The 261,811-nt window shown below is 36.9% G+C and overlaps 17 protein-coding genes and 1 pseudogene across 37 annotated transcripts; 11 read left to right on the forward strand and 7 right to left on the reverse strand.

Annotated features, from left to right (window-relative positions):
• The first annotated feature begins 457 nt into the window (after positions 1-457).
• Positions 458-8,390, forward strand: LOC139982186 (uncharacterized). The gene is made up of 5 exons (XM_071994775.1): positions 458-668; positions 2,748-2,837; positions 3,594-3,719; positions 5,302-5,354; positions 6,524-8,390. The coding sequence occupies exons 1-5, from the start codon at positions 551-553 to the stop codon at positions 6,608-6,610; spliced, it is 474 nt and encodes a 157-aa protein (XP_071850876.1). The 5' UTR covers positions 458-550; the 3' UTR covers positions 6,611-8,390.
• A 3,086-nt stretch (positions 8,391-11,476) lies between these two features.
• LOC139982187 (uncharacterized) lies at positions 11,477-34,029 on the forward strand. Of its 3 annotated transcripts, XR_011798027.1 has the most exons (9): positions 11,489-11,692; positions 13,759-13,848; positions 14,960-15,082; positions 16,662-16,714; positions 17,476-22,646; positions 24,712-24,801; positions 25,916-26,041; positions 27,614-27,666; positions 28,418-34,029. XR_011798027.1 is itself a non-coding variant. In XM_071994777.1 (5 exons), exons 1-5 carry the CDS (start codon positions 11,575-11,577, stop codon positions 28,502-28,504), a joined length of 471 nt encoding a protein of 156 aa, XP_071850878.1. In that variant the 5' UTR covers positions 11,477-11,574; the 3' UTR covers positions 28,505-34,029. The 3 variants fall into 3 exon arrangements, 2 of the variants coding, with proteins under 2 accessions (XP_071850878.1, XP_071850877.1); XM_071994777.1 differs by lacking the exons at positions 16,662-16,714; positions 17,476-22,646; positions 24,712-24,801; positions 25,916-26,041 and having other exon boundaries at positions 11,477-11,692; XM_071994776.1 differs by lacking the exons at positions 11,489-11,692; positions 13,759-13,848; positions 14,960-15,082; positions 16,662-16,714 and having other exon boundaries at positions 22,436-22,646.
• Positions 34,030-36,331: 2,302 nt separating this feature from the next.
• On the reverse strand, positions 36,332-44,368 carry LOC139982185 (tRNA methyltransferase 10 homolog B-like). Its single transcript, XM_071994774.1, has 9 exons — positions 44,209-44,368; positions 43,504-43,641; positions 43,113-43,230; positions 42,608-42,756; positions 40,477-40,629; positions 40,228-40,306; positions 39,803-39,870; positions 39,090-39,207; positions 36,332-37,013 (listed from the first exon to the last, which is right to left on the reverse strand). Exons 1-9 carry the CDS (start codon positions 44,218-44,220, stop codon positions 36,919-36,921), a joined length of 930 nt encoding a protein of 309 aa, XP_071850875.1. The 5' UTR covers positions 44,221-44,368; the 3' UTR covers positions 36,332-36,918.
• Positions 44,369-44,427: 59 nt separating this feature from the next.
• Positions 44,428-61,557, forward strand: LOC139982184 (CWF19-like protein 1). 4 transcript variants are annotated; one of them, XR_011798026.1, is made up of 15 exons: positions 44,428-44,584; positions 45,467-45,551; positions 46,295-46,379; positions 47,220-47,321; positions 48,366-48,574; positions 48,927-49,130; positions 50,186-50,299; positions 50,888-50,993; positions 51,829-51,908; positions 52,432-52,524; positions 53,752-53,868; positions 56,054-56,167; positions 58,128-58,225; positions 59,422-60,933; positions 60,969-61,557. XR_011798026.1 is itself a non-coding variant. In XM_071994773.1 (15 exons), the coding sequence occupies exons 1-14, from the start codon at positions 44,562-44,564 to the stop codon at positions 59,561-59,563; spliced, it is 1,572 nt and encodes a 523-aa protein (XP_071850874.1). In that variant the 5' UTR covers positions 44,428-44,561; the 3' UTR covers positions 59,564-59,591; positions 60,178-61,557. The 4 variants fall into 4 exon arrangements, 2 of the variants coding, with proteins under 2 accessions (XP_071850874.1, XP_071850872.1); XR_011798025.1 differs by having other exon boundaries at positions 59,422-60,811; positions 60,934-61,557; XM_071994773.1 differs by having other exon boundaries at positions 59,422-59,591; positions 60,178-61,557.
• A 1,611-nt stretch (positions 61,558-63,168) lies between these two features.
• LOC139982188 (uncharacterized) lies at positions 63,169-66,760 on the reverse strand. Its single transcript, XM_071994778.1, has 3 exons — positions 66,546-66,760; positions 64,598-64,688; positions 63,169-63,364 (listed from the first exon to the last, which is right to left on the reverse strand). Exons 1-3 carry the CDS (start codon positions 66,573-66,575, stop codon positions 63,219-63,221), a joined length of 267 nt encoding a protein of 88 aa, XP_071850879.1. The 5' UTR covers positions 66,576-66,760; the 3' UTR covers positions 63,169-63,218.
• A 6,277-nt stretch (positions 66,761-73,037) lies between these two features.
• On the forward strand, positions 73,038-81,246 carry LOC139982353 (uncharacterized). The gene is made up of 5 exons (XM_071995093.1): positions 73,038-73,396; positions 74,675-74,764; positions 77,281-77,409; positions 78,396-78,442; positions 79,286-81,246. The coding sequence occupies exons 1-5, from the start codon at positions 73,234-73,236 to the stop codon at positions 79,370-79,372; spliced, it is 516 nt and encodes a 171-aa protein (XP_071851194.1). The 5' UTR covers positions 73,038-73,233; the 3' UTR covers positions 79,373-81,246.
• Positions 78,958-79,030, forward strand: LOC139983910 (U2 spliceosomal RNA; annotated as a pseudogene).
• Positions 81,247-90,720: 9,474 nt separating the features above from the next.
• Positions 90,721-99,853, forward strand: LOC139982356 (aqualysin-1-like). Its single transcript, XM_071995100.1, has 10 exons — positions 90,721-90,878; positions 92,903-93,011; positions 94,391-94,531; positions 95,048-95,177; positions 95,470-95,588; positions 96,150-96,291; positions 96,774-96,958; positions 97,689-97,860; positions 98,641-98,769; positions 99,724-99,853. The coding sequence occupies exons 2-10, from the start codon at positions 92,904-92,906 to the stop codon at positions 99,726-99,728; spliced, it is 1,131 nt and encodes a 376-aa protein (XP_071851201.1). The 5' UTR covers positions 90,721-90,878; position 92,903; the 3' UTR covers positions 99,729-99,853.
• A 140-nt stretch (positions 99,854-99,993) lies between these two features.
• LOC139982355 (uncharacterized) lies at positions 99,994-146,268 on the reverse strand. Of its 4 annotated transcripts, XM_071995099.1 has the most exons (20): positions 142,651-142,665; positions 124,106-124,431; positions 119,129-119,443; positions 118,089-118,400; positions 117,214-117,549; positions 116,124-116,240; positions 115,960-115,984; positions 115,472-115,539; positions 114,517-114,532; positions 114,037-114,125; positions 113,162-113,192; positions 112,944-113,014; positions 111,239-111,406; positions 110,806-110,916; positions 109,638-109,810; positions 108,559-108,678; positions 107,251-107,362; positions 106,058-106,154; positions 105,760-105,841; positions 99,994-104,471 (listed from the first exon to the last, which is right to left on the reverse strand). In XM_071995099.1, exons 2-20 carry the CDS (start codon positions 124,383-124,385, stop codon positions 104,352-104,354), a joined length of 2,643 nt encoding a protein of 880 aa, XP_071851200.1. In that variant the 5' UTR covers positions 124,386-124,431; positions 142,651-142,665; the 3' UTR covers positions 99,994-104,351. The 4 variants fall into 4 exon arrangements, with proteins under 4 accessions (XP_071851200.1, XP_071851196.1, XP_071851199.1 ...); XM_071995095.1 differs by lacking the exons at positions 124,106-124,431; positions 142,651-142,665 and adding an exon at positions 145,475-146,268; XM_071995098.1 differs by lacking the exon at positions 124,106-124,431 and having other exon boundaries at positions 142,651-143,395.
• LOC139982354 (uncharacterized) lies at positions 128,655-141,134 on the forward strand. The gene is made up of 15 exons (XM_071995094.1): positions 128,655-128,826; positions 129,863-129,947; positions 130,720-131,046; positions 131,792-132,445; positions 132,701-133,045; positions 133,458-133,589; positions 134,017-134,072; positions 134,532-134,562; positions 134,843-136,317; positions 136,776-136,984; positions 137,704-137,759; positions 138,043-138,110; positions 139,153-139,197; positions 139,896-139,924; positions 140,027-141,134. Exons 2-15 carry the CDS (start codon positions 129,893-129,895, stop codon positions 140,076-140,078), a joined length of 3,534 nt encoding a protein of 1,177 aa, XP_071851195.1. The 5' UTR covers positions 128,655-128,826; positions 129,863-129,892; the 3' UTR covers positions 140,079-141,134.
• Positions 146,269-148,843: 2,575 nt separating the features above from the next.
• On the forward strand, positions 148,844-162,776 carry LOC139983116 (uncharacterized). The gene is made up of 15 exons (XM_071996477.1): positions 148,844-149,091; positions 152,386-152,488; positions 153,281-153,604; positions 153,895-154,554; positions 155,113-155,460; positions 155,739-155,849; positions 156,343-156,389; positions 156,704-156,734; positions 157,249-158,726; positions 159,020-159,228; positions 159,558-159,613; positions 160,098-160,156; positions 160,271-160,315; positions 160,813-160,838; positions 161,261-162,776. The coding sequence occupies exons 2-15, from the start codon at positions 152,422-152,424 to the stop codon at positions 161,313-161,315; spliced, it is 3,516 nt and encodes a 1,171-aa protein (XP_071852578.1). The 5' UTR covers positions 148,844-149,091; positions 152,386-152,421; the 3' UTR covers positions 161,316-162,776.
• A 2,240-nt stretch (positions 162,777-165,016) lies between these two features.
• Positions 165,017-171,753, reverse strand: LOC139983119 (GPI mannosyltransferase 2-like). Its single transcript, XM_071996483.1, has 3 exons — positions 171,311-171,753; positions 169,074-170,234; positions 165,017-168,739 (listed from the first exon to the last, which is right to left on the reverse strand). Exons 1-3 carry the CDS (start codon positions 171,368-171,370, stop codon positions 168,497-168,499), a joined length of 1,464 nt encoding a protein of 487 aa, XP_071852584.1. The 5' UTR covers positions 171,371-171,753; the 3' UTR covers positions 165,017-168,496.
• A 1,308-nt stretch (positions 171,754-173,061) lies between these two features.
• On the reverse strand, positions 173,062-178,280 carry LOC139983122 (protein adenylyltransferase Fic-like). Of its 3 annotated transcripts, none has more exons than XM_071996487.1 (3): positions 178,132-178,280; positions 176,901-177,177; positions 173,062-176,072 (listed from the first exon to the last, which is right to left on the reverse strand). In XM_071996487.1, exons 2-3 carry the CDS (start codon positions 177,166-177,168, stop codon positions 175,009-175,011), a joined length of 1,332 nt encoding a protein of 443 aa, XP_071852588.1. In that variant the 5' UTR covers positions 177,169-177,177; positions 178,132-178,280; the 3' UTR covers positions 173,062-175,008. The 3 variants fall into 3 exon arrangements, with proteins under 3 accessions (XP_071852588.1, XP_071852589.1, XP_071852590.1); XM_071996488.1 differs by having other exon boundaries at positions 176,901-177,180; positions 178,132-178,279; XM_071996489.1 differs by lacking the exon at positions 178,132-178,280 and adding an exon at positions 177,802-178,061.
• Positions 178,281-179,448: 1,168 nt separating this feature from the next.
• On the reverse strand, positions 179,449-206,083 carry LOC139983117 (CCR4-NOT transcription complex subunit 4-like). 5 transcript variants are annotated; one of them, XR_011798511.1, is made up of 18 exons: positions 205,987-206,082; positions 203,721-203,862; positions 202,294-202,362; positions 201,298-201,410; positions 196,922-197,011; positions 196,365-196,425; positions 195,023-195,274; positions 193,787-193,854; positions 193,194-193,376; positions 192,507-192,650; positions 191,452-191,777; positions 189,449-189,568; positions 188,133-188,572; positions 187,405-187,573; positions 185,956-186,108; positions 185,148-185,267; positions 182,188-183,201; positions 179,449-182,098 (listed from the first exon to the last, which is right to left on the reverse strand). XR_011798511.1 is itself a non-coding variant. In XM_071996478.1 (17 exons), exons 2-17 carry the CDS (start codon positions 203,754-203,756, stop codon positions 183,188-183,190), a joined length of 2,358 nt encoding a protein of 785 aa, XP_071852579.1. In that variant the 5' UTR covers positions 203,757-203,862; positions 205,987-206,082; the 3' UTR covers positions 179,449-183,187. The 5 variants fall into 5 exon arrangements, 4 of the variants coding, with proteins under 4 accessions (XP_071852579.1, XP_071852580.1, XP_071852581.1 ...); XM_071996478.1 differs by having other exon boundaries at positions 179,449-183,201; XM_071996479.1 differs by lacking the exon at positions 205,987-206,082 and adding an exon at positions 205,633-205,906 and having other exon boundaries at positions 179,449-183,201.
• Positions 206,084-206,158: 75 nt separating this feature from the next.
• Positions 206,159-218,352, forward strand: LOC139983118 (uncharacterized). The gene is made up of 7 exons (XM_071996482.1): positions 206,159-206,365; positions 208,564-208,634; positions 209,956-210,044; positions 211,052-211,158; positions 212,247-212,356; positions 213,627-214,799; positions 217,010-218,352. Exons 1-7 carry the CDS (start codon positions 206,315-206,317, stop codon positions 217,110-217,112), a joined length of 1,704 nt encoding a protein of 567 aa, XP_071852583.1. The 5' UTR covers positions 206,159-206,314; the 3' UTR covers positions 217,113-218,352.
• A 5,708-nt stretch (positions 218,353-224,060) lies between these two features.
• LOC139983120 (uncharacterized) lies at positions 224,061-231,343 on the forward strand. The gene is made up of 6 exons (XM_071996484.1): positions 224,061-224,213; positions 225,852-225,929; positions 226,275-226,504; positions 227,210-227,403; positions 228,489-228,534; positions 228,983-231,343. Exons 2-6 carry the CDS (start codon positions 225,868-225,870, stop codon positions 229,861-229,863), a joined length of 1,413 nt encoding a protein of 470 aa, XP_071852585.1. The 5' UTR covers positions 224,061-224,213; positions 225,852-225,867; the 3' UTR covers positions 229,864-231,343.
• Positions 231,344-235,420: 4,077 nt separating this feature from the next.
• On the forward strand, positions 235,421-244,073 carry LOC139983123 (transcription initiation factor TFIID subunit 8-like). Of its 6 annotated transcripts, none has more exons than XR_011798513.1 (7): positions 235,421-235,580; positions 235,905-236,079; positions 237,926-238,087; positions 240,973-241,097; positions 241,996-242,143; positions 242,464-243,110; positions 243,176-244,072. XR_011798513.1 is itself a non-coding variant. In XM_071996490.1 (6 exons), exons 2-6 carry the CDS (start codon positions 235,938-235,940, stop codon positions 242,757-242,759), a joined length of 873 nt encoding a protein of 290 aa, XP_071852591.1. In that variant the 5' UTR covers positions 235,421-235,580; positions 235,905-235,937; the 3' UTR covers positions 242,760-244,072. The 6 variants fall into 6 exon arrangements, 4 of the variants coding, with proteins under 4 accessions (XP_071852591.1, XP_071852593.1, XP_071852592.1 ...); XR_011798512.1 differs by having other exon boundaries at positions 242,464-243,045; XM_071996490.1 differs by having other exon boundaries at positions 242,464-244,072.
• Positions 244,074-245,117: 1,044 nt separating this feature from the next.
• Positions 245,118-254,854, reverse strand: LOC139983121 (microfibrillar-associated protein 1-like). 2 transcript variants are annotated; one of them, XM_071996485.1, is made up of 10 exons: positions 254,695-254,854; positions 253,939-254,097; positions 253,113-253,164; positions 252,194-252,346; positions 250,945-251,328; positions 250,467-250,575; positions 249,486-249,652; positions 248,400-248,559; positions 248,051-248,140; positions 245,118-246,499 (listed from the first exon to the last, which is right to left on the reverse strand). In XM_071996485.1, the coding sequence occupies exons 2-10, from the start codon at positions 254,018-254,020 to the stop codon at positions 246,320-246,322; spliced, it is 1,377 nt and encodes a 458-aa protein (XP_071852586.1). In that variant the 5' UTR covers positions 254,021-254,097; positions 254,695-254,854; the 3' UTR covers positions 245,118-246,319. The 2 variants fall into 2 exon arrangements, with proteins under 2 accessions (XP_071852586.1, XP_071852587.1); XM_071996486.1 differs by having other exon boundaries at positions 253,939-254,066; positions 254,695-254,843.
• Positions 254,855-261,811: the final 6,957 nt, after the last annotated feature.

Below are 261,811 nucleotides of genomic sequence, written 5' to 3' on the forward strand. Positions count from 1 at the left end.
CCAAAATGACAATTTAAAGGAAATGTAGCCAATTGAACTCTACTAGTGTCGGTATCAAAATTTCGTGACAGGATTTTTACTGGCAATGTAACAAAATTTACAATTACAAACTGTTATCACAAATGATGTTCACACCAATAAAATGTATGCATATGTTTTTCAGAGATGAAAATATTTAACACATATGAAAATATGTCATAATATTTATTCTGTAAGAGTATCTACTTAATAATGAATGAAACTACAGAACAAAGAGGCAGACATTATTCGAGTAACTGGAATTTTCTTCCTTGTTGTTTTAGATTTATTATATATTTGTGCCATCGTAGCGCACTATGGGAAGTTCCTCTTTCGATTCGTTTATCTATCTTCGGATGGAATAGTACGATTAAAATTTTATGACGATAGTAAGTTTCGGTAAACGCAATAAAAGTATCCAGTTATCTTTGTTCCTTATTGTGAAGAGCATGAAAATAGCATCGATATTAAACTTGTTCCACTCTCACGCAAGCGTTTGTGTTCTATACTATCGATCTGCTTCTATACCAAGATGATTCGTTGTAATGCTGCTGTGTGGCGTCTGAATCTTGTCCTGCTGATGACTGCCAGTGTGGCCTTCATGTTTCGAATAAGTGGGCCCGATGATCCATGTGAAGTTAACATTACAGGTCAGTAAAACCAAAGTATCTTATTCCCCGTGGCGTGAGCAAGGGTGTGTGTGGGTGGGGGGGGGGGGGAGGGAGGTATGAACCGACTCTATCGTCAGGCTGAAACAAACCGTTCATGCCGGGGAATTTGTGCTTCACAAATGAATTAAAGCACTTCCTCGGAGTATATGATAAAGGGGTTTGTCGTTACCTAATTTTTTTGTTTTTGGAGAACTTTAGACTCCCACCTCCCCCCCCCCTCACCTCTTCCTTATATTTGAAATAATTTTCACGTGCCTGTTTAATTTAAATTTGTCTTTTGAGAGTGTGATCTATATTAATTAAATTCATTTAAATTATTACTTTATACTTTTATCGGCTATCAGCGTCAATAAGTCAACTTTCAAAGATTTGTTTGTGAATAATAATATTGTAGATTTTATCGTTTACTACATTGAATAGGTATTATAAAACATGCATCTTAGTCCATGGTTAATATTGGCCTATTCAAATAGTGATATAGTTAATCCATCAAAATGTTGACTGGAGTCAAAATCGAGTGTCTACCCAGTTTCTCTGTTTGTTTATTGTTGGCCAGAAATGTATTAAATAGCTAAATAAAAGGGTTCTTTTTTTTTTGGATCGCACTTTAATTCCTCCCACTATTAACTAAAAGAATTCCAAAATTACCTCGAATGTTACAGAATGACTCCATATCACTACATGGTATGTAATTGAATCCTTTTGAATTTTTCTTTAAGGGACTTTCTTTCCTGCACTGTTGGCTTCAAATTGTGTTTAAAATTATCCATACCCGCATCTTCGTCAATGCACCATTTTTGATGACGTTACATGATATAGATATAAACTGAAGTTATACTCATGACTTCTATAGTCGAAGAGGAGCTTAAGAAAAGTCGAATAAGTATTGCTTAACTCCATTCTTCCTTTATAACTGCCTTCGCGACACTTTTGTAAGTCCAACTTTTTTGAAATTATACTCTATAAAGACATGTTACTATTATTCTATATATTTTTTCTTATACTCAAATTCATGTGATCAAATGAAGTCAACTTATAACCTTTCATATTAGGGGAGAGGTCGAATCTTATCTTCGGTGAACAATTATTAATTACGATTATTCGTACGTAATTTCGAATCATTGAACATAATTATGTGAATATATATTGTGCAAATAGTATTGTGCAAAGGCGGCAAAATAGGGTTGATTGATTACAAATCCTGGACGTGGGACGGAAGGGGGTGGGGGTTAGTTCATACTTCGATGGTTAATATGATAAGATATATTTTTGAAGGGACGCCAAACAAAGATAACTAACTAAAAGCTTTTCGACAAATAGATGGTCTATGCAAATATAACACTTGTCACATATAAAATTCAAGGTTTACCTTGGGAAAGAGGCACTTGGTATTAATAAAGAAAAGGAGGGAGCACCTTTTGAGGTTTTTCCACAAAGCACTTTCCCCTGTATCCCCCGGCTGTTCCAACCCTGGTATTGAACTTTTTTTATTAAGATTAAGCGTTGATGTGTTACAGCTAATTGTAACGAAATATAATCAAATGAAAAGATTAAAAGGTAAATGTTATAGTTTTACAGACATACTATATTACGTTCCAACTTTTTATTTCAAAAATCTGGACTACAGACTGATCTTTTGATGCATTTAAACAGGGTTGAGAACAGCGGAAAGTATTAAGGCGTATACAGTTCACAAATGTTGGGCCTTTTCGATCACCGTGTGTGGTAATTCAGATTGCTGTAAAATACATTCATAAGTTGAGATAGGTTTTACGTTTCTTCTTCTGGTGGTTTTGACTTTATCACAAACATCTAGAATTAGAAACTGCCTTTCGATGCAGACTACATCTAGAAGTTGCCTGATATATTGGGAAGCAACAATATTTAGTATTTTAGTCGAGAATCATCTTAATCATCCGACGATGATTAGTACATTCATCAGCTGAAGTATGATACTAAAAGTTGTTTACATTTTGATTAAAAACGAAGTCACCTATTTTAATAAGCGAGACGCAATATATACAAAATCAAGATGTTGCTTTCCAATTCTGATAACAGGACTTTGGGCGGATGGCTTAAAGCTTTCTGTCGATCCAAACCCACCAAGGCTTGACGTCCAGGAAACCTTAAATATGTCTCTTTACGTGTGTAAGTATTAAACTACATGTGTGCAACAATTGAGTGCCTATTGTTCTCATATCCCCTTGAGCTCATCGGCGATAACCTCTTAATTTCACCGATTAAACCAATGCAATATATTCCAATCATCATTTTTGATCAAATATTTTAGAAAAAAAACATCTTCAATGAACAGTTGTATGTATTGATGCAGTTGTTAAGAAGTCCAACTTAAATGCGATCATACTTGAAGCAGTTCTTTAGTCCAAATTACATCATTATCTATTGATGTTAATAGTGATTAGGTCAGTTCATACTTCCGCGACTGGACGGCTGAAAACCTAGTAGCGTCTAACAGAGCTAGTAATATACTTAATTAGTATCGGTTTATTAATTATTAACTTCCTGTACTATAGTTTGTAAATAAACAAATGAAATAAGCCCACTATGAGCGGAAAACATATATAAAAAAATGAGGTATGATAACCTTTAGTAGTTTGATAGAAAATTAATCTCTATTCTCGTAAATTTCAAACGGAAATATCTGGAACAGAAACAATATGGTAACTTTCTGTTTTCCGTTTTTCGATTTCTTTTTCATTATCCATTATAAAGAGTATTACGCCGAAAGGTTATTGGGTGGGTTTCACTCTGTTTCAATCACGTTATGGATATATTATTGTTAAATACATCGATTTTACTCACTAAAAAGGCACTGACACACACACACAAATTAATTAAAAGAAAACCCTTGTAATTTCCCGATTTTGTAATCCTTCTTCCTAGATGAAGACTTGTGGTTTGGTACTTTTACCGTCCATTTGGAAAACAAACTAAGTGGTGAGACATACGAAAATGTTGGATCTCTCTGTGGTAAACATGAAAGCCCGCTCTGCCCATTAAAGAAAGGAGGTAAGTCTTCAAGCATGGATTTTAAATTAATTTTAGTCTTCATTGCAACAAATTGCAACCACTGTGTTTTTCTTTATATTATATTCATGGTTACACGACATTAAGTTTAGAACTTTGTAACACTAAACTTTTTTTTAACGCTAAACTAATGATAATTTAAATATAAACATTTATCCATTAATTATGCTAATGAATTGTCCACACTGCATACTTATAAATTTGTGAAACTACATGACATCGTTTAGTTGACACTGAACACCATGTAAATGTTTTGTACAAGCAATGCGTGCGTTGTTCAATTGTTGCTTGAAGTCGCTGCAAGTTTTCCTATGGAATTTTGCGGAGTATCTGAGTAACTGACACAGTCCTGTAAAGGCTCATTTCGAACAAAACTATAGATGTAGAAATACCCCTGGACTGGCGGTATACAATATATATTACTTCATGGTGCCATCCTTTAACTGCTAAGAATCTCAGTTAGCTCTAAAAATGTCTTTGCTTTGGTGCAAAATGAGACTGAATATGTTCAATGTATTATTCATTATTCATTAAGATTAGGTAATTTGTGGTACCTATTATTATATTAAAAACAATTTAAGAAGCGACGTTCACGTCTCCCAAACTAATAATCTTCTAGAAAAAAAAATGCATTGTATTACTCGGAGAACAATAACTCCGATCTGTCAGCCCATGCCAGGCCTTATTAAATACGTTTAATCAATATAATAAAGTTGTATTCCATTGTCTTTCAAAGTATTAACGTCGTACCAGAGATTTAATTTATCGGGTTCGAATATGTACATTTGTCTTGTTGCTTCCTAAATTTTTATTATCTCGTAAAATTCGACTTATCAAGTATTGCTGTAAATCTATAGGCCCAATGAGAGGATTATCCCATGCTTAGTTGACATGGAAGTGCTAACGTTTGGAGCGACAATGTTATCAAGAAAAGCTTTAACAGCCAAATAGATTACAAAGGTATTCTGTAACCTGCTATTTTTTAAGGTGCATTGTAATTCAACGCAGATATAAAGTAAGCAGAAAATATAAGGTGGTCGTGTTGCATCTATAACATATAAGACAAATTTAAGGGGGAAAAAAAGATAATTAAAATTGGCAAACCTATCATATTTACTTTGTCCATTTGAGTTGTAACAAAGCAAGGGAAATCTAATGCGAATAAGTAATAAATTATTATACATGCTAATTTTTTTTTTCTATTTGTGAGACGATCGAGCAACGACGTTGAGTTGTATGATCGGCTGTTATCAGCTGCAGTGTAAACCTTTTATAAATCTGAGAAAATCCTATATCTCACTATATCTTATTGGAATTGGAAACGCAAAAATACTAGCAGTATACTAAAGCTTAAACGTACTGTTTTAAATTTGATAGCTTTTATTAAGGGCTTACTTTTACATCTAAACTTATATTTATTTCGTGTTTATATGGCAACTCTATCATTAAGGGCTTAGCTTATGTCTTAATTTAAACTTATTTCGTTTGATAGAAACTCTATCCTTTGATAGCTTTTGTTAAGGGCTTACTTTATATCTTTACTTATATTTATTTTGTTTTATAGAAACTCTCTCATTTCACGAGACAGCGGTGATTCCATCGACTTTTGTGGACAAGGTGTGTTCAAATTTACGTATTTGTTTTCTAAACGTATAGACAAATTCTTCATTTCGAATATTGATTATAAGAAACACCTGTGAATTCTAAGCACACTGACGTTTGCCATTTTGTGAACCTTATGTCATGTATGCCAATTGCTTAGTTCATCTACGAAGTTAAACGCATTTTGAGTTTTACATTGTTGCATTTTTAATGTTATATATTTAAAAACAATTTGGTTAGGTAGTTACTGAAAGACGTTGCGATGTTATGAAATGATCGAGGACTTTTGCGTATTGTGTTCAACAAATGTTATATTTACAGAAGAAACTGTTAATCTTATCTGGTGGTCTGTGAAGGAAATAGTGTTTCAATCATGCCAGCAATGACAAGAACTGCGAATACGTATAATGATATGCACATATTATTACTTGGATGTGCAGACTATATATTAGGAAGGGTTATATACCGGTAATAGATAATTGAAGTATAGTCTCTTTGCGATAAGTTATCAATTCCGGGGGCCTAAATACCATTACAGAATGTGTTAGAAAACGACCAAGATTCAAATAGTTTTAAGCCTTGTAACGAGACACCCGATACTCATAGCTAGTACAATAACTACTGTTCATGTTCCACAACCGTGCATCAGTAACTACTGCGCTGTGTTCGCAACACGGTAACATGTGTTACAGTTGGCACAGTAATTACTGGAAAGCTGTTACACGTTGAACTACGAGTCCGACAGGTGAAAAATTTGCAGTAATTTTAAAAAAATCATAATTTTTTAAAATTTTTAAATATTTTAAAATTTTAAATTTTAAACTTTAAAAATTAAATTTTAAATTTTCAAAATTTGCAGTAAAAAAACACTTGCAGTAATTACTGTGCCACCTGGAACACATGTTACCGTGTTACGAACACAGCGCAGTAGTTACTGATGCACGGTTGTGGAACATGAACAGTAGTTACTGTACTAGCTATGAGCATTGGCTGAACGAGAGCAGAGCTAACAGATTATGTAGCTTTTATACAATTAAACATATATGTTATTAATGTTCCAAGGTACGATTTCATATCAATCTTTTATAATCTTTTATATCATATATGATACAAATGCATAGGACTATCCGCAAAGGTCACCCCCTGTTCATTATAACTTTTATTTGTTATATTTTGTATTTCAGGGAATCTATTCTGGCAACATCAAAGCCTTCAATGAAGATGACGTTGTTATCCTTGGGCTGTACATTTCCAACTGCAGTGTATCTTAGACAATTTATCGGCGCGCTACCTTTTGCACTACATGCTAAGTACATTAAAAGTGAGCGTAGCTTCCAAAGGTAGATACCGATCAATTTCAGCCTACTTTTTTTACAAAGTAGCTTTTACACTTGTCGTATGTTATAGAATATAATTAATTACATGCCTTTGGTTTTAAAATGTTAATGGTTTGGACGATTTTTATTTCACCATTAGGTGAAAGGAAATTAAAAGGACACAGAGTTCTGAATATATACAAGGAAAGCTACAAGAGGTGTTAATATTATGCTACTTAAATCGCATATTAACATGTTATCATACACAAGGAATGTATCAGTTGCGATCCTCTTCTGTGAATTTCGTAAGGAATTGTAAACGGCCAGCAGAAAAAGTTATTATTTCTCAGTGAGAACTGACTTCCGTGTTAATAAGCACAGTGTTACTATGAACAGCGTTAATATGAACATGTTAATATAAACAAGTCTTATAATATGGCCAAAAACTGTTATATTGTTTAAGTAACATTGTTATACTATTGAGCTATAACTTGATATACAATTTATATATATATATATATATATATATATATATATCCGTGCTGCTAAGGACTTCCAAGTTACTCGAAGTTTACTAACGACATTGTTTACTCTTTCTTAATTAATCATTTATCAAGGGGACTTTCCAGCGTTTGATGAGAGATCGTTGTCATATCGGTGCTAATGTAGGCTATGTGATATCTTTGCAGATCTCTAAACTAAGGTAACAAGATTGCGTGAAATCGCGTATCAGTAGGCCCTATACGATCACGCTTGGTGAGCTAGCTTATACAGACGCGCTTGGTGATTGACTAATTCAAACTTCAAGGTTCTACAAAAGTGCTTTAGAAACACAATTTATGATGCTTAAAACTAATAGTCTGAGCCGAAGTTCACAACACTGTTTCAAAATATATAGCCCTTCAATAAGTTCGAAGAGCATTGTATATACTACTAGTGATTAACTCACCGTACCGTTATGATATGCATTCAGAGACTGCAACTTGCTAAGTTAGGACAAATATGACATCAGCACGGCCCTCTGTTCATTTTGGGCGTGGCTGGAGAGAGCTATTGGTAATGATTTGAACATATCGTAAGATATAATATTACGTTAGTGTTTGAGCCTTGTAATAATAGTTTTCCAGCCGATGCCCTGATACTTAACCTGTGAGGGTATTTTAATTATTTCAGTTTAATTTACAATTTAGTATCCAATACAAATAACCAGAGATAAAATTGGTAAAATTTTAATTGGTTCTCGAAGTAGTTATGTAGCATTCATTAACGTTAACTATTTTTTTTTTTTGGTCTTAAATAACCTTTGTACAATAATTGGCTCAAGTACAAGTGTTTTTGTAGAACTCTTCAGCAAACATCGAAATTTCTCATTTCACATTTCGTATTAGTTTGCAAAGTAGGAAGCAAAACTTAAATATTAGAAAGATCAACAAAGATTACTAACATTGCAAGCACTGATCATATCTTATCGTAAACGGAAATAAAAAATACTTGTCATTATAAGCAATAGTAATTGAATCGACACTGCTTTTAGGTTACCTATAGAGAAAAAAAATTTGAGTTTTGCTGTATTCCCAAAAAAATATCAAATGCAAACAATTAAATCTTTTTGTTATTTCTCGTTGTCTCCTACTCTTTAAAATCATTGTTCACGTATCACAACATGAAAAGTAACAGTCCTGATTTTTTTTTTTTTAATTCAGAAAGAAAAACATGAATCAGAAAAAAAATTCAACACTTTCTTAATTCTGATGACTTTCGGTTAACAGGTCACGAGGTATACGTCAAAATGATACCGAAAGTTTCCACCCAGTTTGACCGGAAGCGAGTAATTCTCTTGGTAAAAACTATATTAGATACTTTCTTTTCCGTTCTTGGATAAAGTGGTACCATTTCAACATCTAATTGAAAGCTAATGACATCCATTGTTATGAAAGGGGGTTAATGGGACATAAAGCTTGTTTGGTGCAACAGGTCAAAGGTCGACAAGTTCATGACACACATTTTTACTAGAAAATGCACTTTGCGAGAATGCACTTTGCGAGAATACTTATACCAACGGATCAAAACAGTACAGAGGCAGTCTCGGTGAACGTACTGCTTATAAATATATGTGTTCGTTTGATATTATATATTTATAGAGAATATAAGAGTATACACTTAGGGCATGTATTCTCCACGGGATAATGTTATTTTATATGAATTGGCCAAAACAAATGTTGTTTTTCTTCATATGTAATTTTAATACGTTACGTAATCCACTTATTGCAAATTGTCCCATGGAAAACAAAAATGTCCCTTTGAACACCGTTGCTTATTACTTGGACGAATATGTGGAGAAAAGACTTTCAAATAGGCCTACTGTTTCAATCTTCGAAATTGAGTTAGTATTAGGCCTACAATGAGCCCTAAAGAGAAAAAATTGGGGTTGACACGAGGACAAGCCTAAAGGTATGGCAAGACATAGCGAAGCGTATCATGGTAAAACCTTGTTTAAAACCTATTTGACACAATTTTCTTTGTATTTCCTGCTTTTTTGGTTTTGTCCCACTAAGTAACACTGTGCTTTATAAAGGTCAACGGAAACGCTCTTGTTTGTACAGACAAACGAAATCTTCGTACTAACAGTGATAGCTGGAACCGGACCAACCCAGTATACATGGTCAAATATTAAATGACATGTAGCTAGCTAACTTCCACCATGTACCAATACAAAACTAATCAATACAAACTAATCAATAAGAGAGTGTGTATCTAGATTTCCTTTAGCCCTGCAGCGCGATCATCAACCTCGAAGTACGCCATTTGAGAACGTTAATTCTACCGGTAGCGTTGACAGCATGATAATCTATAGCATGATAATCAATAGCACGATAATCGTAAACGTAGTAATATATAGATAGCATGTCCACTTATCAGTCGCGTAGCCAGGAATTTGCCAAGGGAGGGGCGAAACTGTAGATTCGGCATTGCAAACTATCTCAGCGTAGCGCCACCATGATTGGTGCGAAGCGCACAAGAAAATTTTGGCTGAAAATGCCTCCCAGATCGCTGGAAATGGCACTTCCCAGGCCTTGTAAGTTGCATCTTAGCATTTTCTCTTTTGTAAATACTAGTGATATCATACAAACATTAAAAAAAAAAATTAAAAAAATATGCTCAAGGGGGCGGGGGCAGCTGCCCCCTTCGGCCCCCCCCCCTGGCTACGCGCCTGCCACTTATATCATAAAGGCATATATCCCCGCAGTACCCGCAGTTCCCTACGTACGTCATATATAGTGACGAATACTACTGGTAATCATGATAACATGATCATCGATATCGTAAACATAGAAAGCCAGTTTCATTGATTGTATGTCACAAATTACATGATCACCGATAGCATATATGCAACAGCAGCATCCGCCATCAACAGTGCAACACGATGGTCAAGCGAGTAAAATATGGAACGCCTTGTCAACGATAGCATGTCCACTAGTAGCACAGCCACTTATGGCCTGGCCCACCGATAACGAGCATGACCATAGGTTTTTACCCGAATCTCCCGGCCTCCTGGTTTCATATTCTATTCTCCCGGTTTTTTAATCTTTCATCACTTGCGACATTTCTGACAATAGCCAACAGTTAGTCCTATGCTTAGTAATTCCCCACAGTAACGCTGAACAGGAAAGGCTATTCAGTGTAGTTCGCAAGAATAGTGTCCACTATCGGGTTACACACTTCCATGCGATACCTGTTCACTGGGTCCGTTTTACCGGAAGGGACTCTTCCATAACAAGATCTTCTTTCATTTCTTCCAGTTGGTCATTAGCCAATTGAACAAACTTTGCAGCTGCATAATGAGTAGCATGGAAGTCATCCCGTAGCTTCCGCATATTCTTCAGCAATTAGTCCACCATACACAGCCCGTCTGGATTCTATTAACTACTGTGAATATGGGCTGTAAATTTTACCAAGCTCCCCAGCCCACCGGCCCACCAGGCCACCGGCCCACTGGCCCACCAGGCCACCGGCCCACTGGCCCACCGGGCATTGCCCAAATGCCGGTGTGGCCAGTCCGCCACTGCTGCTCAGTATCGCATTTAGCTATGATCAAATACTGTCAACGTCTCCTACGGACAAAGAGATCATTTAACATAGTTTGGATTACTGCAGGTTTGGCCGATAACCTTTAGTGGCTACTGTCAATGGGCACCAAGATTAAGGATATTCCGAGGTCGAGGAGCCTCCAGAAAATCCGCCAATCAACTTTCCATTTCAAGTTCTTTCAACCAGATTTATCGCGGGTCCCAAATAATGTTCATCCCATACTGCATGAAATATCTTATTTGAAGTCTTTCATGCTAATAAATTGCCCAAAATGACAATTTAAAGGAAATGTAGCCAATTGAACTCTACTAGTGTCGGTATCAAAATTTCGTGACAGGATTTTTACTGGCAATGTAACAAAATTTACAATTACAAACTGTTATCACAAATGATGTTCACACCAATAAAATGTATGCATATGTTTTTCAGAGATGGAAATATTTAACTCTGTTAATGGCATCATATGAAAATATGTCATAATATTTATTCTTTAAGAGTATCTACTTAATAATGAATGAAACTACAGAACAAAGAGGCAGACATTATTCGAGTAACTGGAATTTTCTTCCTTGTTGTTTTAGATTTATTATATATTTGTGTCATCGTAGCGCACTATGGGAAGTTCCTCTTTCGATTCGTTTATCTATCTTCGGATGGAATAGAAACGATTAAAATTTTATGACGATAGTAAGTTTCGGCAAACGCAATAAAAGAATCCAGTTATCTTTGTTCCTTATTGTGAAGAGCTTGAAAATAGCATCGATATTAAACTTGTTCCACTCCCACGCAAGCGTTTGTGTTCTATACTATCGATCTGCTTCTATACCAAGATGATTTGTTGTAATGCTGCTGTGTGGCGTCTGAATCTTGTCCTGCTGATGACTGCCAGTGTGGCCTTCATGTTTCGAATAAGTGGGCCGGATGATCCATGTGAAGTTAAAATTACAGGTCAGTAAAACCAAAGTATCTTATTCCCCGTGGCGTGAGCAAGGGTGTGTGTGGGTGGGGGGGGGGGGTATGAACCGACTCTATCGTCAGGCTGAAACAAACCGTTCATGCCGGGGAATTTGTGCTTCACATTTCAGTAGGAAATGAATTAAAGCACTTCCTCGGAGTATATGATAAAGGGGTTTGTCGTTACCTAAATTTTTTGGAGAACTTTAGACTCCCACCTCCCCTCACCTCTTCTTTATATTTGAAATAATTTTCACGTGCCTGTTTAATTTACATTTGTCTTTTGAGAGTGTGATCTCTATTAATTCGATTCATTTAAATTATTACTTTATACTTTTATCGGCTATCAGCGTCAATAAGTCAACTTTCAAAGATTTTTTTGTGAATAATAATATTGTAGATTTTATCGTTTACTACATTGCATAGGTATTATAAAACATGCATCTTAGTCCATGGTTAATGTTGGCCTATTCAAATAGTGATATAGTTAATCCATCAAAATGTTGACTGGAGTCAAAATCGAGTGTCTACCCAGTTTCTCTGTTTGTTTATTGTTGGCCAGAAATGTATTAAATAGCTAAATAAAAGGGTTCTTTTTTTTGGATCGCACTTTAATTCCTCCCACTATTAACTAAAAGAATTCCAAAATTACCTCGAATGTTACAGAATGACTCCATATCACTACATGGTATGTAATTGAATCCTTTTGAATTTTTCTTTAAGGGACTTTCTTTCCTGCACTGTTGGCTTCAAATTGTGTTTAAAATTATCCATACCCGCATCTTCGTCAATGCACCATTTTTGATGACGTTACATGATATAGATATAAACTGAAGTTATACTCATGACTTCTATAGTCGAAGAGGAGCTTAAGAAAAGTCGAATAAGTATTGCTTAACTCCATTCTTCCTTTATAACTGCCTTCGCGACACTTTTGTAAGTCCAACTTTTTTGAAATTATACTCTATAAAGACATGTTACTATTATTCTATATATTTTTTCTTATACTCAAATTCATGTGATCAAATGAAGTCAACTTATAACCTTTCATGTTAGGGGAGAGGTTGAATCTTATCTTCGGTGAACAAAAGGTTATTCACGATTATTCGAACGTAATTTCGAATCATTGAACATAATTATGTGAATATATATTGTGCAAATAGTATTGCGCAAAGGCGGCAAAATAGGGTTGATTGATTACAAATCCTGGACGTGGGACGGAAGGGGGTGGGGGTTAGTTCATACTTCGATGGTTAATATGATAAGATATATTTTTGAAGGGACGCCAAACAAAGATAACTAAAAGCTTTTCGACAAATAGATGGTCTATGCAAATATAACACTTGTCACATATAAAATTCATGGTTTACCTTTGGGAAAGAGGCACTTGGCATTAATAAAGAAAAGGAGGGAGCACCTTTTGAGGTTTTTCCACAAAGCACTTTCCCCTGTATCCCCCGGCTGTTCCAACCCTGGTATTGAACTTTTTTTATTAAGATTAAGCGTTGATGTGTTACAGCTAATTGTAACGAAATATAATCAAATGAAAAGATTAAAAGGTAAATGTTATAGTTTTACAGACATACTATATTACGTTCCAACTTTTTATTTCAAAAATCTGGACTACAGACTGATCTTTTGATGCATTTAAACAGGGTTGAGAACAGCGGAAAGTATTAAGGCGTATACAGTTCACAAATGTTGGGCCTTTTCGATCACCGTGTGTGGTAATTCAGATTGCTGTAAAATACATTCATAAGTTGAGATAGGTTTTACGTTTCTTCTTCTGGTGGTTTTGACTTTATCACAAACATCTAGAATTAGAAACTGCCTTTCGATGCAGACTACATCTAGAAGTTGCCTGATATATTGGGAAGCAACAATATTTTAGTATTTTAGTCGAGAATCATCTTAATCATCCGACGATGATTAGTACATTCATCAGCTGAACTATGATACTAAAAGTTGTTTACATTTTGATTAAAAACGAAGTCACCTATTTTAATAAGCGAGACGCAATATATACAAATCAAGATGTTGCTTTCCAATTCTGATAACAGGACTTTGGGCGGATGGCTTAAAGCTTTCTTTCGATCCAAACCCACTAAGGCTTGACGTCCAGGAAACCATAGATATTTCTCTTTACGTGTGTAAGTATTAAACTGTGTGCAACAATTGAGTGCCTATTGTTCTCATATCCCCATGAGCTCATCAGCAATAACCTCTTAATTTCACCGATTAAACCAATGCAATATATTCCAATCATCATTTTTGATCAAATATTTTAGAAAAAAAACATCCTCAATGAACAGTTGTATGTATTGATGCAGTTGTTAAGAAGTCCAACTTAAATGCGATCATACTTGAAGCAGTTCTTTACAATAAAGGAGTTTACCCCTGTTCGACCTCGCAAGAGGTCCTACGGGGGATAATATTTAAGTTTTGTAGAATAGACCCTTTTTTTCTAGGGAAAGTTGTCTATTATTCAAACAGGGAGATGCTGAGAAGTGAAGTATTGTTCGATTAACATTGTTAAGAAGCCATAAATAAACAGGAGGTCGGAACTGAGGAGCCAATTAGGTAGGGATCACTAAAGGGGGAGGAATTTCTAATTAAATGGGAATACAAGACAGAGCGGTTTCTATTGTTTGGGTCGGAAGTGGTTGCTACTTAGTTGGAGTTTTGGAGTTGTACTTAGTGTATAAGTACACCTGGAATTTGGGGGCTAGACCCACTATAGTCCAAATTACATCATTATCTATTGATGTTAATGGTGATTAGGTCACTTCATACTTCCGCGACAGGACGGCTGAAAACCTAGTAGCGTCTAACAGAGCTAGTAATATACTTTATTAGTATCGGTTTATTAATTATTAACTTCCTGTACTATAGTTTGTAAATGAACAAATGAAATAAGCCCACTATGAGCGGAAAACATATTTAAAAAATGAGGTATGATAACCTTTAGTAGTTTGATAGAAAATGAATCTCTATTCTCGTAAATTTCTAACGGAAATATCTGGAACAGAAACAATATGGTAACTTTCTGTTTTCCGTTTTTCGATTTCTTTTTCATTATCCATTATAAAGAGTATTACGCCGAAAGGTTATTGGGTGGGTTTCACTCTGTTTCAATCACGTTATGGATATATTATTGTTAAATACATCGATTTTACTCACTAAAAAGGCACTGACACACACACACAAATTAATTAAAAGAAAACCCTTGTAATTTCCCGATTTTGTAATCCTTCTTCCCAGATGAAGACTTGTGGTTTGGTACTTTTACCCTCCATTTGGAAAACAAACTAAGTGGTGAGACATACGAAGAACTTGGATCTCTCTGTGGACATGGGAGCCCGTTCTGCCCATCACAGAAAGGAGGTAAGTCTTCAAGCATGGATTTTAAATTAATTTTAGTCTTCATTGTAACAAATTGCAACCACTGTGTTTTTCTTTATATTATATTCATGGTTACACGACATTAAGTTTAGAACTTTCTAACGCTAAACTTTTTTTTTAACGCTAAACTAATGATAATTTAAATATAAACATTTATCCATTAATTATGCTAATAAATTGTCCACACTGCATACTTATAAATTTGTGAAACTACATGACATCGTTTAGTTGACACTGAACACCATGTAAATGTTTTGTACAAGCAATGCGTGCGTTGTTCAATTGTTGCCTGAAGTCGCTGCAAGTTTTCCTATGGAATTTTGCGGAGTATCTGAGTAACTGACACAGTCCTGTAAAGGCTCATTTCGAACAAAACTATAGATGTAGAAATACCCCTGGACTGGCGGTATACAATATATATTACTTCATGGTGCCATCCTTTAACTGCTAAGAATCTCAGTTAGCTCTAAAAATGTCTTTGCTTTGGTGCAAAATGAGACTGAATATGTTCAATGTATTATTCATTATTCATTAAGATTAGGTAATTTGTGGTACCTATTATTATATTAAACACAATTTAAGAAGCGACGTTCACGTCTCCCAAACTAATAATCTTCTAGAAAAAAAAAATGCATTGTATTACTCGGAGAACAATAACTCCGATCTGTCAGCCCATGCCAGGCCTAATTAAATACGTTTAATCAATATAATAAATTTGTATTCCATTGTCTTTCAAAGTATTAACGTCGTACCAGAGACTTAATTTATCGGGTTCGAATATGTACATTTGTCTTGCTGCTTCCTAAATTTTTATTATCTCGTAAAATTCGACTTATCAAGTATTGCTGTAAATCTATAGGCCCAATGAGAGGATTATCCCATGCTTAGTTGACATGGAAGTGCTAACGTTTGGAGCGACAATGTTATCAAGAAAAGCTTTAAACAGCCAAATTGATCACAAAAGGTATTCTGTAACCTGCTATTTTTTAAGGTACATTGTAATTCAACGCAGATATAAAGCAAAAAATACAAGGTGGTCGTGTTGCAACTAAAACATATCAGACATATTTAAGGGGGGAAAAAAGATAATTAAAATTGGCAAACCTATCATATTTACTTTGTCCATTTGAGTTGTAACAAAGCAAGGGCAATCTAATGCGAATAAGTAATAAATTATTATATATGCTAATTTTTTTTTCTATTTGTGAGACGATCGAGCAACGACGTTGAGTTGTATGATCGGCTGTTATCAGCTGTGTAAACCTTTTTATAAATCTGAGAACATCCTATATCTCACTATATCTTATTAGAATTGGAAACGCAAAAATACTAGCAGTATACTAAAGCTTAAACGTACTGTTTTAAACTTGATAGCTTTTATTAAGGGCTTACTTTTACATCTAAACTTATATTTATTTCGTGTTTATATGGCAACTCTATCATTAAGGGCTTAGCTTATGTCTTAATTTAAACTTATTTTGTTTGATAGAAACTCTATCCTTTGATAGCTTTTGTTAAGGGCTTACTTTATATCTTAACTTATATTTATTTTGTTTTATAGAAAATCTCTCATTTCACGAGACAGCGGTGATTCCATCGACTTTTGTGGACAAGGTGTGTTCAAATTTACGTATTTGTTTTCTAAACGTATAGACAAATTCTTCATTTCGAATATTGATTATAAGAAACACCTGTGAATTCTAAGCACACTGACGTTTGCCATTTTGTGAACCTTATGTCATGTATGCCAATTGCTTAGTTTATCTACGAAGTTAAACGCATTTTGAGTTTTACATTGTTGCATTTTTAATGTTATATATTCAAAAACAATTTGGTTAGGTAGTTACTGAAAGACGTTGCGATGTTATCAAACGATCGAGGACTTTTGCGTATTGTGTTCAACAAATGTTATATTTACAGAAGAAACTGTTAATCTTATCCGGTGGGGTCTGTGAAGGAAATAGTGTTTCAATCATGCCAGCAATGACAAGAACTGCGAATACGTATAATGATATGCACATATTATTACTTGGATGTGCAGACTATATATTAGGAAGGGTTATATACCGGTAATAGATAATTGAAGTAGTCTCTTTGCGATAAGTTATCAATTCCGGGGGCCTAAATATACCATTACAGAATGTGTTAGACAACGACCATAGATTCAAATAGTTTTAAGCCTTGTAACGAGAGCAGAGCTAACAGATTATGTAGCTTTTATACAATTAAACATATATGTTATTAATGTTCCAAGGTACGATTTCATATCAATCTTATATTTCTTTTATATCATATATGATACAAATGCATAGGACTATTCGCAAAGATCATCCCCTGTTCATTATAACTTTTATTTGTTATATTTTGTATTTCAGGGAATCTATTCTGGCAACATCAAAGCCTTCAATGAAGATGACGTTGTTATCATTGGGCTGTACATTTCCAACTGCAGTGTATCTTAGACAATTTATCGGCGCACTACCTTTTGCACTACATGCTAAGTAAATTAAAAGCGAGCGTAGCTTCCAAAGCTAGATTCCGATCAATTTCAGCCTATTTTTCCTTCAGCCTACCTTTAGCGCATTATAGTCCAGTTCTACAGTTTCCTGCAAAGTAGCTTTTACACTTGTCGTATGTTATAGAATGTAATTAATTACATGCCTTTGGTTTTAAAATGTTAATAGATTTGACGATTTTTATTTCACCATTAGGTGAAAGGAAGTTAAAAGGACACAGAGTCCAGAATATATACAAGGAAAGCTACAAGAGGTGTTAATATTATGCTACTTAAATCGCATATTAACATGTTATCATACACAAGGAATGTATCAGTTGCGATCCTCTTCTGTGAATTTCGTAAGGAATTGTAAACGGCCAGCAGAAAAAGTTATTATTTCTCAGTGAGAACTGACTTCCGTGTTAATAAGCACAGTGTTGCTATGAACAGCGTTAATATGAACAAGTGTTATAATATTGCCAAAAACTGTTATATTGTTAAAGTAACATTGTTATACTATTGAGCTATAACTTGATATACAATTTATATATATATATATATATATATATATATCCGTGCTGCTAAGGACTTGCAAGTTACTCGAAGTATACTAACTAACGACATTGTTAACTCTTTCTTAATTAATCATTTATCAAGGGGACTTTCCAGCGTTTGATGAGAGATCGTTGTCATATCGGTGCTAATGTAGGCTACGTGATATCTTTGCAGATCTCTAAACTAAGGTAACACGATTGCGTGAAACCGCTCATCAGTAGGCCCTATGCGATCACGCTGGTGAGCTTGCTTATACAGACGCGCTTGGTGATTGACTAATTCAAACTTCAAGGTTCTACAAAAGTGCTTTAGAAACACAATTTACGATGCTTAAAACTAATAGTCTGAGCCGAAGTTCACAACTATGTTTCAAAATATATAGCCCTTCAATAAGTTCGAAGAGCATTGTATATACTACTAGTGATTAACTCACCGTACCGTTATGATATGCATTCAGAGACTGCAACTTGTTAAGTTAGGACAAATATGACATCAGCACGGCCCTCTGTTCATTTTGGGCGCGGCTGGAGAGGGCTATTGGTAATGATTTGAACATATCGTAAAATATAATATTACGTTAGTGTTTGAGACTTGTAATAATAGTTTTCCAGCCGATGCTCTGATACTTAACCTGTGAGGGAATTTAATTATTTCAGTTTAATTTACAATTTAGTATCCAATACAAATAACCAGAGATAAAATTGGTCAAATTTTAATTGGTTCTCGAAGTAGTTATGTAGCATTCATTAACGTTAACTATTTTTTTGTGTCTTAAATAACCTTTGTACAATAATTGGCTCAAGTACAAGTGTTTTTGTACTCTTCAGCAAACATCGAAATTTCTCATTTCACATTTCGTATTAGTTTGCAAAGTAGGAAGCAAAACTTAAATATAAGAAAGATCAACAAAGATTACTAACATTGCAAGCACTGATCATATCTTATCGTAAACGGAAAGAAAAAATACTTGTCATTATAAGCAATAGTAATTGAATCGACACTGCTTTTAGGTTACCTATAGAGAAAAAAAAACTTTGAGTTTTGCTGTATTCTAACCCAAATAAAATATCAAATGCAAACAATTAAATCTGTTTGTTATTTCTCGTTGTCTCCTACTCTTTAAAATCATTGTTCACGTATCACAACATGAAAAGTAACAGTCCTGATTTTTTTTTTTTTAATTCAGAAAGAAAAACATGATTCAGAAAAGAATTTTCAACACTTTCTTAATTCTGACGACTTTTGGTTAACAGGTCACGAGGTATATGTCAAAATGATACCGAAAGTTTCCACCAGTTTGACCGGAAGCGAGTAATTCTCTTGGTAAAAACTATATTAGATACTTCCTTTTCCGTTCTTGGATAAAGTGGTACCATTTCAACATCTAATTGAAAGCTAATGACATCCATTGTTATGAAAGGGGGTTAATGGGGCATAAAGCTTGTTTGGTGCAACAGGTCAAAGGTCGACAAGTTCATGACACACATTTTTACTAGAAAATGCATTTTGCGAGAATGCACTTTGCGAGAATACTTATACCAACGGATCAAAACAGTACAGAGGCAGTCTCGGTGAACGTACTGCTTATAAATATATGTGTTCGTTTGATATTATATATTTATAGAGAATATAAGAGTATACACTTAGGGCATGTATTCTCCACGGGATAATGTTATTTTATATGAATTGGCCAAAACAAATGTTGTTTTTCTTCATATGTAATTTTAATACGTTACGTAATCCACTTATTGCAAATTGTCCCATGGAAAACAAAATTGTCCCTTTGAACACCGTTGCTTATTACTTGGACGAATATGTGGAGAAAAGACTTTCAAATAGGCCTACTGTTTCAATCTTCGAAATTGAGTTAGTATTAGGCCTACAATGAGCCCTAAAGAGAAAAAATTGGGGTTGACACGAGGACAAGCCTAAAGGTATGGCAAGACATAGCGAAGCGTATCATGGTAAAACCTTGTTTAAAACCTATTTGACACAATTTTCTTTGTATTTCCTGCTTTTTTTGTTTTGTCCCACTAAGTAACACTGTGCTTTATAAAGGTCAACGGAAACGCTCTTGTTTGTACAGACAAACGAAATCTTCGTACTAACAGTGATAGCTGGAACCGGACCAACCCAGTATACATGGTCAAATATTAAATGACATGTAGCTAGCTAACTTCCACCATGTACCAATACAAAACTAATCAATACAAACTAATCAATAAGAGAGTGTGTATCTAGATTTCCTTTAGCCCTGCAGCGCGATCATCAACCTCGAAGTACGCCATTTGAGAACGTTAATTCTACCGGTAGCGTTGACAGCATGATAATCTATAGCATGATAATCAATAGCACGATAATCGTAAACGTAGTAATATATAGATAGCATGTCCACTTATCAGTCGCGTAGCCAGGAATTTGCCAAGGGAGGGGCGAAACTGTAGATTCGGCATTGCAAACTATCTAAGCGTAGCGCCACCATGTTTGGCGCGAAGCGCACAAGAAAATTTTGGCTGAAAATGCCTCCCAGATCGCTGGAAATGGCACTTCCCAGGCCTTGTAAGTTGCATCTTAGCATTTTCTCTTTTGTAAATACTAGTGATATCATACAAACATTAAAAAAAAAATTAAAAAAATATGCTCAAGGGGGCGGGGGCAGCTGCCCCCTTCGGCCCCCCCCCCTGGCTACGCGCCTGCCACTTATATCATAAAGGCATATATCCCCGCAGTACCCGCAGTTCCCTACGTACGTCATATATAGTGACGAATACTACTGGTAATAATGATAACATGATCATCGAAATCGTAAACATAGAAAGCCAGTTTCATTGATTGTATGTCACAAATTACATGATCACTGATAGCATATATGCAACAGCAACATCCGCCATCAACAGTGCAACACGATGGTCAAGCGAGTAAAATATGGAACGCCTTGTCAACGATAGCATGTCCACTAGTAGCACAGCCACTTATGGCCTGGCCCACCGATAACGAGCATGACCATAGGTTTTTACCCGAATCTCCCGGCCTCCTGGTTTCATATTCTATTCTCCCGGTTTTTTAATCTTTCATCACTTGCGACATTTCTGACAATAGCCAACAGTTAGTCCTATGCTTAGTAATTCCCCACAGTAACGCTGAACAGGAAAGGCTATTCAGTGTAGTTCGCAAGAATAGTGTCCACTATCGGGTTACACACTTCCATGCGATACCTGTTCACTGGGTCCGTTTTACCGGAAGGGACTCTTCCATAACAAGATCTTCTTTCATTTCTTCCAGTTGGTCATTAGCCAATTGAACAAACTTTGCAGCTGCATAATGAGTAGCATGAAGTCATCCCGTAGCTTCCGCATATTCTTCAGCAATTAGTCCACCATACACAGCCCGTCTGGATTCTATTAACTACTGTGAATATGGGCTGTAAATTTTACCAAGCTCCCCAGCCCACCGGCCCACCAGGCCACCGGCCCACTGGCCCACCGGGCATTGCCCAAATGCCGGTGTGGCCAGTCCGCCACTGCTGCTCAGTATCGCATTTAGCTATGATCAAATACTGTCAACGTCTCCTACGGACAAAGAGATCATTTAACATAGTTTGGATTACTGCAGGTTTGGCCGATAACCTTTGGTGGCTACTGTCAATGGGCACCAAGATTAAGGATATTCCGAGGTCGAGGAGCCTCCAGAAAATCCGCCAATCAACTTTCCATTTCAAGTTCTTTCAACCAGATTTATCGCGGGTCCCAAGTAATGTTCATCCCATACTGCATGAAATATCTTATTTGAAGTCTTTCATGCTAATAAATTGCCCAAAATGACAATTTAAAGGAAATGTAGCCAATTGAACTCTACTAGTGTCGGTATCAAAATTTCGTGACAGGATTTTTACTGGCAATGTAACAAAATTTACAATTACAAACTGTTATCACAAATGATGTTCACACCAATAAAATGTATGCATATGTTTTTCAGAGATGGAAATATTTAACTCTGTTAATGGCATCATATGAAAATATGTCATAATATTTATTCTTTAAGAGTATCTACTTAATAATGAATGAAACTACAGAACAAAGAGGCAGACATTATTCGAGTAACTGGAATTTTCTTCCTTGTTGTTTTAGATTTATTATATATTTGTGTCATCGTAGCGCACTATGGGAAGTTCCTCTTTCGATTCGTTTATCTATCTTCGGATGGAATAGAAACGATTAAAATTTTATGACGATAGTAAGTTTCGGCAAACGCAATAAAAGTATCCAGTTATCTTTGTTCCTTATTGTGAAGAGCTTGAAAATAGCATCGATATTAAACTTGTTCCACTCCCACGCAAGCGTTTGTGTTCTATACTATCGATCTGCTTCTATACCAAGATGATTTGTTGTAATGCCGCTGTGTGGCGTCTGAATCTTGTCCTGCTGATGACTGCCAGTGTGGCCTTCATGTTTCGAATAAGTGGGCCGGATGATCCATGTGAAGTTAAAATTACAGGTCAGTAAAACCAAAGTATCTTATTCCCCGTGGCGTGAGCAAGGGTGTGTGTGGGTGGGGGGGGGGGGTATGAACCGACTCTATCGTCAGGCTGAAACAAACCGTTCATGCCGGGGAATTTGTGCTTCACATTTCAGTAGGAAATGAATTAAAGCACTTCCTCGGAGTATATGATAAAGGGGTTTGTCGTTACCTAAATTTTTTGGAGAACTTTAGACTCCCACCTCCCCTCACCTCTTCCTTATATTTGAAATAATTTTCACGTGCCTGTTTAATTTACATTTGTCTTTTGAGAGTGTGATCTCTATTAATTCGATTCATTTAAATTATTACTTTATACTTTTATCGGCTATCAGCGTCAATAAGTCAACTTTCAAAGATTTTTTTGTGAATAATAATATTGTAGATTTTATCGTTTACTACATTGCATAGGTATTATAAAACATGCATCTTAGTCCATGGTTAATGTTGGCCTATTCAAATAGTGATATAGTTAATCCATCAAAATGTTGACTGGAGTCAAAATCGAGTGTCTACCCAGTTTCTCTGTTTGTTTATTGTTGGCCAGAAATGTATTAAATAGCTAAATAAAAGGGTTCTTTTTTTTGGGATCGCACTTTAATTCCTCCCACTATTAACTAAAAGAATTCCAAAATTACCTCGAATGTTACAGAATGACTCCATATCACTACATGGTATGTAATTGAATCCTTTTGAATTTTTCTTTAAGGGACTTTCTTTCCTGCACTGTTGGCTTCAAATTGTGTTTAAAATTATCCATACCCGCATCTTCGTCAATGCACCATTTTTGATGACGTTACATGATATAGATATAAACTGAAGTTATACTCATGACTTCTATAGTCGAAGAGGAGCTTAAGAAAAGTCGAATAAGTATTAACTCCATTCTTCCTTTATAACTGCCTTCGCGACACTTTTGTAAGTCCAACTTTTTTGAAATTATACTCTATAAAGACATGTTACTATTATTCTATATATTTTTTCTTATACTCAAATTCATGTGATCAAATGAAGTCAACTTATAACCTTTCATGTTAGGGGAGAGGTTGAATCTTATCTTCGGTGAACAAAAGGTTATTCACGATTATTCGAACGTAATTTCGAATCATTGAACATAATTATGTGAATATATATTGTGCAAATAGTATTGTGCAAAGGCGGCAAAATAGGGTTGATTGATTACAAATCAGGGACGTGGGACGGAAGGGGGTGGGGGTTAGTTCATACTTCGATGGTTAATATGATAAGATATATTTTTGAAGGGACGCCAAACAAAGATAACTAAAAGCTTTTCGACAAATAGATGGTCTATGCAAATATAACACTTGTCACATATAAAATTCAAGGTTTACCTTTGGGAAAGAGGCACTTGGTATTAATAAAGAAAAGGAGGGAGCACCTTTTGAGGTTTTTCCACAAAGCACTTTCCCCTGTATCCCCCGGCTGTTCCAACCCTGGTATTGAACTTTTTTTATTAAGATTAAGCGTTGATGTGTTACAGCTAATTGTAACGAAATATAATCAAATGAAAAGATTAAAAGGTAAATGTTATAGTTTTACAGACATACTATATTACGTTCCAACTTTTTATTTCAAAAATCTGGACTACAGACTGATCTTTTGATGCATTTAAACAGGGTTGAGAACAGCGGAAAGTATTAAGGCGTATACAGTTCACAAATGTTGGGCCTTTTCGATCACCGTGTGTGGTAATTCATATTGCTGTAAAAATACATTCATAAGTTGAGATAGGTTTTACGTTTCTTCTTCTGGTGGTTTTGACTTTATCACAAACATCTAGAATTAGAAACTGCCTTTCGATGCAGACTACATCTAGAAGTTGCCTGATATATTGGGAAGCAACAATATTTTAGTATTTTAGTCGAGAATCATCTTAATCATCCGACGATGATTAGTACATTCATCAGCTGAACTATGATACTAAAAGTTGTTTACATTTTGATTAAAAACGAAGTCACCTATTTTAATAAGCGAGACGCAATATATACAAAATCAAGATGTTGCTTTCCAATTCTGATAACAGGACTTTGGGCGGATGGCTTAAAGCTTTCTTTCGATCCAAACCCACTAAGGCTTGACGTCCAGGAAACCATAGATATTTCTCTTTACGTGTGTAAGTATTAAACTGTGTGCAACAATTGAGTGCCTATTGTTCTCATATCCCCATGAGCTCATCAGCAATAACCTCTTAATTTCACCGATTAAACCAATGCAATATATTCCAATCATCATTTTTGATCAAATATTTTAGAAAAAAAACATCCTCAATGAACAGTTGTATGTATTGATGCAGTTGTTAAAAAGTCCAACTTAAATGCGATCATACTTGAAGCAGTTCTTTACAATAAAGGAGTTTACCCCTGTTCGACCTCGCAAGAGGTCCTACGGGGGATAATATTTAAGTTTTGTAGAATAGACCCTTTTTTTCTAGGGAAAGTTGTCTATTATTCAAACAGGGAGATGCTGAGAAGTGAAGTATTGTTCGATTAACATTGTTAAGAAGCCATAAATAAACAGGAGGTCGGAACTGAGGAGCCAATTAGGTAGGGATCACTAAAGGGGGAGGAATTTCTAATTAAATGGGAATACAAGACAGAGCGGTTTCTATTGTTTGGGTCGGAAGTGGTTGCTACTTAGTTGGAGTTTTGGAGTTGTACTTAGTGTATAAGTACACCTGGAATTTGGGGGCTAGACCCACTTTAGTCCAAATTACATCATTATCTATTGATGTTAATGGTGATTAGGTCAGTTCATACTTCCGCGACAGGACGGCTGAAAACCTAGTAGCGTCTAACAGAGCTAGTAATATACTTTATTAGTATCGGTTTATTAATTATTAACTCCCTGTACTATAGTTGGTAAATAAACAAATCAAATAAGCCCACTATGAGCGGAAAACATATTTCAAAAAATGAGGTATGATAACCTTTAGTAGTTTGATAGAAAATGAATCTCTATTCTCGTAAATTTCAAACGGAAATATCTGGAACAGAAACAATATGGTAACTTTCTGTTTTCCGTTTTTCGATTTCTTTTTCATTATCCATTATAAAGAGTATTACGCCGAAAGGTTATTGGGTGGGTTTCACTCTGTTTCAATCACGTTATGGATATATTATTGTTAAATACATCGATTTTACTCACTAAAAAGGCACTGACACACACACACACAAATTAATTAAAAGAAAACCCTTGTAATTTCCCGATTTTGTAATCCTTCTTCCTAGATGAAGACTTGTGGTTTGGTACTTTTACCGTCCATTTGGAAAACAAACTAAGTGGTGAGACATACGAAAATGTTGGATCTCTCTGTGGTAAACATGAAAGCCCGCTCTGCCCATTAAAGAAAGGAGGTAAGTCTTCAAGCATGGATTTTAAATTAATTTTAGTCTTCATTGCAACAAATTGCAACCACTGTGTTTTTCTTTATATTATATTCATGGTTACACGACATTAAGTTTAGAACTTTGTAACGCTAAACTTTTTTTTAACGCTAAACTAATGATAATTTAAATATAAACATTTATCCATTAATTATGCTAATAAATTGTCCACACTGCATACTTATAAATTTGTGAAACTACATGACATCGTTTAGTTGACACTGAACACCATGTAAATGTTTTGTACAAGCAATGCGTGCGTTGTTCAATTGTTGCTTGAAGTCGCTGCAAGTTTTCCTATGGAATTTTGCGGAGTATCTGAGTAACTGACACAGTCCTGTAAAGGCTCATTTCGAACAAAACTATAGATGTAGAAATACCCCTGGACTGGCGGTATACAATATATATTACTTCATGGTGCCATCCTTTAACTGCTAAGAATCTCAGTTAGCTCTAAAAATGTCTTTGCTTTGGTGCAAAATGAGACTGAATATGTTCAATGTATTATTCATTAAGATTAGGTAATTTGTGGTACCTATTATTATATTAAAAACAATTTAAGAAGCGACGTTCACGTCTCCCAAACTAATAATCTTCTAGAAAAAAAAAATGCATTGTATTACTCGGAGAACAATAACTCCGATCTGTCAGCCCATGCCAGGCCTAATTAAATACGTTTAATCAATATAATAAATTTGTATTCCATTGTCTTTCAAAGTATTAACGTCGTACCAGAGACTTAATTTATCGGGTTCGAATATGTACATTTGTCTTGCTGCTTCCTAAATTTTTATTATCTCGTAAAATTCGACTTATCAAGTATTGCTGTAAATCTATAGGCCCAATGAGAGGATTATCCCATGCTTAGTTGACATGGAAGTGCTAACGTTTGGAGCGACAATGTTATCAAGAAAAGCTTTAAACAGCCAAATTGATCACAAAAGGTATTCTGTAACCTGCTATTTTTTAAGGTACATTGTAATTCAACGCAGATATAAAGCAAAAAATACAAGGTGGTCGTGTTGCAACTAAAACATATCAGACATATTTAAGGGGGAAAAAAAAGATAATTAAAATTGGCAAACCTATCATATTTACTTTGTCCATTTGAGTTGTAACAAAGCAAGGGCAATCTAATGCGAATAAGTAATAAATTATTATACATGCTAATTTTTTTTTCTATTTGTGAGACGATCGAGCAACGACGTTGAGTTGTATGATCGGCTGTTATCAGCTGTGTAAACCTTTTTATAAATCTGAGAACATCCTATATCTCACTATATCTTATTAGAATTGGAAACGCAAAAATACTAGCAGTATACTAAAGCTTAAACGTACTGTTTTAAACTTGATAGCTTTTATTAAGGGCTTACTTTTACATCTAAACTTATATTTATTTCGTGTTTATATGGCAACTCTATCATTAAGGGCTTAGCTTATGTCTTAATTTAAACTTATTTCGTTTGATAGAAACTCTATCCTTTGATAGCTTTTGTTAAGGGCTTACTTTATATCTTTACTTATATTTATTTTGTTTTATAGAAACTCTCTCATTTCACGAGACAGCGGTGATTCCATCGACTTTTGTGGACAAGGTGTGTTCAAATTTACGTATTTGTTTTCTAAACGTATAGACAAATTCTTCATTTCGAATATTGATTATAAGAAACACCTGTGAATTCTAAGCACACTGACGTTTGCCATTTTGTGAACCTTATGTCATGTATGCCAATTGCTTAGTTCATCTACGAAGTTAAACGCATTTTGAGTTTTACATTGTTGCATTTTTAATGTTATATATTTAAAAACAATTTGGTTAGGTATAGTTACTGAAAGACGTTGCGATGTTATCAAATGATCGAGGACTTTTGCGTATTGTGTTATATTTACAGAAGAAACTGTTAATCTTATCCGGTGGTCTGTGAAGGAAATAGTGTTTCAATCATGCCAGCAATGACAAGAACTGCGAATACGTATAATGATATGCACATATTATTACTTGGATGTGCAGACTATATATTAGGAAGGGTTATATACCGGTAATAGATAATTGAAGTATAGTCTCTTTGCGATAAGTTATCAATTCCGGGGGCCTAAATACCATTACAGAATGTGTTAGACAACGACCCAAGATTCAAATAGTTTTAAGCCTTGTAACGCGAGCAGAGCTAACAGATTATGTAGCTTTTATACAATTAAACATATATGTTATTAATGTTCCAAGGTACGATTTCATATCAATCTTTTATAATCTTTTATATCATATATGATACAAATGCATAGGACTATTCGCAAAGGTCACCCCCTGTTCATTATAACTTTTATTTGTTATATTTTGTATTTCAGGGAATCTATTCTGGCAACATCAAAGCCTTCAATGAAGATGACGTTGTTATCATTGGGCTGTACATTTCCAACTGCAGTGTATCTTAGACAATTTATCGGCGCACTATACCTTTTGCACTACATGCTAAGTACATTAAAAGCGAGCGTAGCTTCCAAAGCTAGATTCCGATCAATTTCAGCCTACTTTTCCTTCAGCCTAACTTTAGCGCATTATAGTCCAGTTCTACAGTTTCTTGCAAAGTAGCTTTTACACTTGTCGTATGTTATAGAATATAATTAATTACATGCCTTTGGTTTTAAAATGTTAATGGATTTGACGATTTTTATTTCACCATTAGGTGAAAGGAAATTAAAAGGACACAGAGTTCTGAATATATACAAGGAAAGCTACAAGAGGTGTTAATATTATGCTACTCAAGGGCGTAGGAACCAGGGGGCTGGGGGCGCCAGCCCCCCCCTCCCCAGTGAAAAACATGGAGGGGCGGAAGTATCATTCCGCCCCCCCCCCGCTTCGCAAGTCAAAAAACCCCTTTTTCATTTCCAAATGAGAAAAAAATCTCATTTGGAGCACCAAATTGCATCTAAGGCCAGGTGAAAATGCAAAATTATATACAAAATGGAGTGGGTGGGTTGAAGTGTGCTATATTGCACCAAATTGCATCTGAGGCCACCTGGAAATGCAAAAAAAAAACCTCCCCTTACACCCCTCCCCCAGGCCGGCCATCAGCCTTCAGCCCCCCACTCAAAAGTACCTTCCTACGCCACTGATGCTACTTAAATCGCATATTAACATGTTATCATACACAGGGAATGTATCAGTTGCGATCCTCTTCTGTGAATTTCGTAAGGAATTGTAAACGGCCAGCAGAAAAAGTTATTATTTCTCAGTGAGAACTGACTTCCGTGTTAATAAGCACAGTGTTACTATGAACAGCGTTAATATGAACATGTTAATATGAACAAGTGTTATAATATGGCAAAAAACTGTTATATTGTTTAAGTAACATTGTTATACTATTGAGCTATAACTTGATATACAATTTATATTTATATATATATATATATATATATATATATATATATATATATATATATATATATCCGTGCTGCTAAGGACTTCCAAGTTACTCGAAGTTTACTAACTAACGACATTGTTTACTCTTTCTTAATTAATCATTTATCAAGGGGACTTTCCAGCGTTTGATGAGAGATCGTTGTCATATCGGTGCTAATGTAGGCTACGTGATATATTTGCAGATCTCTAAACTAAGCCGGGTAACACGATTGCGTGAAACCGCGTATCAGTAGGCCCTATGCGATCACGCTTGGTGAGCTAGCTTATACAGACGCGCTTGGTGATTGACTAATTCAAACTTTCAAGGTTCTACAAAAGTGCTTTAGAAACACAATTTACGATGCTTAAAACTAATAGTCTGAGCCGAAGTTCACATTTATGTTTCAAAATATATAGCCCTTCAATAAGTTCGAAGAGCATTGTATATACTATTAGTGATTAACTCACCGTGCCGTTATGATATGCATTCAGAGACTGCAACTTGCTAAGTTAGGACAAATATGACATCAGCACGGCCCTCTGTTCATTTTGGGCGTGGCGGAAAGGGCAATTGGTAATGATTTGAACATATCGTAAAATATAATATTACGTTAGTGTTTGAGACTTGTAATAATAGTTTTCCAACCGATGGTCTGATACTTAACCTGTGAGGGTATTTTAATTTTTTCAGTTTAGTTTAAAATTTAGTATCCAATACAAATAACCAGAGATAAAATTGGTCAAATTTTAATTGGTTCTCGAAGTAGTTATGTAGCATTCATTAACGTTAACTATTTTTTTTTTGTCTTAAATAACCTTTGTACAATAATTGGCTCAAGTACAAGTGTTTTTGTAGAACTCTTCAGCAAACAACGAAATTTCTCATTTCACATTTCGTATTAGTTTGCAAAGTAGGAAGCAAAACTTAAATATAAGAAAGATCAACGAAGATTACTAACGTTGCAAGCACTGATCATATCTTATCGTAAACGGAAATAAAAAATACTTGTCATTATAAGCAATAGTAATTGAATCGACACTGCTTTTAGGTTACCTATAGAGGAAAAAAAAACTTTGAGTTTTGCTGTATTCTAACCCAAATAAAATATCAAATGCAAACAATTAAATCTTTTTGTTATTTCTCGTTGTCTCCTACTCTTTAAAATCATTGTTCACGTATCACAACATGAAAAGTAACAGTCCTGATTTTTTTTTTTTTTAATTCAGAAAGAAAAACATGAATCAGAAAAAAATTTCAACACTTTCTTAATTCTGATGACTTTCGGTTAACAGGTCACGAGGTATACGTCAAAATGATACCGAAAGTTTCCACCCAGTTTGACCGGAAGCGAGTAATTCTCTTGGTAAAAACTATATTAGATACTTTCTTTTCCGTTCTTGGATAAAGTGGTACCATTTCAACATCTAATTGAAAGCTATAATGACATCCATTGTTATGAAAGGGGGTTAATGGGACAAAAAGCTTGTTTGGTGCAACAGGTCAAAGGTCGACAAGTTCATGACACACATTTTTACTAGAAAATGCACTTTGCGAGAATGCACTTTGCGAGAATACTTATACCAACGGATCAAAACAGTACAAAGGCAGTCTCGGTGAACGTACTGCTTATAAATATATGTGTTCGTTTGATATTATATATTTATAGAGAACATAAGAGTATACACTTAGGGCATGTATTCTCCACGGGATAATGTTATTTTATATGAATTAGCCCAAAAAATGTTGTTTTTCTTTATATGTAATTTTAATACGTTACGTAATCCACTTATTGCAAATTGTCCCATGGAAAACAAAAATGTCCCTTTGAACACCGTTGCTTATTACTTGGACGAATATGTGGAGAAAAGACTTTCAAATAGGCCTACTGTTTCAATCTTCGAAATTGAGTTAGTATTAGGCCTACAATGAGCCCTAAAGAGAAAAAAATGGGGTTGACACGAGGACAAGCCTAAAGGTATGGCAAGACATAACGAAGCGTATCATGGTAAAACCTTGTTTAAAATTAACCCATTTGACACAATTTTCTTTGTATTTCCTGCTTTTTTTTGTCCCACTAAGTTACACTGTGCTTTATAAAGGTCAACAGAAACGCTCTCGTTTGTACAAACGAACGAAATCTTCGTACTAACAGTGATAGCTGGAACCGGACCAACCCAGTATACATGGTCAAATATTAAATGACATATGTAGCCTAACTTCCACTATGTACCAATACAAAACTAATCAATACAAACTAATCAATAAGAGAGTGTGTATCTAGATTTCCTTTAGACCTGCAGCGCGATCATCAACCTCGAAGTACGCCACTTTGAGAACGTTAATTCTACCGGTAGCGTTGACAGCATGATAATCTATAGCATGATAATCAATAGCACGATAATCGTAAACGTAGTAATCTATAGATAGCATGTCCACTTATATCATAAAGGCATATATATCCCGCAGCTACGTACGTCATATATAGTGACGAATACTACTGGTAATCATGATAACATGATCATCGATATCGTAAACATAGAAAGCCAGTTTCATTGATTGTATGTCACAAATTACATGATCACCGATAGCATATATGCAACAGCAGCATCCGCCATCAACAGTGCAACACGATGGTCAAGCAAGTAAAATATGGAACGCCTTGTCAACGATAGCATGTTCACCAGTAGCACAGCCACTTATGGCCTGGCCCACCGATAACGAGCATGACCATAGGTTTTTACCCGAATCTCCCGGCCTCCTGGTTTCATATTCTATTCTCCCGGTTTTTTTAATCTTTCATCACTTGCGACATTTCTGACAATAGCCAAAAGTTAGTCCTATGCTTAGTAATTCCCCACAGTAACGCTGAACAGGAAAGGCTATTCAGTGTAGTTCGCAAGAATAAGACAGAGACAATCGGTCAAGTCTCAAGCTTGATGGGACTCTATCTAGCATATACTAGCCATGAAGTCACAGTACCCAGAGTCCACTGTTCCCTGTTTCAAATGGAAGCATATATACTGAAGAAACCCTGTAGAAAGCGAAGCGAGCTGCTGTAAACTGCAACAAGAAACACTGATTGGACGATTCTCTCACTGTATTGCATAAGTAGACTATACTTATTTAGGAGTATTTATATCATTTCAGTTGAAAATTACCAACCTCCCTATTTTCCACTTGTTCTCCCTATTTTTTGGCTCTGAAAAATGTTATTCTCCCTATTTTGGGGTCAAACAGGTTGACATGTCTGATATTATGACCAACGTCATCTCATGATCAATGATATATTGACCATCTGAGGCGTGTCTGTCTATAGTGTGCATCAACACTGCATATTCTCCATCAAGGGTACCATTGTAAGTTAGGTTTAGGGTGAACATACATATGACAACCTCAAGTTCTGTCTAACGCAACAACATCTCTCAAACATCAACTGCAACAATACCGAGTTTTATTATGGCCGTATAATGAACTTTAAGTTTCTATTTCAATAAAAATGGTTGTGATATTGTGTTATCGCTCACCAGACAGTGCTCTTAATGGCATAGTTCTACGGGGTTTTCCCAATGATTAAGTAAAATAATATTGAAAAAAATGTATATATACAAAGGACTAGCACAAGTCGCTTGAATAAAGCAAACAAGGCAACACGATGAATAAGCTTATGTAAGCTGTTTTAAGAGCGAGAGAGGTGATCATAAATTAAATAAAAGAATATATGTTACACTAACTATGAAGCTGTCATATCTGAGTGGATCAGAGTTATTCAGGGGCCCAGGGGGTCCGGACCCCCCCTGCTCTTGGCCAAAAAAAAGAGGAAAAAAAAGAGAGGTGCTTTGCATGGCTAAATTGAAGGTTCCCTGTTGTACTTAAATATCCAAGAATTTCACAATGGAAAGAGGGAAACCTACTCCCCTGCGACCCTAGGATCACTGGCGGCCAAACCCCTCACCCTTCCAGAATCCTGGATCCGGCCCTGCATCAAACAGTGGTGACGGAACGGGAGGGGGATTGGGGGCTAAAGGCATTATGATTTTTGTATCATCTCAACTCATCTGATATGTATTACCATATTTCATACATTGTTTTTTTCTCATCAATTGAGAAATTGCAGACATGAGATCCATATTTTCAGGCTAGGTACATGCAGCTTAGAATACTCGGGAAGTGCCGTTTCCGGCCATCTGGGGGGGTTTGTAAAGCCAAACATTTTCTGGTACGCTCCGCGCCAACCGATGGTGGCGCTCCGCTTAGATAGTCTTACGTTCAGGCGCTGCTGGACCAGTCAGACCCCCCCCCCCCTGTCACAAATCCTGCATCCGCCCCTGTTATTGTTACACAGGACGCAACTGCTAATAATTACAAGGGCATGCTAGACATCGAGAGAGGAAATAAAAAAGCAAGTAATGGAAAAGTTTGTAAACTGTTAGCAATGAATACCTTTAACTTCATTCTTGGAAGTAACTACTTTGGTTTCGATACTAGTTAATGAGCAACCAGATGCTTCTTCAACTCCCAGCGTGGCAAGTCATAGACAAGTGAATCTTCTTTATTATACAGGGATGAGACTGAGCCGGGGAAAAAAATCTGAAATTTATCGATCGCCGTCCTGGGGGAGGGGTTTAAGAGGAGGGGGTGTCCCCCTCCCCTTTAGAATTTTTTTGTCAGGTAAGGAGGGCTTAAATGCAAAATGGTGGACTCTAGATGGAATTTATCATATCACGTAACTCGCCAAAAAAGTGTGGAATTTCTGCTTGTATAATTTATCCATTAGCTTTTTTGAACCAAAAAAAGGCTTTTTTGCTTGCTTTGTGCTACTTGATTCCACCACTGGTCAAATTCGGTGTTCCTTCCCTTCACAGTCCAGCATGTTCGGCCAAAAAAAAAATAAAAATAAAAAAATAAAAAATAATAAAAAATAATAAAAAACGCGAATTACAAGAAAAAACGCGAAAATGAAAAAAAAAATAATCGGAAATCCGCGTTTCCGCGGAAGAGTCTCATGCCTGATTATAGCAAAAAAATCATTATTGATTTGACTTAACGTTTTTCCAAAGTCTCGAGCCAGGGATGTGTCCCCCACTAATATCTTCTTATCCTGTGTGCAGCTTATGCATGGTTGTATGTCAACTAGTTGATTCTGTTAAAAACGCTTCCCAATTGCATTGAAAATACCTTCAAAAAAAGGATGACTTCATTTAAACAACAAAAAAATATAAAAGTATATTTAGTAGGTCCCATCGATAACACTGATGATTGGTTGATTATCCTGTTCCTTTCTCACTTTATTCAATTGTAGTTTTCCCGCTGTAGAGTCAGAAAATTAATAAACACTAGAATGAAACACTGATGAACTATTACAACTGCTGGTTACCTCTTGTAAACAGTGTTTGAATCATGTCAAAGGTCATTATACAGGTTTACATACACATTCATGACAATATCTCCACAAATCGCTAAGATTGAAACACTGATGAACTCTTTAAAACTGCTGGTTACCTCTTGTAAACATACTCTATTTCTCACAAGATCCTCTCCACAAGGTACATGAGATGCTATATCCTGTACACAAATTCAATATAGCCATTTTGGATCGTTTGAGGCAGGATGAGACACTACTTAGTCTTGACACTTCATAACAAAAAATGATTTCACCCTAGATTACAATATTCACAGTATTGGAAGTTATAGGCACATCTGCCTTAGGGAACGTAGCCAAATCGAGTCGGCGCCCGGCGGCGTCACAACTGCACAATGACCCCTAAACACTCTGTAGACACACACCGTGAAAAGAGCTCCCTTGCCCTGCATAAGTCCTATGCAGAATGGGAGGGGCTTAACGATATGCATGAGTAACTCTCCGAAGCAACTTGGAAGATCCTGGCACCAGCGTTGCTACGTTCTTTTGTTCTGCATACAATACACTTTATCGTGGCAAATGTATGCCGATCTTTTGTATAGTTTATCTTTGCGCAAACGGATACCTTTCCAGTGTTTAAACACAGACTAATAATGAGAAAATTGTTTGTTTTGTTTCATTTCGATCTTCTTATTTTCATGTTCACATGTAAATTATAATAAACCCGAACGAACTTCCACCCCAGTCGCACTCACAAAGAAAACAAACAGAAAAGAAGAAGGAATAGAAAATATATGCCTACATTTGCAATACCGACCTTCTTGTGATACATTACTACCAAGTTTATACTGTAAATTGCATTTGTTTTATTAACATTGTCTTACACAAACTTCGTTCAAAAATGCGAGACTATGCTCTGGGACCGGTTTTGCGATACGTAGTTACGTGTCAGCTAGCTGAAGACAAAATTTACGCGTTTATACAGTACTTCAACGAAAATGCGCAAGAGACTTAACTGTATGTGAGACTCGGTATTAATTTTCCATAGATATTTAGTATCAGCGCGGCAGTGGTGCTCGTCGCGTTATTTGATTGGACAATTATATTCCGCTATACTTGGGCTATGTGTGTGAAGAATTCGACATTTTTTAAGCTAGGCCACTTAGAAAAAGTTATCGTGCAGTTGGTATACGATGTGCGTAACTTAAATATTTGCTAACATGACCACGTACAAACACAGTACGACAGGTAAAAGGCTATGACCATTAAAAAAGGAAAGGAAAACCAGTAATGTTGAGAGCAATAAGAGGAATATAATGGTTTTGTTAAAAAAAAAAATTCTTTCTACATTCAATTTTTTTTCGACTAAGTCTTAAAAAAAAACTTTTGTCTAAGTCTCCCTTATATAGTAACATAATCTGTATAGACTAAAGGCTGATATATCTTAGTTTGAAAGAAACCAGACTTTGAACATATAGCACGTCATGGGCGTAGGAACCGGGGGGCTGGGGGGGCGCCAGCCCCCCAGTGAAAAATGTGGAGGGGCGGAAGTATTATTCCGCCCCCCCGGTTCGCAAGTCAGAAAACCCCTTTTTCATTTCCAAATGAGAAAAAAAATCTCATTTGGAGCACCAAATTGCATCTAAGGCCAGGGGAAAATACAAAATTAAGTTTACAAAATGGAGTGGGTGTTGAAGTGTGCTATATTGCACCAAATTGCATCTGAGGCCACCTGGAAATGCAAAAAAATCCAAAGGGGGGACACCCCCTCCCCTTAGACCCCTCCCCCAGGCCGGCCATCAATCTTCAGCCCCCCCTCTCAAAAGTACCTTCCTACGCCACTGTAGTACGTTCAAAATCTGCTGTGAGATTAATGTGACTTTACTACTGATTTAATGGTTTCTGTTCAAGCATTTCTTGTTGGCAAGAGCATAATGCCGCAAGAAAGCAGAATGTTTAGGCACCCGTTTTAGAACAGAACTTACAGTACAACGCATTTGAACCTAAATAAATTCAGGGAATGTGCTCAACAGGAGTTGACACGTTTTAGCATTCTGAGAACGAGCACTATACTTCAAATAATAAGCTCATTTTGGAATGAAACCTTTTCGCCTTGGTATTCCTGCAAGGAGGGCAGAGGTCCAGTCTCCATCGAGGTAGAAATTCAGTAAGATGTCAAAAACTGAAAAAAGAAAAAGTATGATGTTAAATGAAACATCAATTATGCTGACAGCAGGTATTTTCAGCAAATTCTAGATGCATGAGTCCAAGTAGTGAGTGAGAAATAATATGCCATCATTAAGGCATGGTCTCATAATTCTTGTTGAATGAGCTTAAATAGTGAGTGAGAAATATTATGCCATCATTAAGGCATGGTCTCATAATTCTTGTTGAATGAGTCCCAAGTAGTGAGTGAGAAAAATATGCTATCTTTAAGGCATGTTCTTAGAATTTTGCATACCAAATAAACTGACATGGGCACTGAAAGCATTTTCCTCAGTGCCCCAACCTCTTGCTGTTATGCCCATTAAGTAGCCATGTCTTTTTGGTGGCAAGAACTGACATGCCCCTTTAATCAAATTACAATATGTGCCCTAGGCTTATCATTTTCTTGAGCACAGCTCAAAAAATTGTACAAAACTTCAGAGATATTTGCACCTTATATTTGGAGCTGTAGGAAATGAACAGATCTACATGGAGAATTTGCAAATGCTTCCCTGAATTGGTCCTTTAATTGTCTGTCATTTCTGTTCATGTTTTCTCCTACTTTGAAACAATGCAGAGTTAATTATACCATCATGAAATTATTCTACAAGTCAATCATCCAAAGTGTCATAACGTCTAGTATTATATGTTTCTTTGGCAGTATGCCGAAGAAGTACAGGGCAGAGCTGGAACGTGTTCGGAAGTTAGCTGAACGCTGGATTGGTTCAAGCCTTCAGTCACTCTCATCCATATATGAAGAGAGTCTGATGAAGAAACTAAATAATATAAAAGAAGATCACACACACCCTTTTCATAGTATTATCATGTTCAACAGATCCAGGATACGATTACAGGTGCCCCATACTAAAACGTCCAGGTTCCGTAATTCTTTCTTACCTGAGGCAAAACACTTGTTTAACTCGCATGCAAAGCGATTTGGCCACAGTGTGTGATCTGTCACTTGCAACCCTCTGTGCTGCCTCTGTTACTGTTCTGGTTCTGCTTATTTAGTTTTATTCTCTTAGTTGTTCACAAATAGCTTGTTTATTGTATAGGTTTGTTTGTATTCACTACTCTGTTATGTTTACTGTCGACGGGAAATAATTTCCGTTTTCTGAAATGGACAATAAAGTTTCTATCTGTAATGCATCGATTCCATTTCAATTGACTGTCAATAACCTTGGTGCCCTTTCAAAGGGATAAAAAGTGCTGTGGTGCTTTGCTAATACAGTGCAAATCCATGATAATTTCTAACTTGCACTGTAAAAGTTGCCACGCCCCTTTCAACCTCTTTTCGCAGTCTTTTACAACATTCAAAGAAATTTGACCATCAATAAATATGATATCAGACAAGCTGCCAGAACTTTCTCTACCGCCCATAAGATACAGACCACTGTCACTTAAAATAGCTTCTTTGATTTTACATCAGTCAAGTTCTATGAACATAACTGTTTATTTCTCAACATATGAAGGCAACACTTTGGTCACATTAATTACAGAAAGTCTGCCAGACAGTTATACCAATTGAATATCAATAGGCAAGTAACTGGTGATTTCATTCCATGTTGACAAATATTGTTGCCAAGACAGTTTTGCATGATGATATTGATTACAGGCAGACCTCTGTTGACCTTTGACCTCCACCAATATCAAACAGGCTTTTTTACCCATCACGCGGAACGTATGGACCAAGCGTGAACTTCAACCAGGATGTCCTTTTTGAGGTAACGTTTTTAATAGTTTTCAGATTTTGACCTCTGTTGACCATCGACCTCTACCAAATTTTTCTTGTACTCATCATGCAGAAATGTATGGAATAAGTGGGAAATTCTACCAAGAATTCATTTTTAAGTTAATGTATTTAAAGTTTTTTCAGACTTTGACCTCTGTTGACCTCAAATGAGCTTTGACCTTAGCAAATATATCAAAGGGTTTCTTGTATTCACCAAGAGGGATCTACATATCAAGTATGGCCTTCAACTAAGATGCACTTTAGTACTTAACGAAAAATTGGCAATAATTAATGCAAAGATGCAAGCAACTTTGAGCTTACTTTGGTTGATGGATAAGATTTTGTTGTAGGATCCAGTCTCAGCATGCTGTAAGTATTCACTGATTGGAAGTCTGGCAGTCTTTAGTCCCCACTGACTGGCCATTTGTAAAGTATAGTTCTGACCAAATAAATAAAAGAGATCAAGAACAATGATAAAATAAACAACACAGAGAATCAGATGTGGCCAGTGTCATGGTTAATTGTAAACATTCATTGATTGGTAAATAAGGTAACAAAGGGTTTTAGTCATGCTGTTTCATTATTAACTAATCCATTTGCAGTTATTCTCCTTTAGATCAAAGAAAATGTGGGCAGTGAATTAGACAGTCACAGAAATTATAACTCCTTACTGTTTCCTAGCAACTACAATGATGGGCAATGACCCTCAATGAGTGGCATGGAATCATTAATTTCTGAATGCTGGCTGAAGTGACAATGCTAGAATAGATATTTATTTACAGTAGCAAAGGCATCATAGGTTGATTTACCCTACACAATTATTATTGAATGTGACAATGCTGGAATAGGTATTTATTTACAGTAGCGAAGGCATCATAGTTGCTTGACCATACACAATAATTTTTGAATAATCAATACATCAATACTTCTGCTGACATTGATCAAACGTTGCAACCCATTCAAAAACTGGGATGAATAACATCCATACCATATTTTGAATTTTTTAATCTCTTGTAATAATGAGTGAAGATTACCTTACTAGGGGATTCATCTACTAGACCTCCCAGGATGTAAACTCTACCTTCCTCCAACCTTGTTAACACTGCAGAAGAAAAGGCAACACATCTCCTTAAAACAATCATGAAATGTTGGATGGGGTGGGGACGGGGAGGGGTGTGAGAGGTGTATGGTATCCTTGATGAGGGTTGAATTGATTAAAGAATCAAAATATGTAACTGAAGTCTGAAATACTTAACACTGAAATACTATAATTTAAATGAATGGTTCAGAGCTTTGTCACATTAATCATGGGGCACTATTGAGGTTTTTCAAAATACTCTGTGTGTGTGTATGTGGGAGGGGGTTACAAATGCCAATCAATATAGAGACTAAACCATTACTCCTAGCTGAATTTTTTTTTTAAGGGTGATCAATCGATATTACACTAGTGATGTCTGACCTGTTTCTGAGTCCGGAGTTAAATATGTTATCCTCTCCAGAGGAAACATATCAAGATGGCTTTCGCTTGTCATGTGGACCTACAGCAAAGAAAGAAATATTAGCCAAAAGAATCAATCGATACTACTGTGCACGGCAAGGATGAATCAATTACATCAAATGACACAGATATCTCGGTAGTAGACCAGCAGTGCCTATTTGTTAACATGATGACGTTGAGATCATTCAGATGACATGATCACATTATTACCTTGTAGTTACGGAAGCCATCATTTTTCCTCTCACAAGCTTGGTAAACCAAACTCCCTGGCTCTAGATTTGTGAGAGTTACATGCAGCGGCTTGGGAGATCTTCGGTTGGAGCCATACAATCTCCTCAATTGACCGGCCAGACGATCAATTTCCTGAAAAGATTGAACAGTGAGGATACGATGAGTCAATAAATTCCACTGCACTGCACGGTTATGGGTATATTTCCAGGTGTTGCAACTTTTCACATAACCTTGAGCTATGGTTTAACATTCTTATCCACTTGTGGAATAGTCATAGAGCAGTACAATATTTATGCGTCTGGACTACTCTCATTCCACTTGTGGAATAGTTTTAGAACAGTATAATCAATAATAGTCGGGACTACTTGGATCTGCTTGTGGAACAGTTTTAGAACAGTATAGTCACTATGAGTCGGGACTATTCTCATGCACTTGTGGAATAGTTTAGAACAGTATAGTCACTATGAGTCGGGACTATTCTCATCCACTTGTGGAATAGTCATAGAGCAGTACAATCACTATAAGTCTGGACTACTCTCATCCACTTGTGAAATAGTTTTAGAACAGTATAATCAATATTAGTCGGGACTACTTGGATCTGCTTGTGGAATAGTTTTAGAACAGTATAGTTACTATGAGTCGGGACTATTCTCATGCACTTGTGGAATAGTTTAGAACAGTATAGTCACTATGAGTCGGGACTATTCTCATCCACTTGTGGAATAGTCATAGAGCAGTACAATCACTATGAGTCAGGACTATTCTCATCCACTTGTGGAATAGTTTGGAACAGTATAGTCACTATAAGTCTGGACTACTCTCATCCACTTGTGAAATAGTTTTAGAACAGTATAATCAATATTAGTCGGGACTACTTGGATCTGCTTGTGGAATAGTTTTAGAACAGTATAGTCACTATGAGTCGGGACTATTCTCATGCACTTGTGGAATAGTTTAGAACAGTATAGTCACTATGAGTCGGGACTATTCTCATCCACTTGTGGTATAGTCATAGAGCAGTACAATCACTATGAGTCTGCACTACTCTCATCCACTTGTGGAATAGTTTGGAACAGTATAGTCAATATAAGTCTGGACTACTCTCATCCACTTGTGAAATAGTTTTAAAACAGTATAATCAATATTAGTCGGAACTACTTGGATCTGCTTGTGGAATAGTTTTAGAACAGTAGTCACTATGAGTCGGGACTATTCTCATGCACTTGTGGAATAGTCATAGAGCAGTACAATCACTATGAGTCAGGACTATTCTCATTCACTTGTGGAATAGTTTAGAACAGTATAGTCACTATGAGTCGGGACTATTCTCATCCACTTGTGGAATAGTCATAGAGTAGTACAATCACTATGAGTCAGGACTATTCTCATTCACTTGTGGAATAGTTTGGAACAGTGTAGTCACTAGGAGTCGGGACTATTCTCATCCACTTGTGGAATAGTCATACAGCAGTACAATCACTATGAGTCTGCACTACTCTCATCCACTTGTGGAATAGTTTAGAACAGTGTAGTCACTATGAGTCGGGACTATTCTCATGCACTTGTGGAATAGTTTAGAACAGTGTAGTCACTATGCGTCGAGGCTATTCCACTATGAAAAACACAAGTTCTAGGTAGATGAAAAGGAAAGGCAAGGTACAGATATTCCAGTGATGTCACAATCTGCCACCATGCAATGCTCGAATTGTTTTCATTAAAATTGTAAGAGGGCATGATAGGTGGGTGGGAGTGGGTCAAATTGTAAATCCCACTTACTGATTTATGTAGGGGCATCAAACTGTATGGGATGATAATCTGCACCTTAAAGAACTATTTTATCCTAATATTTCCCCAAATGCACAAAATCCCACAACAATTTAGACAGACTTGCAATGAAGGACGGATACCATACTTTACCCCCACTCCACCTCCCCCCACCCCCCTCTCACCTCCTCCAGCCTGTTACATTTCTCGGTATTGTTGCTTCTTGTTATCTAATTCTGTAAGTTAAACTTGATCTTTAGTACTGCCAATATGTGATCAATGCAATAAATCATTTACTGTGCTTTATAAAACATTCATTTTCAGTTTTATTAACATTCATATCTACCTTTTCACTCATGAAACCAGTCAGACCCATATCAACACAGATCTTTGGTATTGTTTCACTTCTCTGGACACTATCAAGTCTTGCATTAATCATGTCTTTAATCTCCTTCTTCGTTGGTTTGTCGCTCTTCGTCAAACTGTCTGTTTGTTCTACAGTTAGGAGGCAATGAAACAGTTGACAAATGTTGCTTTCAAATGAAGTGAATAATTTCAAAATAAAGTGAACAACTTTCTGCTATAAACTTGTCAGTAAAGAGAGCATGAAAAAGAATAGAAAATGGTGACATTTTGTGAAGGAAAGCTGATGTCTACAAAACAAACACTGAAGATTAAACTTGAAAGTTGTAAACCTGATGGATTGTGTTAACAATGTTCAGTGAGAGAACTGAACATAGTTGGAAAAATAGGTCAATTATTTAACAAAATTTGAAAGAAAGATTGGATTGACATGCAGCAATAAAACTACTGTTTACATGCATGTTTACAGCAGATAATAAGACAAAAACCTTCACAATGCTGTAACTGCTTGTGTTGCTGTTCCTTTAATTGTTGCTTTTCCTTCTGTTTCATCTTTTTCCATTTCTTGCTTCGCTCAAATCTCTCCAACCTTCGAGCTGACTTCCTCTGCAGAGTGAAAATGAAAGTATCTAAAGTCACGAAAAGAGAAACAAACATAGTACGTACAGATCATCTTACAACATGTTACTTGGACAGAATAGTGATTGTTTCAATGCGATTATCTGCAATAATAAACACTGAGGTCTGGAATGTTTTAACAGTTCATTCAGTTACAAGATATTGTCACATTTGTTTGATTTTGGTTGGGTTAGTTTAGGGTGGGGGGGGGGGGTTGGGGGATATGATCACCACCTGGTGATTAGATGTCAGTTGACTCACAGTAAGTTTATTACACTCCTCTGGTGAGGGTGCGTCGTTATCTTTATTACAGCTGACCTCATCTTCATCTGTGTCTGAACTCCAGTAGCCTTGCATTAACCCATGTAACCATCCTTCCTTACAATCCATGCATGTTTGCTTGAAAACGGAGTAAATGAGAATTAGAGTTAACACATTTATGATGCCTGGCATGTATAGCAGTCAATGTAAAAAGTAGGCTAAATTTGTAGTCAATTATTGACTGTGGAAAGAAACTGTATTCAATGACAGTAGGCCTATACTTCAATGATTCCGACTACAGTTAGTTAAAGTTATCCAACTGTTAAGTGTGAATATTAATCACCAGTGTGTATCATTTACTGTAAAGAGAACTAGCCAATATACCTAAACCTTAGTATCAACCTAGAGTAGACAAACTGTTCAAGTCCTCGTTGAACTCCCAAGTTGAGACATGTGTGATAAAGCTTTTGTATCATATCCCTTGGCTTCAGGGATTGAAATTGTACATACTGTACCCTACAATTGTCTTTGAATTAACACTAACAGGCTTATCCTGACTATTTTAGCTGTATTCCTATAAATATTTAATATATAAATCTTAGTCTTAGTCTTACCCTGTACTATATAGCCTCTTAAACCTGCCTCTAGAGGCCTAGCGTTTGGCTTAGCCTGAAGTTCAAAGCGATATGAAACATGATGACTTACAGTAGGTATCATAAGCCAGACCCAAGGTTTCTGAGGTCTGCCTCAGTGCAACAGGGAGCCAGGCCAACAAAAAAAAATGTCGATTATTGCTAACTTGGATCGATTGCTCAACTGACTGAAGACTTGGTATGAACTGCGGAACTGGCCCTATCCGTCGTTGGGTCCCGTCACATGTAATGTAAGGTGGTTGTATTAGTTTTGTGGTACACTACGCACTAACCGCGCACATTCTATCACACGGTACTGATTCCACTACATTCGATCATACTTCGTGTCTAGTCGATCCTGTTGCATGTCTCACTCTCATATTTCCATATCTGACCCAATTCAGATTTACAACATTCCTTAGAAAAATGGGAGATTCTGCATTAAAACTGTGAGGGTATATTATTTGTTAACAAATGTTTATGGTGATTGGTGATTATATCTTGCTTGTGTAAACTAGCGTCGGGACTAGGCTTAGTAAGTTTGGCCGAGGCTAGGCTAGAGGCTAATTCAGGCTAGGCCTAAGTTACACTATGCATCTAGTCCTTAGCTATGCCTAGCCGACATTACTAACATATATGGCTAAACAAAAAATCTTACGCCTATACGTAGAACTGGTTACGGTGTTACTGGTCTAATACAGTATACGGGCAATCGTGGATTGTACCTCAGTAATTTACCCTTTGAATATGATGTGCAACTGTGTGTTTTGACAAGCCCCTCATTTCTGAATCGGATGAATGGTTCAGGCCACTGAAAGTGAAACATAAATTAAACAGAACATTTGTATAAAGATTGACTTAAGAAAGTATTTGCATTATCTCTAGTAATATTATGTTAAAAAGAAAATTTGGACAGGTTATCTTAAGACAGTAGGCTCATTAGTATTATATAATTAGGCTGGCAAAAATAAATAAATGAGGTGGAAAACACACATATGGACATAGTACTGAGCTAATAAATTTCTTTGAAATCAACGCAAGCACTAATTGCCATACACCTGCTGTACAGACTTTGAGGGAATTTGTAGGACAAGCCTAGAATACCAAGTTTATATACTTCAAACGTTCAAGAAGATTATTTTTTTCTTCCAATTCCAATTCCTCATCCATTCAACTATTATTAGTATTACCATATTAGACTCCTTTCTTATTTCTATTGAAGTATGCCAAAGTTGGACAGAATTCATAATTAGAATTTAATAAAGTTAGTTCAGTTACAATTAGAGAAATTTATCTTCCCATTCACTGCATTTTCACCTTTTTCATTGAAGTCTCATCACAGGAGATGTAGATGGAAACTTTAAGCAGCTGTTCAAACGGGTCCAAAATGTAAACAAGAAAGCAGGACCATTTGAGGTAAGCTACTGTTTTGTATCTGATACTTAAACAAGTGTATTATATAAAGGTTCAATCTCTTTCCTTCTCAGCAAAGATTTTTATGTTTTAACTACGCTTTCTAAATTTCCCTGAAATCAGATGAATACTACATGCTCTAGACTAGCACTTATACTATGTACCCAAGCTGATTGGCAAATAACTTAACTCTTCCAAGAAAGAGTAGTCTAGCTACAGTAGTACCTGCCTGTCAATCTGCTGGGGAAATAAAGTTGACCATTTTGCCTTTTGACCAAGAATTAGAAAATCAAAGATAGATTCCATTTGGTAAAAGACTCAAAGCAGTGTGTCGTCTGGATTTGAATGGTGTCTCTTGACAGTTCGTTTAAAAGTGAATAAGGATGGATTCAGTACAATTGTGGGTCATTCTTTAATATACAGTATTGGGTTGTCTTTAGTGTCTTTATCATTTTGGTGATCATGCAACTGTTAAAACAGGCAAATGTATCATCAGCCTAATTAAGTCCATTCAATTCATCTTTATTAACTTTTTTATCATTTTGAAATTAAAAATTCTGCAGCATGTACATAAATGCAAATAATGAATTTGACAAAATTATTCAAACCATGGCTGTTTGAGGATTATTCAAGATACTGTTTCTAATCTGTATTGCAAATATTAATATTATTTCATGTTTTCTTGGTATTTGTGTGTGTTTTTTTTTTGTGTGTATTCTTATTTAATGAGTTAATTTCTCATCTAGATGTTGCTGTGTGTTGGCAGCTTTTTTTCGACTGATCCTGAGAAGATGGAAGTCTGGTCAAAGTATATGAATGGTGAAGAACAAGGTAAAAGAGCAAATGAATTAAACAATAACTGAACATTAATAATAATTAAAACATAAAATTATGACCATGGTTATATGCCTACAGTAGTTTTAATAACTCACAGTGTAACAGTTAAACATACTGTGTACAGTATAGAAGGAAGCTATGCCATCCCTAGTTTTAAAGATGTTTGTTCTTATACGGTCTCTCAGTCTTGGTGTACACTTTGACTGTATTTTGCTTTGTATTATTTTGTTTATACCATATCAATGTCATATATTCTGTATTACAGTTTCACTGTACATACAAACACATACAAACATACAAATACATACAAATACATATACAAATACAATATACAAATACAAAATACATACAAATACATATACCAATACAATATACAAATAGAAAATACATACAAATACAAATACAATATACAAATACAAAAATACATACAAATACATATACCAATACAATATACAAATAGAAAATACATACAAATACATATACAAATACAATATACAAATACAAAAATACATACAAATACATATACCAATACAATATACAAATAGAAAATACATACAAATACATATACAATATACAAATACAAAAATACATACCAATACATATACCAATACAATATACAAATAGAAAATACATACAAATACATATACAAATATACAATATACAAAAATACATACATACTGTAATACAATTATTAATGAAAGCAAAAGTATGTTTACAGTAGCTTATAGTGAATGCTTTTGGACACTATACTGCGGTGAGTGACATCCAGCCAGGATACTTAAATTGTAATTAAAAAAATCTTAAAGAGACTTATTTTTCTCTTCTTTCGTTCAGTTCCTCTTCCAACATATATCCTTGGGCCAACCATCTCAAATCACGTCCAGTTTTACAAAGACTTGAAAGGCTGTGAGCTATGTGAGAATGTTACATATCTGGGTGAGTTTACTGGTATTAAATCTAATTCTTTTCCAACCACCTTAATCAACAGCTGAAAATTAAAAATAAGAAAGTTTTTTTTATTGTTGCTATGGATAGACATCCTTCTACTTTGCAAACTAAGGTATATCCAGTCTTAACATCGTGTCATAGCATCACACACATTGAAACCTGACTTTGTACTACAATCGCAAGTAACAACTGAGATATATCCTGCCCTCAGATGTTGGTAATGCCCTAGGAACCATTTCTTTTTGAGATAGGCTAATTAGAAATCATTGCACATTACCTACAAGGTTACTTTCAATGTCCTAAATGCAACTCAAATTGTGACAAGGAAGGGATTTCAAGTGACATTACTGTACGTATTGTAACAAATTAGTGGCCCAAAACAAAAAGGGACTTCTTGTCGAGAAAGTCAATGCAATTCTCAAATATATGTTTATCACCGAGTGGTGTAGCAGTTGATGCAGATAAGCTTAAAACTGTTATTTTAGTTTGTCTGTTTGCCCTTTTTATTGGTTCATTGCTGGAAGCAAAGGATCATCTGCAGTCAGGTTGGCGAGTGTGTGACACTTGCTGTGTGTTTGTGTGCGTCTGTGACACTTTGTGTGTATGTGTGTGCGCCTGTGACATTTGCTTGGGTGTGCGATGACTCAACAACGGAGTGATGGATATTAGTCATACCTGTACCTGTTATGTAGATGTAGTACAGTGAGGTGTGCCTTATTGTTTTTCATACTGACCTTATGAATATTAATGAGGTAATGGGGTCAATCGTAAAAATTGTTACATTGCAATACCTCTTCAACAGTAAGTCAGATTGTAATTGTAAAAATTGTAACAACTCCCACCACCTTAAAATCAGATTATATCCAAAGTTGAAAACAGTCGTTGGTTTAATAATAGCTTGTTCATGTGGGCATGAATATAAGGATATTGTGTTATGACATACAACGCTTTAAATATATCACTAAGCAAGGAACCATAGTGCCGGTTAGGCTCTTGTTTGTTAACACTATCTATCCTTTTTTGTCATGGCAGGAAAGAAAGGTCTGTTTACGGGAACATCAGGCCTCAAAATAGCTTACTTGAGTGGTTTGGAAGGGGAATCACCGTCATCTCATCAGTTCACTAAATCCGACATTGATGCCTTGGGATTGCCCTTAGTTTCTAACTCTTCCTTCAAAGGAGTGGACATCCTCCTGACCTCACACTGGCCGAAAGGAGTGACAAAGTATGCCGTACCACAGGTAAGTAAAATCATTTGTGGACCTTCTAGTCTCTCTCCATCTGGATCAGAGTTAGGGGAGACAGGGAGGGGAGGTTAAACTTTAAGAGGAAAAGGCTTGAGCTATGGTTCAGTTCAATTTCAAATTAAAAGGACTATAAGGATGTTTGATTCATTAACTTAAATTACAAGTTAAAGTACTTTTTACAGATCTGTTCACCCTGCAGTGAATGTAGTTTTGTTAAATTTTGGGCTTGGTAAAAGAGATGTTGTACAACATTCCCTTCTTTTCATGTTTCAAAAAAATAGTATAAAAGATCTCTCTCCTTGAAATTGTAAGTTCTCTTAAATATTTATTTTCCCTCTTTGCTTAGGAGAGAATCAATGTAAACTCAACAGGATCATCCTTGATTGCAGACTTGGCCCTGGCTCTAAGACCTAGGTACCACTTTGCTGGCCAAGAGGGCCTTTACTACGAACGGCTTCCATACCGCAACCACAGGGTTCTGGCTGAAAATGCAAGACATGCGACCCGATTTGTTGGACTGGCAAAAGTTGGGAATGATACAAAGCTGAAGGTATGTAGGCAATATGATATATACAATTGCAAATCATCTCTTCTCTGTGATATTATCTGAATTTAATATGAAGTTACAGAAAGTTTACATCTAAGAGAAACTGTGAGTCAGAAGGAAGGGGAAAATAAAAGGAAGAGCCTCTTAATATCCCGAAGCAAGGGAAGCTAAGTCTGTGACTTCTGTTTGTAAATACAAACTAATCTGCACTAATAGCACTGAAATATGCAGATTCCCACCAATAGCCGCTAGAATGTACACATTGATGAAACAGATAAATATTCAGTAGAGCTTTATAGACCTGTATAGACAAAGTACCTCATATGCACCACTGGTCAAACTTAGTCACTGTAACAGTACAGTAGAAACTTTTGCTAACTAGCGCACAAACGTTTCCAAAAGATCTTCACATTTTACCTCCAAAATAATGTTTGAATAACTCAGTGGCAGGTCATTCTTCACTGTCACAAGTTTCCAACTTGTGACAGTTTTGGTTTGGCTATCACTGTGTGACAGTATTTAAAGCAGGGTTGTCCAACCTACGGCCCGCGGGCCACAGTCCGGCCCGCCGCCAGAGATGCTCTACGGTGTGAAATTTAGTGAGCAGATTTATTGATAACAATTTGAAGCTATATAATCAATCATGCGAACCTTCTGGGTCCAAAAACTGCATACAGGTCAGTTTATGTGACATTCTCTCAGCGGAGGGGAGGGGGGGGGCGGCTGGACTTTATTCATCTGTTTTATCAGGAAGGAAAATAAATCAGTGCGCTCCGCTAGCAGTGCTCACATTTTGTTGCCTTGGGCTTCGCGCAAAAAATCGAAAAAATCGAGGGTACGGTTCATGCGGCCCCCTCCTTCATCATAATCATTCCATGTGGCCCTCCTCTGCAAAAGGCTGGACAATCCTGATTTAAAGTATGACCCTTTAATCTACATTGTTGTTAGTTGTGTGTGTTTTTACACATTTAATAAATTGTTTGTTGTTTTTGTCTACTTCTCTTTTATAGTAAACTATTGTTTTGTTTCTGTTGTTGTTTTTTTCTTTCTCAAAACAGTCGTTATATGCCTTCAACATGGTGCCAATGTGCAGTATGACTGATGATGACTTGAACAAACAGCCAGAAGATGTCACTGAATGTCCCTACAGCTTCTCAGAAAAAGCCCAATCGGTACGCTGAAAACAAACTTTAACCACACCTTGGACAGGTTTTATACAATGGATGTCAGAAGATGTATAAAAATAATACTGACATGCAGGGATGTGCTCACACTGGGCGGCACCGGGCGGCTCTGCCCAGCAGTTCTGAGTGCCGCCCAGCACAAACAGTATTTTAAACATTTCTGCCAGGCACTTTTTTGATGATGATTTAACAAATTTTACCATAACCAAAATCTGGGAGAATACATGGCACAGAATAGAAAAAAAAAAACCACCTAAGCATACTTCATGTGCAAAATTTGTCCAGTGGGGAGGAGGAACCCCACCCATGAGATCCCTCCCCCTGGGTGTGGACCACACTACTGCACAATCTGCCCGGCACTCAAATATTCCTGAGCACATCCCTGGAGATGATGAAAATTTGTTGAGGGTACATCATAGCGGTTCATTTGTAATTGCATTAAGAGATCAACTCTTAATGTTTTGGGGGGACAGTGTGCGATATATCAGGAACACACTTAAGGTTAATTAAGTCTTCTCTGTTTAATATTATTTTTAACCATTAAATTTCCATTTTTTTTTTTTTTTTGTGTGTTAGGCTGACATGTCCAACCAGTATTTCTATTCAACAAATCAACAACACAAAGGTCAGAAGAGACAGAGTGACCAAGGTCAAGGTCAGAGGAAACAGCACAGAAGGCCTGGTAAGTATATTGACTTCAAATCCTCAAATCCGGAACATTTAAATGTTTCACTTTTGTGGTAGTAGACTGCGTAGTTTTGCACTAATTGATTGATAGTTACAGGAAAGGAATATTCTAGTGGCTGAAGTTGTTTGCTTAAAACTTATTGATTGGTAGTCACAGGAAAGGAATATTCTAGTGGCTGAAATTGTTTGCGTAACACTTATTGATTGATAGTTACAGGGAAGGAATATTCTAGTGGCTGAAGTTGTTTGCGTAACACCTATTGATTGATAGTTACAGGGAAGGAATATTCTAGTGGCTGAAGTTGTTTGCGTAACACTTATTGATTGGTAGTCACAGGGAAGGAATATTCCAGTGGCTGAAGTTGTTTGCTTAACACTTATAAATTGGTAATCACAGGGAAGGAATATTCCAGTGGCTGAAGTTGCTTGCTCCACATACAGCTTGTGATATAACAATGGTCAAATGAAGACGGATTTTTCATGGACTTCTGCATATCTTCATTATCCATACTTGATTTCAATGAGGTCAAGTTACTATATATATAGGGTGGCAAGACCTCCCGCACGATGCCGGACATGCCATTTCATATCCGTCATTAACTCTTGCCAGACCCATGTATATCCGGCGTTTCTAACAAAAATAATTTGAAGGAAAAAACTAAACAATCTTATATTCACAATTATGAAACTCTATCGCTACAGATATTTTAAAATTCTATTTGTACGATACGGTATGATACGGATAAAGAGTATACTGTACTGGTGTCAGCCATCTTTGATCTCGTCATTTATGGTTTTGCGGTTTCTTTGTCTATTTTTTTGGTTCATAGCACAACCGTCTGGTCCGTGTTGGTTCTGTTTGAGTAGTCCAGAGGTTGAGAAACACATGGTAGTCAGTGTAGGAACACATGTAAGTATGCTTGCTCTTTTAGACCCTACCAACTTTCTTCGTGTTTCTGGGAGAATCCTGGTCTTCAAAGCAATCTCACAATCTCCTGAAGTGACTTAACGTGAAAATCGATTGGACGTTAGATCTCAAAATTGGGATCAGAAATAGACAAAGGTATCATGTTTTTACCTGTGTCAGGAACATGTTGAAAATTCACTTTGTCTTGGTGCGACAAGGGTGTAAAATGCTCCTGCCATTGTGTACAGTGTTACTGGGTATTGCAAGGTTGGGCAGGATTGGGGTAGAGCTGGGTGAGGTGGGGTGGGGGGGGGGAGTTGTGACGTCTGAGGGGCTTTGGATTCTATCAGGTGGAAGCAATCTTTTCAGGTTCATTGCTTTTTCTCACTTTTCAAATCTTGTGAGTAAATGAACAATGAAATCCTGACGTTTAACAAACTTGAAAAATGCAAAGGTCTTGTAATTCTGTCGTCATTGGTTTCTTCTCCTGCAATATAACTTCTTTCCATTTTTGAAACCTATTCAGACATATGTTGCTATAGCAAAGGGAGGTCTCGTACCAGATCATGTGTTAATCCTACCAATAGGACACTACCAATCTACTGTAGAATTATCTCAGGTGAGTACCTTCTTCAACCATTTTGAGTCTGATTGGACCTCCGTGTTATCATTTACGTTAATAACTGCCACCACATTACACCTCCCATACCCTCTTGTCAGAGCAACATCACTAGATACACTCTCATACTGTACAAAATCACTCATTGATGCATAAAAAGAAATGGAATGTCATTTGCACATAATGGAATGCCATTTGTGTATCTTTGTACCAGACTTCCTATGAATCTGTTGATGTTTTGGTGTCTTGTTTGTAGTTTAATACTCACACAGGGGCAGTGGCAGAGCTAAGGGTATTGGTCAGGAGGGGCGAAAATGGTCTGTAGGGGCGCTTTCGACACTATCTAAGCAGAGCGCCACCACAGGTTGGCGCATAGCGTACAGAAATTTCTTTGAGTAAAGATACTCCCTAGATCGCCGGAAGTGACCCTTTCCGGGCCTGGCTAATTTGCAGATAAACGAAGAATAAATAGGTGTCATCACCAAATTACACCAACAAAATGTGACAAATGTCAATAGGTAGATGAGAGCGCAATCAAAAAGTCAATAATTGCGAATAAGTAAAAAGTGTTAAAGAGCTGAAAAGGGCGCCAGCAGTCCATATGAGTCCGTCAGGGGGGGCTTCCGCCCCCTGACTGTATGGACGCTCCGCCACTGCACAGGGGCACATGCCGAGGACCACCATACACCATCATATCTTAAGGTAGAGATTATAGCCATGTTACCATAGTGACTTCATTATGCAATGATCACAGAGTTAATATAAAGCAATGTTAATTGATGACCAACTGTCTCTAGTTTGGAGGATTAATATATGAAGAGTAATCAGCTGGTAACGACAATTTGAGAATTAGGATATGATGAGTCATCTGGTGATAACAATCAATTCTAGAATTGCTATGGACAACATCCTCTCCACCTCCAGCGAACTCAGTCAGCTAATGAACTGTGCACAAATCATATGCAATTATATATTGTTAGCAAAATGTGAACAATGATGTCAGATTGAGTGATAATGTTGCCATTTAACGATGGTGAATAACTATGTTTTGTCTAAGTAAATCATCAAAATTGAAACTATTTGCCACAAACGTGGTGGATGTTAAGAAGATATAAATCTGGTACATACGTACATTGCTCCAATCGACAGGTGAGAACCAAGAAAAGGAATTTGGTTGAAATTAGAGTAAAGAAATCTAATTATTCTTTCTTTCTTTTTGGCCCACAGGAGATAGTCTTAGAACTGGAGCAGTACAAATCGTCGTTGAAGAAATATTTCCGATCTGTTGGAAAGAACTGTGTCGTCTTTGAAAGGAACTTCAAAACGTCACATTTGCAGCTGCAGGTTTGTGAACTTTCAAGCTGTAATACATTTTATTATGTTATCTCATGAAAACCTAATATGAAAATGGAAATTTAATGAAATGCATCGGTTGGCTTCTGACTACTGTTCTTTTATTCGTTAAATCTTTTGTTTTATTTTTTTGACCCCACACCTGTTAGTTGTTCTCTTTGAATCATTACTTAGGTGGTGCCTGTTGATGATGTTGTAACAGACCTGTTAGTTGTTCTCTATGCATCATTACTTAGGTGGTGCCTGTTGATGATGTTGTAACATACCTGTTAGTTGTTCTCTTTGCATCATTACTTAGGTGGTGCCTGTTGATGATGTTGTAACAGACCTGCTAGTTGTTCTCTTTGCATCATTACTAAGGTGGTGCCTGTTGATGATGTTGTAACAGACCTGTTAGTTGTTCTCTTTGCATCATTACTAAGGTGGTGCCTGTTGATGATGTTGTAACAGACCTGTTAGTTGTTCTCTTTGCATCATTACTTAGGTGGTGCCTGTTGATGATGTTGTAACAGACCTGTTAGTTGTTCTCTATGCATCATTACTTAGGTGGTGCCTGTTGATGATGTTGTAACAGACCTGTTAGTTGTTCTCTATGCATCATTACTTAGGTGGTGCCTGTTGATGATGTTGTAACAGACCTGCTGTTAGTTGTTCTCTTTGCATCATTACTAAGGTGGTGCCTGTTGATGATGTTGTAACAGACCTGTTAGTTGTTCTCTTTGCATCATTACTTAGGTGGTGCCTGTTGATGATGTTGTAACAGACCTGTTAGTTGTTCTCTATGCATCATTACTTAGGTGGTGCCTGTTGATGATGTTGTAACAGACCTGTTAGTTGTTCTCTATGCATCATTACTTAGGTGGTGCCTGTTGATGATGTTGTAACAGACCTGCTGTTAGTTGTTCTCTTTGCATCATTACTTAGGTGGTGCCTGTTGATGATGTTGTAACAGACCTGTTAGTTGTTCTCTTTGCATCATTACTTAGGTGGTGCCTGTTGATGATGTTGTAACAGACCTGCTGTTAGTTGTTCTCTATGCATCATCACTTAGGTGGTGCCTGTTGATGATGTTGTAGCAGACCTGTTAGTTGTTCTCTTTGCATCATTACTTAGGTGGTGCCTGTTGATGATGTTGTAACAGACCTGTTAGTTGTTCTTTTTGCATCATTACTTAGGTGGTGCCTGTTGATGATGTTGTAACAGACCTGTTAGTTGTTCTCTTTGCATCATTACTTAGGTGGTGCCTGTTGATGATGTTGTAACAGACCTGTTAGTTGTTCTCTATGCATCATTACTTAGGTGGTGCCTGTTGATGATGTTGTAACAGACCTGTTAGTTGTTCTCTATGCATCATTACTTAGGTGGTGCCTGTTGATGATGTTGTAACAGACCTGCTGTTAGTTGTTCTCTTTGCATCATTACTAAGGTGGTGCCTGTTGATGATGTTGTAACAGACCTGTTAGTTGTTCTCTTTGCATCATTACTTAGGTGGTGCCTGTTGATGATGTTGTAACAGACCTGTTAGTTGTTCTCTATGCATCATTACTTAGGTGGTGCCTGTTGATGATGTTGTAACAGACCTGTTAGTTGTTCTCTATGCATCATTACTTAGGTGGTGCCTGTTGATGATGTTGTAACAGACCTGCTGTTAGTTGTTCTCTTTGCATCATTACTTAGGTGGTGCCTGTTGATGATGTTGTAACAGACCTGTTAGTTGTTCTCTTTGCATCATTACTTAGGTGGTGCCTGTTGATGATGTTGTAACAGACCTGCTGTTAGTTGTTCTCTATGCATCATCACTTAGGTGGTGCCTGTTGATGATGTTGTAGCAGACCTGTTAGTTGTTCTCTTTGCATCATTACTTAGGTGGTGCCTGTTGATGATGTTGTAACAGACCTGTTAGTTGTTCTTTTTGCATCATTACTTAGGTGGTGCCTGTTGATGATGTTGTAACAGACCTGTTAGTTGTTCTCTGTGCATCATTACTTAGGTGGTGCCTGTTGATGATGTTGTAACAGACCTGTTAGTTGTTCTCTTTGCATCATTACTTAGGTGGTGCCTGTTGATGATGTTGTAACAGACCTGTTAGTTGTTCTCTGTGCATCATTACTTAGGTGGTGCCTGTTGATGATGTTGTAACAGACCTGTTAGTTGTTCTCTATGCATCATTACTTAGGTGGTGCCTGTTGATGATGTTGTAACAGAGGACATTCTAGAAGAGTTTCAGAGATTGGCTGATGAACATAACATAGAATTGAACCAGATTCCTAGTCTCAGCGACCTCAAACAGGTTTGTAATATTAAGCATAATATATATTGGTTTTTGTAGTACTGTGACACTGGAAAACATACCAGCCATGGCCCACTAGGTACTGTGACACTGGTTCACATACCAGCCATGGCCCAGTAGGTACTGTGACATGGGTAACCCTACCAGCCATGACCCACTAGGAACTGTGACACTGGTACACCTACAAGCCATGGCCCACTAGGTACTGTGACACGGGTAACCCTACCAGCCATGGACCACTAGGTACTGTGAAACTGGTACACCTACCAGCCATGGCCCACTAGGTACTGTGACACAGGTAACCCTACCAGCCATGGCCCAGTAGGTACTGTGACAATGGTGAAAGTACTTGGTAGACTGAATGAAGGGTTACCATATATCTATGGTTGAAATGTGGAACACCACACATCACGGGGGAGGGATCTAAGAAGAAAACTGTTTTGTTAGTTTTGGAAGAATTTTTTTGACTTTTTAGAAGGCCTAACACCAAAATTGTTTAAAATAGTGAGCTTGACTTGGAAGAACTTCCAAAATATGTTTCAAAAGGTCTCTTCTTCAGTAATTACAAAGATTTTTTGTATATATACTACTATTGATCACCTTGTTGTACTGGACCTTAAATATATAGGACCAGTGTGACATTGCCCTCTATTAATGTCTGCTGTGTCTGGAGAGCCCCCTCTTTATCTGAGTTGTCTCGTGCAAAACTACACTCCAGCGCGCCGTCTAAGGTCTGGTACAAAGTTATTACTGGTATCACACCCGGTATCCACAAAATCATACGGCCAACCCTTTCCTTTCAATATGCTTCGGCTTTTCTATGTAATAGTCTCCCAGAACATGTCAAATGTGCTCAATATGTTAATAACTTTAAAACTGTACTCAAGACTCATGTTTTCACGGTTGTAGTGTATTATATTTTGTGTACTTGTTTGTTTTGTGTACAGTGCATCGAGACTCTGCTGTATGTTGTTCTTCATAAGAACTTTTTTATTATTATGATTATTATGATTATTATGATTATGATTATTATTATTATTATTATTATTATTATTATGATTATTATTATTATTATTAGTATTATTATTATTATGATTATTATTTTTATTATTATTATTATTATGATTATTATTATGATTATTATTATTATTATGATTATTATTATGATTATTATTATTATTATTATTATTATTTTTATTTTTATTATTTTTATTATTATTATTATGATTATGATTATTATTATTATTATTATTATTATTATTATTATTATTATTATTATTATTATTATTATGATTATTATTATTATTATTATTATTATTAGTATTATTAGTATTATGATTATTATGATTATTATTATTATTATTATGATTATTATTATTATTATTATTATTATTATTATTATTATTATTATTATTATGATTATTATTATGATTATTATTATGATTATTATGATTATTATGATTATTATTATTATTATTATTATTATTATTATTATTATGATTATTATCATTATTATCATTATTATGATTATTATTATTATTATTATTATAATATGTTAATATTATAGATCTTTGGTCAAAGTGACATTCAGACACCAATAGTGGCATTTCTACAATGATCAGAACCCATTTTGTCATCCTTTTAGTCAGATGTGGTATTTCTTTGGTTGGCCCCTTGGTTGAATGTAAACTATGTAACAACAATGTTACCAAATGTAAATATCATCTGCAAGTTCTCCTCATTCCCTCTTACACAAACATACAACATTTGGGGGGGGGGGGGGGGGGGGTTAACATCATTTTATTTATTTCATTCATGTAAAGAAAGAGTAAAGGTTGGAAATTTCAAGCCCAGTTTGGTTCCATAGAATAAATGTGTTAATCATGAATGTTGTAGCGTCACATATATTAATCACTCTAAATCCAATTGACAGAGGTTCACTTCTCCTTGTACCCAACAGATCATCTCTGTCGGCGCTCCTTATTTTTACGTCGAGTTGGACAGCGGAGAGAAGCTCCTTCATCGGGTGAAGAAATTTTTCCCATTGCAGTTTGGCAGGTATTTGTCAATCAATCAATAGTCATAAGCCAAATTGGCCAGTTGACCTCCCCGAAGATTATAAACAATCTTAGGTTTGTAACCTTTTATAATGTTAATCCGGTGCCTGCCATCTTCGAGTAGCTGGGCTGCAGAATGGCCGGACCAATTGGTTAAATTGTCAATCCATCGTAAATGCGGTCGGCCTGGCTTACGTTTGTAACCACAGGGTAGCCCACAGAATACAGCACATGTAAGGCCTCCACAATGTACATGTAAGGCCTCCACAACGTACATGTAAGGCCTCCACAACGTACTGCATACAGGTATTTGTGCTCACATATAATACCAATTTGCAGATCTTTCCTTCCTTTTAACCCTTCCATTTTGAACCAAAAAAAAACAAGCTGTATTGACATGGATTCCACTGTCACCGAGGCAGACCTCGAGTTCTTCAATTGTAACAGGACCAGGTTGTGGCTAACTGGCTACAGAGCAAATTCAATAAACCGCACCGTTTTGGTCGTGGATCACTCGATTGATTTGAGTTTATGTCTCACAATATTTCATGGAGAGGACAAACTGAAAGATGCAAAATAGTTTTGAAGAGAACAAGAGAATTGAGAACAACAAAACAGATGAACAGCACTGAGCAAATGTCCCATTACCCTAATGGAGGGCGGGATGGGTGGGGGAATGGGTATGTGTTAAAATAGCACTCCACAAGTAATAAATCTGCTACCTTTAAGCGATGTTTGCCGTTTCTAATCCATTTAACGAAGAATATCATATGGTAGGTAAAAGGTTGAATTTCTATGGTCCATTGCCAACTTTACTACTAAGGCACATTATCTAGCCATTCGGTGAATGTTAATCTCAAATGTAGCACTAATAGTCTGCTTGAAATTCGAATGGGGGGGCGAATGGGGCGACCGCATATTTTTTTTTTATGATATCGCTAGTAATTTCAAAATAGAAAATGCTTAGATGCAACTTACAAGGCCTGGGAAGTGCCATTTCCTGCGATCTGGGAGGCATTTTCTGCCAAAATTTTCTAGTACGCTTCGTGCCAACTCATGGTGGCGCTACGCTTAGATAGTTTGCCTACAAGCTTTGCAACTCCCTTGGCAAATTCCTCGCTACCCGCCAATGTATTTTCATTCCTTTTTTCAGGTATTACTGTAACATTTTTCTATTTTTTTTCATTCTTTTTTCAGGGAGGTTCTTGCAGGGAGGGCGCTCTTGAATATGCCGGACCGAGTAGACTGGAAGAATTGTAAGAGCAGTAAAGAAGACGAAAAGAATATGGCCGATGAATTCAGATCAAGGTTTAAAAAGTTTGACCCAAATGCGATGTAGAATTAGTGGAGGCGCACATGATAGTAACATAATGCAGGGTTCTGCCAAGGGTGGATTGAGTGCCGGCAGGACTATCTAAGCTGAGCGTACAAGAAAATTTTGGGTTTTGGAAACCCCCAGATGGCCGGAAACGGCCCTTCCCGAGTATTCTGAGCCACATGTAGACAGCTTTGAAATGAGATCTCATGTCTGGAATTTTTCATAATTAATGAAAAAAGTTAGGTGGTGCCTATTAAATAAATCATTCAGGCTGAGATGATAATTTTAGATGGACAGTTATTTACGACAGTTATGATATACACACTGAGCGACTAACGCTGCTTCTCATGTATCGAGTAGTGAATACAAAATCTGAGTGTAATTTCATGTACAAATAAACAGTAAACTAGTGAATAACTCCGATCAACTGCGCGATATCATGCAGTGAACCTGCGAACAGCGTTTATTACTGCAGTGTTACTGTACGTTCGACCCTCCGGCTATGGAGCTGTTTTTTGGAGTTCCTATCGAAAATAAGTGCCGGTCGGAAAAGTCACTCCGGCAGATTGTGGCGGTCGGTAGTTCAGCGTGCTGGTCGGGCCCGACCGGCGCCGACCGGCAGCGGCAGAACCCTGATAATGTATCTGACCAGGCTATTCAGGCATACATCCCCAAGTGAGCATCATTGTCTTGGCAAAGGCAAACATACCTCAAGGAACATAAGCAGGAGTCTCCCCCCCCCAAAAAAAAAAGTATATGTATGTTCATGGAGGAATAAAGGATATTTTGTACTTACAGAGTAACATGAGAGCAGGGGGGTGGGGGTGGGGATGGAGTGAACTCTCTTCCACCCTTATTTTTCATCTTTTTTTTCATTGAAGGTTCTCTGTTATGGACCGGTGTAGAGAGGATTGGAAAGGAAGTAATTTTATTAACTTATTTTTTTAACTTTCCAAACTATATCTAGCTACTGATTTTATACAGTTCATTAAACATTCTATACTGAGCCAAACTGGTTACTGGCATGAGAAGTGATATTTTATTTTGTTATCCTAAGTTGATTTGTATGCTTAGGATTACTCAGTGGTGTCATAACTAAATCTAAAAACTGAATCTTGTAGACATTGATATATCTTCATGCTAAAGAAGACTGTCACAGCACAAGCTCTATTTGGCGTATGTTTTAGATCAACTCCCATTGGTATTAGTATGGGGTACAAGGCTGTAAACACAGGTCTGGTAGTATGGGGTACAAGGCGGTGAGCACAGGTTTGGTAGTATGGGGTACAAGGCTGTACGCACAGGTTTATGTACAATTCCCCTTGGCTTTAGTATGGAGTACAAGACTGTAAGTACAGGTTTGGTAATAGGGTAAAAGGCTGTAAACACAGGTCTGTTAGTATGGGGTACAAGGCTGTAAGCACAGGTATGGTAGTATGGGGTACAAGGCTGTAAGCACAGGTATGGTAGTATGAGGTTCAAGGCTCTAAGCACTGCTATGGGTAGAAATTCCCTTGGTATGAGTACACGTTACAAAGCTCTAAGCACCAGTATCTTATTCCCCTCAATTTCAGTACAGATACAAGGCTCTCAAGAGCACAAGTACTCAAAATAACTGAATGGCTACACCTCCATATTTGAGAGTACAAGTACAGGTAACTATGCTGGAATCCAAATGCAGACTCACTACAGTACAAGTACAGGTAACTATGCTGGAATCCAAATACAGACTCACTACTGTACAAGTTCAAGTAACTATGCTGTTATCCAAGTACAGACTCACTACAGTACAAGTACAGGTCACTATGCTGGAATCCCAAGTTGAGACTCACTACAATACAAGGACACATTTTGTGAAATGCTGTAACTGTTGTGTACTGAGGGTTTTGCTTACAATCACTATACTAACTTTTTTGTTTTTTTTAAGTTTATTGACCTATTATCATCAACTGAATGAATGAATGAATGTACATTGTTTTTAATGAATGAATTTTTAATAAACTTGTGTTACTATGGTTGCCCTATTCAGTAAGTTATACTCTATGAACATGTCCTCCTGGTGTCTTGCATTTGAGGGAGTTCCTGAAGCCCCTGTGCCCATCTCCCCTTTTATCATGCCCATACCAAATATTCCCCTATTCTCATCTAAGTATTCCCATACCACATACCAGTTATTCCCCTGGCCTGTACCAAGGATAACACATCCCCATATCAAATATTCCCATAGCCCAGACCAAGTATTGCCATAGTCCATAACAATAAGTCACAGAGCCATAGCAAGTACTCCACTTCCCCTATACAAAGGACTCCACTTCCCCCATACAAAGGACTCCACTTCCCCCATACAAAGGACTCCACTTCCCCTATACAAAGGACTCCACTTCCCCATACCAAGTATTCCCATAGCCCATACATGTTATTCCCCTTGCCTGTACCAAGGATTACACATCCCCATATCAAATATTCCCATAGCCCATACCAAGTATTGCCATAGTCCATAACAAGTCACGAAGCCATAGCAAGTACTCCACTTACCCCATACAAAGGACTCCACTTCCCCCATACAAAGGACTCCACTTCCCCTATACAAAGGACTCCACTTCCCCATACCAAGTATTCCCATAGCCCATACATGTTATTCCCCTTGCCTGTACCAAGAATTACACATCCCCATATCAAATATTCCCATAGCCCATACCAAGTATTGCCATAGTCCATAACAAGTCACAGAGCCATAGCAAGTATTCCACTTCCCCCATACAAAGGACTCCACTTCCCCCGTACAAAGGACTCCACTTCCCCTGTACAAAGGACTCCACTTCCATACCAAGTATTCCCATAGCCCATACATGTTATTCCCCTTGCCTGTACCAAGGATTACACATCCCCATATCAAATATTCCCATAGCCCATACCAAGTATTGCCATAGTCCATAATAATAAGTCACAGAGCCATAGCAGGTACTCCACTTCCCCTATACAAAGGACTCCACTTCCCCCATACAAAGGACTCCACTTCCCCTGTACAAAGGACTCCACTTCCATACCAAGTATTCCCATAGCCCATACATGTTATTCCCCTTGCCTGTACCAAGGATAACACATCCCCATATCAAATATTCCCATAGCCCATACCAAGTATTGCCATAGTCCATAACAATAAGTCACAGAGCCATAGCAAGTACTCCACTTCCCCTATACAAAGGACTCCACTTCCCCCATACAAAGGACTCCACTTCCCCATACCAAGTTATTCCACTTCCCTGTTTCAAGTATTCCCTGTAGCAAGTCAAAACCAGAAAGAGTGTCTGATGCACATGGCCCTTGAGCCGGGATCTGGGTTATCTTTTTCTTTAGAGGGGCCTTAAACAAAGTGTCATTAAAGAAATACATTAAAAACAAAAGGAAAACAAGTTAAATATGGTGTGTTTTCTCTATTAAATTATACTCTCAAATTCGTATTTCAAATGTAACCAGTTATGTATTCTCTCATCATAAGGAATTGAATCTTTCCCATCCTTTCCCTGTCTGAAATTAGCACTTGCCAGTCATAACATACAGGTTTTCCAAGATGGGTGGACAGCAACAGGAAGGCTCCAAAACCTGCAAAGTTTTACAAAATAAAGTTGTTTTTTTTTTCCATGGAGCTGCCACTTTGCTTTGATAGTCTTTGGTATTATTTAGCGACCGGCTGCGCTATCCTGTGTTTCGCCATGTCTGATTCTATATCGTAAAAAGAGAATTCACTGTATTCATAGTACTCTGGGACCTGGTAGGTCTTCCCTGAAGAAGCAGAGTCACTTGAAGGGGGAGGCTTCTTATCTGATGACAAAAGAACACAAAGCAAGGATTTCATCACAAAGTATAATTAACTTCAATAATAGACCACAAACATTTGCAGTCTTCTTCAACATTATGTGTTGCTTTTCTATCTCACAAATTTCTTTCTTTGCTTTTCCCAAACTACTGCAAATGTCAAACAGGGAACACAACCACTTTCAGCATTTTTTTTCAGGCCTGCATGCTCAGTTTGTTTTAAATGAACTGATGCTTGACTATGTCTTACATTGTTGATTATATGATCCATGGAATTACATACTCCATGAATTACATATTGATAACAGCTTACTTCATTGTCATAGTAACATCTACTACTTTCATCTTCAAGTAAGTTATCTGTGGATATTTTTTGTGTTATGTTCACTCAAATATCGTTTCACAAATAATTTTTTTTTTTTTTAAACTACTGCATAAAGCATTGCACATCAACTCCCTGATCCTTACAAGCCATAAGAATGCTCCATTAAAGATTTAAGTGGACATCTTTAACTTACAGTTAACATTTAGACGATAAGGACATCCTGTCCGACTCCTACCCATTAAAATACTCAGAATTTTTTTTTTTTTTAACTACTGCATAAAGCATTGCACATCAACTCCCTGATCCTTACAAGCCATAAGAATGCTCCATTAAAGATTTAAGTGGACATCTTTAACTTACAGTTAACATTAAGACGATTTAAGGACATCCTGTCCGACTCCTACCCCATTAAAATACTGAGAATTGTATTTTCTTCATTTTCCTTCTAAACAATTCTACAGTTACAAGTTATTGTACACATACAGTAGCTAACCAACTTACAATTTCCTCCAACATATACAGAGTTCTATGGATGGCCTTTCTAAGATAAGAATCAATATCTACTTTACAACATTTTTCGATTACGAGGAAGAACAAATATCACTGTTAGTAAGTTTCAATATCCCTGATGTTGACTTCATTTACATTGTTCATTGTAAGCTGCTCTTTAAAACAAATTCTTTTGAAGGAATCATGAGGATCCTTTACAAAGTGGTGGACATGTTATGAATCCTTTGTTAGCAATTCAATTTCCAGCTATTTCAAAACCTTGTGACATTATGAAAATTATGTGCAAGTATTATAAGGCCCATCCATCCTTACTTTCCAATCCCACCACCCTCCCCCCACGTTCCCAACTTTCACCCCCCCCCACCCTTCCAACCCATAGATCTCCAGTGAAAGAAATATATTACCAGTTGACTTTGCTGTGGTAGGAGCAGGTTCTTTAGATGTTAATCCTCTCACAAGAATTTGAGCCATAGGTGAAATGGATGGACTTTGAACCTAAGACAGAAAATAGTGAATGACATATAAACTGAATGGGTTAGGAATGGATACTGCAGATACCTAGAAAAGCTGCACTCACTTACCCACTACAGTACAGGAGTGTTAAACTGTACTGTAGAGAGCTATTTAAATACATTGAATGACAGTAACATCAGGATATTCTCACAATCTGCCTTAATCTCAACTCTACTAAAGAGGATACTATTCACTGCTACATTAAAGTCAATTGCAAGAACAATGAATTTTATAAATTGAGAAAATGGTTCCGATACATAATTTAAGTTTGCATTTTCAGGATATTTTTCGTAACAATTCCGAAAGATGATGAAGCATGTAAACATCTACTTGTGCAGTAATGATCAAAAGAGCTGAATATAATGTGTAAAAGTAAGTTGGCCTGACGTTTCGATCCTAGCAAGATCTTCTTCATAGGTTAACCCGTCTGTATTCTGTACGTGTTTTTGTCCCTTCTGTTACTGTTACTTGTCATTTAGCCTTTGAAGAAGATCCTGCTAGGATCGAAACGTCTGGCCAACTTACTTTTACACATTCTCCTACACAGGCTCTCTAGTGTATAAGCAGTTTGCTAACAGTTATATTTTATTTTTATTTGAGCTGAATATACCAATGCATTTCCTATCCTCTGTCAGCTACCAAGAAAAGAAGTGTAGCAATGGTTGAATATTGCCTACTATGTATTTCACAAAGTGCAAAATCATCAACATAATTTAATTAGTGAGATGTTTTACCTACATAAGTAATGGCAAAATCCAACAGAACTATGGGACAAAGTAAAGTGCTACGTTGTTTTCGTAGTGTAAAATCTACCTCTGCAAAGACACATTCTGCACAGTAGCATGGTGGGCTCATAATTGATGCACTTAAGGATTTGATCAACGATGTCTATCAAGGAAAAAACCAAATCACTCAACTGTATGTGTTTTTCATATGTGTAGTTCCTCAGAAATGTTATGATCTCAAAATATTTAAGGTTCTGTGCTTATGCACCGTACAATTGAGCAGAATTTGACCACAAAATGTCTGCCGTGTCAAGTTCTTTCATACCCCTAAATTGACACATCTTTCGATAAGCTAACTGTACTATAGGCCTTAGTATACATCCATTGACTTCAGATGCTGATTGTTATGCTCTGAGCCTCTAAGCTCAGACAGGTCAGGTCCCAGAGAGAGGTTTTATCATACTGAGGTATTTTTGGTTTCTATTAGGGTGAAAGATTTCCAAATGCAAAAAAAAATGTGCAAAACTGGGGGGAAGGTGTTAAAAGCTTAAAAAATACCACAATTTGGTCAGCAAATAGCTGAAATGAATTCAAACTCATGAAATATGTAATTCTACTTGACTGCAAAAAGTTTAGGTGGCCTGCTGTATCGTTGCTAGTAATAATTGAAGATGCGTCAATTACGGGGGTGCGTCAATTATGAAGCTTTTACTATACAGTAGGCTTATATTTTTCCTGAGAAATTGTACCAAGCGTTAACTTCCAGAGATTGCCCACAATTTAATTAATGCTTCGTGGAAATAAAATTGTATATATCTGCAGAGACGTAACGGAATGTTATATGTTACATATAGACTGGCCTATTATTATTCACTGACTATGGATTAAAATACATTAGCGTTGCAGTATACTCTATAGGCTGGTTAGGCTTCACAGTATATTTACTGAAGGATAGTGTCGCAAAACCAGTACTTGTGAATAACCTTCGAGACAACTTAGTTACAGTGCAGAACTCTGTAAGAACGGACAGAAAAGGTGGTTCACATTGCTTATGTCTCATATTTTCACAGGGGAAAAATAAAATCATATTCCTTCAAGTGGTTTGGAAACCTACCAAGCCCATACTCTTTCGGAATAAAGCCATCTCGGCGGTTGTATTTTATGTGTTTATATCCAGGCAAAAATTAGTAGAAAGAGCTAAAAGACATAAATAGTCAAGGTTGACCCAGCGTTTTGTATCGGCAATTACATGTTACTCTACAGTAAGACTGGCAAATCGACGAGCGTCTCATATCACGCCGTTAGTGTCATATACATCTCCTTTCAACGCACTCGTGATACGCACTCGTGATTTTGACGTAATATCGTCATGATTACACGGTCACGATCTCTGTGTAAAGCGACCTGGCTGAGATTGGATCTGTTAATCAGTTTGGTCGGTTCCCAAGTTCTAGCTTGTGGGACTTTTCTTATAAAGTATCTCCTCGCGTCTCAGTAACTTCTTGGACGTCTTATTCAGGTCTTCCATGCAAAATCAGGCTCGTTCAAAGCCGATCGATCGGTAGAACTGTTTCTGCTGTAAAAAATACACCCGTAAAGCAATCCTTCCTGAAATTTCCTGTCCTTGTGTTCCAACTAAGTGCAATATTTCTCTATCGATGGTTTCTGCGCCAAAACTGCTTTGAGGCGATGCTGCTACCATCTTACCTATGTAAGCCAATCTACGTGAAAGTAGATCCTACTTTACCTACGATTGGGGTCAGCAAAAGATCCTTAGTTTATTGACCCCAAATTTGGATTGAAACGCGTGACTCGCAAACAATGGAGAGGTGCTGTAATAGAAGTAAGATATAACTGTGAAACTTGAAAAATAAGGGGTTAATCAACGGTCTAGCGTGCGTTACTCACAGGATTAATGCACGATCGGGGGATAATGCAAGCGATGCACGAGGGCGGAGCCCGAGTGCATCCAGCGATAGCATTAACACCCGGAGTGAAACTGTTGAAACTATTGAAACTGATGCCTGGCCCATTACGTTTATTCTTGTAATAATTATTCTTTACCGACACTCTTTAGGTGATATTAAACATTAATACGAAACTGTAAATAATTATCAAAACAAGAACAAGCATCCTTCGTGTTATTTATTGTAGTTTCGCAGCAATTACTAATCAAACGGGGAAGTTCTTTCTTAATTAGTTTTGTATAGCGTTCTCAATGAGCTTAACCGCTCTGGGTGGGGGGGGGGGGTTATATCTCTCCTTCAACTCCATTGTCAGCCAGGGGATTTTTCCATAATTCAATAGTAAGCACAATCATGTGTTAAAGAACTAATTTATATCTGATTTATGGTCTAAATATGCCCTGGATACAGCATTTGACCTATGAGCATTGACTATTTGTCTGCGGGTGGACCATCAAATCTCCCATTCAGTATGTATTGACCCAACAACCACACCTCCTCATTAGAAAATGTTTTAATCCGTGTTAAATACCCATTCATAAAGGCTTTTGCCAGTACCTTACTCAATCGGGTGGTGGGGGGGGGGGGGGATTTGGAATTCACCCAACCCCTCCCATATATACTTACATTATGTCATTTGATGTCATATGTAAGTCATTGCAGCTTGAAGCAATTGTGATGATACCAAACCATATATAATGTAAATATATGTATCTTTAAAGTAAATTAATCATCAAAAAAAAATACGTACGTTTTTTGGTGGACCTTAACTACCCTAACGTTATTTTGACGAGATTTTTTACAGATTGGATTTTTGGACCCTTAAATCCGACTGAGTGAATTAATTGTCCCCGACTGTAGCCTACCCGTCTCTCTAACCCCTGCCCCCATCCCTGACTCGCCCATCCCTTATCCCCCCCCCCTTCCTCCACCTCTCTTAATATACCATACTCACCTGCAAGGGAGTTTTTCAGGGAATTAAAACAAATAAGGTACACTCATAAAGTAGTTTATAACTTAGACGTATTGAGAGGAACACAGATAAACCTTCAAAAAGATATTGGTGTGGAATTATCCTTAAAAAGTCAAACAGTGGATTTTGAAAGATATCACACCCATATATATATATATATATATATATATACATTCACACACATTGCACGTGCAACCAGGTTGTTATGAAATGTATGGATACTCTTAAAAACCATTGTAAAAGTAAAAGACGTGTAGTCTACGGTACCTCACTTCACCCTTTGGAACATACTGACCTTCCTTTGTGTTGAATTAAGTCTCATAAGGAAGTTGTTGCGTCAATAAATACCCGTCACAATTCATGACGTCATAATAGGTAACTAAATACGGAACCTTTTCGTCACGGTTACCTGACAGCTCCCATTATCCTATCTCCGGCATGTTTGGTTCAAGTTGATTGCGGTAGTTCCGTGTTCTTGGCAGCATCTTATCGGACTTAATATTTTCAGTTAATATTACTTTACAAAACAACAAGAAGGGCACTTTATTCGACATTTTCCACGTTACTGAAAGGCTGAGAAGAATGGAAAGTCTGGGGAATTTTCCACTGCAGCACCAAAAATAATCACTGTTGTGGTTTTTTGTCCTTGTTCTATGTGGCTGCTGTGATGTTTTTGTCGATGTGTTACTACGTTGACTTGTTGTATTGATTTATTCCAAACGCACTGTGATACTGTTGGTCTCATATACTATACATAATAGGCGAATTTATATGTCATATTTCATACAAAAAAAGACCTATTTATGTGAAAGTTGGTCACGATAGAGCAGTATATATACCAAATTATAAATACTAGTATAACTCTAACTAAATTGTTTATGACATCTATTAGCATGCCAGTTTTGTTTGTGGTGTCTGAGAAGATAATATTCTTCTACTGAGTTACATGTAAGCAGTCTGTTACACACTATAACAATATATATTATATTACACTAACTACATAAACTACGACAAGAATTTGTATTGCGCTTCCCACTATCTACCTTTCTCACTTTGCCTGCAGTAAGTGTTTCTGTTCTCACTACATATTTCTATACACTGCTTCCAATCTTACTTTGCCTGCACTAAGTGTTTTTGTTCTCACTACATATTTCTGTACACTGCTTCCAATCTCACTTTGCCTGCAGTAAGTGTTTCTGTTCTCACTACATATTTCTATACACTGCTTCCAATCTCACTTTGCCTGCAGTAAGTGTTTCTGTTCTCACTACATATTTCTATACACTGCTTCCAATCTAACTATATACCAACTATGATTGACTCCAGTGGCGGCGGAACCGGGGGGCTTGGGGGGCTCAGCCCCCAATGAAAAAGTTGAGGGGGCAAATGCATGATAAGCCCCCCCCCCCAATATTTACCAAGGCTCCGAAACGTGCATCTGCCCATTTTTCAATGCATACTTGTCGATCTGTCCGATGCACACGTTTACTATATAGGTGTAATAATTTTAGTAAATGCTGGGGGTACATGCATTCGTGACAGTGCTTGGTTCATAGAAATTTGTTGGCAACTGCACATGGTTTTAGAATTACCCATTTGTTGACATTAAGAAATGCTTTCTGTTTTTTCTTATGACATTTATTTAATTATTGCATTTAATTGCAAGTAGTAATTTACTACACTCAAAAACGTCTTTGCGAGTACACTACGAATTATAGCTACTCTCTTAAAACACCATCGAATATACAAATTGAAATGTTTTTACAGATTTTTACGTGCAATCTGAGAAATTGTAGGCTTGAGACCCATATTTTAGGGCTAGGTATTCGCAGCATAAAACACTCGGGAAGTGCCGTTTCCGGCCATCTGGGGGTTTGAAAAACCCAAAATTTTCTTGTACGCTCCGCGCCAACCGATGGTGGCGCCCCGCTTAGATAGTCTCCACACATTAGCCCCCCCCCCCCCAATAATTTTCCCGTTCCGCCGCGCCTGCTTGACTCTCCTTGCTCTTAGTATACCTGTTTGTCTCGTTACATGAAGCTTGTAAATGTTATTTACTTTAAGATAAATGTCCCTGTTTAATAAACTGTACTAGTTCATTTAAGCCTTTACGTGTAGCATGGGTATAAGAGAAGGGTGGCTTTTGGCACGGTGGTTATCGAATGTTGCACCTAATGTCAAAAACCTCGTATTATATATTCAAATATTGCATATCATACTGATTATACCCCTATGGGTAAGAGTGATCGAAGAAAGGAAAGTAATTCATTCTGAAACATTTTTATATATATCTTTTGTACTGATAAAATTAATTGTTAAGTTTGTCATTTAAACCCACCTCAGCAACCAGGCACTACGAAAAGACACTATTCCTCAGTTTGTTACCAGAGGTGAGTCCACTACATGATGGCACCTGCATCTAGTAATTTCAAACTGTTAGTTAAACATATCATTTAAAATCATGGCAATTAATGAATTGTAGGCTAGGTAACTAAATTGTTAGAATGGCTTACTCGAAAGGCGTATCAACAGAACGCGTGAATAACGTGACATTGTATACAGATAAGCCGCTTATACGATGCACTGTAACTATATTATATCATATAACTGCCATGAAGTTCTGCCGACATTGATTCTACCTTTCATTTTGACATTTCTTCCAATCCATAATTTACCGGACGAGAAAGTCATCTATATTCTCGCAGTGCAAGTCGAGTGCGAAGTCGCGAAAAATAAATACCGAAATCGAAAATATCCTAGGTTTGTTACTTTGGTGTTATAGAATATATTGCATGTAACACGTACTTTTAAACTAGCGGAAGTATGAGCTCATACGCATTACATGCATATAATCAAAGCAGCTTACTAACTATATACATATATGTCTACGTGAAGTGCAAACTGGACGTTACATGTGTTCTAACACAGAAATGAATCTTGTCCGAACTCATTATTATGGAGTAAGTTAGTCAATTCTCTAGGCTTCATACTTACTATAGAAACGGTTCAAGGCTTGTTTATGTTCTGTAAGTTATTGTTTTTTATGATTCCATTAGACTATTGTTTTTAATTATGAGTAAATATATCCATGAACCAGCTTCCCATCATATCATGGCCGGGACCAACCAATTGATTCTTTAGTTTACACTGACACTGTCATACATACTCGATGTGGAATTTCTGCAGTATACGTTTTACATTAATGAATATATTTCTTGCCGTTTTCTCTCTTTTCAGGGCAATTATTAAGCTTTCGTTGATGTTCGTTGTGAAGATGACGTGGAATTAGCCAAGGTTCGTTTCGGTCCGTGCTTCCTTAAATAATTAACATAGTCTACGTCACAAACGAACACGCCCTGGAGATAGAATGAATTAATGAAAACATAGTGATTGTATGGTAAGATGAGCAAAACTGATTATCATTGTAAGGTTTTAAAACTGAATTTATTTCATTACGTTTGCCTTCCTCCATGAGCGTAGATAACTTTTCTGAGGTGGGGGGGGGGTGCCGAAACCAGTCGGATCAATCGAAGATGACTTCACATGGGAAGCAGAATCATCTCATGCTACAACACATTCGTCGCTGATATCAATAACCGGATATCCATAATATGGTCAAATCAGTTCCATTTATTCTAGTGACTGTTATCAAGAGCCTCTGTAACATCAACAGTCTTCGTGAGACATTGCACGATATTGACAGTGCTGGATATTTCCAATGTACCTTTTCCTTCTTACACGCATAGGCGTAGGAGCCCAATTTGATGTGGGGTGGGGGTGGGGCTGTAACGACTTGCCCGAAAAATATAACCAAAGTTTTCCGCGGGCTCCAAGCGCGTTCAACATGTTAAAGTACATATCATATAGGCATGCAACGGTTATTAAATCGCATGCCAATAACATACCATAATTTCCCGTGTTATTACCCTTCCATATTAGTTATGATTTTGGGGGGAGTTGTTACAACAATAATAATAGTAAGTTTAACTATTGAAATACACATTGCAATTTATTTTTCAAAAATATTTGGTCGGGAGGGGGGGGGGGGGAGGTGCTGCAATAGAGTCTAGTTGTTGAGAAGATAATATATTTTTGTTGTGAGCATGGGATAAACCTATTAATAAGACAGGTATCATGTATTTATTAAGGAGACACATTATAACAACTATAAACGAGTTCTTGTTTAGATTACAAGTATTGTTGTATGTATTGATCACCAGAATGGCGAATGTGATGCAAAATTAGTAATTTTCTTGTTGACTCTGATTCCTCTCCGATATAAAAAGGTAGCTATATATATATGTGATGGTAAATCCGTGTGTAAAATTGTATGGATATGTAAATGTGGGTCACGTGATGTTGCAAACGAGATAACGTGTATACCAGGTAGGCTAAGTACATTTCTATTGATTCTTGGTTTAGGGACTGTATTTCAAAGGTCTTTTTACCTATATGGTAACAAGGTTGAGACGTGATAACACACAACTATACAGCCGTTCACTCTGCAAGTTTGCAATCATTAAATGACGTTGCATGAACAAGGAACTTCCGCAATTGTGTCAGCGCGTTGCGTTGGCTAGCCATTCATTACCAATATACCAAGTAATACATGAAATTAGATCAATACAATATTGAACAAGAGCAATATAAGTTGAGATCTAGAAGGAATTTCCGTAATTGTATGATAGTGTTCGTGTACTTGTGCTCCATTGTCGGTAGAATCAAAACTAATGTAATAAGTTGTGATTTGAGCTACGTGCAAATTCCCATATCAGTATTCACTACACTTACTTCATGAAAGCAACAAGCTAAGATCACTTCTTCAATAGCATATAGCTTCGTTACAGAACGTATACTAACCTACAATGATGTACGTTTTCTTCTTGTTCCTGATAGCGTTTCCAGCAGTAAATTATTTGGCTGCGTCTCCGGTTGACAGTCCTGTCTTCAGAGCATTCGGTAATGATGAGTCCTTGAATAAGGCTACTAAGCCAAGCCATACTAAACCATGTGCCGTTCAAATTTCGGGTAAGTCAATACGTACGTAGTCCCATTAAATCTAAACATTTCTAATCTACAAAGTATTTCATAATGAAGTGCAACATTAAAAAAAAAAAAATAAGTTGTTTGGATTTCTGAAAATTGTACCAAGTTTTCTAACGGTTAGTGAAAGAATAACAAATGTTAAGTTTGTTATAAGAACACATGTATAAAATGTTTATCAACTTTTGCAGATAGTAGGACTTTGATGGTGAATTGTTAAGAAAACAATAGTTCATGTTTGCATATTTCTCGTTCTTCCAGTTAGCTTTTCGAGAACAGTGTCGATCATTTTCTACAAAGCCCAAAACAAATCTCAGTGAAATTGCAACGAAAAAGCTATCAACCCTTATAATCATGTTCATCACAAAATAGACATGTCATGGGACACTCATTAATTTGTTTTGTAATATTCCTCAGACTAGCAGGCCCACAATAACATTATTGTCATTAAAATTACTATTTGTAAGATCCCATTGAAACTACCATAGTAACTATGCAGTAATGGTTCAAGATAATCCTAATTGGATCTTTTTTTTTATGATGGACTGGTAGAACTATTTAGTTCTAATCTGACAAAGAGTTACATAATGGCTATCATCCAGTGTTGTTGCTGTGACTAACTCTTCTCTCAAATATGGGAGTTTTGCTCTGGGTCACGGAACGATGTCCGCTGAATATTAATGGTACCATTTATACTTTACCGTCTTGTATCAAAAATATTATTCAAAACCAAGTTTGAAGAGAAATACAAAAATCTGCAAATGCTGAATGGACAAGTGCTTGTTCAAATGGTTGCACCCACGGGGTTGTGAACTATTAACATTTACACAATACCTAATTGAATTCTGGTCATTTGATTGGTCAATAACTCGTTGATTGCATGCAAAATCCGCTCTATTCCACTCTATGAAATAGAACCATGGGTTATACTTTTTTGATAGCACTTTTTACAATGGTTAGAGAGCAGAGAAACCTGTCTGTTCAAAACAATCTGTTTTATGAGTGCATTTTACATCCAATTATATCCAAACTTGAAGGTGTTGTATAAAACAAATAATGAATGGTTTCCATTCGTGCAATAGTGCAAATATTTCATTCGTTGACAGATGTAATTTGTTCCGTTCAACTCGGCTGCGCCTCGTTGAATGGAACATTCCATTTTTCAACTCATGAAATATTTGCACTATTGCACTCATAACCATTCATTATTTGAATAATGTTATGATATCGTACACATATTTATTGTATATTTTAATTTTGTAGGTCCTTGGGCTGACGTCATCAACATAACAGCTGAACCAAATCCACCGAGAACCGACAAGTTGTTAAAATTTACTTTTAATTTTTCTTTCAGTAAGTACTATATGATTTATATGAATATGCCTAAGATAAACATTATGGTTAAGCCTTATTAATATGCAACATTATTTTTTTGTGCTAAAAAAAAGGGATGATCCTTGGGCTCACTTTGTGTCCCCAACGAACTTAATCAGATTTACACCGGTCTGACTAGTTTAATTCAAGGTTCATATCAGATAAACTACCCAGGTAGAAGTAAACATATCCCTCAATGTGATAGGAGAAGTAGCCTAGTCTTAACAGAGATAAGAGAGGGGTACCATCACAGTCGGAAACATGCTCAATGACAATTCAAGCATCATATAATTATTTTATTTTACATTTAGTAGATTGATACTAGCAGTACATAATTGACTTCTTTTTTTGTTTACTTGATTGATTCTAGCATTACTTAACTAACTTCGTTTCTTCTTGATTGATTCTAGCACTTTATAGGCCTATTTGACATTTTTATACTTTGATTGATTCTAGCATTACATAATTAACTTCTTGTTTATTTTCTAGATTGATTCTAGCAGTACATAATTAACTTCTTGTTTATTTTCTTGAGTCGGATTCTAGCATTACAAATAATTGACTTCTTGTTTATCTTTTTGATTGATTCTAGCAGTACATAATTAACTATTTGTTTATTTTCTTGAGTCGGATTCTAGCATTACAAATAATTGACTTCTTGTTTATTTTCTTGATTAATTCTAGCAGTACATAATTAACTTCTTGTTTATTTTCTTGAGTCGGATTCTAGCATTACAAATAATTGACTTCTTGTTTATTTTCTTGATTAATTCTAGCATTACATAATTGACTTCTTGTTTATTTTCTTGATTAATTCTAGCATTACATAATTGACTTCTTGTTTATTTTCTTGATTGAATCTAGCAGTACATAATTAACTATTTGTTTATTTTCTTGAGTCGGATTCTAGCATTACAAATAATTGACTTCTTGTTTATCTTTTTGATTGATTCTAGCAGTACATAATTAACTATTTGTTTATTTTCTTGAGTCGGATTCTAGCATTACAAATAATTGACTTCTTGTTTATTTTCTTGATTAATTCTAGCAGTACATAATTAACTTCTTGTTTATTTTCTTGAGTCGGATTCTAGCATTACAAATAATTGACTTCTTGTTTATTTTCTTGATTAATTCTAGCATTACATAATTGACTTCTTGTTTATTTTCTTGATTAATTCTAGCATTACATAATTGACTTCTTGTTTATTTTCTTGATTGAATCTAGCAGTACATAATTAACTATTTGTTTATTTTCTTGAGTCGGATTCTAGCATTACATTACATAATTGACTTCTTGTTTTTTTTTAATTGATTCTAGCATTACATAATTGACTTCTTGTTTATTTTTTGATGGATTCTAGCATTACATAATTGACTTCTTGTTTATTTTTTTGATTGATTTACACATAATTGACTTCTTGTTTATTTTTTTGATGTATTCTAGCATTACATAATTGACTTCTTGTTTATTTTTTGATGGATTCTAGCATTACATATAATTGACTTCTTGTTTATTTTTTTGATTAATTTACATATAATTGACTTCTTGTTTATTTTTTCGATTGATTCTAGCATTACATAATTGACTTCTTGTTTATTTATTTTTTGATGGATTCTAGCATTACACAATTGACTTCTCCTTTATTTTGTTGGTTGATTCTAGCAATACATAATTAACTTTTGATAAGTTTTTTGATTGATTTTAGCATTACATAATTGACTTCTTGTTTATTTATTTTTTGAGTGATTCTAGCATTACATAATTGACTTCTTGTTTATTTTTTTATTGATTCTAGCATTACATATAATTGATTTCTTGTTAAGTTTTTTTTAATTGATTCTAGCATTACACAATTGACTTCTTGTTTATCTTTTGATGGATTCTAGCATTATGTAATTGACTTCTCCTTTATTTTTTGATGGATTCTAGCATTATATAATTAACTTATTCTTTATTTTCTAGATTGATTCTAGCATTACATAATTGACTTCTTGTTTATATTTTGATTGATTCTAGCATTACATAATTGACTTCTCGTTTATTCTGTTGGTTGATTCTAGCATTACATAATTAACTTTTGTTAAGTTTTTTTGATTGATTCTAGCATTACATAATTGACTTATTCTTTATTTTCTAGATTGATTCTAGCATTACATAATTGACTTCTTGTTTATATTTTGATTGATTCTAGCATTACATAATTGACTTCTTGTTTATATTTTGATTGATTCTAGCATGACATAATTGACTTCTCGTTTATTCTGTTGGTTGATTCTAGCATTACATAATTAACTTTTGTTAAGTTTTTTTGATTGATTCTAGCATTACATAATTGACTTATTCTTTATTTTCTAGATTGATTCTAGCATTACATAATTGACTTCTTGTTTATATTTTGATTGATTCTAGCATTACACAATTGACTTCTTGTTTATATTTTGATTGATTATAGCATTACATAATTAACTTCTTCTTTATTTGTCGATTGCAGAAGAGGACACACAGTCTTTGAAAGCAATCGGAGCGATGACATTCATGGACAGTGGAATTTATTGGGATTTCGACGATACGATTTGTGATTTCGTAACAAGTACTCATATTTGCCCTGCTATGAAAGGAGGTTAATATATTAATAAACTATATTAATAAATTACTTTAAATTTCATTTTTCTATAGCGATGTCAGTACGGATGGAACGTGCTATGAAGTTATGTAGAAATATATCATTATATCAGAGAAAAAAGAACACCCGATTACATATTGCACACATCTACCTCTTATAAATATTCATCTTAAAAATCTCAATAAAATCTGATTTGAGTTATGAATTTATTCAGTACTAAACACTTATCACATATTTGTTTATCAACAAACCTTGTGGTTCTTTGGGCATCTAATATAATACTTAATTTAAGGACAACTTGAAAACGCACACCCATTATAGTCCAAACGAATAGTGTCTAAAATGGCAGAAGTTGTATACCATACCAAAGTTTATTAAGCAGTCATATTTCTAATGTACGTTTCTGAATCACATAGCTCTGAATGTTGACAGTATCAGAATGGTAATTCGGTTGAAATGTTTAATAGGTTGATGTTATTCATATTTCTTGGAATGGATACCTTACTTTTCTCAACCTGCAAAACTCATTTTGAAACTTGAAGATATTTTGTTATGAAATTATGAAACTATACATGTTATGTATATGAACATGCAAGTTGTATCCACCCCCCCCCCCTCTCCCCATCCAACTTGTACAACTTCCACAGTTTTGTAGTATTAGTGTTAAAAAATGTATGGCCAGTGACACTACCCATAATTTATGCAAAGTACAACAATTTATTTTTCAAAGAAAATCTTTGTTAATTATTCCTCTGTGAGTTATAACTATGAATCATAAGACTGGTCTTACCACCGAGGCATGTAGAATAATTGTAACCGAGTTTTGGATTATTTGACCGGTAACGAAAATTTCAGTTCTGGTTTACAATATTAAATATATTACTTTTTGAATTGTCACTTGCATATTGTAATTAAAGACACATTATGCTACTTTTCACTTGATGCCAACCAAATTTTCTTTTGTTTAATTATTTTGCCGACAGAAAGCCGCTATTTCGAGAAAGAACTTTTCATTGGTTATATACCAAAGGTGAACAACCTACTATCATTCTATAAATTCTATAAAATAAAATAAATTCTATAAATAACTGATAGCTAAGATGATCTATGGCATTTATTACAGGCTACCGATGGTGAAATCCTTAACAATAAAACTACAATAACACGACCAGAATATTGAATATGTAGATTTATGAATATGTATGAATATGTAGATCGTTCTTTAACGCGATTGTGACGTTCTGCTTGTCTGTTCTGTTTAACGGTTCGCTCCTTTTTAAGTGTCAATCATTCTACAAATGAACAAAGAATAAGAAGGCTTAATTCTTGTTTCGTAAATGAGCGATCAAGTCACTAAAAGGCAAATTAAAATGCTACATCTTTAATAACTAACTGGATTCACTGTTAAGGAAAAAGAGGGATTGCAATTTAAGCTGTATTATTTCAAAATGGCACATGTCATTTATATCAATAATATTGTTGACTTTGAACTGTCTTTAATTACTTTGATATCCATTACTGTAATGTTTCATATTTACTTCAAAGATCGCTTCTCGGCCTTTTGGCTAAGATCATGTGTAGTATCTGTTCCCTTAGGGAATGGTGATACACACCTGACGATGATCACACAGTCACAGTCCCGATGCAAGGGGACTGGGGCTGAGAGCGGATCAGTCGTTTGGTAGTTTGGTTTTCGTGCCCAGGTTCTTTCCTGGGTGACTTTTTCTTAAAAAGTACTTCAAAGTATTAGGGTTCTGCCCTTTTACAGATTCAGGGAAACCCATTGATTTTTCTCTAATGTTTTCATGCCCTGTTTGAATGTTGTTATACTTCCTTCTTCTAACGTAAATCTCTTTCATTCTCTCTATTAAAGGCAACGTATTCAATCGACTGGCAGGTGACAAATCAAGATGACAAAAGACTTGCTGGGCTCGTCATAAATAACTGTACTTTCAATTGATTATAAGTGTCGAGAATGCACACGTCGGTAACTTGCGGGTAAACGGTCCAAGTAATTATTCGTTTGCTATAAAGGCATTAAATTGTTAACCATTAAAAGAGGATTATTTTTTATCAGACGTCTGGGGCTCTGGGGGCATTGCAGCAATGCATATGAACCCCGCAAAGGAGAGTTCTCGCTCACCGAAACCCAGTCATGCTTTGGGCTTCGGTGAGCATTGTTTTGAGAAAAAAAATGTTAGCACTTCTTGACGCTCGGATATGGCACTCTCAAATTAATTTTAACTATGTTTGTAGGTGGTCGATTTCAGTGACTTTTGTTTGCGAAACTTGTCATACAACTTTGTGGGGGGCGTTTACCAAGATTTTAGATTCTACCCTATTAGCGTACCATATTTGCTATCCGCAAATTTGTCAAGTTATTGCCGCAAATCTGGCATATAAAGTCACTTTCAACATGGTAACCTCGGAAGATCGTCTCCAAGGGGTGTTAAATAGATCGATTTTGAGACCGGCTAGCTTTCTTGAGACCGACTGCAGTGAATGGCTGAGCAAAGATTCCAAACTTAAACCCAAAAAAGTGACAATTTGGCTGTGGGCACAGAGTGGTAGCATTTTCAAGTTCATGGCCTCTGTTAAAGATTTTGAAGATCATAAATGCATGAAAGAAAGAGGAATTACTCTTATTTCACTCTGTGGCATACAATAGCCCCGAAACCTTTAGCGTTTCTGAAAACCTCATTTTCGTAGCGAGTGTTAAGGACGGCAAAACACTTCACAGAGCATTTGTTTACCTTTGTTGTTAGCAGTTAATATTATACAAATGATGAATGGTTATGAGTGCAAGAGTGCAAATATTTCATAAGTTAAAAGATGGTATGTTCCAATCAACGAGGCGCAATCGAGTTAAATTAAACAAATTACATCTTTTAACGAATTAAATATTTGCACAATTGCACGAATGGAAACCATTCATTATTTGTTTCATACAACACCTTCAAAGTTGGAAATAATTGGATGTAAAATGCACTCATGCAACAAATTGTTTTTAACAGACAGGTTTGTCTGCTCTCTTACCATTGAAAAAAGTGCTATCAAAAAGTGCAACCCATGGTTCTATTTCATAGAGTGGAATAGAGCGGATTTTGCATGCAATCAACGAGCAATTGACCAATCAAATGACCAGAATACAATTAGGTGTTGTATAATGTATTTACACGCAAAGTATTTTATGGGGTGCAGTTCATAGGATAGGCAGAATTGGACTGTGTGGTATTAAGCTATATAGGAGATGATTCTAAGAAAATTCAAAATATTGAATTATAAATCATAGTTTCTGTCTTAGTTGTCAAACAATTGCCAGACAAGTGAAGAAATAAATTAGAAACTTCATCCAAGAATTTGCTACTAAAATAAATCATACATTATGTATCACTTTAAGCCTTCACTAAAGTTCCATGCAAGTCTCTGGTTACGTTCTGTTCCTACGAAACGATTAATCCCGAGTCATATACACAAAATAATTAAGTACTAATAACACAATCTACCACTAAAATATACTGTCTGCCTGTCGTCTGCGTGTCGTCTGCCTGTCGTCTGCGTGTCGTCTGCCTGTCGTCTGCGTGTCGTCTGCCTGTCGTCTGCCTGTCGGCTGCCTGTCGGCTGCCTGTCGGCTGCCTGTCGTCTGCCTGTCGTCTGCCTGTGGTCTGAGCATCGTGCATGTTATGGGTTTTTGCGTTTACATTGAGTCATCACAAATCACGATATATGTTTTTATCTGTAAACATTGTACCATACAGGGGTAATGTTCGGGCATTTCTTGCGAAAGTTGTATTCTTTTAGATGTTGGTATTTCAATAAAACTGAGTAATTAAATTGTGGTTTGTCGTTCTATTCAACTCTGCATTTGTACTGCAAATACTGTGATTGAGCCATAACGGTATGGTACTATACAATTGCTTCACAAACACTGTCCTCAACACGTAAAAGTTGTTGCTACAGCAAGCCTTAATAAACCTAAAGTTAGATTATATGCAACGATAACCTCAATTTGAACTTTTCGAAAATAGAATGTGAAACTCTAAATTGATCGGCTTCTGAATAGTCGCTAGACAGTATGTGATAATGCTTACTATATGATAAAGACGGAGTCAATGATTGAATCATATATGGTATGTTCTCGTACGAATTATGATTCTGCATTTTATTTGTCATCAACACATGTACAGGTAAACGTTTGTTTATTATATCGATCAGCTAATATGTATTCCTACTTTACTCTCAGTTACTGTGTAACAAGAATGATTTTACCGCTACCACATTTTAAATTGATAAATAAAATCGTGTTTGTTCTGGGTTTTTTTTTTTCATTCTCATTTGGTTGAAATTGGTTTATACATCACAACGTTGTCAAGGCCATCTTGATTAGAGATAAAATTGGGGGAAAGTAGTAGATTATGCTAACATTTATTCTTACGCAAAAGTTACATATTGAGCCAATTGATTCAAGTGGTGGACGGATTATGAAAAGCCTTCAAAAAAAAATGTCTGCAGGGTTTAATTATTTTTTTGAGGGATGGGGCGGTTTTATACATAATAGAGTCCACTAATTGAGATGATAATTAAGATGTTTCTTACGAGTCGTTTTCTTGTAAGGTAAAGTTTCTGCAATATGACAGCTTAGGAAAACCAAATGTTAAGGACATATCTTGTCCAGTATAATATGGAGAGCATTGGATAGTTAAGGTTTTGATAGTCTTTCTGTTCCATAGTTCATTAACGAGTAAGTCCATGTAAGTTGATCATTTATAGTATTCTTCAAACCTTAAACGCTATAAATATAGGACATGCAAGTTATATCATTTGTAAAAACCACTTGACCTGTAGTATTTACAGTTTACCAACCTGATAACAATTAAGATAGAAAACAGGATTTCTTAGAAGATAGATCAGGTTGTTGTATAGCCGTTAATTAGGTTACCTATATTACCTACTTTTTTATGCTGTTAGTTAGAAAATACGTACTAAATCAATTATAGCTAAAGTTGAGCAGAAACAACTTGTTAACGCGCCAAGTTCAAATTAAAACCTAAAAGTTAATACTAATTTGGCAAAGATCGTAACTATCTGGTTACTTTTGATAGTTTCAAAGTCAATCGTATCATCCGCATATGCAACTTTCTTTTTTGTTTAACAATTAACCTCACTTTCTTGTTAGATTGAACAAACGCTATAAGTGACATTACGGAATGTGTAACCAAATTCCCAAAACAATGTAAACATGTCTAAAGCAATATAAGCATGTCCGAATCTAATATAAGTATGTCCAAACATAATATTAGTATGTCTAGTTAATATGAGAGTGTACAAAGTTGAAGTGCGCGCTGTTACACTCAAGAATTTTCTATTATTTTTCGACATTCGTATATTATTTTGAACATGCTCCTAATTTGTTTTGACAATTATATTAGATTCGGCATGTGTATATACACTTGCATATGCTTATATATTTTTTGGGGACAAATCCCTACTTTTTCCTAAGCTACCGTTAATCATTTAAAACGCTGGTTCACCAGTCGATTAATATTACTATTGCGCCCTCTTAACCTTGAAATTCATAACTATTCTAGGATAGTGAAAGAAGCTGCTACTTGGAGCAGCTACCTAACTTGACATCCAATCTATTAGATCTTACAACCTTGTTAGATTATTGGAATGATCTGGAATGTATTAAATGGTTACATGATACTTACATTTTGCCCAGATTTACACAGATGAATGTAATACCAACTCTGGATGACATGAATGGACAATTACAGTACAGTTAGTGTAGTTTCGCTTGAAACAAAATTCTGCAACTGCTTCCGGAAATGACTCTCGCTTAACATTATAATTAGACTCCGCCAAAAAATATGTAAACATAATTGGTGACTTTTAGCAATCGAAACTCTCTGCTCTAATTCCAGGATTTAGTTGCATATTCAATGCTTCATAGGTATTTCGATATGTTTCTATTTCGCTACAATGCACGTAGTATCGACTGGGCATATCTGTGACAAACTTGTAAAGATGATTAAAATCAGAGGATGAAAATCTGGTGGATTTTGATAAGTAGTTTCCCAAAACTATCAAATTCCCTTGCTACATTATCAAACACCATAATTCTTCTCTTTTCTTAACTTTTACGTATAGTTTCGTACCCAGATTCTGTATCATAACGCTGGAAATCAATCTTATGGAATGATTTCACCTTGTGAAATGCCATGTCATATACTTTATAAAGTTGCATGAAAAATGTCATTTCCCAGCACAAGTACATCGAGAGGTTGCTAAGTGCCGACTATGTATGTAACACATTGAAGCAGCACGATCATCCTGGGGCGTCGCATCGATGTCTGTATCACTCTATATGTTACATACTTTTAAAAGGGAGGACAACTCCCCTAAATTTACCATTTTAGTCTAGCGCCGTCATTCACAGACTCCGCGCAATCCCCAACCGCGAGCTGTTTCGTACTAACGTGTGTGTACAGGCATGATGAACACGAGCTGGCTTGAGACTTCTCGATACGAGGAACTCCCCCCCCCCTCACTCCCGCGAGCCTTCACGTGACCCTCGAGGAAGGCAGCAATGCTTTAATTTTCGCTGTTGAACGAAACCTAGCACTGAAAATATAGTAGTAACGATTGTAATACGTAAGCTGTCGGGCCGGCCGCGCCAAACACCGTTAGTCACGTCTGCCGAATAGTTGATGATGGGCAGTGATGCTGACAGGGGACGGATGATGATGGACGAGTGATGATGATGGGGAACAGATGATGATGGAGAGCGATTATGACAGATGATTTGGGGTGTGGGTCGGGGGGGGGGTGATGATTGCGGGGATGGCTGATGATGTGGAAGGGATGATAATGTGAACTGGTAATGATCGGGACGGAGTGATGATGGGGCGGCATGATGACCAGGAACTGATGGAGAGGGTTGATGACTGGGGAGGGATTATGACAGGAACGGATGATGTTGGGGGGATGGGGTGAAGATTGCAGGGAACGCTGATGATGGATAGGGGTAATGATTGGGGTAGGAAGGTCATGGGTGCAGCATGATGTCAGGGAACGGATGATGGAGGAGGAATGATGATGGGAAGTGATGATGATGGGGACGGATGATCATGACGAGGTATGGATATTGTAGGGGGGGGGGGCGGATGATGATAGGAGAGCTGATGACTGGGAGGAATGATGATAGGGACGTATGATGACGATGACGACGATGACGACGACGACGATGATGATTGGGAGGGATGCTGATGCGGGACGGGTGAAGATGATGGCTTAGATTTACAAAGTTGCAAGTTACGATTTTCTTTCATAATTCACTAAATAACATGATTGAGAAAAACCATCACATGTGTTAATTCACAAGATCCATACTGCAAATTGTGCAACAATGTTTCCAAAATAGTGTCTCGGGACAATCAGGCGCAAATGAACATTTAACTTTGCCTATGAAGACTGGTGTTGACTATGTTCAAAATACGTCACCATTTTAAATTCCCTCTAACATTTACGACTACGGGAACCCGCATATCTGCTGCCACCTAAAATACGATATTTCATATCGGATGAATTTGAAAGTACCAATATTAACCTTTATGACTGACATAACTTACTGAACAATGTCAACTTTACCCACTCAACCACGTCACTAAATGGCGTTTTAAAAATAATACCCATATAACATAATTACTGGGCTTCGATGTACTTGCCCGAAAGCTCAACAAGAATATATAAAAATATAATCCATGGAGTTACATATCTCAACTCTTCAATGAAGGAATGGATGGATCTACAGTGATCCTTAACAACTACATTAGTACTATTTTAAAATTTGTCACATTATTCTCTATACTGGGGTTTAATCACATCTATTAGTTTGAACTTGATTGGCCTCACGGTCTAGAAGGAGTTCAAGACACACTTTTTCACACAACTTAGAACAATTGTACGTTTAGACTCAATTGACCTTTGACCCCAACCGTAAACACCAAATATGAAAATATGAATCTAAGAGACTGACGTCGGTCAGCTTGCGGCTTTGATAAGCCAATGAGGCTTCTTCGCGAGTTCCTGCTTGCAGGAGGATCTAATATACATACATACAAATGTGTCTTATTTTAAAATAAATTGGACTTATCGTCTAGGAGGAGTTCGCCAAACACTATTTCTCACAATTTAGACCAAGTTGACCTTTGGCATACATTGACCTTTCACTGCGACCCTTAACAGCCACAAAAGTATTATTTTAAAGTTTGTCCCATCATTCTCTGCATACCGTATGGTCTAAATTCCTTTTCCAACATATTGACGCGTAGGTGATGGCTAAAAACCAATTTTTTAGATTTCTTGAACTCTGTCTTTTGACCTTTGATAAATACCATGGCTTAAAGGTGTGTAATGATTTAAAGATAAGTTTTATGGTTTGTTTCACTGTGGAAAGTGTATCCATGTGAAGGAAAAAACATTCTGGGCGAGCGCCCTCCCTTTAGCTCAAAATGTACGGTTAGTAAGACTCTTTCAAGGTTTATTATTAACGAGGGGTACTTTTAGTAGTGGACTAGTATTAGTATACAAGTGCAGGCTTACCTTGTTATACCTCATTCTTTTTAAGTCACACTCATATCTATTTTAAGTTGATATTCCATTGCTTCTTAAAAGGATGTATTTTATTAGCAGATCTTGTTTCAAATGCTGTGAAGAGAGACATGTTAACTTTATGGTTGCTGAGTTAGTCTTAAACGGATAGCATTTTGTCAGTCATGTATTGTGCTTATAGAGGTTGAAACTTAAAGCAGTATAGTACATCAGAACTTAACGCAGTATATAGTCAATATTATTTTGCTTAGTTTAAAGTTGTTGTTTTATATAGGTAGACGTGACAATGACGTATTGGTCGCAACTATACTTGTACTTTCAATATCATCCTGCGTTGGATTAACACCACTTCTCGTTGAATTGTTATGATGTCATAATGATGTCTATTCCATGTTTCCTTTGGAATTAGTTTTAGGGGTGATCATATTTTTCCTAGGATGTGTAAATATTGTATAGTTATTTTAGTTTTCTGATTATTGTTTATATTATTTTCTTCACAGGCGGGCATACAATCCGGTGACTATATTCATAGCCACTGCCCTCTTGATTTGGATCTTGATCTCTGTCTGTAGTTGCATGTTTAAATACATGGCGCCAACGAAAAAAAATGGGTAAAATACAAAATATTGATTTTTTGGTGTATTTTGTCCACGACATCCTTACACATATAAATATAATAATCCCAAAGGATCACATGACGTTTCCAAACAAAACAAGTCCTTAGGGTGAAAGTTCGCTAGTCTCTGCATGTTATCGTCAATCAAATAATCAATCAATCAATCAATCAGAAGACATTTATATAGCGCCAAAATCAACAGAAATTGTTCAAAGGCGCTAAATGTACCATAGCGTGTACAACTTAGCCTTGGTCATTGGTAACTCGTCACACTTACACACCAAAGTGTGCGCGCTTCATTCAATCTCTCCTGGGGCACCACAGTGCACCACGGTGTCCCCCGGGTGACTTCCCATAGGGTGCAGCCACAAACTGGCGCACGCAACTATATTTACAAGTTATACCTCGCAAGTCCCCATTTATACACATGGTTGAAGAGAGGCAATGGAGATAAAGTGCCTTGCCCAAGGACACAACGCAATCATCTGGCCAGGGCTGGAACCTGTAATCCTTAGATCACCAGTCCACTGCCTTAACCACTTGACCACAACGCCCCCCCCCCCCCCCTCCCTCTCGTCATGCAGTCTGCGACGATTCCTGATTGACTAGTGGTAACTATATATATACCCACACTGTTAAACTCCTCACAGTACTGACCTGCATGGTGAACAATTACATACTCTCAATTTAACTGGGTTTCTGATCAGTCTTGGAGACAAACTTCAGTTTGAAACTCTTTCAAAGCATGACCAATTATGGAAAAGAAGTCATGCACCTTCAAGAGTCGTGTTCAATTCACAATCTATATGTACTTAGTTTATTTAGATCTTTATCGCATTTAGGTGACATAGCTTAATGTTAACCTTCAGACCTATATGTCGTAATATTTACCGTGGGACTATTCATTTACGTACAAATGAGTTTACTTAACTTTAGTATATCGTTATGGTCAGATGTATATAGATAGAACACATACTAATTGGCTGAAAGATATTTTATTTCTCTTTTTCTTCATTAAAAATTGTAAGTTGTAAATTTTACTTTGTTTGAAATACTATCCATTATAATATCTCCCTCCACTGATTAGTTATTGTAAATGAATCTGAAATTCACCAGAGTTATACAAACGAGAATTTACCTAATAACTTAAACAGTACTTCAATGGCTTTACTCTGTATAATTTGCTACTCATTTAGCTTTCAAAGCAGTTCCAGCAATTGTCAAAAAAAAAACCCACAAATATACACAGTTGGATAGCTTGTGCATGGTAAAATATGTTTTTAAGAAGAACATTATGTAGAAATGAATAATAGAAGAAAATACATGAAATGACTAAATAAACATATACCCTCCGAGGATGTATTACTTTGGGTTTATTTGTTTAATTATTATTATTATTATTATTTAAACATTTCTAAAGCGCACATATATGTGTAAAAACATAAGCTATGGCGCTGTACAAACTTAAAAGAGTAAAGGTAGAAAACTTAACGAAGATTAAGAAACCAAGTTAATCATAAGAAAGAGGTAAAAATCTTAAAAACAGAAAACCCTAAAAGACCAAACAAAACCAATAACGATGGAGAAAATGAAGTCAGTATATACCAATACCATGCCACAAAAACAGAAAATAGGATAAAACAATAGTAAAAGATAAATACAAAAAGAATGAGATAATAAGTAAAACTAGATTAATTATATACACGTGTGAAAATGAAAGTCTTAAGACTGGATTTAAATGAACTTACAGTAATGGAATTGCGAATAGAAAATGGGAGTGCATTCCACAATTTGGGGGCACAGACACAAAAAGATCGGTCACCAAGGGACTTGCAGCGAGTACGGGGGGTAGTTGTTTAACTTAACTTTATTTAACAATTGAATAACTCCATAACAACATATTAATAAAATCACGTAAATCTGTTCTAATCGACTGATGTAGTGCAATATGTTACAGATCAAGCTCAACAGGGTCTTCTTTCCCCGCCGATTCTGCCAAGCCCGTTCCCTTGGCTGTGGTTACAGATATGTTGAGATCACCAAGGATAAATAACATATTTGTTTTTGTGCAAGGACTTGTAAAGAGTAGTTTAGTCTTGATTTTAACTTCCCAAAACAAAAAGTGGTGTTGCTAAGATACTAGTGTGAACAGTTACTGTTAGTTTACAGTGATCTGTAGTAAATAAACGTAACACTCCATAATCAGAGATTATTTGATGGAGTGGGGGGGGGGGGTGTTGAGGTTGCGGTTGGGGGTCTTAACACCAGATTATTACTCTATTGTTTTATAGTGCTATACTGTTCATGGAAGTGGTCTAAACCAAAGTGTCTCTGTCATTGTGCTTTTTATCAAAAGGAACAGAACATACAAAAGGGGTCCAGTATGATCAAGACAAATTGTGAACTGGAAAAGGTGAATTCTGAGACATAATAAGGTTATTAAAAAAAAAATAAGAAAGGTTGTTCTTGTAACTACTTTTATTTGGGTATGAATACGAAAGGGTACGTTTACAATCCCGCCACCCTCCCACCCCCCTCCCTCCTCCCACCCCAACTCTTGTTGAGTTTAATTTAGGGACATATTCTGGTACCTTTTGTGTTGAGTTTCGAATTCCTCAAATAAAGACAAACAGATGTGTCATGAATTCCACCATCTGTCACGATTCCTGTTTGAACAAGGTCACCGTGTATGTTTTGGAAATTCTGGCTTGATAACGTAAAACCTTTTCGTAAGGTCATTAGTACTATAGCTGTAACTGAAAACTTCTTCATAAGGTCATCAGTACCAAGGTCAAGGGCATCAGTCAAGGTTTTCTCTAATAATAAATATATATATATATATATATAGATATATAGATATATATATATATATATATATATATATATATATATATATATATATATATATATATATATATATATATATATATATATATATATATTTATTATTGGGAAAACCTTGATCGCCGTCTTTGCCACCGCGGCAAGTGCAATGATTGCACCTCTCTACACCTGGGACCTTCGTCAGCAGGGGGACCGAAAATTCCAATATATTTTCTAAAACTTACTCCTTATTTGTCAATTATGAGTCATATCTTATTTCTCTGATTTTCTCTAATAATATTTTCTTTTGCAGTATCTATCTATACATATATATCTATCTATATATATATATATATATATATATATATATATACATATATATATATATATATGTAAATGAAACTATTAAATTTTAATATTTGAAAATATTTAAAAGAATATGTTCCAACCTATATGTAAAGTTGGATGTAGCATCAATACCCTTCAAAGTAATGTAGTACATTCGTTACATGTTTCCTTAGCAGATCTGTCATATAAAGATCCATTATTTTTTCGATTATATTTTGGGAATTTGCAGTCGTTTTGAGTTTTTTTAAAATAACAAAAAGGTTCCTTATAGCTCTGTACAAATAATACGTTAAACTTGAGCACTATTTTTTTGATTTTATGCAAGAAATGTGTACTTTTTTATGGAAAGTTGTTTATGATAAGCCAAACGAAACTGTTACAGAAAATAGGTGTGATAATTCAATTAGACAAAACGTACTTAGGTTTATTACACGTCATTTAGAAATGTTGACATATGGTGACACAGTACAATTGATAAGAGCTGGGATGAATTACAATCATGAATATTTAATAGTTCTAGCAAGGTCCTTTGTTTACTTAGCTTCTAGAGAACTGTGCCAGTTGTTTCATCATTCGAGTCACGCCAGCAGAGGAAGTCTGGCTGACACGTATATGCACTTATTATATTTCATTTATTTTATCTCTAGTATTTCGTGACAACTCAACAACTTATTATTATTTATCGGTTGCTGCAATGAGAACCTGCCATCTGACTTGGAATCCTGCCGGTAAATAAATGTTTGCCACTTGCTAATTATAGAACCCCTTTCTGGAATATATTATATTATAATAGATAAGGTAAACGATGGGACAAGAAAAATCTGGCATTACAAGCAACCACGTAATTAGGTCTCGTTTTCCTGTTTTGTTTGTTCTATCTTTATTTCTCTTGTCTCTGCTCTTCCTCCCGGACGATAAGGAGTTCACCTAGTATACACAACAGCTGTAAGCTTTCCCGTACGAGTATTCTTAATAAAAGTGACTAGCTTGGACAAGGATTTTCACATTCAGAAGTTGTTATACCGTCAACACTGTCCTTACTGAGACTTCCACAAGCTAAACCAAGGTAAGAAATGTCTTCTTTTCTTAAAACTACGTTTGTTTCAAAAATTGTTTTACTTGTCATAATATTATCTGTTTAATTTAACATTGGCTGATGCTGTCTTCTCATCACCATTCAAAATTGAAATTGTTTTCAAATCATAAACTATCATATGTATCAACCCTGTGCTACGGTTTGTTTTAAATACCAGTACTGTTACCTGAAATCTAGAATGCTTGTGATTTGAAATCTTCAGCAAGATTCACTCGATATCAATGCTCTGGCCTAGATCAATATTACACTTTTGAATGCAAGCATGAACGAAGTCAGCTAGTAAGGATTGTTGAACTAAATTAAGCAATATTAGGTCTCTTGTACTTTTTTTTTCTAAACGTTACGACTCTTTGGCATTTCAAGTGATACTGAGTCACTTGCAAATTAAAATAATTTTATTCCGAAATAATGGTATTTTAAATAAAAATAAAGTACTGTTTCATATTTCATAATGACAAGAATAATTTATCCTGTATTTCTTTTGTTTAAAGTTTTTAAGAGAAGTTACTATTTGTAAAAAAAAACAGTTTTGGCAATTAAGAATTCTTATATTTTGATAACACAACAGAGAAGAATATTCATTTTTTCTAAACAAAAGTCCGATTTGAAAACATTTGACTCTTTAGATAGGTTTTATTTGAAATGACGACTAGCCACTTCTTGATGCGTTGAATGAAATGGGAAAGGAATGGAAAATGTATAATGTACGGCTATAGCTAATATCAGGCAATTATTTTTGCCATTTTAATCAGCTGGATGTGTATACATATATGACATAAAGCCAACACCAGCTGGACGTGTATACATATGGCATATGGCCTACACCAGCTGGACGTGTATACATATGACATATTGCTTAAACCAGCTAGACATGTATATATATGACATATGGCCTACACCAGCTAGACATGTATATATATGACATGACCTACATCAGCTAGACGTGTGTACATATGGCATATGGCCTACACCACCTAGACGTGCTAACATATGGCATATGGTCTACACCACCTAGACCTGTTAACATACGGCATATGGCCTACACCAGCTAGACGTGTATACATATGGCATATGGCCTACACCACCTAGACGTGCTAACATATGGCATATGGCCTACACCACCTAGACGTGTGTACATATGGCATATGGCCTACACCACCTAGACCTGTTAACATATGGCATATGGCCTACACCAGCTAGACGTGTATACATATGGCATATGGTCTACACCAGCTAGACGTGTATACATATGGCATATGGTCTACACTAGCTAGACGTGTATACATATGGCATATGGCCTACACCAGCTAGACGTGTATACATATGGCATATGGCCTACAATTCATGCCGAGTGGGTAACCAAGTTTATAGCTTTAGCTCATTCTTGGACTTTTCATATCAATTTTGAATTCCGCTTCAGATGAGAAAACCGTTCAATTTTTATATTTTGATACCCCATATCATTTTAAATTGCCAATGCTCCAACCCAGAACCTGTGCTCCAACCTAAGACCCGTGCTCCAATTTAAGACTGTGTTCCAACCCAAGACATGTGCTCCTACCTAAGTTCTCCCAGATGCAATATTTAATTGCTTTTAATGCCATCGCTTTATCTACTCTGGGATTGCTGAAGCCATGTAATGGGATCCTCCACCAACCTAAACTTTCAAACGTGAAATGGTGTGTTCTGGGACATATTTAGGCTAAAATTAGGTTAATAATTATATTGGCCCACACACAAAGGTATTGCAACTTACTATGATTACATTTTTGGTGGGGTTTAACAGGAATGTGTACACCCCCACTCTCCCCAACACTCCAACCCGATCCGCCCATTCAATCGACTTCATCACTAGTACTATTATTTTATTTGCAACATAACGTAAACCTGCATTGACTTCAATCGTTGTGCTACACGGTTTTGTCAAAATATGACTCTTGTTGTAATTATAATACTAATGAAATCCATAATCATTGAATTGTCTCTCCTTCCAGCATGAAATTCTTGTTGATCGCCCTCTTTGCCACCGCGGCAAGTGCAATGATTGCACCTCTCCACACCGTCAAGGAAAAGATTGATGGTTCCTACATCGTTGTCTTCAACGTAAGTCATCAAAATGTCTTCCATGATCCAAGGAGGTTCTTCAAGGACATCCTGCCATAATGCAATATATCTTTTGTATGCATACTTTGTGTCTCACCATGCTAGTCTACCTTATATCACGAGCCTTTTGCACTATAGACAGACGAATATTTCAGTTTTACGATTACTTTCACAATCCCATTTTACTTTTTAGTTAGGTTCATTGATTACGTCTACTTCGATCACAGCAAAACAGTGGTAAAAGATTCGGTGAGGGGAACAGAGGAATACGCTACCCCTCAACCTATCGGTTTACATAAACTTGAAAACTACCTCTTCCTATTAATACTCAGTGCCCTTACATGTTCATGAAAGGTACCCTGCCCGTTTACCATTTTCGCAATGGTAAAAGTGATCTTTCTAGTATATGAAAGGAACTCCAGCTTCCCCCCCCCCCCTCTCTCTCTCTCTCTCTTATATTCCAATTCCTCCCTCATATTCCTATTCTTCCTATTATTCGTCCTTGTGTCAGTATGATTGAAACCTGAACGTTATTCTTAACCATCAGAGTTAAAGTGCAATACTAAAAAAACAAAAAAACAAAACAAAAGGGCATTGTTACTGGGACCACGTGATGCCACAATAGACAAGTATATTGTGCCTACTAAAGACATTATTGTAGTCTGGCTATCTGGCGACTCTTATAGCAATCTTGACGTATGTAACATAGACGTATCCGTGTCAATAGTCCACTAAATATTCTTTATATATCGGGATTTACTCATCCTCCAGAATGACTTTGGGCAGAATTGAATTATCGATATACCATATAGTCCAAGCCGAAAGACATATTTGAGTATAAATCATAGTATAATGTTTATATAACAACTCATCCCGTTGTTTTCAACATATTCAGGTTTGAAATGTGTTAGTTCTCTGGAATGTTCCTTTAATAACAAACTGATGATAACGTCGGTTCCACATTGCAGGCGTTAAAGCATGGAACTAAGGCCAAAGACTGATAAGAGTGTGTTTTAATGGTTATAACATACTAAAAATAGTTTGCATTAGGATATCACATTTGAAAATGCGCCCGTTAATACCACTGCCATAACAGTTTACCTGCCTCGGGCATTTGAATAGGCCCTCGAGGTAGATCGGGGGAAGTTTGAGCTGAGCAAGTGACTTTTCCATGCTCGTTCCCTTTGCTAGGCTTGGTGAATTGATTACGTAACACACAGGCTAATGTTCCAGACTAATAACCTTGAAAGGTGCAGCAGTGGCCAGTGGCGAAAAATGGACGGCAGTCTTACTAAAGGGCGGGTTTTCAAATGACTTGACTATAGCTGGGACGTCATTATAACTTCCCTTTATCCCTTATCCCTTATATCCCATATCAGGATGATGCTAAGACCCTGGCATCTGTGTCCACCATCAAGAACTCCCCATTCTTCAGTTCCCTTGGAGGTCGTGTCGACCGCGTCTACGGCAGTGCCCTTAATGGATTCGCTGCAACCCTTGCCCCAAAAGCTTTGGAATTGGTAAGTAATACACATTTTTATTGAGGCTGCTACCAAATGTCATAAGATGGCTATTAATTACTAGTAAATTTTGTGATACATTCAACCATTTGCCTACAAAAAAGTGAATAAATCAAAGTCTGCACAACTAGTGCGCACTGAATATGTTTTTTTTGGGGGGTACATTTTAGTCGTTTCTGCTGGAATATATTTTGCTGAACGAATATTTTACAGGTCACCAATACAAATGTAAGCAATATCCATATAATTTTGGATAAGATGTAAAACAATCTTTATCTACATCATATCAGGTTCAATGATGTTCTGTTGCGTGCCGACGATATCACAATATGATCTCAGGTTTTTGAGGGATTCACCTTCATGAAAAACGTCTGTGGTGTTCACTTGATACAAAATTTGATGATTACCTCATCTTCCAACTTCCAGAAGTGGTCATGCTTGACATTTGTATGTATCATTTTATATTCAAATGTGTGCCTGCAGTCATCCATGTTTTCGATTCTTTGTTACCAACAGGTACGTCGCTTCAACTTCGTCAAATATGTAGAAGAAGATCAGATTATGAGGATTGATGCTGTTGCATCTTGGGGTCTTGACAGAGTTGACCAACAAGACTTACCTCTTGATAACAGTTTCACTCCAAGAAGTAAGTCACCTTGCTTCTAAGTTCGGAAAACCATGCATGTACAATAATTACTTGATTTTTTACTCTGGCTTGCCCAACAGTGCAACACACCTGCGTGTCCATTGGTTGCAGCCATTAACTCGCAACTGCAATCCTTGGATAGCTAGTCCATAGTTTTACCATTTGACTACCACTCTTAATAGTTCATGAGCATGACTAACATATTGATTCCACTGGTCTATATGACATTGGACTAGTTCTCTGTTAATAAAGTTATCAAACCCGTCTTAAAATGTCTTTTCCTATCTGATAGACGACGGAGAAGGTGTTAATGTTTACGTCATCGATACCGGAATTAACCCCACCCACGTCGACTTTGGTGGCCGCGCTTACACCGAAGCATCTATGGATTTCGTCTCTATTAACAGAGGAGTATGCTAATTACATATTATGCATTGATCCCCGTGGAATTTTATTACAATAATTGGCACGCTATTTCAATAAATACACAAAATTGTGATTCCTATGCAGTTCACTATCAGAGGGATAGTAAACGCTATTCTTAAATCGCCAAGTGAGGAACGCCAAATGTTTGTCTGAGAAACTTCACTGCGGGTTACCCTCCAGTAAAGAGAAAGTTCGTATTTGGATTTGTTGTGCAACTTTCTGATTCTTTTCCTCCATGTGGCAAATTAGAGGAAGACTTTTTTTGTCAAAAAAAATGCCATCTCGTCAATAAGGGCGTACAATAACTACACATCGAACAACCTTTAAAATTGGAATACATTAGACCCCGCTTTTTTTTGTTGATCGTTAACTGTTCACATAAATACGTATCATCAAATTTGGACAAGATTTAAAAAATATGTAACAAATGTTCTCAAAACAAACACATAAGTCCAATTATCTGCTTTATCGCTTTTTTTTCTGTTTAATATAAGATTACGCTTTATTTCGTTATACACTTGAACATGTTTATATGATGTCTTACAGGGTGTCGATTGTAATGGACATGGTTCTCACTGTGCCGGAACTGTTGGCGGTACTACTTATGGTGTCGCCAACCAAGCCAATCTCTTTGGAGTCAGAGTACTTAGCTGTTTAGGATCTGGATCCAACACCGGTGTTATTGGTGGTAAGTCAATCTCGAGATAAGCACACATAATTGATTGCGGTTTTTATTGAGTAACAATATAATTAATTCGGTTTAACTATGCTGCTTTTTGAAGTTTAAAACATCATAAACAAATTTCATTTTCATGATTATTGAAGTAAAATATGGGTTACATGGACTGTTATTGAATAATAAAATGCTGGTAATTTGTATTCACTAACCAAGTAAAACTGATTTAGTGCTGCTAACGACTGGATTGCCATACATGAATCAGAATAACATTACAAAATGATCGAACCAACGCTTAAAGGTATAATGTGGACATCATAAGAATAACCAAAACATGTGTCATTTCTGTGTCTTTATATCACATGTCGGCTGGGTTTCCAAAAAATATCATATGACGCAGATATGACGCAGAGAAGCTTACCTTCCTACAACGCATTTGTAGCAAAAGGTCATAATCAGAGAATAAACGTTCATTCGTATACCCTCCTCTTAAGGTATGGATTGGGTTGCTGATAACCACGTCAAGCCAGCCGTAGCCTCCATGTCTCTAGGTGGTGGACCCAGTCAGAGCAGCGACGACGCCGTTACAAGAATGCACAACGCTGGTGTGACCGTTGTGGTCGCAGCAGGAAATGACAACGAGGATGCCTCTAACCACTCCCCTGCCCGTGCTCCTCTGGTTAGTGACAAGGATAAGTCTCTAAGAGTAACATTCCTTTCTAGATTTACTAATGAAGAATAGGTCCAATATAACTCAGCATTGTCTTTCTTACCTCTCTTCATTGATTCTGTTCTTCGTCATGAGCGCTGTACCACCAGTCAAATATGGTTGATATATCCCAGTTCATGCTATGAGGTGTCTTCTCCAAACATCATTCCATCCGACCAGTGTAAAGGAAATGTCGGATATACTGTGTTTTTTGTTAGAGAGTCACGTTTAACATATGAATACCTTTCCTTATTTTTCTGACAGTATTGTTACTGTTAAGTTTGAAACAGAATTGTTTCGACATGTACCCTTGAACATATGTGACGCCATTATAGAAAAGATTCTTTCCACTGTCGCTACTTCCACAACTGATACTCACACCGGTGACTTTATGCCGAAGACGTGGTGTATGTAACGAAATATAGGGAACTAGCTTTAGGCTGCAACTCATATGTGCCAAATTCAAGCGACAAGTGTCACTGCTTCAACACTGAATAAATACACTAGTAAAAGGGCCAGACAAAAGTAATGTGCAATTTGATGTGTATAATGAGAAGTAATATCTTGTTGCCTAGTGTAGAAAAGAAATTCTCCGGGCTCCAATATCAATACTGATTTTTATTTTTTTCCTTAAAAAGAGGATTCCGCATTTTACGTCACAAAAAAAAAAGCTTAACGAATTTTCGTTCTCTCCCGAAAGGCTATCACTGTTGCTTCCTCTGCTAGTGATGACACAAGATCCTCTTTCTCCAACTTTGGATCCCTTATTGATATTTTCGCTCCTGGTTCCTCAATCACTTCCTGCTGGTACGACAGTGACACTGCCGAAAAAACCATCTCTGGTACATCCATGGCCACTCCCCACGTCGCTGGTAAATTCTCATTGTTGTACTATTATTTAACACATGAATCTGATTTAAGCTTCTACAGTAAACTAAATTATCCATTCAGAACTAAGACAGGATGGTTGATATTAGATATTATCACTACTAAAGTGTGCATATTCTTCTTCTTTTTTTCTTTTCTTTTTTGAATGGGGTGGGGGTGGGGTAGGGGTGGGGGCGGGGCGAAAATGAAACTTTTTAATTGTCATCTCTAGAACTGACAGTTAAGTTGTTAAAGTGATAATCTAGTTTGGTCGGTATCATGTGATGGTACAAAAATAATTTTCCTTCGTGATGGATACAATTATTGAGCTTGCCCTTGACTGAAATTGCTTCCATTATGGAAAGTGGGTTGCAATTAATTATACAAATAACTCTTGGAAAGTTTAGAAACATTTAAAATAAGATAAGCTAAAAGTAAACCGTAAAAACTATGTTTCTGATTACGCGAGACTATTTGGCATTCAGCATAGTTGTGATCACTAGTGAAATGTATGATAATTTGTAGTGTAGCAATTACATAACACAAAACGGTTTCGTAAGCATGATTGTTTATCTAGTACATTCTTTTAAAAATCTGGCAGATGTAAATTACTAATACCGCTGTACAACTCTATATACCATTCATCCAAGCTCAGGATTATTAGACAGCAATGTACTTGCAGCGTCAAAATAAAAGTAGCCTACGCCTCAAGTATAGTTATTTAAAAACAGTGATAATTTATGTGCAATTAAGAGCATTAAACCGTCTGTTACCGTCTCTTACAGGTGGTGCTGCAATTTTGCTGGCCCAAGATTCCTCACGTACACCAGATGATGTTGTAAACACCATGACTAGCGAAGCTACCAGCGGTGCTCTCACAGATACCCAATCTGTAAACCTGCTCTTGTATGTTGGTACGTATCAAATCAGGTTAATACATTCTCAGCCAGTTAGGACAATTTCCTAAATGCTAATACCTCTCTAAACTGTACTCCGATATCATGCTCTCAAAGCACTGCATGGTATTGGTATTACAAACAGTTCCTAACCTTATATGATAGAAACACTATATTCATACTGGTCGTACTGAATAATACAAGTGCTCTGAAAGCGGGATATGACACTACAGTATAGAAAAAATTGTCCCAACTGGGTGACATTCAACAAAAACATTCTTCCGAAATTGACATATAGTGAACCAAAAGAGGATTAAGCTGATAAAATGTGTGGATGTTTTCGTTATCTCACATTCTGAATGTTGTGCTTCAGTCATGGCAACGGATCTGGCCCCTTACTGCTCCCTCATAGGCCTATGCTGATAACCTTAGTGACGACATATAAGGTTTTTGCAAGCGTGCCAACAAACCGGTCCTTACCCGCTCTCAGTAGTGTGCATGTGGTGTTATTCCATCCGCTGATAAGTTTGACTTTATTTAAATATGGCGAAGAAAGTAAATACTGATATAACTATGATGTGTTTCTGATGAATGATACTGCAGTGTGTCAGCTTAAAAGAAGCTTCTCTAGGTAGGATACACTGGTAAATGGATCTTATCGGTTGTAATTTGGCATACAATGACAATTCACAGTGTCAAGATTCTATACAAATTAAACCAACGCAACTGAATTATAGTTAACTTCCCATGGTGTTACATGTAGTTGGTTCTATTGCGTGCGATGTAAACTCGTATCTTATATCAGGAATTCAACACCGTTTAGACATTTTGATATGTGTTAGTTATGTTTTCGTTGTATGACGCATTTAATATTTGCATCTCAATCTGTTCTTAAATAATGTAATACCGTCTCAATCATAACATCTGTCTGCGTTCCGTTCCAAAGTTTAATATGAATTGTTTGTTTTGCAGGTTAAATGCCAAACACCACGCACATGGGAGAAGTAAACTTTGATTAAGTAAACGCATGGATTAGATTCACGATCACATCGGTTTGTAACTAATTTCTGAATTGAAATAAAGTATTTCCCAAATAATGTAACTAATTTTTGAATTGAAATAAAATATTTCCCAATTAATGCAATATCATGTTAGTGTTCTCTTTTCGATTCGTTTCGTGTTCGTCTCGTTTATGCGGTTTATTACTTCACGTATAAACATAACAGATTCAACATAACATAAATTGTAATTACAGAAATGATATATATACATGAGGTGAAAGGAAGTGCACAGAATCCCAACAGGGTTTGCTTGAAGATGTGCACTCCCGTATACAATACACAAAAACATCGAAACAATTAACAACTACGGAGACTAGCAGAAAAGAGACAGCCAGGTTTAAACCAAAAAAGTAGTTGTAATTGTCGCGACTACACATCAACGTTATAAACATTGGTAATTGTAGTTTACTACAATCAAGGGCCGCGGAACCGGGGGGCACAGGGGGCACGTGCCCCCCCCTCCACTTTTCCTCAGGTTAAAAATGTGCCCTTTTTCTACATAAAAATTGAGGTGTCTCAAGTTAGTAAGAGGCCAGGGAACCAAAATGAACACTCGGGAAGGGCCGTTTCCGGCCATCTGAGGGGTTTGTAAAACCAAACATTTTCTTGTACGCTCCGCGCCAACTGATGGTGGCGCTCCGCTCGGATAGTCGTGCACACAACTTTGCAAATCCTGCCTACGCCCATGACTTTTAATGAATGTCTGTGGGTCAAACTCAAGCTATTTCGAATAGAAAAAATTTGTTAAGACATTAACAAGAAATAAACTCTAATTCGGAGGATTCCTACATTAGCAACTAGCATGATTTCACCTCATTTTGTCTCAAAAGAAAACTTGTTCCTTGTTTCCCAATTTGCACATTGGATATTGCAGTGCTGGTATGCATATTTTCGTTGAGGGGGGTGGGGGGGGGCGTTGATGGAGTGATATGTATACGCAAATAAGATAATACAATAAGAGTTATAAAGGGTACTAAATATAAGGCTACATCGGTCCAATCGAATTTCTGCAAAGTGCCCTTTGATGTCGGTGCCCCCCCCCCCAGATTAAAAGTGCTTCCGCCGCCCTTGACTACAATCTCGAATAACATGTTTAGAAGTGTTCCCTAAACTGTTTTCCCTGCTGTTCTGCTACTTTAGACTATTCCCAGAGAATCAATTAAGAGTCATGAAGATTCAGATAAGACACACGATGCTCATGGCCCGTACAGTAACTACTGTAATTCATGTACTGCAACACATGTTACGAACACAAATTTCTAATTAACGATGCACGGTTGTGGGCCATGCACAGTAGTTGCTGTCCCATGCATTGAGTGCGAGTTCTTTAATACGCGATTCTAAAATGAAGTCTAATGCAGTCGTTTTATGCCTATGGATATACCCGAACATGGCCTTTCTTCGTTTTCGGCATAAACAATTGGGCGGCAGGCGTAATGTAAACAAAGGTGTGAACTGGAATGAAGCGGTAACGTACCTGCTTTACTTCACCTGTAACGCATGTTACTACTGTTCATGTCTCCACAGACGGGCATCAGTAGTTACTACTTTGTGTTCGCAACACGGTAACATGTGGTACAGGTGAGGGAAAAACAAGTTTTAGATTTAATACACTCCGTCCTATATAACGCCAACCTTATGTTGAATACACACTTGTACAATTTAGATAAACAATATCCCTTCCATTTGAGGCCAGCGGTATAACTAGGCCGGTGCGGTCGCCCTGGACTCGGGGCCCGATCTCCATAAGCCGACGACAAGTACGGAGAAGAAAAATAACTACCCAGCAGAAAAACGAGAGCGACAGTGTGATAGCCAATTGGCTAAGGCGTCGGACTTGTGATCCAAGGATTGCTGGTTCGATTCTTGCCTAGTTCATTGCGCTGTGTCCTTGGGCAAGATGCTTTATCGCAATTGCCTCTCTCCACCCAGGGGTTAAATATGTACCTGTGAGGTAACTTGTTATTGGGCGCAGTATATAACTGCATTCGCATGGAGGGATTTTCTCTAGGACAGGTTATCTTTGACCAGGGGTAATATAACGTATGTAAAGCACTTTGAAAATAACTATCCTGGTATAAACGCTATATAAATTGAACATTATTACTAAAAACCAGAGGCTGGCAAAGCCACTAGTATGGATGTTAAACGTACAGTCATTAAACCAAGCCGCATTATTTACTCGTTAAGGCCCATCGCTTACACATCTAGATATATTGATGCGCCCTCGGGCCGTCGGGCCTATTAAAAACGGTTTTACGGCAGATCCAGTAACGTTCGTTAAATTACTTCATGCCTGTACTGTTTAATGCCCTTGGAATTATCAATTAACAATTCATGTGGAAGTCTGACCCACTAAAAACCGACATTTCCGATTGATAGAAATTATCTAGCTGGTGACATATCTAAATGGTACGCATTACATATAAATAATAAGTTGCTAGCTATTACCTTACCCCCTTTCCCTAATCCTTTCTTTGTCGTTCCACTGTTTATCTCCTACCTCTCCTCTTCCCCTGTTGGTTTCTTTCTTTCTTCTCTCCATCCCTTGTCTACTAATCCCCTTACATCTATCTCTTTGTGTTCACTATGCTCATTAACCTGTCTGTATTCTGTGCGCGTTTTTGTCCCTTCTGTTACTGTTACTTGTCAATCAGCTTTTGAAGAAGATCCTGCTAGGATCGAAACCTCTGGCCAACTTACTTTTACACAAGTTACTAGCTAGTGTAAGACCTCTAATGTTACGGGGAAAAGGGAAATATTTCGTTTCACTTACATTCTAAAGTATGTAGCTGGAGTTCTAACAATCTAACAAAACTGTAATCTGCTAAAAAATAAATAAAAAATACTAATTTCAAAATAACTATTGTTGCCTAAAAATCCTGTAAATAAAACGAAAGTGAGGCAAACAAACTAAGAAACATTATAGTCTTACCCATGCAGTACTGCTGTTGTTTCGGTGACTGAAGGTAAACACTCAAAAATAACTCCTTTAGTGTGATATATTATTCAATAAAGTTCGATCAGGTCTCTCCTGATCCACATCAAAATTGGGACTTCAACACAAACCTGCTCTAAAATGGAGAAAGTATAAAGCTGTCTCAATTATGCGGGCGTCTTCAAATGCCAAATATAAGAACGAAGGTCTCCTTCCCGGATCCATTTCTGTTGCTGCACCGGGGCCATGTTGCTCCATGCAACGTCACTGATTGACTCATAATAGGAACAGTGTTATAGTTAGGACGGTGGGCTTAAAGCTAAATAAGTCAGCAAGATAAAGATATCCATGAAATAAATTCTATGATGCATAAATTACAATAATCATTTATATAGAAGTGAAGTATAGGCTGCAAACATTAATTTCGCAATCAGTAAAGTGTACATAAAACACTAAACAACTTGTATGCTTTTGAATTCAATAACATATACATTGTTGAATATTTACTATGTAACACAATGATCTGTTAAGATATTTGAAAGGACTTGTCTTTTGTAAAATATACTAATATCATAATTTACAAAGTTTACTGTAACACTTCAACAACAACAACAAATCTTTATTTATTTTTTTCTTTTAATCTACTTTACACTTGGAAAGTTAGATAGGGCCTTTCTACCAGACTGAACCCTCTTCCGCTGCTGCCTTTGCAGTGTTGTATTTGTTAATTTGTAACCGCCTGTGCTGCAGGCGAATAACTTGGAGAGAGGACTTCACCAGCACTGCCGAGGGCGTCGAAGAAAATTTACTACACGAGTAACCAATTGACAGAGTGTATACTATGAATAGTATTGATGATAACCTCGGCTGGCAGCTTGTTCTCAAAGATAACCTGATCATCAATCGCCACTTTCAGCAGTCTTCTTGATAGATGATAATTCCGTCATGGGTATGTATTGATCACGAATCGCCACTTCCAGCAGTCTTCTTGATAGAAGATGCTTCCGTCATGGGTATGTATAGATCATCAATCGCCACTTTCAGCAGTCTTCTTGATAGATGATGATTCCGTCATGGGTATGTATAGATCATCAATCGACACTTTCAGCAGTCTTCTTGATAGATGATGGTTCCGTCATGTGTATGTATAGATCATCAATCGCCACTTTCAGCAGTTTTCTTGATAGAATATGATTCTGTCATGGGTATGTATAGATCATCAATCGCCACTTTCAGCAGTCTTCTTGATAGATGATGATTCCGTCATGGGTATGTATAGATCATCAATCGCCACTTTCAGCAGTTTTCTTGATAGAATATGATTCTGTCATGGTATGTATAGATCATCAATCGCCACTTTCAGCAGTCTTCTTGATAGATGATGATTCTGTCATAGGTATGTATTGATCATCAATCGCCACTTTCAGTAGTCTTCTTGATAGATGATGATTCTATCATGGGTATGTATAGATCATCAATCGCCACTTTCAGCAGTCTTCTTGATAGATGATGATTCTGTCATGTGTATGTATAGATCATCAATCGCCACTTTCAGCAGTCTTCTTGATAGATGATGATACCGTCATGGTTTGTATAGATCATCAATCGCCACTTTCAGCAGTTTTCTTGGTAGAAGATGCTTCCTTCATGGGTATGTATAGATCGGTTAGTGTACATGTAGATACGCGGGATGATATCGGTGAACGGAGAATATCCGCGGTCTGAAAAAGCAACATAAACTGTGAAAGTATTTAATATGAACAAAAACATTTAAGAAAATCAGAAACATAAAATTATATTTGATCGTTGATTATTTGTATTGTTAATGAAAACACAATACTTGACTTTTTAGCAAGGTGTATAGAGTTGATTAGATATTCAACTAAAAAACTTAAACAAATTTCTTTTTAAGTGGACCGTCTTCATAAGTGTTATAAATGATGCCATTATTGTCACTTCAATTTATTTTCTCTTCACAATCAAGAAATTTCCTGTCCGTCAAAGTAATCAGAAAAAGGTAGGAACTCTTTACATACGTAATGACGATGACGACGACGATGAAGATAACGATGACGAATAAAGAGGATAACGATGATTGAGATGACGACGATGACCATGACGACAATGACGATGACGAATAAAGAGGAGAACGATGATTGAGATGACGACGATGACGATGACGAATAAAGAGGATGACCAATAAAGATGATGATAATGATGAACATGGCGATGACGTTGACGATGACGAATAAAAAAGAGGATGACGAATTAAGAGGATGACGACGATAATGATGACGATGACGATGACGACGATGAAGATGACGAATACAGAGGAAGACGAATAAAGATGATGATAATGATGAACATGGCGATGATGTTGACGATGACGAATAAAGAGGATGACGATGATTGAGATGACGATGACGACGATGACCATGACGACGATGACGATGACGAATAAAGAGAATGACCAATAAAGATGATGATAATGATGAACATGGCGATGACGTTGACGATGACGAATAAAAAAGATGACGAATAAAGAGGATGACGACGATAATGATGACGATGACGACGATGACGATGACGAATAAAGAGGAGGACGAATAAAGATGATGATAATGATGAACATGGCGATGACGTTGACGATGACGAAAAAAGAGGATGACGATGATTGAGATGACGATGACGACGATGACCATGACGACGATGACGATGACGAATAAAGAGAATGACCAATAAAGAGGATGACGATGATGACCATGGCAATAACAATGACGATGACGATAATGACCGATGTAAATGAAGACATGATGGATGGCAATGACGATGACTATGGAAACCATGGCGAAACAATGACGATGATGACGAAAGGAAGTGGCGATAGCAATGGCAATGATGACTTTGGAAGGGAAATTAAAGGCGATGACGGCATGTTTATACCCAGCCGGATGTTCTAAATATTTTGGCAATCTATAAATACCACTTGTATATTTACACTGACTTTACCTCGATAAATGAACGTCTCAGTTGATTTATTGTGGGCCGAGCTGAAGCTTCTAAAGCCCAGCATTCCCGTAAACTGTCATTCCTACAAAAAAAATATGAAAAGATAGATAATGAGATACATATGAGCAATAATGAATACACTTGAAAACGCATTGAATTTCGTAAGTTGTATCAATATCTCAGTACTTGAACCTAATATTATTAAGTCGTATCTAATTTGGACATGAGCCATATAACCCATGGTCGCTCGTTTGAATAATAGAAATTTCAAATATGATGACAGAAGAGAAAATGTTACTTCAGATCTTGATACATCTCGGGCCACGTCTTAGGCAGATCCAAAACCGGCTGCTCTCCTTTACTGATGGTGTTATCATCAGAAAATGGCGGAACTCCTGTTAAAATATAAATGATGGCTTAAGATGTGGCTTCAAGTTGATCTCAACGTTTTAGCAGAGATTTAAACACAGATTGCTGCTTTGTCTTTTCATATTTTTAACTTGTTAATTAGTTTTCTATTTTCCATGTTTTATTGGCGTGATCCCTTCGTATTGATGGGTTTCGGGAAAATGGAGATATGACTGTATTCTTTAATTGAACTTCATTTCCTGTAGAATCAATTTACTTTTTGTTGAAAGTTTATATTGAAAGTATATGTTAAGCACGCCAAATTAAAATTGTTTCTATTCTAAAACGTTTACTACCAAGCTAATCAAATGCCTTCTATTTTAAAGACCGGGGTTTTTTGGTACACTAATCTATCGTTGGGAGTAGATTCTCATCTCCTTCGATGTCATCTTCTGTTTCATGGCACGAGGAAGTAATAAAACACTTAAACATCTGGGAATAACCTAAACGTTGTTAGTTGGCTAGCCATCCGACATTAAGTGTAAGGTAATTAATGGGACAATTGGCCTCTATAACAAGCAATTGTGTCTGCCTAGCGTCGTAAATAGGCTTGACGTTAAGACCCATAAAATAAACACTATATGAAGCACTTTAATACTTTAGCACTTTTTTTCTACATACCGTCTTTCTCGACGTTAAAACAGAACGTCCTAGTTGTTTCATTGCATCAACGTTACATATCTACGATACGTGTATCTTAATTGTGGCTTGGACATTTCAAACGTCTCTTCTCATAATGACATGTTCAAAGAAAATAAGTTTCCATCTCAAGAATAATTTGTTTCCGCTTCTAGCAAAATCGCACAAGGTTACCGATGTGGCGTACATTTAAAAGGATTGAAACAAAGCAAGGACCGTAACATTTTTAACTTTCTTGGACAAGAAGCTTTCTGCATCTGTTTTAAGTTATAAGTATAAGTAATATACAAATGTGGAACACTCAGAGATTATAATTCTTTTAACATAATTTTAACATAACATACATGAAGGGATGTATATACAATCCTAATGAGAGAGTCATTCCATGCTCAACGCAGACTACAACAACTGCAAATTTGATAAAGTTTGTATGATTGCCATTACCATGTGACAGAATTTCCCAAATAACGACAGCTGAGGCCCATATGTCACTCTCCACGCTGTATTCGTTCCTCATCCAGGTCTCGGGGGCGAAATGATTCAATGTATTCGTAGTCTTTATAAGAAAACAGTTTATGTTCAACTTACATTGGCAATTCAACTATATATGTTCCATAATATTTCATAAAGTCTGAACATTTATTTCATATCAAGAAACGGTTAACTAGGTAGTTTAATTATTGCCATAACATAACTGTATAATTGCAGTTCTACAATAATTTATACATGTCCGGGTCATCGAATTGCAAACAAAACTTCCAAACCTATCGTAACGTTTATTCCTCTTGACTTTACCCAACTGTATTTCGAGACGACCATGAAGGGGGTACCTTTTCTGATAGTGTTTATTCATTGCAGATTGCGGCAATATATAGTGCTATTTACTGATGCAATCAGTTTTAGGAAAGTCGACAGCGTTAAAAACGTTGCACTTGTTGGTTGGACGTATGAAATAGCTCATCTGGCAAATGATTGCCTTGTTTGGAGATCACTGAACGACACAATGTTAAAAGCATTACTTTTCTTAACACTTTGATGCCTCTTTCAATATGAAGATTGTAAAATCTTTCACATTAATTAACGTTCATTTTAGGGCACAAACATTAATGTCCGTTTTTAATGTCACACTTTTGCTTCCCTTAAAAATCGCACTTTAGACCGATCCTTGTTGTTTGTGATCTGCACGGTCACTCTCGGTTCTACAGGTTGGTAGTCGTCAATATCATTATCATAAAATGAGTTGATTAAATTACAACCAACTCAGGCGCGTAGCCAGGAATTTGCCAAGGAAGGGGCGAAACTGTAGATTCGGCATTGCAAACTATCTAAGCGTAGCGCCACCATGAGTTGGCGCGAAGCGTACAAGAACATTTTGGCTGAAAATGCCTCCCAGATCGCTGGAAATTGCACTTCCCAGGCCTTGTAAGTTGCATCTTAGCATTTTCTCTTTTGAAAATACTAGCGATATCATAAAAACATTAAAAAAATAAATTAAAAAATATGCTCAAGGGGGGGGGCGGCTGCCCCCTTCGCCCCCCAATCCCTGGCTACGGGCCTGCCAACTCATATCTTTGTTTACTTAAACAAAATCTCATCGATTTTCTGTTTTAGTTTTAATTAAACGAGTACGTTTGTTGGCTAAATATTTGACCTTTAGTACCAATATCATCACTTTGAGTCTTTTATACTGTCTGCAGTACAAAGCAGACTTACGATTAACTGTGTTCGTTCTATTTAGGTCACTCCGCTTACCGTAATCTGTTTTGCTTCAATCGCCCGAGTTGTGTCTTCTACGAGACAGAAATCGTAAAGTTTACAAATTCCTTGTTTTGTTAGTAGAATTTTCTTGGTTGTAAGACCAGGATGAAGAAACTGAAAATTGGAAAAAAGGTACTATCAGAATCAATCTGTCAACAGTTAGCATTTGGCGCAACGGATGTTACAAAGTGCTAACAACGTTAAATTGCGTAGAAATATACGTCACTCGGACGATACGCACACACAGAGGCGTGCGCATGGTTGGTGCTGTCATTTTATATTAACAACCAACTGATTTTCGATAGCGACACTACCCTTTTATGGAGGAGCTTATAAAGGATTGGTGCTGTACTTGCGGTCCTTGAAACCAACTGCCCATGCATGGGCGTCTAGGGATTCTCTCCCCCCCCCCCCAATAAAAAGGGGGAGAATTCAAAAGGTGGAACGTGAGGCTAAATTAGACTGTAAAATAAGACTAGAAGCACTAAACCCAAGGTTATACTAATCAGTACTTTGTGTAAAGTTGAAAAATGTGTGGGGACACCCGTAACAGTGAGTCATATCCTCCCCGTCTGAAAATAAGAGGGAAAAAACCGACAGAGCCATCCCTTTTGCATCTTGTGCGCGCACCTGTGTGTACAATTTATATCTTACATATTAATTTCAACGAAAATTTTTTTTTAAAAAGAGGTGATCTTTGAATGACACGCCACTAGATTCGATTTTACATATTAATTTTAACAAACAGTTTTGTAATAAAAACAAATCAATCTTTGATTGAAAGTTACTGTAACGACTTATTAGGGAGAAAATATTCCAAGCCGCGCATGCGTTAAAGTTTACTGTGCATTTCCGTTAAATTGCTTCAAAATACGACATTCATATTTCATAGTTTTCCTGTTGGATGTCTAGCCGATTCTCTACGGCTGTGTTCACTATAATACGTTCGAAGAAGAAGATCGAATTTGATATTCAAACAAGTTGAAACACATAGTTATCGATGACTGAGAGGTACATGGTAATTTTACGCAGTATTTAAGGTTACGTATTTTACTCTATAATCAACCTCTTACCCCATAAGAATGGATGACTTTAACTCCTTCCAATATTCCAAGGATATATCTGATGACATCCATAGCTGATATTTGTGGCGGTTGTGCAGATGAACCGGCAGATTGGCCCTTAGTGTTAACCCGAGAATCAAGAGTACTGCATATAAGGTGCTCATGTAGCAAATATAGATGAACTGAGGTATCCAAATGGGAGAAAACAACGCATATAACAATTTAAAGTCAGCTAGGATGAAAATACAGATGTCCTTTGGCTTTGCGCATGTCTTTTACGTAATATCTCGAAGTGCAGCACACTGCCGAAGTAAATTGTGTCCGCTTATCAGTATGTCCATAACATTTCTCAATATCATAAGGTGAGTGCTGTGATTAACATTTTCTGCAATTTATTTTTTATATTTTTTTTATATATATTTTTTATATATGTTTATTTATTTTAAGACAGTGGATTCGAAGAAAACTTTTGACGATATTCCATTGTCGTCCAAGTTATCGTCAATAATTATAAATTAAGGTTTTGACAAATTTGTTTGTGGGTAAAAACTTGAAAGACAGCTTCTGGCAAATTTATCGAAATTCTGTTACCCAAAAGCTCAAGAATAACATAATAATCATATTTTAATCGACACTTTGTAACCTCGCTATACAAATTGCTACGTTATTAGATAGTAAGGTACCTTTAACATAATAGCATACGCCAAACCTCATCTTAACAAGATGGATCATCTTTTCATATTAATTATTACCGATATTCATAAACAAAAATCAAACTGCGTAGAATTGCAATTAAGTTTTTAAGATATTGGAGTGTATAGCAATCTTTGGTGAGAATTTTTCTAAAGTTATTTAAGCCCTTTCATGCTTAGATTTGCAGGGCTAATGATACAGAGTACGCTTACTACAACACCATATTCCTGTTCAAAGAATTCACCTTACCTTAACCCAATGATAATCATATTTGTAGGGCTAATTGTACAGAGCACGGATATAACAACATCATATCCCTGTTCAACGAATTCACTATACCTTTCTCAAACTCTCGACGGAATATTTAATGCTTGGAATAATGTACACACTTTTAATGTACACTCGAAACAGAACAACCGACTTACATGGGATTCTTAAGTAAAAAGCACACCTAATTTGTGTTTGTAATGCCATTGAACCATACCTGAATCAATACAAATTCCTTCCACTTTTGTCAAATTTTCCGCAGCAGGTAAATCAAGAGCCCGCTTTACAAAAACTTCCCAATGAATTTCTTTCTTCTTCAAAACTGAATCTGAAATGTCAAAGCTTTATCAGTTCATCAAACCTTTCGAAACCCAAATATCAGTATATTCACCTATATTATACGGGTATTAATCAAAGTTAACAATCTACTAACTGATAGCGTCGAAGGTATTATTATTATTATTATCAATTAACTGAAATGAATGGAAGATCTCAACTTAAGAAATATTATCATTGTAAATGTCGTTGTGTTATTATTTTCAAGTTTCAAGTAAAATAATTTTAAGACGAATACAAAAGTACTGTTTATCCCTATTTCCAAGCTTTTTGGAATAGAGATAACTGATATAACAAAAAACACAATTTCTCACCAGACACTGTTGAAATAACCACGCATTTGTTGCCATTATTTGATAACGTAATTGTACCCATCCACCTGTTGTACAATCTTCCCATCTTCATGTTATAGATCATACACATGTCATCCTCGTAAAACAGCCTCTCTACGGTGGCTCTCTCCTTCACGGTGGAATAGTAAACTAAAAGATTACAAAAATGAAGTATTGGAATCTCATATCTCACCTGCAATGTAGGAAACATATTTAGTAGCAAGAAATCTATGGGGCAATTTTATCATGCAGCAAATGTTAATGAATACTCTGCATTAGTTTATATAATCCAAACGTCATCTTGTCCTTACGAGAGGGGGTCGGGATTTGGGAGAGCTACCCCCCCCCCCCTGTGTTCAAGGGCAGGAATGGGCACCTATGGACTTCAGGGGATATGAAGGAGAGCAGGGGAAATGTCCTCTTGAAATCTATAGACTAGTGTGCTTTAACAGTGTAAGTTTATTACAATATGAGTCAACGAGGAGTGCAAAAATGAAGCCAGGTTACATAATTATCCCAAAGCCCGACCTGGTACTAAAAAGCTTTGTCTGCCAGGTAACCGTGCCAAGAATCTTATCTTTTGGTGAATTTAATAAGATATAATTAACGATAAACTGTCATACACTATACTTGCAGTGTTCCCATATACAGTCATATGGTATAGTGTAGGAAAAGGCCGGTTAAGGCGGTAAAGGGACTGTATTTAACATTATAGATTGGTTTGTACAACATCTATATAACTTTCAGGGTAAGACGTCAGTCAAGATAAAAGTCATGAATTCAATTTGATAATACATTAAAGATTTGTTTTTTTTTTCTCTAAATTCCTACCCTCAATTGTGTGCTTCCGCACTAGCAGCCTACATGAAGATATGATGCCTGATTCTGTGTTGTCAGTCAATTCATGCATTGCCAAATACAAGTCAATTCAACTAAATGCTTCTAAAATCAAGTGAAGTCACAAATAAAAAAAAAGTATGACTTGATCTGGAAGCCTTGATTTTTGCGAAACTCGGATTGAATGTATTATGCGTCCACACTCTCTGTAATGTTTGTATTTGTGTGTACACACGAAGTACAAAGCGTAGATCTTCGCTTGATAACGACGATCATTCAATGGACTTTATAGGAAATGGTAAGTCACGATGTTCTCCCATGTTTAACCACAATAAATTTAAGAGCCACTTCTTGCTATCATGTTACCCACAATAAATTCAAGACCCACTTTTTTCTCTTATGTTAAGCACAATCAATTTAAGAGCCACTTTTTTTGCTCCCATTTTAACCACAATCAATTTAAGGTCCACTTTTTTCTCCCAAGTTAACCACAATCAATTTAAGAACCACTTTCTTCTCTTATGTTAACCACAATAAATTTAAGAGCCACTTGTTTCTCTTATGTTAACCACAATAAATTTAAGAGCCACTTTTTTTCTCCCATGTTAACCACAATAAATTTAAGAGCCACTTCTAATTCTCCCATGTTAACCACAATAATTTAAGAGCCACTTTTGTTCTCTCATGTTAACCACAATCAATTTAAGAGCCACTTCCTATTCTCCCATGTTAACCACAATCAATTTAAGAGCCACTTTTTTCTCTCCCATGATAACCACAATCAATTTAAGAACCACTCCTTGCTATCATGTTAACCACAATAAAATTAAGAATGAGGGAATGACATTACCATTCTCGTTCTCCGGCACCTTGTGATATTCAGAAGAATTCGCATCGCTTGGTACTTTTGGCAGTTCCAACCTGCAACACTCAAAAAAGACTTACAATGAATGCTAAATTAAAAAAAAAAAAAAAAAATCAGTTAGTCAAAACAAGTGAATGGTTCAATGTTACTTCTAATATGTATAACGTGATAATTAGTTATTTGTTTTAAATCAAGTAACTTACTGAGGTGGATGTAGCCTTTCAGCGGACACGTCTGATAGAAGGAGAGAAACCGAAGAATTAGTTTACACTGACGTTTCAAAACGCTCTCATGCACTCACAGCAAAACTATACTGGATTGTGTTAACAATGTTAAATACAAACAACACACTTTCGAACGTTGTAATAGACAATTCTGAAATATTATACTTAAACATCACCATAAAAGAGTTGCTCATTTAGTTTCTTCGCCGAAGTTGGAACTTATACATTGTTTTTTTTTTACATTACACCTTCTTACTCACGTTTTAGGCGACTACGTAGCGCAAAATATTTATATACCATTTCGCCTAGATAAGGTACTTACATAGGCGTAAGAGCCCAATTTGATTGGGGTTAGGCTGTAACGACTCGCCCGTTATAACCAAAAATTTCGCGTTCAACATATTTATGTACATATCATATAGGCTTTTACATTTGTAATGGCGAATTAGTCGTGCAAGCTTAGAACTTTATTTTAATTACCAAGGAATTTTTTTTTAAACTATTCATTTCCTTAGCTATATCATTACAATTTATTTTCTTTCAGTAGGTGCCCGAAAAATTCTCAGCATATGCCCCCCCCCTCACACCAGCCCCCGCCACCTACGCCTATGGGTATTTAGGTGCATTAAATAACCCACTCTGCACTCACCCCTTGAAACAAAGGTATTGGCAATCACCTTTAAAGTACAGCTAATCAGTTCTCCGTTTCACGATACTTTAACGTGCACATCCAGATCACCTTTTATGGCGTCTTTGGAATACGGCAAGTTTATTATTCAAACTACGAATCAGTTTTACTCACAAATTAGCATGACGTCACTGATATGATCACGAGACGAAAACTTGTTACTCACGTGACTCAATGATGGCCTCGAATTTTACCGTTCCTTCCTTAGCTTCGGAAATTCGGTTTCCTTTATCCGGTTTCTGTGACGTACCAGAACTAGACATATAAAATGAACATTCATTCTTAGACGTCTTAATAAATATATTAATAATAAAATAATACTTAATTTTAAATGGCTTTAGTAGTTCTTGCTCAAGTTGATTTAAAATGCCAGATTTGTGTCCTTTTCTTTATTTTCCTTTTTGCACTTTCGATATTTAATTGACAAATGAAAGTCATACATGGCGTTTTAATGGCCAGACTTATGCCCCAACGGGCAATGGTAGAGTCCGTTGGTCTTGTGGCGTATGTTGTTGCTTTGTTTAGCATCATACCACCTTTAGTTGCCGGAAAGGTGATATATCGTTCGTCATGATATGCTCTTAGTAACATTATAATTATACAAGGATTGCATTGCATCGGTAAGCGCAATTCGGGAACCACTTACCCTGAAGCATTCGAGTCTGTAAGGTAAACAAACCAGAAAACAAATAAATCATATAACCATTAGTTAGATTTATTCATTTAGTGTCAGTGACGAGCTTGTTATTACGACGGACGTTACACGGGGTTTGCCAAGTTTACCCAGGGGCTTCGGGAGCCAGGTCTTTCTGCATGGCTGATATATCACATAATTTCTAGGCTCACTCTCTATATATGTTATCTCCAAACTGAAATGTACCCCCCCTCCCCTCCCTCTCCCGTGTCCTGTACGGCCTGGGTATATTATTAATGGAGCAGCATCATACAGGGAATGTCAAAGTTTTGCTCATATTCCCGCATCAATCGCTAAAGTAGGTAAAATTATTACAGAATCAAAAGCTTAACTATTCGAGTTCAGGAGAAATAAATTCCCCTTACCCACCCCCACCCCTCTCTCTCCCTGTTCTGTCTTCACGTCTCTCCTTTTCTTTATATATATCTCTTCCACTTCCAACTTATCCGTGAATTTAGAGGCTTGTCCAATAGACGACCCTTACCAGCAGAGTAAGGTCTTATAGCTGTGCCAACACTACAATGTCCCTTACCAAGGGCGTAGGAACCGGGGGGCTGGGGGGCGCCAGCCCCCCCCAGTGAAAAATGTGGTGGGGCGGAAGTATCATTCCGCCCCCCGCTTCGCAAGTCAGAAACCCCTTTTTCATTTCAAAATGAGAAAAAAATCTCATGTGGAGCACCAAATTGCATCTAAGGCCAGGTGAAAATGCAAAATTATTTACAAAATGGAGTGGGTGTTGAAGTGTGCTATATTGCACCAAATTGCATCTGAGGCCACCTGAAAATGCAAAAAATTTCAAAAGGGGAGGGGGACACCCCCTCCCCTTAGACCCCTCCCCCAGGCCGCCATCAGTCTTCCGCCCCCCCCCCCCCACTCAAAAGTACCTTCCTACGCCACTGTCCCTTACCAGTCCTTGAGGTCGTTGATAGCTTCCTGGAAAAGGTTGATGTCTGTTGTCGAGGTGCAATGTAGTCCCTAGAATGAATGAATTAAAACAAATTATCAAATTAAGCAAACAATGATCATGTTTCATAGTTGCTAAGAAGATCGTTGCCGACCAAAATGATAACCAATATTCTGTAAAAGCAATTATGCTAGATATATGGACAGGGTGGAGCTTGCTTGGATAGACATTTCACATCATTGACAGAAAGAAATGTTTGGTGGACATTAGTGCTTGAATGTTGTATTTCATACAACAAAGTGAAAGAGAACTCAGTTTCACCCGTATGGAGGAGTCTTTGATAACAAAAAAATGACTTTAAAGTGAAAGTTGATTATCCAAAGCAATCCAGTTTGGCACCGCCAAGATTATCAGCGTCTCTAATGAAAGGCTCTCTTAACATGGCAATAAAAAAAATAGTGGAAATTAAACGTAAGACAGCAGAAACTTACGAATAAATGTGTCCACTTCGAGATGCTGAAATGAAGATCAAATTGTTAATTCATTACAGTTTTTTACTGTATTCTAAAATAAGTTTGTGCTCACTGCCAACAGATTATACAATTCGTAGCTTTCAAAGTCTCTCACTAAACACGAAAGTTGTGGTTATCCTCACCTAACCTCATTTTGATACAATAAGCAGCAAACAAGAGCAGGATGATTACTATTGCAACTGACAGGTAGAGTGTAATGTTAGGACCTGCGCCAGTCCACCCATCAGGCACTTCCGCATCTGTACGCAAAACAATCAGAAAAACAAAGAATGAATATTGTCGGTAGTATTCAATGATACTATTCGTTAATGAGATCATATCATTTCATATATTAACCTACTTACAGAGGAACTTTTATATCAGTGAACTTGAAGTATAACATGAGAGGGTTTCTGAAGGAAAAAAATGTGATAAATCAGCTTATCTCTTTCCATTTCGTGAAGTTACATTTTTGTTTCAAATATGTAGTAAGAATGCTTTGAAAACACATATCAAAAGTGTCTAGAGTTATTAATAAATAATTTAATTGAGATATGACATGATTATGTTCATTTGTCTCTTAATTAATGTAAATTGTTCTCATTGATACTCACAGCTAGCAATCATTATATATTTTTCTTTAATTATCTCTCATAGTTTATAATGAGTTCTTTATGCATCTCTTTTCGTGGACTCTTCTATGAACAAATATAATGCTTCTAGCTTGTAACTATTAGAGATCAAATTTTTTAAAGAGGGTGATAAAAACAGAAGTAGAGAAAGTTCTCTATAGTTGATAGGCAGCAACGGTTATACAGTCGATCGACTATAGCGTTTGACGTCATAGCGCAACTAACGGGGAATCTCAAAATTATTTTATGTTTTGCTTTTAATGGTAAAACGAGTCACACTAGGTTGATGTACGGAAAAGGAGAGGGCACCTTTAATCAGTACTGAAAACATTATGCCACACAATCTGTATCCAAAGAAAATAATAAGTCCTGAAATAAATGCTTAAGAAAATAGGAAAGGAACTGCAGCGAATGTGGCTTTGTGATCTTAGTTTGAAATACCTTCATTGTCCTTGATCCTAACTATCAATACGGTATTTACTCTATAGGACATACCATGGGAGTTATATCAAGAAGTTATTCCTCAATACTATAAGTGTATGTCACACTAATTTATCAATTGTAATTCGGTATAATATTTTTAGATAACTTAAATATTTACCTTTGATTCTAAAGTACCCACTAACAGACTTCGATCCTGTTACTTCACTGATAATGATACACGTGACATTTCCTATTCTTCCTGTATAATTAAATAGTATCTGTCTTTTAACATCAAAAGTTCCATCGGGTTTAGGCTCCTTGGTTTCTACATCGTTCTCTTTGTTTCCACCCGTATCGACCGTTTCATTGTTGACCAACAGTAAGATTTCAACAAGAGGTCTGGCTCCGTATGCTGAACATGTAGTGTTTAGTGCACTGTTCTTAGAAACCACAATCTGTTCTTCTGTTTTCGACACGTCTACTCGATTCAAGGTGAGTTCAACAACCGGTTCCACTAAAAACGAACACAGAAAATTCCAAACAAATATATCAATCGGTCAATGAAAGTGTTGGACGTTAATTACTGCATATGTGTATCATTAAAACCTATATCTTGAGCTTTCAAAACCGGTTCTTATTTGCAACATTCAAACAAAGCAACGATGTTGTTAGGAACGACTGGGTAGTTTGGCCATCTGACAGTCTCCGAAGGTCGAGTGTAATATTCGACCCACCGGCCTTCAAAATCATCTAATCAAATCCGATGTTTGGCACCTTTCGTATAATTCTTGTTATAATAGTGTGCGCCTTTATCCTCGAATGTTGATTTATGAGAAGAATTTGTCAGATATCTTTACATTCTAACAGCTCACTGTCTTGAACTAAATGTTGCTTTGATGAGCTGTTGTCTATGGAACGCTAAAAGGGAATAATGATTTCGTTGTCTAAACTAAGTTTGTCGTTGTCTAAACAAATAAAAATGAGACGTATCTTACATCTTATAATATATATCCCACTCAACCTTAAGCTACTAATATCATGTTATGTTCTTACCATAGATCGAGTATACTACACGATACTCAGTGAGGATTCCAGTTCCGTTTAACGAGCTCCTGCAGGTAACATGGCCGTCGAATATCGTCGACGTGAAACGTAAACTAGACGACGCATTGTACGACATGTGACCTGAAGTGTACGAGGTTATTGCATCTGCTGTGTCAAACTCCCCGTTTATATGAAGAGTTTGGACGAACTTTGGGAATCCATCGACAGTATGGCACATCGCATCTACGTCATTGCCTTCCTTCACGTATGTGGTGTTCTCAGTTCTAATTCCAGCTATTGTCAAGAAAATAGCTGGTTTTTCTGACAAAGTATAGTCAATGAAGAAAAATAATAATAATAATAATAATGAATCAAGCGATTATTATCATAATTACATATATATATGTACACATGCCACTATATGTGGTATCATATATTACGGGCTTATGTCTTGAAGAAAAATATATGCATGACATATTGGGTGCATTTAGTTTGAGTTTATACAGTTATTGAGGAAAGATTATCTTAGGGAAATTAATGAATGTGCATAATTAACTTTTTGGCTATTTTCTTTGGCATTGTTATACTCTGATTTCGTTTCACAGATAGTCAGATTCTGATCAGAAATGCTTGAGCTGTGGTTTTAAAAAAGCATTTCATATAGACTTATCCAGAAAATAAGGAAAGCCAGTTAATAAAATGTCTCGTTTTTCGTAACGGGATCTTTATTAAAATTTAGTTCCACCTGCTAACACTTATTTAAAGAAGTAATTGATCCCGAAACACTCAGCGTACCAAGATGTGATCAATTTGCTCCCAAAACTTCTCGAAGAAATTCAAAGGAGAGCCTCTACTGCACGACGATTGTTAACTCCTCCGTCCACCCACATCCCCCCACCTCCCCGGCCCATTTGACAGGTTATCACTTTTCCAAAAAAGGGGTAGTCGACGGTGATTCTTCTTTCTTTTTAACCTATTTCTTGACATCAAGATTTTGTTCCCACGGGAGATGCTCCAACAAGTACCTTACCCAAAATCAGCCTTCTTACCGTAGCTTTGGTATGCCATGTTCACAATCTGCTCACCGCTAGATCCTTGTGCACTACTTGTGCAGGAAACTGTACCAAAGCCCCTCGATAGAGTCGTCGTTAAGATTGATGTAGTGTCAAATGTCAAAGCCATTTTCTCACTTTCATTCGTATAAGTTTTCGATCCAGATTCGGTATTTCCGTTAATTGTCCATGTTAAATCCACCTCTGGTTTAGCATGCTCGGCCTTACATATAGCGGTGAAGTTCTTCCCTGCTTCCACGATTGCCAAGCTGCCATTGTTACCATTTATCGTCATGGAAACGACGGGAGCAACTGCATAAAAACAAAGAGCGCGTTGAATAATCTCATTTTTTATATTTTGTTTTATGAATACAATCAGTTATTTTTATACTTTCCTTCTTTTCCTCTCTCTCATCCGAAACTTACCGACAAAAGACGACAAAAAGTATGTTAAATGACAATGTGTTGGTAACGTTTATTATGTCAATCCTATTTGGTGAGGTAAGTACATTATATACAAACCTCTGAGCAGAACGTATGGTACCAAGTCATAATGCAAATCTCATACTTCAGAAAACTTAACATACATCCCGACACAAAGAAACAAAACTACAAGTTGAGAAATCATACGTTCTTTTTTTTTTTATTAATTTCCAACGTTGAAATACATCGAACAAGTGCATACCTTCTCAACATTGATTACACTCACATGTATATATATATATATATATATATATATATATATATATATATATATTTGAAATCGTAATGAGTTGGAAAATCCAGAACAGTGAACAAATTTCCAGCCTCCACCGGGATTCGAACGCGGGCCTCTTTATATGCGGACACCCTAACCGCTATGCTATGGACGCTGATTGTATGTCCAGAAGTTCGAAACCGGTAAGGAAGGTCGTAATTCCACTGTAGGCGTTTGTCACCTGTATCGAACAATACTAGTTCTGTTCTGGTGACATATTTTGCCTTACTCTAGAGATCAAACATGATGCTTACTAACTCGAAATCATTTGTGATTCCTTAAGCCGGATCTCGATAAAGATACTTTGAGCAGACTATATGTTAATGAAATGGAGGTAAACGACAAAGCCAAATGAATTTATATATAATTGAAATCTTAATGCAGGACTATACAATAATGCAGCATACGATAACATTACGCTTTGATATACAACATATCACCACAGTATATCAACGTAATGAAGTGCCTTTATATGACACATTTTTATGTACTTGAATTTAAAAACTTATCTCATTTCATGCAATTAAATTGAAAACGTCAGCAATCACAATTTTGAAAATAAAATGATCATGCAACAATATTTTGTTATTTTTGTAGCTATTATTTCTTCTTAAAAAATTCATTGGTCATGTGATCAGTTCATCATGGTTATGTTAGCTCTTTAACGAACCTTACTATTGTTTAAAGTGAATATCCACCTTTCGCTAATTATGACTTTAAGATAAAATTTCATATTGACGAATACGTATTGATGTAGAGTACTTTTAAGTTTGAATAAATTATTACCTAAACCCTCTGAAAATTAGGATCACATTTATAGTTCCCTTCTTGTTAGCATTCCATTAAGTTAAATCATGTTCTGTTTTCGTACTATTCAATGTATAGTGATGAATATGCATATGATCGAAACCTATACAATTACTCTATCTAATGAGCTTAGATACCATCATGAATACAAAATCCAGAAACAAGGAAAAAACAGTTATGGAGAAACTCCGATACCTTAATCGTCTTTAAGTGTAAAATAGAAAACAAACCTTTAATTTCCAAGATATTTTCTGTCCAGTTATTTGAACCACAAAAGCATGCATATCTTCCTTCGTAAGTTAAGTTCACTGAGTTAAAATGCAGCGAAAAATTCGCAGATATGGTAAGTTCTTCACCGAATATGTTCCCTACAGGAACCCTGTTCACAAAGATGACATCTTCGTTGTACATCCATGTATGCTTATTAATTGTATTTCGACAAGAATAATCCAAATTGAAAGGATCCTTGATAACAATTTCGTGAAGAACAGTGACATTTTCTGCATCACCGATATTTAATATTGTAAAAAGTAAAATAGACAATTTGAAATAATCTGGCCAATCCATATCTTTGAATCTGACCTCGTTGATATACTATATATTGATATAAGATACACTGATAGTTTTAAAGTTGAAATCAAATCAAATTGATATAGAGTCGTGTGTCCATCCAAGAACAATTTACAACTGATCCTGGGTGCAAATCTCACTTCGGTGGTTTTCAGATTCGCTTTGTAAGCGATATCAAAATGGCGACCATAGAAATGAAATAAGCTTGTTCATAGAAACACTTAACGCATTGCCAAAGGTGATTATGAAGTCCTATTGTCTGCCGATTGATAGATACTGAAAGCAGAAATTTACACTATAGTAGAAAACAAGAACTTCAACTGAGAGAATTGTAAGTTGCCACAATTGAAATTAAACCACATTGTGTTATTAGTTATTGATATATTGAATGACTTGATTTCTCTGAGATTTATTTCATGATCACCTCGCAAACTGTCAAGCTACAGAGATGATTAACAGTTAAACAAATAATATTACACAACTCTGACGCAGTTAGCACAGGCAAGGGACAAAGAGATATCGAAAGTTTATGACAATCTGGGAGCCCACCGAGAAACCGTGAATATGCATTTTATTACGGACAACAATATCAAACTAACATTGGATAAGAAACAGGTTTTCTATTTTCAATGAACCAGTTATTTCGTATAGAGTCTTGACGTTACACTTTGAAATTAACGGTATTGGCAGAAAATCTAACCCAACCTTCTACGGTCATGAATAATGCGCCCCCCAAACTTTCTTCCAAAATAGCAAATGTGCCCTTCTGGCAAATAAAATGTGCCCTTTGATGAAGAACTGTCATTCGGATATCTTAAGCCTATTTTAATTTTAATATTTATGTTAATTATTTATTTTTAGTCTGTACATGCTATTTTTAAAATGGCATCCATATCTTTTTGTAGCACGGTAAACAATAAACAATCTCAATAAATAAAAAATCAATGTTGCAGCTCATTCTACTAGCAGATTATTCTATACTACACCTGGTCCGTCAGTTTAATCCTTAATAAGTTCTAAATTATGGATGGACAGAAGTACAGATGTAGGTTGTTAGAGTCACGTGCACCATAATAGTATTGATAGCATAGTAACACATCATATATATTTAAGTGATACGGCCGGTGTGTATCGGTTTAAAGCATAACGAGTGGTGGTTGTGGAATGAGAAATTGCCCCTCTGATGTTGTCCCCCCCCCCCCCCCACTTTTTGGAAGGTTCCTACCCCCTGGCTAGAATTATTGTAGTTAAGAGACTTATACACAAAAATCCTTTTAGCAAAGACTGACATTATGATAGTTACAGAAACCCCCAAAAAAACCCTGAAATATTTCGCATTCGTAACGTAGGAGGCAGTAATTACGTCCAACAGTTGACATAAGAAGAGGAAGTTTTATGTTTTAATCGAAATATTACATTTGTACACATGATTATCCGGTGTGATTTAGACACACTTTAGTTATGCATTAATTGATGCATGATACACAATAATAGCTATTATTCTAAACTTTCGTGTTTCTTAACATTTTTCCATTCTGGCTTGGGGGGGGAGGGCTATCGGAGTGTTTCGAACCGTTCTATTGATAAATATACAATATACCAGCTTACAACATATACAATACATGTTCAAGACAAACCCACTCTGCAATTAGCAATTTAACTTAACCATCTATTTTACATTTAACAATCTATTACAAAAGGTTGCTGCGAATTCAGTATACTTTCCTATTCATTTTACAACGCTGTTTACAATATCACTATATAGTATTTACGTAATGGGATGATTTAATATGGTGTCATAAAAATGAAAAAAGTTATTCAACATACAAACATAAATGAGAAAATGAACAATACAGCCAACTAAGCGGTTATTGTGTGTACTACGGATTGTTTTGCGTACTGTAATATCAAAAGTACAGTAACAGTTGTCAATTTAAAAGTCGTAAAAGTACAACAATTTATAGAAGTTCTGTTCAATGAACACATTTGTACTTGATCCTCTAATCATCCTTCAATGTTTGAACGTTAACGTCATTGATGCATGCATCTCATGTTTTAGAACATAACTTTTGACTTTTGACTTAAGTTAATGGAATTGTATAATGATGCTGTTATGATCATATAATAATAAAAATAATAATAAAATAGTACTTATATAGCGCGTTCATCCGCAACGCTGCTCGAAGCGCTTTACAGGAAATGAAACAATCGTACTTTCATACAATCCAGTTAATATCATCTTTGCGTTCAAAGTATACTGTACTAATATTTGCACCAGCTATATTACTATTCTCCAACTTCTTAGATCTGGTAGATCAAATAAGATCAAATTGATGGAAATAAGTTCGTAGAAGTGAAACATAAAATGTTAAACCTGAACTACTGTTCGCTGTCAACCACTTTTGAAGTGCTAAAAGCAAACAAAATAACAGAAAACTAGGAATATCAACAAATTTCAAGAAGGAAATGTCATTCATTACGATGACTTATGGTAAACCAGTGTTGTAAGGTTAAGGTAAAGCAAATTAGGTGCAAAACTTGCCCCAACATTATGGACTAGCACGTAGAGCATGCTGTAAATTCTCGTGACTTTGTCAGATGAGAATTAAAAAAAGGCCATAACCTGACTAGAGCATATGCAGTGAAGAGTCATGAGGCATATATGGCGATGTTGTAGACCTGTGTGGTTTGAAAAAAATGTATTGAGATCTTTTAAGATTGTTTCGTACGAAACAGATCCACGGGAAAGACTGCTTTACCAATTAGAAACTATCTGTTTTGACAAAAAGTTGAGGGGATTATGTTTTCAAAATCGATAAAATGAGAAATAAAAACCTTACCTTGTACAGTAAGAGAATGTCGAATCTTGACTGACGAATCTATTCCACATTCACATTCGAAAATTCCTTCGCATTGTAAAGTTATATTGGTGACAAGTAAGGACAAATTTTCATAAATAACATAGTATTCCCCACGTTCATTGTGAAGTGGCACTCTGTTTACAAATAATATGACTTTCTCGAATTTCCAAATATGTCTTACTCCAGTGTGAACTTCAGGGCAACAAGCTTCGAATAGAATAGAGTCCATTTCAAAAACTGTATGATACTTTACCGGCATGGTGTTGTCGTTGAGCAGATATGAGTTTGCAGGAATGACCAAATATCTGTAGATGAGCATAGTTATTATGTGTAGGGAATTCATGTTTCCTTGATCTCCAAACTCAGCTTAGCTTCCTAAAGTAACATAAACACAACGTTCACTGATACATCAAATACTAATCTACTGATAACAGCTAATTAACTTTAAAATAAATATTTCTTCCATCAGGGTTCTGGGCCAATTTTGTTTCATTTTCGGATTTAGCAATGTTTAACTTATAGGAACAATAGACACTCATAATAAATTGAATATTTAATATCCTTTCCGGGTTTGAACCGTGATCATATGGTTTCTTACTGAAGGCGTTTTAAAAGACAAGCATTTGTGTTTGTATATATATATATATATATATATCCCTGAAAAGTGTAGATTTTGTTTTATGTAATCAAAATCTTGTATTTAATAAGATGATGAAATACATTGTCGACTCTCTTTCTACATAAATTATGGGGTAAATATTGACCTCTTTAAATGTATGGCATTGTTGTAATTACCATTCATTGTAAAACCTTATCAATATATAACTGGACAATCGTACCTACGAGAAGTGTTTCTATTACTTACAGATGATTCAAGTACAAGTGGAGATCACATGTGCCAAATTCAACTCTTTCTATACTCTTTAGCAACTAATCGGTGAACTTCTACTTGCAAAGTTCAATCTATTAATGAAAGTTATTCAACCCATATTCTGTTGAATAAAACTGTCAGTATAATTCTTTGTTCATGCCTACCCTGGAAACCATAATATTTTTAATCAAAACAAGTAATTTATTCTTCAGATTGACCTATCTATTCGGTTTATTAAAAGTGTTAGAATATGTATATATATATATATATATATATATATATATATATATATATATATTAGGCATGAACACGTCATCCGTCATCGAATGGTTCAAGAACATACAAGACAAAGAGAAATACACCTTCATCAGCTTCGACATCGTTGAATTCTACCCCTCCATAAGAAGAAGCCTACTGGAAAAAGCCTTAACTATGGCTAAGGAACACACCCACATCTCCAACCAAGACGTACAGATCATAATGCACTCCAGGAAGTCACTCCTATTCGACAACGGCACACCTTGGATGAAGAAAGGACACAACGACCTCTTTGATGTCACCATGGGCAGCTACGATGGGGCCGAGGTATGCGAACTCGTAGGACTCTACATCCTAAACACACTAGCAAGAGAATATGGAAAGGAATACATCGGGCTATACAGGGACGACGGTCTAGCAGCCTTCAAAAACACCAACGGAAGTAAGCAGACCGGATAAGAAAACACCTGATCAGCTTATTCAAAGAACTGGGGCTCAACATCACCATCGACTGCAACCTGAAGATCACCAACTTCCTCGACGTAACCTTCAACCTCAACACCGGAAAACACTACCCTTACAGGAAGCCCAACGACCACCCAGTGTACATCCACAGGAAATCCAACCACCCACCCAACATCATCAGGTCCCTACCAGCCTCAATCAGCAGACGTATCTCCGCCATCTCCCACGACGAGGAGATCTTTAAGAAAGCCGCACCAGCCTACGAGGAAGCACTCAAGTCAAGTAATTACACCGAGGGTCTCTCATACATCGCCCACCAACCAACCAAGAACAACCGAAACAGAAGGCGCAACATCATCTGGTTCAACCCACCCTTTAGCAGCAACGTAGCCACGAACATAGGAGGCACATTCCTGAAGCTCATCAACAAACACTTCCCGAAGACATCGAAACTGCACAAGATATTCAACAGAAACACCATGAAAGTCAGTTACAGCTGCATGCCCAACATCGCCAGCATCATCAAAGGACACAACAAACGTATATCTACCACCCACACATCGAAAGAAAAGGAAGCTTGCAACTGCCGAAAAAAGGACACATGCCCGCTAAATAGAAACTGCCAGGCATCAAACATCATATACAAGGCTGAAGTGAGAACCACCGACGACTGCAAGACATACATAGGCCTAACGGAACCCCCTTTCAAGCTCAGATACGGTAACCACAAGATGTCGCTCAACCACGAAAAACACCAAAACGCAACGGAACTCTCGAAGCACATCTGGCAGCTGAAACAGAACAACCAGCCATTCACTATCAATTGGTCGATCGCCAGCAGAGCCAAAGCCTACAACAACGAGTCGAAGCGGTGCAACCTCTGTCTCACTGAAAAACTCATCATTATCAACGCAGACAAACGGACCCTCCTGAACAAACGCAGAGCTCATATCGAAGTGCCGCCACGAAGAAAAGGTCCAAATAAACAACTCCAGTCCAACCACCAAACACCGTCAAGGGAACCACACACAACTAAGGAGCGAGCACCGAAGGAAGGCAAAAAAAACCAACAACAGAACGGACGCAAAAGAGAATACACCAACAGCCGAACACCGAAGAAATTCTAACAAACCCACCAACAGAACGGACGCAAAACAGAATACACCGGCAGAACAATACACCAACAATTCTATAATCCCCGGCAAAACACGAGGAACCTATATATTCATGGAGCATAACGTGAAGCTACGAAGAGCGGTGAGGTGGCAGAACGGGAGAGTGCACGTCTGCAGTACCTGAGGTCCCTGGTTCAAACCTCGGTGTCGACACTGACACCAATTTTCACCCGCTCCTTTCTCGTGGTAGGAAAGTGGCTACACGTGGGAAGCGGTACTCACGTCCTTCGGAGGGGACGTTAAATTGCGGTCCCGGGAGCAGGACTACACACCCCTGCCTCGTTACTTCAGGGCACTATTCGAAAAGAGAAGGCGAGATTCGCCGGTGTCTTTCCACGCACAAAAACTTGGAAGCTCAATAATTTCCGACTAAGGATTTCCTTAGTCTGCTGAAGCACCTTCGGGTGGAAGCATAATACGAGGCATATCATATCTTATCGTGAAGCTACCAGTTGTCTGACGATCGCTATAACGCGTGAAACTCCGAGTTACAACTACTAGTGTTCCACTAGTCTCAACTAGTATCAACATATATTCCGCTCTGTCCACTGGACATAGAGCACTCTGCGCCAAGGTAGACGCCAACCAACCAACTCTCTCTCCACCTCTCTCTCTCCACCTCTCTCTCTATCTCTCTCTATATATATATATATATATATATATATGTGTGTGTGTGTATGTATTTATATATATATATATATATATATACAAAGTGTTAGTATAGCTATATATATTTATAGTTTTAGTTTATCTATATATCTATATCTCTTTGAAGAGGTAGTATATTTATTTATATGTAAAAAGTTAGTATATCTATATATTTATAGTGTTAGTATATCTGAGCAGATATTTTATATTTTTGCTATGATTTATTATGTAATAGATTTACTTTGATCTACCGTAAGTCAGTCAAACTTGAAACTCATTTTAGTAATTCAACTAAACTTTAGCTCTGCGAGAATTGAATTGCATTTAAAATTGTATTGGTAAGATGAACAAGGAAAACGCTTATCAGGAATTTTGGCCTTATTTAAGGAAGATGACGTTAGGTAAAGTAAAAGAGAAAGTTTCATCTGGAACAAACTTGCAATGAAATATTTATCGATTACACCATTACTTATATATATTCACTATTTCAATATATGTTGGTTTTATTATTTATAAGTCGAAGACATGATAAAGAATATTTATAGTTAGAGATTAGAGTAAAATCAAATATGCATGGCTTTATTTAACGTTGATGTATATGCTTTAAAATGGCCAATCAATGCAATATGTAGACTTAAATTTAAAATGGACGTGACGTCAAATATATTTAACAGCAAGCATATCAATGTACACTGCAATTTGTAAAACAGGAATGTATTAAACCAGGAATAAATTAAATAACTAATTATCTTCGTTGTTTCAAGCGAGTTGGTCCTAGACCTTTTGCTATTTTTGCTCTATTTTATTCATGTTCCAAATCACATCCTATTTCATATCAACAATAAGCTGGTAATACTTCAATAAAGTTATTTGTTTGTCAGCTATCTCCTCAGCATCAGCTGAATTCAAACCATTCTAATGTTATTTGTATCGTTTTGGTGTCTTAAAAATCAGATTTAAATGTTATAACGATATTGCCGCCTTTTTCATTCAATGACTTGTACTACGAATTGAATGAGTACAAAGTTTAACATATAAGTAATGCAGATAACACACGAACCGTCTGGGTGATCTTTGGACCCGCTTTGCAAACGTTATGTATATGTATTACTAAGTGTGTTGTACGTGTAGTGATCTTTATATACTTTCCTATACTATCCTATACTACATATGTACCAGGTTGACATGAAACTCAACAACTTAACACGTTTATCAAAGGATATCAGAATAACAGTTGAAGACTTAAACGACTACTAATTCCTTCACTGAAACGAGATTTTAAGGTAAGTAAACTGAATACATTCAATGTTAAATTTGTAGGGATACTAAATATAAAATATAAGGAATACTAGAAGTTGAGGAGGGGATTTAAGAGGGTTATGTGATAAGGGGATTCTAATAGACTGGAAGGAACAACGACATATATAAGGGATACTGGAAGTTAAGGAGGGACTTATGAGGGTAATGTGATAAGTGGATTCTAATTAATTGCAAGGAAGAACAACATACATAAGGGATACTGGAAGTATGGACATGCATAGCTATTAAACAAATATACAAAAACTTCTGTAAAAACTATTCAAAGTACATACACATGAAGGATTTGAAATAAATGTGTGTATGACAGACTTGTATAGAAGATTGCACGTGTTCTTGGTGATAATATTTAACACTTTGTAGTGATGCTCAATGTTTTGTTATTGTAATGCTTTGCCTCAAGAATAATGATTATCATAACACCTTTTAGGACGAGTTCCTTAAATGTGTTTCACAACTCAATTATACATATATATATATATATATATATATATATATATATATATATATATAAATATATATATATATATATGATCATTGTACCGACTTGAGGATACAAATGGAAGTAGCTAAATTATTATCTAAGCGAGCAAAGCATCTCAACAAATTCCAAAACATTAATAGGTCGTATGGCACTTGTAATTATGATTCAAGATTAGGCAGGACGTAACCAATTCGTGCCACTGTTAGCAACTTAAAAACAGACATTCAACTCAACAAAGATATTTCAAATCGAAAGTAGCAATTAGTACTATATGACGTGTTACATGATATTGCAGAAATATCATATATAAGTCCAAAGGTCGTTGATTAGCAGAGAACCGATAAAACCAGCACAGTAAATAGCTTACTGTTCCTACATGTGTAACCCGCGATGCCTGGCGTCAAACCTGAAGTAGGCTATTAGTCATATTATACATAAAGTATGGGAATTTTCGATATTTTTCAAAAACAATAAAGTTGACGCAATTCAGTATTTCTACTTACTATTTCTCTATGCAGATGTGTCTATAAAAAGCTTTAATAACAACAATGGAACTTACCATACCATTTACGGTACTCATTTTGTCGATTGCCTTTACAAATGGTGAGTTAATATTCAATTTACTTGTTGAACAAAGTGGAATGCCGGTTTGTTTTATGGCTCGTTTTATTGTCAGGCCAAACACCAAGCCTTTCTTACAATCGAGAATGAAAATTGCAAAATCCTACTTGAAATCCCATGGAAGATTGTATTTATAGAACCTTTTAGTTAAATTTCTGACCAAGTCTATTGATACCACTTTCGTATCAATTTCACGTCAAAAAAGTGGTTTAAAATGAAGAATGGCAAAGTAAATAATATTTGCACAAATATGGTATATTAATGTTAGTCTATAGATAAATTTTATATTGAATCAATATTTGATGAATAATTTCCTTTTACACAGATATCAAAATACTATGTCTTCTCTGTTCAAAGCTGCATTTTGTTATCCGCTGTGACAGAGCGAATTAATATTAAATCATCGATATATATCATCGATAGATATCAATACAAGCAAGATATCATACACCATTATTCTACATTTTAATACAACATATTTTGTTTTGTAAAAATTATGCATGGTTTTATCATGACGGGTCATTTTGAAATATATATTCTGATTAAATGTTCCAATATTTTTCATTTTAATGTTCCTATAATGTCATTTTATTGCTCATAATGTTGACTATCGAGTATGGAATCAACAGATAGCGACAACTGCGAATTGGCCATTTCGTAAGTCGTAGATCTGGTATATCTAAAGCAGATAGTAATACAAATTCACTCACTTTGTATCAACATGTGTGCTGTCTTTCATCTCAATGATATGCAGGCTTAATAGATGGCGAGGGTTGCATCTCACCACAGTATCTTGAGGTTGGACGATCTGGCATGATCAGTTGTTTCTTTCGCGATGATTTCTTTGCCATTGTTTGGTTTAACTCACCCGATCATCAGAACAAGGAGCCAATTATAAATTTACAGAAAAGTGGAACAACTGGAACCGGTTACGTTTCAGGAGAGTTTGATATTGAACATAGCAACGGGTCTTTGATTATAAATAGTGTGAGCATCACTCACGAACAGACATTCACCGTTTATAAATTGACGTCTGCCACTAGTGACATTGTTGAACACTATGTACAAGTTATCCCAACAAGTAAGTGTTCCTAATGCAATTATATAAATTTGGGTTTACATATCCTTCATGACAATTAGCAACATGTTGTTATATATTCAAGAACATCCTGTATCTTTAAGTATAGTTGTGCCAAACTAATTAGGTAATAAAAAGTTCTATATGCTAATAAATACCCAATCCGCTGTATTGTAACACTGGCCTGATAGTAAATACAGGAGACAATTACAATCTGGATCTCGACCAACAAACATGTGTCTGTGTAGTCCTGTGTTATATCCTCACCTTGGAACCTTGCGATGCTTTGTACAGTTACCTTTTCCAAGATAGAAAACTTGTAAACGTAATTGATAGTGAGGCTATCGTAATTCAACTAATAACACGGAATGGTGATCATAATATTTAAGATGTTGGATTAAGGGTTACATAAAGTCGACCGTAGAATTTAGCTTATTTCTTGTAAACAAACTTAGTCATCCTTAATCTTGGGTTACTTGAAATATATTCATTAGTTATGATACATGATAAAATGTGTTTGTTTTTCAGAGAAAATTTAACAATATAACATAACATACTAACTGCTTTCCAACATTAATAAGCTGTAAGAACTGGTTTTGATTTTTAAATTACTTTTCGAAGTTAGCAATGATTTATGCAATAAAAGTAATAATTCCACATAATGTTAAGAGAAAAACTTGCAGTTTAACCAGAAAGAATGCTACGGTCATTGTTTAACTATTTGCTGTCTTCTGTTTAATTGTATTAGTCCATCCACTGCAGACGAGTCCTTACATTAGTAACTGTGACAGCGAACAAGAAATTTGTTTCTCACAACTACATGAAGACTCAACGGTGCAATGTTCTGTTCTCAACGCTAGGCCAGTGGTAGACTTAAGATGGACAGTAAGAACAGCCTTTGGTGACCAGAACATTACCTCTGTGACTAACGTCACCATAAACCAAGCAACTTTCTCAACTGTTGTCTCCGGAACTAATTTGTTTCGTCATTCTGCAATGGTGGCTTTACTGGTTTGTTCGGAAATTGGTAAAATAGGATTATTGCCAGAGAAGGAAAACTTGATGTTAGTTCAAAATGGAGACTACGATCTACCGTCTGTACAACCAAAGCAAATATATTTCAAAGAAGGAACAACTGCTGATCTAGTTTGTTCAAGATCAGAGATAAGAGTGACAATTTGGAACTATAAGGAAGATGCAGAGAGTCCGAGCCATGTCATTCAGTACGCACTTTACAATGTTAAAGTGGTCGCAAGCTTTTCACTGACGGATGAATATCAATTGGGAACAGATGGTTCTTTGATTATCCCGGGAGTTTATATCAAACACGAAGGAATCTACAGTTGTGTTTCAGGCGATGGAATCAGTGAAGAAGTGAGGAGTTATAACGTGGAAGTATACGGTAAGTAGCATACTATTCTATGCATAGTAAAAACCAACGACAGTTTCAGCTGTAAAAATAACCAGTTTTGTGTGAATTTGCTTATTGTAAAAATATCCCATATCTCACGTTGCTCAATAAATCAAAACATATTTCGGGTGTAGACAGCTACTCAGGGTAGCATATAGGAAATATATATATATATATATATATATATATATATATATATATATCCATAAATGTATATATAAATGTATATATTTTTGAACATCACAGTACCTGCTTTTCCGGTTGTGGTTGGATGCAATCCAAACCAATACTGTACTATTGACACAAGCGCAAGAAGTGGGAATTTCACATGCAAAGTAGAAGGAATCCGTCCAAAGGTTCAACTCGAATGGAAGGAGATCGTGACGGGAAGTTCATCTCAACAAATCACCTTCACAGGCCATGATACAACAACCGATAGAAGAGGAGATTTATTTGACGTATATTTGACGTCACAATATGAAATAAAATCACCTAAAGTCGAATCAAGGATCACTATCGAATGCAGCATTACTGGTTCAAATAGTGATTTATTTGATGCACCGGCGCGGTTTGACCTGCAGTATAGTCTACGTGAGTCGTCCATTACTTTCTTAGAATAAACACAAATATCAGCCATACTGTATAGCAATGTGTTATTCGATTCAACTATTAATTCGCAAAGATTATTTTTTAGAAAAGTTGAGAGGTGATGAAGCTACTAATAAGTAAAATGTGTTTCAATCTTATTTTCGAAATCTAACAACTTTAGATATGTTTGTTACAATGTTAACCAAACCCTCTGTGGTGTACATCTTCCTGTCTTTTTGGTACTGTTATCTTTCTGTGATTTGTATTCTGTAGTCTTGGTTTGTCGTTTGTTGTTGTTATGTATTGTATGTTGTTTGTTGTTGTTTTCCCCTCTTTTTCCTCTATTGTTCTCTTATTTATTGTTCTTTTGCTCTGATCTCAGTCACGTGTGTTTTTTTTATCGTTCTTAAAATAGCAATTGCAACTGACGCTACGTTAACAGTTACATCGAGGCCAAACTTTGCTGATGACTTCAACTTTCTGTGGTTAATCGTGCTTCTGCCTGTGTTTATCCTGATTGGATCATGTTGTTTATGGAAGCTTAAAGGTAATTGCACTTAATAAACTTTCAGCAGTCGGTTCAGCAGTCTGAGTAGAGATGATAAAGCTGAAATTGTATAGTTTCGTTAAACTGTTTATTAACCATTTTCTTTTCACGTTAACGCACTACACTGATACAGTAGTGATGTATTCTTTCTAACATGATATCGATATATGCTCGAAACCACCAGACATAATCATAAATACAGTGTAGGGACTATTCTAGTTACAAACAAACATGAAGTGCCATAAATTGTACAAACTAAACCGTCTACTCTGGTATGTAATAAAATATACCCACTTCAATACGATGCAAACACATTATTGATGGTCTTACTTAAATATTTAATGACTATTGCTATGTTGCCATGTACATGAATTATAATAGGTAGGCATGGCTACATTTTAATCTGCATATCATAATTTCCCTACAGCAAAAGGAAACACGAAGTCAAATAACTCCAGGCATCGTTCGGGTGATACAGATGAGGTGCGGTTCATATTGTCATTAACTTACGACCTATTCTTGTTATGAAAGCGATGAATTCTACTTGAATTTTTCAATAGCAGTACAAGCTGTTAAGATTAATATTTTATGAATTAATGTTATTCTCTCGGATAGGAACGATTGCATATTTAACTGTTTCTTATTCCTTTGCTATTTATTACAGATAAATATTACGATGTTATTATTGCAAACGTTTAAATGTTTAACTGTTGATGAACCGACATTTTCATGCAATTTTTAATAAGATTATTTAATCGGTATTGCGTAGACGAAGATTTCGGTCTTATTAATATTCTTCGTTAAGTAAATTGTTTGTATCTCTGGTAGGATTTCCTAGAAATACTTAATACTTAATTAACAAAGATTGACGCCAATTCACAAGAGAAATCGCCAATAACCTATGGCACTAATTCATGATATTTAGTCTGGTTTTCTTCACAGCAAATACAAATGTTGCCCGAGGTTAGTTTAGGTAGGTGAACATTGTTTTCTTAATATTTAATTTTTACATGGAAATTGTCTTCAAGTAATATATGTACACACATTTGTACTAAAACATTGACTTGTACCTTCGGAAACTTAAAACCATATAAGTATCTGTAAATATAAGTCTATAAATATCTTAAATACCAAGACTACCAATGGTTTCATCTCACAGTACAAAATACTTTGATCAGTATTAATTGAGAAAGACAATTTTGTAACGATAACTGCTCGCTTGTCTACATATTATTGATTCATTTGTATGGCAGATGCAATGCAACGCTTCGTACAGCAACTTAAAATCAGATATGAAGGTCTGTATAACGCAGTGTGCCCAGTGCCCTACATCCGGGACAGAATGTATTGTATCAACCAAGTGTTTGTTGCAAGTGGAATACAGACAATGAAGTCACACGATGAATGGGTAGAATTGAAATCATACCACGACATTTTGAAGAATGCCGTCAATCGCTTTGCTAGAATCATTCTTGAAGGAGAACCTGGATATGGAAAGTCAACTCTTTCCCTACAACTCTTGTATGATTGGTGTAAAGGAATATCGCCATCTCCTTTGCGATACGTACAGGTTGTCATTTTCCTTCGATTAAGGCAGTTAGGCGGCGTCAAATCTATATCACAGGCAATAAGACAATTTATCCTGCCCTTAGATTCACCCTTTACGGAGGCTGAAATCAAACATTTGCTTCAAAATTGCTCGTCTATTGTGATTATTTTAGATGGATTTGATGAGTATCCGGATCAAGAGGGCGATGTCATATCTGACGTCACGAATATCATAAAGGGAGAAATGTTCGGTGAGGCTTGTGTAATACTAACAACAAGATCAAATTGTTTGCCGAAGGAATACGCACCGCAATCTAAGCGAATGAGATTAGTTGGTTTTAATACCAGTGCGCAAACTTCTTACATCCAAAAGGCAGTGGTAACTGATCCGTTAAAGGCCGACAGGATCCGTCTTCGTTTGAGCGAAAATGCAGTATTGAGTGACTTATGTCAGGTTCCATTGTTCTACGTGATGTTTGCTCACATGTCATATGAAGACAAAAAGTTTCAAAAGTTTAAGTCAGTATCGACTTGCTTTCGTTACGTTATCGAGTGTTTCCATGCACATCTGCGAAATAAGTCACGTGGCAAGCATATGACGACTTTTGAAACAGACCATAAGAAACTTGATGAAGTCGCCTTCGATGCGTTGAAAGGGGAATCCCAGAAAATCGTTTGGGATAAGGACGCCTTGGTAGACCTGCTAGGTGGAGGATTTTACTCATACTACATTAAAGTTGGAATTTTAGTTGAGGAAGAGGTGCTCAGTACATACAATGAACTTTCTTCGAGACTGTCCAGTCTCTTTCAATACAAGATGGAGGTGAGATTTTGCCATAAGCTTTTTTGCGAATGGTACGCAGCGCACCATCTAGCTGAACATGTGATAAATGATGCCGCCATGTTGGAAGGATTGAACCCATTTGACATACAATACGTATTCCGATTTGCTTGTGGACTTAATCCTGAAGCGGCCGAAAAGATCATCGCATACGTTAACAATCTCGAAGATGGAGAAAAGTTTACAATTCTTTGTTTCCTGGAACAAACCGGCAGAATAGAAACAGTTCTCGACACCATACGAAAGATATGCGGTAATGACGTTATCTTTAGTGGAAGTGACAGCAAGCTACTTCAACGATCTACGGTGCAGCTATTGGAGATGGCTTCCAGTAACGATGTAAGGATAAGCAGAGCACATTCTTGTAATTTGTATCAAATAGCTTATTATAAGTTTCAAAAACTCAAACTTAATTTTGATACAATGATCGGTGGAATGGATACAAAGTACTGCAGAAATTCCCGGGACCAACCCTCTCCCCTCCTCCCCCCCCCCAAAAAAAAAGCCTAGCCTAAACTTTCCAGTACTATAGAGGGTAGACGCGTGTAAGCCCTTGGCAAGTCGTGGTTCTTCCATCATTTCTATTTATAATGCTACACATTTTGTAAGCCTAGTAATTGTGTATGCAACGTCGATTATATCTCTGGAAGTTCGATTCGTTCATACTAATGTGATATTTGCTTATTTATTATCTTTATTATTGGAATCGGCGACCTTTTTGCGATGCTTTTGTAACCTGGTTGAATCAGGAGTTATGTATCGAACCCAACTAGCATTCATTTGCTTTCTTTTTCAAGATTGAGGTCACAAGGGTTGAACTCTATGATTGTGTGAAGGCGGTCGATCTAAATCTAGCGAGTCTCGTCCTGAGTTCTGATATCCCGTTTCCTAACCTGAGTTCCATCAATGAATTGGTACTTTACGAAGATGGAAAAGAAGTGGCCATCCCAAGAGCCCAGGAAATTGTCAATTTTGCAGAACGTTGCGACGGACTTAAGACCCTAGGGTAAGTTATTCCTTCAATAAATAGACATTTTCTGGAATCTAGTTAGCAACTAGGGCATGGATAAGACGTGTCATTATAGTATTTCATCGCAAATACTAAGTGTGTTTATATCCTCAACGCCTCAGCAAAATACAAAGAGTGGCTTATGAAATTCGACAATTGAGATATTCTTAAATTGGTAACATAAAAGAAGCAAACTATGTCAAACACCTATCATTACAATATGACAGTGTTTCCATATCCGAGGCAATGCCATTAATTTTCATAACTCATGAAGTTATTTCGGCTTATGAAGTTCATATCATTTAAAAAATACGAATGTCATAATTGGCCCCGTATATTGAAATTTTCTCTAAGGGATTTTAGTTTCATCTAAATATTCTTGAAGTAATAAGCAATTTTGTTTAACAAATATGTTTATTCGCATGAAATGACTAACTTTCTAATTACAACAATCTGTGCTTTTTTTTTCCAATTTGAATATGTTTCAGTTTTGATCTACTTCAAATGATCTCTAAATTGTTTCATGGCCGCTGTAAATGTCTAAATCACAACTAGCAATTTTCCCACACAGAGCTCCTCTGACACAGAAGGAAACTCGAGATTATGTGACCAGAAAGCATGCCAAGTTATGCTATGGCCAATTTTTTAACCAAAGTTTTAGAAAGATTGTCATAGCATTAAGATGAAACAAGACTCTATTTTAATTTCTATATTAGGTTCTACCGATGCATTCTGCCACAGTATGTGGGGAAAATTCAGCAAAAGTCTACAGGTATTTTATAACTTTACCATATGTAATAGATAAAAATCGACTGATTGTCTTAACCTGTAAAACAACTGGCGTTTTTTTTTTTTTTGCATTAATGAACATCATGCATTTTACTACGAGGTCAAACAATGTATATTAAAGTTGTTATAACGTGAAAGAGGTCGTGAGAGATACCGTAGTTCTAATATTTTATATTTTTATCCTAAAAATAAATGTTACCGCGTTAATGTACACATTTTCCAAACATGTTTCTTTTATGGAAATTAATCTCAATATTCCTAACTAGATCTTACCATTTGGTGGTCTCCTTCAACCGGCTCGCGTTACCGTCTCGGTCAATCTGGTAAATGGGAGGTCAGTATTACTAATAATTTCACCAAGTGGATACCGTAAAACGGGGTAACTTTGGCACCCGGGGGAATATTGGCAGTTAAGGGGTTTTATTAAATCGACCGACTGCCCTCTACTTTCGACAGTGTTTCAATATTGTGATATATTCGTGTGGTGTTTGGGGGGTATAAAGGGTAGAACATTTTTCCAACATGATTATTATGATAGATACTATTTGAAATAATTTGTAAACAATTGAAATTAGGAAATAATGTGCTAATTTGCATAAATATTGTGCAAGCTCCCATTGCCGCTCTAAATATTATTTTTGGTTTTGAGAGTTTTTCTTCGAATCCCAGCCCCTCAATGTCCAAAAAATAAACTTTTGCAAAAAATTGATTGAATATTTTTTTCCTTCTTTTTTTATACAATTGTTTAAGTATATACCTGCCAAAGTTGCCCCAAATGTAAAAATCATTTTTTTTTGGGGGGGGGGGGGGTTACTTATCACATAAGTTTTAAGAACACCACATATTTACATCAAATTTGATCCATATAAATATCTAAGAATGCCAATGTTCATTTTAAACATAAGAAACGTGTTTTTTTTTATTATTATACTCTTTATTTATTCGACAAATAAGCCTAAAACCTGCCAAAGTTACCCCTTTTCACGGTAGTTAAATTACGTTAAAATAACATCTTCAAAATCAATTGGCATGCACGAAGTTTTACAGTCGTATACATAACTTACCGTTTTTATTTTCAATTGATCAAATCAGATTAGATTTATCAGAGGTGTAGGGGGTATTTCGTACTAGGGTCTATTCCTACTAGCTGGTTATATGGAGAGGGGAGGCTCCAAGTGGAAAGAGCTCTTTGCTGGGGGGGGGGGAGGGGGGGTCCAGGGACGAGGCCCCGGAAGCTGCAGCCTTTTCCAGATATATGTTGTACTTTGGTTCGTACCTGTTCAAGCATGAAATACATACCAGATTTTCCCACTTCTCCCAATAATATATCCTATACGACAGTTCTCATCATATCATTTCGATCATATCCATTTCAGACAAACGATGGAAGAAAACTATCCGATGACGACTACCAACGAGAGGTAATAATTATATCGCTAAAAGAATTTACCTTTAGAATCAGTTTATTAGAAAAAGTCTACAAGAATAAGAAATAAACTCTTAATGAAATGGCAAGTGATTGATATGTGACTATTTTCGATACTGAGGGAATCCTGAAACAATTGTTCTGCATTGCAGTTCTTGATAGAAATCTTCTTTTAATTTTTAGTGGGTCAATCTTTCTATTTTTGAACACCTACCGTATGTATCCATACGATTGGTCAGCCGATACTCATAGTTGGTACAGCAACTACTGTTCAAGTCCCACAACCGTGCATCAGTAATTAATACTTTGTGTTCATAACACGGTAACATTTGTTACAGGACATGAACAGTAGTTACTGTACTAACTATGAGTTTCGGGAGGATTGGTATCGTACTTTTCGTCATCAATTTAGGCACTAATGAAAGTTTAACTCTAGAAGGGAACTGCTTTTACAGTAGGATATCTTCCGAAAGACAATTATAGTATAATACAAAGACAATTACAGGCGATACTTTGTAGAAATGTCTATTTCAGCTAGTACATTGTTCTTTTGATAATGTATGTACACATGAATGGAATGGCACAAAGTGATGTCATATAAATAGCCAATGGACAGAATCAGAGGGATAGGGAAATCAGAAAACTTGATCTACTAATAAACCAGCAAATGTTATTATTTTTCTCTTTTCACAGATCCATCACTTCAATGAGCGCCAAAACAGGTAAATGTGGCCATGTGGAGAACAGCCAGTGATTTCAGATTTTCGTGCTCTGTATCTTTCTGTGCATATTTTTAATTACTATTATTTTGTTCATCATTTCAGATTGAAAAGTCACAATGTCAGAAATAACGAAGAAGAGGTCACAGAGTTGTAACGACCTTTTATGTAAATACCAAAATAGATCACTTTCCATGTACCGCTCGCCATATATATGGAGCTCAATTAAGTAATACAAATCAGTAAATCTTATAAATGAGAAATGTATTTATCAAGCCTAATCAGTTCGACGAAACATTCATCGAGTTACTGAAGTTTCATTGTGAATTATCTTTATTTCTTCTTTGTTTTGTTTCTTACCAATATTCTCTAGCCTTTTTAATTGTGCGACTTGGGATTCTATGATTCGAAAGTTAATAATTAACAATAGGAGAGTAACGTTATGTATCTAACAGAACCAAATGTATGATAAAAAAAAGCCCAGGGACCACATGTTCCGAACTCTTTCTTCTGTCTCATGGATGTGTAATCAACTGTGTCCATTTACTCTCTAACTTCTGTTTCAGTCTGAGCGTGTCAATATGTTATCCACTTATATTTGCCTTTTATTCTATAACAATGAATCTTATTTTTGGTTTATGTCATGCCTTATAATAGCATCACTTACATTTCTCTTGACACAGTTATCAAATGCACAATTTGATAAATGAAAACGAGAAATGGTATTATCTGAGGAATATGCACCCATGCGTCTATGTGTTTGTCAACTTCTTTATCCATACTTCAGAATTAAATATACACTGCTCCCATTTTGGTCAAAAACACATTCTTCTTCGTGTTCTATTATTATTTTTGTAATTTATTTCTCTCTTTATTAAAAACTTCATGTATTACGGTGTAAAGGTTTCAGATATGAATGAGTCCAAATAAATTGATATATATATACATACTAAAATTAAAACAAAATACGAATATTGTTACATGTCATCTACTGTCATCAATTCACTCTACAACTGCCTCTTGTGTATATTACTATCATCATGAATATAAACGTTTCCGCAATATTTTAATAATAATACATTACAGTCAAACTAACGACTTTGACCATGAATCTTTCAAAAAAACATTTTAAAGTTAGAGACAGAATTGTTTTGTCATGGATTTGAATAATTGAGAACAATACTAACAAGTTAATAATTGCACGCACTGAAATGATATTCATTGGAACTGAAAAGAACCCGTTTTAATTCACCTCTATACGTACATACCATGTTATGTTCTTTGTTTCATAGTAAACGCCTAATAAGACGTATCAAGGGCCAACGTGACCCACAAAACATAACTCAATTGATAGTTAGCGAACATTTTACAAACTGTTTTCATATATTTTGGATAAAGAACACAATCTCTTTGTTAGTCATCATTGCTCCTTCGACCTCAGCCTATTGTAATTCCTATTGTAATAAAATATCTCTTACACAAATACATAAGCGTTAACTTACCTTTATACATGTGGGTTATGAAGCAGTACTTTTATGTTTGCAAGACATTTCTGTAACCACCTTATGTAGTTAACATAAATATTAAGGTCCCTCTTAACTCCTTCTGCACTCTTGCAATATTCGTATATACACTACACGATGTCGTTACATAGTTATACTTGTTTTCAAAAAAATACCACAAATTTGGGCACCTTGAAAACAATTTGAATATATTAATTTTCAAGTTGCCTCATCTAAGGGAGACACCTTTCTTCATTTTCAACAAATAGCTGATTTTGAATAAAATAAAACCAGCCGCGAAACTTTTCCACAAGTTGGGCTCAACTCCGACCAGCTACTTGCTTGATGTTTTATAATGAAGTATGTTCTTTCACTTTAATTTAATCCGTCATTATTGGGAATTGACAAACATCATGAAATCGCAGAACTATAAAATGTTGCTGAATTACTAATATGCAAATGAAATGAAAGAATGCTTCAGTTGAAAAATGCAACATTTTTTTTTCTTTCGGAAATTAATGAATATTTTTAGCAACAGTGTATTATGACTCACGACGTTATTTACGTAATTTCGTGTACTGATTTAAAAATCAAGTCATATGATATTTGATTAAGACATTTGCAAGACATTTCTGTAACCACATTATCTAGTTTACTTTATTTAAAGGTCCCTCGTAACTGCTGCTCCCTGGCAATATTCGTATATAGGCCGATACTACACGGTATCGTTACATGATTATACTTGTGATCAAACAATACCAAACGTTGTCCGTCTTAAAATCAATTTGAATATATTAATGTCAATTTGCTTCATCTAGGGAGGCACCTTCCTTCACTTTCAACAAATAGTTGTTTTTGAATGACATCAAATTACTTCAGCTGAACATTTTCCAACAGTGGAGCTAAACTCCGACCAACCACTTGCTTGATGTTTTATAATGGAGTATGTTCTTTTAAGTTTATTTTAGTCGGTCGGTATTGGGAATTGACAAAAACGTATGAAACCTAAGAACTGCAAACTGTTGCTGGATTACTAATATGCCCATGTAATGAAAGAATACTTGAAGGAAATTCTTGGAAGACATTAAACGCAATTTAGCTACACCAACTTTACTAACCAAAGTAAAAATTACTAACTAATTATTTGATAAAACATTCGTTCTTTTACTAATAAGACTAACATATCAGACATTGTAATAGTATATTTATTTTAAATTATAAACACACCTTTAATTTTCAATTCATATTCCGTCCAGTTAATCTCTTGGCATGCGCAGGCATATCTTCCTTCGAAAGAAAAGTTAAGTAACCTCAAAGTCAAATCAAAGTTGTCGGACAACAAAATTCCATTCTCGAGGACATCTGGTACAAAAGAAAACTTATTCACAAAAATAACTTTATCGTTAAATTTCCAAATATGCTTTCCCACTGATTCGTTACAACAGTTGTTTAGATGAACAGTATCCCATAAACTAGAATCAACTTTAAATGTTTTGTTTTCTGCAAAGCTAAGTTTCACAATGTAAGCAGACAGTAAAGACAAGATTATTTGATTCATTTTGTTCCCTATTTCCGTACTGATAGAAATCGAATTGCTTGAGAGAGATAAAATGTACAGAGTTAATACCTAAGTGTAATCTAACAGTAAGCTTTAACTGTTTAGCAATGAATCGTACGATTAGCCACGATAAGTATTTTTAAGTGTAAGAGAGTTTAGTTCACTATCACGTAGGTTCACATAATAAGGCTTTATGCGATGCGTGACAGAAAGTATGAAACACGCTCCATCAAAACATTTCCTTTATAGCAATTAGATACTGAAAGTAGTGCGGAGTAGGCTTGTTAACAATACTTCGTTAACTAAAAATATATCTGTTGTTGAATTGGAAGACAAATGAAAATGAAATACAAACGGATGGGTGGTGTGTTTACCCATTTATTTTCGTTTTTACATAGACTTTGGGACAGACTTGTAGTTAAAATAAGCAGCATGAGGAAAAGCACTGTTAGAATGATAGTTGGATATGAGTATCAGTTAAAGGAACTATATATAGATGCGATTTCGAGTTCATAGGTTGGTAAATATATTACAAAATGCATCTAGTACAAGCACGAGTACAAATCCACGAGGCTGAGAACCGTACTAGGACAATTAGTATTCCCGTTGATATTAGTTAACATACGATTAAAATGTGCTAAGGGCGAGTATATGAGTAGGCTACTTCATTTTGTAATATAGTTTAAAATAGATTCCAAGATGCCCCGAGTACAAGCACAAATCCATAGGTGGTGTGGGTATGGGGTGGGGTACAAATAGAGGCAACTTTACTATTTTCAGCACTTGTCATTAAACGATAGAACCCAAAGTTGTCTCTCCACGGCGGACTTGTATTACGAGTACAACAACATACATACGAGTACAAATAAAATTCCTGTTGATATGAGAACACATAAGAGTGCAAAGTGCTAAGTACGAGTATATGAACTTAAGTTTGCAATATAGTGTATATTAGATGACGGAACACCTCGAGCACGAGTATTAATCCATCAGGATGAGTACAAGTAAAAAACCCACACAAGTCTGATTTCGAGTACAAGCAACTATACCAAAATGCGAGTACGGTTATGGACTAACTAAAAGGCTGATTACAGAGATATGGGACCTTGAAGTAAGTTCAACATTTATTCCCACTTATGATCTGTCCATTCACACACTATCTCAACAGAGCTATGAACGAGTGTATACAAGCTGTGGCATTATTAGCAAATAAATCCTAGCAACTGTAAGGTCGATTCAAGATACTGCTAAGTTGAGGTAGGGTTCTCATCCAGGAGAAATTTAAAAGGTCTTCCAAATTGTTCATATCCCAGAATGAGCTCAGACTGTCAATTGGGATAGCCCCTTCTATAGTCATGACCAGGAAATTCCAGTTCATGTCTTTTACTCCGAAGGAATATGTCGCATTCCATTATGTTACAATGCCTTTTAACACATGAGCAATTATTACACACTAACCAATAGCAAACAGAACAATAACATCAATGCGTTAGTGTTAATATTTCTCAGAGAAGTCTTTACTTGAAAAAACATGACATTTGTTCAATGTTATTAAACTTGCTTAAAAAGGAGTTATTTTTCTCATTTTGACAGTATTGTACAAACACCAAGTCCCAAAAAGGAATTGTTTCAAAATGCGAACCGCAGCTCAAAATGATCAAACTTTGTAAACAACAAAAAGTTGTTACCTCCTGAAAGATTACATTAAAAATCACTGGACTGTGAGAAGCAGTGTTTCATCTGTCTGTATGTATTTAGTAAGCATTAACTTAAATATGGTAACTATTGTACTGCTTGATCAAATAGGGAGATGCCGTGTTTTATGATATCTGCTGTGTTGTCTGCATTTCCAGTCACTCATGTTTTACAAGATGGCATCATGCCATAACACGATGTAATTAAACAGAGGGAATAATCTATTGAAGTCAAAGTAATCGGTTCAACAACCAATTGAAGTCATTTTATTCATATCGTAGTTAGAAAGCTCCCCTTTCATATGAATGAAAACAAAACATAACGAAAGTGAATTGTACTGAACTGAACTGCACTGAACAAAGGGGATTGATATATTTTTCTTGGAATTTCAGCAACAATACATTTCTGAAATGGAGTTATAGAACAGTCGCCCCAAAACGTTGCTTTTGTGCTCATCACAAATTATAATACTGTTACGCGATTATCAGTCTCCATAGCAACACGGTCAAGTTTTGGGTGCTGTATTAGTATTGTGATTGACCTAGACAAAACACTCAGTTTCATTAATGTCTTAGTGTTACATTCCCTGAGGAATAAAACCAGTTACAATCCATAATAATACAGTTCTTACATGTATTTGTTAACTGTTAACTACCCCGAGAATAAACCTAATAACAATTCATAACAATTCAGTTGTTAACTGTTAACTCTCCCAAAGATTAAACGTAATACTATAGTTACACAACAATTGACATTCAAGCGACTTTAATTTAAGTCTAAGTTATAAGAAGTACAAACCTTTGACTAAAAGGAAATGCCTGTCCTTGATAGTTGCATCACATGAACATTCATACATCCCAGCGTGCTTTATCAAGACATGATTGAAGAATAATGAAAAGTTACTGTAGACGTGTAGGCTTCCTACAAAGCGTTCATTAATACGCGAGTCTTCCAGAAAGAGATCAACTCCTTCATAATTCCAGAAACTCTGTTCATGAGTTTCACAACAGCAACAATCAAACATCACTGAATCGAATAATGCAACATGGTGAAAAGACACTCCTCCGATAGCAACGTGTAACATAGTCAATAATAATGTACTAATATGAAAAACAGCACCAGGTGATGACATTTTAAAACTATTTTCACCTCTACAAGTTAAAAGAAAATTACAGTAGATGTCCGACATAAGCCACGATGAATTAATTGAACAAATTAATAACATGCTATCTGGCAATGTTTATGGTCCTACTCGTTCATGTTAAGATTTTAAGGTACAATATATTGTACATTGTATTTCGTAGACATTTCACCCTCTCTGTTTGTTACATGAAGATGTAGATTGTGCTAGTAGAAAAACTGCTTTGTTATTCACTTTCGCTTTTCTACATTGCTGAATTTTTATGGTGAGAGAAAATAAATAGTTTTGGAAACTCAATACGTGTGAGGAGGAGACTCAATGTGGTCCTTATTATATAAAAGAGCAATTGTTCAACCCCTTCAACCTACTTTAAAGGGATATGTCAGACAATTTACACGGTTTATTGATCAAAAGAATAGTTCACAGTGTTATTTGAAAACCCATCTCAATTTGTTTTCCCTACCTTGGGATAAATGTGTTTGAGATGTAATCCATTTTGACAGGCTAAGCGTCACCTTGCTCCAGAAATGTGTATCACATTGATTGGCCGGTGATGTAACCATGTGACAGATGTTGTATAGAAGGCTTTACTTTTAGACTGATAATCTTGTAATTGGTGTCTCCTAGAATAATAGTACATTTAAAATGTTTGCTTTGATATTAATATTCTTTGTTGTTTGGAATTCACAAAATAAAACTCTATTTTCCTAAAACATGTTCAGTTCCGGTGGCCTAACTTTTTGACCTGATAAACCGCTGGATGCTTTACACGAATTATCAGAACATTTAATTAACAATTCACATATTTACAACACAATATCCTATGAGGTAGTTCTCTTGACCTATAAGGATGCAAAAAAATGTTCAGTAATTCTGCCAATCAATCAGTCTGTCACACCAGACGATTCCTTTAAGTATTAAGAACAAGGAAATGTCAAGAGACAATACTAAGAGCTAAGTCTTTATTGGATAAGCAATTAACTATTGAAACGAAACTTATCATACAGATATGATGTAAAGAAAAAAAAGTCATGTTTGGATGGCTCCTGTGATGTTCTGAAAGATATGTGTATAGTGAAAAGATATTACGGTTATTATAAAACAAAAAACTGTTACCATGCTACTATACAACATTTCAGTGTTTTCATGAATGTATGCATGATGTTCATTGTGAGTATTTGTACAAAATTACGAATAACTTCATAGGAACTTCATGTCTAGTAAGGTTTAAGGGCACTTTTAGAACATTCAAAGACTGATACATTTTTACAATTTTCTGAAAGATACACATACTATTGGCCTATAGTGTTCACTGAAATACTCAATATATTTAACGTTGCCGTGTTTATGTCAACAACAACAATAGCACATGTTTATGTATCTTCACATATGTATTTACATTACATATATTTCGTATGCAGATTTCAGATATACTTCTGAATATTATTATCATGCTTATTTACCCCTTTGGCGTTCCATATTTTAAGCCTTTTCTGAATTGACCATGTGGGTGGTATTAAGGCCTTGAATAGTTTCATCTTATCGTTCATGAAGAAGACTAATCTACTGAAGATTCAAAGTTAAATTTTATTTTTATTGGTGATTTGGGAAAGGGTTCCACTGAACAGATTCATGCAAAAAAAGCAAGATGTTATACACACATGTAACATAGAAAGGATACTTAATACATACTACTGTACCATGCAGTATATTTAAGAATTTGTGAATCAGTCCTTTCATCTCAGTAGTACTTATGTCGTAGCACCGTATCTTGTTCAAAGGTCAACCTTACATATATAAATGCAAAAGCACCTTCACTCGATTGAAGAGTACCGTGTCCCTGAGGGAAGTTATAAGGTTGACTTTGGAAAAGTTTCCTTTCCGTATTTAAATGCTGCAAATGCCACTTTCAAAATTAGTTATAAGTAGGTATTGTATTTGTTGTTGGGAAAATGTAATCATAATATAATATTTCACTTCCTTATGGGGCAAAGATACACTTAACAAATCACTTAAATCACATGATATAATATTTCAGTTTCATATGGGCAGAGATTAACTTAACAACTCACTATAAACATCCAAGTTATATAGATAATAAGTTTCGTTTTACCGAATTTGAGATACACATTTACATCGCTTAGTTTATTTCGATGTTTACAATAATTCTTAAGCACATTATACAGAAGCTTAAGTATAACAATTTCGTGAATTCAGTTGTTGTCACTTTAGCTGAATGCTTGAAAAACAACGAAAACATAATGTATAGGCTAACCGCTTCCGTATATCCCCAGTGTGTGTTTTACAGTAAATAGGCTCATTATGCTATTACTCTGCACTTTACAACGATTTGCAATGGTGTTTTATATTCTTCACATACATCACACATAAGCTAATCGGGACTGTACAAAATGCACATAGACACCAAAAGCAGACGAGACGGGGTTCCTTCGCAGTCTCTTTGCCGTTTTTGCACGTAACAAGCGCGTGACATGATAGGAGCTTAAGAGGGACCGCCGTAAGCAATCCATAAGACTCTAACAGTAGATCTTCGAATATTAGTCAGGGTTCATGCATTTCTGGTACATCAAAAATAAATATTTACGACATTACCACCCAAACATAAGCAATTATTCAAAAATGTTACTGTAAAGGCCCGTTATAATGCCGTTCCTTTGCGTACGAAACTCTATCTGTTTGAACTGACAAAGGGATAAGTAATATGTTAGTAGTACCTTGCAGCACATCACATGACGCCCCTATGATTGTTATGTTTAACCACTGTGGAACGAGACCTCCAGACAATATATAAGTCGATGTTTTCATGTGTGCATTACACTGAATGAAATATTACTCTACTGCGCAATCATGAACTTTGGCATGTAATAATGACGGTGGTGTACGTGTGTTTATCTATATACGGTTCATGGCGTGTTGTTCGACGTGCATGATGGGAATGGTCGATTTCCTACAGAGCCTATGTACGTTGTCTAGTCGAGTCTGTGTAGGCCTCCACTGTATAACACATACAAGCAGACAGCACAATACACTTCATCGTTCAGTACAATAAAGTAAACCATACATTATAATACAAAACAATACAGTATAACACACTTAATCATAAAAATAGTTATGATAGCCTACGCTGTTTACTGTGTTCATCTGTAGGTCTGCTGCATCTGTAGGTCTTGACGATATATTAAGTTCTAACAGGAACGAAATGGTTGATCGGCTTAACTAGACGGAAAAATCTTCCAGGAAAAAGGAAGTTAAGGTAAGATTTTATATACTACAGGCTGAATACTAAGGCGACTGGCGACCTACTGTTTAGAAAATAATAATCGTTCGATGTTTCATAGATTTGAGATCATATAGTTATACAACCTTAGTTAGAAAACACAAAACGTTTCATGGCTGATATAATCGATGGAAAATAAGTAGAATACCAACTGACTTTAAAATCTTACAAAGTATCAACATAGCACGTGATATTAGTATCACGCATATCATAGGTTTCGCTGTGATTGAGTATGCCTGTAATCTTATAGAGCCTATATGAAGCTGAAGGAAATCACTGAAATTTGATGAAATATAATAACTAGAATAATAAGCGCAACCAGATGTGGTTTATGTTTGAGGAACAATTAAATTCTTCTGAATTCTCCTCCGATTATGTGACAGGCCTACTAAAAGGTGAAACTAGCACTTACATTCAAATGTCATTTTTGGGAATTCTTACCATACAAGCTCTGGGAATTATTTATAATTATTTATAACACTTTTATTTAAAGAGGAACAGCCTTGAAAGTGGATGTATAATTCCTGTTGAAGGTTGCGGATGATTTGCCAGTAGTAATGTCTGTCTTTGTAGTATCATATTTGGGTACAACGCTGATGAACCAGTAAAGGAAACTACACTTAGGTTTAGCCACCATTTTAGTAAGGAAAGGTCTAGCTAGGGTCAGAGCACAGTACTGTGATCTTTTCCTCACACAGAGACTAATGTGGCCACCCCCCCCCCCATCTGTGCCAGTGGGCTCTTGCCCTCACAGAGAGACTAATTGTGGCCATTCCTCCCCCTTATCTGTGTCATTGCGGGATCGTGTCCTCATACAGTGACTACTGTGGACACCCTTCCCACTCATCTGTGCAACAATCATATGTACAGAAACTTCAATAGTCAAAGGACAAAGATATTCCTCGTAGGTAACTTGTAAATGCCAAACATAGGTAAATAACCAAGTGTCACTTTTCAATGATTTTTTTCTTGAATAAGATTATATTTAATACACTATCTTTGTCGAATACGTCCTTTCATTCATTGAAATGCACATGTGATACAGCTTTGACATCAGTATCATTGAGATCAACAAGGAAAGAGCACACACTTTAGTTTAACTCGATCAGTTATACAAGTTTCTAGTGATGGGAACGGTTCAGTAATTTACATCCCGGGTACCCGTTGCAAATTTCGGTCGGTATCCGGGTATCTGTTAATTACGAATTCAACCTAAAACCGAACTCGGCCTATACTCTAGGGTCATACATAAGCCTAATGTTACTAACACTTGCATACGCTATGCCGACCTCTAGTCACATAAGACTATAAAACAACATATATATCACACTTGAGCTTAGTAGGCCTATCCAACATCATGTTTCATTACTGTGCACTAAGGCTAGCGCTAAAGGAAGTCCCGTCTATTTATAGGTTCGTTGGAAATTCCGTGCAATCTACCGTTAATGTTAAATGGCAATGTCTGATGTCTATTAGCTGTCAACGAGTACAAAGGTCAAATTTTGCTGAACTGAAAGCGTGCAAGTATGCAATGCGTAGAGATTGCCTAGGTTATACAGCACAGTGTGCACATGTAAAATTGTTGATCAAAACTTTCTCGGGAGGAAGTATTGTAAGAACTCTTCACTAAATATTACATTTGAATACAAAACGATCAAAGGGAATATCACCAAAAGATGAAAATAAGGAAGAATACACACGAGTTTTTTTCGTTACATTTATTAATATCAATAAAGTGTAATTCAAAAATGCAGAACGATATTAGTAATTTTTACGAATTCCCAAACCGGGTAGTAACTGCTAGGGTCGGGTGGTATTTTCGGTTTCATTTTTTTCTTTTGCGGTTGGTTCCCGAGTAACCGTTACTATCACTATATAATATAGTGATAGTAACGGGTAAAAACATTCCTACTGACGTCACAGAAAAAAGGAAGGCATTTTCAGTAACGACATTGTGACATTCCATTAATGATATCATCATAATATATAATCATTCATGATATGAGATGTACACGTTTATACAACACCTAATAATATTCCGGCCATTAAATTGCTCAATTGCTCGTCGATTGCATGCAAAATCCGCTATATTGCACTGTATGAAATAGAACCATGTGTTATACTTTTTTCAATGGTAAGAGAGCAGAGAAACCTGTCTGTTCAAAACAGTCTGTTGCATGAGTGCATTTTACATCCAATTATATCCAAGTTTGAAGGTGTTGTATAAAACAAATAAAGAATGGTTCCCATTCGTGCAATAGTGCAAATATTTCATTCGTTGAAAGAAAAACAGAAAAACTCGGCTGAACCTCGTTGAATGGAACATTCCATCTTTCAACTTAAGAAATATTTGCACTACTGCACTCATAACCATTTATTATTTGTATAATAGCAACCGTTTAACACGCATACACTATTTGTTTCAAATAAGATAGAAGTCCACGTCAAAACCTTGGTAGTATGTATGTATGTATTTTAAATCCTCCTGCAAGCAGGAACTCGCGAAGAAGCCTCATTGGCTTATCAAAGCTGCAAGCTGACCGAAGTCAGCCTCTTACATTAATATTTAACGTCAATTATTATGAATTGTCAATTGTCAACAACTCTGTAACTGGAAGACAAACATTAATCTTGGAGTGACTCGAACTCGGGACCTTAGGATTGAAAGGCACCCGTGTTAACCACTGAGCTAACACTCCTTAAAATGCTATGATTACATTAAAATGTAAATACGGAGTAACTATAGGAACATATCACAGTTGGCTTCGGATTGTCTTCATTGACTTATAATGCAATCCGATTTGTAGAAATATGCATTTGGTAGTGAATAGATTGGAAATATCCGGTCTTACTACATTCAGATAAGGCAAGTTTACAAGTTTCAAGTTTATAAAAATCCAGTAAAAATACCTGAAAGTACATATTTATAAATAGTATACATACTACTCTAATGGGGGGGGGGGGGTAGGAAATACATTTAACACCACACCAACTCTTGTAGTCTCTTTTATTTGTTAAGTATTTATGTAAAAGTGATTGCATTATTATTTATCCCATATTTCAAAGAAAGCCTTCAAAACAGACCTTTAGTCATCAAATGTACTTAATTACATGTAACATTGACGGTTGCAGCGTGTTTCTGTCTTTTTCATACAACTTGTCCAAAGGAGTTAAAGTCATCACTTGTAAGGTGAAAGACCATATACTGTGACGTCATAGTTGACGCATGTGTGACTCATACATCATTTTATTTGCTTTTCTGTGCTTCAGAAGCAAGGTAAACAAGACACTTCTGTACCTCAGAGAATGGAGCTTATCCGGAGCCTACTTTATTCGGCAGTAGCCCTGGTGACTGCTACTTATTTTACACAAGGTAAGTGATATTGCTCACTCTGCAAAATATCCTACAGGGCCTAACCATCACTGATGGGTATGCATAATGATGATAACGATGATGACGATGGTGGCCACGACGACGACAATGGTGATGACGATGACAAAGACGATAATGGAGCGTGTTATGGCTCACTTCTTCTATCCGATCTATCGTATTACTCTCCCAAGCCCTCACTCTTACTCTGCAATGGCTATGCGAAACATTTCTAAATAAACCAAGGATCTAACGACAGAACCATCCTACTCCTCTTTTTTTTCTAAACCTGAATCATTTTTACTATAGATGGTAATGTTATTGGTTAAAAGTGTTATTCGTCTCACTGCTAGTTGGAGTACATACACCAACATTTATAAGCATTATCCATCATCACTAGATACTGCATTTTTTAAATATTAAGTTATATATTAAGTCTAGCGTCTGATATCTGATGCAGTGACTATTATCTGAGGGAAGGGGGGGGGGGGTGATTCACCCCATTGTCACTTTAGTGTGAATATTGATGCAGTGCGCTTGTAGGTTTCGAAGATAGAATCAGCCGTGATACAAACAGCTTTCTATTTATAGTCTATGGCTACAATGGCTCGTTATATAGGATACATGGGATTTCCTTTCTTAAATACTGGAGGCTGTCGTTGGGTACATTGCCACTTTGGTTCCAAATGTTATATTTCTGAGCGTATATCGTTGCATAGGTTTTACTGGGTGGTGAAGGCTGTGATGTACCACGTATAATTGTAAACTCAATTGTTTCTGTACACCATTGTGTAGGTTTATTGGATGGGGAGGGTTGTGGGACGCCACAATACCTCGAGCTTGGAGAGACTGGGATAATCAACTGCGCCTTCCCGAATGATTTCGTTGCTATATTTTGGGTGAACTCTTCTTATAATGGATTTGAAGAAGCGTTGGTGAGACTGAATCAAGATGGCACTACCGAAGACGGATACGCTCCGGGAGAGTTCAATATCCACGACAACGGTTCCTTGATAATAAATAACGTCAGATTGGAACATGAACATTTGTTTACGGCAGTCTTGTTTCGAGATTCGAGTGGAAATTATGATAATTTTATTGTTCGAGTTATAACAACAGGTAAGGAATTTAAATCACATTCATTTCCCCCAAGTTTAGAGATATCGTCCTTCGCATTACATGTATATATGACGTTGAGCAGTCTTCGTACACATCTAAGCCAAGACATTATATTTACCAAATATAAAGTATAACTAAACACGTGTAAGTTGACATTATTACTGCTAATGATCGAATGTTAATTTAACAAAGCAACTGACTGTAACTTTTGTTTCCTCATTTATTTCATGCAAGTGTTTGATGAAGTAATTTTTCACAAATCATACTTCTCTACTTAATTCCTTCCTCAGTTCAACCATCACAGACGCGTCCTTGCATCAACAATTGTGATTCTGAGGCGGAAGTACGTTTCACGCAATTGAATGAAGATGCAATGATTGTTTGCTCCGTGGTTAACTCCAGACCAGCAGTGGAGTTAAAACTGTCATTGAGAACCGACAGCGGAGACAGGAATATTTCTTTTGTAACCAACGTGACTAGTTACGATGTCACATATTCTACATTTGTCTCCACTGTTGATGTATTTCGACACTCGTCCATGCTTGCTTTACTAGTCTGCTCGGAAGTAAGCACACCAAAGAAGTTAGAGAATAGTGAATATTCGTTGTTGGTTCAAAACATTGATTTCAATCTGCAATCGGAATCACACGAAGAAATGAATATTAAAAAAGGCAATGATGTTGTACTTCATTGCTCAGGTGAGAACCAAAAACAAGACAAATACATAGTTTGGAATCACAAAGCCAATCTCGAAGAACAGGGTACCGCTATTGTGTATGCTGTGTATGGTGACGACTCTTTCATCAGTGAACCTTCAAATGGATATGAGTTGGGTGCTAATGGTCTATTGAATATTCATCATGTCGACATCGATCACGAGGGTATTTACAGCTGTTTATCTGGAAATGGTGTTGACGGCGACTTTCGTAACTACAACGTGAGGGTGTACGGTGAATAATTGACATATTTCTACTGTTTCGATAACAACAACTTTAAAAATCTACAACTGAAAACCGAATGACGTCAGTAGCAATCAAACTATATTTGAAGTTAAAGCACGTCATAATGAAAAGAAACGAAAATATGTTTGCAATTTAATAGATTGTGATATTATATAGTTTGTAACAAGCGAAAACATGTGCTCTGGCAAGCAATGGCAAGCATTGGTAAATGCAGCATATTTTTGTTGTTGTAATGCAGCATATTATTAATTTTTAATTGATGGTAGTTTGCCGCCTTAGTAGGGATACACAGTTTCTGCATAGACTGGTAAAGCAATGCTAAGAACAAACTTAGCCACATTGGGTCATATACACCGCGGCTCACCATTCATGGGAAGATTTTATAAGGTTATCCTCAACACCATACAAGATTGTGGAAATTTGGATATGGTTTGTTGTTGTTGTATAATTTTGTTTATTGACTCGTTTCATTAAATAAAAATAATTCATCGTGACGTTTCAATATTTCTTTTTTCTTTTCTAACAAATTCAACTAATGAATTACAGCGACTGCGTCTCCAGTTGTCAGTGGTTGCAGTCCAATGCAGTACTGTGTGCTGAGTACAAGTAGAGGAACTGGTACTTTGACATGCAAGATAGAAGGAGTTCGTCCGAAAGTTCAACTTGAATTTCGTGAAGTTAGAGAGAGTCAGTCTAGAAAAGTCAATTTCAAACCGCCAGAGACAACAATCACTGTCAAGGGAAACTTGTTCGACGTATCTGTGACGTCAGAATACGAAGTGTTAGAATCAGTCTCGGACTCACAAATCACCATAGAATGTGCAGTTGTTGGCGCCAGTATTGACTTAGATTACTTCGGCTTACCAGCATTATTCGATCTCCTTATTACCTCACGTAAGACTATCGTCAATTTGCGTATGAAACTATTGTATATTCTTCATTTTGTCATTTAAAAATATTGATGAAATCATCAATCACCACAGACATCACCATCATTTATAATCATAATCATTACCACCGTAACACTTCTCCAATCTCCGTGCAAACACCGTTTTTATTGTCAACGTCACCTTCATCTTGTCTAAAATTTATGCGTAATGTTTTAACTAATTTGATTCTGAAATCTACATGTCCAATTATACTTTATTTTCTTATAATATTTGCTCACACAGCAAATGATGTCCCAGTAGTAACACCCGAAGGCGGAGGATTACAGTTTTTGTGGTTACTTATCCTTCTTCCTAGCTTGGTTTTACTGGTGGGATTATTATATTTTTGTAAAGGTAAGTAAAGAAAGTACTGTTAAAAAGACAATGAAAATGTTGTTGCATGGTACATTGTTATGAGAAATCGCGAAAAAAAAAGGATATGAATTTATTGTAATTTAAATTATGGCGTAGGATACTGTCAACACATTACTAAGTATGCATGAACACACGAAAATATGTTATTGATTGGTTGATTGACTGATTTATCGATTGATTTATTCATGAACACATTCTTATATCTAACACCAGGAAGTAATGATAATTAAAGCAGTTAGTGCAAGTTACTAACTAATCTTAAATGTCGTTTTTCTTCTTAGATAGCCGTTACAATATTTACGTTGTTGTCTGACAACCGTTTCGCCCGGAAATTAGCTTTATGAACTGGTACAAGCATTGATGATACTATTAAAGTAGCATTTGCTTCTTTTCAATTTCAGTATTTGTTTGCAATGAGAACGAAGTTTTTTTAGAGATTAATATAATTATTTTACTTTATAATTACTTGCAGAGAAAATCAAGACCAGGATCCCACCAATAGGTGGACGTGATCCAGAGGTAGTAACTATAATATTCACTTCGTTTATATGATTATTTTCTTGCCGATCAAGTGTTCTTTAAACAGTGTCTCCTTAATTAGTTATTTGAGTTCATAAATGATTCGATTTCGATTGATTTATGTCAAATAATACTTTTTAATTTATAAAAATGAATAACAAGAAAATCAAAGTTAAAAAACATTTTGTGTACATTTTCAACTTTTTTCAACATTTATTATTTTTAACAAAATATCCTGCTCTAAGATGTCCTTTTATTCAAAAAGGTAAATATGAATTAACTATAAAACTATGTTTATTTTTTGGTATTTCCAGGGATTCCCGATGTTACCAAATGTTTCACCAGGTACGAACATCTTTGTTAAAGTCTCGTATTAACCCTACTGTCACAAAAAATATGCAAAATATGATTTAAAACGTTTCATAACGCAGTCAATGTGAAAACGAAATACCTATCAGTCATCAAAGTAACATGTTAGCATAACATAGGTTGTGGTCGATTGGTATTACCATGTTGATATCCCAATTATACCACGCATGGTGTATGTTTAGAGAATAATATGAATTTTCAGTGCTTTACGTCAGAGAAATATTCAGGGAAGAATCAAGCGAATCTTGAAACATCTGTACGTTTTACAGAAAATGGGCCAGTCGAAAAATGTACTAAAAGTTGTTGGAAAAATCCCCGATAATAATGCAATCATGTCGGGTATGTTTAACAATCACGATACTCTTCTAAAAACGAACAACAATGGTATATACCCAATCATCGGCATTCGAAGTGACACAAAAGATGTTAACTTTCTTTTGTTATATGTAATGTTACCATGCTTTTCACCCCTTTTCATTGTTCATCTCAGATGTGATTCAGAAGTTCATTCAACAACTTAAAACCAAATATGAAGGTTTTTACAACGCCGTGTACCCGGTGCCCTATATCAGAGACAGAATGTATTGCGTCAACACAATATTTGTTGAAAGTGGCATACAAGTAATGAAGTCACATGACAGGTGGGCATATTTGACGTCATATCAAGACATCTTGAAGAATGCTGTTAATCGATCTGCAAGGATAATTCTTGAAGGAGAACCTGGATTTGGCAAATCTACTCTTTCCCTACAATTAGTGTATGATTGGTGTAAAGGAATATCTTCTTCGCCTCTAGCAAATGTACAGATTGTGATTTTCCTTCGATTGCGACAAGTAGGGGGTGTGACGTCAATCGCACAAGCTGTCAAACAATTCATTTTGCCAAGAGATTCATCTATCAAAGAAAACGATATTCAAACTATACTTCAGAATTGTTCTTCAATAGTCATTATATTAGATGGATTTGATGAGTATCCTGATAAGGATAATGACGTCGTCATCTCTGAATTTAAGAATATCATTAAAGGCGATATATTTCAAGATGTCTGTCTTCTTGTGACCACGAGAGCAAAATGCATGCCAAAAGAATACGCTCCTCAATCGAAGCGTATGCGATTGGTTGGGTTTAATAGCGATGCCCAACGTTCATATATCAGAAAGGCAGTGGTCGTTGATAACCCCTCGAAAGGAAAAGCCATTTTACGCCGTTTAAATGAAAACACGATTTTGAGTGATTTGTGTCAGATTCCACTATTTTTTGTGTTGTTTGCGCATATCACTTTTGAGGATGAACAATTTGAAAATTTTACTTCAGTTTCTACTTGTTTTGGTTACGTAATCGGATGTTTTCATGAACATTTAAGACTTAAGTCAGATGACAAAAATGTTAAGCCTTACCAGAAAGATCACAAAAGTCTTGACAAAGTCGCTTTCGATGCCCTTCATGGGGAACTCCAACAATTATCGTGGAGTAAGGATAATTTGTTGGAGCATCTTGGAAAGGAATTTTATTCTTACTACGTGAAACTTGGTATGTTAATTGAAGAAGAGGTGCAAAATAGAGACCCTCTCAATTCAACAAGCTTAAGTCACTATCAAACAGAGGTTAGATTTTGTCATAAAGTCTTTTGTGAGTGGTTTGCAGCACATAACTTTGCTGACATTGTATCTGAAGATGACACGGTTCTGAGCAAAAAGGGAATCAACCCATTCGATTCGCAATACGTATATCGTTTTGCTTGTGGGTTAAAACCTGAAGCTGCTGAAAAAATCATCTCTTACGTCAGAGATCTCGAGGATGGTGACAAGTTTTCAATTCTCTGTTTTCTGGAGCAAACAGGAAAGACAGACACGGTTCTGGAGACAATCAAAACTATTTGTCAGTCTGAAGTGATCTTCGATGGTAGTGATAGCAAGTTACTACAGCGATCAACGGTTCAGCTATTAGAGATGGCTTCCACTAATGGAGTAAGTTGTATATCACTGCAACAGGCAATACAATATAATGCATATTTATCCGGAAGTTTAGATGTTCTTACGTAAAAGAGAGGCATCTTGAGAATGTGTTTGCCTTTTCTCTCTCTTTTTTTCTTTCTTAATTTATTGGAATTGCATTATGCATGAAATATCGTCATGATCACTTGGATATAATCCCGTTTTACATCCCATTCACCTCACCTGACCATATCTATGATCTGCTATAAGTCTCTGCATATATTTGTGGATATTTCTCGCATCATATTAAGCTTGTTCCTTAACAGATCGAGATATCCAGGGTGGAACTCTATGATTGTGTGAGGTCGGCTGACTTGGACCGTGGCCATCTGGTACTAAGCTCTGGCATTCACTTCCATAAACTCAGCTCCATCAACCAATTGGTGATATATGACGAGGGAAAGCACGTGATATACGAGAAAGCGCGGGGAATTATCAACTTCGGAATGCTTTGCCACGATCTTCGGACGTTAGCGTAAGTGATGTAGCCACACCTCACCGCTGATCATGACGTCATCTGAACGTATTGTTTGTACTCGTTGTAAATCATCTATGTAAACGTTGCACATACTGTTGATTATGAAGGCCTATTAATAGTGCTAATTACTCGATTTGTTCAATTGGTTATGTTTGTTACAAATTTATGTGTTTTATTTTCATGATAACAATAAGCTCTTGCATTATATCGTCTTACACAAACAAAATTCATACTTAGGACTCTCAATTTCCCTCCAACCCCTCGTAAATCCCTGGTATTTAAACTTTGTAAGATTTACAAATGAGAATGCCATGTTTCTTCTACAGGTTCTATCGTTGCATTATGCCTCAGACTCTTGGAAGACTTCAACATAATTTCAGCGGTACAGTATCAACAGCATTATATATGGCCTATCCATCCGTAATAAATTTAAAACTAAGTGACAACGTTCAGACCAAAGTAACCATTAGACTTTTCAAAGAAATATTATTTTTTTTTCGTTTTCTTTTGTCTGTTTTTGTTATCGCGATTACAAATACACTTGCCAAGGTTTCTTCCTTAAAACAAGACGCCTTCTTTATCCAAACAACATCAGTAGACTCCTTGTTCAGGGAAGTAGGAGCCAAGGTAAATTAAAAATCGCCCCTCACTCCTACCCTCAATGAATTGTTAAAGAAAGAAACATCAAACAAATTCCTTAAGTCTTTGTACATAAAATGACAAACATGAGACGGGGAAACAAGGGTTAAGACCCACTTCATACCCACAGACATTTCAATTTTAATTCATGATCTCGACTATCGTTGGTCTATTTCAATGGATTGTTTGTAATTCATATTTTACATTATTTTGTATCTATTTAACAGTTGTGTGGTCGCCTTCTACCGATACCCGTTACAACCTTACGCAATCAGGAAAATGGGAGGTCAGTACAGCTTGTGGTTTCTAATCATTTATTTTGATCTACTAACATATAGTACCCACTATCTTAAATCGACATTATATGTTATGCGTTTAATTACTTCTTTTACTCTTCTAGACAACAGAAGGGAAGAAATTATCAGATGAGCAGTACCAACTCGAAGTACGTATCATAACTATTATTTTTTTCTTCGTAACATTTAATGTAACCAATACATATTTATATGTGTATTCCATATAAAACACAAAAAGGTAGTAACCTAGAGAAGTACGGAAGTCAAATACCCGTTTTAAACACTACACCCTTAAAGATATTTACATTTGCACTGCTATGGAAACGGGATGCGCAGACAATAGAAAGAGTTCATCATAAGTCCGGGTGAACCTACGTGATTTTAATCTGATGAGAATGGGGTCGGGGAGAGGGAGGGGCTGCAGGCCCGAAGGATGTCGTGAATTATGGGATCGATAATTCTCTCCAATTAAGGCGAGCACTTCGATACCTGTTGTATTTAATATGTATCGAAAATTAATTGCTGTCTTTTTTTTGACGGAGGTTAAACATGTTTAATGCAAAGATAAATACACAACCCCTCCCTTCTTCTCCCATCTCCAGCGTCCAGGCTTTCATAGTAATTACCGTCTTGTTCTTTCTTTCAGGTGCGTAAAATTACACAACAGTCTCAGTAAGTATTATAATCAATCATTGACTATAAGTACTTCATCAATTCATGTTACAAATCCGCAGGTGCATGGGTCGTCTTTTTCGAGAATTGATAGATATAGAGTGATTTTGATATTAGCTCTAGGCATTCAGGCCTGACGAAAGAGACCAGGTGTGAATTAGGAGGACCCGCAAAAATATGGGATGAAGAATAACTTGTAACCTTTTTCTCGTTCGCATATATACAATATAGAAAAGTTAATACCACAAAGAAGGCTCACGAAGACACAACTTTATGCCCACTTGCATAGGCTAGCTTGAAACTTCTTTTGGTTCAAACTATCACCCCGTCAACCCACCCACTACGACTAGTTACCAATACTATGGTGTGAACTTGAACGAACATGTTTTATTTATAATCACTTTGCTTTAATGTCCTATTAGATCTAGAGATACGAATGGCCATAAACCAGGAACTGAAGCTGATACTGCATGCTGATGGATTACAGAAGACTGGAATACTTCTTGTATACGTGTGAGAAGTTACACACCAGGACAAAGGGCATACAATTGGCGACAGTCCGCCGGGATGGGGTGGGGGGGGTCGACGGGTTCAGGACGGACGCCGCCATTTGCATACATTTCTTTCCCCCTCCCCGTAGCCATTTGCAAGGGCAAAAATATGTGCCGGAGGACGGGATTAGACCTGAACTAAATTATTGGGGAAGCACAATCTTATTCTCCATTTGCATCCTGTTGCCATGGATTCGGGAGGAGACTCGGGACACAGACATTTATTGTACACGGGGCATATTGATCCGAACTAAGTCGAGAGATTGAGTTAAAACTTGCAGACGTTCGTATGCTGGCTGGCTATACGGGGATCGACTAAACCTATATTGATCCTAGAAGATATTTAAAGTGCGCACGTTCGGATGCTGGCTTGCTATTCGGGGATCGAGTTAGCTCGTAGTGATTTACCCTTCACGAGTCTTCAGGAGTTGTATTTTAATTTATTTCTCGGTGTTCCATACTTAATTCAGCTTGAAATGTACTTCAATATATAGATAAGACTGCTTGCTGATGTTTTTCGTCCAAATATTGTCATAGAAGTTTTCTAAGGTTTGCTCTCTTACCTGTGATGAACACTGAGGGTTGATTTGACAAATGGTAACAATTTGATTGCATTTTGGTGAAAAGATTTCTATAGAAGTTAAGGTTGAATTAAAAGTCTGGGTAATTGACAATGCTATTTGAGTAACGTTCATTAGGATCATGTGCAGACCACAAGGTAAACAACATTGCTTTTCAATCATTCATAAATAACAATTTATTGTAAAAAGAAATAATAAACTTTGTATTAATACGACTGGTAGCACAAAAGACAATACAAACAAATCACTGTTTTACAGTTTTATTTAACAAATTACGAAAGAAAATCAACGTTCAAAATAAAATTTTCTACACAAATAAATTAAAATCGGTTAATGTGACCGTGAATAAACACTAGCAATTGTATATTACATTCAAAACTGGAATGCAGTGAGGTGGTTGTTATCATTACCAAATTGCATGAAATTCTACTGGAAAGTATATAATTTAATATTGCTGGTACCACGGTGACAGGATAGTCAGCACTATCATAACAACTTTATATTCAAATAGCTTCAGCTCTGCATATTACTTTGTGTGGAATTGTTGATCAGGTCGCAATGAAATCAAGAAACCAAACAGATTCTACATATTACCATGTAAGCACACATTGGGCGTCTTGGGTATAATGTGTATTGTTAGGCCTGTAATTCCACAACTAAAGGCCAGTGTAACATTCTTATTGTAATGAACCATTGGTTAAATAACATAACTTGTTGCACAGTAAAGTTGCTTTTGTTTTGTCTTTTCTTCATCCTGGTACCCTGCTTCATTAATTAACAGAAAAAAATAAATATATAAAATGAAACCATAATTTGTTTGTGTATTTCAAAACAATTAACACCGGGGATCAAGATATAGTAGATCAAAGTAGATAATTCTACTTCAATAAAATCATAAATCATTACATTTACTTCCTGATACACTGATGATTCTACTGAAGTTAAACATACAAAATACAGTAATCCCTTGGTAGGTGGGTAATAAAATTAATAAGTGAACATACCCTGATTTGGCGAGAATTATACAGTGTAATGAATGGTTCAGCTCAACTCTGGGTTTAGGCAAGGTTGACTAAATGAAGCCACACTGACTAAAAGTACCAATTTACATTACTTGATTTCATTTTTAGGAACACAGTGATTATAAATCGAAACAGTACTTTTACTTCAAGCATATCATTGCAGAGTTTTCCAGTGCACTTTATTTCACTTACATTTTCCAGTACACTTCTTCGTTCTTCCCAAGTTTATTTTCACTAAACATTGTGAAGAAATGACCAACTTATATTAATTTATTGCCATTACAGGTCACTTCAATTCAACATTAGAAATGTATTAATTACATACTTTAGACGAATCAATTGGTGACTTACTGGCATATTAGATTAATAACATAGGACTTTCTTGATGGTTGAAAGTTATTTCAGTCCAAGAAGCTACTGCATATAACCAATGTCTGTGTGTTTAAAAATTCAAGAATAGAACCCCCTTCCGACTGGGATCCAAATGAAGCATTTGACACTTTAATGACCAATATACACTTGATAGTGATGAATTAAAACAGTCATATAACTAGAACTATATACGTTGAATTCTGAAGAACTTAATTTGTTACATGGCTGTTGTGGTGCTAAGATAAAGTGAGCGGCCATGCATGGTTGACGTAGATGTATAAGTTGGTATCATGTTGCTGAAAAGTGTGAGAATACATTTAAATTGGCATAACTTGCTAGTGTTTATTGATTATATTATGATTCACTTGAGGTATAGCTGCCAGGGGATTAACAGTTTCCACGGATTCTATAGAACAGTAGTTCTTTATACCAGTTACACGTCATGAATGTAAGCAGATATAATTACAGTTTCAACTAGAAATAACAGAACAAATGGTCATATGAATATTAACATCACCATATGATAATACACATGTGTTAACAGCACAATAAGCTAGTGCATGCCATTAAATAAAAAGTTTCACTGTGCAGTATAAACAAGTAGCCTATTTGCAAAATTTGATGCAGTATTCTGTTCTATACAAGCATTGTTCATCGTACGTACCTAATTAGCAATGTGACAATACCTGCTTTTAGTACATTCAGTCATCGAGTAATCATTCTTTCACTGAGTAACTTTCACTGAGTATATATCAACATGATTGGAAAGATATGTTATCTACAAAACTCAGACATAAATCACTAGAACATCGATTGGTATGATTGTGTATGGTTCTGAATGCTATTTTACTTCCTTTTTAGGAAAGTGTGGATATGATTGGACTCCTTCCAGAGCCCATAAATGGAAATAGGTACATCATAACCCTATGTGACTATTTTTTCAAAATGGCCAGAGGCTGCTGTAAGAGACAAAACAGCAAAAACTGTTGCAAACTTTCTGTTTGAAACAATGGCCAGGTAATATCCGTTTACTTTTGTTTTTCTTTACATAGCGTATTTTTTAAATTAGTACATAGACCTGCATTTGCACTGTTCAACCTGTGACCCAGAAAGCGGCCAAATGGTTACAGGTATTTCTTAAACTCATCTTTAGAGTTGTTTGTAAGTTTATGCCAATTAAATGTAAGTGGGATACCAGTCAGTGCGTCCAAGACCAGAAGTTAGGCAGTGCTCTACTTGCACTCTTTTTACACTGCCCAAGGTCCAGTATTATTAATTCAGTGCTGAAATAATCTCCTGATTAAACCATGCAGCCAATCTGAACAGTACTCGTAATCAGTACCTTAACAACTTATTTAGAGTTTTCCATTTATTTAGATTTGGGTGCATGAGAATTGTCATTTCAGACCAAGGACGAGAATTGTTAAACAAGTCCCTGTTTGACATGACAGGGGTGGGCCACAGAGTATCCTACAGCTACCACCCACAGACCAATGGGCTGGATGAAAGATTCAACCAAACTCTGCAAAGATCACTCATCAAAGTTGTCAACAAAAACCAAGATCAATGGCATGAAATGTTATCTTCTTTTCTCATGGGGTACCGTAGAGCAACACAGGGTTCAACAGGTCTTTCTGCTTTTGTTGTGATGCTTGAAAGGTAATCTCTCAATTTGATTGGACCCCTTCAAGAGACCATATATGGAAAAAGGTACATCATGACCCTAAGTGACTATTTTCAAAATGGCCAGAGGATGCTGCTGTAAGAGACAAAACAGCAAAAACTGTTGCAAACTTTCTGTTTGAAACCATGGCCAGGTAATAATTCAAACCTACCATTGCTGGATAGAGATTTACATTTGTTAAGGCCATATACGGAGAAAAAGCAATCAGGGACAAGAGAGTTTGGATAAATCCTGCATAGCTACACCAGTCCTCTATAGGATAAAATCTCATTTGACACATCCCAGGTCCTGGGAAAGACTGCTAAATAGAGGACCATCAACAACTCTAGTCACAATACCTAACAAACAGATTAACTTTGTATATGGTACACTCTTCAGCAAGTACAAAAGATGAACATTCATGAAACTATAAAAGCATGCCAATGAATTTTTTGGTTGCATGGCCTTAATAGTGGAAATAAAATACATATACAAAAATTAATATTCAGTCAACAAAGTGTTTTGAATACTTGATTAATTTATCTTCATATATCCAGAAAGCCATTGTTACTAGGTGGGCATGGAAGACTCAATTGTCCAACCAGAATCTCCTACCGCTGCGATGCACAGCGGGAGAGGGTTTTTCAATTCGTGTCACAGTCGCGGGTCATAATCAAAGGTGTTGTGAAGGAAAATATTGGCAAAGCCCAAGAACGGCCAAAAAAGAAAGAAAAAATCGATAAAAGGCACCAATCAAAAAAGGTAATTACATAATACTATGCTGTGCATTGAAAACTGCACTGTAATGAAATGAATGGCATTATATGCATTGTATTATGATGTTTACGTATATATGCTGGATTTTGTTTTATTCAGAGCTTCAAAGTTGGTTCCATTGTTCTTGTACGGAATGCTAGAAAGGATGCCCGAAGAGGAGGGAAGCTCGATTTGTGTTAAGTTCAGAAGGAATCTCACCTACTGTACTCCTTCCCAAGTCATAGCTATTTTGAAAGCATCTAGCCCACGAAATTAAGTTCAGTACAGAAAGTGCTCTACTCGTTAAGCCATAACTGTTTATTAAAACACTTTCTGTCACAACTCTTTGTATTTTTGTTACTTGATATGTGCTTATCATTATCACATGAATGTTGTGATAAAAGAAATAAATGAAATGAAATACTCAAGAACTAAATTCCCTGTGTGAACTGATAATGAATTTACTATCGTCAATTCATTCCAAAATGATCTACCATAATGTCCTTTAATGAACTAAAGGATAGGAAAGATTTATGGTCAGATAAAAGTGAACAGGCGCTAAAAAGGTGAAAGGTTTTCTCAGCTCCTCATAAGTTTTAGTGCACTATGACCCCAACTAATAACCGGTATCAGCTGTCGATGCTTCTCGTACTGGCATTGGAGCAGCGATATCGCACAAACATTGATTGCCCTGAGAGACCCATTGCATATATGCATCTACGTCATTATTGAGTGCAGAGAAGAATTACACTCAGATAGAAAGCACTTTCTGCTTTCGGAAAATAGCATTTTGTCATTTTTTGTTTGCAATTTTCTGTAGAATGAAACTCATTTCTCCGTAAAGCTTTCTATTGTTGACTGTCATCTAAAACCAAGTGCAAAACAGATAACAGAGGCAGTGCAACCAATAGGCATGTCACTTTTCCCGTTGACAGGATCGAATTTTGGTGTCCCTGTTATGTTGGCTTTTACATCATATTGATTTGCATTACTAGTAACTTGTAGGTGCATGTTCTCTTTTTTCTTCTTCACTGTTATTTTTAAAACCCACATACCTGTTATTACTCTATCAAAAAGTAAAATTTCATCTTAATGGAAGGAAATTGAAATTTTGGATCGTCGTCTCACTATTGGAACCCAGGTTTATAGAAATACCCACCTCCATAACATCTCTCATATCAGTTGAATATTACACCCTGTATACTGTATGAAATCCAAAAACTCTTCCAATGATTTATGCAGGGATGTTTTGCAGAGATTCACTTTGAATCTCTTTTAAATTTTTCTCCCACATCACTGTGTTTTTAACCAACCAGCTAGATACTCACCTCAAATGACTTGATCATCTCTGCTAACATGGTCTTAATGTTCAACCATCAAACTACCATTTACTATATACAATAGTTATCAATGTAATCTGCCAGTACACATAAACATTATCGACAGCTTAACTCATTACTTCTGTCCCCCAGGCAAGTAGCACACTCTCCTTTTTCCCAATTGTCTGAAATACCACGTTCATTTTACGTGAGGGTTTGTACACCTTAAGTTGAGCTGAGACATCACTAATTACAGTTAATTACAGTAATTATAGTATATTCATGACTTTGTGTACATACACTATTTCATACCTTGAGCATTTCAAGTCATGTATTTTTGCAACCCTGCTGGACATACGTACATCTCACCGTTCATTGAAATTCCTCATCTATCTTAAAGATACCAAATTCATATATGCAGATGATAAGAACATTGGTAAATAAAAGCAACAAGTGTGGTAAGTTATATTCAAAGAACCACTGTAGCTATGACTTTAACTTGTATGAAATACAAAGAATGACTGGAAACTTACTGTAAGATTAACCATGAGATCACCTTGTGTTTGCTATGCAAAGCAGTTCCGCATTTTGTTCCCTTCAAATAGATTGTTGAAAAGAGAAGTCCAACTCATTTCATCGTTTCTCAAGCAAAGATTGCAGTTGTAACAACATGTGCTGTCGATTTAGTTTGATTATACTCAAGAAGTAAGAGCAGCATGATTAGATTCCAAGCTATAATTACAAGAATGATGGTGTAGCTGGTTGTGATTAACTTGTAGAGCACTAGTGCACAAAAGCCAAGTCACCTTCAATCATGCAAAATATTCATGTGGTTGAATTTTCGTTGGTCCTCAAAAAGTCTCACGTCCCCCTGCCCCACTATCCCACCTTCAACAAACATTCAATCAGCTGGAAGTTATACAACTTTACAGTAATTACTTGAACAAAATAGCAGCCAGGAAGGACAGGTCACTTTAAATATACTGCCCTCTACTTTGAACCTAAATTCACTTTAATCATATGGTAAACCCTAGTTTACCACATATGCATGGGTGTTGCCTACGTGTCATTGTGAATCCTCTATCTGTTATATACACTTATTACATCGATATGAATATGCATAGTTCTCACAGTCACAATGTACTGAATATTCAAAGAACAAACCACTACAGTACTGTACATGCATTGGAATGAATGGACTCATTTCAACGCTGGTCACATCAACTCTCAGATTGTCTATCAAAGTTCAAGTCTTCGATACGCAAACATACACTGCAATTCTGCAAGCCTCTATTTGTTTGCACACTTCTATATGTATACTCACTCTCCACTTCACACAAAGAATATGAGACTGTCATTGGTCAAAGGCTACAGATGATGCAGTACTTACAGTCTCAGGTCCATGGTAAAAAATTGCAATGGATAATCAAACCACTCACAAAGTAAATAGAAAAGTACATCAAAATGAAGACCGACCAAGGACCATTTCGAAACCAACTGCAGATTTTTCTCATAATGCCAATCACACTCTGAGGGCCTTGGGTATTGAAAAAGTTTCCATCTGGACCTTTGGTTACAAGATGGGCCGCAAATACAAGAAGAACTGGGCACGATGAGAACAGGAAACGTGTGAGCACCTTCAGAGGAGGAAGCAAAGTTGAAAAGATTTTAATCTTAAATGAAGAGGTAACAGAGCAGAGAAACATGAGAATCACTTTACTTTGCCCCCAAAAAATAATTCATGGTACAGAGACTGCTAGAGTTTTCAAGACTATTAAGTAATTCAATTAATCAAACATACATATAAGTCAGTAGTGACCTGTACACTGCTAGTGTCTCCTTTCATACTGCTTGCTAAAGTGATTCGAGCACACTTGTGAAAATATCCATCATCAGTATATTATTCCCTGTAACTATTGCAAAGTCACAGTTTAACATTCAAACTATTTCTTCAATTCTGTACAAACTTACCTCAATATGCATGAAGAAGATGCCAAACAACAGCAAGAAAGACAGATGAGCAAGATGTAAAAAGTTCTCTTCGTTAAAAAATCCCTGACTCTTGGCATATTTGTCCCAAGTTTTCCGGGGAGGTAATAAACCCACCCATCGTACATACTCCCAGTTCTGTTTGCAGTACGTTGTTATCGCTCTTACTGACAGGACGATTATTGGAAGTGCTAGGAAAAAATTTGGAATCTTTCGAAGTTGAAAGTAATTGAAGAAACCAACTTCCCAAACTTCAGCTTGTATGTTAGAGTAAGGAAGTGGGAGTGACTTTTGACACCAGGCAGGCGGTGTGGAAGACGGAATGTAATTAACTTGGCTGTTCACTGGAAGAATGTACTCAAAAATTGTTGCTGGAAATATAAACCTCTGAGAATGACAGACTTGGCTATAGGAGTACATTTGAAAGAGCAGAAATGGACCAAAGTTTAGGGCTGCCAGGCCAGTCAGGAAGATTGCAATCTCTAGTGAAAGCAAGGCAATGTATAGACAAACATTGGTCTTTCCTGCGCTCACTGCTATAAGAGTATCCCGAGTGAGCTGTTGGATCCAATGATAGATTAAGAAACCAAACGAGACGATCCCATTGGACCTAGTAGCCGAAGATAATCCGAACAGAACCGCACCAGTTATCAACCGTTTGTCTTGATACGCTAGCATGCCGAGAAAGGTTAGGAAGCTAAACAGGCTCTCTGAGTAAGTTGCAGACATGAAAACGCTGGCTGGGTTGAAGCAGAACAAAACAGCAGCGGCTGTAGCCATGTTGGCATCCTTTAAGAGACGTTCTGCAAGCTTCTGAAGGAGACTTGCAGATAAAACAAAAAGGAACGTGTTTGTGACAAATGACGAGATCATTAAACATGACCGGAATGATATCACCGTACTAAAGGGGAAGTGAATCACCAAGGCAACAGTCCTAACGATTGCTGGAAACAATGGAAAGAAAACAAACATCTGGGGTTGGGTGTAGCCATCTTCTGATATTGTGAGGAAGTAAGAGCCATCCCACTTACTGAAGCCTTCAAAGAGATGATGAATCACTCTGTCTCCTTCGGTCGGATTCTTAAGAGGCTTCAGTCGAAAAGCTGCAGCATTATGGTCTGTGATCAGCCCATTGAAGATAACCTGTAATGTAAAGGGAAACAATGTATCTCAATGGTGTACAACATTACTATCCAAGCAGGGAATATCTTATCCAGTATCGTAGTATAATATGTTTGCAAAATGGTAGTTAACATTGCATCTATAAAACTGACATTATAAGTGCAAAAGATGTATAGTATTAGTATTGCCATACAAAATGCTCTGCAAAGTGGTAGTTAACATCACATCTATACAACTAACATTAAACACTGCAAATGATAGCACTTTTTGTACAGTATAATATGTACAGAAGAGGAATGGTATTACTATTGGTAAATTTGCTATTTATACGAGACAAAACTCAGAGCCACCAAAACTGATATTTAACAAAGTTTGAACACAAATTCTTTTCCTGGAGAAGACCTGTAACTCTGTCTTCCATTTTTATTTTGACTTTCAACATGTTACTAACAACAAAGATGTTGTAGGCCTACATAGCATCAAGGCTTTTCAACACTTTGTATAATGGGAGCTAATCTTGAATAGGAATTTATCAGGAGGGACATTCTATTTCATCCTCAATTAATCATTGTTCAACATACTCCTGATCTCGTGTTCCTCTCCATGGCAGGGGTTGAAACATTTCCCTAATATTGGATGATCCCATTTAGACCTACTTAAAAATTAGGGTATTATAAAGCAACAAAGTCGTTTGTCCCTTGATAGAACACCTTACCACTATAATTATGTAGAAATACCTTATAGCCTAAGGCCTAACATTAATTTTAATTCATTAAAAATAAGGGGTGTGAATAGTACTATAGTAGTTCTCCAAATCATTTGAGGATGACAAAGAACTTTTGGCCTAGCTCTAAACAATAAATGGAATAATCAAAGAGGTGAAATATAAATTTCGATCCGATATTTCTCTAGTTGATAAGGAGGGCACCGTATTAGCACTAGACTAGACTAGTTTGTTTTATCATCTTATTTTCGATCATGCAGTATTCTTTCGTGTAACTGGTGCCAGTACATTCTGAAATGTATGCCTAGGTCTATGGATGTTGAAAATAAAAACATTTTACTTTCTAGAATATAATTATAATCAACAGGCTTACCTGTATAATCCACGCAAAGGCCCTCGAAATAATTGCTACTTTCACCACGACCGAAACCATTGTAAACTAGCGGTAAATGGGAAAATCGGACAGGTTCACAGTGTTCGACTTGACTAACAACCAAAAGCCATAGAACTCGGCTTCACTGAATGATAAAGGTTGACCCATCATTTACGCATTGTGCAACATAGACATAAGACTGAATTACGTACTACTATGCTAATGTTGTGCTATGAGCTGCAGTATTTAAATTATTTCCCCGTATCTCTCCCATACATAGAAACCTGTAGGCTGTCGCCGATCCTCTAATCTTAAGATATACAGTCCACTATCCCTCTTGTTGTCTCCACAGTCATGAACTACGAAAAGACACTCAGTATCAACTTTTATTGAAGTCAAATGTGCTTATCTGATTCTTACATTGTGCTTTGAAACCTTTACACAGCGTCTAAATGCCCGATCTGTTATCACTACACATGTACCTCAATGGTAGCGTTAACCATGACTACAACCTTCTTCCCGCGCTTTTAATGAAGTTAGTTTAACATTCAACCATACATTCGACCTGAGTAATAAAATGTTCGTTACCAACGCTGCAATAGGGTTGGAGTGTATCAGATAATAGGATTAACAGTAAACAGTCACCACGCAGCGTTGTAGTAGGGCCAGGCTAATAGAAAATTGTTCAGTTCTCGAATAGTACTTGAGTTCCATTTTTGTATTCACTCTTCATTCAGTACTCGGACGCTAAAGTACCCAGTACGTGTACTCGATTTAAAGTACTTGGTACTCGCCAATGATGAGTACTTTATCAAATTTGCTACATTAAAAACTTATATATCATGTTAAATATTCAGCACATACTTCCATTCTATAGCACTATTAATATCGAGTAATGAACCTTTAAGGAATTGAGGTACTTGTGCATAGGCGTAGGAGCCTTGGGGGGGGGGGGGGCTGGTAACGGCTTGCCCGAAAAATATAACCACAATGTTTCGCGAGTTTAACATGTTAATGAGCATATCATGTAGGCATTCCTCGGTTATTACATCACATGCCAATAACATACAATCATTTTCCATGTTGTTACCCTTCCATATTGGTTAGAATTATTGGGGAAGTCGTTACAATAATAATAATATAAGTTTAACCATTGAAAAACACATTGCAAATTATTTTTCTTTCAGTAGGTGCCCGAAAAATTCTCAGCATATTGCCCGAATTTTCACAATTTTTTTTTTGGGGGGGGGAGGGGGGCTGCAGCCCCCGCCTCCTACACCTATGTATTTAGATCAATACACACGTCCCATTAGGTCTCTTCCTGTGGTGCAAAAGGAAAGTCGATAAGAAAAGAGACTTTTTATGGCACTTAAATGATATAGTTTAAACTTAACAATGTGTAACAAATATATCAATGACAAATGTTTTATTTGAATGTTGTTTATGACCTTAAAAGAAATGTTTTGGTTAAACTTAGTAGAATTGATCAAAAATATTTAATACATTAAGCAAAGGCCTGGACTGAGGAGTAAACATTATCATAATCGAAACTATAATTATGTAGTTTCTACTGGCACTGTTTAAGTGTTAGTTTCTTTCTTCTTGGACTGAGACATGTCAAGACTTAAACATCTGGATAAAGTCATCGTCATCTAACAATTCAGGAATACCCATCAACTGTTTCATTAAATTCATTTGTAGCTTTGATAGCGATTTGAACACACAAAGCAAAAAAGCACAACAATTCAATGTTAAAATACATGGTTTATTTAAATAGCTTTATTCATGATAAATATAACTTAACAGAAATTGCACAGAATAGTAACATAGTAATTAAAACAAATTTGCTGACGGACTGAAAAACTACAGTGTATTGATTAATGAGGATTTTTAGAGACAACCTGAGCCACCTCAGAATTGAGTTATTCTGAGTAGCTGCCTAACAAAATATTTTTTTATTCAGCATTTAAAAATAGCTGTTACAAGTCAGTATATGTCTTTCTTTCCAAATAGATACTGTATTCTAACCAAGTGCAACAGGCATATGCTTCCAGCCTCAATTTTCTACATTTGCATATTTTACAGTCAACTGGCCCCACCTTTTACTTTCCCAACAATAATACTCTGAAAATGAAAACTGATTCCAAGGAACTGAAAACTGGAAGGTTAAATACTATCTTTATTAAGTACAAATATATAAATACCTCTATTGTTAGTTGCACCATCTCAATTATTATTATTAACATCATTATTTCATTTCTTTGTTGGAAGAATTATCGGCTTGCCATTTATATACGACGCATCATTATGAAATAGTTGTGGGAAAATGGCTCAAAATAGAATTAACATAAATCACAGTTTATAGTTAGACACAATTTTCAGCTTGTCGCCTTTGTTAGCTAAACTTAGACACACAGTAGTAACAAAGAAACAAGAATAGAATTGATTGGCACTGGCATATTGGGAGTTCTACCATATTTATATAGAGGTATGGAGGAAAGCTGCAAATGTAGAAATAACTTACGCCCAAGCGTTCAACTAATTTATTATTACTGTCACAGGAATATGTATGTTGGATGTAGACGCATTGGTGTCATTTAGTGATTATTAAGTTTATGTTTAACTGTACTTTGGGAGATGTTTGTATCATTTGCAGATGGAACATATTGAACGGTACAATTCTTACGGGTGGTGGTCAAAAAATTAAAGTTATGAAACAAATAATAAAAAAATTAAAAAATGCCAAAAGCAAAAGTACTAGCAGATGAAAAGATCCATAAGTGGTCTGAGACTTGAGAGGTACGATCTGTCGTAACACAGAAGGAACATAAATGAGAGGAACTCTCGATTACTTTGGTAAACTATTCACAACATTCATACTGTATAAGTCTTGTATTTCCAGCCCTAAAGAAAAATAAACAGATGTAGCTTTTGATAAAAGTATTGATACTACTTTAATATTCTGTGTCAGCCCTGTTCTGTGTATCCTGGACAGATTGTTGAGACATGCTGTACTGCACTAAGGGAGGGAGGGGGATCAAATTTCCCATTGTAGATGCTTAAAGTTACATGAACATAAAGTAAATGAATAACAGTGCTGTGTATAAATGAAAACATATCTTAACAATAACTAATAATTAGCTGCCTACGAAGCTGGTCCAAGCTTCCACAAGTACAATTTAAGAGTAGTACATTATATATCTTAAAATTAGTAAGGCAAGATAATACTCTCAAACCCTCAATCATTTTAATAGTAATTTTGAGCTGTTAGCAGATTGTTGTGACCTCATTCCTTATGTACACACCTCTTGTTACCTGGTGAGCATCTGGTATAACGCATGCCCCATTCATGTACCCATCCGCCTCTCACACAAACATCTAATTACCCAACCCTAATACCATCATGTCCAGTAACATACTATGTAAACCATCATGATCTCTTCTTAAGTCAAGAATTAAGGCAACGTTTTGAAACTGATGCTGCCGTCTTCAAATCTATTGCCACGTCCCCAAAGATGACTGATCCTAACACAGAGATAGGGAGAAGGTGACCCTATCCCTGGTCCCCTCATCCCCCATCTATAACTGTCACATCTTTCTTGTCCTTAGAAGGTGACCCTATCCCTGGCCCCCTCAACCCCCATCTATAACTGTCACATCTTTCTTGTCCTTGGAAGGTGACCCTATCCCTGGTCCCCTCAACCCCCATCTATAACTGTCACATCTTTCTTGTCCTTTACCTCTGCAATAGAATGGTCCCTGTCTTCATCCAGATAGATGTAAGCGTGCAGCATTGCATCCAAATTCTGACTGATGAAACGTATAAAAGGCCTGATGTCACCCATATTACCCTTCTTGATGACTTCATAGTACGTGTGCCTCTCAGATAACTTGAGAATGACCGGTGGGTAACCTGACCTCATGAGGATCAAGTTCATCAGGAGACGAGCTGTCCTCCCGTTACCATCTGCGAACGGATGGATATAGACAAACTTGTAATGTGCTAGAGCAGCAAACTCTACTGGATGGAGGAGAAGAGCCTCTTCACTGTTCAACCACTCCACAAACTCATCCATGAGTTCCTCCACTTCGGTGGACGGGGGAGGTACATGTCCCCCAATGAAGACCTGAGTGGTCCTGACATGGCCTGCGTCGATCGGGTCCACGTAACCCATGACCCTTTGATGGATGGCGAGGATGTCCCTGACCGTAATTGCACCGATCCTCTGCATGAGGGTGTTATTGATAAACTGTAATGCTGCGTCCAATCCCAGAACTTCATTGTGCTCCAGGATGCTCTTACCCCCGATGGCTAACCCCGTCTCCATGATGCTTCTCATCTGCTCAAGGGTGAGGGTGTTGCCTTCGATCGCAGTTGTGTGATAGATCTGAAGATAATAAAACTCCTGTCTGGCACGCTCAAAGACACGGCTGCTCTCGGATATCTCAAAGAATTGGGCAAGCTTCCTGTCGATCTTGTCAAACATTTCTTTGTCGATCTCAGCGACTTTGTTTGAAGTTCTTCTGAGGTTGCTCAGAGCTCTAGGATGCGAGTCATTCAATAAGACTGCGCAGGTGTAAAGATGATCTGCTTTCACTATGTCGTCCTCCTCTAGAAATTCACCATACTCGTTTAAGACATCCGAGTGACTGGGATCCAACGCTAAGGCATGTTGAAATAACTTCAATGCTTTCTCCTTTTTACCTCTCTCCTTTGCATCTATGGCCTGATGAAGAGCAGCAAGGGTTTCACCTTTTAGCACTGTGAAAGGGATATAGAAAACATCTCAGGCAACATTATTAATAAACAGTTTACTTGAAGGGTTAATGAAAGGATACAAAGTTACCACAAACCTGTTTACTATTGTAGTTCATTAATGCCCTTGAAGAGAAAAGCAAGAAAGGATTTTTCAATACATGGGATCTTTAATGTTGTTATGCCTCTACACTGATGTAGTTTTCCTCACAAACAACATCAAGATACAACAAACCACGCCCACTTCAACAAGGTCCCGTCATGATACTTCCTAACAACCATCCAACCGTCCACACTTGCATACACAGAACAACTGAGGTCAATTATTAGTATCAATAAGACAAATGTTTGAAGACTGTTGTTGTTTCTTAATTACTTATTATAACTTAATTACTTTAATAACTAATGGAAGAAAGTAAGAAACGCTTCAATTAGATTTACAACACCAGCAAGTAAAAGAGTAACACTTTTACTTTGATACCAACAAAATCTTTAGTGATTTCATTACAACATTTCTTGGTTACATTTATAAATTGTCTTGTCTAGCATTTGTGAATCATCAGTTAAAATATTGTGATGGTTATGGACTTTGTTCCAGAAGACCAGTTTGGCAAACAATTTAGGAGTAAAAACTGAAATCAATTAAATGCTGCCAATAAATTGTAAAATAACAAAACAACACTAACAGCAATTGTCCTTGGAGGATCTTGGAAAGAAAATTTCCTAAATGCATGATAAAGTTACAAAACTTTTTCTACACTGTGTGATCAGAATTTATTCCTTAAACTTAATAGCTCCAACCTTGCATAGTAATATACAAAACAGGCTACAAACCTTTTGGTTCGGAAGTCAACTTTGGACCAGTAAGAGCCCATTCCATCAATGGATTACTAACTGGAATCATTGCACTAGACCCAATACCTGGCACCAGGAGGGCCCGCTCTACCACATGCTTCCTCAGTCGGGACCATCCTCCAGGAAACGAGAGAAGATAATTAGTGTTGAATGCTGAGAGAAGAACAGCTGTCATGATTCCACCAAAGAGGAAACAGACCAAGGAAGACCTGTTGACAGTTATATGAATCTCTGATGTCCTACACATCCTGAAATTCTGCTGGTGATAAATGGAACAGTAAATTACATCAATTTTTTAGTGAATGGAGGTAGAAAGCTAAGGCTAGTTTGAGGCCTAGACCAATATATTGCTACTGTACTGGTCATCATATGTGTACATATGATGACTGGTAAAGCTGCTTTACAGCTGTGAAGCATATCTAGACATTACTACATTGCCTTTAAAATTATCATCCTGAGGATATTGGTGGTTTTAAAATACCAAATTGAGACAACTTTCATACAATTAAAAGAAATTGCAGGGACAGTATGAACAGCATGGATATGGTTTTTATTAAGTAAAGACTGTCTTAACTGTTCACAAAACATGTCCCTAAGAAGGGTTTACCAGATTAACTTCCCAGCTGATGATTGTATTTCCTATTGGTGGGTCTGTGTTAGGTTACAGCCACAGGTTAGCATATATGGAAAGCACTCACATTTGAGTCTCTGGGATTCTTAGAAACCTCTCCTAACCTGAAAGTTCAATACAAACACACCATTGTACTACTAGTACTACTAGTCTGTACTAGGCTATGTAGATCAATCTAAAATTGCTGGTGACTTTTCCCCTTACACAGTTAGTAAACTAATACTAGTAATAGACCTAAGCTGAACCTACCTATAAAATGGGCTTGATCTGATTTAGGATAGGCCTCCTGATAAACAATGTGTCATCCATGATCAATCTAAAATTGCTAGTGATTTCACTTTTCCCCTTACACAGTTAGTAAACTAATAGACCTAAGCTGAATAGTGAACACCTATTGCTGTATTTTAGGAACATGTTACATTGAAAAGCGTTCAATGATAATACATAATACCAATTCCGCGACACACCTCCAAACAACACGTCACTCTAATTTATCTAAATTACAAGTGTCACCGAAAGTGACACTTCCAAACATCTGTGCCTATATGGAGTGAACCAGAACTGAAGAAAATCAATTACCTTTCCAGTTAACTCGTTTCATCACACAATCACTTATTTGATCGTAATACTGGCGATGACAAATTTCTGTACCTTCCGCCTTGAAGTGACTTTATAATACGCCTACGAACACCGGTAACTTTGATTTGATGTTACGAAACCAAGTTTATAATAATATCATAAAATAAATATATCATACATAACAGAAAAAAAACGTATTTTAAAAAATCTGTCATTCATGTTTCACCCAATGTATGGTCATTTCATTTTTCTGTTCATATTTTAGTCGATATAAAAGTAGTCTTAAAACACTGGGAAATGCAATTTTTACTAGTTAATACCTAAATGTGGGGTAATTACTTCCGTTTATTTCGCAATGCGTGACAGTGATGATGCAATAACATTTGTAAGAGCAGGGAGTTGCTATGAAACGACTTCCTGATGAGAGAGGCATAAGCAAACACTGTTGAATGATGTTGATTCTTATAGAAATATGTCTGCTACGGCATATTTTCACGCGCTGGAAACCGCTACGTACTGAAATGTATTGGTTAACGGACGGGCTATTGGTACATTTGTCATCGCCGGGTCACTCTTCTGCACTTTTACTCCTGTATTTTGACGGCCACCTGCATCAAAATTTTCTCGAGCCTACAAATCGACCCAGGGCCACAGGGTTCAGTGTATTCTCCTGACACCCTCCCACTCTCATTAGGTCTTTTTTATGCACCCCTCATGGGGGGGGGGTGGGGTTGCTGGAGGGTTGGCTAAGATATTCAGTAGTCCAGTAAAGGGGATAAGAGCAGGTTCCCCCTCTTGAGAAATTATGCTAAAATGGAGGTTGCTTCATTTTAAAATGGTACTTTATTTACAATTCTGAAACGATATTGTACTGAATTTTTAGGTGCCGTTGTCAAGGAAGTTTTATATATTGTCTTTTTCCCAGTGAGGAGTGGGACCAAGTCCCCAGATTTTATTCTGGGGGGGGGGGGGCAACAGGTGTACACTTGGTTGCTGTGATATTCTGGTCAGCACTAAGACCATTGGGAGATTAAGACAATCTAGTTTGCCAGGATGGAAATATCTTTTTGTTGAGAAGAGGAGTCAATGAGTGACTCAGGTCATATGGCAAACCAGGCTTCAATGCATTATCATACAAGATTATTAGCTAATTGTACACGTACTTCTACGTATTTACACATAACTACCTAAAGGCCAGGAAATCACTGCTTTGAAGTTGAACACATTGCAAAAGAGTTTAAATTTCAAGGTAACTCCTATCTTTCAAAAGCTTCCTTTACGAAAAGAAAAAGAAAAAAATAAATACAACAAAACTACTGTTGTTTTGCCCTTTTTATTTTAGTTTCTTGAAATCACTGTCAAATTGATATTTCTTGCAAATCCTGCAATGACAGATGCAATAATTTATCCAAAAAATGGAGCAAGCTTATATTCGACTTTCATACAGACTGTTATCTCCTTTCCATTAAACTGACTCATATCACAGATTAGAAACTGTGTATATCATCCATGCTACTAAATAAAGACATCCCCTAATGTAAATAAAACTTTGCCCCGAATAAATATAGACTCCACCCATCCATCCTACCATTGACTTATCGGACTAACTTGCACATCTCAGCAGTCAACTGTGCATTCTTCTGCTAAAGACGTTTCCACCCGACCAGTTACTCCGCCTATTTTTTTTTTAAATTTATTCTGTGACATCCAATCAGATCTACATATATCATATAATGAATATTCAAATAGCAAGTATACCACTCGCTGTCCAACTTCAGCAGAGACATAAAATTGTTACCAGGAAGTATCATCTTTAAAGAGCCATTGTGCTCATTTTACTACAATTTTATCACATTATGTGAAATTCTGTTATCATGCATTGACAATAAAAATTATGATTGATACAACTTGACACATGACAGCCACTTAAGCTTAGTGTTGGACAAATGATACAACTTTAGCATTTGGGAAACTAGAGTCGGCCTTTGAAAAAAATGCAAAATATTTTGTCTTCCCACAAGACAGAGTTTCTCCCCCATTTATCCACTCTATAATTCAACAGTTTTATGAACTGATCTGACTTCCTACAAGAACATCTATGAAGAAAGGAATAAATATGATTAGAAAAAACACAAGGCCATTTGTTCTTTTGGGGTTCAGTACAACCAAACTCTTGGCATTTGTGATATGGCTGTTCTCTGATTAAGTCTGGGATATAAGTAAACTTACTTTTTACTTGCAAGTTTGTTTGAAAGCAATAAAATGACTCTCTGTTCAAAGGTTCATCTGACCACTGAATAAATGAAAAGTCAAATGCCAATGATTTAATCTCCTATTTAATACTCCAAATGTCGCAACCTCTTTACAGCCTTTACGGGTTGCGAGTATTAAAAGCATTTCTCACTGTGTGGCTTTTAACAACCGCTGTCTTACCCTCTTGGGTCAAAATCTAGCTACCCATTGTACACCTAAAACATAGTGCTATTACATACCGTACAGCTGTCAGTTTGGGCTAATTATATTATCAGGAAACACCTGAATCTATCTGAATACAAGAGAACCCAGGACATGTGGATACTTCTGTGGTTTAAAATTCTGAAATGCGATAAAGACTATCATAATTGGCGCCCAACGTGGGACATGCTAAAATGTCCAAAAGTAGTCGTCTTAGTGTTTCTGCTCTGAAGTGTTTGGTAGTCGTGTTTCGTAGAAGTGTTTCGTAGTCGTGCTTCTGATCTTCAGAAGTTATTGATTTTTACATTCAGACATTCAGAAATGTTAACTTAGACCACGGCATAATTAATATGGAAGAAAACGATCAAATATAGCAGTATAAAGCTTGTTGCAGCCCTAGTCTTACTAGCAATATATTTCATTTCCTGACATCGTATTCTGGGGGCCGTAACCCAACTATCGACCTTCACACATACATATATTTCTCTTCTGTATATAATGAGTGTCGTATCAAGCTCTGCTGCGGTCTTAAACATATTGTTTCCTGTTTTGGTTCCTTTTGAATGTTTCATCAATACAGACTTGTCACTCCCGAAGTCGATAAATTAATTCTTGGAGTAATAATCTGGGTTGATTTAAGGCTTTATTCTGTTCTTGTTGTTGGGATACCAAAGCAACAACACTACACCACAGTTAGCCCTGTGTAACACATATTGACATTTCAGCCTTTCATTGGTTTCTTGCTATTGATGACTCTCTTCAAATTGGAAGTCATCATAAGTGGAGAGAAGAGCTCCTGTTCTAAGGTTATTACCAGATAACATCATAGGGATCGAGAGGGTTGTGTGGGGCGCCAAAATCAGGGGAGGGTTCCATATGCACCCCTATGGCAATGTTGCATCTCATGCTGCATAAACCTTCTCATGAAAGATGAAAAGGGAAAAAATGAAAAAGATTGAGACGCAGAATTTTCAGCAATGTCACATTCATGTCAGTTCAGCAAACCTTTAAAACCCATTCATCAACTATTGTAATAGACGTTAACCTCTAGGAGACAAAACAATTTTGAATAAAGCCATGATTGTAAACTTGAAGAGTTTACCCATGTTATTAATTGACAATTTCAACTTTGAGCATTGTTCACTAAGGGACATTCAGGAGACAAGTAATTTGCCGTCAAATGCAATTTCAATTTGTAAACATTAGTCAATAAATAAGTTTGCACTTCAAATAGAATTCCCTGAAAACAAATATATATAAGACTCAACTCAAATTGACATAAAAGTGACCCTGTTGGCACAGTGAACAGGGATAAGTGGAGTGGAAAGGTGTAAGGAGGTGATACACACATTGGCAGGTATGTACTGCTCTATCATATATAAGACTGTAAGCATTCCTTGCAAACATAAAACCCTAACAAACAAAGCCTTAGTTTGAATATTCATAAGGCCAGTTACCAGTCCTGGTCAGTGTAGTTTATACTTGCAAACATAGAAACCCTACCAAACAAAGCCTCAGTATGAATATTCATAAGTATGAATATTTATAAGTCCTGGTCAGTGAAGTTTTTCCTCACAAACATAAAACCCTAACAAACAAAACCTTAATATGAATATTTATAAGGCCGGTTGCCAGTCATGGTCAGTGTAGTTTATCGTGCAAACATAGAAACCCTACCAAACAAAGCCTCAGTATGAATATTCATTAGGCAGGTTACCAGTCCTGGTCAGTGTAGTTTATCCTTGCAAACATAGAAACCCTACCAATCAAAGCCTTAGTATGAATATTCTTAAGGCTGGTTGCCAACCTTGGTAAGTTTAGTTTATCCAAATCCTTGTGCAGGAAATTGTCCCAAACTGGCTGACTTGCCAAATGAATATTCAATAGGATTGTCAGTCATTTCAAAACAATTACCAACATCTTCGCTTGCAAATATCCGGAAGAAATGTTCTTGTTTGTGAAGGATATATGCAAAGGTATTGTCACTGAAATGCATATTCATAAGGATATATCCATACATATATTGTCAGCTGTGATAACACACTGGGTTCCTAATCAGATGTGCTAGGCTGGTTCAGTACACAACTTACCATCACCCTATAGTCATTATGACTAATACAATTTAACATGAATTTTCAACGAGTATTCATACCATCTGTTGAGTATTCACTAGGTTGGCAGCAGGTTGAGAACAGTTTGGATAAGTCTAGTAGTTGCATTTAGGTAAATATGTATTTTATGCTAACCTGCAATTGAACATCCATAAGTCTTGCTGCCTGTTTTTAACTAATAATCCATGACAATGCAAATAAATAGAAGACATACACAAGAAAAGACACTGCTCTAAAGTTAGTCGCTGTTCTTGCAACCGTTTTTTTTGTTTTTTTTCTCTTGATCTACACGAAGAGATCATTGACTGCTGGAAAAGTGACGTAATGCCCTTAGTTCCCGACCCACGTAACTGACTAGAAATAGCGATCCAAGAATGAAACATCTAAAAGCTGAATGAAGGAGACATGTTTCTTCTTCGAGGGTAAGTCCAATCTACACGTAGATATAAAGATGATCGTACAGCATCAAGGTAGTGTGGAGCGACAAATTATCAAGAAAAAATATCTGTGGAGGAAGAAGAGGAAGAGAAGTTAAGGAAGAGGATGAAAGAGAATGGGAGGATTCTATAAGATCATATGAGGAGGAGGAGGAGGAGGAGGGGGAAGGGGAGGGGGAGGGGGAAGGGGAGGGGGGAGGAGGAGTAGGAGGAGGAGTAAGAGTAGGAGGAGGAGGAGGAGGAGGAGGAAGGGGGAGGAGGAGGAGGAGGGGGAGGAGGGGGAGTAGGAGGAGAGGGAGGAGGGGGAGGGGGAGGAGGAGGAGGAGGAGGAGGAGGAGGAGGAGGAGGAGGAGGAGGAGGAGGAGGAGGAGGAGGAGGAGGAGGAGGAGGAGGAGGAGTTAAGGAGGAGGAGTTAAGGAGGAGGAGTTAAGGAAGAGGAGTTAAGGAAGAGGAGTTAAGGAAGAGGAGTTAAGGAAGAGGATGGGAGGATTCCATAAGATCATGTCAGAAGGAGGAGCTATGTAGATCTGATGCCCTGGGTGGTATTTGTTCACCACTGTGTAACCAAGTCATGTTGTGTTCAAAGACAAGGAGGTTACCCCTAAATCTGACTAAGTGATTAACACTTATATGTAATATGCTAGTTATTAAGCCTACGGCAAATAAATAACATTTTGTCAACCACAATTAACAGCTACACACAATGCAACCAGGACATTCTCAGTGTTGGTGAGGCATAAACATGTATAAAGTGATTTACACATTAATGAAATGACTTCCCAAAGTTTATAACCAGAGAATTCCGGTGTGAGTGAGGCATTTACATGTGTTAGGTCCTTCATCCATGAATCACTTCCAAACAAAGGCAGGGAATTCTAATATAACTGCGGTATGAACATGTGTATATGGCTACAGAGCAATCTGAAGTAACTGTGGTAAGAACATGTGTATATAGGCTACAGGGCATTCTAAAGTAACTGCGGTATGAATATTTTTATATGGCTATATTTAAAATAAACCATTTCCTATATAACCAGGGCATTCCAAAGTAACTGTGGTATGAACATTTCTATAAGGCTATATTTAAATTAAACCATTTCCTGATATAACCAGGGCATTCCAAAGTAACTGTGGTATGAACATTTCTATATGGCTATATTTAAATTAAACCATTTCCTATAAACCAGGGCATTCCAAAGTAACTGTGGTATGAACATTTCTATAAGGCTATATTTAAATTAAACCATTTCCTGATATAACCAGGGCATTCCAAAGTAACTGTGGTATGAACATTTCTATATGGCTAAATTTAAAATAAAACATTTCCTATAACCAGGGCATTCCAAAGTAACTGTGGTATGAACATTTCTATATGGCTATATTTAAATTAAACCATTTCCTATAAACCAGGGCATTCCAAAGTAACTGTGGTATGAACATTTCTATAAGGCTATATTTAAATTAAACCATTTCCTGATATAACCAGGGCATTCCAAAGTAACTTCGGTATGAACATTTCTATATGGTTATATTTAAATTAAACCATTTCCTGATATAACCAGGGCATTCTAAAGTAACTGCTGTATGAACATTTCTATATGGCCATATTTAAATTAAACCATTTCCTGATATAACCAGGGCATTCTAAAGTAACTGTGGTACGAACATTTATATATAGCTTACATTTAAAATAAACCATTTTCTGATATAACCAGGGCATTCTAAAGTATTTGTGGTATGAACATTTCTAATTTTCTATATGGCTAACATTTAAAATAAACCATTTTCTGATATAACCAGGGCATTCTATAGTAACTGTGGTATGAACATTTCTAATTTTTCTATGCGGCTATATTTGAAATAAATATTTTTCCGATATAACCAGGGCATTCTAAGGTAAGTGTAGTATGAATTGTACATGGGGCTACATCCATGAATCAGTTACAAAAAAACACATTTAAAAGCATAGTTTTGCATAATTTAACTCGTGAAATTGACTGTTCAATACTCTCACCTCCTTGTGGCATCTGTTTTGGTGGGAAGAGACTGTTGGTGTGTGTCTGTGTTGGGGATTCCCCTTCTGTCAATTTGTGGAGGGACTGCATCCAATGTGGTTGTTCCTCTGGCAGACCATCTAGCGATTATAAATGATATGATAAAGCAATCGGTGAGTGAGTAGATGTTGTGATTGTCTCTATAGGTTTCCCAAATGGCGTTTGTAGCTCGCACTTAATAGAGACGGCTCTTCGGACAAAGGAAGGAGTTGGACGGGAGAGGAAGGGGGGGGGGAGGGAGGAGGGTGGGTGAGGGACACTATATGCACTGATGGCAACCAACTTCATACTTTAGGTACTGAGTACATTTTTTCTTTTCCCCTTTTAAAACTTGATTTTAATGATGAATTTTGAACAGAGGGAATTAATCTAGATATTGATGAAAAAAACAGAAAATTCACAAGGTAGACTCTCATTCCAAAAACATTTTTCATGCATCTCTCTCTATCATATGCCGCTACTACCCATACGTGTTTGCCTAATTTGTTCTGTATAACACACTGCATCCAGTGTGTTATGCTTGAATTTGTATATAACCAATTTCACACTTTGCTCTATATATACAATATTGTAGATTCAGACTACCAATATCAGAGGGATTACCAGTTTTTTTTTTTGGTTCCCCTACCCACTCCCCCCCTCCTGCTCCTATTTCCACCGTCCTATCGTCATGCACCTGGGCCTAATACTTCATAGGGTCGGCATTTTTTTAAATCTGCCTGCTGGTTAGATGATGATGCAGCAGGGAAGGGAGGGATGAAGACTCACTTTCTAATTTATCTGTGGGTTTTAAGGTTGACTGTGACGACGTTGACGTTGTACTGCCGGCTGCCGCGGCGGCTGCTGCGTTGATGCTGATTATTGCGGGGTCTATATGCAGCGATGCCATTGGATGATGACTATTCCACATACTCTGATTCGCTGTCAAATCGAAGCCGAAAAACAGGAACGTTAACGACAAAACAAAGAGTACAACGTCTGGTGCCAAATCAGACTAAGACGCAGAATCAAATCGCATGCTGTGATATCACACAGTAAATCACACCTTGGTGCCAAATCAGACTAAGATGCAGAATCAAATCGCATGCTGTGATATCACACAGTAAATCACACCTTATTTTATTCTCTCTACTCTACTCTCTCTCTCTCTCTCTCTGGGGCTCGGGTAATCGCAAAATGCTGTTCAAAATTGCTGTCACGGACTTTTATATACGAGTGCAGAGCATGCAGATATGAGTGGAGAGGGGCCAGAGTATATTATAAGAGACAACGGCAAGGACCTTCAACACTGCTGCACGTATATTTGAATGCTGAATTTTTTCCCCCCTGTATCAGATTCAATCTCCAAAATTGTGTCTTACAGATATTCTCATGTATCAGGAGTAATCACACATCACATGGAATAGTAAAAGCAAAAGACATTCTTCATGACTTAACCGAACTTCCTTAAGTGATATGACACCCTACCTAGTCAACCTAATGACTTGAAAAGGAAAAAATGTCCAACATCCCACCAAAGGTATCCATTTTTCTCCACACCTTTCTGTCTTTGTCCCTCTCCAGTTTATTCCCTACCCTGTTCCTTTAATCCTCTCTTTGTCCCTCAACTGTTTATCTCCTACCTCTCCTCTTCCCCTTTTGCTTTCTTCTCTCCATCCCTTGTCTACTTATAATCCCCTTACATCTATCTCATTGTGTTCATTGTGCTCATTAACCTGTCTGTTTTCTGTGCGTGTTTTTGTCCCTTCTGTTACTGTTACTTGTCATTTAGCCTCTGAAGAAGATCATACTAGGATCGAAACGTCAGGCCAACTTACTTTTACACAAAGGTATCCATTGACAGACTAACCTCTCTCTTGACATATGTGGTTCTTTCCTAACTGTCTTTTCTGTGAAATGGTTGTTGCTACAGCAGTCATGCCAGTCCAATTTGAGTCTGTTTTATTTGCTACCCTCTCTGCAATGAATCTTCCACCCATTTAACTTTCAACTAACAACTCCCCCTCCCTGTGGTATTGAAGTCAACTTTGCAAAGAAAACTCACACTTAGGGTTTTATCTTTGATATCTACAAAACTTAAAATACTCCCCCCATCCCCCTCCCCTCCCCACCCCTTTTTAGAGGGTGACATATACATTCACTGTGCATTCCTTTACAAACAATTCAAACACAAAGGGTGTGTCTAATCCTCTTATAAACACAACTCAAGGGACCTACCTGTACCATTTGTGGTGGAGGAGTGTGGAGGTTTCCTTGGGTACAGACCAGAAAAGTCTGTGGATGAATCAAAGTGGATTTTGACCGTGTTCGGTAGTAACTCTCGTAATGAATCCTGTTGTGCTTTGATGCTCTGTCTGTCATTAACTGTCGGATTTTGTTGCATTGGCTGAAGAGCAAATTAAAAAAGAGAGAATAAAAAGGAATGAAATTAAAAATACCAGGTTGGGGGGGGAGGGGGAAATAGAACAAATAGGACATGAAATTATGAGATAAAGAACAATTCATATGAATGATCTTGGGGGGAAAATGGATGGCACTATGGGTCAAAACTCTGCTCTACAAGGTATGATATATGAAAGACAGGTTCGTGTAGACTGCTGTCGTCTTTCACAAATCAAGCCTTTTCATTCTGTAGTAATTGCTGTCTCGTCACTCTGTGTGTGTGTGTACAAACTCTGATGAAGTGTCCTTTGTGTTTAACTAATCCCATGCCTAATTCTTTACTGCCTATGTTAAATCCATCTCATGTACTGTAGGGAATGGCTGATTAATCCCTTCATTCAAGACTCCTCACACCCACCTACCACCCCCTGCCCTCAGCCAGAATTACGTTGATCATTTGTATGCCATTTAATCCGACTCCGACTATTTTCACCAAAGCTGTAATTTTCTTCTCTTTTTCACTCCGACGATCAATGTCATTTCTGGTGTTTTTGTTGTCTTACCTGAAATGAAGGGATCGACTTTTGTGAATTCGTCTGTGACATCATGGGGGGCGGAGGATACCTCAAATGGTGATGTTCGTGAACCGGGGGGATCTGCGTGGGTGGCAATCCAGGGAATAGAGGATGCTGTACGGAGCCAGCTGGGTGGTTCAGACGCATCCATGTGAACATTTTACTGCCACCGCCACCACCAATGCCATCTGGCCTGGACGGTTGCCTGCCACTGCCGTTGCCATGGATGGGCAGGAGATGGTTTGGGGGTATGACAAAGCCCGGGGGCGGCTGTGTCATCATTGCACTGAACGAAGAGCTGGCTTTGTTTAAAGAGTTATTATATGGCGGTGGTTGAGCTGGATGGTCAGTCTCTGTGGAATTCAACTGTAATTCCTTCTCTAGTAGAGCTGCTAGACCCTTGCTGGATTCATTCCACGGATCAAACCCTGAAATGAGACCCAAAGTCACCATAACATGAGACAAATTCTATGAGTTGGCGGGGAAAGAATTATCAACAGAAATAGCTCTCTGCCTGACCAATTGTCTAGGGTACAGAGCTGCTAGAACTTCACTGGTATTACAATTACAGGAACGGAATCACTTGGGTAACCTCCGCCCCTAAGGCCAAGACGTTTGCTCCCTCTAATGTGGCAAAGAGGATAGATGAACAGAGGACAGATGAACAGAGGAGAGCACAGAGTTGTAGCAAGGCTGTGACAGATCACAGAGTTGTGACAAAGCACAGAGTTTTTGAAGTAGCTTTAATTAATTTGTTCGGAAATGTTTCCAAACCTAACGGATAGATTACAGTACGACACCATAGATCATCGCCAATAATTTAAATGAGAAAGGAATTAATGAATAGAGAAAGGAATTAATGAATACATATAAAGGCAATGCAATCATGTAGCATGATTCAATACGTAGGTATTACTTAGTCTGTTGATGGGGGTGAGAGGATAAAACATCCTCACCACTAACTAATTGCTCTTTCAACACCCCCACCCCTTCCTCCATCTGCCTCTTCCTCCACAGATAAACCACTTTATCACCCACTTGGCCTACCTAGTTCATCATCCTCAGTTATGATATGTTGTTAGCGACTTGTCCAAACGCTAGCATATTTTGTACATGGCGATCTGATCAAGTGAAGGTTACCCTCTCAGACGTCATGAATCAATGAAGACTTCTAAGCTAACGGCTCATAAATACTCGCATTAAAGCAAAGTCAAGAAAGCTCAAGTGCTCATATTTGAATTCTGAAAGATGAAGGCAAGAAGGAAATTAGTTTCACGTCGCTTCGCCTTTTTAACGTTTCTTACCGAGGTCATCGTCCTTAGGATCTTTCTCCTCTGAATCAAAACCAAAAGCTGCCTGCCAGTCCGTCTGGCTATCAACCGGAAGAATATCATTGCTGAGACTACCGAGGCTCTCACCCCAACCTGACAAAGAGACAGTAAGAAAGACAATTAATAATAATCATAATTAATCATAATAATTATCAGTTCTTATATAGCGCAACTTAAAATAAAGTCTCGCCACGCTGTACTACACCCTGGTCATTGGTAACTTGTCACACCTACACACCAAAGTGTGCACAATTCAAACAATCTCTCCTGGGGCACCACAGTGCACCAAATCCACGTGTCCCCCAGGGGACTTCCCATAGGGTGCAGCCACAAACCGACGTACGCAACTACATTTACAAGTCACCTCCCAAGTCCCCATTTATAAACCAGGGTGAAGAGAGGCAATGGAGATAAAGTGCCTTGCCCAAGGACACAACGCAATGATCTGGCCAGGGCTCGAACCTGTAATCCTTAGGACACAAGTCCACTGCCTTAACCACAATACCCTCTCTTAGTACATGTTACCGTTACGGGATGAGGATGCAAACACCACCGGTTGTCTGGAGAAGTCTCCTTGTTCTGGTGGGAGTTCAGTCATGTGATGCAGACAAGATGTCTTACATAACATGGACTTCTGGCTTTCCACTTGTTCAATTTTATTAAAATATCAGAATCTTTTCAAAATGTCTTTTGATACTGCACTGTGTTTCATCAAACAAACATTATTTCTATTGCACCAGTTCATGAAGTTTACATGTTTCTCATCTTTATCATGACTCACGCCGCCACTGTATGCCAACTATACACCTGTTGACAAATTTTTCTACTCATTTTACTTCACGTATCAAGCACCACATACCAAGACGCTGAGAACCGGTCAATTATGACGCACAGTGTAAATAGTACCGTTAATTAATGTCATCATCAACACATTAAAACAATAGCCTGATCGTTGTAACAGACACCTGGACGTTAAAACAGACACCTGAACGTTATGACAGCGGAACCTTATAACAGACACCTGGACGTTAAAACAGACACCTGAACGTTATAACAGACACCTGGACGTTATAACAGACACCTGGACGTTATAACAGACACCTGGACGTTATAACAGACACCTGAACCTTATAACAGACACCTGAACCTTATAACAGACACCTGAACCTTATAACAGACACCTGAACCTTATAACAGACACCTGGACGCTAAAACAGACACCTGGACGCTAAAACAGACACCTGGACGCTAAAACAGACACCTGGACGCTGAAACAGACACCTGGACGCTGAAACAGACACCTGGACGCTGAAACAGACACCTGGACCTTATAACAGACACCTGGACCTTATAACAGACACCTGGACCATATAACAGACACCTGGACCTTATAACAGACACCTGAACCTTATAACAGACACCTGACCCTTATAACAGACACCTGACCCTAATAACAGACACCTGACCCTTATAACAGACACCTGACCCTTACAACAGACACCTGACCCTTACAACAGACACCTGAACCTTACAACAGACACCTGAACCTTACAACAGACACCTGAACCTTACAACAGACACCTGAACCTTACAACAGACACCTGAACCTTACAACAGACACCTGAACCTTACAACAGACACCTGAACCTTACAACAGACACCTGAACCTTACAACAGACACCTGAACCTTACAACAGACACCTGAACCTTACAACAGACACCTGAACCTTACAACAGACACCTGAACCTTACAACAGACACCTGAACCTTACAACAGACACCTGAACCTTACAACAGACACCTGAACCTTACAACAGACCATCTATAAGTAAGGTTTAATAATACAACAGACTGTCGATTGTGTAATGTTGTCGTTGAACAAGACTTTACGCTACTTTACTTAATCATACTTAAGCACTAGATATGGTTGAGCTGTAATATCAAGTCCAGCAAGTTACAGTATTCCCAATACTCACCATTAAATACGGAGGGTAATATATTTGTACTGCTTAGCCCGGGGGGAGGAGGAGCTGCACTCATAGTGCTCCCTGGAGGCAGGAACTCTCTTCCACTGAAAAATGAGGAAGATGATGCATCTTTCTCAGACTGCAAGAGCGTTGTCATTGTGTGCTGAGGGGGAGGGCCGTTCTGCTCCCCTACGGGGGAGAGGGAGTTTTCACGGCTAGACAACAGTGGACTATTCGATATGAGGGGTACATCAGGGGTGTGTGGGGGAGTCTGTTTGGGGAGGTCTGTCGTCGACTGCCTTATTGGTATTGCCTCTGACTCTGTTGCTGGTTCTCTGTTGTCAAAAAAAAAAAGAAAAAAAAGGAAAGGAGAGGACCAGAAAAATTACAATCAAAAGTATAAGAGTCATCAATTATGCTAATCAGGTCGTTCTAAAATAATTGTGTAAAGGTCACCAATCCTGGCCCAATAATCTAAATCCGGGGTAAAGTTTTGACATGATCTTTTAAGTTTGACAAAATTGCCAGTTTATTACGACCGAGTACGATTACTCTGTGTTACCTCCCAAATATATGGATACTGTTTTTCTTTTTTTAGTGGATGCTGTTGATGACCAGATGGTTGTAGTCATGTATCCATTACCAGTGTCCATACATACTGTCTGTGTACAATCATAGGATGTCCTATCAAGGCTAGTTTCACTTCAAAATCCAGAAGAATATGTTTTAACATCCTTGTTAGATGTGATCTGGAATTTCCTATTGCATCATAGCAGTCCTTTTCCAAACCAATTTCCCCTTTCACAACAGAAGCCTCTAATAGTGACTGTAAAATTAGGGTAGGATATCGCAATGTCATAGTGAGTTAATATACAACTCTAACGGAAACTGCCATTTTCCATAATGAAAAGACTAGAAAAAGATTTTTTTTAAAACCACTGGGAAGTAGTAAACTACAAAACTAAGCAAAACTATTTTACAAAACCAGCAAAGTTCCGATAGGACTGACTTCTTACTCTTTCAGACAAATGTTTGTTATTTGATTTAGCTAAATGTCTCTTTACCTTAATGACGGAGGAAGGTCTGTGACAGTGTTTGAATGGTGTACTCCGTTTGTCTGTTCTTTGAGCAGTACAGGCCAGGGATCTGGCGAGTTGCTTTGAGGAGACTGAGCCAGTAAGGGTGGCGATGACGTCTGCTTTTTACGACTGCAGGAACGAGAAATGATTTAACGATGAGAATGCTTCAACAATGTTCTACCAAGTTCTACCAATGTTCTACCAAGACAAAATTCACATTACCTGCAAGTTGGTAACAAAAGCAGCATGGATTGATTGCATTTTTTTTCGCCAACAAATGTATGAATCAACACTGTTTTAAGCCTTGTTATGCATCATTCCCATTAATTGATACAGCCTAACCGATTCCTAACTCTATCATCTGATTTAGTATCGACTTCTGTAGTTAATAATCATAACAATCATAACAACATACTTCTCTTTGCCAAGATTTTGGCCAATATTGCAAACTTGAACTGTAAATGATTTGCTGAATAAAATCATTTTCATTTTGAAGTGAAGAAGATAATGAAAGTCTGTGAAATCCTATGTCGATGCCAATTGTGAAGAGAACATAGTTTGGCCTTCGAAAGGTCACCCGCATTGGGGGACTCGACAATAGTCGGAGACGAAAATCAAATTAGCTACTTTAAGGCTATCTAGAAGTTGCTTTCTGTAAAGCAGGCATCCTACCTTAATATATTCTCTGGTCTACTGGACTCTGCGGCCGTCTCTGTTGTTGCTGTTGTTGTTGTTGTCGTTGAGTTCGTATGTACCTGTGTCTGAGAGGTTGTTCCTCCTGACGACCCTGACGAAGATTGAGACGGGCCTTTGAAGACGTCCTGCAGCAGTTTCTGTTCGTACTCTTGATGTTTCCTAATTTTAAAAAAAATTATAAAATTTGAAGGAATTTGAAAGTTGTGGCTGACTGATTTTATGAATTCCCTAGGCTAGTGTTTATATAATTGAAATAAATGGTATGGCTCTGTTGCAAAGTGACAACACTGAAAGCTATTGGTTCAATCCAAGGCTGGCTGAAGCAAAGCTGTGGTTTTCCTAACCAAAAGGAATGCGCAGTTTCATCAACAGACATGGTGTTCAAATTGCAAACATTGAACAGGAGGCAAACTCATTGTGGGTGGTTTGGTACACTACCAAGAAGTGGTTACACAGTATGCCTGCCTGAGATAAAGAATTACTGGCTCGATAGTTACTACCCATTGCCACAATGGATCCTCTTAGGTCAAATGTTGGTCCTACCTGATGTGGAGAGAATAATATCTTACCCCTGTTGCATATCCTCCTTTGTAAAACTAGCAGCTTCATCGCCAAGCTCATGTAAATACATACAGTCCTGTAGAGGGATACAAAGAATACACCATGTTACAGTGACATGATACAGTTTACAGAGGTACACTGTACATATATATGCAGACTCTAAAACAGGAAGAAAAATACAGTTATGAAACCTTTAAACAAAGCAGTCGACATGACATGTGTTGCACGCAGATCGCGGTGAATTAAAATAATCTGCAGACATAGCCGGCAAGGGGTACCAATATAAACGGTACCAGAACATCCACTTGGTCCCTACAACAGTCCACAGCGAACACAACTGCATGAGTCCATTCGGCCGAAACTCTGCCTTTACTGTGGCGGGTATTGGCTTAAGTGTGGGTCCAAAGGGTCACAATGAGTTGGAAATGTTAATCTGGCTACCTCGATGAGAGGGACAAGCGAGCAGATCGACACTGGGCAAGGCACATATTCATTTACAGATACATGTACAATGCCTACAATAGATTTGGCACGAGAGCATCCGTTCCTACTGCCATCAACCGCAAACGAGTGTTGCATGCAGATTACTAACGAATGAAAATAATCTACAAACATACAGCAACAATTGTTTTATTTTCTAAATTGAGCAGTTTTTTCTTTACTCTTGGCACAGCAGAAATTAATATATGGACGATACATAGGTTATAGCTTTAACCTTTTGAAATTTTTCTATGTTTGTAGAATTCAGCAAAATGGCTCACTTATTGTGATGACCGTCACATACACCCATCTTGTTTCAACCTGTGGTCTAAGATCCCCTATGGGATCTGTAAAAGACTCCTTCAGAGTCTGTAAGGGCTCCACAGGTGGGGTGGGGGGAGGGGGCTAAAAATGTGGTGCAGAAAGGTTGATTGACTCCAACAGCATTTTACTGGCATAAACACAGTGTGAATGCCCTCAGTACATGTTTAAAGGTGCAATCTGGGAACCCAGGAAACTCAATGTGCTTCTGACCTAGGGTCCCAACCATAGTGTGGCTGGGTTTATTGGTGATACTCAACATGTGGGGTTCTGTCAACATTTGTTCATTGTCCCTAGAGGTTGTTTGTGGACCAACAAATAGGTTAAAAGCAATGTTGCACCATGGGATGGAACATTCAGTTCAGTGAACCAGTGTGCATACAGCATACAATCAAACTGCAGTGCAGAGAAGACGAAACTCATTCTAAGAGGATAAAACTGACCTGTTTCGGACACTGCGAGTTCTTTAAGAAGTGACTACAGTACTTTGTTGTACCTAAGGATGCCTTTAACGTCCTCCCATCCACGTGAACATTGTTGACAGCTTGTATCGCTCGCAGTGCCTCTTCTTGCTTCTGATACGTGACGTACGCACTAGCGCTGGGGCCTTGGGCTCCAGCGTACGATGTATTTGGATTTATCACCACTTTCACTATTTTGCCAAACTTTCCAAAGTATTCTTGCTTCTTTAAAATCTGAAGATTACAGAACAGAACAAAATGAAAACTGTCTTACTTGGAAATGGACGGCAATTGTAGTAGCAGTACTATGACCAAGAAGATGTCAAATGCACACTGGTGGATTTATTTGGCCCTATCACAATTGAGAACAGATAGAGAACATGTTAAGCAACAGCCACAGAAGGAAGGCAAGATTTCATCAACTATGCACAACCAGAAGAAGCTGATCATAAAATATGCAGAAACATTTGATGACAACTTTACCAACAGCACTCACACCTCACCATCAAGACAACCAACCACTTCACTGCAGTTCAACTAAACAATATACAATAACAGTAAATGGTTACCTCCAATTTGCACTCCTCTAAGCAAGTGTTACTGGACTTACTATAAGTTACTGACCTTACTATGAGTGATTAAAAGTTGCTGGACATAAAATAAGCTACTATAAGTTAGCACACTTACCATAAGTTACTGGCCTTACTGCAAGTTACTATAAGTTACTGGCCTGCTGTAAGCTACTGGACTTTCTATTCAAGTTACTATAACTCCATACTTAAAATCAGCTAGTATAAGTTTCTAGACTTACCATAAGTTACTGGACTTACTGTAAGTTACTTAGTTACTGGCCTTATTGTAAGTTACTATACAGTACTGACAGTTACTATAAGTTACTCAACTCACTGTGAGTCACTATCAGCTACTGGCCTTATTATAAGTTACTATAAGTTACTGGCCTTACTATAAGTAATGGCCTTATAATAAGTTACTGGCATAACTATAAGTTACTGGCCTTACTGTAAGTTCCTGGCCTTACTAAGTTAATGGCCTTACTATAAGTTACTATAGGTTATTGGCTTTACTATAAGTTATTGACCTTACTATAAGTTACTGTAAGTTACTGGCCTAACTGTAAGTTACTGGCCTTACTATAAGTTTCTATAAGTTCCTGGCCTTACTATAAGTCACTGGCCTTACTTTAAGTTACTGGCCTTACTATAAGTTACTGGCATTACTACAAGTTACTGGCCTTACTACACGTTACTGGCCTTACTAGAAGTTACTGTACTTATTATAAATGACAATGCATTACTATAATTACCTCTGTGTCCGCCAGCCTCTGTGACAGTCCCACGACAAATACAAGATTCTTTTGAACAACTCTGTCAAAAGTAAAGACAATGGAAACTCATCAATAAGGAATGGAGATAGAGAACATTATAAAGGATGGAACAGCTTCAACCCACTTCTTAATCCACTAAATCTTAATCCACTAATCTAATTTATATTTCTTGCAAACAGCACCTATCAATGTCCATTCTGGTCTAGAAACAGTTATAGTCTATTTGGCAACATGTCATTGATACCGAAAGAGTTTTTTTTTCTGATTAAAGCAGGTGACCAAATGGTTCGTCAGCTAGACTATGTCATTCAGCCACTTTGACTGATGAGCCTCTGCTCTTTAAAGATTCATTCCTGAGACAATTATGTTTCAAAGAATAATAACCATCACTCATATTCTTACTTTAATTTAACAAATGCATTTTGACCAAGTTTACACCTACAGATGGAAATAACTAGGGGACACTGAATGTACAGATTGATAACATTAAATTGGTTGTATTATATATGTTAGATGAAGACAGCACTCTTACTAACCTGACACTCGCTAAGTGTTTTCTGTTCTCTGTTATTTTCTGTTTCCTCTGAATATCCTTTTGCCGCTTAGCTGACTTTATCCGTTGCAACCTGAAAAAGAAATGGCACGAAAAGGAAACATTAAAACAGAGCGGCTGTTTTGCAAACTGCTCATTTTGAAGTAGGATATGTAGGTACAGAAACAGGACAGGATAGGATGGACTAACAAGTTAACCAAGGTCTGAGGAACGCACAATCTAAACACTGTAAGACTTTGAGTTATTTCAAGTTCAGACATGAAGATCACTGTTTTGTATGTATGTACAGTACCGCCCACATTAAATCGGCCGTGGCATCGTGTATCGTGACAAAATATGAGGAGACTCGAGGAGTCTATCGTGATATCGTTTCCATTACGCCTATAGCAAGTACCTAACGTGATATCGTGCGTCGCATCGTGGTCGTAATATCGTGATAGTGTGTGCATCATTTCACTGGCACTGTATACTATCGTAATGTTATCGTTATAGCGTGAATCACGTTGCAGAACGATCGATCGTTTCATCGTGATTTGAAAGAATTGGGGTAGGCTTCTTCCCGCAGTAGATGAAATCATCAATTCAACGCAATGTGCAATAGATTTATTGCAAATTCTGATCAAAAAGTTCGGTGTGTCACCAAAATTAAGTGTCAATCGACATACAAGTTTCATAATCGCAAAACTAGTACGATAGGCCTAATGAACACACTGTAGGCCTACTCATCCAAACTCCTTCATACAAACCCCTTCTTTAAAAAAAAATAGCGGGCGCAAAATATTTTCAGTTCGAACAAAACATTCGTTCTGAACTTCTTGTATGCAAGAATATCAGCCTAGGCTTTAATTGTACTAGCAAATCGTCCCAAATGTTACGATAGGGTTAATATGCATTGTAACGCTGAATATAGGCCTACAGTAGCTTTTTCACCGTCCGGGATGCATAGGGTGGCATACTTTAGTATGTTTGAACATTGTTTTCACGATCGAATTTTGCAAGATTTTCGAGAAAATTGTTTGCTTGAAGAATGTTTTTCCGCACCATATGATATGCTCAAATAAGCAGTTTCTTTTGCATAGCATCAGTAATCGATATGATCCTGATGGCAACCCGTATTGACGCGTACATTAAAAATTATACAAAATTGGTCATAACTTCTGTTAGAAGCTTTTTTTTATTTAAATGTCATAAAGTCATTTAATTGCTTTTGGCCGGACAGTTTTGTATGGTAGCAACCTTACTTTCTGAAAATACTAGACGGTCAAGTTGATCACGAACCGCGTAGAATTTTCAAACCAGTCCAGACATGTTTGGTTTCACCAAATCCTTCATACCATGCAACAAAAGTATATTTTTTGAATATTTATGTGGTAATACTTGAATTTTTCATTTTGTTCAAACATGTGTTTAAGCATCATGTAACGTAGTTAAATACACATTCGCCCAAAATGCAATGATTAGGGGTAGTCCCAGTATATTTTATGGGTTCCGGCGTGTCTACGTTCCGACAATTGTTTTTGACTCTGAAGTTCTTTTGACCAATATTTTTGACCAATATGTTTTCGAAGTTTGGACCAATTTTTTTTAAGACCCATAATTTTTTGGACCAAAATATTTGATGACACAAATTGTTTTTACTCTAAAATTTTTTATGACCAATTTCTTTTCGGACAAGCACTATTTAGGTCATAAAAAACTTTGGGCCCTTTTATTTTTTGTTTCGTAAATAAAAATTGGCGCGTCCGAAAAAAATTAGTCCCCCCAAACAAATCAGGTCAGAAAAATTGTGGGTCCAAAAAGTTGATTCCACAAAAAAAAATTGGGTCCAAATAAAATTGAGTCCCCCACCTAAAAAAAATAGGCCGGAAAAAATTTGGGTCCAAAAAGGATGAGTCCCCCCAAAAAAATCGGGTCCGAAAAAATTGAGTCCCCCCCTAATAAATAGTTAGTGAGACAAAATTTGGGTCTAACAAAATTGATTCCACAAAGAAAATTTGGGTCCAAAAAAATTGAGTCCCCCCCAAAAAAAATAACTTAAGCCAGACAAAATTTGGGTAAAAAAAAAAATGAGTCCCCAAAAAAATTGGGTCTGAAAAAATTGAATCCCCCAAAAAATTAGTCAGACAGAATTTGGGTCTAACAAAAAAATTGGGTTCAAAAAATTGTCGGAACTTAAAGAGACGTCGGAACATAGAGACGTCGGAACATAGGGTATGTCACCCTTTTTAATACATTGAGAAATTACTAGTCAAAAATATTTTGTGAAGCAAAACCGTACGATATATTTTACAAATATTGATGCTTAGATAAGTGCTTCCTCACAATCAACGAGCCGCCCCGAAATTCACTCCGCTTACGTAAAACTTCTATATATATATAACACGTGGAAAAACACAAGTTTTTACACACATAATTCCCATTGACATTGTTTACGGAACATAAGTAGGTCAACGACATTCGAACTTGGCAACTTGCCCAAGTTCATTGCACCGTGGGAACGACACAACAAATTGTACATGATTGTACATTTTCCCGCCATTTGGACGCCCGAGTGTAACTTTTGATGTAATATGCAAATTATTAATGGTACTGTGCGGTTAAAACTTAACCTATTGTGACACATACAAATTTTGGGAAGTTGTTGTAGATGTTACTTTTGTATCAAATGTAAAGTACTGTATGGTACTATAATTAATAAAAGACGCTTTTCCTCAGGTGGTAGGGAAAAGGGGTATTTCGGTGAACTCGATCTCTTTGTATAGTATTTGGATACTTAAAATGACCATGTACTGTACATGCAGTTTCAATTCTATTTAGTAAGCTGTTCTTCGCATTTTTATCCTCTGTGGATCTTTATTGGAATAAATACGAAATGTATTTTTTGACGCCAGTATTTAAAGGTAAGCATTTTTTAAATTGTTGACTGAGCTTCAAAATCCATTTTCTAAAAAGTCGGTTTTAATGAAGGTTTTATCAAATATAGCTAGGGTAGGAAAATATTAATTAACCACATTAAAGAAAGTTTTTCTATTATCCAAATAAAATACATGTTTCTCGTACTGAGATCTGAAAAAGAAAACAGGCTGACGTTTTTCTTCTTTTCATTCGCTAATACTAGTTTGGAATATGTGGCAACCTTAACAAAATAATTTTTAAGGTAAGTTAGATTTCTTGAATCCGAATAGAGACTCGGGAATCAGGAAAAGGGAGGCCCCTTGCGCGGACGATGAAGATGTTTTGTTTTTAACCGGCACTGCTTCAAAGTTGTTGGGTGGAATTTTTTTTCCTTTTCATTCTGTTCGAACCAACGATAAATTATATAAAAACTTAACACAAGAAAGGCTTAGTAGTACTTTATTATTCTTCAAAATGTTGCCAACTATTCAAAGTAACGTGTAACATAAAATCTACAACTACAGTAACACTAGTAACAGAAAAGTCGCTATCCGTACGTAACGTTACTGTTGTTAAATAAAAAGTTAAACGTGTAAAGTTGTGAACTGACATCAAAAAGTTTTCAAGGCGGAACTCCTGTAAAGATCGATTTTCGCACAGTAGAGTAGGAACTTCATGATACACGATATTACGACTTAACGAAATATGAATAATAAAAACCCAAAGCCCAAACGAAGTTACGAATTGTTATGCGCTCAGCTTGAAATCACGATCTCACGATATAAAGTGTTAGCGTGAATGTAGCAGTCATGTTTGCTATCGTGAAGGCTTGGTATCACGATATAGCGTGTGATCGTGGTATATCGTTATATCGTGGTAGCGTATACAAAAAATTTACAGTAGTCAGGTTTCACGATAGAAAACGATAGAAAAAGATAAGGGCATCACGATACACGATGCCACGGCCGATTTAATGTGAACGGTACTGTATGTAAGTATGTATGTATTTTAGATACTCCTGCAGGAAGCAGGAACTCGCAAAGAAGCCATCATTGGCTTATCAAAGCCGCAAGCTGACCAAGTCAGTCTCTTACATTCATATTTTAACGTCCACAATTGTCAACAACTCTGTAACTAGACGACATACATTATTCTTGGAATGACTCGAACTCAGGACCTTATGATTGAAAGGCTTTAACCTGCAATATTTTACCTGCAGATGCACAAAGGCCTGTTTCTTTCATAAAGAGTTTAGATGGATGTTGGAACTACTACAACATTATTTCTGGGTGAGAAGAGATATTTTGTGGTGTATACATTAAACAATGTACTAGTAACAGTACTGGCTCTTGTAAAGAGTGGACCTTACGTAATTTCATAATCTACAAAATACTCTGTTCACTTCTGCATGAGTTTCAGGAATAACCCTTAAAAGATTGGCTGGAAATATAAAATGGCTCTTACTCTTCCTCTGACAGTGGTTTGAAATCTGCTGGGCATTCTGGGTAGGCTTTACGACAAGCCGGACACAGGCCATTTTCATCTGTCCTGATTCGATGCCAGCAAAACCGACAAATCTGTGGTGATTAATTGGAAGGTGAGAAACATGAGTCTGGTCATCAAAAACATAAAAATTCAGAACTACATGCAATCCTTGATAATTTTTAAAAGGGGAAAGGTATGGTTGGATTAAGATGAATTTTTTTTAGTAACTAGTGACTGAATGTGATGCATACAGTACATATCTGGATACATTACTATGAAAGCCTGGTTGGTAAAGTACACACTGTTGCTAGAAATGACTTCATAAGACTAGCTAAGAATATACATAGTTCTAAAGATCACCCACTTCACTTCAAGTTGATCTCTCTGTGCAATAGAACAAACAAGTACAATCTACGAAATCCTGCTATCTTGCCAACTTTTAGAATCATGCTTTTTATCTACAGAGCAGCCATTTATATTCAAAATGGGTCCTTAGAATATCTTTTATAATCTTTTTAATCTTTCATTCTAGAAAAAAAAAATTCTAATCCTCCATCTTATTTCTTATTTGTTCAAGCTTTCATGATTGTAAATTTTACATCTTTTGTGTATCATTATTATGTGTCCCAACTCCTAATTATAAATTTTGTAAATTTATACTGGAATAAAAAATTGAATTTGAATGAAATACAGAGTCAATAACAAAACATTTCAAGCGCATAAAGTATGAGAACAAGTGACTATCAAAACAATCTTCTGCTCTTTACAAGGTCATCAAAACAAACTGGACCTCTTGAACAAAAAAAAATTGTCTAATGACACTTTAAAGTATATCTGTAGTCAAACAGTATAGTTTTGTTCACAGAATGCTTTGAGTTTTCAGCGATATATATTATGCTCAACAAAAAGTCGAAACGTTAAAGATGAAACACTTAAAGTAGCAGAAGAGGACCTGAGCTATGGATCACTCCTTACCTGGTATCCGCAAGTACATGGGTAGAAGTTGACATCATCAATCTCCAAGGTTTCCATGCACAATGGGCACTGATAAATAGAAAAAGAAAACAGAAGAAAAAGAACAAATCTAATCAGTTAATCAACTCACTTTGACATTGAACGATCAAATTACTTCAATTAACTCAAGATACATTCACAAGCTAATAATGCTACATGGTGTTATTTTGGGAATTACATGTGCTTTGGTAGAGGGGGCACACTACTCATTTCTAAAGAGACACCCAGAGTAAGAAAAAAAACCTTACGGAATTCCCTACGATCACGTTTGATTTCACAATTCTTTCTGAAAGCATGTCTATGGATGAGCATTCCTGATACAGTACTGTGCTTTACAATGGAAAAGAACAGCTGTACAACCTTCTGATCTTTTAAATTTTTATTTCTTTAACACCTCTCAACTATAATTTTTTTCAATTTTTGCTATCTTTGTGGGTTTTTTTTCTTTTCAGTTTTTCCTTTTTCTGCACTTGTGACTCCCTGATAGGATCTTATACATCTAGATATTTATGTACATGTCCTAGGCAATGAGGATGGGATAGCTTGCAGGGTTTTCCAACCTGGGAGGATTGCAGTTGTATGTTGATTACATCATGTCTGTGATTAGGTATCTCTTCATTGGAGCACTATGGGCTTATCACATTGATGCTGAACTTACTTATCCATTTAAACTGACTGTCATATAAGCACTTGGACGTGTAGACCTTCCCTGACATACTGTGTATGTCATGTAATGGCATAAACTCAAAATGATACTATGGCACAATAAACTTCACTTGATTTATTTTAAGTACAAATACTCATTTATGGATAATTAAGAAGACCTACTTTCATAATCATTGTCATGACAACAATGACTTCTGCATATATATTTATTTAAAAGCCAATCAGCTGAGCAGAACAAAACTAGTATAGCCATGCCATGTGAATGTCTGAGAGTAAAATACTATAATCCTGATGAAGCAGATTTTTTTGTGATTTCTTTATAGTATATTTTGGCTGATAGATGTCTAACCAAAAATGAATCCTCAATCCATTTTCTGAATTTCTATTAATGTAACATAAATTGAGTTTTCATATGGCCAAATCAAAATATTTGATGAAGTTTGCTTAATTTTTACTTTTTTTTAATTTTTTTTTGGCGTGAGGCAAAATTTATATCCTTAGAATACAAAATCTGTTCTTGTTGTTAACTACCAACATATTTTTGTTAGCTAATTAGTGCAATTCTGGAAACTTACTTATACTCTGTGTGATAAACCCTTCCACAAAGGTTGATGCCCCTAACTTAATCAGTCCAGGATTTAGAGTATCCCCCCTACCCACCTCCCACAAAAAAAAAAACTTTGAAATCCTGTGCATCCTACTGAGGAGTGCAATGGTCTTACTTCAACAGGGTCTTCATTTGTTGAGTCTTGCAGCATCTTGTTGAGTTTTGATGATTCCGAAGAAAGGATACAAGGGATAAAGGTCAAAGGTCTTCTGTGGTGATGACTTCTCTGTGCACTGGCAGTGCTATTGTCAAGCAACCTGTTAACACAAACATACAGTCAGAACAAGGTTTCAGGTCATATTTGTATCTTTTCCCATTCAATCAACTTTGTGATAATGATGGCTTATCTAGGATGTAAGATATTCTTCTTATGTAGTTACTGCTAAAATGGGGGGCCTTGTCATTCCGCCATTGGTACATTCCGCCATAGAAAATGTGTTCTTTCCCCCATAGAAAAAGTGCCTTTCTGCCATGTTACTCTGATCGCGGTAAAGCACTTTTGTATGGTGGATAGAGCACATTATTGTGGGTGCACTGTAGACCTATATGCACTGTATATATGCTTCGTTTCACACTACCTACTGTAGGCCCATCAACAATCAGAAGCTGTCTTTTTAATAAACAATCAACCTAAATTATTTTATTTATTCAACCACATATATAATATTATAATATATTTTTGAAGACAGTGTATCAAATCTTACGATCTTACAGTTAAAACTCTTCAAACAACATGATCATTAAAGACTGTGTATCTATTCCCCAATCTTGTCTTAACTACAATTCTGTCTATCCAGCGAACTGTCACATTTTGAAGTGTACAGTACCTATCCTTCCACGAGAATCAAAAAAAGTTTCACTCACACATTCCTGTGTATAGTCCACTCCTAAAATGTACCTTTCCGCCATAGGTTTCGAGCCTTTCCGCCATGGCAAAAAGGATCGAAACGTGTGGCGGAATGGTATGGCAGTATGTACCTATGGCGGAATGGCACTGGAACCACAAAAATGTAATGTTGGCATCCCATGGAATTTACTTATATCTGTTCAACTTTCTTTAGAGGTCATTGAGCTAGAAATGACTATGATACTGGACTTTGTGAGAGTTTTAAGGCATCAGATGAATATATCAATTTGCTCCAGTCGGAAGAGTTATCAGAGGAAGAAGACTTGATACAAATCGTCTAACATGCAGATCATTTGTATGAAATGCATGCCAGCAGAATCAGGTATTCTCAGATAATTATTATGCATGTAGCTTTCTTCACTGTATGCCGTTATGGTCACAAGTTCTCACAACTTGCTCTAGATTTTGCAATAAAAAGGAACAACACAACTTTTGCACATTTAAGAATTTAAACAAAGCAGACAGAGATCGTATTGAAAGCTACAACATGTTTGATCAATCACCTAGAAACTCATTAACAACAGTGTTATCTGTCTTATAGTTCATTGAAAGTGTATTTACTAGAGTTAGGCCTATCAATATCATGTCAAAGTTTAGCCTGCGCCTACAAATGTATTTCAATGAAGTATTGAAGTATAAGTTCTTAACAATGCAAATAGCCTGAAGGCCTTGCTTAGTTTGATTTCACAATAAGATACAACCAATTATTATTTGAAACTATTACAAGTTCTTAGAAGACGGGAAAAGATACATTCACTGTGTTCACTGTTATTGTTAATTTTATTATGGCCTAAACTAGGCTCAGAACGTAAGATTGACATTAAGCTGTGTACATCAGGTACTAGTAGTCACAACATTAGCTTTGTTATGAAAGCGTACGATTTATAGGCCTAACCTGCTCATCTTGTGACTATCCATCATGTACCGTTATCAATACGGCTTAGGCTAGACTATCCCTCACCGTTACTTAGTAAGTTACATTAACGTAGGCCTAGGCCTATGTTATATTATGCTTGGCTAGCTATATAGTTAAAGTTAAACACTGGCGAGTTCTAGTCCTTGTCGTTTTGGTCTAGGCCTAATTCACAAAAACCTTGAGCTTTGGTGGCAGTTTGATTACCCAGCGACGCCTAAAATTAGTAACAAGCACAATTTTACAGTAATTCCTCGAATATGATGTCATTAGAATAGACTTTGCACTGTCTAAGTTATCAGTAATCACACTCACAGTATTGCACGTTAGTGTTATTTGTTACGTCAATTCTAGCTACAGTATTGTACGACAGCCTAGTGTTATCGCCTCCTATGTAATAATGGGTGCGGGGAAGACTTAACGGCGCATTCTTTTGAAGATGCCTTTTTTAATAGGCAATACAAATTATAAACAATGTATAACATGGCAAATTAACATACTTTTACTTAGAACGATGAAAGAAACAGTGTTAGAATAAATAGAAAGAAAGACTTTGCTTACAAATTATGTGTGCGTTCGAAGAATTGTTCCGCTAATGCTACGATAAACGATATTTGCGCAGGCGCGCTGTAGGGAACCCGGATGTCTATAATGCATCATGGGTAATAAATATGGCCGCCTCCATGATTTTGTTTATAAACATGAACCGGCTGCTACATTGTGATCACGCATGGGCACTGTGCCTATGTGTAGTTGATTGTAGATACTACACAGAAACATACTGTACAGATATGAGGAAGCCGACGTACTCTGGCCTAAACCTTGATAGGCTATAGTATGTAGTTAAGACAAATCGGTGATCAGTGAAACGAAGAAGATTAACAAAACCATGTCCTTTAAGAGAGAGAGTGATGATATCTCAACCATCAATCTTGTGAAGGTAGAACATTTAAAAGTGTGAGGAGGGGGGTTATTATTAGTGAATTTGGGGAGGACTGATTTTCTATGGGCAGGCTTGACTGTTGTCATGCAGGTGACTGCCAGTGTCAACTTCCAAGGTACATTAATTACTAGTACTGTATTGTGAAGTTTCAAACTATGTTGGCCAGACATCCGTAGATCTGTCAGCTCTCCCGATTTTACCAGGAGTCTCCTGGTCTTTTGGCCACTCTTCTGGACACCGGATTTCATGCTCATACTCTGGTTTAATCACATGCGTCATTCCATGGTACCCTTTGAATTTACTCCCAAAATAATTTATAAATTGCGGAACGCTTGGTTTGTACTTAGACTAACTGACTCCAATATCCACGATACTGACACTGTAGGCGCGACAGTGTACATAGTATTACACACCTGGATACCTTATTGTGAGCTTATAGTTACTATATACATACTGCAGTATTGACTGCTCAGTACTTAATATGGTACAGGTGTTGTCACACCAACTGTAGGTTAGGTAACAGTATGACAGTAGTTCAGTGCAGGGGCGGCTATTTGTTTCAAATGTTGGGGGGTATATTTGCTTGGGTGCAGGCGCATATCAACTACAACCCCAAAATTGTTCACGCGCTTCGTGATTTGTATACCCAATTTCATTATGGATGCGGTTCGCATCATGGGCGCAGATCAGTCTTGGATAATGGTGGGGAGGCGTATCTGTTCTCTGATATTATCTAAGCGGAGCGCGACCATTGGTTCGCGCGTAGCGTACAAGATTTGTTTTGGGCAAATATACCTCCCAGATCGCCCGAAATAACACTTCCCAGACCCATTAATGCTCCAAACCTGAGATCTCATGGCTTACAAATTAAAGTTGGTGGAACACATGGACGTCTGCAGAAAAAAAAAATCAGGGGACAAATAATCCAAGTAGACTTTTGTATACGATGGGTCTGGGTCCTCTCCCAGAAAACAATTATAGACTGCCATAAATGCGATTTCCTTCCAAAATTTAACAACTGTGGATAAATGTAATTAAGTGAGAACTGCTGCATGTCATTTGCACAATGCTGGATCAAACTGCGCCAAAGTTCAATACAGGGAAATTTGCAATGCAGCGTTTCGTCAAGACAAATTGGTGGGGACACTGTATATCATGTTCCCACAACTGAAAAAGTTGGTAGGGATGCGTCCCACTGTCCCCATTAATAGACCTGCGCCCATGGTCCGTCTAGCTAATTCATTCGAAAAATAAGTAAAAACTACTCTCGGTGAAAGTGTCGTTTTTTGGTGATATTTAGTAACAAATTGTGACACAGTTAGACATGCGCATAGCGAGAAATTTGCCAAGGGAGGGGCAAAGCTTGTAGTCAAACTATCTAAGTGTGGCGCCACCATGAGTTGGGGCGAAGCGTAAAAGCAAATTTTGGCCGAAAATGCCTCCCAGATTGCTGGAAATGGCACTTCCCAGGCCTTGTAAGTTGCTTCTAAGCATTTTCTATTTTGAAATTACTAGTTAGCGATATCATAAACAAATATGCTCTTCTAGCCACAAAGAAAAAGTATGCCACCAAATTATGGGGGGGGGGATATTAGATACTATATCCCCCCACCTAAAATATTGGGGGGACATGTCCCCCCCCCCCCGTCCCCCCATGATCGCTGCCCATGGTTCAGTGTAACACCAACTGTAGGTTAGGTAACAGTATGTCAGGTGTTCTGTGACATAACACCAACTGTAGGTTAGGTAACATTATTAATATATTTACACTCATTTGCTGTACCACTGCTTGCAATCAAAGTTGTACAATTTCTTTACAGTAACTAAGGATTATGTCCAGTTTCATGTTATTAACCACGCACAATGGTCAGTTTTATGAACATCAATATTTAATGTAACCTGCAGGATTTTCCACAAACATAAAACATTCTTCATGACATGCAGAAACTTGTCATAATCATATGTCATAGATGTCTGTAACATATCCATGCATGACAACAGGGGAATCCTGCATTAAATACCCAGTTGTGGGGACGATATCCATCAGAAGGCATGTTTATTGTGTATCAGCGCATAGTTTGAAGGTAATGCTAATTCTCAAGTAGGTGGAAGCAACATCACGTGCTGACCAGTATATATATGTGTTAATATCTTCAATTCTTTTATTTTCATCAATTGAATTGCTATATATCCAGAAAAGAAGAGTAGAGGAACTTCTCTCTCAGGATATCCCAGAGGATGAGGCAAACCTGACCAAAAATGGAAGGTGAGTAAAGATTTCATACAGTCTGAATTACGTTGTCATGGCAATTTAATGGTTCTTCTTACTAGACATCATGATACAATGTTTTAAGATATGGAAACTTAAAACCAGCATAAATCTTTTAATTGCTCCATTTTACAAGGAACATTTAGAAGGACTTAATTAATAATTTCTATATAAAAAAGGCACTTGCCAGCTAGTTGAGTACAGCTGTGTGTTGTTATTTTAAGGGACCCAGTGGGCAAGGGAGAAACACAAAGAGAATAACTCTGAAGGCAAATGCTGTTATATTTGTTTATCAACATGTATTATAACAAGGTATATATTGAAGATACTTATGACCTGGGCAGATCACACAGCAATTACAGTACAATGTGAGTATAGGGCATGGCTAGAAAGTTAATGTCAGTAACCACACCTAGTGAGTCAGTACAGTACAGGAACAATTGCCGTAACTCTAGCTGGCATTGTACACCTAGAATTATACAGAACTACTGTACATGGTGCAATGAGGGTGTCACATATTACTACACAATAAAACTACAAGATAGCACTGTACACCAAGGATTCTACAGAACTAAATGGTGCAATGAGGGTGTCACATATTACTACACAAATTAACAAACTACAGGATATAGTATCTATATATGCAAAGTACTGTACACATAACTTCAAGGTGCTATGAGGGTGTAATTATGTAATACTTCACAATAAGCTACATGATACAGTACATGTAAGATACTCTTACTACATGCTGCAATAAAGGTGTTATAATATATTTACTATAATAAACTGCAGGATATATATTCAAAGTACTGTACACATAACGTCATGGTGCAATGAGGGTGTTATGTAATACTTCACAATTAGCTACAAGAAACAGTATATGTAAGAGAACATTTAACTACATGCTGCAATGAAGGTGTTATTTAATACAACACAATAAACTACAGGATATGATATGCAAAGTACTGTACATATAACTTGATGGTGCAATGAGGGTGTAATAATGTAATACTACTGTACACAATAAGCTACAAGATACAGTATATTTGCAAGGTACAAACATAACAAAGAGTAACAATCCATCTAGCATTTAAATTATGGTACAAATAGAGTAGATCTACTATTCTTAAGGAGTGTTAACTACTGTTGGCTTATTCATTACAAATTGAGTTTAGAAACTGTGCATTACAAGTTACCCAATTGAACTTTTCCCACCATCTTTGAAAATTCTTTACTCAAGTTGCATCTGCTATACTGTGAAGTTCACTATTCAGTTCATGTCATTACAGTTCAATTATGTTGTTTCATTTTTAAACAGATTTGCTTGTTTGGTGTGCCCCAGATGCCCAGTATTGGATACCATTGAAATGCTGTGTGTCCACAGAGGAGGGAAAAGGCACAAGTCATGTGAGGAGAATTAAGCATCTTCCTGATTTATTAATCCATCTTCTTCAGTTTAAATCATCTTTTATTTTATTTATAACACTAAATGCCAATTATCATTAGGTATTATTTACTCTGTATTGACTGAAATTAACTTGAATCAACAATGATATCATCCCAAATGAAAGTACTGTACATTGTATTAAATGAACTGCATCAACTAACTTTAACTCAAAGTTTGGCGGTACAGTAAAAGCTTTACACTTTGTTGTAATAAAAAGATGGTGTGTTGATGGTAAGTAGAATGTTGACATTAAAATTGCTTTAAGCAGCTGTGTGATTAGTTTTGTGTTTGCGTGGACTTGGGAAATCCATATAGAATCAAGTTATGAATGTGTATAAACCCAGTTTGTGAGATTGTGACATGTATTCGAAAATATAGGACTTTCTTGCAACCACCGAGAGGATGCTTTGTAGTCGAATGCATCTATAATCAGTAGATTAGATGGTATTCTTTAATATCACTCAAGTTCGAGGTTTCAGGAAGTCGCAGGAAATGCCTTAACTGAAATTTCCTGTTTACTAATAATAGTTTTATCAAGGTTTCATAAAACAATTATCTTTACAATAGCTTAATAGCTTCTTCAACAGTTAACACACTGAGGGAATAATTTACTTTTCATATTTACTTCTCATTATTCTCATTAAAATGTTGAAATAAAGTTGGTCATTTGTACAAATTTTAGTTTTTTGCCTTTTTCAATGAAGATGAAATATTTTCAAACGTATCTCACATTTTTCCTGTGGGGTGTGGGCAGATGGCTGCCCCCCCCCCATCCCTTAAATTTCCACTTCCTAAATGAAAGTACAGTAGGCCTACAATGATGTGAATGCCTGGACAGAATGCACTATTCTGTTACTTTTATTGAAATGTTCATATCTTTTCTTCTGATGTCATTAGTAGTGTGCAACCTCAAGAATCTTTTTAGTACCGAGTAGTGACTCCTTCATTTTTGTTTCTCCGCTTTCAGTTGAAGAGCGTTTCTTTAGGAAGAAGAGAGAGTTCCATCAACTGGTAGAAAAGAAGAGGCAAGATGCTAATCTCCATGGCAACAATGATAATGAGACTATAGCCGAGGTAAAGTTACTGTACTGCAGAAAAAAATGTTTGAGAAATTATTTACGAATTGTTTAATGCTTTGTGATATATGTCTTAGCTATTTTTATGCAATTTTGTTTACAACTGATGACGTTGACCCCTGTCGTAAATTAAGTATAAGGGGACCCTGGGTTGACCTTTCCTAAAAAGGGAAAAAGGTAAGGACACGTACTGGAAGGAGACCTCACCCAAACAGTCAATACATGTTCTTTACAAATTAACCGTGTCATGCTTAACGTAGGAAATGTGCACTGGTTGCCTGTGTATGAACAAATATGGCACAAAATTATTCTCTTCAAAGAATTTGTTGGTGACAAGCAATGTGAAATTTAAACATTGACAAGGAAAACATTCCACACTGCTAGTTGGACACCCCATCTCAATGTCTGGCCCCTAACTGGAGATATGGTTGATTGAAGGTAAGCTATTTTGACTGGCTAAACCTTCAACTACTCTAGGAAGTTGGATCATAGTAGGGAGTCTGTGATGTCATCTGAGCAAATTTGCTCTTCAAAAGCTTTGCTTCCACTCTCAAAATGTTCTTGTTGATTTATCCCTGAAACCTGATACATTTGAAATCTAATTTGCTTAGCTGTCAAAAGTTCTGTGTACTACTTAGAATTTCACCAAAATGTATCTAATTTGTATACAAAGATATCATGTTCCTCTTTGGTTAAATTTTGATGAATAAATTATTAAGAAATACAAAGAAATATTCAGCTGAAATGCCTTGATGACATCACCAATTCGGTTGTTGCCAGATGCAAAAGATCGCAATATTTGGAAAATTCCTGTCTTCACAATGCAAACATGGTATGAGGATGAGGGGCCTATACAAGTTCCGTAGGCGTGTGTGATGTGTCCAAGAATCGCCTCAAGTCTGTTACGTTACGTTGCTTTTCATTAAGTTTTCAAATTTTCTTGGAATCTGCCTCATTGGATACTTCATTTTTCTAGATAGGTTGCACATAATATATGCTGTAGCACTTATTATTTGCATATTCTCTATAGTTTGATTGAAAACTCCACATGAGTTGATCGCCTCTTCATTTTACATTTGTCACTAGGCACCGCTACTTGTGCAGACAAGGAAAGCTTCCCACAATGCATTGTTGCGGTACGCTCCTTATAATCCAATTTCATCTGGTGCCCAGAGCGGTCACAATGCTACACAAGAGTACGTATTCCACTTTTGTCACGGTATGCTAATTAATATCACATTTTCATAGGGTGCCGAGAATGCTGGGAGCCATATATACAGTAGGTAGTACACTGCCATTGCCAGTGTATGGACTTGACAGTATGCTAAATACTGGTATGTGACTGTCATCCTGTGACAGTATGTGTATATGTTATAGTATGCCTATGACAGTATAACTATTTGACAGAGCTCAGTGACAGTAATGTGACATATGTGACATAATGTGACATATATGTCATATATGTGACAGTAAGCTCGGTATGCTCATGTGACAGTTACCTTTGTATCCATATATGTGAGAATAAGCTTGGTATGCCTATATGACAGTAAGCTTGGTATGCCTATATGGCAGTTAACTTTAGATTCCTTTATGTGACAGTTAGCCTTGTATGCCTACATGTATGGCAGTTACCTTTGTATTGATATATGTGACAGTAAGCTTGGTATGCCTATATAGCAGTTACCTTTGTATTGATATATGTGACAGTAAGCTTGGTATGCCTCTATGGCAGTTACCTTTGTATTGATATATGTGACAGTAATCTTGGTATGCCTATATAGCAGTTACCTTTGTATCGATATATGTGACAGTAAGCTTGGTATGCCTATATGGCAGTTACCTTTGTATCAATATATGTGACAGTAAGCTTGGTATGCCTATATAGCAGTTACCTTTGTATCGATGTATGTGACAGTAAGCTTGGTATGCCTATATAGCAGTTACCTTTGTATCGATGTATGTGACAGTAAGCTTGGTATGCCTATATGGCAGTTACCTTTGTATCAATATATGTGACAGTAAGCTTGATATGCCTATATATAGCACAGTTACCTTTGTATCGATATGTGACAGTAAGCTTGATATGCCTATATATAGCACAGTTACCTTTGTATCGATATGTGACAGTAAGCTTGGTTTGCCTATATGACAGTTACCTTTGGATTCCTATATGTGACAGAAAGCTTGGTGTGCCTTTAGACAGTAAGAGGTAGATTCCTATATGTGACAGTAAGCTCAGCACTATACCTATGTGACAATATGTTTACTATGTTTATATTACAGGACACTCTGTATGCCTGTGACAGTGTTGCATGGAATGCAACCTTATATTGTAGAGATAAGCTACAACATAGCAATAGATCAGTCCTGTAAATGTGTTTTATTTATCTGAGTCAACCCTGATTATATCCTAGCCTGTTCAATTTACAATTTTTTTTTTTCACTCTCTTGATAATCTCTCTCCAGTTTCAAAACCAAACGTTCGAACAAGAAAGGCTTCTTCGAGTATACTCAGAACTTTCTCACCAACAATGTTCCTCTGAGAGAGCCTACTGCTGGTTCTTCTGACAAAGGTCAAAGCTCATCTATAAAGGCACATCGCAGTCCAAATTTGGCGTCACATATCACCGAAGATGTCTCGGCAGTGCACGATACAGAATTAGTTTCTGAGACTCCTTTTGTTTTAAAGCCATATGTATCTAAGAGGAGAAAATGTACTAATGATCAGAACAGTGCAGAAACAAACCACATAGCTGAAGCCTCAAGGAAAAGGAAATATGAGGATGAAACTGGTCTAAAAAATGATGATTTGTCAACAAGTCCCATTCAAAATGTTAACTCTCAGAAGAAAGAGGAGGCGGAATATTATCCAAACGAGACAGACTTCAACGATGGAAAGATACACAGCTGGGAAAGACACCATCAACAGTTAATATCAGAATATCCGCCCACGGAACCTGAAACAAGAACATGTGAAAAGATGAATGATAAAGCTAAAGATGAAAGAGTCGATATTGCGCACGGACGTGGGAGATGTGTGAAGGCAGATGCTGGGAATAAATCTAAGAGAGATGTGAAAACGGGCATCGGGGATAACGTGCCATCGGTAGCGATGGGAAACTCGAATAGTAAACATGATTTTGAACGGTTACAGAAGAAGCAGGATTATAAGTGTGATAAAAGAGAAATGGATGAAACAACTATGGATACCCAGATATGCCATCTCATGGAGGAAAGACTCCATCGTCAGAAACAGGAGACAAAGGTGGATATGAGTAAATATCAAGGAAAGTTACAAATTGATAGAATTGGTGCAAATCAAGTAGAAAAACCACTTTCTGAACCTTCATCCCATCAACTGGATGGGTCATCCAAAAACGGGCAAAAGAAATCCATAGGGAAGCCGAACAGATCTGGTCCATCGGTGAAGTTTGCTTTTATGAATATTCATGCCACTACCTCATCGTTGAAACAGAAACTTCCTAAGGGGATTACAACAGACGGAACAGTTGACAACATTGTCACAAAAAATAACAATGATGCGACGAAGAAAGCAAAAGTGGCTGTCGTGTCGAGCAGAACATCCAAGTATTCGGAGGAGAGGAAGAGAGAGTTAGAACGACACTTGGATCTGACCAGGTTAGTGATTGGAAGGATGATATCAAATTGACAGTTGATATGTTGTAGACCTTAATAATTGGCCAGCAGCCCAGCATGAATGTACAGTAGCACTTATAACTTTTGAGAAATTAATTTAATAGCAAAAACAGTGCCTGAAATAACATTTTTACAAAGCAAATTTATACAAATTTACCAAGGACAAATTGTATGAGATGCAATGAACAGGTGCTCTGTTGTCAGTATGAAATAAACAGGACATATTTAAGTTGTTTCATTAGAATTTATAAAACAATTTATTAACATTAGCATTGAGACTTGCTCTGAGGTTATCTAGGTCACTATCAGATCAGGCTTAAAGGATCATACCAGAGATCTAACATATTTTCAAGCTACATACAATGACATTATCTATTGTAAAATCATGTTGATGTTATTTGTAAAATGTCCTGTTTTTGTGTTCATGAGTGTAGTTTCAAATTACTTACAAATTACTGTCTCATTAGCATTTAGATTCGGCAATATTTATCATTGGCAAAGACTCATCCCAACATTCTTGAGGCACAAGACTTGAAGTGTTATAACTGATAACCTAACAATGATAGCAGTGCTCCGAGTCTTAGATATTTACAATTATTTACTTTATTTAGTTTTTAGTTTTATTTAGTTATTAGATAACCAAACATTGAGAGCAGGGCTCCAAGTCTTTTCGTGGATATTAACAATTATTTAGTTGATTTTTAGTTGATTTAGTTATTAGATAACTGAACAATGAGAGCAGTGCTTCAAGGCTTTCTGGTCACTTTGCCCAACAACCATTTCGCCCAACTGCCATTTCGCCCAACCAGCCTGGTCATTTCGCCCAACCAACATGGTCATTTCGCCCAACCAGCATGGTCGTTTCGCCCAACCAGCATGGTCGTTTCGCCCAACCAGCATGGTCGTTTCGCCCAACCAGCATGAACATTTCGGCCAACATTTTTTTTAATAATATTCAGTCAGAATGATAGTACTTTTTCTATTTCACTAGTTCAATTTGATTTAAATTGGGTTATAAATGTTACTTCGTGGTAGGTAAATAAAGTGAGGTCCGCTCGATATCGATCAGAGTCTGAGCAGTTTTTTCGGGTATAATGGGAGGATTACACTACTTTAGGCGGTTACGCATACAATGGAAGTTATATTATTATACAAACAAAGGGAATCGGTGTGGAATAATATCACCGTTTCTATTTCACTAGTTCAATTTGATTTATTTTGGGTTGTAGTATTACACTACTTTAGGCGGTTATGCATACAATGGAAGTTATATTATTATACAAACAAAGGGTAATCGGTGTGGAATAATATGACTGTTTCTATTTCTCTAGTTCAATTCCCGAACGTTTCATTTTGAAGTATAATATTTAATCAAGGTTGGGCGAAATGACCAGGCTGGTTGGGCGAAATAACCAGGCTGGTTGGGCGAAATGACCAGGCTGGTTGGGCGAAATGACCAGGCTGGTTGGGCGAAATGGTTGTTGGGCGAAATGGCAGTTGGGCGAAATGGTTGTTCGGCGAAGTGACCTGCTTCCGCTCCAAGTCTTTCGTGGATATTTACATTTATTTAGTTGTTAGATAACAAAACAATGATAGCAGTGCTCTGAGTTTTAGATATTTACAATTAATTAGTTTATTTAGTTTTAGTTTTCTTTAGTTGTTAGATAAGCAAACATTGAGAGCAGTGCTCCAAGTCTTTTCATGGACATTTACAAAATTATATAGTTGATTTAGTTATTAGATAACCAAACAATGAGAGCAGTGCTCCAAGTCATTTGTGGATATCTACAATTATTTAGTTATTCAGTTGTTAGAGAACCAAATAATGATAGCAGTGCTAAGAGTCTTGGATATTTACAATTATTTAGTTGATTTAGTTATAAAGAACTTTATTAATGTCTTTTCGTGGATATTAACAATTATTTAGTTTATATTTTGTTTATTTAGTTATTTAATTATTAGATAACCAAACAATGCGAGCAGTGCCCAGAGTCTTGGATATTGACAATTATTAAGTTTATTTAGTTATTTAGTTGTTAGATCACCAAACAATACGAAAAGTGCTCCGAGTCTTTTCATGGATATTTACAATTATTTAGTTTATTTAGTTGTTAGATAACCAAACAATGCGAGCAGTGCTCGGAGTCTTTTCGTGGATATTTACTCACAGTTTATAATGGTTTCTTCAACAGCGCTGGTTGGATTCATGATCCTTCTGGTAAGTGGATAAGAGATGAAAACGTTGAGTTTGATTCAGATGAAGAAAAAGAAGAAGAAGAATCGATATCAGAATGAGCGTGTATCCCGAGATGGCCATTCAATGGTCCTGATTATGATCTGTGGTGGACAGGCACAGGTCCATAGGAAGCATTGCATGCCCCCAACCCCCCCCCTCCCCTCTTCCTTTTCAGCCTCAAAGAAATTTCAAACTCAGTTGTGAGCCCAACCGTTGCAGTTAGACCCAGAGGATCAGTGTGATGGTTCATTTCTTGTAGTTCTGACTTTCAGGATTATTACCAGACATTCAAGTCAGCTGTTACAATTGGAGAATTATATTGAGGAGGCATGCCTTGCAATGATGTTATATGCTTGTTGAATGGGGAGGATGAGTGGCCACCATTATTGGGCTTCTAGCATATTTGGAGCTATACAAAATGGTCAGATTGCTAGACAAGTCCAAAGATGTGTTGCAGTTGTTTTTCTTTTACACAGGAACAATAATATTGTATAAGAGACAGAATTCAGAGCTTTCACCTCTGCTATACAAGCTTTGAAAACTAAATAATTCCCTGACCTTTATGCTGGGATTTAATTCAGTTTCGATACAACCTGATGGAGTGACTAGATTTGACCATTAAAGAAAAGGAAAAAGTATCGAAGAACATAATATCCTACATCAGTACACCAAAACTATACAACGAACCATAAAATTAGGCATAGATATAAATTCAAAGGTCAGCAAAATGAATACAAAATATTATTGTCATCTTATTTATAATGTGGAATGTATTTATTAATATTCAAATGGTGACAGGTAATAGAAACAAAACAGATACAGTCATGACATAAGGGATATATATTTACTTATATTACTTATATTTATCTGCTGGAACTATACTTAAAGTCCCTTGGAACAGCCTTGTCGAAGCCCCCTACCCCCCACACCTCACCCAACTCCTAGATATCATGGCTTTCCAAATAGCATTAGTCTACTCATCACTTTACTACAAAAGTTTTGACAAGTATTGTATGCTCTGTGATTTCACTTTTCTTGACAAAGTGATATTAACAGTGAGGTGTCTTAGCCAGGTTAGGTTGTTCTCTTCCTACTCATACCATTGTTTCACTTTTATGATTGATATAATAAAAGGATTCAGTTTGTGTTTCACATTGAAAAATCGTTTGGGTTTTATCTTGTTCGTGTGTTGTTATTTGGACCACAACATTTTTCACTTACGATATATTGTTATGAATGACTTTAAACATAGAACTAAATACTATTTATGCAAGCTCCACCCACAAGCTGACCATCTAGTCATGTATGACTTCAAACATAGAAATAAATACAATTCATGCAAGCTATGTCCACGAACTGACAATCTAATTATGTATGACTTTAAATATGTAAAATGTTTTAACGACAGATAACTCAATAAAAATAATGATTATTAATATGAAAATTACATAGAACGTTGTTATTTTCACTTAGATTTTAGGGCAGTAAGCTGGAAAGGTCGAAGTTAACATTTGGCAAACACACATTGAGACTTTAACCATAGAAATAAAGACAGTTTATGCAAGCTCCACCCACAAGCGAACCATCTAGTCATGTATGACTTTTATCATAGAAATAAATACAATTTATGCAAGCTCTGTCCAAAGCTGACCATCTAGTCATGTTTGACTTTAAACATGGAAATTAATATAATAGTTGTACAAAATAGCAACATTTACCAGATAAAATAAAAAGTGGTGTTAAATACTCGAATATACAGAATTGGAAATAAACGTCATTTGCATCTAAATTGTGAAATTAATGCGTTTTAATGTAAATTGCCATTTTAATAAGCGGTGTAAGATAGGAGTGGTGTTCGCAAGAACGCTAGTTTATTAATGGTTTGGCCTTGACTATAGTAGTAACCAATGCTGTGAAGACCAATAAACAGCAGTGACCTTCTTAACCTGGGTACTGTAGATAATTTAGATTAAACAAAAGCCTAATGAAAAAACTAAATAAAAAAAACCCTTTTAATTATAGAAAAGTTTCAAGGTTGTTCATCTGCCCAAAATTGATGATTACAGTTCCTATTTGCCAACCACCTCTGAGTTTTTGACAAGTAAGGACCATATATAGTTTCAGAAATATTTAAATGATATCGAACCAAGTTGCTGGTTCAAGAAATATTTAAATGACATCGAACCAAGTTATTGGTTCAATAAATATTTATTATGAGATCGAACCAAGTTGCTACTTCAAGAAATATTTAAATGACATCAAACCAAGTTCCTGGTTCAAGAAATATATACTATGATATCGAACCAAGTTGCTACTTCAAGAAATATTTAAGTTACATCAAACCTAGACGAACATTCAAGAAATATTTAAATGACATTTTACTGGTTCACGAAATATTTAAATAATATCGAACCAAGTTGCTAGTTCAAGAACAATTTCAATAACATCAAACCAAGTTGCTAGTTCAAGAAATATTTAAATGATATAGAACCAAGTTGCTAGTTCAAGAAATATTTAAATGATATCGAATATAGTTGCTAGTTCAAGAAATATTTGAATGACATTAAACCAAGTTACTGGTTCAAGAAATATTTAAATAATATCAAACCAAGTTGCTAGTTCAAGAACTATTTAAATGTTATTGAACCAAGTTACTAGTTCAAGAAATATTTAAATGATATCGAACCAAGTTGCTAAGTCAAGAAATATTAAATTACATCAAACCAAGTTGCTAGTTCAAGAAATATTTAAATAACATCGAATCAAGTTGCTGGTTCAAGAAATATTTAAATAATATCGAACCAAGTTGTTACCAGCAACAGCGCTAGCTATGTCACTCTTTATCGATCTGGTTAGCATTTACTCACTCAGTTAAAATATGTAAACATAATTCTCCCTCAGCCTCAAAGAGGTGGATTCAAATGAGGTATATATTATATTAGTTAATTATATAATGTCAAAATAAAATAAATTTAACTCACAGAAATAAGAAAATGACTGACCTTTAGAAAAGACGCAAACGTACCTCTTGCAACCGTTTTAGAAGGCCCCAGACTCCAACCTGAGTCTGAAACACCATCCTCAACTGCAGTTGTTAACTTATCTTCTACTCCCCCAGTGCAGACCTTAGGTTTCTCTCCAAAGGACTCAACTTCTGTCCTACTCCTCCATCATTTGACCAAGGGGAACTGAGCCAAGATCTTACTCATTTCTTTCGCAGAATTTGCCTTCGTGAGTTTTTCCTATATGATCCTTAACTGAACGGGAACCCTTCTGCAAGAAAAGTTTTTGGATGCCTCCTAAGAACAGAGTCCCTGTTTTAGAAGCCTACCGACACAAGTCGTCAGCTCTGAGACTAACCAGTCAAACTCTCCTCTCCGCAGAACACACGACAACCTTCCAAGAGATGAGCGTACAGCACTCTCCCCACTGATGTCTCGCGGTGACATTATCATTAAGCCAGCCGACAAAGGTTCTGCAGTTGTCATCCAGGATCGATTACATCAGGAAGCCATACGTCATCTCTCCGACAGTGATATTTACACTATTCTTGGTTCTGATCCCACAGTTATTTTCTCCCAGAAGATAAAACAGACCATCACTGATATGTACCAGCGGAACCAGATCTCTAAGAAGGCTGTTTCTTTCCTTTCTCCCACAGGTTATAAGGCAGCCAGGTTTTATCTCCTGCCCAAAATTCCCCTGGTAGGCCTATCATCTCAGGCAATGGGTCCCCCATCGAAAAGATATCCTTGTTTGTGGACCACTTCATCAAACCTCTTGTTCCTCAGATTAATTCTTATATCCATGACACTCCAGATTTCCTCAGGAAACTTGAAGATATCAAGAACCAAATCCCCAGTGCATCCATTATCGGTACTTTCGACGTCACTTCTCTTTACACTAACATCCCTCATGCTGAAGGTATCGCAGCCACGTGTGCTGATCTAAGAAGGTCCACCCTTGTCCACCCATCTCTGACATCAAAGTTCTCATGCAACAGGTTCTCACCAAACCTTCAAAGACACGGGACTGCCATGGGAACCAGGATCGCTCCTTCCTTTGCTTGTCTGTTTATGTCTAGCCTTGAAGAACGCATGCTCAGTACATCTCCCTGCCGTCCCCTTATGGCGCTACATTGGTAACATCTTCTTTGTTTGGACCAATGATGAGGATAGCCTGCTCACCTTCATCAATCACATCAATTCTTTCCACAGCACCATCAAATTCACCTCTGAGTACTCTCACCAACAGGTTAACTTTCTCAATGTGACTGTTCGCAAGGAACACGGTTCTCTCTCTACAGACTTATACACCAAGCCCACAGCACACACCAGTATCTCCATTCTTCAAGCTGCCATCCCCGTCACTGCAAGTCTGGAATTGCCTACAGTCAAGCACTTCGTCTTCGTCGCATTTGCTCTAACAATTCCTCTTTCATTCGCCATACAGATGCTTTGGAAAAACACCGTACTGCAAGGGGCCATAGTGCTTGAAGGGTGCGTGAAGCAATTCAGAGAGTCCGCACACTTTCCAGATCATCTACTTTGGCAGTGAAGGACAAAAAGGGACGAGATTGCGACAACAAGCTTCCCCTGGTTGTTACTTTCCACCCAAATCTTCCTCCTTTTCAGAAAATCACCTCTAACAACCACAACATTCTCCTCACTTCAGATAGACTCCAACGAGCCGTCCCTGAAAAACCCACCATCGCCTACAGACGACTACGCAACCTACAAGACCTTCTTGTGCGTGCTGCTGTTCCACCTCTAACTTCTAACCCTACACCCATTCAGCATGGTACTTTCAAATGTTATCGTACTTTGAGATGCATCATCTGCAGCCACCACATTGTTGAATCCAATTCCATCACCAGCCACAGCATGCAACTCACACACAAGACTAAGGGTCACATCACTTGCACAACCGCCAATGTCATCTATCTGATCTCTTGGAGAGTTTGCGGCATCCAGTATGTCGGCGAAACCAAAACCACCCTCAAGAAGCGATTCTATTGTCACAGATCCACAGTCAACACCATGAAGACTGAGACCCCAGTTGGAGAACATTTTAACCTTCCCAACCATACCATTCAGGTGCGTATCCAGGGGGGGGGCGTTGGGGGCGCGCGCCCCCCGGGTAAGAAAAAGAGAAAAGAAAAAAAGAGAAGAAAAAAGGAAAAAAGAGGGGAAAAAAAGGGGAGGAGGAGATGAAGGAAGGGAAAAGAAAAGGAAGAAAGAGAGAAAAAGGAGAAAAAGAGGGAGGAAAAGCAAAACGCGAAGACACCGGGAAGAGAAAGAAGAACAGTGACATCATTACAGCGCTGAAGGGTAGCCAGTGACGGATCAATGATTTCGTAAAAGTGTGACTCACCCTACCCCTTACACTGACAACTCCATTTTTTGACGTTTCCATTTTCCTGGGAGACATCTGGGAGACGATCTGGGAGACATTTTCGGCCAAAATTTGCTTGTACGCTTCGCGCCAACTCATGGTGGCGCTACGCTTAGATAATTTGCCTACAGGCTTCGCCCCTCCCTTGGCAAATTCCTCGCTACGCACCTGTTCGAATTTGTAACGCAAACAGCAGATATCACATCATATCAGTGAGCATGAAAATGGCGTTCCAGGATGAAAAGCCTCAAAGCTGTCCGACTTGCCTGAAAAAATAACCAAAAATTTTCGCGCGCGAAGCGCGCGTCCAACGTGTTCATGTCAATATCATATAAGCAAGCATCGGTTATTACATCGCATGCCATCATGTACCGTACGGTCCGTTCAAATTGCGCAGTATACCGCGGGATGCTAATGTAAACAACGACATGTCACATGTAGATGTATAAAAAGCATGGAGGTCCAATTATGTCAAAACTCTCTTTTACATTAGTAATGGCGAATTAGGGACTGCACCCCGCCGCGCAGTGGCGGAGCGTCCATATGGTCAGGGGGCGGATGCCCCCCTGACGGACTCAAATGGACTGCTGGCGCCTTTTTCAGCTCTTTACCACTTTTTACTTATTCGTGATTATTGACTTTTTATTGCGCTCTCATCTACTTATTGACATTTGTCACATTTTGTTGGTGTAATTTGGCGATGACACCTTATTCTTCGTTTATCTGCAAATTAGCCAGGCCCGGAAAGGGTCATTTCCGGCGATCTAGGGAGTATCTTTACTCAAAAACTTTCTGTACGCTACGCGCCAGCCAGTGGTGGCGCTCCGCTTAGATAGTGTCGAAAGCGCCCCTTCAGACCATTCTCGCCACTCCTGACCAATACCCCTAGCTCCGCCACTGCCGCCGCGCCTCCTACGCTTATGTGTGTAGTGTTCGGTTTCGGAAATATCTGCTATTTTTTCATTTCCTTCAACCAAGTTTTATAATAGCCGTTATAACAGGTTTTAATATTTCTACACCAATAAATTAACTGTGTCTGAATTTTAGAAAATTTCTGACCAACATTCTACATCACACTTCCCTCTACTCGTGCAATTTTGACCGGTCTGTTAGGGGTTGAAGGAAGTTTTTTCTATATTGGTTGTCCATAGATGAAATTTTGTACAACATTATGGGTATGTTTTGAAGTGAGTTTATTCACGAGAAATGTGAATTTTCAAATTCTGAACAAATATGGGGCTCAAAACCTTGAAAAGTGGGGCTGACGGGTATTGTGGGCCGCGACGTAGAATCACCTACAAAAGCAAAGACCCACAGGAGATGCGATCAGGTCGAACATGATGTGTGCCGGGTTGACAATCTTCAAAAAGGTTATGGATGGAAAAAAAACTATTAGGAAATACTTGGTTCTCAGGCAAAAAGTGTACATCTGGTTGGTCATTTCAAGCCCGAGAAGTGCGGTTTCCGGTGATCTGGGGGGTTTCAAAACAAGAAATTTTCTTGTACGCTGCGCGCCAACCGATGGTGGCGCTCCGCTTAGATAGTAATTGGCGCCCCCCGGGTTTGAAAATCCTGGATACGCGCCTGCCATTAACGACATGTCTCTACAGTCATGCTCTTTGTATTTTAAGTAACTCTTTATATTTAAATGAGAGCAGCAGACCACAACAGATCCTTTGTCTAGATATATTCCATCAGATTCACAGAGAAATTCATCAGATTCATGCAGTAAAGGGTATTGTTTATGGGATATACTGCCATAAGGGGTAAGTTAATGTATAAATCCTCATTTTGTAACTTTCATGAGCCAAGACCATGTTAACTTTATGGAGATAATGAAGATAGAAATCTTATGGTATGAAGCCACATTGTTCTATTATTTCCTGTTAGGCTTTTATAGCTTAGGCTATGTGCTGAACAATGATTTCCATTCATATCTTAGAGTAATGCCCATGATCATGGTGCTTAAGAGGAAGGTTTTATACCCATATGAGCCATTTTTAGAAGAATGGACTGTACTTTTATTAGTCTTTTGAAGCCAGAGATGTCCAGGAGTATCAACCTTAAATTACCAGTATCAACTAATGTTTGGAATTGATTGTATTCCGTAGTTCGTGACTCTATGAGAGACATTATCCAACTGTTTATGTTTGAGGAAATATTATTAGTATCTGTGTATTGTAATTATGTAACTTCAAGGGTTATTCCCACATAACGGATTGATAAGGTTACTTCCAAAGGGACACTTAGGAATCAGTTATGAAGGATAGTTTATCTTTTATTGTTTGAATATTCTGTCTGGCCAATGCAGAATAAGAGGATATGCATAGTTTCTGATTTTAGTGGACTGCTATTTTAGAATTGTATGTTGATTTATTGCCGTTTGCACATTCTTTTTACAATATTAGTGTTGGTAAGATTTTGCATCTATAGGGAGGTAACTGCATAAATAACCTGTTTGATAAATGAATATTTTTGTGTCAAGTTACTAAATGCAACGTACAGCTATTATATTTCCACAGGGTAATTAGCTTTGTATATTGTACGAGAAATAAAAGAAACCTGACAACCAACAGAGATGTTTTCAGTATATCATTTGACATCCTCACAAAACAATGCATTCGTAGCACAAGTTTCAATTATAGTTCGAAAAATGTAATGACATAATAGTTTTAGTTCCGACACTTCACCAAGTGCTCTCCCATACAAACGGCTGTGATATGAATAGTGTTCTTCTGTAGTACCGAGTGTTATTGATGAATAAAGTATTGAACGTTGAGCAAACCATAGATCATTCTTTTATTACTTGACAAATAACACTCTTGACACTGACGATATGACATTTAAGAACAAGGTTTGATATAGAACTTTGTACAGATTGTGTTTATTTTATCTCTTAGAAAGCTATGGGTAGGACGTACGTGGCACTAAAAACGACGTATATCGGCTAGAGGTTTGCCGAGGTTTCGTTTGTATTATCAAATAACATTGTGTTCCCATTTTCATTACGCGATTGTTCAAGTGATTTCTGATTCTCTTGGATTAATTCAATATCATCATCGCTCAGTAGAATGTGTGAATGCCTATTTATGTCGAGATAAACGTAGTAACAGTAAGTTTCACTACCAACTTAATGATTTATAGACCCGTAGAAATGCTAATGTTCGTAAAGGCAGTCTTATGTCACGAAAATAATACAGCTATAAGGTGTCTCTTTCACTTTTATGGTGATATCAGTATCTAGCAGATAATAAATGACACAGGGTAGCTTTTATAAGCTTTAATATAAATTTAGTCTTGTAGTTACACTTTTATTGGCGCCAGAAATGATATTAACTTCATTTTCAATCGACGGCAGCTGTTTAACGTTACATTATTTTATTGTTTCTTTCTTTCGTTTTAAGTAACAGCATCGTAAGAATGAATGATACCGATAATGCTCTCAGCGGTCCTAGACCTGGACCAAAGTGCGAAATCAGTTTGTAAGTTTTTTCTTAAACACCAAAATCATGCTAAGCCAGCTGTTGAGGGTTACTGTTTTAAATGATTACTTCAGTGAGATAAGTTTAGCCCATCTGCTAACATATGGGATTCACGATTTCCCAATCGAGTTGGTATTCCTCAATTTTTATAACATGCATGGGAACATTAATTCACAAGAAATACACTTTTGAAACTTAACCATATATTTAATATTAAAGTTAACCACAAGGTACTTTTCAGTTGAATAAATCGGTTGATTTTTCTCTTCTTGTTTTCCTTGGTCTCTATTATGCGAAATGAAGTTTTTATTCAATGTTTTAATGATCCTCAATCCATTTTGACAGGAAGCGCATTGGAGGAATGCTAGCTGCACTGGTAGGTATTGTTACACAGATATCGAGCTTACACAGGTACTATGAAAAGCTACTGGACCCGAACGACAGACTACTTAACGAAATTGACTTGCTGCATCACAGAATAAAAGCGAGGGACATACGTCACGAACTGTTAAAGAACTGCGACCGTATTCAATCAATGGATGAAATGACCGTAGACGTAAATATGCCACCATCAGGTAATCTGTATGAAATGTGTTATCATGCTAGGGAAGGGAGCATAAACAATACAATTAGAGCTACTAGTAATTAAGTCCTTTAAAAACTACTCAACGGAAAACAATTGACAAAGTTGTTGACGATATAACAACCGCATGGCTTTTAACGTTTCCCACGAAGCCGATTTTATTGTCAAAGGCTGAGAGTGTATAAGCATGTGGACACTTGCATTCAAATTTGGATGGAATAAATACCTTGGGAAATTCTCTCTCCTTGATTAATCTCCATCTGGTGGAAGTAAAATACGGCCGCTTAACATCACAACGTTCTACAAAATGCTAGGCAAACATTTGACTAAACACTGGATACGTACTTATCTAACCAATTAATAAAGGGTAAGGCTAATTAAGACAAGTAATTAAAAATTGGTTACACTGTCGCATGCAATTTTACTCGTTTAGAAGCAACTCGTTACCGGAATTTTAGCTGGAAACCGACGTATCCAATGTTTGGTCAATTATTTGCAAAACAATTTTAGAGTGTATGACAAAAGATCCCTTCTGAAACACCAACTGACAGGAATATTGTTAAATTTGCATGATCGATTATTTAATTGATCGAATCTTGATTAGTTGATTGAATGATCAATTCATTTATCACATTCATTTCGTCATTCACTCAATCATTGATTTATTAATTTATTTAATTTTTCTCTATTCCTGTAGACCTGCAAGCAGCCATTCAGGCAGAAAGCGACGTTATGAGGAAGATTTCAGAATTAGAAAAGTACAAGAAGCTTAGCTGGTGGAATTTTGTTAAGCGACTGGAGCTGACACAATCAATTGAAGTACTAAAGCAATCACTTGACGAAGCACGGAAACTGGTTGAGAGAGAAGCAGAGACTTGTGGTCAACGTAAGGTGAGTACGTCTTGTAAAGCGCTTTTTTTCGTTCTTTTTTTTGCAGTTAATCATCATATTTTTTTAACAAATTGGTAAACTGTAATCGAAATCATTACTCAAAGTAAGATTATATCTGATCAAGTTAACACAGTCCTCTAGATTTTTTTCCCGCCAAGGGAATTTTAGCCAGTTGTGTTGACCTTTAAGCATATTCACATTGCTTGTACTTACTGTAATTACCAAGTACCTTTATCCCTGAACAATACGTTTGTTGGGCTCAGTGAACAGATGATTGGCACACATGCGAAATACGTCAATAATTGTCATTGTGGTTTAATTATTCATCACAAGAAGTACACAGTTCATGTAATTGCTTGCCGGACACCGCAGGTTGTCCATATCTTGGTGGAGAAGAAAGTAATCCGTCTTGGCACACACATTGTGACTGTTTATATCAGAGCCAGCCTACAAAGGATCTTTGTTGAATTTGAAAATTGATAATTAAAATGTAGCTTAACTATTAAATGCCTGTTTTATTTTCCTTGTATAGTGATTGTTTTGATATTTTTAATGGTTAGCACAGCTGACAAAATTCTCCGCTGAATTGCCATGATGATGTCATGCACTTTGCTTTTGCCAGATGCATTAACCATTTATTACCAACATTGAAATAAGCACATTCTCGCCATGCAATACTCTGGGAATGTGTGATTGACCTAATGACATGCAGACAAGTTCTTTTGTAAATAAATCTACGGAATAGTCCTTTGTTAGCATACTAAATGTATGTCAATGAAACAACCGATGACGTAGCAGCTGCATCGGATCAATCGCACTCCTAAGATCCGCATGTCTGCATAAAAGTTAAATATCAAAGAATTAAACGCATCATCCCTCAAAACCTAGTGAAATTACGCACGTCGATGATTGTGGGTTAATTCGTTGATTCAAATATAGCATTACGTAACGTTATAAATTATTTGTTATTAATATTTTTATTTATTAATACCATCGTCACATTTTACAGACGAAAAAAAATTCTCGGAGCTAGTAACGTTGTTAGCAGTCACGTGGTAATTGATATATTTATTTTTATTCTTCAGCTTCAAAATCTACCGAAGGCAAAGAAAAGAAGTTCTGCAATAACAGGTAAATAGTTGTTATACAGGCAAAAAGGATCATTTTCAATTGATGTGGAACTGAGAGTAAAACACTTGCACAACTTATATCTTTGATGGCAACTGTATTCCACCATCAATTGCTAACAAATTGAAAACAGTATTCAAACATATGAGCAACTCGTGGGACTCTTTAAGAAAATCTTGGTGGTGTAAAAAAAAAAACCGAAGCAAACTTTTGTTTACGTATATTAATTCAAACACATAGTTAAGATAAATAATTATGAACTCGTCAATTATATAATTCCCTGCCAATGTATCATCAACTTGTAACTAGAAAACAACATCATAAGATCCCAGCTTTGTGTCGTTTCCAAATGGTCAAGTTATTATTTCTGGCTGTTAATGGTGTTGGAAAATGCAAATCTATATATCCATGCACACATAATCATATTCATTTTCTTTCATTGGCACTGCAGATGAGGGACACAAGTGCTCAGAAAGTATTCGACATGGCACTCAATTTAGATTTGCCAAACCACCAACATGCACAGAAATATCAGGTATTAACCAGCCACACGACGTGCTAACGTTTCAGAATGAAATTTTCGTATTGATGGACGATGGTATCAAGGCATATAACATGGAAGGAACAGAGGTAAAGGTTTACCAAAAGGAAGGCTTCAGGCCATTTGCTGCCGTTTTTCTTGACAAGAAATTATATGTAACAGACAAGTCTTGTGGATGCGTGGCGATGTTTGATCAATCTTTGAATTACATTGACAGTTTCGGTGAATCACATATGACCAGTCCTGCTGGTATATCGTCTTGTCCGGAATCAAGTTGTATCTATGTCTTGACTGGCCGAGAGCAAAGCTCAGCGGCTGTAGCAATGTTTGAAAGGGATGGCACGTACATTCGTCAGTTTCGTCACAAAGATCTGCACGATCCTTGGTACATTAAAAGAAATCACAACAGCAACGAGCTTTTGGTTTCAGATTTTGCTCGAAACGCAATTGAGATTTATTCAACTAATCTAACAGAACGAAACACTGTTATTAAGTTAGACGTACCTGGGAGATCCGACGTACAGTGTAGGGGAATAGATGTAGATGATGAAGGGAATGTTTACGTTGCCCTTAGAGCCAAAGGTTATGTTGATCAGTATGAAATCATCGTAAAATATAATCCTCACAAGAAGCAAATGTATATTCTTGAAGAAAGTCCAGTTGGTGGTTTCTTCAGTAGAAGTAAACGTTTGAACTTTGTTCGGGGATTACACTTCTACCGTTCCGGTGGAGAGGCATTTCTTATGATTGTTGATCCGGGTAATAATCGTGTGATGATTAAACCAGTTTAAAGAGATAATCCAGTGTCAGAATCTGAAATCTTATAACAAAAGTTGTAAGACATGTTCTGCATTTTCGGTCAAAACCACCTGCATTTTGATTTATTACACAGATTTATTTCTCAAATCAATTGGTGATATTTTGTATATTTTGCAACTGGCAACAAATTGGAAGTGATGAAACGATGACATCATACCAGCAATGCATATGTAAATGACTTTGTTTTTGTTTTTCTTTAAAATATTTTACTCACTTATATACTTCATGATAGTCGACGCATGTATATAATGTTTCTACAAAAGGTTGCCTTTACAAGAAACTCCAACAATAACAAGTTTTTTCACAGCTATATATTATGTACAAACATTTAAAATGTACCTTATGTCTTGGATAAATCAACAAGAAGATAACATAAGTAGCAGTCTCAGAATCAAGTTTTTAAATCAAATTTGCCATGATGACATCACAGAACATCTTCTTTGATCGATCCAATAAGTCTAGAAGAATTGAATGTTAAGTCACTGATTGCAGTCATATTAGGTTACAGTTCAACAAGGATTTCTCGATTTAGGGACAAGATACTGACACGTGGTTTCCATCTGACAGTGTGAACTATCATATGCGATATGTGTAGATGAATTTATTCTTACACCGAGTCGCATAGTTTAAAATATAGCTACGAATGCTAACAACCTAACGAATATTTGTCTTGACAAAAAAATCATTGATGAAAAGAGAACCATCACTTTATATTCTAAGAATGTCCAAAAACAGTATGGATGATAAAAAGATGAATATCTCTTTTACAAGATGCACACAAAAACTCTCATTTTTGCATAGATCTCTGATGTGAAGAATTACTCCAATCTTTAGTCCGTTTACGAGATATCCTACTTTAGAAGTCGTGTCTGGGAACTGTAATTATTTAAATCTGTGATATCATATAATGAACTATAATCTGAAACATTTTTACTTTTTCTAGCTATGACATTCTCTATTCATATTTTCTCGGTAAAATGTCAAAAGCGTTGACACTGAAACCAACGGCATCAATAGCTCCTATGTGGAGTTTAAACAGTTTATATTCGACAATTACAATACATCCATTGCAGACAACTATATATTGTACAAAATAATAAAGAAAATACTCATCAAATATGAAGAACGTGCATGTGACTCAATGACGTCATGTATTTCTGGACTTGATCAAGTCTTCAAACTTCATGAATGGATGAAAGTTTAAGTCTGTTACATCAAGCAAACGACAAGTCTTGTATTATTAGCTATGTACATGCAGAATGGTTCAGTTATCTCCATTTCTGTGGTCAATAATGGTGACTGGGGTCACTTTGTGTCCCGTTAAGGGAAAACAAAACGTTAAATTAACAAGACATTTAATCTATAAATATGAGAGCAGCGCCGCTTCGCATGATGAATGAGCTAGATCTTACAATGTAATATACTTATATTTAAAAAGTGTCTACATGTCATTCATTCCATGGGCGGCGATCCTGGGGGGGATGGGGGGGATATATCCCCCCCATGAAAATGGGTGGAGGGGATGTAACACACCATATCCCCCCCACCAAATGCCAGGAATAAGAATATTTTCATGCCTTCATTTATGCATCATCGTGAATGTACGGCTCTTTTTTAGCTTCATTTCTCGCCTACCATAAACGCAGTGCGATCTTTTCAAATAAACCGTCTTTATAAAGCAAGAATAGTTGACTGTAGGCTTCATTGGCCCTATAACAACAAAATGTATTATTGCGCACACGGTATTGATAAAGTACATATATGCACCCTCATAGTATTCATATAGGCCCTATAGTAGGCCTACACACGTACATGTTCCCTCGAACAGCTGAGAATCTCATGTTACCAGGGTAATGCTTAATTAGGGGCGTCGGAGCGGTTCGCCGGACCAATATTCTCGGCGCAAAAAAAAGGAGAAAAAAAGTAGCACTAAGAAGAAAAAAAAGGCAAAAAATAAAGAACCAAAATGAAACATACTTCAAAATGTGTTTCAGAAGATTAATCGGGTACAAAAACAGACAAGGGAGAATTCACATAAGAAAAGCTCGGAAAGTGCCATTTCCTGCAATCTGGGAGGCATTTTTTCAAAATTTTCTCCATTACGCTACGCGCCAACCAATGGTGGCGCGTAGCGTAGTTTGACCTTCCAAACGTCCCCCCCCCCCCGATAATTATGGTAGATGGCCACACTCTGATCTTCCGTACCAATCAAAAATAGCTTCCGACGCCCCTGTTAATACACATACGTTTCACCTGGATGCCCTAGCAATCGGTACCTAGGAATGTAACTATTGTAATTGTGTATTGCATGTGTATAGGCCTATAATAGCCTGCATGAGGCCATTTTCTTCATCGAATAATATAAAGAGCTCTCGAACATTCTAACGTAGCGCCTGAAACAAGATTGACAGGGGCAATTTTCCCAAAATAACACCCGAAATTAAAAAAAAAGTATTTTGGATCCTGATTATGAGATATTTCGGACATGATATCCCTATTTTACAGTTGGGTATATGCCGCATGGAAACCTCGGCAAGTGCCGTTTCCGGCCACCTAGAGGGTTTGTAAATCCCAAAATTTTCTTGTACGCTTCGCGCCAACCAATGGTGGCGCTACGCTTAGATAGTCAACAAGGTCATATCCCCCCCACTCAGAAGTACGGATCGCCGCCCATGATTCATTCATTCATTTCATTCATTCATTCATTCATCCATTCATTTATTCATTCATTATTCAATCACGGACCAGGTTGTGTATATGGACGTGTTTTCAAATTTACCTAGCGCACAAGTAGTTAGACTTATTTGTTAATTGTTCTGATAGTCGAATGCCTTCTCGCTCCTTTATTTGGCTGAGCTAAGAAATCAGGAAATAAAAAAATTGTCACTTATTGTATTTTTACTTGTTTCTTTCATTCTGCAGTTTTTGTTTTCCTTCATTTTTTGTTTAAAAAAAAACGGCCCGCCGGGTGACTATTAGACGGCGGCCACAACTGTTTGGAGCTCCTGGAGCGCTTGGTGTGCTTCGAGAATACGAAATTTAGAGGGAAAACTATATAATAGCGGTCTTTTGGATATTGTAGTTTTTATATGCAACTTACGACGGAATGTTCGATTGTGAATTGCACGCAATTGTGAATTGCACGTGTTATACATGCACTCATAGTGCAGTAGGTAGCTACACACTAGATGTGCAGCACTATGTACGCGATAACCCTGCAAAGTTCCCGCTTCAACTGTTGTGTGATGTGCGGTCACCGTTGATGTGCGGTCACCGTTGATTTCAGAAATTCAGAGCATTTATACACTAAGCTGTGGAGTAACCAGACTTTATCATCGGCGTTGGATGGGGGACTTCAAGTGCGGGGGGGGGGGGGGGTTCGGTCCTTTTGGGTACTTTTGCAATATGACCCATTCCCAAACACTTGTAACCATGGTGACGGTACTGTAATTAATGTTCCCTTTACCCAAATTGAACAGTTAATTCCTGAGTTCCAGCCGTTAAATATAGGGTCCTCTCACAAGGACAATTTGGAAATGAAACACTATTATAGATGTAATTTCCTGGTATCTGACAATCGAGATAAGTACACAAAGAAACGTTTTCTTTAGTTTCGATGAGTAGGAAAAAGAATCAGTAGGGACCATCAAGAACCTATGGGAGAGAAGGAAATTTAGACCCGGAACATTGCTTAAAGCTTTCTTAAACCCATTCATGCACTACTCGCAAGTAGGCTACCACTTGCTAGGGCAAACCTGGAAATGGAATCGTGCATTACTATGCAGTGTGACCACTCTGCAAATTCGGAATAGGCTAGCCAGTACTTACAAATTATCAAGTTTCCGTCAAAATGGCCAAAATTAGGAAAAATTCGAGTGCATGCATTAAACTCAGTGGCGTCGCCATGACGTGGCCTGGGGCACGGGTGGCTTTGAGTGCACGTGCCCCCAACAAAGGGTGCCGCTCCCCCAGATGCGATTTGTTGTGTTAACAAAATACTCAAACAAAAGTGTTTTTTTTTTACAAAGGACGTCGAAACGTATAATGTTCATTAGTGAAACTTCTTTCCGCCAACCATCACATGCATAACCAGTTGTTTTCTCACTAACAAGGTCACAGAGTCCCCGGTGTGAGCCGCTAGTGCTTAAACTTCACCACTACCCTGCATGAATTTTAATTTAAGTTTCAGCACTCTTCTTCACTTTGTAAACTTTCACCCAATCCCTCTTGAGATGGAGGGGCTGAAGTATGCTTCCGTTTCAACTATTCAAGCGGAAAACATTTTTTTTTCTCTCTCTCATAATGGATAATTACCATATAGCATAAAATTGCACCTTATGACCCTTAATAGTTCAAAACAATATCAAAGCAAAAGGGACAATTTCAAGTTTTTGTATAAACTTCTTATCCACCTCATATGAAGACATAAGTATCGGACAGACTGTGTTTTCTCTAGCTTGCTCCTTGAGTACCCCGCAGGGCGGATATGTGCGCGTTATAAATGGGACAAACTAAAACGAATGACAGCGAATGACCGAATGACAATTGACTTTGTACAGGGTAAATTATCATTTGCGAATGACAGCGAATGACAACGAATGACAACGAAGGACAGTGTTGAGTGGAGATAGAATGATTAACGGAGTGGAGTAAATGCGGTTATTGGTTTTCTGCGCAAAAATGATTTGAGGAAAATCGCATGTTACGTGGGTGTAGGGTTTTGGTGTAATTTACGGATAGAAACCACAGGGAAAGATTTTGTGTGAGAATGCGCTTGAGTTCTGTGCTTTTTACCTCTGTAGATTTATATAGAAAGATAATTGAAGCCGTTTCAAGGTTATAGTATTGTTAGTTTCTAACAATTAATATCGGGAAAATGACGTTAAATTTACTTTTTAAAATCAGACTTACAATTTCGCTTACTTAAAGGTGCGTTTTTATCTTGTCCGTACTTTACTATATCTAGATACCCACGAAATCTGAACTGTGATATCCGGTTGAAGAAAATGTATGTGCTGTCATTATTGTCATTCGTTTTAGTCAACGCATTTTTTTAGTGTGTACAACATATTGTCATTCGTTATGTGTAACGCAATTGTCATTCGTTTTAGTAACACCCTTATAAATCGTTATTATTATTATTACTTAGACTGAAAAAGGTACGTCAAGTTGCAAAATATAGCTCCAGATCAAGTATTTACCCCCTCCCCTGAGACCCCTCCCCCAGGACGACATAAACAAATAAACATTGTTCCCCTAATTAAGTGCTGTGCCTCCCCTGTTCCCCACCCCCCCCCCCAAGATTGAATGTCTGGCGACGCCACTAATTAGACATGCTTTCAAAATTAAACGTTCCCGTCTCAACGGATGATATTATGCCCATTAATTACACACTAGTAGTGGTCAACAAGATAATTAGATAACTTGGTCAAGAAATCAAACAAGACTTCATCCATCGTAAACCCAAAACATGAGAATGTTTGAAAAGCGCCTTTACATGTACATGTATGTGTACACGCGGAATGTCATGGTCATCCCTAACTATTTGAAGACTGCTAGAACCAAGAGTTACTCCGTAGGCCTGGTAGTTAGCCAAAAAATTACAGAACCTTCACATTTATAGTGCAGATATTTGTGTGAAGTTGGTCACACATTCATATGAACGGTCAAACTGATACCTGAAGCTATGGTAGGCTAATAATTAAGCAAATAAAGATCAAGGCGAAATAGTTCATTTGAGAAAATTGATCTATTAGTTCTCTGTGACAGGATAGGCTTAGTGTATGCATACCGTTTCCGCGAAAGTAGCATACCCCTATACAGTAAGTGTAACTAACTGCATTCACATACAGACTTTGTGACTTGAAATGGCGATATATAGATATTTGAGAAAATTTGAAATGGCGATATCATTTCGCCATCAAATTGAAATGGCGATACAGACATTTGAGAAAATTTCATCTCCTTCACGTTTTTAATGTCCTCCCTTCTTCAAACTCTTATCTTTTCACAGTTTTTGTAGAAGTGACCCTCTTTCAGTTCCAGAATGACTTCAACAGCCAGCTCCAAGCACGCAGCTGCACACCGACGTGCTCTGTCTGTTGCTGTGGCTGCACTCTGTCGAGATGCAGGGTTTGATTCGAGTACAGAAAGCTGCATCGAGACCTTGACAGAAATCGTTCAAAGCTGTGAGCATAACATACCGTTTATTTTACGTAATTACTAACATGCATTCTTCTAAACTATCAATATCGTAAAAGAAAAGGTTGGTTATTATTTCCACTGCCACAGTCAACCATTAGATGTTGCAAATATTGCCCGATACAGATATCGCAAACAATTATCGACGCAACACTATCAACCATGATATTGTAGTAAGGGTTCGGTGGCAATGCCCTCCGGTAAGCTTCTAGAAATGTTTCAACGATAGGAATAAGTTATGTACAGATCAAATTTTTTGTAGCAGGTTTGAAAGCTTTGACTTAAATTGTCTCTTATAACAACAAATATTGTGGTTACAATGTACAAAACTGCTCTAGGCCTACATCTTTGCACTTGTATAGCAATTTGACCATTTTGAGTAAGTGCATTTCGGTGCAATGAGATATATCGAATAAACTAATCCCAGTTTATTGTAAATAACTGAGACAACAGCACTTTAAAAGTGATGTTTTGTACTTCGTACCTGAAGAATTGCATAAACGTGAAACTTTTAAGTAGTTTTTGCTTTATAAAAACACTATTTTGCAAAAAAGTTGAGTATAGCTTGAAGTTCAAATACAGAGACCTTTGCCAATTAATCAAAGTAACAGTAACATTCTGTCTTGATGCAGCTCTGTTACACTGGCAGATACATTATCTGTAATTAATAAATGTTGTTTGTTGCCTCGTTATTAATGTTAATTACCTGCAAGCTGAAACTAACACTGATTATTACATAGTTAATCTAGCAATGCAAAGTGTTTGATTCTAATGGAATTACAGTATGTACAGAAATTCTTTCAGCATTGCATAATGGTAAATTTAGCATCAATTAGTATGTTAAATATTATCATAACAAATTGGGAGAAGAAACCAATCTAAGAGATTGCAATCATTGCATAATGTATAAAATGGTGCAACATCTTGTGACTACAATCAAGTGTGTAAAAGGTGGTGCTGGGTACTGTAGGTTTGTCCTTACTGGTCCCCATGCTGGGAAACTGCTGTAAAACAAATGACTACATTTGGTATTGCAAAGATATATAATAATAATAATAATCAGCAGTTATTTTACTACGCTTAAGCAACCACAAATGTGGGAGAAACCTGCAAATGCTTAAATGCATTGTAAGTTAACAAAAAGGGTTGTTACAATGTACAAAACTGCTCTAGTCTAGGCCCACTGTACATCTTTGCACTTGTATAGCAATTTTACCATTTTGAGAACTGCATTTCGGTGCAATGAGATCTATCAAATAAGCTAATCCCAGTTTATTGTATGCAACTGAGACAATAGCATTTAAAAAGAGATGTTTTGTACTTCATACCTGAAGAACTGAATAAACGTGAAACTTTAAAAGTAGTTTTTGCTTTAAAAAAATACTATTTTGCAAAAAAGTTGAGTATACAGTAGCTTCAAATAGAGACCTTTGCCACTTAATCACAGTAAGTTAGTAACAGTAACACTCTGTCTTGATGCAGCTCTGTAAAGCAAATGACTAAATTTGGTAATATTGCAAAGATAATAATAATCAGCAGTTATTTTGGTATGCAATAGGCAACCACAAATGTGGGAGAACCCGCAAGGGCTTAATTGCGTTGCAAGTTTACATGTGAGGTGGTTTCCAATTCGACATCTTCACTTTAATTTGGAAATCCTTTCACTTTTAGAAAGTCATTTTAGATGAGAAAACCATAGATTGCTCTTAGATGAAAAACCCACCTTACTATGACCCGGCCGGGTATAGAACTCGGAACCTCCCGATTGCTAAGCCTCATTGCTTGTAACTTCATTGCTCATAACCTGTAACATCAATCCATCATATTTTGTAGATATCATTGAGTTTGGACGAAGTTCCAAGTCTTTCAGTGAGCTAACTGGTCGTACCATGCCTATGGTCACTGATGTTGCTATGGCGGTATCACAGATGGGCTCGGACATTTCCAACCTCAGAGAATACCAACGCAAACTCAGCCGTGTGAAGATACCCAAACGTGAGAATTATTTAAATATGTCGTCAGTCTCTCTCTGTCTTAGTTTCTTCTGAATGAACTATTATTTTTGTGTAATATCATGAAGTAAAATAAACCTTGTAGGGGCAAAGAAAGTATAACTAAGCTAGATTGACACTCAACACCATTACCTTAAGGGGTCAGCAGTTATGTGCTCTGATATATCCACACTTCAGCTGGTAGTGATTCGAATTAGCCATGTCCTTGCTGGGCTTTATTGCGATCCTATAGGAAAATATCTTACAGAAAAACAGCGTCCAAAGTTGTACATCTTTCGACTTTCATTCCAACAATTGAAGTTAGATTTGAGTAGATATGCTAGTTATGTTTGTCGTTATGGCATCGTGGGGTCAAAGAGGTTGAGAAAATTATAGGAAAGGATGCAAAATGCTGCTTTAAGGGGTCATCAGTTATGTGCTCTTAGCTATCCATCCCTCAGCTGTCAGTGGTTCGGGTTAACCATGTCCTTGCTGGGGACGGGGGTCAAAGACCATGGAGGGTACCTCACTTAAAGGGAGTGAAGACTCCCGCACAAAGAAACGGCTAATGCCGGTAATCTGACCTTGTTTCGAATAAGGGGTAACAGAAGTGTTAGACACCACCATCGTTCCCAGAAAATACACACACATCTTGCTACCGTCGGTAATTAGACACTAGTGTACAGTCAATACATGCAGCTACGGTCAATACCCACAACACAGTGTACAAAGCAGCGATGGACATCTCAGGTCTAGATAAAAGATAACAAGGTACTGTATCACGTTTCATTACTGTCTGCATTTTGTAGCGACAAGATAAAAAATTCACTTGCAAGCAACGGAAAGTTAACTTTTTCAGAGGGCAGCACAAGGTTTTGAGCGAATCTTCAATGCCTTTAAAAGGCGTACATCGGACGTAGATGAGTCTATATTAGAAATATGTGAAAGAGACAAGTATCCTACAGTCTTAGTTGAGAACCCCAATCTCGATATATTATTCCTAACCTTAGATATGGTTGGTTGAATGTAAAATATATTTACTCCATAATCTCTTCCCATAATCTAAGAAGTGGATCATGGTAGGTGTCCTGTGACTATTGCATTTTAATACAGTAGATGTTCATCTGAAGCTTTATTTTGTTTCATTATATCATATTTTAAATAAAAAAATTGATTTGTGATTGTGATACATCAAAAATGTTTCCTTACTAAGTTGTCAATATTCTCTTTAGCATGTCATCCATCTACAACTTGTGTGCTTTTATCTAGAATATTATTTTCCTCGGTCATACATTATTTTTACATTATTAATAAACATAAAATAAAATTTTTTAAAAATTCAGCTCAGTTCCAACAAAGAGATCACTGCAGGACTGTAGGCTGTGGCCATGGGCGGCGATCCTGGGGGGGATGGGGGGATATATCCCCCCCATGAAAATGGGTGGAGGGGATGTAATACACCATATCCCCCCCACCAAATGCCAGGAATAAGAATATTTTCGTGCCTTCATTTATGCATCATCGTGAATGTACGGCTCTTTTTTAGCTTCATTTCTCGCCTATATATAAACGCAGTGCGATCTTTTCAAATAAACCCTCTTTATAAAGCAAGAATAGTTTACTGTAGGCTTCATTGGCCCTATAACAACAAAATGTATTATTGCGCCCACGGTATTGATATAGTACATATATGCACCCTCATAGTATTCATATAGGCCCTATAGTAGGTCACACACGTACATGTTCCCTCGAACAGCTGAGAATCTCATGCTACCAGGGTAATGCTTAATTAGGGGCGTCGGAGTGGTTGGCCGGACCAATATTCACGGCGCAAAAAAAAGGAGAATAAAAGTAGCACTAAGAAGAATAAAAAGGCAAAAAATAAAGAACCAAAATGAAACATACTTCAAAATGTGTTTCAGAAGATTAATCGGGTACAAAAACAGACAAGGGAGAATGCCCATATACTTTATACTTGTTACCTTTATTCCTGGTGGGCTTCTTGTACAAGCTACGGCTTCCAAGCCCTTCCACCATTTTCTCTCCGTAATTTCCATTATTTTTCTTTTATTTGAATTACTACTTATTATTTTCTTTGCATGGTATTGTCTTCACAGTCCTATCATTATATAAACATTGTGAGAAAATGGAAAAATAAATGAAATAAACATAAGAAAAGCTCGGGAAGTGCCATTTCCTGCAATCTGGGAGGCATTTTTTCAAACTTTTCTCCATTACGCTACGCGCCAACCAATGGTGGCACGTAGCGTAGTTTGACCTTCCAAACGGAAGATGCCGGGTAGATGGCCACACTCTGATCTTCCGTACCAATCCTAAATAGCTTCCGACGCCCCTGTTAATACACGTACGTTTCACCTGGATGCCCTAGCAATCGGTACCTAGGAATGTAACTATGTGTAATTGTGTATTGCATGTGTATAGGCCTGTAATAGCCTGCATGAGGCCATTTTCTTCATCGAATAATATAAAGAGCTCTCGAACATTCTAACGTAGCGCCTGAAACAAGATTGACAGGGGCAATTTTCCCAAAATAACACCCGAAATTAAAAAAAAAAGTATTTTGGATCCTGATTATTATATTTATTTCGGACATGATATCCCTATTTTAAAGTTGGGTATATGCCGCTTGGAAACCTCGTCAAGTGCCGTTTCCGGCCATCTAGAGGGTTTGTAAATCCCAAAATTTTCTTGTACGCTTCGCGCCAACTCATGGTGGCGCTACGCTTAGATAGTCAACAAGGTCATATCCCCCCCACTCAGAAGTACGGATCGCCGCCCATGGCTGTGGCCAGATATGTTCATAAAATTTCACCAGATTTTAAAAATATTTATTCTCCTCGAGACATTATCTGTTTATCTCCGATGCAGAGGAGATGATGTACCCAACTGGTACACCGGCCACTTTAGAGACCGGACAACGGAAGAAACATCCATCATATGTACCAGACTACCTGCCTGTGTTTCCAGACCCACATACATACATCAAAACAGCTGTGAGTATCTCTCTACTGTACCTACCTGTCATCTCAACACCCACCCACCCAACCCCCCCCCCCCCTCCTCCCTCTTGCCGTAAACAGTGGCTTACATTGAATTTGTCACAATGTGTTGGTTCGGTAGCATACTTGACCATTTAAAGGAAAACTTTACTTTAGTCCACCAATATCACAGTTGGAAGGATTCAATGAAACCAACACAAAGGTTTGGATAGGAAACAAGAACAAGTGGACATATGAAATTGGTGGAGCACACACTGTTCTGTATAGGTTGAAACAGTCACAATACCAAATACAGCTTGATAAGAATCTACTTAGTGTTTTGCAATGTGTAAACTATTCCACCTCATATATATGTTGAAACAGTCACAATACCAAATGCAGCTTGATAAGAATCTACTTAGTGTTTGCATTGTAAAGTATTCCACTTCATAAATACAAGGACAAAGTATGTTGTTAGTTTCCTGCAGAAGTGTCAGAATGATAAACAGGTACCATATATATCTAATTTACATAGAACAGCTCAAATTTGTACAGTCCAATATCCCACTACTGACACCATTCATGCACTGATACTCCTTGCTGGTACTTGCAAATATGTTGCTTGTTAATTGACAGGCCTTCTAGATGAATGTTGATATTTAAATGATGGTTAAAATTACCAGCTAGGCTCACCTCTGTGTTTGGGTGAAATACTCTGTATCGTCTATCGTAGAAAGGTGCTGTTAATGAATACTGGAATAAATATTGAAGTAGTAAAGCATGGTTGTAAGAAATGATAAACACAACCAATTGCTTTAAAATGGAACCAAGAAGCGATCAAATATGTATTGTATTTTTGGCTGCAGCGTGGTTTTTTATACCCTGGTAAACCATTTTCTCGTCCTTTTCACAGACCTTTAAGAAACTTGAAAACACCTATAAGGTAGTAAGAACGAATGCGGCTACCCAGCAACGAAGCGTGGAGAGAGCTCTGACTAATTTCATAGCAAAAACTACAGACAGCCAGACACTCTTTCCTGGAGATAGTAATCTCTTTCCATGTGAGTAAAAAGCTCTCTTGATGTTCAATGAAGTGTGATACTGGGTATGAAAACTCCTATTATGAACGAATGACCACATCAGAGGACATTTAGTGAGATTACTTTGGTCTATGAATCCATTCTATGCCAACATATCAATACAGATGTTAACATATATATTGCACACAGTGTGTTGTCAGTCCAAAATATTTTCCTTTTGAGCTCTTGGAAGCCAAAGTTACAGTTTGCAGTTTCCTGTCCTTTGATCAAATTTTCTTATCAACGATGCTGCCGCATATTGGGTTTTGCATTCATAGATATTATTTTACTTCCTGTGACAGTAATTGCATGCACACCATCTGCAAGGCCGTACTCAGACGCGCTGTTACCAATCGATCATGATGTAGCGAAAGAAAGTTCTCAAGTCAACCGTGACCCAGTCGAGCAGCAACCATCCTCCCATGACAGTGGTGACAGAAGTGGGATGGGACAAAATGAAGATGATGCCAAAAATGCAGATCTGTCTAGTAGTGGAGAGACTCCAGACAAAAACAAGAGGAAAGTGGATGCTGTAGATGTCTCTAGTAACCCATACATGATGAAAGTCCGTAAACCAAAGTTGAAGAAGAAAAGGTGAAACTGCTACAGTTACCAACATAAGATCAAGAATGTTTGCAGCATCGGGAGTTGGAACCACTTTACAATATATGTAGCACATAGCTAAATAGGTGAGAATGGTTGGAACAATGTGTACTAGACTAGCCAATTCAAAAGTTACTCTGAAATGTTGTTAGAGATACACAAGTTTTGCAAAGTATTCCTAAAGACATCCAATCCATTACCCTTGTTGGAAAATCTGTGCAAGTCTTAGTGATATATTCTGCTAGCACCAGTAAGGTTCTATTGTATGAATGATAGCACAGGTTGGAGATTGCATCGCTCAATACAAAGGGGAACAATAGGTTCTATTGTATGAATGATAGCAGAGGTTGGAGATTGCATCGCTCAATACAAAGGGGAACAATAGGGTCTATTGTATGAATGATAGCACAGGTTGGAGATTGCATCGCTCAATACAAAGAGGGAACTATATACATTAACGTGAGTGGGACTTGTGAACTCAAATGCTGTGGAGTGATGCCTAAAGGTTGCACCTACTGAGAAGTATTAGGCATCAACTATTAGCAACACATTGCTGCATAAATGGTAACAGTGGTGGTATTGCTCAGTAAGAGGTTACACTGATGCATTCTGAGAGGTACGTACTGCAGGACCAGTGCGTTCTCATTAGCATGTTCATAATCACAACCACATGAAACAGTGAAATGTCACATGTCGTGAGAAGTGATGGTGTCTCATGACTGCATTTCTAGAATATCAAAAGAAACATTTTCTTCTGGTGACAAGAATGAGCAAGCTGTTGCAATTCTTGGTAGTTTTCAATTTAACAAGGGAATGACAAAAGTATACAACCTCAATATTCTAGGCACATATTTTAGGACTGGCTTAAAAAAAAAATGCCACGATTATTTTAACCGCTCATTACGTATATATGCATGATCGGGGAAGAGATGACTGTGCGTCTGTTCGGGTTTCACAAGTTAATAACAATAAATTTAGAGAGCTCCTAAGATTTATTGATACTGTGACACTACTGTTGATAAATACATTTATTACGTCTATATTTTTTTTATAGGCCTATGAGTTTCATTGTTAGCCCCTATATCAGTACCCCAATGTTTTAACAGACTATTGAGGTACAGTCCCTGAAAGGCCCAACCACTCTGCTCATTTGCCACCCCCACTAGGTCCCTTTTTGTCATGTAAAACCAATATAAATGATACCAAAAAACCTAATTATTAATTTACACCTAAAGTTCCCATATGGCTTCCCCTCAGCATATACGCTACTGCTACCATCAGAATACCCTAGCGTGCTGTTCTATGTATGTATGTATGTATGTATATATATATATATAGATATATATAAAGATATATTTATATAAATATAGATATATATAAATATAGATTTATAATATACATAATTGAAAATCGTAATTGTAATATATATATATATATATATTGCAATTACATTTTTCAATTATATATATAAATATATATTGAGGTTAAGAGACAACACAAACAAGATTATCTTGATGTTCAATTTATTTACAGATTTTTTTTATCAGTGGAATGAAAGAATTAAAGTTATAGGGTTTTACATTGACAATGTACACCTCAAACCAAAGGAGTGAAGTATTTCTGATTTCAACTCCAGATACATGTGACAATGACAACATCAAGAAGTGTTTATATATATAGAAAATAATGCAAAATGATGATCTGTACTTGACTCACACTTGGAGCTTTGTAGTTGTACTCATACCAAGAGGAACTCTCTTTGTACTCATACCAAGATGAATTCTGCTAGTACTCATACCAAGAAGAATTCGAATTGTACTAATACCAAGAGGAATTCTCCTTGTACTCATACCAAGAATTCTCTTTGTACTCATACCAAGAGGAATTCTCCTTGTACTCATACCAGGAGGAATTCTCTTTGTTTTCATACCAAGAGGAATTCTCTTTGTATTCATACCAACAAAAGTTCTCCTTGTACTCATACCAAGAGGAATTCTCTTTGTACTCATACCAAGAGGAATTCGAATTGTACTATTACCAAGTTGAATTCTCTTTGTTTTCATACCAAGAGGAATTCTCTTTGTACTCATACCAACAGGAATTCTCCTTGTACTCATACCAGGAGGAATTCTCTTTGTACTCATACCAAGAGCAATTCTCTTTGTACTCAAACCAAGACCAATTATATTTGTACTCATACCAAGAGGAGTTCTTGTACTCATACCAAGAGGAATTCTCTTTGTAGTTCGTACTCATACCAAGAGGAATTCTTGTACTCATACCAGTCCTGAGAACCATCCTTGTACTCATATGAAGGGGAATTTTTCTTTGACTCTTACCTACACTGCTCTACTTGTACTACAAGTCTGAAGTAAGACAATGTTCAAAGCAGACTCAACTGGAATGATACAGACAAACCCTTTAAACTCTTTGATATCTGAAGTTCTTACTAGATCTGAGGCAGAAACTCTCACCTTATTCATATTATACCAGGGTACATCAATTTGAAAGTTGCTTCTCCTACCAACCCTAATGATAATTAACTTAAGATATAAACATAAAGTGAAATCAATCACCATTTGCAACACTCATTTACCGATCCTTCCATTTTGAGACACAAGCTGATTTTTATCACGGACATTACTTGGCATCTTTATCAACCATTAAAATACTTGTAAAGATTGCATTGTTTTTATGACAAATAGTCTGGTATATAGAGCTACAGTTTTCATTTGTTATAATTCTTTTACATTTGTTACTGAAGAATGTCACCCATGGGCTGTTGTGCCTACCGACATATTGCCATGGAAACAGTACATGGCTGGAGTCTGACGTAAAAGGTTCAAGCTGCTGTTTCCTCTTGCTTATGAAAGGTGCTAGTTTTTGTCTGTGGCACGCCAAATGTGCCAATTGTCTCAAAACTCCATTTTCAAAACCCTGGTTGGTTCGGTGAGTCTGTAACAACTTATGCCCCAGTCCGCCTGTGAGGTAACCTGTGTCTTTTCACATTTATACGATTCATGTTGAAGGCGCAAAGTTCGTCCTTCTTTTTGTTGAACTTAAACCGCACATCCCTGTTTGAAACATCGTCTACAAATGATCACAACATGTACGCATCTGACGCAACATGTACGCACCTGACGCAACATGTGTGCACCTGATACAACATGTACAAACCTGATACAACATGTACGCACCTGACCCAACATGTATGCACATGAGACATGTACAAACCTGAAACAACATGTATGCACCTGACACAACATGTACGCACCTGATGCAACATGTGTGCACCTGATACAACATGTACAAACCTGATACAACATGTACGCACCTGACCCAACATGAGACATGTACAAACCTGAAACAACATGTATGCACCTGACAACATGTACGCATCTGACAAACCATGTACGCACCTGATAGAACATGTATGCATCTGACATAACATGTACTGACCTGACACAACATGTACGCATCTGACACAATATGTACACATCTGACAGGGAAGATGCTTACAACTTCTTATCTTTCACTGAACCCATTTTCATCACCTCACACATCACCTCTCTTTGCCGTCGGTTTCTCAAACGACTGCTTGAAGCCACCAGCCATTTTAGCTTGAAATTTGCGTGACAGTGTCATCTCCGAGTTCCATGGCGAGTCTCCCTCAGTGGTATCCTGGTCAGCCAAGTGGGTGTATTTCGTTCGACCCGAGCGACCAAAGTTTTTGACCTGGATGGAAACAAAGAGGAAGACTTGTTTGTTAACAGGATGTTCTGGTGGCAGCAACAAATGTAGCATTTACATATTCCCGACTTAGTTCAAAACTCTGTCTCAGTATCTTGTCCTTCATTTGAGACATGATCAATATATCCTATTTTTTGGTTGCTTTACTAGAGTAGGACGTGGAATCACGGTAGGTGGTCGGTTATGTCATGAGTGTCTGATGTTCTCCAAGACTGTACTCATTCTATACCAATCTTCTTGTTCATTTATCTGTGAAACCTGACATTTAAAACATTTCCTGACAATGTTCTCTGTATTTAGAATTCCAACCAATGCTTTAATACCAATATCATTCATTTCCCTTAAAATCTCATTGAATTATAACCAAGCTAAAAAAGGAACATCTTGCCAGCTCCATGGCTTTCATGACATCATACACTCTGCTGTTGCCATATTCATTTTACAAAATATCACCAAAGTTAGATGCTCAACAAGGATGAGGATTTGACCTAAAAGATGCAGAAAACTTTCAGCATTTTCCAGATATTTTTTAAATTTATGTGAATCTCTGGCTTGTTCAATACCTGATGCTGATCAACTGTGCATTACTTATGATAAAGGTGTGAAATATGAGTAGGAAGCCTGAATGAAGACATGGTTGAAAAGAGCAGGTAAAGACATGCCATGCAGTGAATCATTTACCTGATATGGTACACATTACAATGAAACTGATAAAAAAAAATAGGAATTAAGTAGCAACTAAAGTTTGTATATTTTTGCAACTGGATGAGAACCAAAATTGACAATTGCTATGTGAAATGGGATCTATATATTACTTCCTGTCATAAAAGACATTAACTTTAGAGGTGCAGGTTTCTCTGGCAGATGGAGGTAGTTGTGGGTTCCTGGTGCATGGAGAGAGTTATGGGTTCCTAGAGCAGGTAGGAAAATGTGCAGGTTCCTGTGGGCAGGTGGAAATTGTTGGGATTCCTGTGGCAGGTGGAGAGAGTTGTGGTTAACTAGGACAAGTGGGGAGAGGTGCTGGCTTCTTGGTTAGGTAGGGAGAGGTACAGGTTCCTGAGGCAGGATAAGAGATTTGGGGTTCCTAGGGCAGGTGGAGAGAGGTGCTGGTTCTTCAAGTACACAAGTTAGCAAGCACACCACACCTGGAGCAGGTAACAGCCATCAATTTCCATTTCCATTGGTAGACAAACAGTCTGCCCCTTGCCTTGCTCAGTTAACGTTGACAGAGTAAGACTGGGACACTCACTGTGTCAGCATTCATATACAATTATATGAAAATGAAGAATCAATCATTTGTTGATACCTATAACTGATGACAATAAGGTAGGTGGGGAGAGTGTAACAAAGCTGGGAAGGGCAGTATTATGATATAAGCTAACTGTTATCTTCATTACAAAAAATATCAAAAGCAAGTGATTTCACCTCTCAAACCCCCCCCCCCTTCCTAACCCATCACCCAGGACAAAATGAGGTGGTAACACACCTGCTCTGGATGAATCAGTTCCATGATTTTACTAGTTTTAAGAGTCTTACCTGCATAACTTTTGGAAGTACTTTCTTGTCGAAGTGATCTTCCAGTGTTGGGTTAGACACATCTCTCTTATATACATCTTCCTCTGAATCCTGAATAGAATAAAATAAATAGAAGTCACAAACATCACCAAAACATATAATAAATAGAAGACACAAACATCACCAAAACATGCAAGACAAAACAAAAGGTAACTAGAGAAGGTAAGATGGGACCCTTTTCTTTGGTGGAATGGGGCAGTATATTTGACAATGTTAGACAGTTTTCTTAAGTCTAGGTGGTACTTATTACTTTCTGATGGACCACTATTGCATCGCCATTGTGGATTTACCTGTATACCATCACACTCACCATGAAGAAGACCCCTCTGTGGTAATACTTCTGTAAAAACTTATATCTGCCTTTCTCGACCCGGTTTGTGACCACTTTTGGATTCCGTCTATCCTCTTCACGCCGTTCCTCCTCCGTCAGATTTCGGATTCTCTCCAATTCCTGTTTCTCCTTTTCTTCCCTGTTTTAAATGAATTTAATTCGGGTGTGTACTTTACTATTTTCATTTGTTTTGTTAATACAACAAAAACATAACAAGTTCATCTTCACTTTTTTATTTTCCCCCCATTATCACTGTACCTGTAATAAAGACCTATAGTTATACACTTTGTTCCTCCAAAATAGACCTTTTGTTACCCATTTAGCCCAAAATAGACTTATCATTAAACATTGTTTTATCACTGAGGGCCTGCAGTTACCCATGGCTTTTCCCACAGTTCACCTATTGTTACCCATTTTTCCCATAATAGGCCTATTGTTACCCTTTTTTCCTACAATAGACATATCATTAAACATTGTTTTCACAACTAAGGGCCTACTTTAATCCACTGCTTTTCCCCATAGTGAAACCTATTGTTACCCATTTTCCCACCACAAAAGACGTATTGGTATGCATTGTTTTATCACTAAGGACCTACTATTACCCCCTCTGTTCTCCACAATAGACCTATTATTAAACATAAAGTTATGAAGGACACATTGTTGACCACTGCTTGCTTCAGAATAAGCAGCCTGTTTATTTACATACAATACACCTGTAGAGGACTTCACTTTTATTAAAGCGGAAGTGCGCCCTAATTTTCAGAAGATTAATTACGTTGCCCCCGTTTCCGGGCAAAAAATATTGTTTTTATGGATTAGGATTTCGATATTGGGATTTGTTTTTGGATTCTCATTGGAGCCTGTCTGTAGAGTTCGTACGAGACGGCGACCTAGCGCAAAAAGGACTATAGTGTTTGAGGTGAGTGACATACTTTTATATTTCATTATATAATTTACCGCCTAATAACCCTAGCGTCCAAACACCTATTGTTACCCTCTTTCCTTCCCTACAATAGGCCTATTGTTACCCTCTTTGCTCCAACAATGGAGCTATTGTTTACTTACTGTTCTCGTTCTTCCCTGTCTCTCTTGATTCTCTTCAGTTCTCGTACTTTCCACGTCTCGTACTCCTCTTCTCCATTCTCGTCGTCTGTGTTCACTGCTGTAATGCTTGCCTCATCTACCGGTGCCTCTTCTCCTTCAAACACTTTTCTGGCTTCCGTCTCGACCATCTGAATGTGCCCATTGGGGGGAGGGGGGGGGAGGGAGGGAGATAGAATACACAAGATAGAGATTATGGTCAATAACATTGAGTGTTATCTTCTTGTGTTTCCTAGTCCCCGGCTAATAACGAGGCAAATACATTTTATGAAATGGAAATGGCAGAGCACTGCGGCAAAGTTTCAGCTTTCAAAATGGCATCAAGGTTTTTTTTAAGAAAAAGAAGAAGAAATGGAAGGAAACCAAGATATTTTTCTTTATCCTGCTTTGATATAGATACATAGTTAGTTATTTACTTCAAGTGTACTCTGGTTACCTACCCTAACAGTCCCTCGCTTTCCTTTATCCTGCCTTGATATACATAGTCAGTTATTTACTTTGAGTGTACTCTGGTTACCTACCTTAACAGTCCCTCGCTTTCCTTTATCCTGCCTTGATATAGATACATAGTTAGTTATTCGCTTCGAGTGTACTCTGGTTACCTACCCTAACAGTCCCTCCCTTTCCTTTATCCTGCCTTGATATAGATACATAGTCAGTTATTCACTTTGGGTGCACTCTGGTTACCTACCCTAACAGTCCCTCGCTTTCCTTTATCCTGCCTTGATATAGATACATAGTCATTAATACACTTTGAGTGTACTCTGGTAACCTACCCTAACAGTCCCTCAGTTTCCTTATCCTGCCTTGATATAGATACATAGTCATTAATACACTTTGAGTGCACTCTGGTTACCTACCCTAACAGTCCCTCGCTTTCCTTTATCCTGCCTTGATATCTATACATAGTCATTAATACACTTTGAGTGTACTCTGGTTACCTACCTTAACAGTCTCTCTCTTTCGATCGTCCGCTCGTCTTTTTGCCAGGTCCTCCAGGTGTTTGGCTTTCTGTGCGGCCTGTTCTTTCTCTTGTATGGTCACTCTGTCTCTTCTACAATAAGGACACAAACAATTCTTGGGTCACATGTGCATTAAACAACCCAATACCAATACTACAGAGTATTCTGTAATCTAAGACTGCAAACAATCAAACTGATGTATTCTTCTGTATTTTTAACTAAATGAAGGTTTCTTACTACTGGGATTAGAGCTCAGAACACTGGGTGATAGGATTAGAGCTCAGAACACTGGGTGATGGGAATAGAGCTCAGAACATTGGGTGATGGGATTAGAGCTCAGAACACTGGATGATGGGATTAGAGCTCAGAACACTGGGTGATTGGATTAGAGCTCAGAACACTGGGTGATTGGATTAGAGCTCAGAACACTGGGTGATGGGATTAGAGCTCACAACACTTACTTTGAAACAAAGACAGGTTTTAGGCGTGGCCCCGTCTCCTCTTCTGAGTCGCTGTACTCCTCATACTCTGACGATTCTTCTTCACTTTCTTCCTCCTCTCCCTTTATCTTCTCCTCTTCCTGTTCCAATAGGTCCTCTGCCTCTTGTTGTCTCCTCTCCAGGGCCCGGGCCCGGAGAGCCGATCTACGCTTCTCAATCTCATCCTCCTCTAGATCTTCCTCTTCTGAGCTGCTCTCCTCTGCCTCAATCCTAAACACCTTCCGTGAACCTCGATCTCTCTCCGTGGGCTCAGCTTCTGCTTTCTTTGGTGGTTCGTCGTCACCTTCGCTGACCTCCCCGTCTTCCAGGATCTCTGGTTCGTGGATTTGCCGGTGACGGCTGTGCCTGGATGGGAAGATATAAAACATTGATTCGGTGTGTCCAAGATAAACAGGTACTACTTCGGAACAAAACCATGAACAGGTAAAGATTAGCGAACACAACAGCAACAAATATCCTGTTGGTTTGCTGAATGTGTTAGATTCCACCTACAAGAGTATTGTAGTCAGTATATGATAGTAAGTACTACACACTCTTCAAATGATTTCAATATTTGACAACAAAAACAGATTTTCTGTTTCCACCATTCTGAAATTTGTATTTGATAGAATTTTTTTTTAATACTTTTAGCCAAAACATAGAAAATCTTAGAGGTCGTGAGTAGGTGAGAAAAAAATTCTGAAATGCCATCGTTAAGTACCTATGTGGATCCTTGAACTGTATAGATGTGGTTGCTTTTAGGTACAGTTACAAGTTTAGTCAGAAAAAGCCTATACAACAGGAAAAGGTACCACAGTATGTGGTCTGCTATGAAAACATGTTGAATTCTCCTTAAATATGTTTAGGATATTTTTACCACTTTTATGATGTTGCTGCTAATATGTTCTTTAAAACAATACCCCTAGCTGTCAATAAAGCCAGCTCTGACTTTAAGCCTTTCACAAAATGCACCTAAGAGAAACGTCATCGACAATGGTGGATAAATGAAAGCCTAAACCAGCGTTTCTTAACCTTTTGCACCACTCTTTACACATAGAAATTGAAGTAAAAGCTTTTTCGCTCCCTTCCTGTACCAACTGCGCACAAGCTGACTCAGGGAATTATTTTTTCTTCATGCATATAGCGTAGAACAGCTGGGATTCCTGCCTAAACGATGCCTACAACACACCATGGGGTGGGTGAGAGGATATGGGTAGGAAATTAGGAATACCTGTCGCCTATATCATCGCCTGCATCCTGATGTCTCTCCCGTAATCTCCTGAGACGAGCGTCCTCCTCAACCTTTCCGGTCACCCTCCGGGCTCTGGACATCGGTAGTTCGTCCTCATCCTCACTGCTGCTGGACTCTGGAGCATAATCGGGTCTGTACAGCGAGAAAGAAAGAAAACAACAATATCAGCAGCATAAGAAATGAGGTAATTTTCTTTTGATTAGTCACCAAATCCTTTTTTGAAACAAATCCAAACCATGATCTATTGTGGTCTGACTAAAAATCTGCATTTTTTACTGGGTTGTGCCTGTGTTTCTGATTTTGATCACATACTTTGTTTATATTTACTCATAAAAGTCAGGGAATCAGTTAGCGTTCAAATTTTGTGTAGGAGTTTTGAAGCAGTTATGCTATACATCTTTGTACTTGTAGAGCAATTTGGGATGTGATGAATACCCATCAACCATTGGATTACTTACTCTTCAACAATCAACAGTGACTGGGGAATAGTTTATCAGGTTTGGGATAACTCAATAAAGCACAAAATGGGCAGACTGCGACACAAATTACGCAACAATGTATCATTGTTTGCACAACGAAGAAAAACCATGTTCACTGTTTTTTTTAGGATATGCTTCATACAGAAATTGTTAGTGTCCTTCAACAGTTTGTTTCTAACTGTGCTGAACTGGATCAACAAGATACCATTCCAGGTGATACATTATCTCTGCTATAAGTACTGTACTTTGTCAGGCTATAGCACAGTACTGCACAAACAAACTAGTATCAGGTTAGCTTAGGTTTAGCCTAAGACAGAATGTTTGGTAAAAAATTGGCAGACATTTATCCAGTAATCAATTAGTCAGTGCATAATCCTGCTTCATAAGTGAGAATAAAACCCGCTCACAATTGTTCTTACCTCTTGCCTGGTACGTATCTTTTCACCTTCACTTTTTGCATTGTCCTTTCACCTTTATTTAGGGATATGAAACAAAAGGAATAATAATCATTTGAAACTGCCATTGGCTGGAAAAACAAAGAGCTTTTAGATTAATCTTGTTTTATTAAAACAATAACAACAATACCGTTTAAAATGTGCTAACGTGGAGCAAAAGGGAGCACCGCTTGATGTTATCGAAACTGCTTGAACGATTTGTACGATCAAGTTTAGCCCTCTGACATAGCATTTGGAACGTTAGGCTTTGTCAAACTATTACATATGTCTCAGAATTGATTATCCAACAAAATAAGCCCAGAAATACTCAATAAAGTGTGATGTAATGTATATAAATTCAGGCATATATAGCTAGCGGCATCCCTAAGCATTTCAATCTGTCTGATATTTGTTTTTAATTGAGGCAGATAAAGTTTTTGTTTGAGTATTTTCTTTAACACTACAAATTGCATCTGGGAAGTGCACGATTTTTGGGGGGAGGGCATGTGCCCCCCTGGCGACGCCACTGTATGTAGCTAAGTACTGTACTTGGGAGTTCACATTAAGTTTGTACAAAACAACAAAATTACATATATACAGTAGAGGAGATAGGTGTACTTCAGTTCATCTGAAATATATTTAATGTAAAGAGACACTGGAATACACTCAATCCAGTATAGTGCTGGACTCATACCAACTACTTTGGTCCAGTCTGAAATGTCTGTTTTATTCAAATATGCGATAGAAAAGACTGAAGCATTTGTTGCCCTAGTATCCACGTTGACCTCTAGGCCTAAATACAGTAACTTACCCTTCTTGTTCGTGACAGGTACAGCACCAGCTGTTGATTGGATGATGAGCCCGCCAGGCTCTGGGATAATGTCGATATCCATGGTTGGTTAGTTAAAGGTTCTGCCTCCGAACTCCAGATAGCCAAACCTAGGCAATTGTCGATGGTGTGTTCAGCAATCTGTAAATGATACAATTAATACTTACTTAACTTTTAAAGCCTAAGGACAAATTTATATAGCAAAATGATCTGTCCAATGGCAAACTTGCTACACAAATACAAAGATGTACACAGACTGAGCTCAATAATCAGTATTTTACTTTCTTATCATTTGATCAACACAATTCATATACCTCAAAGGTGTTTCAGTACGAAAATTAAAGAAACCAAAAACTGCCAAAGTATGAACTCCTTGAAAAAAATATGGAAACTAACACAATGAGCAACTGCTTACTTCCAGCAGACAAAATTGCGTTTGTTTGAATAAGCTGTGCATTCCTCATACTTTACTGGAGTAGGCCTTACCAACTGGCCTCCTAGAGTGAAATTGTAGGCTAGCCTACATGGTATTCCCTTACATACATAAATATATAGTACCACACAGTGTTACTGTATCTCGGTGTATTATCTGCACTACGTTATGCAGTAGCCTAACGTTAGGACTCGTACAGTATAGGCTATTTCAAATGTAGGGAAAGTGAATCGTAACATCTAAGGCCTATGGTTTACTAAAGGTACTAAAAGTACTCATGTCGGCAAGTGAAAACTGGCAGTTACCGAAAACTTCGGATGACACTCGAAATTCTTTCGCTTGCACAAAACAAATTCTACCCCGGGAACCGGTTGCGTGTATTCTCCCGAAGCTATCGCGGAATTAACCCCATTGTTAAATTGCGTGTGGAGAATGCTTCCTTCCTATAGAAGGCCGTCCTTGCATAAAAATAGGGTAAGTGCGTACAGAAAACCTTTCCATCAATTGACGTTAAAAGTAAGAATAATATATGACCGCAAGTATGCCTCCCGTCAGGCGCTCTCAGCACGGATAAAAAATACGTCTGCCTGTGAAAAACTTTGAGGATCCGGGCCTCCGGAAATACGTTTAAAATCATTCTTATTTCCGTATCTAATAGTGTTGAAAAATAAACTGTCGAAAGCAACTGCAAAAAAAGGTTTTGAGAAAGAATTGAATATAACGGATAGCAGTTTGAGATGTGAATGTCAGTTAGATTATTAACTGGGATCAAAGAGAGATGTTTCTTTCGTGTCAAAGTTTGTTACATTCACTTTTTTCATTGCAAAGTAACGGCATAAGCATATGGGTACCGACAACAGATAAGGCTCGCGACATATTATTGTTATGGAGTGTTCCAACACTGGCGCTCATACGGTACTCTAACCAACCGTTTCAACTGGGTAGATATTACAAATGAATATACTATATTGGAGCCCTGACAGGAGAAACAGACCCAACTTTAATTATCGATCTATAGGATTGTTTGTAAGATTGTTTCTGTATCGTCATTAGGCCTATTATTGGCCCGAAACAGAGAGGACATTTGAGACGGAATATATGTTCGTGGTATATGGTTCTGTATTCTCGGCTTCATGTTACAAGTGGTATTTGATGGCGCTCTTTACTTAATAAATAATCCATTCTCGTTACACCTTTCCTTCTTTAAAATGCTCATTCACCAAAACTCTTATTGTTACTTATTCATGTTAATTTCTTTAACTTTATTCTAGTCAACTTGCACTAGCATGATTAATACCTGTAATTATGTATTTAGTCTACTACTACTCTGAATCATTCGAAATTGCTAGATTTGTAAATACAGTTTAATCACGATAACACAAAACTGCTAGCAAACTGCTTATCCACAGAAGAGCCTGGGTAAGAGAATGAGTAAAAGTTAGAGGGCCTGACGTTTCGATCCAAGCAGGATCTTCTTCAGAGGCTGAATGACAAGTAACAGTAACAGAAGGGATACATACAAAAGAGATAAATATAAGAGGATTGATAGACAAGGGATTTCTGATTCCAAATGGTAGGCTACAACACGTCGTAAGCCATTCAAGGTGATTCCATCTTTTATCGAGATTTCATCTCTGACGTGGAAATATGTTTGTGTGCTTGGAGGTAGGTTGTGTTTGTCCTCTGGCAAACCATTATTCTTGTCCAAGACCCGGGCATTATTTTGCCCTTAGCTGTTACAATTAATGTGAGTGCGCCCTCACATCCTCTATCGAAACATCTGTCGTTTAATAATAATTCCCCTGACAAGCAGCTTTGAGGACGGGCGTCCTCAGTTAGTTCTATAATTCGACGAGATATATATTTAGAACGAGTGCATTGCAGCAATCATCTGCTGATCTTCTGTTTACTGTTGTGCTCTGATTTACTTAAACAAAGACAAATAATGACGCTATTTACTTATTAAATTAAATGATCCATGCTCGTCACAAATAAAGATAATTGTCATGAACAAAAATCCCCAAACAAAGGAAGGTCTTATCTCATATTTGGGAGGTGTCAGGCCCATTAATGCTCCATCACACAGAAGGCCGAAGACTTGATACAAGTCAAAAGATAACATTGAAGAGCCACATGTGCTTCAATCGCTCTCTGTCTTTTACTAATTGCGCTGTTTCTTTTCTGAAACAGAGAATAATTTACCGATGCTTCAACTAAATTATTGACACTGTTTGGATGACAAAATGATCATAATATTGGTTTCAGTGTTGACAATGTGAACGTTCTACCTTGAAACTAAGTCTAGGGAAGCAATGGTAATAATAACAAGTATAACATATAACGGATTTACAAAATGACAGCTCACAGAAAACAACTTAAAGACGACATTATTCCCCAAAACAGAGTAATATTTTCCTAAGCTATTCTGATATGTTGTTCTCTACAACGATGTAATTGATAAGGAGATCTGTCCTATCATTTTGAAGATGATGGTTTTTTTTTATATATTTTTATTATTGTCATCCTTAATGTTTGGGTTTTGTAACCCCTTTAATGATGTGGTGATCCTTCCAAGTTTTTAAAGTGCTTTAGAGCACGCCTTGACTAATGAATCATCATCATCATCGTCATCGTCATCGTCATCGTCATCGTCGTCGTCGTCGTCGTCGTCGTCGTCATCATCATCATCATCATTGTTATTATTATCCTTTACGGATCATCCTATGATTTGTGGAATTGGGAGATATTGCATAATTTGCTGGGGTGGTAATGTTAGTAAATCAGAAAGGAATAGTATTGACAAAATTATCAAGAAAGCAGAAAAAGTAATTGGGAGGGGGGGGGGGGGGTTCAGTCTGTAGTTGACTCGGTCTACCAATGCCGCCCACACTCAAAGTTAGGCATGGTTTGGACTTTGGAGTGACTGTAGTCATCCGGCTATTATATTATTCACTTCGAAACAGTCTTATACATAGGGGTATTGGTAGACTGAGACACCCAAAGCTAAATACTAATCTTTATCGGAATTCTTTCATCCCTCATGCAATTAAACTTCACAACAGCTACTAAAGTCGCTCATATTGTGTATGGTTTACTGTTTTGTTTTCGTTTTTAATCCGATCTTACCTTCTTATTACTATTATCTGTATACGTGTTCTTAGATTTATATATTTTTTATATTTTCTATGACTTGTGCAAGTATATCAATTGCCTTTTATGGAGTAATAAAGTTTTACTTTACTTTACTTTAGATATACACGTATAACTTAAATTTATAATGAAACCGTCCTGTTCCAATAGCCCACTTGTCTAATTCTTCCCGAATTAATGTAAACCCGCGCCGACGGCTGAACTTTTCAACCCCGGAAAATGATGGCAGTATGTAAGTTCTCGTTACATGTTATAATTTTCACTGTGAAGTATGTGTACACTGTGTACTTCGGCTTTATGCACGCCTATATCTTGCCGAACATCCATAATGTCGTGTTGTATGTGTTGTTTTGCATTTGTATTTTCAAATTTCTATTTGTGCTTGTAGAACGAACGAACGGAGCGTACAAAAATGTTTTGAGTAAAGACACTCCCTAGATCGCCGGAAATGACCCTTTGCGGGCCTGGCTAATTTGCAAATAAACGAAGAATAAATAGGTGTCATCGTCATTTTGTCAGAAAATTACACCAACAAAATGTGACAAATGTCAATAGGTATTTGAGAGCGCAATAAAAAAGTCAATAATCGCGAATAAGTAAAAAGTGGTAAAAAGCTGAAAAGGGCGCCAGCAGTCCACTTGAGTCCGTCGGGGGGGGGGGCATCCGCCCCCTCTGACTGTATGGACGCTCCGCCACTGAGGGGACGGGGGATGGGGGTGAGGGGAGTTTCTGAATTTCACAAAATGTATCCATGCTGTGGGTATACCAATCATTTCTTCATCAATGAAGTACCGATGAGTTGAATACACAAGACAATGGGAAGACAAAGGCAGGCTGAACATTTTCACTAACAATGTACATATACTTCCTTAGGTTACTTAGATCTGCAATCAATGTATAGAACTGCGCGGTATTGAAACTCTATTGAAACACTAACCCGAATCATGGTCATCCGGTTCCAGTTCAATATATGTAACTCTCTAAAGATCTCAGAAGATTTACTTCTGCTGTATACACTATAGTTGTTACCTGCCAGCGTAATTGTTTTAAATATAAACATTCCTAATTTTTGGGTGAATTATTTTGACAGAATTCTGCACTGACCAATTTCAAAAGGGAATTTTGCATTGTCGCAGACTGACAGTGCATGACTTTAGCGAAGTTGGAAATACTTCATTTGTCTAATTTGATTAATTTCTATCAACATAAAATTTTCTCCAGGCAGTCAAAGATTGTGGTGTAGATTAATGTTTGCCGGTTGCCATCTGGACATTTAGCGTGACGTAGCAAGTGGAATGAGTCAACATAGCTTTATCTTCATATGTTTACAGTTCAACTGTATCTACACTGTCCCTTCCTGTTGTTGATTAGTTAACGGTACTATAAATAAATGTCATATTTATCAGTTTTCAGATGGTCCGGACGGAAAATGTTCCCATTGATAATTGCGCAACAACTTTGCACGCATATCAATAATTAGTGCTTCTAAATAAACATCTACAAAGAGGGTGAATAACTCAAAGGGAAGCTCTGGTAGCTGAAATTGATCAATTTCCTTCATAAATTCTTTTGACATTTCTGCATCATGTTAGATCAAACCCCGTCCTCATAGCATTTTGTATGGCGAAGATATTAATTTTCCAAATATGGTGATATTTTGTTAATGTATCTGGCAACATGAATGAAAGTCATCATAAATATTCAACTGAAAGATGTTTTTTACCACTTTTTCTTGTTTATATACATGTAGTGAACATTAAACATTAAATCCTTTGACAAAATAAATCAACCGAGATGACACTATAGCTAGCAATCGCTAGCAATAGTCAACATTCTGGAGTTAGGAAAAATGCGGTAAAATTGAGATGGCGTGTACACCTATATATGTTATATAACAGTGTGGATTGCTGCATGGTCTCTTTAAGGTACCTGTTATACGTTGTCTGCCAACGGAATCTTCCTTTCAAAATTGATGAAATCGATTCAAAAAGGCAAGCAACAGCTGACAAATTCACAGCACGTATTTATTTTTAATTTGAAAGAAAAAGGAAGTAATATTTCAAGAGATGCTCATAGTTTGATATAATTCAGATCATTATAATTACTTCTCTTTTTATTTTAATAATAGAAAGATGAAAAGAAGAGTCTAAGTGGATGCGATATCATATATGGACGAAATTTCGGGATTCGCACCTGGACCAACAGCCAGAGTATGCACAGAACGCACTACACATGAGTCTGTTCACGAAGATATTTCTCCCCCTGCCCTTCTCACTAGCAGGCGTTCCTGGGGGTATAGGCAAAAGGGTTGCTGCACTCGTATTCTGTGGATTTATATGGTTCGATTGATATTGGATTTTTTTAACCGTTTCGGATTGAAGATGTTCAAAAATTCTTATTGGAATATTCTTCACTTCACTTAACCAAGTGAAATGTATGCCAAGACGTAAACGTATATTGCAAATAGAAACATATATTAGAACTTAATTTTTAAAAGTATACATGTCAATATTGAAACCTCAAAGATTATCAATAAAGTTTTGGCTATAACCTACACAAATTTAGACTAGTGTCCATCCAGGCGCGTCGCCAAGGGGGGGGGGGGGGCGAAGGGGGCAGCCGCCCCCCACCTTGAGCATATTTACATTTTTTTTTTTAATGTTTTTATGATATCGCTAGTATTTTCAAAAGAGAAAATGCTAAGATGCAACTTACAAGGCCTGGGAAGTGCCATTTCCAGCGATCTGGGAGGCATTTTCGGCCAAAATTTTCTTGTACGCTTCGCGCCAATTATGGTGGCGCTACGCTTAGATAGTTTGCAATGCCGAATCTACAGTTTCGCCCCTCCCTTGGCAAATTCCTGGCTACGCGCCTGTGTCCATCAGAGAGATAAGGATTGTAACGCAATCGGGCCCCTGGGACAGTTATGCCACCGGGCACCATTGTGGCCTCTTCATATCCCATATTTTCCAAGTCTCCCCCCCCACCCATATAGTTCCCCAGCACCTAAAATTTACCTCAAGATTACAAGAGCAGTATACCCACCCTGACCCCCACTACGCCCCACCCCATAGCTGTCACCCCCAATAGCTGCCAATTTTGCAATGCTAATTATCATAAACATTATTTTGATATTAGAAACGTAACATACCAGTGGACGTGTGAGGCAATGGCTTCGAGTGGATCAGTATATCTAACTTTATAATAATAAATAATTGACATCTCTTAACTAATACATATGGACAAATACATACATACATACACACACACATATATATATATATATATAAATATAAATATATATATATATATATATATATATGTATATACTAAGAACAAAATAATAAATAACAACAACAATACATGAAAAAAACAATGCAAAAGTGTGAAATGTGGTAATAGTCAGTAAGATCTCAAATAACTTTTTCTTAATTTTCTTCTGAAAGATGAAACAGTGCTATAAAGTTGTTAGTATCCTGTGGCAATGAGTGACAATTTGTTAGGAGAAAACCGAGTCATGATCAAGCTTGTAATCACAGCATATTGTGTCCACTATCCCTTTTCAAGTCATTCACTGTAAAAATTATGTTTGTATATCAGAAAAGAGAATATCAGAACTTAAGTTTGAGACATTACATATATCAGTTATTGAAATAATAGAAAGAAATGAACCTTGTGGCACACCAAAAACGACCTTTTGAGAGTCAGAATAAGTACCATTAACTGTGTTATACGTGGAGTGACCTACTAGATAAGGTTTTTTAGGTCACTTACTTTTGCAATTTACGTCATCAGTTACTAATTAATATATACTTGTTCCATATATGTACGTTGTGATGAAAAACATAAATGAAAATGAAACTGCCAAGCATTGTCTACATGGTTGGTTGTGTTGACGTGCGCATGCGTACCTGAACCTATACCAGCAAATTAAACAATCCTGGTTTATCAGTGATAATCTCAGTTTATCGGTCGGTAACACCTGCTAGTTTAGTTTGTCAACCTGAATTGCCCTACTTGAAATGCGAGTGAGGGGGGGATTATGGAGGTGGGGGTTTGATGTCTGCATATGCAGAGTCATTTCAAGCGATAGAATCATAGAAAACATATGCACGCGACTAAGGGTTTTGCCACCGCTATTCTATCACAAAGATGTATGCAAATTTGGATCCAGGGGATGGAGTGTAGGTCAACCCCTTCTCATCCTCACAAAACAATAAAATAAAAGTCGTTTTAGCCAAATGGCGACTCAGATTTCTCGTTTAATATTTT

The sequence above is a fragment of the Apostichopus japonicus genome, chromosome 16, assembly GCF_037975245.1.
Source record: "Apostichopus japonicus isolate 1M-3 chromosome 16, ASM3797524v1, whole genome shotgun sequence".
Lineage (NCBI taxonomy): Eukaryota > Metazoa > Echinodermata > Holothuroidea > Aspidochirotida > Stichopodidae > Apostichopus > Apostichopus japonicus.

Bases quoted from the DNA above. Each gene is read 5' to 3' on its own strand.
- LOC139982187 (XM_071994776.1), top strand. From the start codon at position 22,529: ATGATTTGTTGTAATGCCGCTGTGTGGCGTCTGAATCTTGTCCTGCTG. The intron at 22,647-24,711 runs GTCAGTAAAACC...TTCTGATAACAG, and splicing joins ATGTGAAGTTAAAATTACAG to GACTTTGGGCGGATGGCTTA. The intron at 27,667-28,417 runs GTGTGTTCAAAT...TTTGTATTTCAG, and splicing joins CATCGACTTTTGTGGACAAG to GGAATCTATTCTGGCAACAT.
- LOC139982355 (XM_071995095.1), bottom strand. From the start codon at position 145,901: ATGTTATTAATTTGTTCAATTAATTCATCGTGGCTTATGTCGGACATC. The intron at 116,241-117,213 runs GTAAATATTTAA...TTTTGCGTACAG, and splicing joins TGGGTACTTTAGAATCAAAG to ATGCGGAAGTGCCTGATGGG. The intron at 108,679-109,637 runs GTAAGAGGTTGA...TCCAATTTTCAG, and splicing joins AAGTCATCCATTCTTATGGG to TTTCTTCATCCTGGTCTTAC.
- LOC139982356 (XM_071995100.1), top strand. From the start codon at position 92,904: ATGAAATTCTTGTTGATCGCCCTCTTTGCCACCGCGGCAAGTGCAATG. The intron at 94,532-95,047 runs GTAAGTAATACA...TGTTACCAACAG, and splicing joins CCCCAAAAGCTTTGGAATTG to GTACGTCGCTTCAACTTCGT. The intron at 96,959-97,688 runs GTTAGTGACAAG...CTCTCCCGAAAG, and splicing joins CCCCTGCCCGTGCTCCTCTG to GCTATCACTGTTGCTTCCTC.
- LOC139982184 (XM_071994771.1), top strand. From the start codon at position 44,562: ATGGGAGATTCTGCATTAAAACT. The intron at 47,322-48,365 runs GTGAGTTTACTG...TTGTCATGGCAG, and splicing joins TGAGAATGTTACATATCTGG to GAAAGAAAGGTCTGTTTACG. The intron at 50,300-50,887 runs GTACGCTGAAAA...TTTGTGTGTTAG, and splicing joins TCTCAGAAAAAGCCCAATCG to GCTGACATGTCCAACCAGTA.
- LOC139982353 (XM_071995093.1), top strand. From the start codon at position 73,234: ATGATGTACGTTTTCTTCTTGTTCCTGATAGCGTTTCCAGCAGTAAAT. The intron at 73,397-74,674 runs GTAAGTCAATAC...TTAATTTTGTAG, and splicing joins ATGTGCCGTTCAAATTTCGG to GTCCTTGGGCTGACGTCATC. The intron at 74,765-77,280 runs GTAAGTACTATA...TGTCGATTGCAG, and splicing joins TACTTTTAATTTTTCTTTCA to AAGAGGACACACAGTCTTTG.
- LOC139983120 (XM_071996484.1), top strand. From the start codon at position 225,868: ATGAATGATACCGATAATGCTCTCAGCGGTCCTAGACCTGGACCAAAG. The intron at 226,505-227,209 runs GTAATCTGTATG...CTATTCCTGTAG, and splicing joins CGTAAATATGCCACCATCAG to ACCTGCAAGCAGCCATTCAG. The intron at 228,535-228,982 runs GTAAATAGTTGT...TTGGCACTGCAG, and splicing joins AAGAAGTTCTGCAATAACAG to ATGAGGGACACAAGTGCTCA.
- LOC139983118 (XM_071996482.1), top strand. From the start codon at position 206,315: ATGTCCTTTAAGAGAGAGAGTGATGATATCTCAACCATCAATCTTGTG. The intron at 206,366-208,563 runs GTAGAACATTTA...CTATATATCCAG, and splicing joins CAACCATCAATCTTGTGAAG to AAAAGAAGAGTAGAGGAACT. The intron at 208,635-209,955 runs GTGAGTAAAGAT...ATTTTTAAACAG, and splicing joins AACCTGACCAAAAATGGAAG to ATTTGCTTGTTTGGTGTGCC.
- LOC139983121 (XM_071996485.1), bottom strand. From the start codon at position 254,020: ATGGATATCGACATTATCCCAGAGCCTGGCGGGCTCATCATCCAATCA. The intron at 253,165-253,938 runs GTAAGTTACTGT...CCCTAAATAAAG, and splicing joins ACCTGTCACGAACAAGAAGG to GTGAAAGGACAATGCAAAAA. The intron at 248,560-249,485 runs GTAAGTAAACAA...CATTTAAAACAG, and splicing joins GACAGGGAAGAACGAGAACA to GGAAGAAAAGGAGAAACAGG.
- LOC139982354 (XM_071995094.1), top strand. From the start codon at position 129,893: ATGGAACTTACCATACCATTTACGGTACTCATTTTGTCGATTGCCTTT. The intron at 133,590-134,016 runs GTAATTGCACTT...ATTTCCCTACAG, and splicing joins TTGTTTATGGAAGCTTAAAG to CAAAAGGAAACACGAAGTCA. The intron at 134,563-134,842 runs GTAGGTGAACAT...TTTGTATGGCAG, and splicing joins GTTGCCCGAGGTTAGTTTAG to ATGCAATGCAACGCTTCGTA.
- LOC139983123 (XM_071996490.1), top strand. From the start codon at position 235,938: ATGACTTCAACAGCCAGCTCCAAGCACGCAGCTGCACACCGACGTGCT. The intron at 236,080-237,925 runs GTGAGCATAACA...CATATTTTGTAG, and splicing joins GACAGAAATCGTTCAAAGCT to ATATCATTGAGTTTGGACGA. The intron at 238,088-240,972 runs GTGAGAATTATT...TCTCCGATGCAG, and splicing joins CCGTGTGAAGATACCCAAAC to AGGAGATGATGTACCCAACT.
- LOC139983116 (XM_071996477.1), top strand. From the start codon at position 152,422: ATGGAGCTTATCCGGAGCCTACTTTATTCGGCAGTAGCCCTGGTGACT. The intron at 152,489-153,280 runs GTAAGTGATATT...ACCATTGTGTAG, and splicing joins TGCTACTTATTTTACACAAG to GTTTATTGGATGGGGAGGGT. The intron at 156,390-156,703 runs GTAGTAACTATA...TGGTATTTCCAG, and splicing joins TAGGTGGACGTGATCCAGAG to GGATTCCCGATGTTACCAAA.
- LOC139982188 (XM_071994778.1), bottom strand. From the start codon at position 66,575: ATGGCTTTATTCCGAAAGAGTATGGGCTTG. The intron at 64,689-66,545 runs GTAGGTTTCCAA...TTTCTGTCTTAG, and splicing joins TCCGAAAGAGTATGGGCTTG to GTTCAAAGTCCATCCATTTC. The intron at 63,365-64,597 runs GTAATATATTTC...TTTTGTCATCAG, and splicing joins TACCACAGCAAAGTCAACTG to ATAAGAAGCCTCCCCCTTCA.
- LOC139983117 (XM_071996478.1), bottom strand. From the start codon at position 203,756: ATGCTGCAAGACTCAACAAATGAAGACCCTGTTGAA. The intron at 193,377-193,786 runs GTAAGATATTAT...TTTTAAAATTAG, and splicing joins AAGGAGGATATGCAACAGGG to GAAACATCAAGAGTACGAAC. The intron at 185,268-185,955 runs GTGAGTCTTCAT...TATAATCGCTAG, and splicing joins ACCCACAGATAAATTAGAAA to ATGGTCTGCCAGAGGAACAA.
- LOC139983122 (XM_071996487.1), bottom strand. From the start codon at position 177,168: ATGTGTAGGACATCAGAGATTCATATAACTGTCAACAGGTCTTCCTTG. The intron at 176,073-176,900 runs GTTTGTAGCCTG...TCCCTTTCACAG, and splicing joins GTTGACTTCCGAACCAAAAG to TGCTAAAAGGTGAAACCCTT.
- LOC139983119 (XM_071996483.1), bottom strand. From the start codon at position 171,370: ATGGTTTCGGTCGTGGTGAAAGTAGCAATTATTTCGAGGGCCTTTGCG. The intron at 170,235-171,310 runs GTAAGCCTGTTG...TTTACATTACAG, and splicing joins CCTTTGCGTGGATTATACAG to GTTATCTTCAATGGGCTGAT. The intron at 168,740-169,073 runs GTAAGTTTGTAC...CCTCCTCTGAAG, and splicing joins TCTTCTTCATGCATATTGAG to GTGCTCACACGTTTCCTGTT.
- LOC139982186 (XM_071994775.1), top strand. From the start codon at position 551: ATGATTCGTTGTAATGCTGCTGTGTGGCGTCTGAATCTTGTCCTGCTG. The intron at 669-2,747 runs GTCAGTAAAACC...TTCTGATAACAG, and splicing joins ATGTGAAGTTAACATTACAG to GACTTTGGGCGGATGGCTTA. The intron at 2,838-3,593 runs GTAAGTATTAAA...CCTTCTTCCTAG, and splicing joins AAATATGTCTCTTTACGTGT to ATGAAGACTTGTGGTTTGGT.
- LOC139982185 (XM_071994774.1), bottom strand. The intron at 39,871-40,227 runs GTCAGACATCAC...TTTCTTCTGCAG, and splicing joins AACTCCGGACTCAGAAACAG to TGTTAACAAGGTTGGAGGAA. The intron at 39,208-39,802 runs GTAATCTTCACT...TTATTTGGTCAG, and splicing joins TAGATGAATCCCCTAGTAAG to AACTATACTTTACAAATGGC.